Source organism: Gymnoscopelus microlampas (assembly GCF_963454915.1).
Source record: "Gymnoscopelus microlampas genome assembly, chromosome: 14".
In the NCBI taxonomy this organism is placed as follows: domain Eukaryota; kingdom Metazoa; phylum Chordata; class Actinopteri; order Myctophiformes; family Myctophidae; genus Gymnoscopelus; species Gymnoscopelus microlampas.
The window spans coordinates 3152881-3359998 of NC_139951.1; the positions used below are offsets into that span (position 1 = coordinate 3152881).

At 41.8% G+C, this 207118-nt stretch overlaps 7 protein-coding genes across 9 annotated transcripts in view; 2 read left to right on the top strand and 5 right to left on the bottom strand.

Moving 5' to 3' along the window:
- Positions 1–70156, bottom strand: part of LOC311059609 (uncharacterized protein) — a gene marked incomplete at both ends in the record, with an annotated part of 109653 nt that extends 39497 nt beyond the window's left edge. Inside the window, 9 exons of the mRNA XM_084077613.1 lie at positions 57852–57983; positions 61529–61688; positions 61880–62023; positions 63325–63516; positions 63604–63738; positions 64246–64440; positions 64605–64718; positions 68519–68526; positions 70120–70156. Coding sequence (XP_083933739.1) covers positions 57852–57983; positions 61529–61688; positions 61880–62023; positions 63325–63516; positions 63604–63738; positions 64246–64440; positions 64605–64718; positions 68519–68526; positions 70120–70156 — 1117 coding nt within the window. The remainder of the gene's footprint in view (positions 1–57851; positions 57984–61528; positions 61689–61879; positions 62024–63324; positions 63517–63603; positions 63739–64245; positions 64441–64604; positions 64719–68518; positions 68527–70119) is intronic.
- On the bottom strand, positions 47705–53739 carry LOC311060581 (kelch-like protein 15). Its single transcript, XM_084078814.1, has 5 exons — positions 53651–53739; positions 52277–52483; positions 51911–52048; positions 48183–48357; positions 47705–48088 (listed from the first exon to the last, which is right to left on the bottom strand). The coding sequence occupies exons 1-5, from the start codon at positions 53721–53723 to the stop codon at positions 47914–47916; spliced, it is 768 nt and encodes a 255-aa protein (XP_083934940.1). The 5' UTR covers positions 53724–53739; the 3' UTR covers positions 47705–47913.
- A 2864-nt stretch (positions 70157–73020) lies between the features above and the next one.
- Positions 73021–96051, bottom strand: LOC311059880 (kelch-like protein 25). The gene is made up of 13 exons (XM_084077980.1): positions 95832–96051; positions 92030–92134; positions 91452–91646; positions 91191–91325; positions 90912–91103; positions 85196–85339; positions 84014–84173; positions 83319–83456; positions 81497–81628; positions 80797–80985; positions 80439–80579; positions 74763–74925; positions 73021–74669 (listed from the first exon to the last, which is right to left on the bottom strand). The coding sequence occupies exons 2-13, from the start codon at positions 92099–92101 to the stop codon at positions 74369–74371; spliced, it is 1962 nt and encodes a 653-aa protein (XP_083934106.1). The 5' UTR covers positions 92102–92134; positions 95832–96051; the 3' UTR covers positions 73021–74368.
- Positions 96052–101145: 5094 nt separating this feature from the next.
- On the top strand, positions 101146–179345 carry nrap (nebulin-related anchoring protein). Of its 3 annotated transcripts, XR_014602221.1 has the most exons (44): positions 101146–101431; positions 104208–104302; positions 105267–105354; positions 113744–113848; positions 116172–116279; positions 117990–118097; positions 120106–120210; positions 125785–125892; positions 126411–126518; positions 128175–128282; positions 129198–129314; positions 132444–132539; positions 132719–132823; positions 133065–133178; positions 133354–133452; positions 133643–133744; positions 135658–135765; positions 136133–136240; positions 136904–137101; positions 137819–137923; positions 138322–138420; positions 140203–140307; positions 140481–140594; positions 141490–141647; positions 142261–142414; positions 143011–143115; positions 147011–147109; positions 147925–148029; positions 149362–149469; positions 150648–150761; positions 151557–151754; positions 160790–160894; positions 161237–161335; positions 161492–161599; positions 162108–162215; positions 163253–163564; positions 167516–167620; positions 171329–171427; positions 173082–173186; positions 173712–173819; positions 174525–174839; positions 176256–176411; positions 177242–177906; positions 177939–179345. XR_014602221.1 is itself a non-coding variant. In XM_084077976.1 (43 exons), the coding sequence occupies exons 1-43, from the start codon at positions 101366–101368 to the stop codon at positions 177599–177601; spliced, it is 5490 nt and encodes a 1829-aa protein (XP_083934102.1). In that variant the 5' UTR covers positions 101146–101365; the 3' UTR covers positions 177602–179345. The 3 variants fall into 3 exon arrangements, 1 of the variants encoding a protein (XP_083934102.1); XR_014602222.1 differs by lacking the exon at positions 113744–113848; XM_084077976.1 differs by having other exon boundaries at positions 177242–179345.
- Positions 154214–158689, bottom strand: LOC311059522 (transcription activator BRG1-like; the record flags this gene model as incomplete). The annotated part of the gene is made up of 1 exon (XM_084077534.1): positions 154214–158689. One exon carries the CDS (start codon positions 158687–158689, stop codon positions 154214–154216), a length of 4476 nt encoding a protein of 1491 aa, XP_083933660.1.
- Positions 179346–181412: 2067 nt separating the features above from the next.
- lnc.lemp (lncRNA encoded micropeptide) lies at positions 181413–185224 on the top strand. The gene is made up of 2 exons (XM_084078077.1): positions 181413–181600; positions 184675–185224. The coding sequence occupies exon 1, from the start codon at positions 181427–181429 to the stop codon at positions 181595–181597; it is 171 nt and encodes a 56-aa protein (XP_083934203.1). The 5' UTR covers positions 181413–181426; the 3' UTR covers positions 181598–181600; positions 184675–185224.
- A 5098-nt stretch (positions 185225–190322) lies between these two features.
- LOC311059764 (E3 ubiquitin-protein ligase TRIM39-like) lies at positions 190323–205207 on the bottom strand. The gene is made up of 3 exons (XM_084077809.1): positions 205110–205207; positions 202622–202900; positions 190323–192295 (listed from the first exon to the last, which is right to left on the bottom strand). Exons 2-3 carry the CDS (start codon positions 202878–202880, stop codon positions 190671–190673), a joined length of 1884 nt encoding a protein of 627 aa, XP_083933935.1. The 5' UTR covers positions 202881–202900; positions 205110–205207; the 3' UTR covers positions 190323–190670.
- Between the last annotated feature and the right edge of the window lie 1911 nt (positions 205208–207118).

Consider the following 207118-nt stretch of genomic DNA (forward strand, 5'->3'; position numbering starts at 1 on the left):
GCCATAAAAAAGTATGAAACCTCTAAGGTTAATTTGTAGTTTGATTTCCATATCAGGTTAAAAACAACAACAGGATAAATACATGGCAAGTTAAAGGGTATGGTCACAGTTCTGTGAGAAGCATTGTAGCCAAGGCATGCGAAGGCATCAAAAGCGTTCATTCTCATGTTGTCTGCTGGTTGTGGGCAGTGCCGTTTCTTTGGTGTTTAGTTTGTTTGACTAACGTTGGAGTGGTTGTTGGCTCACTGAAAGACAACTACAGTGCTGTAGTTTTTAACCTGTACTTGGGAGGGGGAAAAAACAGATGTGAAACCTATAACGTAGATCTTTCCATTGAGACCACAGGCAATGGGGTCAAAAGTCAGAAGCCGCATAGGGGTGACTTCTGTCCATACAGATGTTTCAGGGTTGTACTGGGTCAACTGGGGTGGGTTAGACACTGAATCACCACCACCTAAGGCCCAGGAGGGACACACAACACACACACACACACACACACACACACACACACACACACACACACACACGCACACACACACACACACACACACACACACACACACACACACACACACACACACACACACACACACACACACACACACACACACACACACACACAAAAACAGTATTGATTGTCAAGAGGGGAAGGATGAATATGTAATAATACCAAAGTCTACATTTTCAGTGAACCATTATGCTTCAAAATACTTTACATAAATAAACCACAACCTCATGAAACCCAGCAGGCTGAACCTGCAGGTGCATAAACCTGTTCCATACCAATAAAAGAGAGCAGTCCATCAGTGCCACCACATTATAGTCTCCGATTTTCTCAGGATTGTAATAGCTGCCACACCGACCGACTCCATGAGCTGCCAGGTGTTGGTGTTGGGGTGCGTAGCGCTCGATGAGGTCGTAGCGCTCGATTGAGTCTTCACTTCTGCTCGCTCAACCCACCACTCACTGCAAACACATATCGATCCAGCATCACCAGTTCTATGGACCATGTGGGTTGAGCAGAGAAAATGTTTAAATGAAACTGATCATTAGAAATAATTACCTTGGCCATATGCAATATGCAGCCTCTCTTTGGGTAACCAAGGCTACAACACTGGTAATTCTCCATGGGTCAACAGATCATTTTAAAGCCTGAAATTCAAATAATGTGGAGGGGAAAAAACTAAACAAAAACATTATGTTGTAATTATTCATTTTCAAAAATAATCGTGTTTGAGGAGCTAAAGCCGCCCACCCAAAAACAATTCCCATATTCAAAGCAGTGATGTCAGGAATGGAAGTAGTATAACTTCTTGACCACAATACTCCACTAATGCAGGGACACTTATATATAATTTAATTTCATATTTATAACAGTATAATAGCTTTCAGAGCATTGTAAATAATAAATGCTACATTTTTAGATCCATATTGTACCAGTACAGGCAGTACAGTATGCACAACTATCAACTTGTTCCACTTGTGATGTCATTACTCTGCAGTTCAAACTGATCCCATACTGCTATCTGTAGCCTTACCTTAACCATTTACACCCTATTATAAAGATATTCAAAAATAGTCAAACTACAAGCTTGTAGATCAGGGCTGTCAAACTCGCGGCCCGCGGGCGTTTTGCGGCCCGTGGAAATGTCCCAGGCGGCCCAGGAAATACTTTTAAAAATAGTAAATTGATACTACATCTAACAGACATAGATACATTGCCTTGCTCTCCCCCACTCGCTGCTACTTGGCTGCAGCGAGTACCTCTGATGGCCCGCTATTGTCTCTTCCCAGCTGTGGAATGTTCTGGCTGATTGGCTCGTTAACAGTCTATTCAACTGCTAGTCGAGTAGTAATGGCTATACTCTTTGATCCTCACGCAGAAGTCTCTCTCTCTCTCGTGTTGTGTGTGTCTCATCTCTCTCTCTTGAGCTCAGAGCTATTTAACATTCAATCTGGGAAAGCATCTGTCATTTTAAGATTCATTTAGCTATTAAAAAATAGCAGATCTACAAGCTAGTATCATAGTAAATTGATCCTACATGTAACAGACATAGAGTCGCACTTTAAATTGCGTCCAAGCAGCTCCACACTCACTCTCTCTCTCTCTCTCTCTCTCTCTCTCTCTCTCTCTCTCTCTCTCTCTCTCTCTCTCTCTCTCTCTCTCTCTCTCTCTCCTCTCTCTCTCTCTCTCTCTCTCTCTCTCTCTCTCTCCTCTCTCTCTCTCTCTCTGTGTGTCTGTCTGTCTGTCTGTCTGTCTGTCTGTCTGTATGTCTGTCTTGAGCTCAGAGCTATTTAACATTCAATCTGGGAAAGCATCTGTCATTTTAAGATTCATTTAGCTATTCAAAATAGCAGATCTACAAGCTCATAGTGCGGCACTGAGTGCCACACTATGAGCTTGGTAGATCTGCTATTTTTGAAAAATCATGGGAATTTGTGCAAGTCTTCACAAATGTCTTCTAAATCCTGCTATAATGTGGTTCTCTAAATGTTTTGTCTCTTCTCTCTCTCTCTCTCTCTCTCTCTCTCTCTCTCTCTCTCTCTCTCTCTCTCTCTCTCTCTCTCTCTCTCTCTCTCTCTCTCTCTCTTCTCTCTCTCTCTCTCTCTCTCTCTCTCTCTCTCTCTCTCTCTCTCTCTCTCTCTCTCTCTCTCTGTGTGTGTCTGTCTGTCTGTCTGTCTGTCTTGAGCTCAGAGCTATTTAACATTCAATCTGGGAAAGCATCTGTCATTTTAAGATTCATTTAGCTATTCAAAATAGCAGATCTACAAGCTCATAGTGCGGCACTGAGTGCCACACTATGAGCTTGTAGATCTGCTATTTTTGAAAAATCATGGAATTTGTGCAAGTCTTCACAAATGTCTTCTAAATCCTGCTATAATATGTGGTTCTCTAAATGTTTTCTCTCTCTCTCTCTCTCTCTCTCTCTCTCTCTCTCTCTCTCTCTCTCTCTCTCTCTCTCTCTCTCTCTCTCTCTCTCTCTCTCTCTCTCTCTCTCTCTCTCTCTCTCTCTCTCTCTCTCTCTCTCTCTCTCTCTCTCTCTCTCTCTCTCTCTCTCTCTCTCTCTCTCTCTCTCTCTCTCTCTCTATATATACATCTCTCTCTCTCTCTCTCTCTCTCTCTCTCTATATATATATACATATACATATACATATACATATACATATATATATATATATATATATATATATATATATATATATGTATATATTTTAAAGACACATGCATTTCTGGATTGAATGCTCCTTACAAATTGCATTTTGTTTTTAATGTCAATAATTAAAGTAGCTATTCTTCTTCATAATAACATGTTTTTAAAGGTGATATACTGTAGTTAGTAGCAGTGACTGAGACAACAGACTGAAAAACAATGCTGTATAACTGAATGCGTGTGAGCGCACATGCGCGTCCGGTGGTTTCTGCCCACATCAAGTCACCATTTGACCAATGTGGCCCGGACCCCAAAATGAGTTCGACACCCCTGTTGTAGATCATCTATTTTAAGGTGTAAAAATAAAGTTTTTTCTTTTTTATCCCACAATTTTTAACCCCTACTTTTCAACCAGTGCCAATGCCTAAGCTTGTAATCCTGAGCGCTACACTCCCTCTGCCAGCCTGGGGAGAGCCCGAACTGAGCTCATGCTTCCTTCAACGCATGAGGAGTTAGCAGACCACTTCTTATCACCTGACAAGGGGAGTTATCCCGGTAGGATGTAGTGCGTGGAACACGTTATTCCAACCAGTTCCTTTCCCCTCAATCAGGCGCCCCGGCTGACCAGGGGGAGGCAGTATAGAGACCAGGATTACTGCATGTTTTTTGTGACTGCACCTAGGGTATGGGCACTGATGACACGAAGGAGAGAACACGCCCACAGCGGGAATCAAACGCAGGACCAGAAGCCATTTTTTATATACTATTGCCTGTAATGATATGCCGAAAATAAGGACACCAGGGTTAATATTGTTAAACGGAATAACATTTTGACAATCTTACTGAAGTCGCAGCGTGCCACATTCATGGGAGCCATCTTCAACCATGAGTGATGGTGAACATCATAGCGCCACATGTCCTTGCCACTGTATGCTGGCCGTGAAAAGATTCCCACACCTCCGGCCATATAAATGTGGGAGCCTATGGTAAAAGTAGTGCAGAATTAAAACAATGAGTTATGCCTTAATTGTTAGTATAGAGAATTTTAGATTTGACTATGCATTCACAACTTGAAATGTCTTCACTAATACCATCACAAATAATTCACTAATACTTATAGAATAAAAAAAAACACCAAATTGATTAAAAAATAAAAAGCCAAAGGCTGGTTTCCATTGTGCTCTATTAAACATTCAACATTCAAACAAATGGACCAAACACAATGCAACACAAACAACTAGACAAAAATATAGAATATCAAAATATACAGTTTCAATTCATGGTAACATAAAAAGAGGTGGGGGACCCGGGATACAACACATGAAGGATGTCACTCACAAGGAGGCAAAGTGATTAAACAAAGTTGTTTAGGAATGCATACATTGTTTTTTTGCCAGACCCAAAGGGTATGGCTTACATGAGGCTCTGTATCTGTTTCGTCCATACATGGCATGTCCATTTGTCCTTAGGTCCCAGCCAGATAAGTCCCAGTCAGAAAAGCCCCCTTTCGTCCATACATGGGCATGTTTTGTACCCGTTTTCTCCATACATGGGCAAAAAACATGGCCCCGTCCGTTAGTCCTTAGGTCCCAGCAAGAAAAGTCTGTCCCCCTTTCGTCCATACATGGGCATGTTTTGTAACTGTTTTCTCCATACATGGGCAAAAAACATGGCCCTGTCCGTTTGTCCTTAGGTCCCAGGCAGAAAAGTCTGTCCCCCTTTCGTCCATACATGGGCATAGACACAGGCTGACACGTCATGTGAAGTCCGGCTTAGCCTTGGTCTGGCAGAACCAGGTCTCCTGGTCTTGTTTATATAGTTTTGCCTGGGCCTAGTTACTTAAATATTGCATTATTGGATCAGGAATGTGACAAAAAAAAAACTCCATTCAGCTTCATGGGGTGAGTAATTGAACTACCCCTTACTACTACTGTGGACGTTTTGGATATGCTCTTCACCATAAAGGCCTGGATGTGAGGGCAGTTTGTTTACCAATGTGGTAGCAATGGTTGTAAAAAAAAAAAAAAAAAAAGTGTTTAGGGAATTTGCTGTCTCCAAAACAAAAAGTTTCAAAATGTTTAATTGTGCCTGTACATCTATATCATTGTGATTGTTCACTTATCAAGCCAAGAAAATAACCAAAATAGTTCCAATGTGTTATGACATAAGCTGCCAAGTGGGCTGTATACCAACCTCACCACTGGCTGCAGTAGGTAACTTTCTTGTAGTCACATTTAGACAACACCCTGCCTGTCAGCCATCAGTAATTAAAATGATCAAATATAACTTTTCCCGGTATCCCTCACCAATCATTTTGCTCTATATGGAAATGTATCTACTGCCTTGACAATCATGTGCACGCTCATTACTGACTGTGGTGGTTTGGGATTTGGGAAACACTAACAGTAGAATCAATTACAGGTCTTAAGTTGATTGACTGCGATAGTGCTCCTCACCTGACGCGTCCACGACTACAGCATTCCTGTGTACTCTCAAGGGCAGATGTCCCAGAGTCCTCCAATGATTAGTCAGGGGATCAAAGCACTCAACTGTGTGAAAACCCTCCCAATCCCTATCGGCCCGTCCTCCCACCATCACGATCACTACAACAAGGGGGGGAGAAGAAGTGGGAGAGTCGATTAAAGAGTTTGAGGAGAAACCACATTTATTTCATCTAAAGCGACCATCTCACAAGCATGCTGGCCTTTAGATGGACGGAGCTTCAGTTTGTCACCATTTAACCACCAAGATCTTCAAAATCTTAATAAAGCATAAACAGGCAGCATATCTACATGCTCACAACACGATGGCCTAAGTGGTTAAACGAACTCAGCACCAGGCACGTGAATGAACCCTGGTAGTCAGAGTAGAGTCTCTAAATTAGTTAAATGTTTGAACTCAAATTAGTAAATAAAACCAATTCATCCAGGGGAAAATTGGCATACCTATAAAAGTGCCAAAATCTAAATCAAAGCATGAATTCAAAAATTAAATGAAATCATGATGCAATTAGGGATGTGCGGGAAAAAAAATTTCACTGACAAGAAAAAGGTTTTTCTGAATGTTTTCCCGACAGAAGATTGGAAAAACATTGTCTGGTCTGATGCAATCTCTGTAAACCCTAGAGATGGTTGTGCGTTAAGATCAGCTGATACAAAATCGATCATTGATCTTTGGCCTAGGGTCCTCTGGTACGAAGTACACTTATGAGCATCCTTATGTTTGAACATGGTGTTTGTTATTGTCAGTCTATGACTAGCACAGAAGTCCAATAACAACGTGGCGGCGAAGATCTGCCCACGTTCCTTCTTCGGGCTGTGCCCGGCCGGGCTCCGTGGTTAGCCCGGCCACCAGGCGCTCGCTGACGTCTTGAATAGTCCATGAGGTGTTTGGTGAACCATTCTTACATAGTCTGTATTGGAGGTGTATCTAATAAAGTCACATGGCCGGTGAGAGTGTGAGTGTGTATTAAATGGATATTTCAGTTTAAAAATCATTTTATTGTCTACTCAGGCTTTTGTGAGCCCCCCAGACCGTTTTTAAGTTGCTTGATTCAGTATTTAGATATTTGATATTCATTTTATCAGACACGCCCCCTTCCTATACAAACCTATTATAACTTCAAACTCCATTTTTAACCTGTTAGATTCATCAATAACACCCGTCGTTGGTTCTGGTGACTCACCCTGCCCTCCTAATACGCGAGGGGGGCGTGTTTTTACGATAACTATTTTCATTTATTTCTAATACTTATGAATGAATATCAAATATCTACTGAATCAAGCAACTTAAAAACGGTCTGGGGGGCTCACAAAAGCCTGAGTAGAAAATAAAATTATCGTTTTTTTTAAAGTGAAATATCCCTTTAAGGGCGGAAATTGGTAGGTACCTACAGTAACGATTCAATTTGATTCCGAGGGCTACGATTCAATTAAATTGTGATTCGAGATTAATTTACTTCCATTATCTTTTATTGATAATAAATACTAATGGAAGAGATGTGTCACTGTCAGCTGGAAGGCTATATTTGCCAACATCAACAATTGCAGAAAACCAACAAGAAACATTTTTGTAAAATAATACTGACTTATAACAAAGGCTTCTCAATATTCTGATAACCAACCAAAATATGGCTGCTGCTCTGTGCAATTAGCGATATGAAAAAAATATCTAATAATTGATTCATAATCGTCCATATCCGAATCGCGATTAATTGCTGCATCGATTATATTTTCCACGCCTAGTGTGTATAAACGTTTAGTAGGAGCAGCACCATTTTCCATTTACTCTAATAATTGTGAAGATGCAATAGCCATTATGAGGCCTAAATAGAAAAGTCATTTTTATTGCCAGGTGTGTTTGCATATTGGAGGAATTTGTCGTGACACAAACCTTGAAGTATTTTCAGTGTCAACATGCATGCATGTGTTCAACAGGGTACCTGCTGTCCTGCGTGGGCGTGATGTGTTACTGTAGGGCCCCTTCTTGGCCTCAGAGATGAACCTCTGGCAGCCCTGGTGTTCTTTAACCACATCCAGACACTCAACCACAGAATGGAGGTAGGAGGGACTGATGAGAGGCAGACGGATTTGCTCTAACACCTAAAAGAACACAGAACATTCATTATTTACTGGTCCAACTGGATTTTGGGTGAACAATATTATATAATAATCATGCATAGCACCAGCAAGCACCATATTGTCGCTGTCTGGCAGAACCCAGCTGACTAATCAGTGGTATTGAACACCCTTTACGTCCATGTGTTGGTTAAAACAAATATTGAACCAATGAAAAATATTAAAAGGCGCTTCTGAGTCTGACAAAACCTCCTAAATTCATTGAATCCTCAAACTGTCAGCTAAACCAGCTAACTCCACCCCCGCTCCCCTGCGTGTCACACAGAGCTACTGGCTGCAGAGCAGAAGATAAACAAACTTTAACGGGGCAGGGTTTTTCCCCTGTAGTCTGTCAAAAGTAACTATGCAGTGTACCTGTTAATCAAACTTAGCACTGAGGCTAATGTTATGAAAACAATTCATTCTATTTCTAAAATCTATGTAGTGTTTTCTGAGGAGAGCAATGTGACAAGAAACAAGTTCATATAGCATTTCTCTCGCTAGCTCTACTGAAACTGCAACTCCGTGAACCCCTATTTGCAGAAGTTATTGTAATATTTAAAGTCCTGCTTATTATTGTAGGCCTATATAAGCAGTGTCATGAAGCATCAGGGCATTAATTTACACGTTGTGATTAGTGTCCGACCGATATGGATTTTTGTGACCGATTTTACAGAGGTTTGCACCGATATTGTGAATTTTATTAGCTGGAATGAAAACAGGCCTTTTATGTTTTTTTTTTTAATATTTACTCAAGTAATGTAATTTTAAGTAACATTTTGAGGTATTTTTACTTCAATGGAGTATTTCCAATTTTCAGCACTTTTACTTCTACTCCACTACATCTAGCCTGGGCAGCATATCTTATCGTGTCTATGGTCCGGTCGGGAGCGGAAGTACCTCTACGTCACCAGGCGCGTCATCCGCGTCATCAGGTGGCCGGATGGGCAGATCCGTTAAGACGTCACCCCAAAATAGGTCCGTCCTAATAAAATCCTTGATGCGGCATAGTTTAGCTTATTTTTTAAATATAAATGTGCGTGCACTATCAAGAGACTATTTAGCGTCTGTATTATCCCACGGGGAAATTCTATTCCATTTAAATAGGGATTGGGGAACCAAAACAAAGCGGCACCGCAAAACCGGATGGGCAGAATCCGGAAAGATTTTTTTTTTGTTCAGTAGGCGTGGCCTAGACCGGATCATGTGGGTCTTTAATAACGCACCAGGCTTTCCTCTGAGGTGGAAAGACTGATGACGCGAGGTTAACTACATCTCAAAGGCAAATATCATATTTTTACTCCACTACAATTATTTGAAAACTTTAGTTACTAGTTACTTTGTAGATTAAGATTTAGAATATTATAAACAAAACGGGTGAAAACGGGTGAAAAATATACTTTTATAAGTTCACAGGTACAGGGATGGGCGGTACTGAACTAAAACATTTTATTGTGAAAATCAGAGAGCACCGTCTCCGCCCAAACAACGTCATTTGTGTAACTTAACACAGCACAACGGCATGGAGCACGCCGGTCAGTTATCTTAACTCACAAAAACACATTAGACATCCTGTTAAACCTTCAAATTAAAACCATCTGACAATGTAAACATCGACACATGCTTACTGCGTATGTGCGCGTTCGCGCGTCTGGCTAAAGCTCGCTCCTCAGTCTTCACTTGATTTCCGAACAAACCTAACCACTGAATGTAGCTCTATTGTTGAAGGCTGAGTGCTATGCTATCTTTTTCAACACATTTCAACACACTTTTAAATTGAGTGACTGTCTGTAGGCTATTTACATTTTACTCTGCATGTAATCACAGGTAAACGGCAGCACAGCAGTTCTGGTTCGTATTTTCAAATAATCACGGGTGATTGTTTCGTCGGTAGGTCTACTACGCTGTAGCCAATTAATTAATTAACACTACAGCTGTGGTGGTGTTGTTTTTGGTCTTTGATATCGGGGAGAAATTTCACCAATGCGATATGATCCGATATAACCAAATAAGCCCATATCGGGATCGGTCGGACACTAGTTGTGATGCATTGTGAGCTTGGAGATCCATTGTCAGCTGTTCTTATCAATGATGGACAAAACCTCCTACTGTAACTCCACTTGAGCTGTATTTGGGTAAAGTGGTGATAATATAACTAGACGCGTCGCAATTCAGGGCAATTGCAGAGTGTGGTTGCGCCGACGCGAGTCGCGGGTCGCTGCCGCCGGGACTCGAGGAATACCGTCGGAGGCTGTGCCAATTACATTGTCACATAACTCCTGAGATCACTTGCGTTTCATTTTGAGAGGATTGATCCCCCCAACATAAGGTTTTTGCATCAAACGGTTACATTTTGAGCATTTGTGGCACCCCCTATGGATCAAACGGGCCCCTCCCGCTAACTTTGGAAGCCATTTACGGACGAACGGTATGGACTATCAAAATTCTGTTTCGGTCCATATTATCGCATGGGTCCAGAGAGGAGACACGGTTTGAAATAAAGTGTATCTATAATAATAATAACTAGACGCATCGCAATTCAGGGCAAATGCAAAGTGTGGTTGCGCCAACGCAAGTCGCGGGTCGCGGCCACCGGGACTCGAGAAATACGCTGGGAGGAATACGATCGGAGGCTGCGCCAATTACATCGTCACGTCACTCCTGAGATCACTCGCGTTGTGGGAGGAGATGCGGTTTGAAATAAAGTTTATCTAGAAACATGAAATAAAGTGTATAGAGTACTATAGTCTGGTTGCCCTGTTAGGGCAACCACACCAACTAGACGCGTCGCAATTCAGGGCAATTGCAAGGTGTGGTTTTGGAAAAAAATACATTTAGATTTTACGACCTACGGTTCAAGAGTTATAGGCCAAAACGTAAAGGGGGCTGTTGGCGCCACCATGAGGCCGACTGGTGTAATTGTTTTTTCAATAATTTCGGACAATATTATGAACCTTCACTCAAAGTCTTGTAACTCTAGCCCTTACGGTTTCTGAGAGAAAAAAAAACTTGAATGGGAGTTTTTTCACTTTTCCTTTAAAGTGGATGGGGAAATTTAATGCACTAATAAATCAATATCAATTAAACTATGTAACCAATCTCTTAGCAAAATACAAGCACACGATTCCCGGTGAAGCCGGTCATTTTGACATATGGCACTAAATTGGGAAAAATAAACTGTGGGAGGAGATGCGTGCCAAAATAAGTTTATCTAGAATAATAAAGTCGGTAGAGTACTATAGTCTGGTTGCCCTGTTAGGGCAACCACACTAATAATAAAGTGCGAAGATTAGTATAGTCTGGTTGCCCTGTTAGGGCAACCACACTAATTACACATGCAAGTATCTAACAATATATAAAGTCACAATTCCAACTTTGAGGCAGTATAGTGTTTGGCATCAAAACCAGTTTAACTACTTTAACCCTGTACAATACATCGGATATTTGAAAATAGAAGATCTACAAGCTCAGTCACAATGCGAAACGTTGTGAGCTTGTAGATCATTTTATTATTTTATTTTTAAATCTTGCAATCAATGTAACACAAAAACAAATCTTTTATGGGGGTCAATTGGCACAAAGTATTTTCTGATGGGGTCCGTCAGAAAGGAATTTTGCGTCCTTAACATGCAAAAGTTTGAGAACCACTGATACAGTAGATGGACTCCATCTCTATAGTCAAGTGTTCAAGACGGATCCGTCCAAATTTTCATATTCCATCCTGATTGGCACATTCCAAACATTCCAAACATTGATGGACTTCATCTACTGTAGCCTATACTATATTTGGTTCACACTTGTTATTTCAATTTTTGTAGCAACAGTGAAAACTCATTCTTCAAAAACAGCATATTATAGGGTCAACTTTGTTCTTATTTTAAATTCCATCGACCAGAAGTCAAACACCAGTTAAACTAATTTGCCAATACTAATTTGAAGCCCATTGACCGAAAGTAAAAGGTTTACGTTTGTCTGACTTGACGAACATGCTAAGCTTTGGGGATCACTGATTGTTCAATAAACTATCGTCTGTAGCGTATTGAGAAACCAACGTAAATAGTAAAGCTTTTCACAAGGAAAGCTTTATGAGCGGTTTGCAGTATTCTTATTTTGTTATTTAGTAATGAATTTTCAATGAGAGGAAGATTAGTGAGCCACGCCGCGGGACAGACAAAGTCCTGTGAAACTAACTATCGGACGCAGTCGTGCTCATCTCATGCACACGCCTGCCCGTGCTGGAGTTAATTAGTTTTGGAAATTTGACTCACGGGTAAAGAAGGCTTAAAACGAGCTATTATCATGAGGTACATGACTCTGGCCGCCTTTAGCTGAAGCCTAACCTTTGCGTCACTAGGCTTTCCGCCACGGAGAAAAAAAAGAAAGAAAAAAAAGCTGACAGCAGGTGCGGGGGGTAGCGTCTATATAATTTTTTTTTGCAATGACAGATTTGTCTGGTTTCCAGGCTAGTACAGTGTGTACAAGCCTTCAGAAAGGACTGACCTTTTCAAAGCTATGCCTGTGGGTAGGACACTTGTCTAACCACAACATGGCGGCCTCAAACACCATGTCTTCCTTGGGCACACTGAGATGGTCACTGGCAAGAAACTCTGTCACTCTTTCCACAGAGAGAGAGAGGAACTCTTCCTATTGGTAGAACAAAAATAAAGATACAGTAGATTAGCTGACAGATGAAAACCCTGTTCCACCTTCTTCATATGGAAGTAAGCTTTTTTCCTTTGAAGTGCTTACTGGTGATAGGTGGTTTATTTCGTGAAATGAACACGTGACTGTAGTTTAAGATTAACCAATCACTGACCAATGACTGAATGAATGTCTCTACTCAGGTCTGGTGGTCTACTCAGGTGGTGAGAGGTTGAGTAATAGTAATAAAATTAAGTTATAGGAGAAGAAAACAACAAACAAACTTGGGAAATGTATGATCCCTCAATCACTGACCTGCTGGTAGATGATACTGAAGTAATCCAGAATGTAATCCATGCTGTGTTTCTTCAGCATTTCACAGGAGTGGTCCCCAGCAAAACAGTACATCTCTACACAGTTATTTACATCTATGTGACGCATCATGTAGTCACAGCAGGCCTCTCTAACAGCCGTGACATCCAACAAGTCTGATGCTTTTAGCAGGGCCTAGACCAGGTGAACAAAACGTCTTTATTAAGTACTGATGTTATGTAAGATAAACATGGAGACAATGAAGAAGGTTTATGATAATACATTACCTGCACATTTGCAGTGGAGATGGACACCGTTGAAGTGTAGGCATAGTTCACCAACAAACCAATAATCTGAGGTTCCACTCCACTCATGGTCACCCTTTCCTCTGTAGACTCTTTCATACCAGATGTAAACATGGCCTGTGCAGGTTGGAAAGGTGAATGGTAGGCTTGGAGTGCTCATGGTTTAGGCCTTACTCATTTACAATTTGTCAATAATTAATTGGATATCAAATGATGTTTGGATCACGAGAAAGCCAAGGCAGAATTGATTGTCATTCCCTAAACAACAACAGGACAATAAATGTGTGTATTTACCTCAAAGTAAGAGCTTAAGGAGGCCAGTACATAACGATGGCAGGGGAACTCCTGTCCCTCACAGCACAGTATCACATCACACAAGACACTGTTGAGCCGCTGCCTGTTTAAGCCCTCTAACATCTTGTTTCGATGATCGGGTTCCTCAAACATCTCAGTCTCCAGTGAGAATAGAGGTACACTGGTGCTGTCCTCCTGAAATGCAACGACAACATCCAGAGGGAGATTTATAATCAGACAAATAAACAACTATTCATCTGTGAATAATGTCGCTGATCTGGTAATGTGGCTTGAAAACTGTCCTTGCGTACCTTGTGAAATGTCATATTTTCACTTGTATATTACTAGAGGGTCGGGGCGCTGCGCGCCCCTCCCCCCTAGCCGCTGCGCGGTGCTTTGTGTTTGTTGGTCTCTATAATATATAAAGCCATAATAGGAGATGTTCCCAATGGAGCTATGCCCAAATATGGAGTGTGTTGTCTGACCTCACTTGGGTCTCGTTGGGCGGTGGTCGGCGATGACGCTAAGGAACAACATGGCCGACTGTAATGTTGTGAGTTTGTGTTGGCCGCAATTAATTATGCTGCGAGGGGGCAGATGTGTGCTGAGCAGTATGAAGTGGCCTACAGACTGCGCGTAGTAATTCTGCACGTTGTGGCGTGTCTTGTTAGTGACATTGATATGTTGTTTTTGTGTTTAGTCCCACACAGTGGCAGGTTTTTTTTGGGGGTTTTGGGTTTAGAAATGTATAGATATATATATAGATATAGATATAGATATAGATATAGATAGATATTACTCCTTCAGCAATCTGAGAACCATCGTTAAAAAAAAAGAGTAAAACAGCACCCTCTGCCGTTGTTTACCGTTGCATTTGACTCTGGGGGGAGCTTTCAATAGGGTTAGGGTACAGGAAATAGGCCCGTTTGGTCTGCCTACAGCCCTCCTCCGCCGGTGGTGTGCCTATCTTTTCATTCCCACAAAAACACTATGAGTCGGGACCCAAAGTGGGGTCGCGGGAAGTTGCCATTGGGGCTGTGCAGTGGCAACCAAAAAATAAGAATTTTTTTTATGCTGATGCTGAGGCACACAAACTGATTTAGCTCTGTTCATAAACGATTTACTTAGGAATTATGTTCAATATGAGCGGGTGGCTTAAAAGAGTCAATTGGCCGTTTTTGTTAGTCCGAGAGCAAGAGAAACATTTTGATCGCAATGTAACGTTACTGTGCAGGGACGCCGGGGAGATCATTCTCAGAGACAGACAACCAGTCCAGTTACCCACAGTTGCCGCGATGGAGAAAAACGCCACCGTTGGTGGCCATAGATAAAAACGAGAGGTGGATCAAGAAACTCTGGTGGTTCTAGCAACATTTGGCTAAATGCTCCAGTTTACATACAAATACCCCAGAAGCCTAACTTGTTGGAGACCCAGACAGACAAACAGCTTGGAGAGGCAGACGCACAAACAGCCATGCATGCGCGTGGCTCTCTATTGTATATTAGGATAGTAGGCTTGGCTATACAAATGCATGAGGATACCAGGATAACTTCACTGTTGAAGCTTTTGTTTTCTTAAAGGTTTAGTTACAACAAAGTAAATGACGCACATGCGTCACTGTTTATTTCTGAAAATCATTTTAAAGGCCAATGCAATGCTGTTATTGTAAGCCAGGATGGTCCATTTTAAAGGCCAATGCAATGCTGTTATTGTAAGCCAGGATGGTCATTTGATGAAAAAACTAGAAAAAGTGCTCCTCGGAGCACAGGTCTCCGCCAGGTTTGGTAGGTTATTGTGGCCTCCTGGTGGCGCTATAATAGGCCAATGTGAAAAGGGTGCCATTTCTTCTTGGGCCTTCCACGGCAATCGGACCTTGCATTCATGATTTGAGGCATTTTGTTCCAAAAATGTGTTTTGCTAAATTATACCTGCTGGTGGCGCTATAACAGGCCAATGTGAAAAGTGTGGCATTTCTTCCTCGGCCTACTGGGAATGTGCGTGTGAAATTGCACGAAAAGCGCAAGCTGCGTTCATGATTTGAGGCATTTTGTTCAAAACGGACGAATCCTGCAAATTTTGGAAGCCAACATTAGCCAATGAGGATGGAATATGGGAAATCGGACAGATCTGTGTTGATCCTATGACTATAGAGATACTGTGTACCGATTTGCATGACGTTTGGATAAAATCTGCAGGATAAAATGGGCAGAGGTTCGGAATTGGCATCCAGGGAGTGTGTGTGCAAAGTATCGCTGCAATCGGCCCAACGGTGGCAGAGATTAGCTGTTCACAGACAGATAGATGGACACACGGACGGACGGACACACGGACGGACAGGGTGCAAAACATACTCTATTGCCATGCCTTCGGCCTGGCGGAGACAAAAAAAGAAAAGAATCCCCAGAACAATTTCAACAACAAAACAACAAATCCCCCCAGACCCCCCCCAAAACATTCAAAATAAATTCAATTCTCGAATATTCACTATTAATAGTAGTAGAATAATGGACTTTGATTTTGGTCAGTCATGCACATCGCTAATGTTGATGTAGCTGAGTAATCTAGAGTGACGTTTCTCACACACACACACACACACACACACACACAGAGCAGCTCGGCAACGACAATGCAGTACACCAACAGCTGTTTGAACTCACGCACACTCACACGATAAGTGTCCAGTCTCGTTCTCTTGGCAGCCTGTGGTGATTCGCTCTGGCAGGCAGCATCCAGGATGTTGTCAGCCATGGCTGAGGTGAGGTGTGATGGAGTGGGTCACGTCTGCAGAGAGAACACACAACATTACTGTTACATGTGGTTACACAGTGAAATCCTCACTGTTCATTTAACTCTGGTGCAAATGAAACCTTGATGTAATGATCATGATTCACCTCTCTTCATCTTTCTTTCTTTTCCTTTTTTATCACCTGTCACCACCACAGTGATCTCAATTCAGGCTGAGTATGGTGAAATGAGGTTGAATTGTGGTTAGCTGTGATTAATATTATGTTATTTAGTTACTGGGGAAGTTTGAATATTAGGATTATTTCTCAGTGTATTGTAGCATTAAACAACATGTCAGCCACATGTCCTCCTAGACCTATGGCCCGAGTCCAGACTGGCTAAACACACTATTTGAGAATTTAGGAGTGCGCAAGGGGCGTTCCTGTGCAAAAGTTGCTATTTTGGGACACCTGCACTACCCGTCACATTATGCATAGGTGTGGTTTGGACGTTACAATAATCCTACCACACAAACAGAGAGCGTCTCCTTTCAAACCCCAATGGTTCTATTGAGCCCCCCGCCCACAGGAGTAGCCCAATTCTCTCACAACTTGCTACAAAAATCGCTCATGAAAAACTATATAATCTCCTACATTTAATTTTCCACCTTCACATGTGTCTCCTTCTCTAATAATCAAAAAGTGCTATATATTTCATCTCGCAATGTACTTCCGGATGGTTCGTTTTGCACCTTTTTTTGCCACATCGGTCACGGGAAAGAAATAAGCACTGCCGTGGTCTATGGAAAAGAGCCCAAAAGTGCACCCAAATAAGCCCAACATCGCTTATACAAACAGTCAGACCTGGCAACGCAGCCTACGCCAATCATGCGTGAGAGATCTACAAGCTATGGGGCAGAGACGCCACCGTATCTTAGCAACAACTACAGCGCTCACTCTCATTGGTCGTGTCACGCTAAGAGCAGTTTCCAGACAATGGCATCGCAGAGAGCTTGCTGTAGCCATCACAATCAGTCGCAGCGACGACGGACAGGGCGCTGTGATAGCTGCCATGTCGCTAACGCTAACGTGGTTGTCATGCCTGCAGCGGCTGTGCAATCACTTTGTCAACAATGCACGTTCGTGTGGTGAATGTCAATATTGCTGCTCAGTTAGTCCATTGTAGATGGTGTATGTTTGTGTGTGTCTTCTGGAGAACTATGTAGCTCCACAGCAACTACAGTAACTAACGTAATGGCAGGACCGCCCCTTGCAACGCATGTTAGCCTGCATTATGGTCATGTAGTAATTTCAGATAATTTCGCTCCGATTAGAGCAGTGCTTATCAACCCTTTCAGGCCGCCCCCCCCCCCCCCCCCCCCCCCCAAATAAACGTAATTGATCTGGGGACCCCCCCATTTTGTTTGCCTCCGTTCCACAAGTAAATATTGTGAAAATAGCAGATCTACACGCTCGAAACGCCTCACGTTGAGAGGCTTTGTAAGCTTGTAGATCGGCTACTTTCTACATGATTGCCTCTTTCTTAGATTATTTGACAATGTGGCCAATGTTTTTATAGTATAGTTTGTTGACTACTTTTGTTGCAGAAATGGTCATTTCCTTTACTTTCGTTTTTTTATTGTCTCCGCCAGGCCGAAAGGCATGGCGTAAGACTAAGTTTCACCCCCTGTCCGTCCGTCTGTGATAGCTAATCTCTCACATCGTTGACTTAATCGCAGCGAAACTGCGCACACACACTCCCTGGATGCCAACTCAGAACCTCTGCCCTATTTCTTTCACATGGCCCTGTTACAGTGCCACCAGCAGGCCGCTTTTTGCTAAACACATTTTCTCACAGTACTCCTACATCTTTTGCCCAAACATCACGCAAATCGGTACACAGTATCTCCACAGTCATTAAAAAAAACGGCTCTTTCAGATTTTTCATATTCCATCCTGATTGGCTAAAATGGCTTCCAAAGTCTGCAGGACTGCTCCGTTTGGACCAAAATGCCTCACATTATGAACACAGCATGCACTTTCCGTGCAACTTTGCACCCACATTCCCACTATGCCGAGGAAGAAATTCCACTTGAGATTTCTCTAATCAGCCTCATGGTGGCACTATAACAGCCCGATGTGGAGAGTCAGTGAGAGCTGGATAAACGAGGTAAAATGTGTCAAAAGGAGTCTGTACGGCTGTCGATAAATGAACACATGACGTCGGTGGGAGAGGAGATATTGTGTCTTTTGGACAAACAGCAGCGTGGTGCTGATGTTTGTTGTGTGAAGCAGCTTAATGTCAGAGTGTTTGTGTTGGAGCGCCTCAGTGCGGCTGCAGAGTTCATGTGCAACCTCTTCCAGAGAGAGACAGAGACACTAGAAACTCTGCTGGAGAAAAAAAAACACTGCTGGGCATTGACTTTCATATGGACATTGATCTACACACTGCAGGTATATCTGCAACACACACAACATCAAACTACACACTACAGGTATGATGCAGCGTTTGCATTCCAGCCAGCATGCCAGCGTAGTTCCCATATGCTTTCAAGGTGGGCTAAACCATATGGACCCCATGTCAGCAATGTCAGCGGCATCCACTTCAGTCCCAACTGCGATGCCCATGCAGGCTATAAGTAGCTTCTACCTGGCCCTTAGGTGGGCCCCAACTAGCCATGTTTATGTGGGACCAAGGCGGGTCCTAACTGGGTTTGCCCATGCAGGCTTTAACTGGGTTCTACCTGGGCCCTAGGTGTACCCTAACCAACCAGAGTGCAGTGCCCATCGCTCCAATTGTTGTGACGTCAGGGCTCTCAATACTGCACATTGGTGGAGGAGGAGGGGCCACAGGGCGACCGCACACATCGCTGAACCAATGGTAGCCCACGGATGTTTCCTCTGGGGATTTACAATCTGCCCCTCTATGCCACATATCATCCGCACTACAGGGTCTTCACTGACCGAGCCACGGCCCCACTGGCCCTCATGACGCTACGCCACTTATATGAGCTGCCAAGTGGCCGCGGGCGCTACGTGGGCATGGCCGGGGGCGAGCTTCTAGTAAAACCAATCACCGTGCCAGATGCCATTGCCTTTAAGAGAAAACTGACTTCATTATCCCCAATGGAATCTTACGCTCTCCTCTCTCCCTTTCTGCAGTGTTAGCCTGGGACCAGACGAATCTGCGAGTGCAACAAAAAGATTGCACTCTGCGATTTTGGTCTGGCACCGCTCCATACAGAATCCATTTCCTGCTCCAGAAGACGTGGGTGACCAATCAGGGCCCAGTATTCGAATATGGGAGACTGTAATTAGTAGTTGGTTGTAGGTCAAACCAATTGCGTCGAGGGCCATTGTTTTGATCCTGCCCCTTGGGGGGAAAAAAACGTCCTCATGGAAGCACCAGACTCATATCCACGCAGTGATATAGTCTGGCTACGCGAGGCTACTGCAGTGTTGCCAGCTCTGCTTATTATGAGCCACATTGGGCTTGTTTTTCTGTAAAGTTGCTTGTAAATAATGGTAGAACGGTTGTGAGCTTGTAGATCGGCTATTCTCAAATAACCAACATATATATAAATATGCACATTGTTTAATGGCAGACATTGAAGTGCTCCTATGGCCAATTATAGTTGCTTCTTTTGGGCTTGTTTTCATAAACCTGGTTGCTTAACCCTTTAAGACCGGGAAAGCATCATCTCTGTCATTTTAAGATTTCTTTGGCTATTCAAAAATAGCAGATCTACAAGCTCATAGCGTGGCACCGAGTGCCACACTATGAGCTTGTAGATCTGCTATTTTTGAAAAATCGTGAAAATTTGAATATATATATATTTTTGAAGCGAATTTTTTTAACTAAAATCTTTGCTTCTGGGGGGTCCTGGAACAACATATTTTGAGATGTGCTTCCCTCAACGTCTGTGGTCAAAATAATTTGGGGGATAATGCAACAACACGCCCACGGGCACAACTCCATGTGCAAGTAATGGAGTTGGTAGAGCGGCCGTAAAAAATACCGTTTAGGGTCAGTGCCAGCTACCTTTTCCGTATTTCACAGGTAATGGGCAGAAATTCACAGCTAGTGGGCAGCAGGTGCGGGTATAGCAGTGCCAAACATAGGGGCCCTAGATTCTTATCCCTCCTAGCTTCCAAGTTGTGTAATTAATGATACTATGCAGATATATGTCTGTTACTTTTTCACCACAAACCAGAAATGTCAAGAATGTTATTTAGATAGCATGGCATTTAGAATAGATCCTAGAATTGATGTTGTTGACCTGATAAACTAGTTTCTTTAATAACTGCTAGAGAGACTCACATCAACACACCTACAGTGGAAGCCATGATGAAATACCCCAGCATACATACCAGCATTAATATTACAGTGCTATCTAGTATCTAATTGAATAATGGACCACTATATACAATGACTGTATATACCAGCATTAATATTATATTACAGTGGTATTCATCTATAGAAGAATACAGACTATAATATAGACATCACTGCAACATAGTACATACCAGCATTAATATTACAGTGGCATAGACTGCATGTATAGAAGAATAAAGACTATATTTTAGTTTTTCATTGAAAATAATCAACATACATATATAACTACATATAACTATATATAACAGGAGCCAACATACAAATGTATCCTGAATCAGTCCTCTACAGAAGCTTACCATTTTTTTTCTTTTTTAAAGTATAAAGCAATTGACCATGTCTTCAACACAAACTAGGATTTATTTGAATATATATAAGCTCATAGCGCGGCACGTGCCGCGCTATGAGCTTGTATATCTGCTATTTTTGAATAGCCAAAGAAATCTAAAAATGACACATGGATGTGTTCCCAACTTCCCGGTCTTAATGGGTTAAAATTCTGGCAACACAGCTCCTCTCGCAGTCCTCTACAGAAGCTTACAATTTTTTTAATTGCTGAATTTGTTTTCTTGATGAAAGTATAAAGCAATTGACCATTCACACCAGAATGTCTTCAACACAAACTAGGATTTATTTGAAACCCAATGGAAAACAATAAATGAAAATATTCCCAGTCACCAAGTGTATGATGTGTACTGAATGCTACTACCCTTTCTTTTCAAAATTTGCAATAATTAATATTTTAATACTATATACCAGCCTTTGAAATCTTATCATGCAGATCGTATTTTGTACATTCTAGTTCCTAGTTTTTTATTATTATTATTATTATTATTATTATTATTATTATTATTATTATTATCTTTATATTTGAATACATAATCAATTTGAACATTGTTCTATTCCATTTATTTCAATGTAATCAACCAACCTAATTGAGACAAACACAATGAGCAGAATTCTTAAGTATGTATCCAGTACAGTATCTAACCATTATCTAAGCAGCATCAGCAGTAAAACTTCTGGGAACTCAGATTACATCAGCAGTAGCCTTGGATCACAAGACGTTCATACTGATATGACAGTCTCGGACTATTTTCAAAATAGTGTTTGCACTTTCTCCCTTTTTGTTCGGTTCATCTACATAAACGTTCAGATTTCAAATATAAAGTGCTTAACCAATGGCTACAAATGTTACAATTAAGTACGGTACCTCAGGAGTACTCGTATATTCCGTATTGTTCAATAAAAAGCATCTTTAATCAAATTAGTGCCAATTTGGTGGCCATTTTCTCATGGTTATAATGTATCTGAGTGCAATACACCTCTCAACCGATAGGGTCAGGCAGTCGAATGCATACGGAGAAAATGGCCACCGATCAGATTAAAATATTGTTTTATTGAACAATGGAGAATATACGAGTACTTCTGAGGGGCCGTACATAATTGTAACATCTGTGGCCATGGGGAAAACACTTTATATTTGAAAATGTAGATATACGGACCAAAAAGGGAGAAAGAGCAAATACTATTTTGAAAAAAGCACATCAGCAGTAACCTGGTGATCAAATAATGAATGAGGGGGACATGGATTCAAGCAGAGGTTGAGTGTTGGTCTAATATCACTGTGGTCTTCATTTGTCTTTGTTCCACCTTTCCTTTCTTCCACATCACCTATCACTCCCTCCAGGCAAAACACAATCTTCCTTTACTCACACGTGTATTTAGCTCTGGTCCATAGCGTTAGAAGGAGTTCTCCTTAACGACACTTTCGAGCCGTTTCCCGCAGACCTGCGGTAGCGCAGGCCACGCAGCCTCTCGTCTTTAATAAAAAATAAAACAATACACTTCACTACTCATCAATAGAAAGACGGTTTTAAGATGTTGAAAGCCTACTTTCCTTAGTGGGAAAACTCTGGCCCCCCGACGAAGGTCTAAATACACCTTTTGACCAGAAAAGAAAATAGTTCACCGGAAGGAAAACAATGTTTTAGTTACTCCACTGCGCCCCCTACAGACCTGGTCAATGGAACTTTTCTATTCACCAGATTTTTCCTTCCGGTGAAATGTTTTATTTTCTGGACAAAAACTGCATTTTAGACGTGGGGTGGGGGAATAAGAGTGTTTCCACTACGGAAAGTAGGCTTTCAACATCTTAAACCCCTCTTTGTTTTGGTGAGCAGCGAAAGTGTATCCTTCATTTTTTTATTAAACACGAGAGACTGCGCAGCCTGCGTTACCGCGGGTCTGCGGGAAACGTCTGAACAGTAACATAGCGTTAAGGAGAACTCCTTCTAACTCTATGGACCAGAGCTTTGTTGATTGATTGATGTACTTTTATTTAGTAAGACATGAGAATAGCAGTACATGGAAGTACAACATGTGTTTAGCTTCTCTTACAACGTTCTTACATCAGCCTCAATCCAACGTACAACTACGTACGAACACGCGCTCACTCACAAACGCATAGAAATGTTACAAACAGAACGTCAACAAACCACATACACATACCTCGTTGTCTGCGTATAAACCTAAAGGGAATGAGTCCAACCAAGAGTCATAACAGAACAGACAGGCGCGCGCACACGGCAACGAAATGAGTCCGTCAATAAATGTTGTAAACTTGTAAACGATAAACGATGTAAACTAAGAACAAACACATTTTACTCCCGCTGGTCTCTTCAAAGAGAGAAGAGGCGTAACCAGTGTTGCCATATTTAGTGAGAGAAATAAGCAACCAGGTCTATGAAAACAAGCCCAAAAAGAAGCAACATGAGAATTTAAAATCTATGCATTAAGCATCGGCTGTTTGAAAATAGCCAATCTACGAGGCCACAATGCGTCACGAGCTTGTACATCTGCTACTTTCAAAAACTCTTGCAATGCAATATTTGGAATATCTTTTGAAACATTCTAACACAAATTATCCCTGGCTGGGGCTCAAAACACTTATTTATATATTTGAGAACCACTGGTTTAAATAATTCAAAACATTGGAAACAAGCCTAAATAAGCAAGTACACTTTAGAAACAAGCCCCCAAAAAAACGCAATAACCACCTATTTTTACAAACAACTTTACAGAAAAAATAAGCCCTAAGTCGCTTATAATAAGCCAACATGGCAACACCGGGTGTAACCACTAACTGTGTCCTTCTCCTCCTGACAACAACACACTACATAAACAGTTCCGGATGCACACGTAAATACTCTTCCCACACGGTGCTAAGTAACAAAACAAGTCCATTCAATCAGTGGTGGAAAAGGTACTAACATTGTTTACTTATGTACTGTTAAAAGTATCAATACTGCAACTGCAATGTAGAAAACTCTGTTACAAGTTAGACTAGGATCAAGTTGCTTTGCAAGTTGCTGATCCGGTCTGCGTCTATAACGAATACGGAAACGTTTCTTTCATGTAATGTGGTTGTTAAAATAACCGGATACGGTAGGCGGGCTTTAGACCGGATCACACTGGTTGATTCACAATAGAAACCAGGCTTCCTACAGGTGCTGCGGAAAGCCTGCTGAAGCAAGGCTAGTTTTAAGAGTCTGGAATTAAAAGTTTACTTGAGTAAAAGTACAAACGTATTGGTATCAAAATGTACTTAAAATACCAACAGTAGAAAGTACTCATTATGCAGAAAGTCCCCTTTCACAAGTTTTTAAATGAATAAAATGTATAAAAAATATCTTTGAAAATCTAAGTGCAACGCATTGTGAGCTTGTATTGGCTATTTTCAAATGGCCGGAATGTTTATAGGGCTGAAGTGGTTAATGTATGTTTTGTAATAATAATCAAAATCTACAAAGTAACTAGCATTTAAACTAATTATTATTGTATTTTTTTTTTATTGCAAGATTTACAGTGGTGTAAAGTAACTAAGTACATTTACTCAAGTAGGCTACTGTACTTAAGTACAATTTTGAGGTATTTTTTTACTTTACTGGAGTATTTCCAATTTTCAGTACTTCTTCTACTCCACTACATTTGAGAGGTTCTCAAATGTAGTGGAGTAGAAGAAGTACTGAAAATTGGAAATACTCCAGTAAAGTAAAAAATACCTCAAAATTGTACTTAAGTACAGTAGCCTACTTGAGTAAATGTACTTAGTTACTTTACACCACTGTAAATCTTGCAATAAAAAAAAATACAATAATGATTATGGCAGTTATCCCCTACATATTGGCATCAAAACAGGAAGGAGCAGGGCCTTGATAAATGCAGCATACACCGTTAATTATATCAAATAACAATTGTGTATAAAGTGTTGACGTAATAGACAATGCGAACGTATTAATTAAATAAAACAAACTGCAAACCGTTAATAAAGTATTCAATAAAATGGACTCTGTGTATCAGAGGGAATTCGGCGTTGCATGTATTTTTATAACCTGCAGGGGGAGCTATAATACCAACTTTAAAGCAGGGCTGAGGGGAGCTTTTGTAAAACAGTGAACTGACAAGAGCTGCAGGACAGTGGACTTGTCCAGTGGTGTAAAGTAACTATATTTACTCAAGTACTGTACTTAAGTACAATTTGAGTTTTTTTTTTTTTTTTACTTTACTTGAGTATTTCCAATTTTCTGTACTTTTACTTCTACTCCACTACATCTCAGAGGCATTGTACTTTTACTCCACTACAATTATTTGAAAACGTTAGTTACTACTTTAGTTACTTTTCAGATATAAATTATTACATTACAAAACATACTTTAACCACTTTAGCCCTATTTTATACCTAGCTTGTATTTGCTATTTTCAAACATTTTAGTACTTTTGCTTTTGGTACTTTTAAGTGATTTTTTTACCAATACTTTTGTACTTTTACCCAAGTAACATTTTGAACACAGGCCTTTTACCTGTAACAGAGTATTTTTATATTGTGATATTGTTACTTTTACTTAAGTAGCCTAATATATATGAGTAGCCTACTTCTTAATGTATTAACGTGAGAACAATGGCTTCCATTATAGCATGCTAACTTTCCAGGAATAGAAAGCCTGTAGTTTCTAGTATATTGAATTCCCCATCGATGATGTCACTGGTAGACGGGTTTCTGAACTGTCCACAGCCCTCCTCTGAGAGACAGAGTAGACACAAATGGTGCCACATTATCATGAGTAAGGACCAATTATGTGATAAATGGGTGAAGTCGTCCTTTAATAGATAGGTCTTTATAACCTTGGGAAATTCATGTCATAGCAGCACTGCAGTTATCATGAAACAAAAGGATTACAACTAAGACTTGAATAAAGATAGGGGGAGGGGGGTAATAATAAAATATAAAAGTAAAAGTAAAACATTTAGGACAGTCTGTCCTATCCATTAGCACTTGGACTGACCTAGATAGCATAGTGTACAAACAATATCTACATATAAACATACCTAGGCAATAGGCATACATGTAAGGTACAATCTATCACCAGAATATGAACTTAATGTATATCTTTATTAACTACATACAGCATGATCTCGGGCTCCTAGCGTGTGTATTTTTGTAACCTGCAGGGGGAGCTATACCTATATTCCAAGCAGTACCGAGAGGAGAGATTGTAAAACAGCTTTATAGATAAATAAATGCTGAACCCTCCTCACTGATAGAGCTGCAGGGCAGTAGTCGCAATGACCTCCACTGATGACCTCCACTGATGAATGATTCATAATATAGCATTCATATTCAGGCCATGTCATAAAAGGCAAACAGCCAAGAATGGGCAAACATTTGGTGGAAATAGCAGATCTACAAAATCTTGTGAAGTACATTATGTCAAATGATACAAGATTACCCAGTATGCCCTGGGTGAGTTAAGTTCTGGCCACTTTGCTGCATGTAGGCAGGGATATCAATAATAGTAAAGGAACACATCAAAAGATCATTCATTACCTTGATAAGTCTTTATTGATCCCAGTGGGACATTCAGCTGGCATGAAACTCAATTACAACAAAGAGATTCAAATATAAAATATAAAAGACTGACTGGGATAGCTTAGTGTATAATCAATTTAAAAAGGCATAAATACAAGAAACAATGTATCACCAGAATATGAACAAACTGTATATCTATACATCAAAGAACAAAAATAACTGGGTGCTCTTGAATAGAGTATGTGATAACTTGCTACAGTGCAGGCGGATGTGTGGTTCTCACAAAGTCAATATATACAGTAGATTTCTTGAAGACATTGGTCTTTGCTGTAATATACTGATCTAATTAGGCTTCCTGGCCATTATGCGTGTATACAGTATAAGTTAAATAATCCCTCTAGCCACACCCTGAGGAAGACCCACACAAGTCAAACATAGCCAATCTTATCTGGCTTTTAATGTTTTTTAATTTGTTAAATTATGCCCTAAAGACATTACATAATTCTTAACTATATCCTCTGCTCATTGTGCTTGGAAGTTATACTGAGCATACTATGCTTCACTGTGTTCATATATCTATAGTATATGTACAGACTGTCAACAGTGGATGTGAGGCTGAAATATGTACAGTGTCAGCCAGCCTACACAGTAGGTAAAATGGATTATGTACAGTCAATTAACAGTGAATATAATGAACAATATACAATCTATTGACAGTGAAACATGAAGAGCAGTTAACCTAGCAGGCAACTGTCATGATACTTTAGTGCACATCCAGTAGTCTATGAGCACATGTGCCAGGGAAGACAGCAGGGCTCATTAATCCAAGAACATTATTTCCTCTATGGAGAGCACACATACAGTACCTACTGAAGATGATGGCTGTACAAATGTTTAGCACACCACATTCGACTAGTATCCATTACCACAGTAGCCAGTAGAAAATTATATTAACTCATTCACTGCCAAGGATGACTTCTGATGAGTTTTTGTCCAAACACCCACACTGCCAAGGACGACTTATGATGACCTTTTTCATTTTCAGTGGTTTTCCACCAGATAGCGCTGTTCTCTATCACCTGAGTGACCATTTTCACCATAGATATAGAAACCTAGATACCTCATTGGCCTCTGCAGTTCATTGGAGCAACCTGTATCGCAATACTTGTATCACTTCCGCCCTTAGTCCACTCATAGTGACTACTGGCCAATCACAGCGCTTTGACTACTGGCCAATCACAGTGCGTCTTTTCCGGGACTTGTCAGTGCAATGGTTCTCAACCAGTGGTCCCCTTCTGTGACGCACGAGACTAAGGGCGGAAGCTGGTGCGCGCCCGAGATACAGACGCCTCAGAGCCGAAGGAGGCGTCTACCTTTATATGTCTATGATTTTCACCCTCAAGTCAAACAGGTCCAGGAGATCACATGATCGAAAGACCCCCCCCCCCCCCCCCATCCACTTCCTATTTAGCGTTTTTGGGAAATCAGCTGTATCTTGAGTTCTCTTGCTTTCCCCTGCATTTTGGCGAGACATGCTATATTCAACAGCCTGTATCAAGGGAAGGGGGAGTCGCGGTGAGGTTTTCATTTTCGTTTGCGGCAGCACAGTAAAAACCTCCGTGCTTCGCAGCCGTCCTGGGATCAATCATACTGGATATAAATATTCTGTGACCAGTTGAAAAGGTAAGAAAAAGAAAAACGCTGGCAATAAATCGGCAGTGAATGAGTTAATCTTCCTAATCATCATCGCTTACATCATCTTCATCGACTATGGGTAGACCATGATCACCCCTCAGCTTGAGAGACACACAGTTGAGGTTGTGGTGAGCAGCACGCAAATCCCCCACAGTTTCCCATGTGTCCGTCTCTCCACAGTAGCACTCGATGTTTTGATACCTACATGAGAGAAATGTCTGGTGAGGACGAGAAGACACCTTGTCCCAGGCATTTCTTTTCTATGGAAATAACAACACGATAGAGCTATGCACAAAAACTAATTTCACTTTACTTCTGTAATAAAGCTGATTCTGATTAATTCAAGGAGCAGCAGCGTCTTACCCATATTCATTGGCCCGCCCTCCTACAATGTAGATCTTTCCATCCACCACAGTCATACTAAGGTAGAAGCATTCCACTTTCATGGGGGCACTCATGGGGGCACACATGGGGGCACACATGGACCACTGGTTGGTCTTGGGGTTGTAGCACTCCATCGTGTTTTCAATTATCCAAGAGGACCGATTGATCTCGTTCATATAATGCAGAACACCTATAGATAAACAAAAATGTACAGGGTAGTGACTGTTACTGCACTCGAATATGGGCCCAAACCACAGTGAAGTTGAAGTGGGTCTACTATGAACTAAGATCAGTGGTGGGGGATCACTGAGGTACTTTACTTGATTATTTTCATTTTGTACACTTTTTACTTCTACACTACTACATCTCAGATGATGTTTCTTTTTCTTTACTCCACTACAATTATTTGACAGGTTACTTTGCAGAATTAGATTACTAATCCAAAACATAGATTAACTGATAAATGATAATGTAGTATTGTAGGTTAAGCTATTCAGCAGTACATAGAGTAAAACACAAAAAAAGAACTGCCCAACCTTTAACAGATTCAACATAAAGTGATGAGCACATTAATGCATTAATAATTACAATTCAATAATACAATTGTGAAATGGGCTGTTCTGTAGAGTATTCCTCTAGTAAAATTTTGAATGCAAGACTTTCACTTGTAACAGAATTGTAACTACATTCTGGTATGGCTGAGTTGATTCTTCCACCACTAAGAGCCTTTAAGAACAAGTATGATACCTATAACGTAGATCTTTCCATTCAGAATACAGACGGCTGATGCGGCTGATGGAGTACGTGGAATCTGCATAGGAGCAACTTGTGTCCATACAGATGTTTCAGGGTTGTACTTGGCCACCTCCTTTGCTCGGTTTGGATTACTAGGAGTTGGGGCGCCACCTAGGGCCCAGAAGGACACAGACAGCAAAACATTATTCAGTGTCAACAGGAAAAGGATGAATACGTAATAACAAAGGATTTGGACATTATCACTTAACTCATTCAGTACCAATGAAATAAAAAATAATTGCATACTGTGCCAGCCAAAAATACTTGTAAAAAAAAATCCCAGGAGCCGAGATACAGCCTTTTTCAATAATAAGTTAAACAAGAAGTGAATGGAGCACCAAATCTTCAAACCATGATATCTTGGGTTCTGAACGTTTTTTTTTTCTTTCAAAAACACGTCAAACACGTCATTGGCACGTCGCGCGCCATTGTGGTAAAACACGTGAAAGACGTCAATGGCACTCAATAGCCATTATGCTCAGGGTTTGATTAAAATGTTTTGTTATACTTAAGCTTAAAGCTTCTTAACTTGACCCTAAATAGTTTGTTGTACAGCAGAACCTGTTCCATACCAATAAAATAGAGCAGCCCATCTAGTGCAACCACGTCATGGCTATTAGGATTGTAATACACAGCCACGCCGACAGACTCCTTGAGCTGCCAGGTGTTGGTGTTGGGGTCGTAGCGTTCCATTGAGTCCCTCACTTCACTCGACCAGCCACTCACTGCAAACACATATCCATCCAGCATCACCAGGCCTATGGTGGGTTGTGCAGAGAAAACATAAAACTGATCATTAGAAGTGATGGGCTTAGCCATATGCACTATGCAGCCTCCCTTAGGCATGCCTTTTCTGTGGTTATTCCAAAAGGCAGGGCAACAGATAACTTGAATTTGAAATTGTAATTCAACTAATATGATGCTATAATCAGGCATTCTCATGCATTATATACATTTTGGTAATCCTGTTTGAAGACCTAAATCTGCCCCACCTTTAGATAATCAGTAGTACGTAAATGATCTGAAGTTGTCCCTTACCTTTTTCCCTACCCTTTAAAGGAGCTACACCATGAATTTAAAAAATATTAATAATATTTGATATCATATTGTTTATGTCCCTCAAACGTTTTTCAAAAGGTTTGAGCCTAAATCAAGCCTCAGATATACTCATTCCAACTAACTTCTCTATGGCTTATAAAGCACTTTCACCTGCAATACCACATTGTCCTGTTTGGCACGGGGCGCTATGGAGCCAGTTTGTATGCATGTTATGTCCTGGTTCTGTGTGGAAAAAGTAAAAAAAAAAAATAAGAAAAAATTAAAAAAAAAATTAAAATGAAAAAAAAAAAAGTTTTTTTTTTTTTTTGGATTTTTTTTTTTGGTTAGAACTGAAAAACGGGAGGAATTGTTCCCAGACGTGACGTAGGGTGGGGGAACAAATCTGACGGACTGTTTTCAGACCAATTTACATAAAAACCACAGATAGCCTATGAAAGCCTGCATGCTCGAAGTCGGGTATTTGTTGGAACAGAAGAGAGGTGGGGGAGACCAAAAACACACAAAAATGAAGAAAAAGTTAAAATTCATGGTGTAGACCCTTTAATCACATTATCCCATTTTAAGTCTGTGTGAAATAGGTTTCAACTGACATCTAAAACTAAATGTATACTTCGTCGTACAACTGGGTTGCGCACCCAAAATAGCTCACAACACAACACGGACGGGACGCGTTTGATCTTGTAGATCGGCTATGTAATGTGTTTGGTTCTGCTGTTTGGTTGATTTTTGACTCCTCCTCCTGTATGACAGTAGCCTGGTAAACCCTCCCTCCAGAAATCTCATTTCCATTTGATTTCTGGAGTGAGTCTGGCATGAACGCCCATTCTGCAATATTGGCTGTGGGCTGGAGTTGGGCGGGAGTAATACCGTTGACTGACAACCCCTTCAGCCAATGATCGCTTTTCCCCTTCAGCCAATCAGCAGTTCATTTTTACCACCTCCAGACTATGTGACGCAACGGGACTTTTGAGACGGCCATGCCCAAAATAGGTTGCCTTATTGGGATACATGCGTGTCACTCCCCGCCCCTGCCGGTTCTCTAAATTTATATTTTTAAATAGGCTCTGTCATGATTAATTGACCACATATATGAAGTTAAACAACTAAATTCTATCCAAACGATATCTTAATAGTAAATTCCGTGCCTCAAAAAAGACGTTTGAGACCGTTTTAAAAACAAAAGTAAGAAGTGAAGGCACTCGCAGAACAACAATGGCTGCCGTTCGTCTTTTTTCGGCGTCACTCAGGCTGCACTCGGCTTCATTCGGGCTCACTCGAACTCGCCACCTGATTGGCCAACGTAAGCTGTCGATCACAGAATGATGAGCGACGACACTGATAGGCTCGTCAGTTTGGCGTACACGGCCAATATTGCAGAATGGGCGTTCATGCCAGACTCACTCCAGAAATCAAATGGAAATGAGATTTCTAGAGGGAGGGTTTACCAGGCTAGTATGACAGTGGTTCTCAACCTGACCCCATGATTGGGGGGGGGGGGGGGGTCCCCAGATGACAGTGAGGGTCCCCAGATGACAGTGACAATCTAAGGACTACCTCAAAAACAGAAACAAACGAAAAGAGAAAGACCATTACTGCATCAAAAGTAATCAACAATCTATCTATAACATTGGCCAAATTGTCAAATAATATAAGAGGCAACAATTATGAAAATATTTTCACAATATTTATCAAACTAAAGTAAACTAAAGAGTCAAACTAAATGTAATGCCTACAATTCCAAGTGCTTGTCAGGGTAGGGGGCCCCCAGTTCAAATATGATTATTTTAGGGGTCACGGCCTGAAAAGGTTGAGAACCACTGCTGTATAAGGACAGGGTTGTTTTAAACCTCATTTTAGAAATGACTTTAGGGCACATTTTATAAAAATAAAAGTAATACAGTAATATACTATGTAATATAGTATATTACTCTTGATACAAAGTATACTATAATTACTTTTTAAAGGAATAATAAGTAATAAGTAACATATTACTTTCCTAAGTAATATTGCCCAACACTGCATAGGACCACATAGGACCACAATGGAAACAAGTCCTTTTTTGTGTTATCCTTTTAGCCCAAATGTCTGACTGTACCTCGTGCTGTTTACATTTCAGTCTAATAAAGTATTCAATCAATCAATAGTTTGACAATCTTACTGAAGTTAGTGCGTGCCATTTTCATGGGAGCCATCTTCAACCAGGAGTTATGGTGAACATCATAGCGCCACATCTCTCTACTGATTGAATCACCATATCCTCCGACCAAATACAGAGAAGAGCCTATGGTGGGAGAAGAGCTGAATTAAAACAATGAGTTATGTCTCCATACTAGGGATGTGCATGACTGACCAAAATCGAAGTCAAACTATTATTCGACGACCATTTCTTTCTTTCCTTCTCTTTCAAATGATTATTTTAAGAATACATTATTCTGACCCATCCCTAATGCATACACAACTTGAAATGTCTTCATATATATATCTTCTTAATCTTTTATATTATTGTGATGGTTCACTTATCAAGCCAAGAAATTCACAGGAATTCACCAAAATAGTTTGCAACATAAGCTGCCAGGTGGGCTACAACCTCATCACTTTTTGAACCCCTTTTTCTCCCCAATTTGGTCGTTATGCCATTTAATTCCTTACTGAACACTTCTATGTGTTGTCACTGCTGTTGTACCCTACTGGCTCACCCGCCAATGAGGAACAAATCGGTACACATTATCTCTGGTGTCATTTAATCAAGATGTATAAGTCTGCTTTTTCAGATCCCATTCGGTTATGACTGCCTTCAAAAGTTTGCACGCCCTGGGTAGGCAACATGGCCTGGCGGAGACTTGTGCTCCGAGGGGCACACTTTTCTAGTTTTTATGCCTGATCATGGTTAGACGTTTCACAAAAGGAAATAGAGTCTGCACACTGGTAATGCTGAAAAAGCTCTGCTGTATTTTTATTTCGTTGTCAACGTTTCGATCAATCAGATCTTCATCAGGGCATATTGTTATTATAACTCCATTTCCTTTTGTGATACTGCTGCTTGTCTTGCACCTCGGCCACGGGTGTGCGCGGACTACCTTCCTCAAGGTTAGACGTTTACCTGGTATCCTAGTTTGTTTGAAGGACTACGCTGTTCTCTTCACACTCTACTTATGTAACCATCTACCCTCTTTGACTAGGGTTCACGACTTTTACTGTGATTTCAGTTATTGTTGCTCTGGATAAAAGCATCTGCTAAATGCCTAAATTGTAAATTGTACCCTTCAAGAATTCCAATTGCCCAACGATTCAGAGGTAAAACAAAGTAGGATCCATTAGTGGTTCTAAATTGATGGTAATCCTCACCTGACGCAACCACAGCATACCCATATACTCTTAAGGGCACGTGTCCCAGAGTCCTCCACTGATTGGTCAGGGGATCAAAGCTCTCAACTTGGTGAAACCCCTCCTTATTATTCTTTCTTCCCACCGTCACAATAACTTCAACAAGCAGAGGAGAAGGAACAGGTGAGACAGAGTAGATTTAAGAGTTCAAGCAGAAACCACATTGCTGGCCTTTGGATAGATGTTAAGTTTAACTTTGATTTTCCAAATTTAGCAAAATAGCAGATTGATAAGCTTATAGATCTGCTATTCTTGCAGATCCTTCGATCCTTTCCAGAATCATCAGTGTCAATAAACATGCAAGTGTTCAGCAGGGTACCTGTGGTCCTGCGTGGGCATGCTGTGTTACTGTAGGGCTGCACGTTGGCCTCAGAGATGAACCTCTGGCAGCCCTGGTGTTCTTTCACCACATCCAGACACTCAACCACAGTGTGGAGGTAGGAGGGACTGATGAGAGGCAGACGGATTTGCTCTAACACCTTAAATAACACATAGAACACTCGTTATTTACTGGTCCAACAGGATATTGGGGGAACAACATAATAATAATAATCACTGTGCATACTGTATGACCAGCAACATATAGATGGTAAGCATGTATTGGAGACGTATCGATAGGTGGACACATCTGATCGTCTGGTAAGGTGAGACTAAGGCCCCCTTTACACAACAACGGTCTCTAGAGAAAACGGCAAAATAAAATATCAGATATGCCGCCCGTTTAGACGGGAGCAGCGTTTTCGGGGCTTGAATCCGCAACTAAGTTCCAGGGTGGAAAACGCACAGCCTCGCGTCTCCATCTAAACGTACAATACAGGGGAATCCGCAAAACGTGTGATGTTATGTTTCACTTAGGCTCTCGTGCAGAGCCGTAGAACCACTGTTGCGAGAGAAATAAGCAGCCAGTTCTATGAAAACAGTCCAAAAGTCCAAAAGAAGCTACATGAGCACTTTAAACATAATATCGTTGCTGTCCGACAGGAACCAGCCAACTCCATGTTCCCGCTTTTGCATTTTTTTCCATAAATCAGTGCTATTGAACACCCTTTACGTCTGTGTGCTGGTAAAAACATATTGAACCAATGAAAAGTATTAAGTGCTTCTGACAAAAGCAGCTAACTCCATTAGATCCTCAAACTTTCTGCTAAACCATCTAACTCCAGAAAATAGGGGTGGAGTTAGAGGTTTTGCTGACTCCAGGCTCCACCCACTTTTGACCTCCAACCTCATTGTGAGCTTGGAGGTTGATAGACCAACACGGGCATAGACATATAAAGGTAGACACCTCCTTCGCCTCTGAGGCATTGGTATCACAGGGGCCATTTTAGCGTAGGAAAGCTTCCCTAAAGCTTCCGTGTGTGTCACAGAAGGGGGCGTTCGGTAGGCCAATCAGAGGCAAGTGGGGGCGGGACAACTGAATTCTGACAATTCTGCCAGTAGTCAACGCGCTGTGAGCGCTGTGATTGGCCAGTAGTCACTTTGAGTGTCCGTTTTCCTACGCGAAAATGGCGGCCGCGATACGAGTTGCTCCAACGAACTGCAGAGGCCAATGAGGTATCTTGAAAAGAAAAAGTTAAATAATATTTGGTATATATATATATATATATATATATATATATATATATATATATATATATACAGAGTGGTTCACTACCCCAGCCTGATGGCCTGAAAGTCTAATATCTCCCCCGAGCGATAGGGATATCCCTTTGGCTTAGCGGTAAAGATCTTGGCTTTACACGTGGGAGACCCGGGTTTGAATCCCGGGCGTTACAATGGTGCCGTGACCCGGATCGGGTTTCCCCGTGGGAGGAGGTCAAAAGGGGGGTGAGTGTAACAGAGTGGTTCACTACCCCAGCCTGATGGCCTGAAAGTCTAATATCTCCCCCGAGCGATAGGGATATCCCTTTGGTTTAGCGGTTAAGATGTTGGCTTTCCACGTGGGAGACCCGGGTTCGAATCCCGGGCGTTACATATACATACATACATACATACATACATACATACATATATATATATTTATATATATATTTATTTATTTTTATTTTTTTCCAGATGGTGGCTCTGTGGAGAAATACAATACTTTTACATGCATATGTTTAGGGCTGATAAACAATAATATATTTTTTTATCAACTACACTGGCATGCACACTACAGTGTTTTAAATTACTGTTGCGTCTCCGTGTTAACGTGGCCAAATATATGACTGACCTTTTCAAAGCTCTGCCTGTGGGTAGGACACTTGTCTAACCACAACATGGCGGCCTCAAACACCAGGTCCTCCTTGGGCACATTGAGATGGTCACTGGCAAGAATCTCTGTCACTCTTTCCACAGAGAGAGAGAGGAACTCTTCCTATTGGTGGGAAAGAAATACAGTACATTAGATGATAGATAAGACCCATACTTCATACTAAAGTAACTTTTTCTCCTCTAAAGTGCTCACTGGTGATAGGTTTGTTTAGTGAAATGGAGAAAAAAGCCAACAACAGACAAACAACTTTGTTAGTGTATGATTTCTCAATCACTGACCTCTCGATAGATAACACTGAAGTGCTCCAGAATATAATCCAGGCTGTGTTTCTTCAGCATTTCACAGGAGTGGTCGTCAGCACAGCAGTAAATCTCTACACAGTTATTTACATCTATGTGACTCTTCATGTAATCACAGCAGGCCTCTCTAACAGCTGTGACATCCAACAAGTCTGATGCAGCTAGCAGGGCCTAGACCAGATAAACAAAATGTCTTTATTATTAGGTACTGCATGATGTTATGTAGGACAGAAATAGAGACAATGAATAAGGTTTGGGATGATAATACATTACCTGCACATTTGCAGTGGAGATGGACACCTTTGAAGTGTAGGCATAGTTCACCAACAAACCAATCATCTGAGGTTCCACTCCACTCATGGTCACCCTTTCCTGTGTAGACTCCTTCATAGCAGATGTAAACATGGCCTGTGCAGGTTGGAAAGGTGAATGGTTGGCTTGGAGTGCTCATGGTTTAGGCTTTTCTTATTTTGCATTGTTAATTGATTACTTCATTGGATATAGGCAGAGTTGAATGTCTAACCACAACCCTTAAAGGGCCACTTAAACCATTTAACATATCTTCATACATTTGCTCCTCACTAAGGCTTATTAAAAGATGGTACCATTATTGTCTATTAGGTTGGTGTCTCAGAGGGCTGTGGACAGTTCAGAAACCAGGCTACCGTTGATATTGTCAGTATGCAGGTTTGGTCATTTCAAACAGTGTTTATTTTTGTATTCACGCAAGAACAATGGCTTCTATTTCAGCATTGTAACTTTACAGGAAGAGAAAGGCTGCATTTTCGATTAGCTTGGAGTCCCAATTGATGAGACAGAGTGAGTAGACAGAAATGGTGGCATTTTATAATCAGCATAAGTGAGAACCAATCATATGAAGATGGGTTGAAAATGGGTGGACCTTTAGCAACAGCAGGTCAATAAATGTGTGCATTTACCTCAAAGTAAGAGCTAAAGGAGGCTAGTACAGAACGATGGCAGGGGAACTCCTGTCCCTCACAGCAAAGGATCACGTCACACAAGACACTGTTGAGCCGCAGCTTGTTTAGGCCCTCCAACACCTTGTAGGGATGGTGGGGTTCCTCAAACATCTCAGTCTTCAGTGCATCCAGAGCGGGTTTTATGAATCAGACAAATAAATAACTATTAATCATCTGTGAATAATGTTGCTGTGTGTGTCAACAGTCAACACATGACTGCAGCTTGTACACAACAATGCAGCCCACCCACCCAACAGCTATGTGAACACGCACACAAAACTCACATGGTAAGAGTCCAGTCTCGTTCTCTTGGCAGCCTGTGGTGATTCTCTCTGGCAGGCAGCATCCAGGATGTTGTCAGCCATGGCTGAGGTGAGGTGTGGTGGAGTGGGTCGTGTCTGCAGAGAGAACACACACCATTACTGTTACATGTGGTTACACAGTCAAATCCTCACCGTTCATTTAACTCTGAGAGGGTAGACATGGAACCTTGATGGAATGAACATGATTCACCTCAAGTCTTTTTTTTTTTTTATCGCCTTGATTAGTGATTTACACTGACAGTGATTTCATTCAATTCAGGCTGAGCATAGTGAAATTAAGTTGTATCGTGGTCAGATGTGCTGAAGGACCAGCTTATTATGTTGTCAATCTGATAATACTGAAGCTATATTTAATCAGGGGATATTTGTTGAGCATTAAGTTATGTTCAATAATGCCCGGGCTCCTACACACTGTTCAGTTACTGTAAAAAGCACTGTTTGTTAACTGGGAGTTTCCCAGTACAGCCGCTGTATTCTACTGCCACAGGAGCAGTTATTAGGATTCTTTCTCTGGGTTACTTTGACAAAGGAACAAGAAAAAGCTTCTCAATGAGTGCAAAGTAAGCATCATTAGGCCTTCTAGGTAAATTCACATTTCTATGTATTTTTTTGTGGAATTAAGTAACATATCAGCCACAATGTTAATGAACATAGGGTGTGCCAACGTGTCGTCACCAAAGGTTCGCCACGCCCCCTTTTTTGACGCTACAGCCCGAGAGGGGTCAGACTGTGGCTTAAAGGAGGAGTTCACTAAAAAAAGGACTTATTTTCTATCAATTACACACCCCATGAAGCCTTGATTTCATGGATTTATTTTTGTTTTTGTGGCATTCCTAAGACAATAATTTGATGACCGGGTGTATTTCCGGTAGGAGACACAAATAATCTACTTTGTGTCTCCTACATTAGTAGATAGGAGACGGGAATCCAATTATTAGCTTAGGAATGCGACAAAAACAAAAAAGACTCCATGGATTCAAGGCTTCATAGGGTGTGCAATTGATAGAAAATAAGTCATTTTTTGGGTGAACTCCTCCTTTAAGACTAGAGAGTGACGGTGGTTTGTGTTTGTAAACATTAACTTCTTTGCCGACCACATAGTGATCGGCGCACACTGCACATGTGTGGCTGGTCTATGAGAAAGCTGTTCACATGTCGCAGCTCTCCTCTGCCCCTCCACAGTGTGAGGCTAACAATGTATTCAAGAGACGTAGTATGACTTGGATCTCAGCTGTACGACACAAAGAATTAACGTTCAACAACCTGCCCAAGTACAGCCGTGTTTGTTCACGTCATTTTCTCAAAAGGTACATTTTTACCAAAAACATGAAACTGCTATTTTGTCTCTGCTAACTAAAAGTAACTAGGTAATGCAACTAGACTAGGGTAGCCTCTGACAGACGCGCTGCTCTGCTCATATAAGCGTGCGAGGTCTCCAACTTTAATCAAAATAAACAAAACTACTTCACTATTCACCGAAACAAAGGCAGTTTTGGGTTGTTGAAAGTTTTGGTGAGTAGCGAAATAGCTTTGTTTATTTCTATAGTACTAAAACTAAATGTACTCCTTATGCACAATATCCAAGTTTCCAAATGTATAAAATCATTTGAAAATAGCTGAATTGTATGTAGGGCCAGTGGCGGCCTTTCCTATGTTTCACCCGTTTCAATTGAAACGGGCCCCCAACCTCAGGGGGCCCCCCAAAAAAAAGAAAAAGAAAAAAAAAAAAATTTTTTTTTTAAATATATTTTTTTACTCGCATCCCAGTCCGGGGCCCGCCTGTGGCTGGCCGACGTCCAAGAATTTCATACAAGAAGATGATGTAGATCTGATTGAATCAGGGCTCAGCTCAAGTGAATCATGTGAGTGAGTTGTTTTAGCTGTCTGTCCATGGTGGAAGTGCAGATAGCCTTTTTTTTTTTTTTTTTGGGGGGGGGGGGTGCATATGGGGCCCCCATATGAGCTCTTGAAACGGGCCCCCAGATCATTAAGGCCGCCCCTGTGTAGGGCTGAAGTAGTTAATGTATGTTTTGTAATAATAATCAAAATCTACAAAGTAACAAAAGTTTTCAAATACTTGCAGTGGAGTTAAAGTATAACATTTGCCTCTGAGATGTAGTTTAGTAGAAGTAAAAGTACTGAAAATTGGAAATACTCAAGCAAAGTAAAAAATACCTTCAAATAGTACTTATAAGTACAGTACTTGAGTAAATGTACTTAGTTACTTTACACCACTGGTGCTGTCATGCTCATTTCAGCACAGCTGGAGAGCCTATTTCAACCAATTTCTTGGTCAGAACTACCTGTAGTAATATGAAATATTTCACTCCACTTTCATATAGAGGTTCCCATAACCGGGCTGAGGAGTAGGGGTGACCACGCCTTTGCTGCTGCTGCTCCTAGGCTCTGGAACAGCTTGCCCTTCTATATTAGAAGTGCCAATTCTATTGAGGCTTTTAAATCCCTTCTTTAAACACACTTTTACTCCTTAGCTTTCAATCACATCTAAGTTCATGTCTTCATCTCTTGTTGTATGTGATCTGTGACTTTGTTGTTGTTACACTTGCATACTTTCTTGTTTTGATGTTTCTTTTGTCTCACCATGTACAGCACTTTGGTTCAGTTTCGATTGTTGGAAATGTGCTTTATAAATAAAGTTTGATTTGATTTGATATACAAACTTATCAAATAAGAAGTAGAATGAAGTATAAAAAAAAGGATTAAATAAGTTTCATACTTCATCCTAGTCCTTTCTGAACATGAAGAATTATAGTATATTGCATTTAATTGTATTTACCTCGTCTAATTTTAACATGTTCAAAATAAAGACTTTCATTCATTCAATATGAAATATTTCACTCCACTTTTTTCTTCTTTTTTGCATACCACCACCAGAGGGCGCTCGCGTACCACTGGTCACAGGTTGAGAACCACTGTCTAAAAAATACTTATATCAGCCTCAATAGGCTCTATGCACAGCAGCCATATTAATTATCACTTCTTTCACAGGTGTTACCAATGATACTAATGAAGGCTCCGTTCCATTTAGTATAGCACAGCGTCCCAGTTGCATCCATGTGATGTATTTCTTTATTAGTTATTCTATTTATAGTGGCTCATAGGAATTTATAGACTACGTGACAACCAGGAATAGTTTGGTGACCACAGGAGAGACTGTTGACAGCCGGAATGTAGACGGCATCCCGGGAGCAGTATGGGTTAGCGCCCCATGCTGTGTCTTCCGTGAGGAAGAAGCCCAAAAAACCCGCGGTGAGGCCTTTAGGAGGGCCATTCCATTCCAGCGTACCGCAAGCGGAGCTAATACCATTAGACAGCCCAATCTAGTGGTATCGGCCCAAGGAACCATCACGCCAGAAGGAAATGTTTGGATCGGGGCGGTGCATCTGATCTGGCGCAGCGCTCAGGTCCTGGACCTGGTGAGACGAAGGAGGAGCCCGGCCAGGAGACAACCCACAGTGCCTAGTCCCTCCACGTGCCAGAGCCTCCCCGAGTCCCGGCAGAGTACTTACGGAGAAGCGGACTGAGTGGCCCTGTCTTTCCCTATAGGACTGACCGTGGGTGCTACTGGGACGTAAGTCGGGGCTTGATCAACCCTGGCTGGGTCACCTGGGCGAGGGTGTATGTTGTATGTTGCGAGACCCGAAACACCCTATGACCCCAGGCTACAACACTGATGATGCGTCCCAGTTGCATCCATGTGATGTATTTCTTTATTAACAGTGGTTTCCACGACCCCCACAACTCTGAGAGTGTACAAATGGAACCAAATGGACCCGTACCATTTGTACACTCTCAGAGTTGCACACCTGTAAGGGGTCATTTGGAAGCCCATGAGGGTCCCTGGACCCCAACTGTAGACTCACTGGCGTAGCAGAGTGTTTCCAGTGGGCCAACATGCACAATATCAGCACCCTGACTGTTTGACCAGAATGGAACAGAGCCTTCATTAGTATCATTGGTAACACCTGTGAATGTCTTCACTATAGAGGATATGCGTGTGACATCATCATCAAACCCGGAAGTTATGCAGGAATGCCTACTGAGTGTCAAAAAAATACTTTCTGGCCTTGACAGCCCATGCATCCAAACAGAAAAGTCATATCTGATTGCATTAAACAACATTAAACAATGTTAAACTCATTTTGCATGTTTCATTGCCACTCGATTTGCCACTCGATGTGCCATTCACTTTAAGCATGCGCATATCCTCCTGCTGTGAATAGAGCCTATCCAACTACAACTATAGCACTCACATTCACAACACGCATATATATATATATATGATACAAACATAACGTATTAAAACATATATTGTACTATCCTTAGATCAAGACTATAGTAGATGTATCTTATAGAGTCTGACTTTTAGTCTTAGCTCCACCCCCCCCCCCCCCCCGTTTACCGGTGTCCGGCGTGTTTGTGTAATGTATTAGTCTATATTTTTCAATAAAGAAGTGTTTTAATCCCGTCTGTGGCCGATTCTGTCGGAATTCCCCAATGGGCGGTAGCGACGGGGCGCATCTGGTGAAAGCCAGAATTACACTCAATGTAAACAGAAAGTAGACGAGGCTGGAGAATGGCTTTTTGGCCACAGACGGGATTAAAACACGTCTTTATTGAATAATATGGACTAATACATTGCACAAACACGCCGTACACCTCGTTAACATTTGGGGCAAGCACCTTATATTTTATATGTGTACATGTTCGGAGAAATACGGGCTTTACTGGTGAAATTCCAGGGCAGGTTAGGGTAAAAGTAATAAACACATAAAAACACTAATAAAACAAACATACCTCGGTGTCTGCGTACAAGGGAGTCCAACCAAGAGTCACACCTGACAGACTCGCACAAACAGTCCTTCAACAACTGTTAATTGAATAAACGATGTAATTCTCACGTTTAGACGTTTTAAACTAGAGAACTCTACGGTTTTAAACTTCCAAACTTTACTCCCGCTTCTCGTTTTCGGGGTGTGTAACCGCTAACTGTGTCCTCCTCTTCCTGACAACACACTAAATAAATAGTTCCGGACACAAACATAAATACTCTTCCCACATGGTGCAAACAAAACAGTCCATGAAATAAATCATACAAGTAATAAAGGAAATGAAGCAACAATGATTACAAATATTATTATGGCAGTTAAATCTATTTATAATATTACCAATTGGCTATATCAATTAAAACACGATAAAACAGTAGGAATTGACAATAAAGTGGGTGAATAGATAAATAAAATAGAATATAATAAGAGAAAAACAAGCTGAAACAAATGACAGTCAATTAATTAATTGTTAATTAAAACGTGGATGTTTTCTCAATGTTACTGATGAGGTCAACTAGTATTTTTGGACTCCTGTGTGTGTATTTTTGTAACCTGCAGGGAGAGCTATAATACCAACATTCCAAGAAAGCAGGGCTGGAGATCTGTTAAACAGCTTTATAGATAAATAAAAAATAAATGCTGAACCCTCCTCACTGGGTTTAGTGTTCATTGGACAATTTATCAGAGCAATATAGTCCATTGAGAACATGTTTCTCTGCATGTATTCTGATTTAGCCTTCATGCTAAACAATGAATGTATGTCATAGAATGCTCTATGGAACATGTTCATACATTTTTCCTTCATGTAGAAATACATGTTTTTAATTACGCACATAACTTTACTTTAGTTCATAGAAAACAATGCACATTTGGCTAAATCTATATATGAATCTATACAATGTTGTGACATCATGGTTTTCATATGTAAATTCCTTCATTTTATGTCTCAAAACATCATTCTTTATTCACATTCGTGGTTTCAATAACTATGCAAATACAAAGGGCCTTGTAGTTAGCATTAGTATTAGAAAGATGGTGATTCTATTCATTTAAAAACTCACTTGGTGTCTCTAATGTAAAAAATGGGTATGTCATTACAGGTGAACATTTTCGAAATGTTTCACATTTTTTAAAGATTTTAAAAAATGTTTAGAAAATCTAAGCTCATAACAATGCTTTGCCACATAACACGTTAAACTCGTAGATTTGGCAATATCCAAAGTATAAAATAGGGCATAAAAAAAAAAATTACAGTGTGGCTCTGCAGGAGTACAGTCGGTTTGGTTTTATCTGTGTGTCTGTGTCTGCGTATCCAGAGATAATCTCACAAACTGCTGATTGATGAGCACCACATTTATTTTGCACACTGCCAGTAGTTCCATAGAAGTACCTCCACTAAAGTCCATTGGTAAGTAACTATAGGGACAGGAAAGGTTACAGCAGGTCCATGGCTCCGTGGGAGCGGCCTACTTCAGGGTCTCCAAAACCTTACAATGGCTCCAAGTCTGGTTCTTTTGGCCAAACTGTTTGCTGGATGTGGAGCTGTGAGTCCACACGTATGACCTGTTTTACCACCAAGAAAGGCTCCACACTCCACAGACACTGACATGCCCCGCTAACAATACCAGGTGGGGGCTGCCCTGGAACATGTGAGGGCCGACATCCCATTCCCTGTCACAATCCATGGGAACCACTACGTCATTGTCACCATGTACTACTTCACCAAGTGGCCAAAGACATATGGTTCTAGAACAGTTTGTGGAGACCATGGTGGAAAAACTGGTTGATGAGAAGTTCTGTCTCTCCACAGCGACCAGGGTGCAACTTCGAGGCTGGGGGGGTTCCAGGATGTCTGGGAAACAAGGACCGCTCCCCTACATCCCCAGAGTGACGGTCAGGCTGGTCGAGTGTGTCAACCTCACCCTGGCTACCCAACTCACCATCCTCACTGTCTGCTGGCAGGACTGGGACCTCCACCTGCCCCTGGTCTTGTGGTCACATTGGACTGGACTGCAGTATAAAAGTATTATCCTGTTAAATATCATTATTGTTGGCAGTCTGTGGAGACAACATTTCACTGCTTGTAGACCTATTTGTATGAGTGAGAGACAAATGGTGGATAGCTGTGAACCCCAGTGGTCCTTGTGTTTGGACCACCGCCTGAGCCAGAACTAAGTGGGGATGCTGGATTGGAATATTTTGCACAGCTATGTGAGATATTGCAGGTGACACATGAACTGATGTAGGGACTGCTTGCAGAGTACAGGGCCCGCCAGAAGCAGCCATGTATGAATTCCAATATGCGGGAATGGACTCGACTCTGCAGGCCTGGGTATGGGTGTTCCTTCCTGGAAAAAGGGGGTGTCACTGTGGACTGGGCCGTGTACTGTACTGAAGAAACTGTTAGACGTGGTCTAATGGGTGCAGCTGGCGGGGGGCTGCACGGTGGTCCCACTGGTCCCCCAACGGGACCGAAAAGCACAGTACCAGCCTTTCGTTGACGTAGATGACAATCGGGGAAGCATGATGTGTCTCCCTAGGACATACATGGGCAACTGGCGGCCCGCCTTCACTTAATGCAGGCAGGTCTGCAGGTTAATATCGGAATACTGATATGTTATTGATTTCAGGTGTTACAATTCCAAACATGCAAACATGACCCGCTTTATTAGTAGCGTAAAGACTAGTATTCCAATTCTGTTGTCTTTTTTATGTCCAATGTATTTGTACTTAAGTTCATAAAGTTAACATAAGTATAACTAAATGCATTTGAAATTAAATTCACATTTAACTTTTCAGGATTCTACTTCAAAAATAGCACAACAAAATCTGAATTCAAAATAAAAAGTAGCAAAAATAGCCAATCCACAAGCTCAAAACGCGTCGCAGTGTGACGCATTTCGAGCTTGTAGATCGGCCATTTTTGCTACTTTTGTGTGTCATAGAATGGTGAAAAAAGTTAAAATACAGAGATAAGAGGACAATAGCGAAAAAAAAGTTAAAATACAGAGATAAGAGGAGTCTGCTCGACAGTATATGCAAAGTGGCCCTCTGGAGTGAGTGTTGAAATATAGTGGCCCTCTCCATCATCAAAGTTGCCCTGCCCTAGGAGGAACCAGAGCACTAGGGTGGGAGAAGAGACAGACAGTTACCCTTAATACCCCAGCACCTCTGGGACTGGGTTGTGTGAATGGGTTACAGTTCAACTTGTCCTCAGTGGGGCTCAACTCTGAGGGGTTCAACTCGTAGCCCAGTATGCCCTGGGGTTCGTTACGTTCTGGCCACTGGGCTGCATGTAGGCAGGGATATCAATTAATAGATAATAGTAAGGGAATACATTAAAAAAAAGCTTTATTGATCCCCTTGGGAAATTCAGGTTCCATAGCAGCACTGCAGTTATCACGAAACAACAGGATTACAACCACGATTTAAATAAAAAATAGGGGGGAGGGCGGCAATAAAGATTAAATATATGAGTAAAAGTTAAAAATGTAGCAGTGTGTCGTAGCCATTAGCACTTGGACTGACCTAGATAGCAGTGTACAAACAATATCTACTATATAAACATACCTAGGCAATAGGCATACATGTAAGGTACAATCTAGCACCAGAATATTAACTTATTGTATATCTTTATTAACAAACTAAATACAGTATGATCTTGGCTGGTGTATTTTTGTAACCTGCAGGGGGAGCTATAATATCAACATTCCAAGCAGGACTGAGAGGAGAGATTGTAAAAAAGCTTTATAGATAAATAAATGTTGAACCCTCCTCATCACTGGTAGAGCTGCAGGACAGTACTATCAATGACCTGTTCCAACTATCTCCACTGACGAATGATTCATAATATAGCATTCATATTCTGGCCATGTCATAAAAGGCGAACGGCCAAGAAAGGGCAAACATTTGGCGGATATAGCAGATCTACAAGATCTTGTGAAGTATATTATGTCAAATGATATAAGATTACCCAGTATGCCCTGGGGCGTGTTAAGTTCAAGGCCACTTTGCTGCATGTAGGCAGGGATATCAATAATAGTAAAGGAATACAACAAAAAAAAGCATTAATTGCCTTGATAAGTCTTTATTGAACCCAGTGGGGAATTCAGGTGAAACTCAATTACAACCAAGAGATTCAAATATAAAATATAAGTATAAATGTGGTAGACCTAAGAGTCGACTAGCCTACTGTACCTACAGTAGCCCTCAGGACTTGGGACTGATTGGGATAGCTTAGCGTGTAGACCATTTTAAAATAAAAATGTTTAGGTCTAAGTATAAGAAACAAAGTATCACCAGAATACAAACAAACTGTATATTCATACATCAGAGAACAAAACAATACTGGGTGCTCTTGAATAGAGTATGTGATAACTTCAAAAGTCAATATATACGGTAGATGTCTTGAAGACATTGGTCTTTGCTGTAATATACTGATCTGATTAGGCCTCCTGGCCATTATGTGTGTATACAGTATAAGGAGGACTGAACCTATAGGTTAAATAATCCCTCCAGCCACGCCCTGAGGAAGACCCACACAAGTCAAAAATTGACGATCTTATATATGGCTCTCAATGTTTTTTAATTTGTTAAATTATGCCCTAAAGATATGACATGCTTTTTAACTGCATCTCTGGCTCATTGTACCTGGAAGTCATGCTGAGGGCTTCTCTGTCTCCATATATCTATAGTACATGTACAAACTGTCAACAGTGGATGTGAGGCTGAAATATGTACAGTGTCAGCCAGCCTACACAGTAGGTATATGGATCACATATTATGTACAGTCAATAAACAGTGAACATAATGAACAATATACAATCTATTGACAGTGAAACATGAAGAGCAGTTAACCTAAGCAGGCTGATACTTTAGTGTACATCCAGTAGTCTATGAGCACATGTACCAGGGAAGACACGGCTCATTAATGCAAAAAAAAGTAGATAATTATTAAAAAGAAAAAAGAAAAAAAGTACAGTAAGTGATATTGCATTTGTTAAATAGCTCTACATTCACTGCTATAGAGTCAGAGTGTTTGTTCAGTAACCCTAACCCAGCTCTTTAGTAAACAGAAAATGCATTTCCAGGTACCTAAACCAATTTTATCCAATTAGGAGAGAACTCACGCAGGATTGGCAAGAATGGCAACCCACCTGTAAATGTATTTTCTGTTTATTAATTGAGTGCCATTAACGCGTTTCACGTGTTTTACCGCTATGGTGCAACGTGCCATTAACGTGTTTCATGTGTTTTTGAAAAAAGAAAAGAAAAAAAAAACTCACAAAAAAAAATATATATATCATTATCTGAAGATTTTGCTGCTCCATCCACTCCTTGTTTAACTTATAACTGAAAAAGGCTGTATCTCGCTTCCTAAGCACTTTATTTTTACTTTGAAAATAAATAAATAATCAAAATCGTACTGGCCAGAAACAGCCAGAAATAATTTGGGCACTCAATGAGTTAAAGAGCTGGAGAGACGGGGAACAAACACTATAGCAATGGTTACAAGCAGAATATAGTGTGTTAACATTGTAACACAATGTTTTTTGTTTTAACCAAAAAATATCACCTATCCTACCTAATATTCATCATCATCACATTCATCTTCATCAACTATGGGTGTACGATCATTCCTCAGCTTGAGAGGTAGGCGGTACATACAGGTATCATTATTACCGCAATCATCAGGCATCTGTCCCACAGTTTCCCACGTGTCCGTCTGGTCACAGTAGCGCTCGATGCTCTGGAGAGGCCTACATGAACAGAGACCAATAGCCATGAGAAAAATGTCTGGTGTGGTAAAGAACACACCTATCCCCCTGCATTCATGACGCAGTAGTGCCTTACCTGGCGCCCTCCTTAAGCCCTCCTAGAACGTAGATCTTTCCATCTAATACAATAACACCAAGGTGGTAGCGTCGCTCTTGCATGGAAGCACACATGGTCCACAGGTTGGTCTTGGGGTTGAAGCACTCTACCGTTTTTTCAATGCCAAATGCCCCTCCGATCATCTTCCGGCCACCTATAGATAAAGAGTTAACAAGATAGTGACTATTAGTGGACTCTAGTATGTGCCAAAAACTAGTCAAGTTGAAGTGAGTTCATCCTGGAACTAAGATCATTTAGACCCCCAGGATTCCACAATCGCGGAAATTACCGCGAATTTCTCGGCCGCCCCTAGAATTCTTGGAAGTCCGCGAATTCTTGGTCCGCGAATTCTTGGTACAGTCACGACTGCATTTTCGTGGAGCTGCCGGTGGCGGAGTGGCGCGTTAGTATTATTACTACTTTATTATATTACAAGGATTTGTACATGGTGAGGACACCTCGTAGGACTTTTTCACAGGGCCCTGGGGGACTAGTTTGACTGACGGACCGGTCCTTCATTTTAAATAATTCTACTGAATCTGAATAATGTGTGTCATGTGTGTCATGACAATGCTAATGCAGAGGAGAATAAATATTACACCCACACTAGGTATCTTCTAAAATGTAGTTAGTATGGTCAAGGTTTGGATGATAATATAGCCTTTGCAACAGAAAAATATATACAAAAATGTAAAAATATATATATTCCAAAAAAAAAATCAAATTCGATTTTTATCCTCAAAAACGATTATTCTGATCCATCCCTAATTACAATTAATTTGATCTAATACATAAAGGATTATACTTGATTATTAAAACAAAATCTATTTTTGCTTGATAACTGGTGATTTTAGGTTGGTTCTTTTATGTCCGCGGAATAATAACTATCAAGTCGCGGAATCGAGGATTGTTCTCCACAGAATCAGTATTGTTCTCTGTGGAATCAAGATTTTTTCTCTGCGAAATCCTGGGGACTAATCATTGCTTGAAAGTAACTGTGGAAGCTACGCAGTATTTTCACATTTATTTATTGTCTTTATTTGATTTGTTTTGAATTAGTTTGATTGTAGCCTCGATCTCCAGGCTTTTATTGTTTAGTTTTGCTAAAAAATAAAAACCTGGACCAACGTTTCGGTGTAAAATGGTAAATGGTGCATTTATATAGCGCTTTTATCCAAAGCTCTTTACATTGATTGTGCCATTCACCCATTCACACACACATTCATACACCGGTGGCATAGGAAACCATGCAAGGCACCGACCTGCTCATCGGGAGCAATTAGGGGTTCAGCATCTTGCTCAAGGACACTTCGACACTAACTCTGAGGGAGCGCCCCAGCCCGGGATCGAACTGGGAACCTTGCGGTTTTCCAGTTCACTCTACCCCTGAGCCACTACCGGTGTACCCGATATAGGAAGTGTTTCATTTCCCCAACCAACCAGAGTGCAGTGGGCGTCGCTCGTAATGTTGTGTTTACGGGGCGGGGGCTGACGGACAGATCGGTGAACCAATGGGATCACACGCATTCTCTCGCCGGAGATGTTAAACACGCCCCTTTAGGTCAGAAAACAGGAGCGCTGGTGCAGCCTAGTTTGATTGCAACAGCATTATTTCAGTAAAATTTGTGTTGACTTGTTGTCCGATTCATAAAGGGGTTCGTATATGACATGCGTATGACCAGGTGTAGGAGCTGATTAATCTCGAAGTCTGCATCCAACAGCGTCCAACTTCAACGTCACTTTACGGCACAGTGTTGCCATGTCCGCTTATTGTAAGCGAATTTGCGCTTATTTTTCTGTAAAGTTGCTTGTAAATATTGGTAGTGGGGTGCGGTTTTTTGGGCTTGTTTCTAAAGTGTAGTTGGTTATTTGGGCTTGCTTAACAATTGTTCAATTGTTTTAACCGGTGGTTCTCAAATATTTTTATGTCATGGACCCCCAAGTTAATATGTAGGCTAATTTATCCCTATAAGCCCCATCTGAAAATGTTTTGTGCCAGCTGGAGGCAGATTTGTGTTGTTAGAATGTTTAAAAAATCTTCCAAATATTCCACATTTTATTACAAGATTATTTTTTTAAATATAGCAGATCTACAAGCTCACAACGGTTTAATTAAAGTGCTTATAATAAATGGCCTAAGTGCCAGTTGCTTCTTTTGGGCTTATTTTCATAGACCTGGTTGCTTATTTCTCTCACAAAATCTGGCAACACTGGAGCTGCAGAAGTTTAACTTCTCATCCAAACCTACGCAGAGCTGTCGGCCGCATTGCCTTGACACTGACAGAGAACTTGAACATCATGATCTGTCTGGAAGCGAGTCCCACTATTGCACGATGGATCAGCTGAACGTAATGTGTAATGTTTACAAGGTTTAACCCCGCCAGCAAATAATAGACTAATAACCTGGAAAGGATATAACATTGCTCACGTTTACCAGGTAAAAAGATGTTGAAAATAAATCCAGGGCATACAAGTGGAACGCTGCTATCCGATTATGGACCAGAGCTTATTGATTACTTGTTGATTAAATTAGTTAATTTTTGATTCATATATCACTGTCCTACGTCTGAATGGGGAATGGATCTTCTGGACACAGCTTTCATCACTATAGTTTCCTCATCAGATGGTAACATTTATTAGGCTGTTGTGTGTGGCGTTCATGTGATCAATATACAGTAGAGTAGCCTACAGTAGACTATTAGCCTACAAATTAATACCGCGGCACGGACACTGGTGCGTCAGTCCCTCCGCAGTTTCATTAAGGAATGATAGCCTATTTTCATTATTACGTGACACTTTGGCTGAGATGGCCCGCTGGCAAACACACTGAGGGACATAATAATTCAGCTCTAAATGGAAGCCTAGAAAATAAATAAAAAGCGGTGGAATCTACATCATGTCTATATTATGCATAGACTACAAGCAATACATCGTTTGACATTTATTTTTTATATATATGTGTTGACAAATGTTGGGCACATATATATTTTATTTGAGGTTTGCCAGTGTTGTAATTGATTTTCGCATGAAGAATAAAGCATTCTAAAGACATACGCACATTTCAGCCCTGGTAAGACAGCCTCGGGGCTGACCTGATAACGTGCGCACCTGGCGCACAAAACACAGACCAAAGAATCTTTATGAATCCGACTGCAGGTGTAGGATTTGTCCTAAATGCCGGTACGTGCAAAATATGGGCGTAAATCCCTTTACAAATCGGGCCAATGTCACTTAAATACAATATCTACTTTTTTTTGGGGGGGGGGGGGGGGATTTATGCCTTTATAGATAGGACAGTAGACTGACAGGAAACGGGGGGGAGAGACGGGGAGTGACACGCAACAAAGGTTGCCGGGATCGGGATTCGAACCCGCGACACGCCACCAGGCTGGCATTGCAGCCTAGGGTGCCTGGACCCCCATGCTGCGGCCCAGGCCTTTCTTCCCCATTCTGATGCTAGGCATTGACTTGCTGCCATGTAACTTCGGAATTGCCCATGGTGAAGTTGTATCACGGCCATAAGCACAGCACGGACTGCAAATGCATCTCAAAAGCACAACAATGCAATGATGTATGAATCATATAAACCGCTCGCATAACCTGTCTGCAATTTGCAATTGGTCCTAGACAAGCTAGTAGGTGTCTAAGCTTGACACCAGAAATGTACTACTTCCACCACTAAGAGCGTTTAAGAACAGGTATGATACCTATAACGTATATCTTTCCATTCAGAGTGCAGACAGCTGGACAATCACGTGGAATCCGCATAGGAGTGACGGCTGTCCATACAGATGTTTCAGGGTTGTACTTGGCCACCTGGGGTGTACGTGGCTTTGAAGGAGTTCCTAGGGACAAAAAGGATACACACACACAGAAGTTGCAAATGTATCTCAAATCTGCACCTACTACATTAATGGTGGTAGTTACAACGGGTATGGTAGTTAAGATGTTACCACACACACACACACACACACACACACACACAAATGTGTAATACAATCCAAGTCTTCAGTTAACCATTATGCTTGACATACATTACATAAAAAACACGACTTCATGAAACTGTTCCATACCAATAAAATAGAGCAGTCCATCTAGAGACACCACAGCACGGCTGTCACAATTGTGATAAGCTGCCACACCCACAGATTCCATGAGCTGCCAAGTGTTGGTGTTGGGGTCGTAGCGCTCCATTGAGTCTTTAATCTTCTCTAAGTCTTTAATCTTCTCACCCCCATGCCCACTCACTGCAAACACATATCCATCCAGCATCACCAGTCCTATGTTGGGTTGTGCATGGAAAAAATATATAAATAAACCTGATCTTTAGAAGTGGCCATAGGCACTATGCAGCCTCTCATTCAAATAGTAATACATATTTCAAATATACACACACACACACACTTAGTACTAATATATTTTGGAAATCATGTTTGAAGCGCTAAATCCCCCTTGCCCTCAACTTTTCCTATACTCAATGCTGTGATGTCAGGAGTGGAAGTAGTATTACCTTACTGCTACTTCACCTCACCACTCCACTAATACAGAGACATTTACCGTTCATCATTACATTACATAAAATGTTACATTTAACAGTAGAAAGGAAGCCTTCAGAGCATTGTGAATACAGCTAGTCTTTAATGCTCATGTACCGTCAGCTACAGTTACAGTATACTCTACAGTTTGAACTGATCCATTATGATACCTGTAAAGCCACATTTTCAGTACATCTAAATCATTCCCATATAATTATGGTAAAAAAAAAAGATATTGTTTAGATATTTTGAAACTCTTTCACTGCCAGAGTAAATACATAAATGAATCGCCCACTGCCAGCGAGTTTTGTTTTTTCTTAGCTTTTCAACTAGTCACAGAATATTTATATCGGAGTATGATCAATCACCCGACGATTGCTAAACACGGAGGGTTTCAATGTGCTTCCGCAAGAAGAAAAGAAAGTCATCGTGACCCCCTGTGCGCTTGTTACAGGCCCGAATATAGCATGTCTCTTCAAAATGCAGGGAGAAAAAAAGAAGAAAAGAGATATTTCGATCACGTGATCTGCTGGATCTGTGTGACTTTAGGATGAAAATGGTCAATCGTGTGTTAGAGAACAGCACCATCTGTTGGAAAACCACTGAAAGTGAAAAAGTCGTAAAAGTCGTCTATGGCAGTCAGGGCTATGGAAAAAAAAAAAAAAAATCGTCCTAGGCAGTGAATGAGTTAAATAATGTAGATGTCCCTTATCTGTTGCCCTACCTTTAACCACTTACAACCAATGTTATACTTCAGCTATTCAAAAATAGCCAATCTTTTCTAAAAAAAACACCTTCAAAAAGCTTTTTATTTTCATATTTTGCTATATTAAAAAAAATGTTGATATAATCAAAAAGCGGGACACCAGGGTATATGTGGTTAAATTGAATGTCACGGTTTGACAATCTTACTGAAGTCAGAGCGTGGCAAATTCATGGGCGCCATCTCCAACCAGGAGTTATGGTGAACATCATAGCGCCACATCGCTCTACTGTCTCTATAGGCTTCATGGCTCCGGCCTCCGGCCAAATACAGAAAAGAGCCTATGGTGGAAGAAGAGCAGATTTAAACCAATGAGATATGCAGGGGTGCACATAACTGGTGCGCAGGTGCGCACGCGCACCCAAAATAAAAAATGAGCACCACATCAGACGACGCGAGGCGCTTTTGCGCACCAACAGCTGGGACAGGAATTTCCAAGCTTTTATTTTTTAGCAAAACTAAAAAATAAAAGCCTGGAGATCGAGGCTAGGATACTTCCTGAAGCCACAATCACGCTAAAGCACCCGTCGGCCCCATGTACAGCCAGCAGGCGCAGGGGGAGAGATGGCACGTGATTGAGTGTCTCGCATTGCCCCGCTGCGTGCACGCAGCCAGCAGCGGCTGTTAGAGGCACTCGTCCCCGATGATGAACGCACTGTGATGGTGCAAAATATGCCGCGAACGTCCCAATCTGGCGGATAAAAGCAGCGCAGCACAGGGCACGTACCTTGGGGGCTTCACCAAACTGTGTGAGAAAAAAAGAAAACGGCGAAAATCGGCGGAATTTGCAAGCAGAGCGTCCTTTTTTTTTTCTTTCTCTCGCGCAGCTGCCCCCCCCCCCCCCCCTTGACAAAACTGTCGGCGGTACCGTGCTGACTCAACCCCCCCCCCCCCGTTGACAAAATGGGACGGGACCATTTATTTGTTGCGCACCAAGTCACATCTCCAGGTGCTCTTCTGAGCACTAGACCTAAAAAGTTATGTGCACCCATGGAGATATGCCTTGTTACATAAATAAAGATTTACATTTTCATACACAACTTGAAATGTCATCATATAACTTCCATCTCCTTCATCTCTATATTAATGTGATAGCTTACTTATCAAGCCAAAATAAATCATGAAAATTCACCAACTTATTTCCAGTGGCCCTCATTTATCAACGCAGCTTATAAACCGGCGTATATTTTTCCATATATTCGGCCGTACACCAACGTCGAAGTCACATTTATCAACGCATCCTACACAGCTGATCCGAGCGTACACTTGGTCCCAGCGCTGATAAATGTCACGGCTGAAACCAAGCGTCATTTAAATAACACGCCCTTAAATATTCTCAAAACGCCACGATTTTACGACATGGAGACGAACCAGAATACGACCAAAGACATGAAAAGCCAATAAGAAACAGTTTCCCCCGCTCGCCGCACACGCCTCTCTCACTCGCTGTCTCGCTCTCTCTCTCTCTCACACACACACACACACACACGCACGCGCGCCCGTCCAACTTTGTCTTTCATGTAGCGTAGCGGTACATGAGACTCGGGCGGAATGCAGTGATTCCGTGCCGCCACGTTAATATTGGAGCGTCGGGTTTATATCCTTAACCCAGCCAGTGTGTAGCCTACATAACTCTCTATGACGTAACTCCATAACATAGGACAAGCTACTGTAAGTTTGTAGACCTCACTGTCAGTGAAAAGATGGTCGGGGCTCCCGAAAATTCTCTCATAGAAGCGCTGCTGCGCCGAAAATAGCAGATCTACAAGCTCACAACGCAATGCGACCTGTTGTGAGCTTGTAGATCTGCTATTTTCAAATAGCCAATGCAGCCATGCAGATCTGCAAGCTTAACCGAATTACTGTTAAAGCCGTTTGTTTAAATTACTTTATAAAATGTTATATTTTCACAGGGATTATTTATTAGTGTAGATATATACATTTATGAGTGGATTATGTGTCCAGATGCCTCTCAGACAGTCAAACAATGCTGCTCCGCAGGTCTAGAATGGAATAAACGGGAGCAGCCAACGTCAACAACTGGTCTCGACCAGACGTGAGATTTCAGCCTACGGTAGGATGAAGCCCACGTCAGGATATATTGATAAATGCCGAAAGGTGCGGTGATCTCGCCGTACGCTCATTATTCGGGCTGCACCACGTTGATAAATGAGGGCCAGTGTGTCTACTGCCTGTGAATCATAATTATGAGCATGCTCATCACTGGCTGTAGTGGTTTGGGATTTTGTCCAACAATACATATTATTTATGTTTACGACGATCGTAAAGCCAGCTTCCACCAAATCTATGGAGCCCAAATAAACTTCAGATCGTACTGAATAATACTATAGGGCATATCAGTGGCGGTCATTTTTCCCATTTAGATTTCCAAAAATATTGATAATTATTTTAATAAATACCCTTTGTTTTGCAGTTGTCTGGCAGAAACCAGCTAACCCCAAAATGTTCGTTTTTCAGGAAATGACAAAAACAAAACAAAAAGTGGAGTTAGGAGGTTTTCTTCATCATTGATAAGAACAGCTAAATGGACCTCCAAGCTCTCAATGAGGTTGGAGGCCAATAGGGTGGAGCCTGGAGTCAGCAAAACCAGCGAACTCCACCCCCCCTTTGGTTTGAGGATCCAATGGAGTTGGAGTTGGTTTTGTCAAAAGCACTTTTTAATATTTTTATTGTTTAATAAAACAATTAAAAATGTGTGTTTTAATCAACACACAGATGTAAAGGGTGTTCAATAGCACTGATTTATGGAAAAAATGCAAAAGCGGAAAAATTGAGTTTGGTGGTTTCTGCTGGACAGCAACGACAAATAAATATTATTTCACAGAATCAAATGGTTTATGGTCATGATTCACCAGGACCCTGGATGGCTTGATTATAGGCTTAAATTAATTGATATAAATATTTTTGGAAATCTCTATGGGAAAAATTAATGGGGTCTGGATCGATGGAACCAGAAAATGGCCGCCACTGCTATGCCCTATACTGTACTATTGATAAATATAGCAACGCTAGCTAACCTATGATTACTGTTGCCAATTACTCCCAAGTTGCTTACCATACCTTTAAAAAGTGGTAGTTTTAATGGCTTGATAAATGAACAATCACAATAATACACCCAAGCACTGCTCTCTCCTTGTCATCTTTGTGATAGATGATATAGCTATACTACGCAGATTATTGTGATATCACTGCTCACTTTTGTTTTAGAATTGTTTTTGCTTGCCGAAATTTAAAACAAATATGATTTAGATAGCACGTGTTTTAGACCGATTTGATGTTTACCTGGTATCCAAGTTGCCTTTAACACATTGAGTGCCAATCGCGTAGAGCTACGCGAACCTATTTAAAGGAGACATCCGGGCATTTTCAGTGTTATCTTTAATGTGTTGCTTAGCACTCACCAACATTGAAAGGGTCATTGCGTTAATCTCATTGAGTCCGTTTCGTCCCGTCTAACGACCCCCTCCGTCGGCATAATGGAGGCGCGACGATAGCCCAAATTCGCCTATTTTAACAAATGCAAAGTCTGTTTTTTATCTCCTAGATTTGCCAGTACGAGTTGCCAGTAGCTGGCAACTCGTGTTGCCAGGCAGGGAAATAAGCAACTAGCATTAGCTCGTTGTGCATTAGCAGTTAGCTCGTCGGGACTTTCAGCGCCTGTTATGGTATCATGAGACTCCACAATGACTACTAGGAGAAAAAAAACAGACTTTGCATCGTCGCGCCTCGTAATATGCCAACGGTGGGGGTCGACAGGGGGATTTGTGGAGTAAATCAATGGGCATTTCTACGTTGGTAAGTGATTTGCCACATATCAAAGATAACACTAAAAATGAACGGATGTCTCCTTTAAAGCCGCCACGTGCCAGTCGCGTAGACCTACGCAAAGTGGTGTTTTTTTCTTTTTTCCGAAAAAAAGTTCACATTGCACTTTTTTCAATTTTCGATACTGCACATTTCATTGTAGCACCACCGGAAACGGAATTATCCGGTATCCGGTTTTGCCGATCCCGTCGGCCTCCGTTCTAATGACGAAACTGAAACAATAAACTGGCACTGGTAAGTACATTATGAGATTAACCTCTGGCATGGAATGTGTTAAGGACTACATTGTTTACCCTGTTTGTTGACTAGGCATGATGACATTTACTCTGATTTCACAGTTGTACAATAAGTAGCTCTGGATAAAAGCATCTTCTAAATGCTTAAATTGGAAATTGTACCCTTCAAGAATTCCAATTGCCTTTCCAGCTCAACATTGCTACAGATAGACTCAGAGGCCAGAGTAGAACTCATTACAAGTTCATTGACTATGACGGTAATCCTCACCTGACATAACCACAGCATGCCCCTCTACTTTCATGGGCAGACGTCCCAGAGTTCTCCACTGATTGGTCAGAGGATCAAAGCTCTCAACTTTGGGAAACTTCTTCTTGGTCTCTCTTCCCACCGTTACAAGCACTTCAACAAGCAGGGGAGAAGGAGCAGGTCAGACAGCAGATTGAAGAGTTCAAGGAGAAACCACATTTATTTAATGAAAAGGGACCATCTAACAGGCATGCTTCTGACCTTAGGATACGGTAGATGTTGAGTGTCACCTTTTAACCACCCAAATAGCAAAAGCAGCAGCAGATACAGCAGCAGATACAAGCTCACAATATGTCACAATGAAACACATTGTGAGCTTGTAGATCTGCTATTTTTGCTATTAGTAATGACAAAATAAACTCCTAAAAAAAAGTTCTGAAACATAACTTTGGTCGATTGTTTCTCCCCTTCAATAATACCAATTGGGTATTGTATTTTATAGTTATCATTGATTAGTCACCTTTACAGCAAGGTATAACTTGTAAGGATTGTGCAATCATGGAATGAGCAACACAGCTAAACGTGTAGGTAGTGCCCCCCACCCAAATTTGCCAAAATCCCTCACTATACTCTGTTGGTAATTGCCACAGAGTGGGACCATTTCCAAACTTAGGACCAAATTCGTGAAACTGGTGAAGTCAAACCCTTGCCTCACTGAGGAAACATAGGCAATCTAACAGAGATTTACAGGCAGGATTTGCAAAATCATGTCTGTGACATGTCTGTCAAAGTTGCAGGACCCATGCTTAGGTGCCACACTCGACTGGCACACGCCTGCCGGCAGGTTGCTCAAAACGAGAGTGAGTACCAACAGATGCATATTGAGGGAATGTGGCAATTTTGGGGGGGGGGGGGGGGGGCGCTACCCACCAACTTCTTCCTCATTCCAAGATTGCACGATACTTACAAGTTAAACCAGGTTGTAAAGGTGACTAATCAACGATAACAATATAAAATACAATACCAATTGTTATTATTGAAGAGGAGAAATAGTCTACCGAAGTTAAGTTTCCGAACTTTTTTTGAGTAGTTAAAACAAAGAAATAGAACATAAACGTAGCACCAGGCACATACATGAGCCCTGGTAGTCACAGTGCAGTCTATATATTAGTGGAATGCTATAACCAAATTACCAGCCACTGAATTAATTCAGGAGAAATTGGTATAAATTGTGACATCTATAAAAGTACAATAATGTCAATTAAGGTTGAATTGTACAATTGAAATAATGATATCATGATGCAACTAGAAAAAGTGCTCCTCGGAGCACAGGTCTCCGCCAGGTCAGGTAGGTTATTGTGGCCTCCTGGTGGCGCTATAACAGGCCAATGTTAAAAGGGTGGCATTTGTTCCTTAACATAGGGTGAATGTGCGTGCAAAGTTTCACAGCAATCGGACGGTACATTCATGATTTGCGGATTTTTTTTTTCAAAACAAGCCACTACTGCAAACTTTAGATGTCAATCTTAGCCAATGAGGATGGAATATGAAAAATCTATAGAGATCTGCGTGAATTTTTGATAAAATCGGAAGGAGTAATATAAAAAAAATGTGTTTTACATAAGTCAGCCTCCTGGTGGCGCTATAAAAGGCAAATGTAAAAAATGCAGGGCAAAGGTTTTTCCTTGACCGCCAGGGAGTGCGCATACAAAGTTTTACACAGATCAGTGCAGTCATACAGTAGGTAAAAAACATGAATCGGCCTGTTATAGCGTAGTCTGGGAGGGTTAGCGTCGGAGCTTAGACAGCAGGGGCGCGGCCACTGCGTTGTGATTCAAATCAACAGCCAATGAAGAAAAGGGGGCGGGATCCACATGCAGTGGGTGTTGCATCTAAATAGGATCGACGGGAAGCAATTTCCCCTTGAGAAATTTCGGCCGCCATTGTTGTGTACTCCTGTTTGCCTCTCGTCGGACTTTTTAGACGAGTTGCACAGCTCTCAGACCGGTAAGAGGCGTGTCCGCTCAGATTCTGAGCATAAGGTACATCCCGCCCACAAATAACAGGGCTCTGGCCCAGAAGTTCCTCGCCAGAGCTGGCGAAAACTTCTGGGAACTCAGATTAGTTATAGCGCAACCATGAGGCTGATTTGAAATTTTTCAAGTGTCATTTCTTCCTCGGCATAGTGGAATTATGCGTGCACAATTTCACGGAAATTGCATGCTGTGTTCATGATTTGAGCCATTTTGTTGAAAACGAAGCACTCCTGCAAACTTTGGAAGCCATTTTTAGCCAATCAGGATGGAATATGAAAAATCTGAAAGAACAGTTTTGTTTAATGACTATAGCGATACTGGCCCTCATTTATCAACGCAGCGTATAAACCGGCGCATATTTTTCCATACATTCGGCCGTACACCAACGTCGAAGTCACATTTATCAACGCATCCTACACAGCTGATCTGAGCGTACACTTGGTCCCAGCGTTGATAAATGTCACGGCTGAAACCGAGCGTCATTTAAATAACGCGCCCTCAAAACGCCCCGATTTTACGACATGAAGACTAACCAGAATACGACCAAAGACATGAAAAGCCAATAAGAAATAGTTTCGCCTCGGCACACACGCCTCACTCTCACACACACACACACACACACGCCCGCTTCGTCTTTCCGTAGCGTAGCGGTACATGAGACTCGGGCGGAATGCAGCGATTCCGTGCCGCCACGTTAATATTGGAGCGTCGGGTTTATATCCTTAACCCAGCCAGGTTGTGTAGCCTACATAACTCTCTATGACATAACTCCATAACATAGGACAAGCTACTGTAAGTTTGTAGACCTCACTGTCCATGAAAAGGTGCCGTCCCGACCGCGGGACTCCCGGCGCAAAAGCGCTCGTATATTTTTGAAAATAGCAGATCTACAAGCTCACAACGCGTCGCGATGCAACGCTGGCTTGTGAGCTTGTAGATCTGCTATTTTCAATACAGACAGATCTACAATCTTATCTGAATGACTGTTAAAGCAGTTTGTTTAAATTACTTTATAAAATGATATATTTTCACAGTGATTATTTATTGTGTAGATATACACATTTAGGAGTGGATTATGTGTCTAGATGCCTGTCAGATAGTCAGACAATGCTGCTCCGCAGGTCTAGGATGGAATAAACGGGTGCAGCCAACGTCAACAACTGGTCTCGACCAGACGTGAGATCTCAGAGTACGGTAGGGTGAAGCCCACGTCAGGATATATTGATAAATGCCGAAAGGTGCGGTGATTACGCCGTACGCTCATTATTTGGGCTGCACCGCGTTGATAAATGAGGGCCACTGTGTACCGATTTGCGTGATGTTTGGACAAAATCTGTAGGAGTACTGTCAAAAAATATGTTTGCACAAATCGGCCTCCTGGTGGCGCTATAAAAGGCCCATGTGAAAATTTTGGGCCAGAAGTTCGGAATTGGCATCCAGGGAGTGTGTGTGCACAGTTTCGCTACAATCAAGCCAACGGTGGCGGATATTAGCTGGTCACAGACGGACACACACACACACACACACACAGACGGTAAAACATACTCTCTCGGCCTGGCGGAGACAATAACCATTAAGAACACTGAATGGCAAACTAAAGTCATATTTGTCTTGGCAGATATGGAGGCGAGTCAAACAGCATGCATGTGTTCAGCAGGGTACCTGCTGTCCTGCGTGGGCGTGCTGTGTTACTGTAGGGCCGCTCCTTGGCCTCAGAGATGAACCTCTGGCAGCCCTGGTGTTCTTTCACCACATCCAGACACTCAACCACAGTGTGGAGGTAGGAGGGACTGATGAGAGGCAGACGGATTTGCTCTAACACCTTAAAGAACACATAGAACACTCATTATTTACTGGTCCAACTGGATATTGGGGGAACAACATAATAATGATCATGCATATTATCAGCAAGCACCATATTTAGATGCCAAGCATCTAAGCAAGCCAAGCATCTCCATCAAGCATGGATAGAAGACATATCTATAGGAAGAGACAAGAAAGACAAGAAAGGACCTTTTCAAAGCTCAGTCTGTGGGTAGGACACTTGTCTAACCACAACATGGCGGCTTCAAACACCATGTCCTCCTTGGGCGCACGGAGATGGTCACTGGCAAGAATCTCTGTCACTCTTTCCACAGAGAGAGAGAGAAACTCTTCCTATTGGTAGGGGGAAAAATTAAGTAGATTTTAGATTGTTTTTTTTATAGATAGATGACAACCCTAGTCCCATACTTTATACTGAAGTAACCTTTTCTCCTGTGAAGTGCTCACTGATATTGGTTTGTTTAGTGAAATGACACATGTGACTATAGCTTTTTAATATATATATATCCATTATGTAGAAAAGGCCCCAAAGTTAGAGATTTAAGCATTTAATTACATGTATTATTTCCTTGGCATTCTGATATTGCACTTATAGAGGTCTGACTGTTGACACTGATTGCCAAGCTACAGTAACCAAGTGCCCATTATTCTGAAATAGCTGATCAAATCTCACAGGATTTAAGAGACATTCCTAATGTCAATACTGAGTATTGAGTCGTCTTTTAAGACATTAATTCAGTTTGTTTTGAGCCTGCTCCAAACTAGAGAGTGTAGTGTGCGTCAATGACCATGTACTGCGTGTAAGTTCATTGTTGATGTTATTATTTATGTAACTAAAACATGCTCATGAAGTTTGTAAAGTGCTAACTAAGCTAATACCTGTTGCTAATATCTATTGTCTGAATTAGCTCCATGCTTGTCAGTAATGGCTGATGTTCAGGGATGATTATAGCTGGGCTAATTTATACACGGTCACTCTCACACAAGTCTTTAATATGTTATTAAGAATAACTGCTGCATATGAGTTTATTGCATGTTATTTGTCAAGTCATGCTAATGTATTCTGCCTAATTCAAGCTACAGTATTGTCTAGTCACAGTTGGGTTATGACTGGTTCATTGGATATACAACCACTATTCTAAACTGTGAAATGTATCATATTTGGTATTGTATCGCTCCAGCTGGATGACACCATTTGACTGGTTTGATGTGTAATTAATGGTGTATTGTACTTTTATTAATGCACTTATTTGTCTCTATATTCTGTTTATTCCCAGAAAGCCACACAAACTGTGTATTGTTGAACTGTCACTCCATGTCTGTGACTGCAAAAGGGAGTAAAAGTAAAAGGAGAAAACCCTGTATCAAGCCTCTCTCTCTTCTTTAATATCTGGAATAAGTGGTGTTCTGGCCGACACACCAACGTGAACCTAGTGAACAATAGCAATCAGCACCCCAAAATCAGCATAGCTGCATTCCTTTCACTACACATTCACTGGCCAATGATTGACTGTTTCTACCCAGGCCTGGGTCAGTTATGGTGGTGACATATTAAGTAATACTAATAAAGTAATAGGAGAAAAAAAGCCAACAGACAAACAACTTGGTTAATGTATGATCCCTCAATCACTAACCTGCTGGTAGACCTCAATGAAGTTTTCCAGAATGTAATCCATGCTGGGTTTCTTCAGAATTTCACAGGGGTGGTCGTCAGAACAGCAGTAAATCCCTACACAGTTATTTACATCTATGTGACGCATCATGTAGTCACAGCAGGCCTCTCTAACAGCTGTGACATCCAACAAGTCTGATGCAGCTAGCAGGGCCTAGACCAGATGAACAAAATGTCTTAATCAAGCACTGATGTTATGTAGCATAAACAATGAAGAAGGTTTATGATAATAATACATTACCTGCACATTTGCAGTGCAGATGGACACCTTTGAAGTGTAGGCATAGTTCACCAACAAACCAATAATCTGAGGTTCCACTCCACTCATGGTCACCCTTTCCTGTGTGGACTCCTTCATACCAGATGTAAACATGGCCTGTGCAGGTTGGAAAGGTGAATGGTTGGCTTGGAGTGCTCATGGTTCAGGCTTTTCTTATTTTACATTGTTAATTGATTACTTCATTGGATATAGGCAGAGTTGTATGTCTAACCACACCCCTTAAAGGGCCACTACACCCATTTAACATATTTTCATATATTTGTTCCTCACTAAGGCTCATTAAAAGACGGTACCATTTTTGTCCATTAGGTTAGTGTCTCAGAGGAGGGCTGTGGACAGTTCAGAAACCAGGCTACCATTAGTATCCTCAATATGCAGGTTTGGTCATTTCAAACAGTGTTTATTTTTGTATTTTTTATTCACGCAAGAACAATGGCTTATATTTCAGCATGGCAACTTTACAGGAAGAGAAAGGCTGCATTTTCTATTAGCTTGGAGTCAGTGCCATTTTATAATGAGCATAAGTGAGAACCAATCATATGAAGATGGGTTGAAAATGGGTGGACCTTTAACAACAGCAGGTCAATAAATGTGTGTAATTACCTCAAAGTAAGAGCTAAAGGAGGCCAGTACAGAACGATGGCAGGGGAACTCCTGTCCCTCACAGCACAGTATCACATCACACAAGACACTGTTGAGCCGCAGCCTGTTTAGGCCCTCTAACACCTTGTAGGGATGGTCGGGTTCTGCAAACATCTCAGTCTTCAGTGAGGATGGAGGTACACTGGTGCTGTCCTCCTGAAATGCATCCAGAGCGGGTTTTATGAATCAGACCAATAAATAACTATTCATCTATGAATAATGTTGCTGTGCTTCATGTGTCAACAGTCAACACATTGCAGCTTGTACACAACAATGCAGCCCACCCACCCAACAGCTATTTGAACACACACAAAACTCACATGGTAAGAGTCCAGTCTCGTTCTCTTGGCAGCCTGTGGTGATTCTCTCTGGCAGGCAGCATCCAGGATGTTGTCAGCCATGGCTGAGGTGAGGTGTGGTGGAGTGGGTCGCGTCTGCAGAGAGAACACACAACATTACTGTTACATGCGGTTACACAGTCAAATCCTCACCGTCCATTTAACTCTGAGGGTAGACATGGAACCTTGATGGAATGAACATAATTCACCTTTCAAGTCTTTTTTATAATCGCCTTAATTAGTGATTTACTGACAGTGATTTCATTAAATTCAGGCTGAGCATAGTGACATGAAGTTGTAGCGTGGTCAGATGTGATGAAGGACAAGCTTATTATGTTGTCAATCTGATAATACTGAAGCTATATTTAATCAGGGGATATTTGTTATATAATAATGCCCGGGCTCCTACACACTGTTCAGTTACTGTAAAAAGCACTGTTTGTTAACTGGGAGTTTCCCAGTACAGCCGCTGTCTTCTACTGCCACAGGAGCAGTTATTAGGATTCTTTCTCTGGGTTACTTTGACAAAGGAACAAGAAAATGCTTCTCAATGAGTGCAAAGTAAGCATCATTTGGCCTTCTAGGTAAATTCACATTTCTATGTATTTTTTGTGGAATTAAGTAACATATCAGCCACAATGTTAATGAACATAGGGTGTGCCAACGTGTCGTCACCAAAGGTTCGCCACGCCCCCTTTTTGACGCTACTGCCCGAGAGGGGTCAGACTGTACATAGAGACGCGCTTAAAGGAGGAGTTCACCCAAAAAATGACTTATTTTCTATCAATTACACACCCCATGAAGCCTTGATTTCATAGATTTATTTTTGTGGCATTCCTAAGAAAATAATTTGATGACCGGGTGTATTTCCGGTAGGAGACACAAATAATCTACTTTGTGTCTCCCACCGGATACATTAGCCGGTAGGAAAGGAAAGTATTAAATAAGTTTCATACTTCATCCTACTCCTTTTTGAACATGAAGAATTATAGTATATTTCATTTAATTGTATTTACCTCGTCTAATTTTAACATGTTCAAAATAAAGACTTTCATTCATTTATTAATTCATTCAATGATGAAATATTTCACTCTACTTTTTTCTTATTTTTGCATACCACCACCAGAGGGCGCTCGCGTACCACTGGCCACAGGTTGAGAGAAAAAAAGGTTGAGAGAAAAAAAATACTTATCCACCTGTTTCCTAGGCCTTTCACTGTGTTCCACTTCCTGTCTTTCGATCCAATGAAAACCAATGAAACCGGTCAGATGACCAATGACATCCAATGAAATCCAACAGGAAGTGGAACACCCAAGGCCTAGGAAACAGGTGGATATCAGCCTCAATAGAGCATCGCAGTTGCACAGAATCCGGGTGCCGGAAGTAAATACTCAATGCATTTTTCCCATTGACTTTTCCAAAAATATTTATATCAATACATTTAAGCATTTAAGTATGGGTTAGCGCCCCATGCTGTGTCTTCCGTGAGGAAGAAGCCCAAAAACCCCGCGGTGAGGCCTTTAGGAGGGCCATTCCATTCCAGCGTACCGCAAGCGGAGCTAATACCATTAGACGGCCCAATCTAGTGGTATCGGCCCAAGGAACCATCACGCCAGAAGGAAATGTTTGGATCGGGGCGGTGCATCTGATCTGGCGCAGCGCTCAGGTCCTGGACCTGGTGAGACGAAGGAGGAGCCCGGCCAGGAGACAACCCACAGTGCCTAGTCCCTCCACGTGCCAGAGCCTCCCCGAATCCCGGCAGAGTACTTCCGGAGAAGCGGACTGAGTGGCCCTGTCTTTCCCTATAGGACTGACCGTGGGTGCTACTGGGACGTAAGTCGGGGCTTGATCAACCCTGGCTGGGTCACCTGGGCGAGGGTGTATGTTGTATGTTGCGAGACCCGAAACACCCTATGACCCCAGGCTACAACACTGATGATGCGTCCCAGTTGCATCCATGTGATGTATTTCTTTATTAGTTATTCTATTTATAGTGGCTCATAGGAATTTATAGACTACGTGACAACCAGGAATAGTTTGGTGACCACAGGAGAGACTGTTGACAGCCGGAATGTAGACGGCATCCCGGGAGCAGTATGGGTTAGCGCCCCATGCTGTGTCTTCCGTGAGGAAGAAGCCCAAAAAACCCGCGGTGAGGCCTTTAGGAGGGCCATTCCATTCCAGCGTACCGCAAGCGGAGCTAATACCATTAGACGGCCCAATCTAGTGGTATCGGCCCAAGGAACCATCACGCCAGAAGGAAATGTTTGGATCGGGGCGGTGCATCTGATCTGGCGCAGCGCTCAGGTCCTGGACCTGGTGAGACGAAGGAGGAGCCCGGCCAGGAGACAACCCACAGTGCCTAGTCCCTCCACGTGCCAGAGCCTCCCCGAATCCCGGCAGAGTACTTCCGGATAAGCGGACTGAGTGGCCCTGTCTTTCCCTATAGGACTGACCGTGGGTGCTACTGGGACGTAAGTCGGGGCTTGATCAACCCTGGCTGGGTCACCTGGGCGAGGGTGTATGTTGTATGTTGCGAGACCCGAAACACCCTATGACCCCAGGCTACAACACTGATGATGCGTCCCAGTTGCATCCATGTGATGTATTTCTTTATTTATTATAAGCCTAGAATCAAGCCATCCAGGATGCTGGTGAATCATGACCATAAAACCTTTTTTTCTGTGATTTTTTTAAATTTTATATTTAATGATATGATATACTATGTTTAATAAATACCCTTTGTTTTGCCGTTTTCAAAAAAGTTTTTTCACAGAATCAAACGTTTTATGGTCATGATTCACCAGCATCCTGGATAGCTTGATTCTAGGCTTAAATTAATTTATATAAATATTTTCGGAAAAGTCAATGGGAAAAATGCATTGAGTATTTACTTCCGGCAACTGGAAGTGGGCGGGAACTGCGACGCTCTATAGACCATATTCACACGGCGGCCATGTTGCTATTAAGTCAATGAACGGGTCCATTTGTTCCATTTGTACACTCTCAGAGTTACACACCTGTAAGGGGCCATTTGGAAGCCCATGAGGGTCCCTGGACCCCAACTGTAGACCCACTGGTGTAACAGAGTGTTTACAGTGAGTCAACATGCACAATATCAGCAACCCCGACTCTGTTTGACCAGAATGGAACAGAGCCTTCATTAGTATCATTGGGAACACCTGTGAATTTCTTCATAATATGGCTGCTGTGCATAGAGCCTACCCAACTACAACTATAGCACTCACATTCACAACACGCATATATATATATACGATACAAACATAACGTATTAAACACATATTGTTGTACTATCCTTAGATCAACACTATAGTAGATGTATTTTATAGAGTCTGACTTTTACTTCCGTATCTACGAGAGTAGTCTTGGCTCCACCCCACCAGTTTACACTGGAATGTCAGCAGTAAAGCCCGTATTTCTCCGAACATGTACAAATGCAAAAAAAATAAGGTAATTACATGCTTGCCCCACATGTAAACTAGGTGTCCGGCGTGTTTGTGTAATGTATTAGTCTATATTTTTCAATAAAGAAGTGTTTTAATCCCGTCTGTGGCCGATTCTGTCCGAATTCCCCAATGGGCGGTAGCGACGGGGCGCATCTGGTGAACGCCGGAATTAGACTCAATGTAAACAGAAAATAAACGAGGCTGGAGAATGGCTTTTTGGCCACAGACGGGATTAAAACACGTCTTTATTGAATAATATGGACCAATACATTGCACAAACACGCCGTACACCTCGTTAACATTTGAGGCAAGCACCTTATATTTTATGTGTGTACATGTTCGGAGAAATACGGGCTTTACTGGTGAAATTCCAGGGCAGGTTAAGGTAAAAGTAATAAACACATAAAAACACAAATAAAACAAACATACCTCGATGTCTGCGTAGTGCGTACAAGGGAGTCCAACCAAGAGTCACACCTGACAGACTCGCACAAACAGTCCTTCAACAACTGTTAATTGAATAAACGATGTAATTTTCACGTTTAGACGTTTTAAACTAGAGAACTCTACGGTTTTAAACTTCCAAACTTTCCTCCCGCTTCTCGTTTTCGGGGTGTGTAACTGCTAATTGTGTCCTCCTCCTCCTAACTCGGTAAATAGTTCCGGACACAAACATAAATACTCTTCCCACATGGTGCAAACAAAACAGTCCATGAAATAAATCATACAAGAAATAAAGAACATAAAACAACAATAAACAAATATTATTATGGCAGTTAAATCTATTTATAATATTGAAAATTGGCTATATAAATTAATTAACACACAATAAAAAGTAGGAATAGAATGGGGCAGTTGAAGATTAATACAAATACAATACAATAAAGAAGGGGGAAAAAGTTAAATAAAATGATTTAGCTTAATTAATTAATTGCCAATTAAAACGTGGATGTTTTCTCAATGTTATTGATGAGGTCAACTAGTGTTTTTGGACTCCTGTGTATCTATTCGATTGTTAAGACGTGACGTTGCGCCCCGCTAGAATAACTTCCGGGTCCAAGTGTTTTAATGTTAATAATAATAATGTTAAATCATAATAATAAATAAATACTTTGTACTTCTATGATATTAGCATTAAGACCCTTATTAACCCTCAATGGTTCATTTCTGAAAAAGGAGGTTATTGTAAAAAGATTTACGGGTTCCAACATGTTGTTTACAATGAAGAGTGGACGGCGCTGGTGCCTTTTGGACCCGGACGTGACATCGGACTACAAAATTACGTCAGACTTAAGAACCGAATTTCTGCAACCTGCAAGGGGGGGGGCTATAAAACCAACATTCCAATAAAGCAGGGCTGAGAGGAGCTTTTATAAACAGCTTTATACATAGATACAAATAAATGCTGAACCCCCCTCACTGCTGGGTTTAGTGTTCTTTGGACAATTTATCAGAGCAATCTAGTCCATTGAGAACATGTTTCTCGGCATTCTGATTTAGCCTTCATTCTAAACAATTAATTGATGTCATAGAATGCTCTATGGAACATGTTCATACATTTTTCCTTAATGTAGAAATACATGTTTTCATTACACACATAACTTTGCTTTAGTTCATAGAAAACAATGCACATTTGGCTAAATCTATATATGAATCTATACAATGTTGTGACAACATGGTTTTCATATGTGTAAATTCCTTCAATTTCTCAAAACATCATTCTTTATTCACATTCGTGGTTTCAATAACTATGCAAATACAAAGGGCCTTGTAGTAGGTAGCATTAGTATTAGAGAGATGGTGATTCTATTAATTTAAAAACTCATTGGTGTCTCTAGTGTAAAAAAAAACATCAAGTTACATTTCACATGGCTCCACTCTATTCATTACAGGTGAACATTTTCGAAATGCTTCACAATTTTTAAAGATTTTAAAAAATGTTTAGAAAATCCAAGCTCCAAGTCCGATTCTTTTGGCCAAACTGTTTGCTGGATGTGGAGCTGTGAGTCCACACGTATGACCTGTTTTACCACCCAGAAAGGCTCCACACTCCACAGACACTGACATGCCCCGCTAACAATACCAGGTGGGGGCTTCCCTGGAACATGTGAGGGCCGACATCCCATTCCCTGTCACAATCCACAGGAACCACTACGTCATTGTCACCATGGACTACTTCACCAAGTGGCCAAAGACATATGGTTCTAGAACAGTTTGTGGACAACATGGTGGAAAAACTGGTTGATGAGAAGTTCTGTCTCCCCACAGCGACCAGGGTGCAACTTCGAGGCTGGGGGGGTTCCAGGATGTCTGGCATAGGCGGCGGGTAATGAAGGCTAGGGTAGGCTAAGCCTTCCCAAATGTTATCCTGGAAAAATTTTGAAATTGAGCAAATTATATATAATAAATGTGCGCAGCATTATATATTGTGTGTGCTGTCGCTGCAGCCCCCTGGTGACAATCACGCCTACCCGCCGATCAAAGGAGCACCCTCTCCGCCCCCTCCCTTCAGCAGAAAATAACGTGCATTACTGCGTTCACATCAGCGCAGGCTGCGCAGCACTGCTTGTCACCCTATAACCGAAATAAACTTAATAAAGTAACCAAAAAAGTAACTTTATCCACTTTATCCGTGGACCACGGGAAACCCGAAAAAAATCGCGCGCGCGCGCGAAGGACACATGCGCGCGCGCATGTGTCCCGTACTAGCCTTCCCAAATGTCGGACTCACCCGCCGCCTATGATGTCTGGGAAACAAGGACCGCTCCCCTACATCCCCAGAGTGACAGTCAGGCTGGTCGAGTGCGTCAACCTCACACCTGGCTACCCAACTCACCATCCTCACTGTCTGCTGGCAGGACTGGGACCTCCACCTGCCCCTGGTCCTGTGGTCACATTGGACTGGACTGCAGTATAAAGGTATTATCCTGTTATATATCATTATTGTTGGCAGTCTGTGGAGACAACATTTCACTACTTGTAGGCCTATTTGTATGAGTGAGAGACAAATGAACCAAGAAGAACAACAGTCAACACAGTAACTCCCAGTGGCTTTTATGCTTAGTGGATAGCTGTGAACCCCAGTGGTCCTTGTGTTCGGACCACCACCTGAGCCAGAAATAAGGGGGGATGCTGGATTGGAATATTTTGCACAGCTATGTGAGATATTACAGGTGACACATGAACTGATTTAGGGACTGCTTGCAGAGTACAGGGCCCGCCAGAAGCAGGCCTATATGAATTCCAATATGCGGGAATGGACTCGACTCTGCAGACCTGGGTATGGGTGTTCCTTCCTGGAAAAAAAAGGGGGTGTCACTGTGGACTGGGCCGTGTACTGTACTGAACAAACTGTTAAGACGTGGTCTAATGGGTGCAGCTGGTGGGGGGCTGCAAGGTGGTCCCCCAAATGGACTGAATGGCACAGTACCAGCCTTTCGTTGATGTAGATGACAATCAGGGAAGCATGATGTGTCTCCCTAGGTCTAGGACATACATGGGCAACTGGCGGCCCTGCCTTCACTTAAAGGACAACTTTGTTTTTTTACAACCAAGGTTTATATTTTAGCTTGTAATTAAAGTAATTAAAAGATGAGTGTTACATTTTTTTTAATTTACTGCTTTCTATAGTTTTAGCAATTTTCGCGATATTTTTACAGTGTGTGTCTAGTGGGCGGGGGCATTCTGTCCGGTGGTTAAATATGTCTTTTTTTACACAATAACCCAGCGTTTTCTTTATTAGTATTTACAGAAGCTTGTTTCTAGCCCCCAATAACTCACATCTGGCCATCAAAGACCACAGGACCTTTTTTATTGTGTAAAAAAGGCATATTTAGCCACCGGACAGAATGCCCCCGCCCACTGTAAAAAATATCGTGAAAATTGCTAAAACTATAGAAAGCAGTAAATGAAAAAAAAATAACACTCATCTTTTATTTACTTTAATTACAAGCTAAAATATAAACCTTGGTTGTAAAAAACCAAAGTTGTCCTTTAATGCAGGCAGGTCTGGTTAATATCGGAATACTGATGTATTATTGATTTCAGGTGTTACAATTCCAAACATGCAAACATGACCCGCTTTATTAGTAGCGTAGAGACTAGTATTCCAATTCTGTTGTCTTTTTTTATGTCCAATGTATTTGTACTTAACTTAAGTTCATAAAGTTAACATAAGTATAATATACGTAAATGCATTTGAAATTATAACTAAATGCATTTGAAATTAAATTCACATTTAACTTTTCAGGATTCTACTTAAAAAATAGCACAACAAAATCTGGATTCAAATTAAAAAGTAGCAAAAATAGCCAATCCACAAGCTCAAAACGCGTTTTGTGTGTCATAGAATGGCGAAAATAGTTAAAATACAGAGATAAGAGGACAATGGCGTAAAAAAAGTTTAAATACAGAGATAAGAGGAGTCTGCTCGACAGTATATGCAAAGTGGCCCTCTGGAGTGAGTGTTGAAATATAGTGGCCCTCTCAATCATCAAAGTTGCCCTGCCCTAGGAGACACCAGAGCACTAGGGTGGGAGACGAGACAGACGGTTACCCCTAATACCCCAGCACCTCTGAGACTGGGTTGTGTGAATGGGTTACAGTTCAACTGTCCTCAGTGGGGCTCAACTCTGAGGGGTTCAACTCGTAGCCCAGTATGCCCTGAGGTTCGTTAAGTTCTGGCCACTGGGCTGCATGTAGGCAGGGATATCAATGAATCGATAATAGTAAGGGAATACATTAAAAAAAGGCATGTATGACATTAAAGGACAACTTAACCCATTTTCAACCTATATTCATAAAATAGATCCTCACTAATGCTCCTGATACAATTGTGTAATTTTTTCTACTCAGTCTGTGTCTCATAGGAGGGCTGTGGACACTTCAGAAACCTGTCTACAGGGATATGAATAATATAGTAAAGGAACACATCAAAAGTCTTTATTGATCCCAGTGGGGAATTCAGGTGTTTAGCAGCACAGCAGGCATGAAACTCAATTACAACCAAGAGATTCAAATATATCAAATATAAAAGTCCAAATAAATGTAGTAGACTTAAGAGTCGACTACCTAGCCCTCAGTATTTGGGACTGACTGGGATAGCTTAGTATATAAACAATTAAAAAACATGTAGGCATAATTACAAGAAACAATCTATCACCAGAATATGAACAAACTGTATATCTATACATCAAAGAACAAACATAGCTGGGTGCTCTTGAATAGAGTATGTGATAACTTGCTTACAGTCCAGGTGGATGTGTGGTTCTCACAAAGTCAATATATACAGTAGATTTCTTGACATTGATCCATTCGTATAATGGATTATGTACAGTCAATCAACAGTGTATATAATGAACAATATACAATCTATTGACAGTAAAACATGAAGAGCAGTTAACCTAAGCAGGCTGATACTTTAGTGTACATCCAGTAGTCTATGAGCACATGTACCAGGGAAGACACGGCTCATTAATGCAAAAATATTAATTCCTCTACCGAGTACACAAATACCCACTGAAGATGATGGTTGTACAGGGAAGTTTAACACCCCACATTCTAGTAGAATCTATTGACCAAGTAGAGCCAGTAGAGAATTATAAAAAAAACAAGTGTAGGTTAAGTGATATTTCTTTGTTAAATTCATCGTTAAATAGCTCTATATTCTGATAGTAATCATTGCTATCGAGTGTTATTATTGTTTGTTCAGTAACAGGAGTCTCCCGGTCTCTACAGCTCTTTAGTAAACAGAAAATATCGGGATAAGCATTTTGTCCAATCAGGAGAAAGAAATCACACAGGATAAACAAGTGAATTTGGAAGTGAAGACACAAATAAATTAGCACTGGAACTGGAACACTAAAATTGAAGCTGATAATCTCTCCCGATTGGCTGAAATCGGCAATACACCTGAAAATGTATTTTCTGTTTATTATTAAAGAGCTGGTGAGATAGGGAGACTCCTGTTACTGAACAAACACTCCATAGCAATGATTACCATCACAATATCTTTAATCTTTTAACAAAAAAGTTAAACTATACCTGTACACAATCCCCATAGCTACATTTATTTTCCCTTATTTTTTAGTGCAAGCTTATTTCAGGCACACTAGTTTTGTTGAGGACCCAGTCTTAACTTTAGTATAGGCTTCAGTCTGTCTTATATGAAAACCATAAACTGCCAACACTGTGTCATCCTTTAACCTCATGCTCTCTGACCAGAGCCCTGTGGTGGGCATAGCATCAAAACCCCTAACAAAGACACGCCTCCATTAAAGGCTAATACTCTTCTAAAAGACCTTCATAATCATCTTCACGATAATTTTCACGATAATCATTATCATCGGTGTCTAAACAATCATAATCGTCACAACAATCATCATCATCATCATCATCAGCACCGTCTAAACCACCATCATATTCATCTTCAGTGTGTTTATAATTTGTATCATCAACTGTATGATCATTCCTCAACCTGAGAGACACACAGCCAACACCCTCACTGCAATAACCAGGCATCCGTCCCACGGTTTCCCACGTGTCCGTCTGGTCACAGTAGCGCTCGATGCTCGAGAGATACCTACATGAACAGAGACCAACAGCCATGAGAGAATTGTCTGGTGTGGAAAAGAAGACACTTTTCCGCTGCATTCATAAAGCAGTAGTGTCTTACCTGAGGCTGTCGTCCCGCCCTCCAAGAACGTAAATCTTTCCATCCATCTCAACCACACTAGGGTCAAAGCGTCGCTCTTGCATGGGGGCACACGTGGTCCACAGGTTGGTTTTGGGATTGAAGCACTGCACCGTGTCAAGGACCATGCGACCATGCCGACCACCTATAGATAAAGAATTAACAGGATAGTAACTGTTATAGGACTATTATGTGCCTCAACAAGTGAAGTTGAAGTGAGCCCATTTTGAAACTAATATCATTGGTTGAAAGTAACTAAATACATTTACTCAAATTCAGTGCTTTAGTACAATTTGGATGTACTTTACTTGAATGTTTCCATAAAAAAATGCAGAGGCAAATATTTTACGTTTTACTCCATTACAATTATACATATTATAATTATACATATATACGTAGCGCGTGGAAGGAACACGTTGTTCCAACCAGTTCCTTTCCCCTCCATCAGGCGCCCCGGCTGATCAGGGGGAGGCAGTAGAGAGACCAGGACGACTGAATGTTTTTTGTGAGGGTACCTTCCCTTTACAATTATTTGACTGTTTACTAGGCCCCGTTTACACTGGCAGCCAAATCCAGTCTGAATCTAGCCTGAATCAGATCTGTGCCATATTATCCAGATTAGAATCCGATTTGTTTTACAAAGTCTGAACAGAGACAGGTCACATGGAATCCGATTTAAAGTATCAGCCTGCTTAGCCTGGTTAGATTTGAGACACATTCAGAGGTGGTTTCAAATCTGATTTCTAAAGATGCGTCTCAGTCTGAACGCAGTAACCTGCTCTAACCACCCAAGTCGCATATCAAACTGTCCAAAATGTCACTTGAAGCACGACCCGAGAACCACCGACGTCATTACAGAGCGCGAGAATTGAAAATGAAATAAATCATTTTGATTTACAAGAGCGCAAGGGGTGTAATGAAAACAAAACAATAGTGCAGCATAAGTTTTACAGAAGAAATGGCGAGCAGCATTCAGTGTACAGATGGAGAAATTCAATGTCTCCTAGCACTTTGGGGGGATGCCTCATTAAGCGAAACTTGTAGGAATGTACAGGAACAAGGCAATATATGAAGACATATTTCATGGTATGGCAGAAAATGGGTTCACAAGGTCCTAAAAGTCATGACGCCTACGTCGTTACCACGGCAACCAAGGCAGATATGTCGACGCAGGGCGGCTTTAGGTTGACGTTGTTTAAAAATCGGACTGAACACACAGATCTGTGACAGATCCGATTTAGTCGCTTGCAAATGCAGTGTGAACAGTCGGGCCAAAAGATCGGATTTGAGAAATAAATCGGATTTGACTGCTAAACGGGGGGTCCTAGTTACTTTGCAGTTTTCCACTCACCGGGCCTCTTTATTAGGCACACATGTCCAGCTGCACGTTAATGCAGATTTCTAAACAGCCAATCTATGGCAGCGATGAAATACATTTAGGCATGCACACACGGTCAAGATGATCTGCTGCAGTTCAAATCAAGTGATTAAAGTGACTTTGAACGTGGCCTGAACCGTTGACTCAAGGCAGGATGTATCCAGTCTCTCATGTTGCAAATGCCAAATTCTGACCCTACCATCCGAACATCACAGCGGAGATCGAGACTCACCAGACCAGGGGACATTTTTCCAATCTTCTATTCAGTGAATAGGCTTTAAGCACAGCAGCCATATTACTTCCATCACAGGTCTTACCAATGATTCTAATGAAGGCTCTGTTCCATTTAAGGCAGGTACACACTGCAGGATATTTGATTCGATTATGCTGTCCGCGTCGTTTTTTGGCGCTCGCCGTCAAAACCTCCCGATCTGACGCAGATCGTCCTTTGATCGGCGAGATAATGCTCGCTGTGTGTGAAAGGCTCTGCGATCATCCGCTCTGCGATGGCTTTCCGACCGTTTTCAAATATCTACCTTGTTAGATATTCAGTGTCCCAGACTGAAAATCATACAATGTGAAAGGGTCTGAGATAAGTCTGCGAGCATATCAGCGCCACAGCCAATGAGAGCACATTACAGCAGCCACCGTGGCAAGGAGAGGATCAATGGACCTGACCAAACAGCAACAAACAGACCCTCCCCCGCAATATTACCGTCCTGTCCTGTTTTAAGTTAAACATTATAAAACTGAATGAGAGAGCGTGAGCTGTGTGTAGTGTGTGTGTGTGTGTGTGTGTGTGTGTGTGTGTGTGTGTGTGTGTGTGTGTGTGTGTGTGTGTGTGTGTGTGTGTGTGTGTGTGCGCGCGTGCGTGCGTAATATGTGTGTGTGAGAGCAGCGTGTCTGTCACTCGGGAACCCGTGCCTATTTTTGTTGTTGTTGCCAGATTTTGCCAGAGAAATAAGCAACCAGATCTATGAAAACAAGCTCAACAAAAGCGACAGGCCACATGAGCACTTTTTTGAAAATAGCCGATCTACCAGGTCACGTTGTAGATAGGCTATTTTCAAATTAGAACATCTTGAAAAAAATTGAAAATTGTCGAATATTTTCTAAATCCACAGATCTTGTATGGGGGTCTATGGCACAACATATTATTTTCAGAAGGGGGAGGTCTGCGGGCAAATATTAATTTGGGGGTCCTTGCCATGAGAATGTTTGAGAACAACTGGTTCAAACAACATTAGGAAACAAGGCCAAATAAGCAACTAAACTTTCAAGCGACTTTACAGAAAAACAATACCAACGTCGTTTATAATAAGCGGACATGGCAACACTGCATGCTGTGTAGCCTACTTGACGAGAGAGAGAGAGAGAGAAAGAAAGAGAGAGACGCATCACGGGTCGTTTAAAATGACTTGGAATGAAAACCAATGTATGTATTGGGTCTGACCCTGGATAGCTAGTGAACTATCCTACAGTATGTAATCCCTGGTTGGGGATCAATCTATAGCAGTGGTTCTCAACCTTTTTACAACAAGTACCACCTCAGATTTTATCTGTCATTCCAAGTACCATTACCGCCAAACGTGCACGTTTGGCATCGTGCGCGCGCGAAGCGCGCGTGCGATATTTTGCGCGCGCGCAGCGCGCGCGATTTTTTTGGGCGGTTATTAGCGGTTATTGATGCTTTTTGGCCGGGTTTAGGATGGATTTAGGGCAGTGGTTTTCAACCTTTATCATGCCAAGGACCCCTAAATTGATAAACATTCGGCCGTGGACCCCCATTTGAAAATGTTTTGTGCCAGGGACCCCCAGAAGCAAAGATATCAGTTCATTTTCGCTTAAAAAATATATATATATTCAAAGATATGCAACACTTTTTCATGGTTTTTCCAAAAATAGCAGATCTACAAGCTCATAGCGCGGTGCCTGCTATTTTTGAATAGCCAAAGCTAAGTGGTTAAAAATGATTGTGACGCTATTAACTCATGTCCAACTTGACCATACTGTACAATACCAAGTACATTTTCAAAAAGCCAAAGTTTAAATGGGGCTGAAGCGGTTTATGTATGTTTTGTCATAATAATTAAAATCCACAAAGTTACTAGTAGTAACTAAAGTTTTCAAATAATTGAGGTGGAGTAAAAGTATAATATTTGCCTCTGAGATGTATTGGAATAGAAATAAAAATATTGCAAATTGGAAATACTCCAGTCAAGTAAAATTACCTTAAAATTATACTCAAGTACAGTATTTGAGTACATGTACTTAGTTACTTTCCACCACTGTCAGCATTAGATAAGATGAATTACTCACCTTCTGAAAAGATGAAAGAAAACACACTTTTGTTCCATAGCCCCACATTGTCTTGGTTTCAGAGATCATGGTTGTAAATATGAACTTTTGCCACAAAGTCTTTATATTCCATAATGTCCCATGACCCACGTCCGTGTTATTGACATTTTGACGATGCACGTTAGTCAAGTGGAGCTGTGTTCCGTGAGCAGAAAGCTGTCAAGTGGCCTCCAGAAAATAAATCTGGTTTCCTTTCAAAACGATGTGCATTTCAGAATAAGAGGTTTTTTAAAACTCTATCCTTGTAATGTTACAATTCAACACACGTTTTATTTTGAAATCATACTACTGGAAGTAGAAGTACCCAGGTAGCCTAGTTGAAACTACTTAACTTCACGCGAAAGCAGTGTTTATGCGGAACGGGGGAGAAAAAAAAAAGTCAGACAAACAGTGGGGGGAAATCACGGATCTGTGAGAGTGTCCCGTCGTCCCGTTTGACTTTTTCTTAACGGAACGGCGTTCCGCCACCGAATCTTTTACCGGAACGCCGTTCCGGACCGTGCCGGCCCACTTTCACCCCTGCCCTTCACCGTGTTTGTTTTGATCGTGGCTACCAGTACCGGCGCATTCAAAGTAACAGCCAGGAAATGCGCTGTTCCCACACTGACAAAGTGTTCAACAAAACCTTTTTTAAATTAAATTTGAGTGATATTATGGTAATGTTATTTCCATTCAAAGTAGTATTTCGATAGTTTTATTATGTTTTCATATATATAATTTTTTTTTTTTTTTTTTCATTTCCCCCCCACTTTTTTTCATTTTTGGGAAGATTCTTCCGCGTACCACCAGGGGGGGGCTCAAGTACCACCGGTGGTACGCGTACCACAGGTTGAGAACCACTGATCTATAGTGTGAAAACCACAACGACATATGACAGCCGATTTCAAGAAATCAACTCCTGCAGTGTGTAATGCTCAACGATCAGATGAATCCCCGACCACTTTAAAAGTCCTACAGTGTGTACCAGCAACCTGACTCCGTTTGACCAGATGGAACAAAGCCTTCATTAGTATCATTGGTAACACCTGTGAAGGAAGTAAGAAGAAGCCCAATTTCTTTCTAATATGGCTGCTGTGCATAGAGCCTATTGTAGCCTCAGTTTCCTGTTCTTAGCTGACAGGAGTGGCACGCTGTGTGGTTTTCAGCTGCTGTAGGCCATCTGCCTCAAGGTTTGACGTGTTGTTCATCAGATATGCTCTTCTGTATACCTTGGTTGTAAGTTGTAACAAGTGGTCGAGTTACTGTTGCCTTTCTATCAGCTCGAATTCTTATCTGACCTCTGGCATCAACAAGGCATTATTCTCTGTAAACCTTAGAGATGGTTGTGCACCGAAATACTAGTAGATCAGCACTTTCTGAAATACAGAGACTAGCCAGTGTTGCACCATCAACCATGTCACTTAAACGAGATTTCCTCCACATTCTGATGCTCTGTTTGAACTGCAGCAAATCGTCTTGACCATGTGTGCATGCCTAAAAGGCATTGAGTTGCTGCCTTGTAATTGGCTGATTAGCAATTTGTGTTAACATGCAGTTGGATAAGCGTGCCTGATAAAGTGGCCGAAGAATACAGATTATTAATACAAACATAATTCAGCTTTCAAATAATGTATTGGTTAATCTATTCAGCAGCACACAAACAACTTTACCAGACGCAACATTAATGTGATTAACACATTAACTTATTACAATCCAATAATACAACTGTGAAGTGGGCCATTCTGCACATTTGATTTATGTTTGGTACTGCAAGCTAATTATTTTGCCAGTACTTTTATTCGAGTAAAATTTGGAATGCTTTTGCTTTTAACTGAGTATCTGTTAAAACGCATCTATATTCTGTATTGCTACATTTACTCAAGTGTAAAAGTTGAGTACTTCTCCCACCACTGACTAAGAGCCTTTAACAACAGATGTGATACCTGTAACGTAGATCTTTCCATTCAGAGTACAGACGGCCGGTCGTTCAGGTGGAATCTGCATAGAAGCCACTTCTGTCCATACAGATGTTTCAGGGTTGTACTTCTGGGTTGGGTTTGGCTTCCCATGTGTTGTAGAGCCACCTAGGTTCCAGGAGGACACACACACACACACACACACACACACACACACACACACACACACACACACACACACACACACACACACACTGTAATGTCAACTGTTTTCTTTGGACAGTCTTTGGACATTTTCAGTTAACCATTATGCTTGACATACATTACAAAAAAAAAAAAAAAAAACAGCAGGCTGAACCTGCAGGCGCATAAATCTGTTTCATACCGAAAAAATAGAGCAGTCCATCTAGTGCCACCACATGACAGCTATAATCATCACGATAGGCTGCCACGCCGACAGACTCCATGAGCTTCCAGGTGTTGGTGTTGGGGTCGTAGCGTTCCATTGAGTCTTCACTCTCCTCACTCCCCCGGCCACCTACTGCAAACACATATCCATCCAGCATCACCAGGCCTATGTTGGGTTGTGTAGGGAAAAAATAATTTAAATAACCCTGACTTTTAGAAGTGAATAACTTGGCCATGTACGATGCAGCCTCTCATTCAACTTGAATTTCAAATTGTAGTTCAACTAATATGATGCTGTGCAATAATTACACATTCTCATAAACAATAAATGTTATATATTTTGGAAATCATGTTTGAAGAGACCACAACATTTCCTATACTCATGTGATGTCAGGAGTGGAAGTAGTACTACTTTACTGTTGCTTGAGCACACCACTCCACCAATGCAGGGACATTTATATAATCAATTAACAATAGAAAGCCTTCCAGAGCATAGTGAATAGAGCTAGTGTGTGTGTGTGTGTGTGTGTGTGTGTGTGTGTGTGTGTGTGTGTGTGTGTGTGTGTGTGTGTGTGTGTGTGTGTGTGTATATATGTATATATATATATATATATGCGATCAAAACAGGGACAGCAGGGTTAATGTGGTAAATAAATGTCACAGTTTGACAATCTTACTGAAGAAATGGCGTGCCACATTCATGGGAGCCATCTTCAACCAGGAGTTCTGGTGAACATCATAGCGCCACATCTTCATAGGTGGAGCTGGAGCACGTGAACAATCACAATCAGCCAAATACAGAATAGAGCCTATGGTGGAAGAAGAGCAGAATGAAAGAAATGAGTTATGCCTTGATTGTTACATAAATAAAGATTGTAATATGCATACACAACTTGAGTAGTCGTATTTTCTTCATCTCTTTATTAGTGTGATGTTTCACTTATCAAGCCAAGAAATTAATAGAAATTCACCAAAGTAGTTGTGACATAAGCTGCCAGGTGGGCTATATACCAGCCTCACCACTAGCTGCAGTATAAGGGACTACACCATGAATTTGAACTTTTTCTTCTTTTTTGTGTGTTTTTGGTCTCAGCAAATCTGGGGTTTTCTGTAAATTGGTCTAAAAACAGGCCAAACTGATTTGGTAAATTTGGTGATGTCACCAAATTTATGTCACTATCACGTTTTTCAGTTCCAACCAAAAAAAAAAAAAAAAAAAAAACTTTTTTAAAAAAGAAATATTTTTCTTATTTTTTTTTTTTACTTTTTCCACACAGAACCAGGAGATAACATGCATACAAACTGGCTCAATAGCGCCCCGTGCCAAACAGGACAATGTGGTATTGCAGGTGAAAGTGCTTTATAAGCCAGAGAGAAGTTAGTTGGAATGAGTATATCTGAGGCTTGATTTAGGCTCAAACCTTTTAACTCATAAGCTCATAACTGGCTTTAGTGGTCTGGGATTCTGTGCAACACTACGTCTTACTATATTTACGATGGATGTAAAGCCAGCTTCCACCAAATGTATGGAGCCTTTTAAAACTGAGCTAAGCACTTTCGCATGTTTTTTTTTTACATTCAGAGAGTACTGAATGACAGTACTATTCATAAATGCAGCAACACTAGCCAACGTATGATCACTGTTGCTAATTACTACCTACCGCACCTTTAAAAAGTGATTCTAGTTTAATGGCTTGATAAATTAACCATCACAATAATACCCCCAAGCACTGCTCTCTCCATGTATCCCTTCTTATCCCCTTTTTGGTAAATGATATACTGTAGCTATACTACGCCGATTATTTTGGCTATACTTTGCTGCAAACTTTTGTTTTAGAATAGTTTTTGCTTGCCAAAACGTTTTAAGAATATGATTTAGATAGCTTGTGTTTTATATTTGATGTTTACCTGGCATCCAAGTTGCTTTTAATTACTTTTGTTGACTTTACTTCATGACATTTACTCTGATTTCACCGTTGCAAATAGCTCTGGATAAAAACACCTGCTAAATGCTTAAATCGGCTCTATGCATAGCACCCATATTAGAAAGAAATAGGGCCTTTCTTACTTCCTTCACAGGTGTTACCAATGATACTAATGAAGGCTCTGTTCCATTGGTCAAACAGAGTCAGGGTGCTGATATTGTGCATGTTGGCTCACTGGAAACACTCTGCTACACCAGTGGTTCTTGAAGTGTGGACAGGTACCCTCATGGTTCCTTGAGGGGGTTCCAAATGGCCCCTTACGGGTGTGTAACTCTGGGAGTGTACAAATGGAACCAAATGGTCCATTTGGTTCCATGTGTACACTCTCAGAGTTATGGGGGTCCTTGAAATTAAAAGAAGGAAGCAATATGGCTGCTAGGCATAGAGCCTATTGTGCCCTTCAAGAATTCCAATTGCCTTTCCAGCTCAACGTTACTACAGATAGTTTCAGAGGCCAAAAAGAGTAGGATCGATTAAACGTCCTAAATTGATTGACTGTGATGGTAATCCTCACCTGACGCAACCGCAGCCTGATAGTCTACTCTGCCGGGCAGATGCCCCAGAGTCCTCCACTGCTTGGTCAGGAGATCAAAGCTCTCAACTTTGGCGAAAAAACGCTTGAAACAGGTATCTCTTCCCACCGTCACGATCACTAAAAGTTCAAACACATTATTTAATTCATTCATGCATGCTTATGACTTTTGGATCGATGTTGAGTGTCTGCGTGTCACCTTTTAACTACCAACATCAAAATAAGAAAATCCAAAATAGAAAAGATAGCAAATCTACAAGCTCACAATGCAACACATTGTGAGCTTGTAGATCTGCTATCTTTGCTATTTGTCATACGACAACATATATAGGGCTTAAAACAAAGAAATAGAAGATAAACGCAGCACCAGGCACATACATGAGCCCTGGTAGTCACAGTAGTCTATATATTAGTGAAATGTTATAACCCAAATTATCAGTCACTGAATTAATCCAAGATAAATTGGTGTGCATTTTGACATCTATAAAAAGTACAAAAATGTTATTAAAATTGAATTGTAAAATGTTAATAATGAAATAATAACCATTATGAACCCTGAGTAGGTAGGTAGGTACTTAATTCATCCCCGAGGGGAAATAATAGCAAACGTCAGATTTTTATTGGCAGATATGGAGGAATGCACCATCATCAGTGTCAACATGTGTTCAGCAGGGTACCTGCTGTCCTGCGTGGGCGTGCTGTGTTACTGTAGGGCCGCTCCTTGGCCTCAGAGATGAACCTCTGGCAGCCCTGGTTTTCTTTCACCACATCCAGACACTCAACCACAGTGTGGAGGTAGGAGGGACTGATGAGAGGCAGACGGATTTGCTCCAACACCTTAAAGAACATTACATTACATTACAGTCATTTAGCAGACGCTTTTATCCAAAGCGACTTACAATAAGTGCATTCAACATAGGTAAGGAACGAAACTACTAATCACCAGAAGTCCTAAGTGCATTTCCTGCAAAAACAAGCAACCAAGAGTATACCTAGCGCTAAGATAAAAGTGCTATATATCAGCTACCTACTACACACAGAACACTCATTATTTACTGGTCCAACTGGATATTGGGCGAACAACATATTTATCATGCATATTACCAACAAACACCATATCTCTGCTGTCGGGCAGAAACCAGCTAACTCCAAAATCTTAATTTTTCAGGAAATGACAAAAACAAAACAAAAAGGTGGAGTTAGGAGGTTTTGTTCATCATTGATAAATCACATTGATTGCCAGAGTTTATTCATAATGTACTCACCCACTGCCAGAATTTTTTTAAATCATTTTTATAGAAAAATATGAATTATGTTTCAGTTTATTTTTGAACATTGAAGTGAATGGGTTTAAAAAAATAATAATTATAACTCCTAATTCGTTGTGAACAACGAAAAATTTTAGAAATAAAAAAACAAACAAACAAAAAGTGTGAGAATTCTCCTCTTTGGCGGTTAACACCATTGACTGAAAAGGGGAGAATTCTCCCCTTTGGCAGTAGACCTGTTATAAGAACAGCTGAATGGACCTCCAAGCTCACAATGAGGTTGAAGGTCAAAAGGAGGTGGTAACTTGAGTCAGCAAAAACAGTTAACTCCACCCCCCTTTGATGGAGTTTAGCAGAAAGTTTGAGGATCCAATGGTTTTGTCAGAAGCGCTTTTTAATACTTTTCATTGGTTCAATTTTGTTTTAACAACACACAGACGTAAAGGGTGTTCAATAGCACTGATTTGTGGAAAAAAATGCAAACGCGTCAAAATGGAGTCTGGTTTGTGCCCGACAGCAACGATATATAGATGCCAAGCATGTATAGGAGACATCTATAGGAAGAGACATGAGAGACAAGAAAGGACTGACCTTTTCAAAGCTCTGCCTGTGGGTAGGACACTTGTCTAACCACAGCATGGCAGCATCAAACACCATGTCCTCCTTGGGCACATTGAGATGGTCACTGGCAAGAATCTCCGTCACTCTTTCCACAGAGAGAGAGAGGAATTCTTCCTATTGGTAGGAAAGAAATACAGTACATTAGATGATAGATGTAGAATGTTCCCATACTTCCTAATGAAGTAATGTTTTCTCCTCTGAAGTGATCACTGGTGATAGATTGTTGTCTCCGGCAGGCCGAAAGGCATGGTGAGAGTATTTGCACCCTGTCCGTCCGTGTGTCTGTGAACAGCTAATCTCCGGCACTGTTGGCCCGGCCGCTGTGAAACTGTGCACACACACACTCCCTGGATGCCAAAGCCAAACCTCTACCCCAATTCGTTCAGATTGGCCTGTTATAGCGCCACCAGGAGGCTGATTTGTGCGAAACACATTTTTGGATATCACTCCTAGAGGTTTTGTCCAAACCTCACGCAAATCTGTAAATCTCCAGTCATGTGATCAACACGTATCTGTATCTATTCCATATTCCATCTTGATTGGCTAAAATTGGCTTCCAAAGTTTGCAGGATTCGATTGGATTTCTGTGATTTCTGCGCGAGAAAAAAAGGGCGTTCTGCTTCCAATTTTTTTTTTCTCACACCGTTAGGTGAACCCCCAAGGTTGGTGCCCTGTGCTGCGCTGCTTTTATCCGCCAGATTGGGACGTTCACGGCATATTTTGCACCATTACGGTGCGTTCATCATCAGTGACGAGTGCCTCTAACAGCCGCTGCTGGCTGCGTGCACGCAGCGAGGCAATGCGAGGCGATACGAGGCAACACTCACACAATCACGTGCAGCATGCGTCCCCTCCTCCCCTGCGCCTAATGGCTGTACATGGGGCCGACACGTGCTTTAGCGTGATTGTGTGAGTGTGGCTTCAGGAAGTAAATTCCTAGCCTCGATCTCCAGGCTTTTATTTTTTAGTTCTGCTAAAAAATAAAAGCTTTTTCCTGTCCCAGCTGTTGGTATGCAAAAGCACCTTGCGACGTCTGATGTGTCGCGCATTATTTATTTTGGGTGCACATGTGCACGGTCGCACCTGCGCACCAGTTATGTGCACCCCTGGAAATGACACTTGAACATTTTTAAATCAGCCTCATGGTGGTGCTATAATAGACAGGAGGGATTTCAGAAAAAAGGCCTTCTATAAGGAGGTTAGAGGCATTTGGGGGTAAAAGTTGGGAACCAGGCCATTTTACATAATTCAAGGGTGCTGAATCAGAAAAACACGGTTCCCAAGCAAAATTCTTAGTGCTTAACCTCCTAATTTGCATATCAAAATGGCTGCCGATTTTTAAGTATTTCTTAAATAACTCTATAACAAAGCAATCAAATCTGACAAATAAAGTGTATATATTTATATTCTGAGGGTCAGACAATGTGTGGAAGGTATTTATAATGTAATATATGTAAATAAATGTAAATAATGTAAATAAATATGCAAATTAGAGGCCACTATTACAGAAAACGGTTTCGTACTTAAAGTGATTCATCCGCATCCCCCTTATTTTATTTTATTTCTACTTATCTGTATTTTTACCATCCTTAAGACATCTAAAATACATATTTAGATCATGGAAAAATCCTGGTACATTTGGCCCCTGATGACCAAAAAATAAATTGCCCCCATGTATAACTCACCCCCAGAATGAGTTAGAGCCACAGAACTGGTACTGATAACTGAACACAAACTACTTTCAACACAACTATATAGAGTGGGATGGGGATGGCTATAGTTACACTTAGACGGCCAACAGGGACTAGCTGAAATGTATTAAGCCCCGCCCCTCTGTGTTCCTATTGGCTGGGCTTTAAACAGCCATAACTCCAATTCCCAGCATCGAAAACCTATGAAACTTCCTAGATGCGCTTAGACGGCCAACAGGGAAAGGCTGAAATTGTTTAAGCTATGTAGCCTAACTTTTCAGTTGATTGCCATACAGGCTTGTGTCCCCCCCCCCACCCCCGATGGGCCCTGCCTAGTACAGCCTAGTCCAGCCTATTACTGCCTAGTCCTAGGACTAGGCTAGACCTGGGTGTACTAGGTTTTACTGTACTAGACTCTGCTGGGCTCTAATAGTCTGTTTTCAGCTCTAGCAGGCTTTGCTAGGCTGTACTTGGCTTTATTAGGCTATAGAAGGCAGTACTTTACTTTGGCCTACAAATGTTCATGCAAAACTATTGGTGGTGCACACACAAACTATTGCCCGTGTACACAGTGGTTAATCCCAATGGTCTGAGTATCTACAGGGCTGACAAGGGACTAGCACAGCCTAGTTCAACCTAATAGAGCCTAGTACAACCTAGTCTTAACTAGTCCAGTCTGTTCCATGCTAGTATAGCCTATATCGCCGTCCCCTAGTCTGTTCCATCAAAAGGCTGGACTAGGCTAGACCTGGGTGTACTAGGCTTTGATGTTGTAGTCTCTACTGGTCTCTAATAGACTGTTTTAAATTCCAGTAGGCTGTGCTGGTCTGTACAATGCTATATTAGGCTGTACAAGGCAGATCTGTACTATGGTCTACAAAGGTTCATGCAAAACTATTGATCGTGCACACACAAGCTATTGCCCGTGTTCACAGTGGTTAGTCCCAATGGTCTGAGTATCTACAGGGCTGACAAGAGCCTAGCACAGCCTAATAGAGCCTAGTATAGTCTAGTACATCCTAGTACAGCCTAATCTATCCTAGTCCAGCCTTATCAGTCCTAGCATAGCCTTGTACCCCCTCCCCTATTCTGTTCTCCCAAAAGGCTGGACTAGTCATGGGTGTACTAGGTTGTACTATACTAGACTCTACTGGTCTATAATAGGCTGTTTTAAGCTCTAGTAGGCTGTGCTAGGCTGTACTAGGCTCTATTAGGCTGTGCAAGGCAGATCTGTACTATGGTCTACAAAGGTTCATGCAAAACTATTGCTCGTGCACACACAAGCTATTGCCCGTGTACACAGTGGTTAGTCCCTATGGGTTGAGGATCTACAGGGCTGACAAGAGCCTAGCACAGCCTAATAGAGCCTAGTATAGTCTAGTACATCCTAGTACAGCCTAATCTATCCTAGTCCAGCCTTATCAGTCCTAGCATAGCCTTGTACCCCCTCCCCCATTCTGTTCTCCCAAAAGGCTGGACTAGTCATGGGTGTACTAGGTTGTACTATACTAGACTCTACTGGGCTCTAATGGTCTGCTTTCAGCTCTAGCAGCCGTTGCTAGGCTTTACTGGGCTCTATTAGGCTATAGAAGGCAGTACTTTACTTTGGCCTACAAATGTTCATGCAAAACTATTTCTTGTGCACACACAAGCTATTGCCCGTGTACACAGTGGTTAGTCCCTATGGGTTGAGGATCTACAGGGCGGACAAGAGCCTAGTACAGCCTAATAGAGCCTATTAGAGTCTAGTACAGCCTATTACAACCTAGTCTAGCCTAGTCCGGCCTGTTCCATGCTAGTATAGCCTATACCACCCTCCCCTAGTCTGTTCTCCCAAAAGGCTGGACTAGTCTTGGATGTACTAGGCTGTACAGTACTAGACTCTACTGGTCTCTAATAGGCTTTTTAGCGGCTCTAGCCGCTCTATACCTGACTTTGTCCGTGTGCGTCAACGTTCTGATTGGTCAGGTGCGTCAACAAAGTGATTGGTCAAGCTTCACGCGACACATGGCTATAAACACATTATAAACACATATCAATGACAAAATGTATCAAAGGCGCCGCTACCTTCACACAGGGTGTGATTTTTTAATCTCTAGTAGGCTTTGCTAGGCTGTACTAGGCTATATTAGGCTGTACAAGGCAGATCTGTACTATGGTCTACAAAGGTTCATGCAAAACTATTGCTCGTGCACACACAAGCTATGGCCTGTGTACACAGTGGTTAGTCCCTATGGTCTGAGTATCTACAGGGCTGACAAGGGACTAGTAAAGCCTAATAGAGAGTATTAGAGTCTAGTACAACCTAGTACAACCTACTCTAGCCTAGTCCAACCTGTTCCATGCTAGTATAGCATATAGAAATGATTTCATGTGCATGCCATAAGCAATGCACAACACGTCGTTGCAAATGCCGGAAATCTGGGTTACGATGCACAGCCATGTGTGCATGTCAGCAACGGAGTGATGATCAACCTCCTTGTATGAATGTGGTCTAGTGTCTAGACTTTCGTTCAACAATGGCCAATACAGTATCTTTAGAGTACTAAACCGTTATCTGTTATGGGGGCCGCTATTTTGCATATTTCGGAGTAGGCTGATTATTATATTATATTATCATATTATATTACTTACAAATTATTTACTCACATTGTAGAAAATGTATATAGACACTTCATTTGTCAATTTTGCTTGCCTGGCCAGTGGCCACAGAGTTATTGAAGATAAAGGTGCGAATTTGCCAATTTGGCAGCCATTCAGATATGCAGATTAGAAGGTCAAAAACTAAACATTTAGCATGGGGAAAAAGTATGTATTTTAGATGTCCTAAGGATGGCAAAAATACAGATAATTAGGAACAAAATAAGGGGATGCACCTTTTGCACCGTTTGAGTACTACGGTACATCATTTTATGTAATAGTGGCCTCTAATTTGCATATTTATTTACATTTATTACATTACAAATATCTTCCACACATTGTATGACCCTCAGAACATAAATATATACACTTTATTTGTCAGATTTGCTTGCTTTGTTATAGAGTTGTTTAAGAAATACTTCAAAATCGGCAGCCATTTTGATATGCAAATTAGGAGGTTAAGCACTAAGAATTTTGCTTGGGAACCGTGTTTTTCTGATTCAGCACCCTTGAATTATGTAAAATGGCCTGGTTCCCGACTTTTACCCCCAAATGCCTCTAACAATCACATATTTCAGAAATCCCACCGGTCTATAACAGGCCGTTTCACGTTTTTATCTATAACTGCACCGATCTGCGCAAAACTTTGCATGCACACTCCGTAGAGGTCAAGGAAAAGCCTTTGCCCTGCATTTTACACATCTGCCTTTTAGAGCGCCACCAGAAGGCCGATTTGTGCAAAACAAATCTTCTGATATTACTCCTACAGATGCTGTCACGCAAATCGGCACACAGTATCTCTATAGCCATGTGATCAACACAGATCTGTCCGACTTTTCATATTCCATCCTATCATTTGCAGTAGAGGTCCGTTTTAAACAAAATGCCTCAAAACATGAACACAGCGTGCAATTTCCGTGAAATTTTGCAAGCACATTCCCACTAGGCAGAGGAGGAAATGCCACCCTTTTCACATTGGCCTGTTATAGCGCCACCAGCAGGTGTAACTTATCCAAACACATTTTTGGAACAAAATGCCTCAAATCATGAATGCAGTGTCCGATTGAAAGGCCTAAAAAGAAATAGCACCGCGCCACCAGGAGGCCACAATAACCTATCTGACCTGGCGGAGACCTGTGCTCCGAGGAGCACATTTTCTAGTTTGTTTGGTGAAATGGACATGTAACTGTAGCTTATTAATATACAGTACATCTAATGATTAAATGTTTCAAAATACGCCTGGGTCAGTGACAGGTTGAGTAATAGTAATAATGTTTTTTTTTTTTTAAGTAATAGGAGAAAAAGCCAACAACAGACAAACAACTTGGTTAATGTATGATCTCTCAATCACTGACCTGCCGATAGATAACACTGAAGTTTTCCAGAATGTAATCCATGCTGCGTTTCTTCAGCATTTCACAGGAGTGGTCGTCAGCACAGCAGTAAATCTCTACACAGTTATTTACATCTATGTGACGCATCATGTAGTCACAGCAGGCCCCTCGAACAAACGTGAACTCCAACAAGTCTGATGCTGCTAGCAGGGTCTATACCAGATGAACAAAATGTCTTTATTAAGTATTGCTGTTATGTATGATAAACAATGAATAAGGTTTATGATGATAATACATTACCTGCATATTTGCAGTGGAGATGGACACCTTTGAAGTGTAGGCATAGTTCACCAACAAACCAATAATCTGAGGTTCCACTCCACTCAAGGTCACCCTTTCCTGTGTGGACTCCTTCATGCCAGATGTAAACATGGCCTGTGCAGGTTGGAAAACATAATTAACTAATTGGATACAGCATGATGATCGGTTGACATGAAAGCCAAAGCAAAATTGAAAAGTAATTCTGTTAACAACAGCAGGTCAATAGAGGTGTGTATTTACCTCGAAGTAAGAGCTAAAGGAGGCCAGTACAGAACGATGGCAGGGGAACTCCTGTCCCTCAGAGCGCAGTATCACATCACACAAGACACTGTTGAGCCGCAGCCTGTTTAGACCCTTTAACACATTGTAGGGATGGTGGGGTTTCTCAAACTTCTCAGTCTTCAGTGAGGATAGAGATAGACTGGTGCTGTCCTCCTGAAGTGCAACGACAACATCCAGCGGGAGATTTATAGTCAGACAGATAAACAACTACTCATCTGTGAATAATGTTGCGGTGCTTCATGTGTCACAACAGTTTGCAAACAATGCAGTTCACCAACAGCTGTTTGAACGCATGTGCGCACGCGCACACACACGCACGCACGCACGCACACACACACACACACACACACACACACACACACACACACACACACACACACACACACACACACACACACACACACACACACACACACACACACACACACACACACACACACACACACACACACACACACACACACACACACACGCGCACACACAAACACACACACACACACACACACACACACACACACACACACACACACACTCACAGCCAGTCTCGTTCTCTTGGCAGCCTGTGGTGATTCTCTCTGGCAGGCAGCATCCAGGATGTTGTCAGCCATGGCTGGGGTGAGGTGTGGTGGAGTGGGTCGCGTCTGCAGAGAGAACACACAACATTACTGTTACATGTGGTTACACAGTCAAATTCTCACTGTTTAATTCTGAGAGGGTAGACATGGAACCTTGATGGAATTAACATAATTCACCTTTCTTAAGTCTTTTTTTTTTTGCCTGTCGATTAGTCATTTAATTGAATTCAGGCTGAGCATTGTGAAATGACTTATTGTGGTCAGATGTGATGAAGGTACGAGGTTACTCTCATCACGTTTAAAATGCAAAGAAACAGCTTCTTGACTTGTTAGCTTATTATGTTGATACACTGAAGCTTTATTTAATCAGGGGAGATTTGATGAGCATATCAAGTATTTTTTTTCAGCAATGTCTGACTCCTGGCTACACACCGTTCAGTTAACAAGCATTCACAACTGGGAGCTGCCCAGTTGAGAGGCATTTGTAACAGAGAGCTTCCCAGTACAGCCAGTCTCTACGGCCACTGGAGCAGTTTGAGTATTAGGAATATTTTCCCCTTTATGTGAATGACTAGTAGGCACTGCTATGCTTACTATGTAATTGTATATAATATTATTATTATTATGAATTCAATAATAACAATTATTATTATTAGTTTTATTTATATTGCACTTTACATTTGAAACTAATCTCAAAGTGCTACATAAATGTGCTGGTATCTAAGCAGCATCAAATAATGAATGAGGAGGAAATGGATTCAATCAGAGGTTGAGTGTTGGTCTAATATCAAACTCTGGTCTTCCTTTGTCTTTAGGGATGCAAATTATCGATTAATTAATGAATTAATTGATAATTGATGCGTTTTATTCACCCGTTTCCTAGGCTGTGTGGGCATCACTTCCTGTCGATTTCATTAGATATTATTTGTCATCTGACCAGTTTCATTGGAATTCATTGGATCAAATCGACAGGAAGTGATGCCCACACAGCCTAGGAAACAGGTGAATAGGACAAAAAGGAAAATTCTTGTCCGAAACCAAAAATGAGTGCAGAAACATGATTGCCTTGATGTATATAACATTAACGAGCGTCAACGAGCATCAGCTGGACACACACACACACACACACACACACACACACACACACACACACACACACACCTCCCCTCTGCAGTACTCTATGGAGTCTGTCTCTTTTCTCTCCAAAAGCCTGATTGTAATCGATTATAATTTAGATTAATTGTCAACATCCCTATGTGTCTTTGGTCCACTGTTCCTTCCTTCCACATCATATCTATCACTCCCTCCAGGCAAATCACAACTCACTTTTTCTTCCTTTAATCCTTTACTTTACTTAATTTATTTGGCTTCTCTTACACCATTCTTATATCAGCCTCAATCCAATAAACTATAGCGCTCACAACACACATATAAATGATAGAAACAATGTAAACCTATGGGCGGTGCCAGGGAGTCCGAGGGCTAGCAGGGTCTCAAGCCCCCCTAACTCTGGTCCATAGGAGCTCCTAACGCTATGGACCAGAGCTAAAGCCCCCCTGATGAAGGCTGAGCCCCCCCTCCCGACTTACTTGTGATCCTAGAGCAGCACAACTATCTCCGGACTCTGGGCAAATTGTAGGTAGAAAATTATATTTTTCATAATCTGCAAGGTGTTAATTACCACTACTCAAAACTTTCTTAGTTTGGGGAAGACTGGGCACCAGGAAAGGTGGGCACCGGGATAACTGGGAACTAGGAAGAGAGGGCACTAGGGAAATGTGGGCACCTAGAAGAGAAGGCACTTTGGGGTGGAGAAGAGTGGGAACTGGGGAAATATGGGCACCAGGAACACTGGGCACCTGAATTAGGACTGGGCACCTGAATTAGGATTTGTGCCCAGAAGTGTTAACTTCACATAGCATGCCGTTTTGTTGTTGGCAAGTTATATTTAGCCCACTGTTGTTTAAACCCCCAAACACAACACAACAATGAGGTCATGTGGTCACACAGACATATTGATAGCTGACAGTCTGATAGAAGTAGACAAAACAGTGGAAATGCTGTCTTTATGCAGGCGTTGTGAGCTTGTAGATTGTTGTGAGCTTGAATATTTGCTATTTTCCCTCCCACACATTTTATGGAGTGGATTTCTTAATCAGACAGTACTAGAGCCATTACTGTATGCAGGGTGAACAATAGACCAAGCAATAGCAAATGAGCCACCTTCGTTGTACGAATTGTTCCTTCCACACAAAACAATAGAAAGCACACCTTTATAATGATGATAATCATTCACAGGAGATATAGTTATTCAATGCCAGGTGGTAATAGGTGGCAATTAGCAGGTAGGTTTGATCGCAGCATTCGTGAATGCAAATACAAAGAAAGAATGAGCATGAATGGAGCAACCACTGAAACATTTCTTTCTTCTAGCATCATTGCTAATAAAGTATTCAATCTCACAGGAGTGCACCTATAAGTGTCCACTCTTCCTAGTGCCCAGTTTTCAAATTTGAGCATAACATAAAATACGTCTGCCAGATGGAAATTATTGTTATTTACTCCACTGCGCCCTCTACAGATCTGGTCAATACAAATAACCATTGATTGACCAGATCTGTAATTTCCGTCTGGCGGTCATATTCTTTAATATTTACTGCCCAAAAAGTGTATTATACAGAAAAAAGGTCCTGAGACGTTTCCCACCGTGGAGAGTAGTCTTTCAACAACACAAAACTGCATTTGTTACGTTGAGTAGCAAAATAATTATGTTTTTTCAGTGGTGTAAATAGCCCCTACGGAACCTCTCCCTCCGCTATGTAGCTCCGGTTCCGTAGGGGCTATGGTGTAAAGTAACTATAGTTACTTTACACTTATAAGTGCATTTACTCAAGTACTGTACTTAAGTACAATTTTTAGGTATTTCCAATTGTCTATACTCATTACTTTTACTCCACTATACATCTCAGAGGCAAATATTGACTTTTACTCCACTACGATTTGAAAACTTTAGTTACTAGTTGCAGATATTAATGATTATATTATAAAACAAACATACATTAACCACTTTAGCCCTATTTTACACCGAGACTATTTGAAAATAGCCGATCAACACGTGTTGTGAGCTTGTAGATCTGCTATTTTCAAACATTTTAGTACTTTAGGTACATTTTGATGTCAATACTTTTAATCAAGTAAATTTAGAATTTTGGACTTTTACTTGTAACATAGAATTTCTACAGAACAGAGTTTCAGAGATTTTTCAATTTCCACGACCCCCATAACTCTGAGAGTGTACAAATGGATAACAAAACAAGTTGTGGTGGTTTCCAGCCGAATGTAAACACTGAAAACACTAGCTTCTGCAACAGTTTTTTTGGTCAATGTTGCCATATATTGAGTGAAACAAACAAGCAAGCATGGGTCTCTAGGAAGGCAAGTCCAAAATAAGCAACTTAGTTATGTCAGATGAGTGTGGCTATTTGAAAATAGCCGATCTACAAGCTCGCAACGCGTTGTGAGCTTGTAGATCTGCTATTTTCAAAAACTCTTGAAATAAAAATGTGGAATATTTGGAATATATGTTTTAAACATTCCGATTGAATACTTTATTAGTAGTTTGTTAAAGAAAAAAAGCACAGGAAAGTATACAGTTCGATACAAGGTCTGCTAAGAGGATTTGAAACCAAAGAAAGCCTATGGCTTGTTTCCATCGGGATCCTTTGTACTCAATTCATAGAAGCCAATACAAACAACATGTTACCTATTTCCCTCTGTAGCTCCGAACCGTGGGACCGTGTGGAAACGTGGCTCGTTTAACGTGCAAGCTTGCTTTATAGCATTATAGTCCGGCCATATAACGTCTTGGTAGACGATCAGCAGGAACATACAGCAATACTTTTGGAACGAAGATGCTTCTCTCTTTGTTATCTTTTTCTGTTCTTACTTCTTATATCTTTTTTTTTCTCCCGCTACTCACTGTATCACTACCGCACCGGGCACGACAACATTGCGTCAACGTCATCACGTTTCACTCCCCAGCCCCACCCCCTTAAAGGAGCCAGGCCTAGCATATAACAAACACAAATGCTTCCTGGCACATAACACTTTCATGAAAATATTTGAGAACCACTGGTTTAAAAAACAATTCAAACATTGCAACGCAAGCCCAAACAAGCAAGTACACTTAAGAAACAAGCCCCTTACTTAACAGGAAAAAACAAGGCCAAAGTTGCTTATAATAAGCGGACTTGGCAACACTGGTTTTGGTACCGCGCGAGTTGTCCAGCAGGCCACGCCCACGCCAGTAGGATCTGGTCAAGGGCCCGCCTTCTGTATCCGGTGGCTTGCAAGCACGCCCACGAAAGCAACGTTTCCGTTTCCGTGTCTGATCCAGACCGGATCTTTATCCTGCAACGTGAATCGACCCCCCCAGGCCACACCCACCATTGGTCAGTTGGCTGGTGTCACAGTCTCGTCACGGCTTTTGGTCAGAAAAAAAGGTCTGCGTAACTTCATTATTGGCAACTTTTTATGCAGACTAGTGGTGAGACTGGTGACCACTGCACCGACTGACCAACGACTTTTTCTAAACGTTCCATGGTGAAAAATAGAGATCCTGCATCAGCAGCACAGACTGAATCACTTTACACTGATGTGTCAACTGAAAGTGGCATCCAACGTCAACTGGAATCTCCAGACTTTAGGGTGTAAGTAATTTGTCTTTGTTCATAGGGTAAGTATTTATGGTTTAAAAAAATGTTTTTTGTTAAAAGGTTGAAGCACAATATTCTTATAGTAATCATTGCTATAGAGCGTTTGTTCAGTAACAGAGGTCTCTCAAGCTCTTTGATAAACAGAATATACATTTTCAGGTAGGTGACAACATTTCAGCCAATCAGGAGAGAGTGCCCATTTATCAGCTTCATTTTTAGAGTGTTCACGTTCCAATATTGTCTGCTCATTTCTTTGTGTCCTCACTTCCAATTTCACTTGTTTAATCTGTATCCTGACTGAGTTCTCTATCCTGATTGGATAAAATTGGTATCCTGACCTGTAAATGCATTTTCTGTTTATTAAAGAGCTGGAGAGACATGGAGTCTCCTGTTACTGAACAAACACTCTATAGCAATGAGTACTATCAGAATATAGCTATTTAAGCTATTTAACAACTATTTTAACCAAAGACAATCACTCACCCTACCTTTACAGTCAGTATTAAACAGCTCTTGCCTCTTGCTGAGTGTTTGTTCAGTAACAGGGAACAAGTGAAATTGGAACTGGAACACTTTAAAATTGAAGCTGATAAATGAGTACTTTTTCCTAATTGGATGAAATTGGCAACCCACTGAAAAGGTATTTTCTGTTTATTAAAGAGCTGGAGAGATGGGTGAGCGACCTGAGCCCTATTACTGAACAAACACTATAGCAATGATTACAGTTCTATCAGATCTATAGCAATGATTACAGTTCTATCAGATCTATAGCAATGATTACAGTTCTATCAGATCTATAGCAATGATTACAGTTCTATCAGATCTATAGCAATGATTACAGTTCTATCAGATCTATAGCAATGATTACAGTTCTATCAGATCTATAGCAATGATTACCAGTTCTATCAGAAACTATAGTAATCATTGCTTTGTTTTTGCTTGTTTTTTTTTTTTTTGCTCAAGAGATATCACTTAGGCTACCCTACCTTTATTCAAGGACGTCTTTGCCAGGAAAACACTTCTAAAGGTAAGACCTGTTTATTGTTGTTATTGTGCATTTGGAAATAGTTGGCTGATTTGCCAAAAAATGATTCATTCATTGTTATTTATATTATTTGCAAACTTCCCATGATTGAATTATAAACCTGAAGAGACTCTTCATTGTCTAGACATACATACATCTGATATAGCCTTCATACAACACTGATAATAAGTGATAAACTAAAACTGCTTGTTGTAGTCATGGAAGCTGTAGTTCAGTATGTATGACCAGAGGATGGCAGCGTTGCACTACAAGCCAGCTTTGCAATGGCTTTGCAGTGCTGACATTACAATGCAACATGTTGTGAGCTTGTACATCTCCTATTTTCACCCCCAGAATAGGGATAGAGTCCATTTGGTTAAGAATATTTGAAAAATACAAATCCAGAATGTCACCATGAAGTGGCCTCCCTACTTCCAGAGCCTGACCCTGAATTTCAGCCTGAACCAAAAAAGGCCCCACACACATACAGAGACACAGTGGTGGAAAAAGTACTCAAATGTTTTACTCAATTAAAAGTATCAATACTGCAATATAGAAAATTACAAGTAAAAGTCCGGAATTAAACATTTACTTGAGTAAAAGCACAAAAGTATTGGTATCAAAATGTACTTAAAGTACCAAAAGTAAAAGTACTAAAATGTTTGAAAATAGCAGATCTACAAGCTCACAACGCGTGGCGATGCGAGGCGTTGTGAGCTTGTACATCGGCTATTTTAAAATAGTATGAAATTGGCCTAAAGTGGTTAATTTCCGTTTATGATGTAATCATTTATATCTACAAAGTAACTAGTAACTAAAGTTTTCAAATAATTGTAGTGGAGTAAAAGTACAATATTTGCCTCCGAGATGTAGTGGAGTAGAAGTAAAAGTATAGGCAACTAGAAATACCTCAGTAAAGTAAAAGAATTGCCCAGGGTCGAATAGTCCAAAGAATTGATAAGCTAACAGAAAGTATTTAGTTTTGCTGTCATTTCTGGTTGCATGGCACATGGCAGGTCACAACGTATGGGTCAAGCTTTAAACCATAGCTCACATCTGTGTGTGTGTGTGTGTGTGTGTGTGTGTGTGTGTGTGTGTGTGTGTGTGTGTGTGTGTGTGCGTGCGTGCGTGCGTGCGTGCGTGCGTGCGTGCGTGCGTGCGTGCGTGCGTGCGTGCGTGCGTGCGTGCGTGCGTGCGTGCGTGCGTGTGTGTGTGCGTGTGTGTGCGTGTGCGTGTGTCAACAATCTTCCATACATTTATAGACTCAGGGGAGTCCCTGCTAGGTGCTTGACTGTATTACTATATATAGGGGTAGACAATGAGTTTCATCCTGGCATTTGCCAAGGCACCAAGAAATGCCAGTCAAAGCGAAGACTGGCCAATCACAGCGCGTCCTCGCCGGACATGCTTGCAGAGGTTCTTGGGTAATGAAGTCAAAGACGTTGGCTGCCGTTATTTGTGTCAAAATTGGCCACTGATACCCCAAACTACATAGTGCTGCTTTAATTCATGTGTCTGTCATGTGGCAGTCTCAGGTCCAGAGGGCCAAAGACTCGGAATCCAGCCCTGGCCTCCCTATTAAATATTCGAGGTTCAATGTGGTTCTTTATCGTTACATCATGTGCATATATGGTACATAAGAGAGTAAAGCGTATTTTTGGCGGCTTCCTTCAGACAATGTTGCAGTATAGGTAATAATTGAACTATTGATATTAACTTACAGTATTTCGTGTACAGTAGACTACATACTGACTGCTTCTTTTCATGTCCTATAGTGTGGTGAAGGTTGACTCTATGCCCCATTTGGCCAAATGGAAGTATCGCCCAAGCACCACGACCCAACTTTAACCACGTAAGCCGTTGTGTTTCAAGTTGCTTGATTTGATATTTAGATATTTGATATTCATTAGATCACACTCCCCTCATACAAACCCATTGAAGATTTTTAGATTTGATCTAAGAAAGCATTATTTTTCACTTTGGGCTATTCAAAAATAGCAAATATACAAGCTCGTAGCACGGCACCAAGTGCCGCGCTACGAGCTTGTAGATCTGCTATTTTTGAAAATTTGTGAAAATGTGTGCAAATCTTTGAATATATATATTTTTGAAGCGAACATTTTTAACTCAAATCTTTGCTTCTGGGGGGTCCCTGGAACAAAATATTTTGACGGGGGTCCGCGGCAAAATACAAATAATTTTGGGGGTCCTTGACATGAAAAAGATTGAGCACCACTGATATAGAAACATACGTTTTTCAGAATACTGTTGAGATTTAGGAGACATGTGGAATCGGCTTCAGGTCTCACTGGGTTAACCATGTTGGACACATTGAAAACACGCGTCCCTAGTTCTGGTGACTGATATTGTCCTTCTAATGTGAGAAGGGGCCGTGTTTTTTCCACATTTATTTTTTTATTGATTTGTTGAAAATCTCAAAAAAAGAAGTAATAAAAGTAATTAAACCTAATATTATTCTTGCTATAGAAGAAGCCATGGCTGACATTTTTTTTTATCATTTAGAAGATAATGTAAAAGCGGTTTTCTTTCAATGTTACAAAAAGGTCATGGCACCGCACACTGCCGTGTTTACAGCACTCTCCGCTCATTCCTCTATTTTAAGAGTCCGAGACCAGACTGACTAAGGCACCCAAACTTAAACTAGCTTCACACATCTCTGGATCATTACACATATGCCCTGACATCTCAGCTCTCACACACACACTCTCTCTCTCTCTCTCTCTCTCTCTCTCTCTCTCTCTCTCTCTCTCTCTCTCCCCCCCGCTCTCTCTCTCTCTCTCTCAGTGGTGTAAAGTAACTAAGTACATTTACTCAAATACTGTACTTAAGTACAATTTTGAGGCACTTTTACTTTACTGGAGTATTTCCAATTGTCTATACTTTTACTTCTACTCCACTACATCTCAGAGGCAAATATTGTTTTTTTTACTCCACTACATTTATTTGAAAACCTCAAATAAGCTCAGTCAACCTCAACGCGTCGCGTTGTGAGCTTGTAGATCTGCTATTTTCAAACAATTTAGTACTTTTATTGTTTGTACTTTTAAGTACATTTACTTTTGTACCAATACTTTTGTACTTTTTACTCAAGTGCATTTTTTTATTCCGGACTTTTACTTGTTAGCGGAGTACTTCCACATCGCAGTATTGATACTTTTACTTGAGTAAAACATTTGAGTACTTTTTCCACCACTGCTCTCTCTCTCTGCCAGTCATCTGATGTGACACGGGGGGGGGGGGGTTGGTCCCAGAGACCCCCGGTGTCAAGTATGAAACAGGTTCCAGTCACAGAGCAGAGTTCAGTTTATCACCAGGACACAGAGAGAGAGAGACACACACAGTTCATATGGTCTGGGAGTCGCTCGCTGCTGCCACCTCGTCGTCTAATATATATATACCGGCCTGTCAGCCTTGTTGAACTTTCGAGGGGCAACTTTTCAGCCAGCTTCCGTTCACTTTCCTTTCCATTTCCTTTCCCTGCATTGATTTTTACCTTCCCCCCGACAAAAAGGGCTGTTTGGGAACCAGAGAGTCAGCATGCAGTCGTGTGCACGCTGTGGGTTCGTGGTCTACCCGGCCGAGAAGATCAACTGCATCGACCAGGTGAGACCCGAGCGGGGCTGTCACGATTTACACATTTAAAGGTAGGGTAAGTGATTTACTTTGGTTAAAATAAGTGTTAAATAGCTCTATATTGTGATAGTACTCATTGATATAGAGTGTTTGTTCAGTAAAAGGTGTCTCCCATGTCTCTCCAGCTCTTTATTAAACAGAAAATGCATTTTCACTGCTCTCTCCTGATTGGCTTAAATGGTGTCACCTGCCTGAAAATGTATTTATATTCTGTTTACTAAAGAGCTGGAGAGACCCCTGTGACCGAACAAACGCTCTGTAGTAATGATTACTATCAGAATATAGTACTTTAACCTTTTAACAATATATATATATATATATATATATATATATATATATATATATATATATATATATATATATATATATATATATATATATATATATATATATATATATATATATATATATATATATATCACTTACCCTAACTTTAAGTTGATGATTAATTGTCACACTAATAATTGCGATGAATTATTTAATTGTGTTTTTGGCATCGGGACATATGTTTTTAGGCTTCGTAATCAGACATTGCACATGGCGGATATGACAAATAACCTAAATATACAAAGAAAATACTGACACATTTAATAATTTTATACTTAAAAAAAAAAAGTAAAAATAGCGGAAATTGCTGATCTGCCAGCTTACGTCACAAAGTGCTGTAAAATCTGCTATTTCTGGAAAATTATGAAAATGTATGAACATTCTTCAACATGAAACGATTATTAAATAATTGCAATTAGGCGATCATGTAATAATTGTGACAAGCCTAGACACAAGTAGAGTCATCCCACTAGTGCTGAATGGTTTCATTCCAAGATGTAATGAAGACAGGGTTGGATTTGCTAGGAGGGGATGGGGTGTAAATCCAAGCCTCTGATTTTGATATCCCCCCCTTCTCGTCATAGTTTTTTTTTAATGGCCGGTGGGGATATGTTTTAACTTAAGCCTGCTTATGATCAGACTGAATTAAATACATGTATTTCCTTTTGGGATATACACGTCTGATATAGGTTTGACATTTATGTTTGATAATATCACTATTTAACTATTTAATTCAAAATGTATGTTAAGATTATGTAAATTATTACTCAAAAGCCCAACAACACAGATAACAGCCACAAAATAAAAAGCATTTTATCTGTAAACTAGCTTATAATTGTAATTGATACAGTCTATTATCGGTTTTACTTTGTTAGAATAAATACATGTAGATGAAATTAAATTATAGATTTAAGTAAGACACAAAGTCTGGTCTTGGTAAGACTTCTTATTTTACATTAGAAAAGTAAACTCCATACATTATTAAAGTACAACATAAAAAAAACGATCAAAAGGCTGATGCTAATATGATGACAGTGGAGCTATTCAAAGGCCTCCGTTACGTAAGACTGTCTCAGCAATGACTGCTACCAAATGCTATAGGTGGTGACTAAATGCTAGGTGGTCGTATTAAAGGGATAGTTCACCAACAAAATGACTTTTTTTCTATCGATTAGTCACCCCATGGTCATCAAATTATTGGCTTTGGAATTCGACAAAAACAAAAAAATATCCATGAATTCAAGTCTCCATGGGGTGACTAATCGATAGAAAAAAGTATTCATTTGGGTGAACTATCCCTTTAAAGCATTTTATAGCATGATGCGACAGTGTCAGAAAACATAATTTAATGCACTAAAGTTTATAAAAATGTTATTAAGCTACATCTGTACATAAGCGCGATATGAGGAATATGTATAGCCACAGATTGAATACAAATGTTGGCAGGTGATAAGCGGTACAGTTCAATTGTTAGTCAAAGGAATCCATTATATTTTACAGTAGTTAAAGGACAACTTTGTTTTTTTACAACCAAGGTTTATATTTTAGCTTGTAATTAAAGTAAATAAATGATGAGTGTAATTTTTTTTTCATTTACTGCTTTCTATAGTTTTAGCATTTTTTGCGATATTTTTTACAGTGGGCGGGGGCATTCTGTCCGGTGGCTAAATATGCCTTTTTTACACAATAAAAAAGGTCCGGCTGTCTGAGATGGCCAGATGTGAGTTATTGGGGGCTAGAAGAGCTACTGTAAATAATAATAAAGAAAACGGCGGGTTAATGTGTTAAAAAAATGCATATTTAGCCACCGGACAGAATGCCCCCGCCCACTGTGAAAACACTGTAAAAAAGATTGTGAAAATTGCTGAAACTATAGAAAGCAGTAAATTTAAAAATTTTAACACTCATCTTTTATTTACTTTAATTACAATCTAAAACATAAACATTGGTTGTAAAAAAACAAAGTTGTCCTTTAAAGGGATAGTTCACCCCCAAAATGACCTTTTTTTGTCGCATTCCTAAGCCAATAATTTGATGACCAGCAGCGGTTCCGGTAGGATTCACAAAGTCTCCTTTTTATCTCCTACCGGAACCGCTGCCTACCGGTCCGCTGGTCATCAAATTATAGGCTTCCATAGAACTATCCCTTTAAGATGAAGTTCTTGACATCTACCGCGATTTACACCTTATTCCACACAGAACCCCAGCCTGCCTCCAGGGCTATCTGACAGCATGTTTGGCAAAAAACAAACAAAACATACTTTCTGTCCCATACTCCAGTCTCTTGAATGCATCTTCACACGGTGAACTAGATTGGAGTCATATCTCCTGGATTAGAGAGCTGACATTTGAACAGATGTCATATATGTCCCATATATCCGTCTTGATTATTATTATTATTATTTTTTGCTTCTTTCAGAACTGGCACAAAGCATGTTTTCATTGCGATGTCTGTAAGATGGTGCTGACCGCAAACAACTTTGTCAGCCACAAGAAGAGACCGTACTGTTCTGTGTGAGTATTCTTTTCCCCCCAGTAACAGGGGTCTCCCCCTGTCTCTGAAATAGAAAGCGATGAAACTAAATACTAAAAAAACAGAAAGGAGCATGCAGTACAAAATTGGAACCGGAACACTATAAAAATGGGCTCTCATTACTGATTGGATGAAGTTGGTGTCCCACCCGAAGAGTACTCTACAGTTAAGTACTGTACTTAAGTAACATTTTGAGGTATCTGTACTTTACTTGAGTATTTCCAATTTATACTTTTACTTTGACTCCACTACATCTCAGAGGCACATATTGTACTTTTACTCCACTGCAATGATTTGAAAACGTTAGTTACTAGTTACTTTGTAGATTTTGATTATTATTACAAAACATACATTCCCCACTTCAGCCCTATATACATTTCGGCCATTTGAAAATAGCCGATCTACAAGCTCACAATGCGTCGCCATGCGACGCATTGTGAGCTTGTACATCTGCTATTTACAAAAGATTTGTATACATTTGAAAACTTGAAATGGGACATTTTGCATAATGAGTACTTTTACGTTTGGTACTTTAAGTACATTTTGATGCCAAAACATTTATACTTTTACTCAATTACATTTTGAATTGCGGACTTCCACTTATAACAGAGTATTTCTACATTGCAGTCTTGATACTTTTACTTTTAAGTACAAAATGTGAGTACTTTCTCCACCACTAGTTATATTTGTACGCATTCAGAGTTACAAATGGATGAATAACTGTGCACATTGCAACAGCCTCTCCAAGCTGACTGTTCAGATGATTCATATGTAGGATATAGATTGTACCCAGCATTTCATACTGTACACGTTTTATGGCCTTCCTCTGGTGACCTCAGAAAAGCATGATGATGACTGAACCAAAAACGATCATCGTTTTAAAATACACTGCATAGGTATGTATTATTTTCATATCCTGACAGCATGCTTTAAAAACCCCTACAGGCACAACCCAAGGAACAACACCTTCACAAGTGTGTACGAGACGCCTATTAACATCAACGCAAAGAAGCAAAGCAAGGCCAGCAGTGAGGTAAGACGATCACAACTGATAGAACTCGTCGAAGCTGACTTTACACTGATGTTGAGGACAATGGGGGGAAAAAAAGGTTTGGCATGGTGAGGGAAAGAGGCATACATTTTTTGATTGTATCTTATAGAGGCCAATTCTAGTAACGCCTTCTAAATCCTGACCTAAGTAGAGTATTTAGAAACAACAGTGGTCATCACAGTGATGGAAGCTCACTTAAAAAAAGAAAAGGATTTTTTGAAGTGCGCGGTGATATTTAGAGGTTATTATTTCATCATGCGTCTCGCTAGCCAATCAAAGCAAAGGGTCTGAATAGAGTCAGCCAATCACGGTACGGCAAAAAGGGTGTGAATAGAGTCAGCCAATCACAGTACAGGGAAAGACGAATTCCCAACCCCACTTAGGAGCGGCTACACCGCTCAAAAATTACAAAAAATGTATGTTGCTATATACTCTGTACATAGCAACAAGAACCCCAAAAGGGTTTCCTGTCTTGAAAGGTATAGTTGTAAATAGGTGTTCCCACCCTAAATGGGTTAAGTAGTAATTTTTGGAACACTTCTGTTTCATTAATACTATTTTTGTTTCATTGTTATCATAAATAATCTTTTGTTTGAGTATAAGTCCTCTGCCACAAGCTCTGTTTTGGAATGTACGAGTCGGGACACCCGACCCTCGCCCGGTAGCATGTTGAATTCTCTGGGATACCTCTACACATGATGTCACATGTTAAAACACACAACACCACCTCACTGACAGCATGAGAGAAGAGCATTGAGTCCCATGAGTCAAGGACGTTGCCTGTGACTCATGTCACTGTCCGCTCGCTCAGTAACGGACGCATATCGTGTTTATCTCCATGACCGCATCGGGACATGCCAGGCTGGGTTTACATTAGGGCTGGGTGATGTTGATAAAATCCTATATCACAATATTGTCTAACAAATGCCTCTATCAATATTGTGACGATAATATAAACATTTCTTTGAAATTGTTCTAAAATGGTCAACATTTTTTGAAATATCCGACTTACAAGCTCACAACGTGTTGCGATGTGACACTTTGTGAGCTGAAAACCTTTTGAAAAAAGACAACACTTATGCCATATCACAATATTTCAATATCCCCGACAATATGTAGTCTCGTGTCACAATATCGATATTGTGAGCTTGCTAAATTTTGCTCTTCGTCGCAGGGTGAAGGATTTAGGGCTTAAGTGTTTAATTGGGGACTTACATTTTTTCAAGACACAAGACTGTACGAAAGCGTATACATGACCTTTGACCTGTCATGTTGTCTTTAACTGGTGTGTTGGTGTACGATTAGCAGCGTTAAGTTGTTTATTAATGTCTTTCAGTTCATCGTTTAGGATCAGTTGGGGTCAGTCTGAAATTCAGTTGACCTACAGCATGGTACACACACACACACACACACACACGCACACACACACGCACACGCACACGCACACGCACACGCACACGCACACGCACACGCACACGCACACGCACACGCACACACACGCACACACACACTGCACACACACACTGCACACAAACATGCATTGCACGCACACGTGCACACACGCGCACACATGCGCGCGCACACACACACACACATGCACGCATGCACGCACGCACGCACGCACGCACGCACGCACACACACACACACACACACACACACACACACACACACACACACACACACACACACACACACACACACACACACACCGAAAAAGAGGGCCGCATCAGCACCGAAGTGGACATATCCATTACTGTTTTGCTCCTCATGAAATCACAGGAAACTACAGTCCTGTCTTTATGAGAGAGAGAGAGAGAGAGAGAGAGAGAGAGGAAAGAGAAAGGGGAGAGAGGGGGAGGGAGGGAGGAAGAAAGAGAGAGGAGACAGACAGAGAGAGAGAGAGAGAGAGATACAGGCAGCTCCTACAGCTACTGGGTCAATGGTGACTGCAGGGCTTTGGAATGGAGAGGGTCTTAGTTTATTTCAGTGCCTGACAGTGGCATGACACCCCCCCCCCCCACCCACTTTATGCATGTGGGTTAAAATTATACCCCTTCCTCTCCCCTGCCCTCCCACCTGTTCCTGTCTGTCTGCCTGTCTGTCTCTCTGTCTCTGTCGTCTGTGTCTGTGTGTGTGTGTGTGTGTGTGTGTGTGTGTGTGTGTGTGTGTGTGTGTGTGTGTGTGTGTGTGTGTGTGTGTGTGTGTGTGTGTGTGTGTGCGTGTGCGTGCGTGTGTGTGTATTTCTGAGTCTAGCCACGTGGTCAGGGGCGCCATGAGGGACAGAAAACCCGGAATGATTCAGAGCCTTGAGATATACAGGAGAACAGGCCAGAGGGTTACATGTCGCCTTTCCGACATGTCGCCTTTCCGACGTTAACGAACCCTATACCTAACCCCAACCCTAACCCTAACCGCACGCGGAAGCCACTAGTCGGAGTAGTGAGATGTCGGAATGGAAGGCGGTTACCAGGCCAGAGATACCAGAGTAATAGACTCTGTATCGGTGAAGCTCACCAATAGGCTCTATTCACAGCAGCCATATTATGAAGACATTCACAGGTGTTACCAATGATACTAATGAAGGCTCTGTTCCATTCTGGTCAAACAGAGTCAGGGTGCTGATGTAGTGCATGTTGGCTCACTGGAAACACCAGTGGGTCTACAGCTGGGGGTCCAGGGACCCTCATGGGCTTCCAAATGGCCCCTTACAGTTACGGGTCCATTTGGTTCCATGTGTACACTCTCAGAGTTATGGGGGTCGTGGTGCTAGACTAAATGGAACAGAGCCTTCATTATCATTGGTAACACCTGTGAATGTCTTCATAATATGGCTGCTGTGAATAGAGCCTATAATGCGTTTGTATCGAGTTCATTGTGTTCTAAGTGTTTTGGAGCATTTTGCCGCGTTGTCACCAGTCAAAGCAGCTCGCAAGGAGCTGTGTTTACAAGAACAAGACATTGTTCCCATACCTCGAACGGATGGCTGCGTGTTTTTAAAAGGATCCCCGGCTAATAAGACAAATATGCCTTAATACCAGTGATGTAAAGTAACTAAGTACATTTACTTAAGTACTGTACTTAAGTACAATTTTGAGGTATTTGTACTTTATTTGAGTATTTCCAATTTCCAATGCTTTTACTTCTACTCCACTACATCTCAGAGGCAAATATTGTACTTTTACTCCACTACATATACTTTAAAACTTTAGTTACTAGTTACTTTTCAGATATAAACTATGATATAATGAAACATACATTAACCACTTCAGCCCTATTTTATACATAGGCTATTTGAAAATAGCCGATCTACAAGCTCACAACGCGTCGCATCGCGACGCGTTGTGAGCTTGTAGATCTGCTATTTTCAAATATTTAGTACTTTTACTTTTGGTACTTTAAGTACATTTTGATGCCAATACTTTTGTACTTTTACTCAAGTACATTTTTAATTCCAGACTTTTACTTGTAACAGAGTATTTTTATATTGCAGTATTGGTACTTTTACTTAAGTAAAGAATTTGAGTACTTTTTCCACCACTGCTTAATACGTTATAATTGTCCTCTATCACTAAAATGCAAAATTAAAAACAACTTAAATATTTTATTTATTTGAAAAAACTGTTAATCTTTTACTCAATAGGGGTAATGCCTGTTGCAAGTTGATGATGTCATTTGTCCATGTGTGGTCTAGCCCTATGGAATTTATGGAATGCATCTGAAAATAAAAAACAACTTAATACTTTAACTTAATAATAAGTTTAATTATATGAGCACAAAATCAATATTTTAAATGTTTTTTTTGCACATGCATTCCATAAATTCCATAGGGCTAGACCACACATGGACAAAATTACAACTTGCGACGGGCATTGCCCCTATTGAGTAAAAGATGAACTGTTTCTAAAATAAATACGCTATTTGAGGTGTTTTAATTTTTTTATTTTAGTTATAGAGGACAATTATAATGTACTAAGGCATATTTGGATTATTAGCCAGGGATCCTATAGCCAGGAGGGACGCGGCGGCTGTTTAGATCCCATAACCCAGAGGGACGGATGCATTGTAATTGGATATTTGGTTGTTAAAACAGCTGCTAGGCCAGGGGTATTCAACTAGATTAGGCAGGGGGCCACAACTGCAAAATAATTTGGAGTTGGGGGCCACACAGTGCGCGCAAATGCACGCGCGCGCAGCGCGCGTGCATGTGTGCACACAATTTGCGCGCGTGCGCGAAGCGCACGCGCGCGAAATTTTTCGGGTCTAATTCGGGTCTAATTCGGTCTAATTCGGGTCTAATTCGGGTCTAATTCGGTTCTATTTGACCAATATAAATCAACCTTTTTTCGGGTCTAATTCGGTCTAATTCGGTTCTATTTAAGGTTCTAAGTTAAGTTCCAATGAAAGATGGCCTTTAAAGAACTAATGAAGGATAAATAATTTGTACTGTTTTAACTTTGATAACATAAATTAAAGTTAAAATAAATAATAATTATGAAAATTAAAAAAAAAAAAATTTTTTTTCTTTTTTTTTTTTTCAGATTTTTGGAATATGGCCAGGGGCCACAAGGAAGCTCCTCGCGGGCCGCACGTGGCCCGCGGGCCGCCAGTTGAATATCTATGTGCTAGGCCATAAGGACTGAGTGGTATAATTTTAGGATACGTTTCTGCTACTTCAAGCGCTCAAATCCTGCGCACTATACAATGAAACTGCTCAAGAAATATCAACATTACTGAACGTATATGGGCGACTTAAATGAAAGCACTTTCACGTCATGTAAAAGTGAAATCAGTCCACCCATAATTTTGTCATATTAGTGTCAGTTTAACCCATTAAGACCGGGAAAGCATCTGTCATTTTAGATTTTAACCACTTTAACCATTATCTTATACTTTGACTATTCAAAAATAGCAGATATACAAGCTCATAGCAGCTCTACGAGCTTATAGATCTACTTTCTTTATTTTTATTGTGAACATTTTTGCAATTATTTGAATACATGTATTTTAAAGCGAACATTTGTAACTCAAATCTTTGCTTCTGGTTTTTGAATCAGTGGTTCTCAAGGACTCCCAAAATTATATGTATTTGGCCACAGACCCCCCAAAATATTTAGTTCCAGGGACCCCCCAGAAGCAAAGATTTGGGAAAAAAATGTTTGCTTGAAAAAATATATAAGAATATTGCATAATCTACATATCCCCAGGGGGGTCCTCACAGCCCACATGAATTTGAAAAAACACTGCCTCAAGTAATCAACAAACTATACTATAAAACATTGGCCACATTGTCAAATAATTTAAGAAAGAGGCCAAAATTGGGAAAATGGCCGATGTACAAGCTCTGCTATTTTCGCAATATTTATCTGTGGAACTAAGTCAAACAAAAGGGGGGGTTCCCAGTTCAAATATGATTATTTTGTGGGGTCACGGCCTGAAAAGGTTGAGATCCATTCCTATAGTTCATACCGCATAGCAGGGGGTCCCTGGCACAAAATATTTTGAGATGGGGGTCCGCGACCAAATAGCCTACATATTAATTTGGGGCTCCTGGACATGAAAACATTTGAGAACAACTGAGTTTCCAGATGGGAGGCCAAAGCTCTCAGACACAATAAATCGTATCTGTCGGGTGGAAACCTCATATCTCCAAAGCTGTTACTTTTCAGGATTCAAATTCAAAAACAGCAAAAGCAGCAGATCTACAAGCTCAAAACGCGTCGCTTCGCGCTGCGTTTCGAGCTTGTAGATCTGCTACTTTTGATGCTTTTGAGTGAGGCTGTAGTATATGATCAAGTAGGGCAAAAAAGAGCAAAAAGTTTAAATATGGAGATAAGAGGTTTCTGCCTGACAATGAAATACCATGTAGGAACAGCCAGTCAAGGTTCGACATGCCAGGAAGGCAGGAGTCAGTCACATCATGCTAGCTGAGCATACCGTATAACATACAGTACATACAAGCTCTGTCTACCACCTTGCCAGCCTGGCTGTTACAGTGTGTAAACCATGTGTATCTAATATAGATCACCCATAAAAAGAGGACCTACTACTAACCTACTATGGTTGGTTACACTGGGTCCTGCAACAAGACAATTTGTTTCACAAATCCACTTGAGCCCTAAGCCCTTAATATACTTAAAGGGATAGTTCACCCCCAAAATTACTTTTCGATCGATTAGTCACCCCATGGTGACTTGAATTCATGGATATTTTTTTTGTTTTTGTCACATTCCTAAGCCAATAATTAGATGACCAGCGGACGGGTAGGCAGCGTTTCCGGTAGGAGAGACAAAGGAGACTCTTTGTGTCTCCTACCGGAACCGCTGCCGGTCATCAAATTATTGGCTTAGGCATGTGACAAAAAATATCCATGAATTCAAGTCTCCATGGGGTGACTAATCAATAGGAAAAAAGTCATTTTGGGGGTGAACTATCCGTTTAACTGTGCGACAAATTGTGAAAATAGGCAATCTACAAGCTCAAATGTAGAACTAGAATATGTAAACCTGTAAACTTTTCTTAAATGTTTTTAAAAAGTGAGCCTATAATGACACACCCATAATAGGGACACCAGGGTGAAAGTGGCTACACTTTGGTCTAGGATTGCACAAGGTTAGGACACACTGATGATGCAAATGCCCATGGTGAGAACACTGAGTGGGACAGAGTGTAGGGAAGAAGGGAGCAAAATATCTGTTGAGATTAAAATCGTTGCAAAACAAATAGAACACTATCTTTGCTATTTTTGAACACTGATTATTAAAAAAAAAAAAAATATATATATATATGAATCGATATGAAATAAACTAAGACACTCTTTTTTTCCCCGAAGCTCTGCAGTCACCATGGACCCAGTAGCTGAAGAAGTAGCGTTACCTCTCTCTCTCTCTCTCTCTCTCTCTCTCTCTCTCTCTCTCTCTCTCTCTCTCTCTCTCTCTCTCTCTCTCTCTCTCTCTCTCTCAGCACTCATGTGCCACGATAGTCTGCCATCTCAATGCCACACTAATATTAGGGTTGAACACATTTAGATCTTGTGGTTCAGTTCCGTATCATGGCTTCTGCCACTGCTCCATGCAGGTTGACTGGATGGGGAAATCTCTGGCTATGCAAAGATATTAATATCTGTGCTCAAAATGTTAGCCTCTAATCTCAGGCATCTGTTCAGGTTGGCTGGTTCAATGATCATAGAGATATAACTATAGTGCTTGCTTACTGTAAAAGACCCAACATCCAAGGATTGGTTTATGCACTCATCAACTTACCAAAAACAATAATTAATTGGATAACATATCCAATGTGACAGGGTGTGTGAAATATATCAATATATCAACCAATAACTCATACCAAATATCAACGTTTTAGAAACAGGGACAAACCGCAACCACCAGTCTTTACACCTTCACATAAAAACAAGGGCAATGTCGCTTACAATAAGCAGACATGGCAACCAATCATGACGCGTTGCAAAGCCTTTTTTACCAAACACGCCCCCTTTCCACAGCCACGCCCCCACCGTATATATATGAAAAGAAGTGCACGCCCACGATTCAGTCTAAACACATCCCACAAATGGACAGGGTGTTTCTTAGTGTTGCACACACTCTCAAAAAGAAGAAAAGGACAAGGGCGGGAGGCGCCAATAGCCGAGTGGTTAAGACTCGTACCACATAGTCTCTGATGCCTGACAGCAAGTCCCGGGTTCGATTCCCGAGCCTGGTGGACCTTTGCTGCGCGTCACTCCCTGATTCTCTCTCCCCGTTTCCTGTCAATTTTCACTGTGGACCATAAATAAAGACAGGAGGAAAAAAAAGAGGGCAGTGCCTCAATTTCACAAATTAATTTTGGCCTGACAAACAGATTTTTAGCTTGAAGGCGAATAGGACGAAATGTTAATATTTGTGTCTGGACAAAATAAACTGGTGATTTTTTTTTGTTTTGTTAATGAGTGCTCTTACATCCATGTAAGTCTTGTTGAGACTTTACATTTTTTTGCTTTTTTTTCAGCACCACAAAATAGTTTATTTCTTCCTCCATTGCAGGAATGATAGTGCTGTTTGGTTGTTGGGCTGTGAATTTGATCTATGTATTTTATTTTACCATGCTGTTATATTGACAATATCAAGCTACAGCAGAGTTGGCTGAATGTGCAATGCAACACTTTCTGTCGATATCAACACATCCATGGAGCCAAAATGGATGCTTTTTTTGTGCGTGTCATTCATGTGTTTATGTTTATGTGCGGTCGTGCATGCATGCATCATTTGTGTATGATACTGCACCTGTGCAGCTGTATACGAGCGCTACAGTATACGTGCGCTGGCTTTTTTTTGCTTACTGCTTAATGTCTTGTCATCTATATGTGCACCCGTGTAGCTGAAGTACCGCGAGGATGGCGAGCGCTTCATGTCTACCTTCCACGTTGACATGAGGTCCATGGAGCTGGAGAAGGCTCGCCTAGCCAAGCTGATGGCTAGCCAGGTGAGCTCCATAGAGCCCTTTAGAGACTTGAGGCCAAGAAAGCCATTGGTCATAAACACCGTCTCTCAACCAGCGGTCCACGGACCACTGATTACAGGAGATGGTCCATGGGAAAATGTTTTTAAATGTTTTAAAATATATTGTAAATAAAGTAAATAATAAATAATGTTTAAATTATATTTCATAATCATGATCATCATCAAATGTAAGAAATGCTTTGAACTTATAGGCGTACTGTGGGATAAAAGCTTGAAATGCAATAAAGTAATGGCTGGTAAGGGCTTGATATTTTTCGTGCGGCAAAAATAGCAGATCTACAAGCTCACAATGCATCACAGTGTGATGCATTGTGAGCTTGTAGATCGGCTATTGGTGCGGAACACCGTCGCTCAACTAAGTATGAGTCTTACTTTAAGATAATTAATGTTACATATTTATACAAATAATTATTATTATCATTGTAATATTTATAAATGTATTAAATATGAATTTTGGGGTGGGGTGGCCCTTCAGGACACAGGAGGCTCTTGTGTCATCTGGGAGGAAAATTCTTTGAAGCAGCATTGTGCGATCTGTGTGATAATGTGTTTCATTGCGATGTAATGCTTGCTGGTTCTGTATATGCATGTGCTGGCTGTCCATGTTGTCATTTCCTCTCCTTTCTAAGCATGTGGTCAAAATCCGGCCAGACTCTTGTCTCAGCTCCTCCTAATGGCGCGTTCCACACTAGTGACGTCAAAGGAACAGCCTACAATCATTCATTCAACCTTTATTTAAGATTCTCGGAGAGATCATTGAGGGAGACATATTTAAATAACATAAATAACACAAAAATAACAAGCAAAACGATAATGTTGACAACAAACGGTTAAAACAGTTGCATGTTGACAGCAATCAGTTAAAACAGTTGCATACAGGTAATGCACGGTTATTATATAAAATCATAAAATGGCCAATAGATGCTAGGGTATTCAATTTCAGTTCTTGTTGCAAGAGATTCCAAGAATCAGGTGCACCATGAGGTATTAAGGTGGTCATTTTCCAAGAAGAGGTGGCAATGATTATTACGCCTCTCAGTCGAAGAAGACCAGCCCACCTTATCATACAGGGCACAGTGATGAGTGTTGTAGCTGTCACCAGTATAAACCTGTCATTTTAATTGGAAGCCAGGGACATGAAACTGTCACTGTGTGACTGGTGTGACGTGCTCACAATTGAGCTGGCCTAAACATTTTTCAGCGCATCAAACAATCCACTCCCCTTCCTCTCTTTCCATAATTCCTGCTCTGTTCCATATTTACAGTGTAGCTTGAGCAACTCTTCAATGGCGAATCGGCAACAATGTTGCTGACCATGCTTGGACGTGTTTTAGCTTCGTCGCCGGCGCCGCTAGTGTGAACACAACATCAGGCTTCGAGGCCCCCCTGAGCCAACACCCTGACCCCTCCCTCTCTCTTTAAAATCGACTCACCCCCACCCTTACCCGTACTTCTCTTTACTTACTGCCACGTTATGGTGGAGTTTCCAGTGCAAGTTGACTTCCACCTGCACTTCGGCCGAACAGCCGTCACAACGATCTGCATCCGTGCAGGAAGTAATAACCGATTTATTAAAACTACCTCTTCACTGTCGTGATGATAACATAACATCCTTCGTGAAGGAAGTAATTAGCTGATTCATTATAACTACCTGCCTCTTCACTTGTGATGATAACAGAACTAAACGTCTGCCTTGCGAGAAGTAATAACTGAGTTATTCAAACTACCTCTTCGCTTGCGATGATAACAGAACTAAACATCCTGGAATTAGTCCATTGTGTGTTAGATGGGAACCATGTGCAACAGGTTTAGGAGAAGCGCTGGTTTGTTTGGGAACATACATAGGCATCGGTTATTTTCTTAGCGATTATTCTGTCGATTACATTTCCAAATAATCGAGAGGCATGGTTTAAAATGAATATATTTTCTTACGTCTTTTATTTAGCATACAGTACATAGCATTATGTTATACTTTGTCGCACAATGGTGTCATGCAAAGATAGTGAAAATAGCGTCCCTTAAAAAGGCAATAGGCTGGTTGGGAAACTCCACCGTGAACATCATTTCTTTCACCAAACCTTACCTTCTCTCTTCTGTTCAATTTAGGATTTGAATGTGTAAAAAAACCCCAAAAAAACACTTTAACTCCTGTATGAAAGGGGGTTTACTTTTTCCCTCGGGGTGAAGTAACCCAGGGAGACAGCAGAAGGAATCAGATTACTCAACGAGTACGGAACTATTATGTACTATTATGACACGCTGATTTGTGTGACTCGTTCTAATAGGCGTACCAGTCTCAGACGCAGTACTCGGAGCAGCAGACGTGGTACTCAGGCACGGTGAGCAGCCAGGAGATGGTGAGGGTGTCCCAGGCTCAGCACAACTTCAGTGATGTGAGTATGAAGAACCAGGTGCTTCCTGGAGACATCCTACTTATTGCTTATTGTTTGTTTGTGTGCACGTAACCCATTAAGACCGGGCACGTATCGGTGTAATTTTAAGATTTCTTTGGCTGTTAAAAAAATGGCAGATCTACAAGCTCATAGCGCATTTTTGCAACTTTTGGGATATATATTTTACATTTTAAGTCAAATCTTTGCCTCTGGGGAGTCTGGAAATTTCTTCTAAAGCCTAACAGTTTTTTGAAAAAAAATATGTTGCTATATCAGTGGTTCTCAAACTTATTTCATGTCATGGACCCCCAAAATGATATGTATTTGGCCGTGGACCGCCATCTCAAAATATGTTGTTCCAGCGACCCCCCAGAAGCAAAGATTTTAGTTACAAATGTTCACTTTAAAAAATATATATTCAAAGATTTTCACGAATTTTTCAAAAATAGCAGATCTACAAGCTCATAGTGCGGCACTCTGTGGCACGCTATGAGCTTGTATATCTGCTATTTTTGAATAGCCAAACTATAACATAATGGTTTAAGTGGTTACACAGATACGTTCCCGATTGCATTATTATGGCGTGGATGCAATGAAGTGTGGAGCGAACTTTGGAGAGCGTAAACTAAATAGCCATTTTAAATAATACATTCAGTGGAAGACTTGGACATGTATTTTCTTAGCGCACGTCAAAACATCTAGCACAGTTACTGTACATATAGCCCAGTTACTGTATTTCTTGCCCTGTTACAGGAGCACACTAGACTGGAGTCTCAGCACTGTCAATGTTTTATACTGAAATACATCAGTCACAAGAGCCAGAAGGCTCTTTCTCTGCAGGAGTCACTGGTCTCTGCAACTGAACCCGTTTAGATTTATGAATTACTGAATAATAGCGAGGCATCGCTCTAATTCTAGATGCATCCATGGGTGCTATGGGCAAAGCTAGCAGAACTGATGTTGTTGTCCAACCAGTATTGAATGTGTGTCTTAGTGTGACAAGATAAATAATAATAAACTGTATATAAAAGTAAATACATTCTAAAGCAGGGGTGGGCAACTTTGATGACGGAGAGGGCCACTATATTTCCACACTCTACTACAAGCTCCGATCTACAAGCTCAAAACCATCTACAAGCTCAAAACGCGTCACAGTGCGACGCGTTTTGAGCTTGTAGATCTGCTATTTTTTAATTGGAATCCTGATTTTTGTTGTGCTATTTTTTAATTGGAATCCTGAAAAGTAACATTTTTATTTAATTTCAAATGCATTTAGTTATACTTATGTTAACTTTATGAACTTAAATACATTGGACATAAAAAAGACAATAGAATTTTAATACTAGTCATTAAGCTACTAATGTAGACTGAAGTAATTAAAGCGGGTCATGTTTGCATGTTTGGAATTGTAACAGCTGAAATCAATAATATATCAATATTCCGATATTAACCTGCGGGCCGCATTAGGTGAATGTGGCCCCCGGGACGCCAGTTGCCCATTGATGTTCTAAAGTGTTGGTGTGCAACGCGCTGTTAGCTTGAACATCTGTTCTCATCTGCAGGCGACACCGTTGTACTATGGAGTACAAATTAGGCTCAAGTCTTAGTTCTTAGTTTTCTGTCACAGAATCTCAGGTAAAACCTTTTTTCAGTTGAAGATGTATGTGTGCTTGAATGACCGGCGAATATTATGTTGTGCTTTAATAACAGGTCAAGTACACAGAGCAGTATGAAGAGAGCAAAGGGAAAGGAAGCTTTCCTGCCATGATCACCCCAGGATACCAGTCTGCTAAGAACGCAAACACCCTGGCCAGTAATGTAAGTGAAAACGTCATTAATGTATATACAGTCCAACATACATAACACTTAGCATAACAATTCAGTTAATTTTACAATAGAGACACAAAGACAGACAGACAGACAGACAGACAGACAGACAGACAGACAGACAGACAGACAGACAGACAGACAGACAGACAGACAGTTGCTTCCAATGCCATACAGTACGTACTCGAAATGTGTGTCAGTTTGTGGCTCCAAACAAGTTTACAGAATGTATACAACACACAGGAACATATTCACATAGGTCAACATACTGTAGGTCATACGCTTCCATCTGCCATATTAACAACACCGGGAAAACTATGGATACAGGAAGCACCGTCTCCTCCAAATAGAGCGACTGCCTATAACACACACACACACACACACACGCACACGCACACGCACACGCACACCCGCACACGCGCGCACACACACACACACACACACACACACACACACACACACACACACACACACAAACACACACGCGCGCACGCACGCACACACAACACACACACACACACACACACACACACACACACACACACACACACACACACACACACACACACACACACGCACACACGCACACACACACGCCAAACCACTGATCAGTCTTACCCAAATACGGAGTCGTGTTTAAAGGGCAAGACCACTTTGGTAGAGGTTTGCGTTGTGTAGTTACCTTGCCATGATGTAACTCCAAAGGTGGGCAAGAAATAAAAGATAATTGCTCCATTGATTAGAAATTGATAATTCAAAATATGCTCCTCATTGACTTACATTGTACAGTAAAACAGCTCTCAAAGTCACTCTTTTAGCACATAAATGAACGTAAACAAAGTTGATTCAGACAATATAGAGCATCACCAAACCCAGTACTGTTTTTTTTTTTAATAAAAATGTCAACTTCCTGTTGATTTTGCCATTTTTAATAAGTAGAAAACCTGGACTGGATCCGCGGATCCGGATCCAGATCCAGATCTTCAAATAGTAAAATCAACAGGAAGTTGACATTTTTATTAAAAAAACAAACAGTACTGGGTTTGGTGATGCTCTATATTGTCTGAATCAGCTATGTTTGGGTTAATTTATGTGCTAAAAGAGTGACTTTGAGAGCTGTTTTACCGTACAATGTAAGTCAATGAGGAGCATATTTTGAATTATCAATTTCTAATCAATGGAGCAATTATTTTTGATTTCTTGCCCACCTTTGGAGTTACATCATGGCAAGGTAACTACACAACCCAAACCTCTACCAAAGTGGTCTTACCCTTTAACTCTGTATGTGGACGTCTAACAATCTATGACGTCACATTGATGACGTCATAGATTGTTAGCAGTACTGCAGTGCAGGGACATCCCCCTCCCCCCTATTCTCTTTTCACGGCGTGGCACCGAAGAGGTCAGACATCCCAAATATGTGGTTCCACACGGCTCCACGTACTGACTGCTGCACAGGGAACCATGCTGTTATTAGACTCTGGGCTGTCTAGAAATGTGCATGGATCCTTGGGGGAGAAATTCCAGTAGAGATGAACAGCATGTGTATCACCTTCTGTTGACTTATAGGACAACTTCACCCATTGTCAACCTTCATCTAAGACCTTAAAGGGTCTCAGGCCCTTTAAGGCCGATTCTTACAAATGTCTTCTAAATCAGTTTCCTGAAAAACCTATGGTATTATATCAGTGGTGCTCAAACTTCTTCATGTCAAGGACCCCCAAAATTATATGTATTTGGCAGCCGGCCCCCATCTCAAAATATTTAGTTCCAGGGACCCCCAGAAGCAAAGATTTGAGTTAAAAATGTTCGCTTTAAAATAATATATATTCAAAGATTTGCTAAAATGTTCGCGATTGTGACGCGCTATGAGCTTGTAGATCTGCTATTTTCGAATAGCCAAAGAATAAAATAATGCTTTTTTAGCTCAAATCTAAAATGACACAGATGCTTTCCCAGTCTTAATGGGCTAACGTGTTTCTCTCTCCTCTCATGGTAGCTGGAGTATAAGAAGGGCCACGACGAGCGTGTGTCTACGTACACCGTGGTGGCAGACCCACCGGAGGTGATCCAGGCAAGAAACCAAGCACAGATCAGCAGTGACGTAAGTTTGTTTTTTTTACTCACACCATCCCAGATGACGCTGACATATTAATATAAAGATTGTGTTGAAGATTAAAGGGATAGTTCAGCCCCAAAATTACTTTTTTCCTATGGATTAGTCACCCCATGGAGACTTTCCTAAGCCAATAATTTGATGACCGGCAGCGGTTCCGGTAGGAGACACAAAGGAGACTCTTTGTGTCTCCTACCGGAACAGCGGCCTACCGGTCCATGGGGTGACTAATCAAGGGAAGAAAAGTCATTTTGGGGGTGAACTATCCCTTTAAGCAGCAACGTTTTCTCAAATGAGTCAGTCAGTAACTTGCGTTGAGCTATCACGATCCTATTTTAGCCTTTCTCACACGTAAATCTATATATAGTATGTAGTTCTCATGTTCATGCTGGGAAAAAAGGTTCATGCATGATCAAAGCCCTAGGGTATTTCAGTGTGTTATGGAATAGACCAGGGTTTCCCAAAGTCCAGGGGTGCCGCAGAATACTTTGATATAATATTTGGAATTTACCAATATCACTTCAGTTTAACCACTTCAACCTTCTAGTAAAACGGACATGAGTTGCACTGTACTTTATGCGCTTTTTCGATCTACAATACACCAAATCTCCTTGCCAAAACTAGTTGATCTACAAGCTTTGCGATGTACTGTGAGCTTTTAGATTGGCTATTTTTGGCAAATGCTCGCCTAGAATAGTGATCCAGGGTTCAAGTGGTTTAACATCAAGTATAACATTATCTTCAATCTGTCCTAATGGAAGCATATATTCTCTCAAGTTTTCCTTGTCTCATTAGTAGGGTCTAAAAGTGAGGTTCTGTGACCATCCTTTGGCAAGTATGTTTTGACGATTGATTTGACCTCTATGGACCCTTTAGAAAATATTTAGCCCCCAGGTCCCTCCCAAAAATCCTGGCATTTTTTGCTAGACAGCCAAATTCAAAATGGCGCCCGGCGCCATCTCTAAAAAATAACTTTTGATCTGAATGACCTAGAATCATGCATGAAGGCACTTTTCCATACAAGTCAACCATGAGGATTCCAAATCTGACACAATTTTAATTGTAAGACCTCGTTTTGACTCCGAAATTCAAGATGGCCGACATCCAGTAGAGTAAAAACTTATACCCAGGGGGCAAAGGGGGGTATGCTGCATTTGCCCTTTCATAAAAGGTTGGCCACCAGAAATAATATCTATGACCCAGTAGGATCACAACCTATATGGACAACCCGGTCACCTTGCTGCTGGAAATCCAATATGGCCGCCTCAATATTATCAGAAAATAGCTTTGGCAATAACTTTTGAACCAGATGGGCTAGAAATAAAAACTTGGTGTCTATTTCATGGTTTCGGAGCATGAGAAACTCAATGGAATACTTATATTTATGATTGGGTGTGTCTGGACCTTTCATTTGCATATTTCCAAGATGGACGCCACGCGAAAATGAGTTTTACTATGACTTTTACAGTGACAGCTGACTGTTATGGCAAAAAGTCTGCTTTTTAAGCAATATGAACACATTTGGTCAGTTTGAGCTTTAATTTATATGTTGTCAATATGGCTGCAGTCATAAATAATGTATGGTATTACATTTTCCCTAAGATTTATAGATCTATAGTTGTGGGGATGATTGCAGAGAAAAATTGGAGAAAAAGCCCACAATGTATCTTATGTATCATTTTAATAAACTAAATACAATATAAACAGACATATGCACACTCCAAGACTTGCCAAAAACTTCAACTTTATGGCTATACAAATTATCATAGTGGTATGCATTCAAGTAACATAACAAAATATAGACTACTTAGTGACAAATACAGTAAAGGCGGAGTTGAGGTTGCCTACAAAAGGTTAATTTTAACCTCCATGGTGCTGTCTTGCCTGCTTCTAAAGCCAATGATACTATGGTACAATGCTATTCACTGTCACTGTTGTCATGTGTTGCACTGATCCTGCTGCATCGTGTCTCCAGTCCCTGTCAACGGCATCCTAAGTAGCATGGAATTGCCTTCTTTGCACAGGAACAGTTTTTCTGGCAGCCTTTGATACTAGCCTGGGACCAGACGAATCTGCGAGTGCAAAAAAAAATTGCACTCTGCAATTTGGGTCTGGCACCGCTCCATAGAGAATCCATTTCCGGTTCCAGAAGACGTGGGGCACCAATCAGGGCCCAGTATTCGAATATGGGCGACTGTAATTGGTAGTTGGTTGTAGGTCTAACCAATTGCGTCGAGGGACATTGTTTTGATCCCGCCCCTTGGGAAACAAAACGTCCTCATGGAAGCACCAGACTCATATCCACGCAGTGATATAGTCTAGCTACGTCAGGCTACTTTGATACAGCTGCATGATATTGCCTTGTTCATTGACACAGGCCAGGCTGGCTCGGTAGATGCAAGGGGGACTGCATTGCTAGCACTGAGAGACCATCCATACTCTGTGAAAGAAGGAATATCCGGCTTGGCGATATGTGCACATTTATCTATTATGATTGCTAGAACAGCTCTTCTCAGGTGCAGGTCAAAGGCATTCTCTGTCGGGGGCAGCAGCTTTAAGAGGCTTGATCTATTATTGAGGAACTTGTACACTCTAAACTTACTCAGGTCAAAATCCTCCTGGTGGTCCGCTTTGGATGTATATACAGCAATTGTGAGGTCTCGTGCCTGATTGATGGACGTCATCTGAGAGGGAATCAGAAGAGTTTTCACCAAACTCCTCAAGTGCAGAGATCCAGACGCATGATGGCCTTGAACCATGCCTTCTTCCCAGTGAAGAAGGGATAGCTGGTGGTACAGTATCTCTGCCACTTAAACTATGGATAAAGGGCAGGGCACGACACTGTGCGAGCCCCAGTGCTGATACCATTTGATGGATAGGAAGGTATGAATTTTGCTCTGTTCTCACCCACAGCTCTGGAAGGCATCTGAGATGGGTTGCTGCATAGTAAAGGCACATGATGATGATGATGTCTGTGTCATTGGCATGGATGACAACTCTGTCAACTTTGTCATTCTGGACACTGTACATGGTGTGGAGTATTATTCTTGTATCAGCCTCCTGTTGTGTGGATTCTAGTGCAGGGACATCTTCAATAGACCCCTCCTTGATCACCACACTCCTTGTCTCTTCTTTAAACCCCCCACCCAAGTAAAGATGTGTTGGACCAAGGGCCGACTTAAGTTTCTCATTTTCACACCATTCGTCACAGAGGAAACTCAATAGGTTTGCCATGTTAGCTGACACAGCAAAAAAATGGATCTGGAGCTGTGTAATGCATACTGACTTCATATTCTTTGGTAGGTTTTGGTCAAGCATATCTGTGTTCTTGCTCAGCTGTCTTAAGACTAGGTCCACTATACCGGTCAAAACAGAAGTGAATGATCTCTGTGCCAGCAGGCACATCATTCAACATTAGACGTTGGTATCGTTCAGCGATTGTTCCAAATGCTTCACCTTTCAGGAACGACCAATGGCGCATGGCATACATGGCATCAATAACTACTGCTGTTTTTATGTCTTCTGTAGGCAGGTCAGGGATGCATGCAACTTTGGTCTCCTCTTTCAGGACCTTAACAAGGCTTGCCTTGGTACCTGTTCTCATCCTGCCATCTTCCTGGAAGAGGGAAGGGGGAAGTCACTGCACTCGTGGTTGCGTATAAAGTCAACAAGGTTGAGTTCTCCACCACTGGCTATGATTTGGGTCATGCGCAGGAGGCCAGTAATTTCATTGCTCTTGCCAGGTGCTGAGGTTTTCCCCTTAGATGTTTTAGATTTTGTGTTTTGAGTGTAGAAAGTGTTAAGCTTCATTATGCTTGTCTTCTTCTGTTCACTGGACAGTGACTCACACAGTGCCTTCAGACCCAGTTCTTTCACACTCATCAAGTCGTCCTTGACTGTGGAATCAGCACACTGTCCTGTAGATATGTTGATCATGGATGATGTGCTCACTGTAAATGGGTTAGTCTCCACTGCTGCCTTGACTACCATCTCTGCATCCCGGATTACACGACTCTGACCAGACTCATGGTGTGGGTCTGCCATATTGACAACATATAAATTAAAGCTCAAACTGACCAAATGTGTTCATATTACTTAAAAAGCAGACTTTTTGCCATAACAGTCAGCTGTCACTGTAAAAGTCATAGTAAAACTCATTTTCGCGTGGCGTGGAAATATGCAAATGAAAGGTCCAGACACACCCAATCATAAATATAAGTATTCCATTGAGTTTCTCATGCTCTGAAACCATGAAATAGACACCAAGTTTTTATTTCTAGCCCATCTGGTTCAAAAGTTATTGCCAAAGCTATTCTCTGATAATATTGAGGCGGCCATATTGGATTTCCAGCAGCAAGGTGACCGGGTTGTCCATATTGTGATCCTACTGGGTCATAGATATTATTTCTGGTGGCCAACCTTTTATGAAAGGGCAAATGCAGCATACCCCCCTTTGCCCCCTGGATATAAGTTTTTACTCTACTCTACTTACTCTACTTGAATTTCGGAGTCAAAACGAGGTCTTACAATTAAAATTGTGTCAGATTTGGAATCCTCATGGTTGACTTGTATGGAAAAGTGCCTTCATACATGATTCTAGGTCATTCAGATCAAAAGTAAATTTTTAGAGATGGCGCCGGGCGCCATTTTGAATTTGGCTGTCTAGCAAAAAATGCCGGGATTTTTTGGAGGGACCTGGGGGCTAAATCTTTTCTAAAGGGTCCATAGAGGTCAAATCAATCGTCAAAACATACTTGCCAGAGGATGGTCACAGAACCTCACTTTTAGACCCTACTACATGCGGTGTCTTAGGGGGACATTTTAAAATGTTCATATCATATGAACATTTTAAAATGTAAAATTACGGAAGTTCATATGAATCATATGAACTTCCGTAATTTGACATAAATGTAAGATAAAGTAACAATGTAATTCAGGGGTGCTGTGGATCAATACGTTATTTACAGCAGTGGTTCTCAACCTGTGGGTCGGGACCCCCAGGGGGGTTGCCACATGATTTTTGGGGGGGTCCCCAGATGACAGTGAAAGTTTAAAAAAAAAAATGCGTACAGTACCTAAAAAAACAAAAAATGACCAGAAAGAGGCAAACATTGTGAAAATAGCTGATCTACAAGCTCACAACCCCTCGCGTTGCGAGGCGTTGTGAGCTTGTAGATCAGCTATTTTCACAATGTTTATCTGTGGAACATAGTCAAATTAAACGTAATGCCTCAACGCCTACAATTCCAAGTGCTTGTCTGGGTGGGGGGTCCCCAATTCAAATATGATTCTTTTTGGGGGTCGCAGCCTGAAAAGGTTGAGAACCACTGATTGACAGGGTTAGGGCTTAGAGAATAGTTTTTGTTGAGAAACACTGGAATAGTGTTTAGACAGTACAGTCCCTGTTACACCTCAGAACTTTGAGGAATACAGTATTTAATGCACAGTTGAAGTAATCAATGCATAATGCATTAGTACATATATCAAAATACTCTATGTATAAGAAGAATCACTAAAAATAGGTCTGTGCCATAGTACTTAACCCCTTCCTTTCCTTCCCAGTATGCGTACACAGAGGAGTACGAGCAGCACAGGGGCAAAGGAAGCTTCCCTGCTCATATCACACCTGGATACAAAGTGAACAAGAAGGCCACCGAGCTGGCTAGTGATGTGAGTGCATATGTGTCGCATCGTAGTGTGTTTTGAGCTTGCAGAGCAGCTATTTTCACTATTTTAGAATTATTTTGACATTTTCAGAAAATGTTTCGATTTTTTTGTGTGTGTGGCATTCTTTTTATTTCAGTACATCGATGCATTGATATTAAAAATAAAATATACTTTGTAATTTCTACTTTTGAATACTTCTTTCTTCAAAAGTATTTTAACCCATTGAGACCTGGAACGCATCTGTGTCACCTTAGATTTCTTGGGCTATTCAAAAATAGCAGATATACAAGCTCATAGCGTGGCACAGAGTGCCGCACTATGAGCTTGTAGATCTGCTATTTTTGAAAAATTGTTAGGATTTAGAAAAGAAAGATTTTTAAGAATCACCTCAGGTCTTAATGGGTTAAAAGCTAGTAGAAATAAAAAGCAACTTTCACGTATACAGTATAGCTGAATATGTAACTTTCACGTATTTTGACCAGGAGTACTGGGACTGAGTACTTTGTTTGTCATCCCATCAGGTGAAGTACCGCCAGATGTATGAACAGGAGATGAAGGGAAAGGTCTGTGCTGAGGCGGGTGTGGCCGAGGCAGCTCAGGCCAAAGGGAATGCAGAGCTGTACAGCCAGGTAAGCTGTTAAACCCAGAGAGCATACAGTATCTGTTTGATAAACCATGAAGCACTTGAGGCTCATTGTCAGCTCAGCTCAGCCTATTTTTCAACCACTGTGAAACCTGAGATTTGATTCTTGATTTTTGTGTAATTGCTTCTTAAAATATAAAACAATCGTGCTTTTGGATAAAGGTCAGTGGTAATGTCAAGTACTGTATACCATGATTCATAATCAATGGACTAAACCATTGGTTCTCAAAGTGGGGTCCGGGGACCCCCAGGGGTACTTGAGGGTGTTCCAGGGGGTACCCAGAAAAAATTGTAAATATAGCATCAGAATAATTATGACCTTTTATACTTTGGCTATTCAAAAATAGCAGATATACAAGCTCATAGCGCGGCACCGAGTGCGGCGCTATGAGCTTGTAGATCTGCTATTTTTGAAAAATCTTGAACATTTGTGCAAATCTTTGAATATATATTTTTTAAAGCTTACATTTGTAACTCAAATCTTTGCCTCTGGGGGTCCCTGGAACAAAATATTTTTAGATGGGGGTCCGCGGCCAAATACATATCATTTTGGGGGTCCTTGACATGAAAAAGTTTGAGAACCACTGGACGAAACACGCCAGACTGCCAGTATATACAGATGTTCCGATTGTATTGTTTTCCCTCCCGATTCTTGAATTTGTGTGTTGGTCACTACTGCGTACCGATCTGTTCAGAAAATCAATATATTACAGCTGTATACTACTAACCCTCTATGGATGACTCGATATGGTAGGTATGATTGTTGTCTGTCCGGTATATATGCTCCTTTAATCTTCCACTGAAATAGAATAGGCCTACATGAACCACTTAAACCCCTTGTACCGGGGGCCCCCCAGAGCTCTATACTTGGTCCTCTCCTTTTTTCCCTCTAATCTCTCTGACAAAAGTAGTAAATCAAACATTCAGAAAAAATTGCAGATCTACAAGCTCACAACACGTTGTGAGCTTGTAGACTACCGTCACTGCAGGCCGTTCGCTTGTAACTACATTTTTTTCTTCTAAATCCTAACAGTTTTTTGAAAAAACATATGTTGCTATAATATCAGTGGTTCTCAAACTGGTTTTGAAATAGCCAAAGAAATCTAAAAATGACACACAGATGAGTTCCCGGTCTTAATGGGTTAAATGACGGAGATGTTGGAAGTGCAAGCTCACCCTACAACTAAAACCGAAGAAGACTGTGGTTAAATGTCGTCACCTTGTCGTCAACTAATGGTTTTAGTCAAATAAAAAAATGATCCAAAACAAAACTATATGATATTTCTTAATCATTTCACTCAAACGTTTATAACAAATTATGACTATTAAAATAAAAATAACACTGTCTGTCAGTTATGTAACATAAGAGATTTAAATAGGTTTAAATAGGATTAAACCTGACTTAGGCCCCAAAAAATGCCTACTTTGACCTAAGTTGCCATTATGCCATTATACTAAAAGGGTAGGGAACAGCATGATCCTTTTCAATTAGGAGATAGGCGATCTTACCAGAGGTGGCCAGTGTCATGAGGAGCTGACTTAGGCAAAAATATCATTTTCCTCAAAAAATGACTTAGGCCATTGGTTTAGTAAGGTGATGATGTGTTATTATATTAGTTGAGAGTGTCCTGGTGTTTTACAGATCGCCTACACAGAAGGGTACGAGCAGCAGAGAGGCAAGGGCAGTTTCCCCGCCATGATCACCCCTGGATACCTGCTGGCCAAGAAGGCCCAGGCCCACGCCAGCGGTGTGAGTATCAGCATGACCTTTTGACCTTTTGTCAAACACTTTGTTTCTGACAATGAAAGAGATTGGAAGAACCAAGATGCAAATGATCAGAATTTATTGGCATATAGGTAGACATCAAACGTACTACTTCTAACTAAGATATTATCTAAGTAACGTAATCTAAGGACAAACAGACAGGATCTACATAATGTACGTAATGTTTTATTAATTTCTTTAATAATTTGTTCATTGGATTTTGACAGTTGCATTTCTTGCATACATATCAACAACATATAACATTGCATTGCCTCATATATAGCCCAATCAAGAAAAACGTTACTTAACAAGTTAGTTAATGTACGTACATTTGTGATCAAGTAACATAGAGATTTCCAAAAATATTTCTATCAATTAATTTAAGCCTAGAATCAAGCCATCCAGGATCCTGGTGAATCATAACCATAAAAGATTTAATTCTGTGAGAAAAAAAAAACTTTGAATATTTAATTATATGATATACTAATAAATACCGATTTGTTTTGCGGTTTTCAAATTAGTTATTTCACAGAATCAAATGTTTTATGGTCATGAATCACCAGGATCGTGGATGGCTTGATTCTAGGCTTAAAATAATTGACAGAAATATTTTTGGAAAACTCCATGGGAAAAATGAATGGGGTCTGGAACAATGGAACCAGAAAATGGCCGCCACGGCTATGCCTTATAAGGAGTCTCTTTGTGGTGTTGTTTTTTTGGCAAGGAAGCGCCTACATATAGGCACATAAGAAATTGTGTTGATGTTCCTCTAGTATCTTTCAGTCTTCGTTACTGTTCTATTGTGTATGGTCATTTTGGAAGCCTCGCACTCCCCACCCGACGTGAACCTTTTGTCTCAGACCTCTTTCTTTCCTGACCCCTTAACCCCTCCCCTACCAGCTGACATATAAAAAGGACCTGACGAAGATGAAGGGGACGTCACACTTCCACAGCATGACCGCGGAGGACAACCTGGCCCTGATGAACGCCCGCAAAGTCAACAAGATGGTCAGCGGGGTGAGTGATGTGCGGGCGTCATTCCAGGACACTGTGACAGGGGGGGGGGGGTCAAGGCCACGAGCCATTGGCCATAAGAACGCACGTTATCTTCTTTAACTTCACCTTCAACTTCGACTTCATTTGTCACGTCACAGGTTTGTGGGAGAATGAGAGAGTTGGTGAGATTGTTTTCCGTTCGGGCTACCCACGAATCGCAGTGACATCGATAGCAATAACAGTAAAGAAAAAAAAAAGAATATCAAAACAACATAGTACAGGTGTGTACTCCAAAAACGTATACAATAAAAATACAATAGCGTAAGATAAAGGCAGAGTAGGCTATGTAGTATGTTGTTTTCCTTTCTTTTTATGTATTTATTTTTTCCATTCCAACCTTATTTAAACAGGGGCCGCCTGACCCAAAGCAAACATCCTCCTAAATGACGTGATTGTGCCTTGTGTGCTACATTACAATAATAATAATAATAAATGTAATAATAATAATAATAATAAGAGCTTTTAATTATACTCAAAGACACATTCAATCCCAAGGATTAAAAAAACAAAGCAGAACAACTGTAGGCTACTCTGAAATAGACAAATAGACACCTTTGTCATCCTTCATGTCACCATTCTGAGTCATTTCACACTTGTCATGCGCTATATATATATACATTACGTTAAAAAAACAACAGCACTTCCATGACCCTGTCCCAAAATATGCACATGCGTTGCGTGTGTGTGCCTGTGTGTGTGCGCGCGTGTGTGTGTGTGTGTGTGTGTGTGTGTGTGTGTGTGTGTGTGTGTGTGTGTGTGTGTGTGTGTGTGTGTGTGTGTGTGTGTGTGTGTGTGTGTGTGTGTGTGTGTGTGTGTCTTGGTGATTGACTGTAAGAAACACAGAGATGGCGGTATGGTTTTCAGACAGGCTGCATGTATGACATGCCTGTGTGGTGAGCGTGGAGCTTATCTTAAGGTCACAGGACATCCCATCATGCTAACGTCCTGTGACCACAGATAGGGGCGTCATTTGGGGCAATTCTCCTTTATCCTTTGTGCAGATTAATCTGATTTTAGAGTGCATCTTAAAGGGGACTTTTGCCCCAAAGTTGTCTTACCTTTTTTATGATGTTATGATATCCTCGGATGTAGAAAAATGTCATAACTCGATCCCGGGTCCGCCACAGCTAAAAACGCACGGCAGTAGGCCTTGCGTTAGATCGCATGTTTTGATAGCTTTTTTTCCTCCAATTCATTTCAATCTCGAGATTTCAATCTCATCTAGCGAGACTTCCGGTGGGGCGCATTCAAATTCACTTCGCATAGTGTTCTGTCACTATGAACATCAGATGTCGCCAAAAAGAAAAACAAAAAAAACTATCAAAATATGCGATCTAGCATAAGGCCTATTGGCGCATGTTTTCACCTGTGACGGACCCCGGATGGATTTTTCTACTGTACCATTCAACCTAGGATATCATAATATCATAGAAAAGGTAAGAAAACCGTGGGGCAAAATTCCCCTTTAATCCACGCCCGTTCATCTACATGTGACACGTGACACAGATGTGTTTTCTAGTCTGCAACCATTAGCCACATGGGCGTGTCATTATAGGCAAACATTTGTGAAAATAGGCTATTTACAAACTCACAAAGCGATGTGTCGTGGGCTTGCGGATCGGCTACTTTTGCTATTGTTGAAACAGGGCTTAAGTGGTACATTTTTCGCCACCTCAAACATTTTTTTTTTTCTGAAGTGACGCCTCTAGAGGTGTCATTTCAGGAAAGAAAAGTGACACAGAGGAATACAATGCACACACTCTTCAGCATCTATTCTGAAACACACAGACGCACCGTCTGCCTGTTACATGACAGAAAGGTCAAAGGGTTCAATCCCCTCAAGAGCCACTGTGTGCATCCATCATCAGAGCCTGTGTCTGTGTGTCCTTGAGCAAGGCAATGAGTCAACTCTGCAGCATAAGGAGCTCAATTACCGAGATGTAAACATGTATATTTTAGTCGTTTCTCAGACTAGAAGGCACGCTGAAAATAATTCTTGTTGTTGTTAATGCTCCTCATTGTTCAAAGGGTGGTGCGCGTCTCCCTGTGTGTGATCCTTTACAAAGGCAGAGAGACTGAGAGAAGACAAAATCAACGCAAAGGAAGTCAGGGTTAAAGAAAGTCCGTACACATTGGGAGAGTTTATTCCCTGCGATAAATTCACATTTAAACTGCTGTTTGTGTTATAATATGTTATAATATGCACACACCATGCACTTATAATTTAAAAGGTGATTAACCGACTTAATTATTTCTCCGAAACGATAAAAGCATCAACCTGTATGAGTGAGGCATCACCAAGATAAAAGTTGAATGTTATCGTATCAGTTGATGCCTCATACAAGGTGTATGGTTTTATTCGGGGTGAAAAAATCGACCTCGTTCTGAAAACTGTTGTGTCGCTTTATTACTACGTTCTGTGTGGATGTAAGTCATGGCACAAAGAGCAGTTTGAAAAAATATATTTTGATTTAATCGCACAGGGCAAAAAACGTCCATTGTGTAAGAACATTTATTCACCACCCGATATGGTACGAAGTGATCTACGACGTGATCTTGTCAGAAAAGCAACGCTATTGTGCGATGGAGTATAAATTAAGCTTTAAGCCCACAGATGCGTTTGTGACATTTTTAAGTGTGTTTGCACATACTCTAGCTTGAGTCAACATCATCATGGATGATGTACTGTAATTGATACAGCCAGGAGCTCCAGACAGGACGGTCATATTTAGACCTTCACCTTGGCCTCCATCCAGCCTTGAACCCTCTGCTCTCTCTTGCATCATATGACCATGAAGGTCTCATCTGAGCAACCACTGTGTTGAAAGCATTACCTTTTCATTTAGGGATGCGAAACATCCTGCATATACAGGAACATAATACAAGTAAAAAACACAAATAACACTTGGTACTTTTTTACACATAAAATAACTTAAGCTTTCTTATCAACTTTTGTAAATGTCTAACCAATTATGTCCTCAATCCAAAAACTGAAAATGGTGGATCAGATACAACAACAAAAAAAGGAGTTTTTTTTGGGGGAGTTTAAAACCGATTTCCTTGAATGTATGTTGTGGTTTTTTTCATCAGGTGGAGTATAAGAAGGACATGGAGAACACTAAGGGTCACAGCATCAATTTCTGTGAGACGCCTCAGTTCATGAACGCTAAGAAGTTCACCAGTGATGTGAGGAACGCACGTGCACACACACACACACACACACACACACACACACACACACACACACACACACACACACACACACACACACGCACACACACACACGCACACGCACACGCACACACACACAAACTATTGTGCAACTTTTCTATTGTAATTCTTGTCAATTAATCTATTTTTTATAGAACAAGTACAAGGAGAAGGCGAACCAGATGAAAACCCACTATGAAGACTCAGGTCTGGACAAGAAGACGGTGCACGCCATGAAAGTTAGGAAGCTTGCAAGTGATGTAAGCCACACCTCCAAATAGCGTGACATTAAAGAAACACGGAATTTGTATTTGAACAACTACCCATCCAACAGCTGAGCAACGTGCTTCCCAAAACTCTCAGCATTCTTTTTAAAAGCATAAAGTGACATTTTGAATTGGTATCCATTTTTTTTTATTGATTATCCTTCACGATCATTGTGACACTAAGACACTAATTCCGTAAAATCACCTTGGCGCACGTGCCGTGTGGCTTTTTCAGATCTCTTACAAGCAGGGCTACGAGCAGGAGAAGACGGAGCACGGTGAATACAGCTACCCAGCAACCATGACCCAAGGCTACAAGAGCCAGAGGAAACTGGACCAGCTGAAAGACGTAAGTCTTCACCCATCATCAGCTCAACGTTATTTTGATTTCTTAAAAAAAAAAACGTCCAGCTGGGATTCGAACCGGGGACTCGCAGTCAGATTGTGGCCCTTGTGGTGTCTATCAGTGTTATTGATAATGTTTCCTAAATCGTTGATTCTTTCGTTGTGTTTTGTCACTGCAGAAGAACTACAGGCAACACGTTGACCAGGTCAAGTACAACAAAGTTACAGATACACCTGATATCATCCAGGCCAAGAAGAACGCTGCGCTGGTCAGCAATGTAAGTACACTACAACACATTGTAAGTACAGTACAGTACAATACAACATATTTTAAATAGGATGGTAGCTGATCGCGTGAAGTGGTTGTCCAGAACCACCGATCCGCCCGACTTCACGCTGGGTACCGCACTCCCTCGAGTCCTCAATTTAAAGAGCAGGGGTCTGATGTGGTTGTGTTTTCCCCCTCAGCTAAATTACAAAGCAGACTATGAGAAGACCAAGCATCAGTACACCTTTCAGGACCGGTCCCAGATCAAAAATGCCAAGGCCAACGCCGCTCTGTGCAGCGATGTAAGTCGACCACACACACACACATGCTTGTTTTTCAAGTTTTTATGCTTGTTTATAAAAAAATAAAAAAAATAAGCTAACTTACAGTACAGCACTAATGCACTATACCAGCGGTTTTCAACCAGTGGTCCGGGGACCACCAGTGGTCCTTGAGGGAGTACCAGGGGGTCCCCAGCAAAATGAGTTAACATAGCGTCACAATCATTTTTAGCCGCTTAGCTTTGGCTATTCATAAATAGCAGATCTACAAGCTCATAGCGCGGCACCGAGTGCCGCGCTATGAGCTTGTAGATCTGCTATTTTTGAAAAACCTTGAAAAAGTGTGCATATCTTTGAATATTTATGTTTTTTAAAGCGAAAATTAACTGATATCTTTGCTTCTGGGGGTCCCTGGCACAAAAAAATATCAAATGGGGGTCCGTGGCCAAATGTATATCAATTTAGGGGTCCTTGGCATGAAAAAGGTTGAAAACCACTGCTGCACTATACAGTACAGTATACAGTATATCGACGCTGTCATGCAAAAACCTTGCACAGTATCTCCATATCTTAATTTGTATGTATTTTTTTCGTAAATGAATGCCCTACTTCGTCGTACAAGAGTGTCGCACAACAGTAACGGATATAGCCGATCTACAAGCTAACAAAGCTTTGCATCAGCTGTTTTCAATGTTTTCGATATATCGATCTGTGCGTGGGTTTTGTAAATATTTAACAAAAGTATTGACAAGAGCTTTTGACTAAATAATAGGCTCTATGCACAGTAGCCATATTATCACTTCCTTCACAGGTGTTGCCAATGATACTAATGAAGGCTCTGTTCCATTTAGTGTAGCACAGTGGTTTCCACGACCCCCATAACTCTGAGAGTGTACAAATGGAACCAAATGGACCCGTAAGGGTCCATTTGGTTCACACCTTACACACCTGTAAGGGGCCATTTGGAAGCCCATGAGGGTCCCTGGACCCCAACTGTAGACCCACTGGTATAGCAGAGTGTTTCCACTGGGCCAACATGCACAATATCAGCACCCTGACTCTGTTTGACCAGAATGGAACAGAGCCTTCATTAGTATCATTGTTAACACCTGTGAATGTCTTCATAATATGGCTGCTGTGAATAGAGCCTATTACACTGCATCCATTGGAACACAGACTCTTTTTTTCCATTATACCTGAAAAGTAACGGCTTTGGACGTACCAGGTTTCTATCCAACAGCGACACTATTTCAGTACAGGACTGTACAGCACTATACAGCAGTTGTTCTCAACCTGTGGGTTAGGTGAAGTGAAGTGACCATTTAAGAACTTTTAAGACCATTTAATACCTTAAAAAAAAGAAAAGAAAAAAGTTAATTACTGCATCAATTGTAATCAACAAACTATACTATAAAAACTGGTCAAACATTTGCCGAATTGTCAAATAATATAAGAAAGAGGCAAAAAAAATGCGCTGATCTATAAGCTCACAACGCCTCGCAACACAAGGCGTTGTGAGCTTGTAGATCTTCTCAATTTTCACAATATGTATCTGTGGAACAAAACTAAATGTAGTGCCTCAACTCTTGCTCTTAAGTTAAGTTAAGTCTCTTTAAGTTCTTGAATATGATTATTTTGGGGGGTCCCCAGTTAAAAAAAATATTATTTTGGGGGGTCCGCAGTTAAAAAAAATATTATTTTGGGGGGTCCCCAGTTAAAAAATGATTATTTTGGGGGGTCCCCAGTTTAAAAAAATATTATTTTGGGGGGTTCCCAGTTCAAATGTGATTATTTTGGGGGGTTCCCAGTTCAAATATGATTATTTTGGGTGTCTCAGCCTGAAAAGGTTGAGAACCACTGCTACACAGTACAGTACAGTACAGTACATAGAGTGGTGTTTGAGCGTCACAGGTCTGTGGTGTCGTTCTCTGCAGATCAAATACAAGGAGGAATGGGAGAAGACCAAGTCCAGGGCGTGTGACATCGGTGCGGACACGCTCACAGTCAAGGCAGCCAAAGCATCTCGAGACCTCGCCAGCGACGTAAGCTGCCCTTTACTACCTCTTATTATAAGGGTGCTTGGTGGCACTCGGGTGGTGCAGGGGTAACGTTCCTGCAGATCCAACACAATTGACCGCGTTTGCTATGTTTTACCCGTTTTTTAAAGGATCACTGACGCACAGAGACAGCTTTTTCAGAGCGCATTTGTCGCTTGCAGAAAGCAGCACTATAGACAGGGAAACATTGTCATATATAAAATCAGATCAACATTATTCACATAGCCTAACTTACTGTTTCTCAAACAGTGGGTCGGGGCCCATTTGTGGGTCTCGGACCAATTTCTATTTCAGATCTATGAGATAAAGTTTTGTACGATGTCATGTGATTTCTGGTGTGTGTGTGTTTCAGATTAAGTACAAAGAGTCGTTCAGGAAGGACAAAGCTTCTGCTGTGTGCGCCAACGTGAGCGACTCCAAGACACTGCACTGTCTAGCACTGCACAAGATGAGCAGCGATGTAAGGATTCACTTCATTACAATATGAGTCAAGACATTACTACAATATGAGTCAATACATTATTACAATAGGATTCAATACATTACAATATCAGTCAAGACATTACTACAATATGAGTCAATACATTATTACAATAGGATTCAATACATTACAATATGATTCACAACATTACAGCGATATGATTCAATACATTACAACAACTGTTTGTTCAGTAATAGGGATCACCTGTCTCTCCAGCTCTTTAATTAAGTGAAAATACATTTTCAGGGTCAGGATATTTTGAGCAAAGCCTTTATAGGCAGAATTTCTTGAAAATGACAAAAAAACACACCAAAAAAACTAGATCTACAAGCTCACAATCGAACAAGTTGTAAGCTTATAGATTGTCTTTTTAAATTTTTTTTTTTTAACATATTCAGAGTTTTTATTATTATTTATTTATTAGATTTGTAGCTTTATAGAAGGTTTGACACATTTTATAATTTTGAATAGGTAATTTATTCCCACCAGTGCAGTACACAAACCTTGACGTGACCTCAATTTCACCCTGAACTGAAAACGTTCCCTCAAACTCAGCAGAGAAAGTGAGATTTAAACACCGAAAAACGGAACATGACCATTCAGTAACGGTATACTCCCCCCTCCCTCCCCTCACCTCTTCAGATCGAATACAAGAAGGGTTCCAAGGAGGGCCAGGCCCAGTTCAGCCTGCCTCTGGACATGGTCAACCTGAGCCACGCCAAGAAGGCCCAGGCTCTGGCCAGTGACCTGGACTACCGCAAGAAACTCCACGACTACACCGTCGACAACGACGACATCAAGGTCCTGCACGCCAAGAAGGCGTACGCCCAGCAGAGCGAGGTGAGAGGGACGGGAACGTTATTTTATGCATCCTCATAGACTTCAGACCTTAACTCTTTGACTGCCAGAGTATTTTCATAATGTGCTCACCCAGTGCCAAGCGATTTTCGAGCGATTTTCGTGTTTTTAGTAGTTTTAAAGTTTAGATCCATATTTATCGATCGATTCACTGTGTGTTTCCGGAGCAGGAGTCTCTGACTATTGCTCCGGAAGCAAAATATTGCATCCGGAGCTAGTGTCCCCTTCGCTACAGGCCGTTGGAAACACGCGTCTCCTCGGAAAAATGGACCAAAAAAAAAAGAACAGAGATACAGGCGAAAGAAAAAAAACTACAAACATGGAGTCGACGGGAACGGAATGACGCTAAATCCATTATTTCCGTATCCGTTTGTGCTACAGTTTTACTGCTCCCTTGAGATTCAAGATCAGACCGTGACGGTCTATAAAACAACATTAAGTAAAAACTCACAAACTCGGAGCTTGGCACTGAGAGAGTTAAGACCTGAGGCGATTCTTTAAAAAAATCTAAATCCTAACAGTTTTTTGAAAAAAAAAAATCAAAAAATGTTTTTTTCAAGATTTTTCAAAAATAGCAGATATAGCCAAAGACATCTAAAGTGACACAGATGCGTTCCAGGTCTCAATGGATTAACCACTTAAATGTAAAGGTAGGATCGTGTGTTGTTCACCTGCCTACCCGTGTGTTCCATGTTTCAGAACCAGTACCGCTCAGACCTGAACTGGATGAAGGGCGTCGGCTGGGAGGCTGAGGGCTGTATGAACATCACCCAGGCCAAGAAGGCTGGAGATATGCTCAGTGATGTCAGTGTTTTTTTATCTTTAAAATGTCTGTTTAGTTTTAAGCAGGTTAATAGTATTATTATTTAATTGTTTTGAAAAGGCTTAGTTGAGATACAAAAAAATACATAATATTCAGAGTTTAAATTGGCAAACAAAATATCCACCCAAAATATTAGGCTTCTGTATGAAATAACCGTTTCAGTTATTCATAATTATTTGTAGAGCATTGTTGTCACATGGAGACTCCTGTTACTGAAAAAACACTCGATATACAGCAATGATTACTATCAGAATATTGAGCTATTTAACACTGTCTTATTTTAGCCATAGAAATATCACTTACCCTACCTTTAACCATAATAGCGCTGACATGCCCAGCAGCATGAGTGAACTCATGCTCATGTACGTTTGCCTCACAGACAAAGTACCGTCAGAAGGCCGACAGCGTGAAGTTCACCCAGGTGGCCGACGACCTCTCCATCAAACACGCCAAGAAGAGCCAGGAACTGCAGAGCAACGTAAGGACTCACCTCCGTGATTTGCCGTAATCACTTCCTGTCTTCATCCTATTGACTATTAACTTCTTCGTTTGTTTGTTTGTTTGTTTGTTTGTTTGTTTATTTTCACTTACAAGAGAATTTAAAGATGATACACAAAGAATCAGTAAAAATGTGAAGGAGAATGCCTAAAAACCCTCCAGGGGCTTCAGAAGTGTCATTCTCCGGCAATGTTTGTACATTATTTGTAGGATAAAATAAAAATTTGGAATATACACATTTTGTATTACAAATAATAAGACATTAATAGACATGTCCTACAGATGAACAAAACAAAACCAAAAACAATATGGACAATAATAACAAAGAAAAGAAACAACAGAAGCATATTGCAACAATAAAAGTCACTAAAAGTATACCTCTGTGGAAAATATTGAATGGACCCAGGTTAATAAGGAAGACCATTATGGAAAGTATTTGGTGGTTAAGAGAAGCAATTCCCAGAACTTTCTTGAATTGCTGAGAAGACAACTCCCATAGATGTAATGGCAGAGAATTCCATATTTTAGACCCTCTGTAGCCTATGGAACCTAGCGTCCCTATAGTCTGGGTTGAAGACTCGGCAAAAATAGCTGATTTACAAGCTTGTGACGTGTTGCGACACGTTGAAAATCAGCTATTTCCCGGCGTAAAGATTTGCCGTAGTGGATGGGTTTTGAACAGGGGTTCCTCTTCCTCAGAGTCACTACAGGAGGGCTGCCATGTTTTTGTGATAGGAAAAACCTTAGTTAGTTACTTTCTCCCAAACAATATAAACATCTGATAATACAACATTAACATGACACCATATTATTAGTTAGAGTAATTCGTAAACAAACAAACAAATAAAATAATATAAAACAAAAATACAAATTTGAAATGAAATGTACACAACAATGCTGATAGTGCTGTCAAATTAGTAGCTATCAAAGCTGCAGCACGACAACTCATATAATAGTCACTTAAAAGAAAAACCTGTGGAATACTTCCAAGCTATGTAGTCTCAGATCTCGTGAGTCTGAAAAACGTTGACGACAGCTTTGTGTTGAGGGAAAAAAGCAGCAGGCCTAGAATAGAGCCTCCAGAGTCTCCAGTAAACTAAGTAGTGCGGTGTTCCCAAACTTTTCTCCCCACAGGTTGAGAATGGCTGATACAGGGTTAAGTGGTTGACCAGTTTTAATTTTGACAGAAAATTAAGTTTTAGTCATAGTCTTTTGAATAAAAATTCATATTTTAGTCATCTGAAATGTTTTAGTTTTAGTCTAGTTTTAGTTGACTAAAATATTATAAGATTTTAGTCGACTAAAACTACAGTTGATTGTGTCGACAAAAATGTATTTTGGCAGCCGTAATGGCTGATTTTACATCTGGTTGCTAGCTGAAAATAGGCGATCTACAAGCTCACAACGCGTCGCAGTGCGACGTGTTGTGAGCTTGTAGATCGGCTATTTTCCAAGTGCAACCAAACAACCAAAAACCTGAGCACAACCAAACATAAAATGACTTGTCTTTTAGTTCTACTGGATCTCTTCTCCACTCGTCCCTCAGTAACATTTTAGTCTAGTTTTTACTTGTTGACGAAATTGCCAGTATATTTAGTCTCAGTTTTAGTCATCATATCTTAGATTTTTTAAATTTCTATTTATTTTTCGTCAGTGAAAAAAGGTAGTCGACGAAATGTTTTCGTCATGGTTTTAGTCGATGAAATGAAAACTGTCAGGTTAACCCTTAGTTGTCGTGGTGGTTGTGTGCTTGTGCTTTCAGCTGGCGTACAAGGCGGACACGGAGCAGACCATGCACCAGTACACCATGTCCAACGAGGAGCCCATGTTCAAACAGGCCAAGGCCAACGCTGACCTGCTCAGCATGGTAAGAACCTGATATCACCACTGTTCGGCTGAAACCTTTTATGTCCAAAAACGGTTTATTTTTAGGAAATGGAAAAAAGAACCGTGTGTTCCAATGGATCCAATGTAGTTATTATTTAGTTACGAGGAATAAAGACTGTAATGTGATTGTGTATGACTGTCTGTCCGTTGCAGAAAGTGTACAAGAGCAGCTGGGAACACGAACAACAGAGAGACAAAGGCTTTGAGCTCACCATGGATTCACTGGCCATCCTCACTGCCAAGGCCAAGAGAGACCTGGCCAGCAATGTATGTCAATCTGATGACGCTGTACTGTCCTTTTGTCCCTTGAACTGTCCCTGTGTCCCCGTTGAAATGTTCCTGTGTTCTTTGAAATGTCCCTGACCCCTGTGAAATGTCCCTGTGTCCCGCTTGAAATGTCCCTGTCTCCTTTGAACCGGGATTAAGAGGTATATTTACTATTTTTTACATTTACTTAAGTACTCTTGTGAGTTTTATATCCTTATATTAAAATTAACTAATGGGAGCTCCTGCTGGTGGACCACGACATCGCGCTTATGTCACTATGACTCAGCCATAACCATAATGAGTTCCCAATGAAGCTAGGTGCAAATATGGAGTCGTCATGGCATCAGGTGCAAACAAATCAGTCAGCTCCATATATGGTGGAGCTCTAGAACAATCACTACCACTGCTCGTGGTCTGCCGGCTGAAGGACCACAATAACTGAACCTCTATTTAGTATAATTGTGACGCGTTGTGAGTTGTAGTGCGGCTATTTTCTAAATATTTGACCCAAAATCATTTTGGGGGTCCTTGACGTAAAAATGTTTGAGAACGCGGCTTTAAGTTGGGAAGAGAACCAAGCTAGTACAATATACAATTTACAATTTAGGCATTTAGCAAACACTCTTATCCAGAGCGACTTACAATAAGCAAGGTAAACACATACACATCAAAGTACTTCTGCAGTGTAGTTTTAATGCAATATGTTTTCTCTCAAGATATGTTTTTGGGCCTTTCTGCCTTTATTTTTGTATAATGTGTTGTGAAGATGGACAGGAAACAGGGAGAGAGAGATGGGGAGAGAGATGCAGCAAATATCGTCGGGAACGTGACTCAAGTCAAGTCAGGCTTCATTATAAGTGATGTTTTAATGCTGATGTGTTGTCCTCTTGTCCAGGTGAAATACAAGGAGGAGTATGAGAAAACCAAAGGCAAGATGATCGGTGTGAAAACGTCCACTGGCGACTCCCAGATGAATCACTCCTCTCTGGCCACCAAGCTGCAGAGTGACCGCCACTACAGGAAAGACTACGAGGACAACAAGTGTAAATACAAGTGAGTGGCAGCAGCTCATTAAAATCCATCCAAGACCAGGAAAGCATCTGTGTCATTTTAAGATTTCTTTGGCTTCTTTTTTCTTTGGCAAATCGTGAAAATGTGTGCAAATCTTTGAATATATATATATATTTTTAAACGAACATTTGTAACTCAAATCTTTGCTTCTGGGGATTCTACAAAATGTCTTTGACTTTTTCATGTCAAGGACCACCCAAAATTATATGTATTTGGTCGCGGACCCCCATCTCAAAACATTGTATTCCAGGGACCCCCCCGCCAGAAGCAAAGATTTGAGTTACAAATGTCACGATTTTTCAAAAATAGCAGATCTACAAGCTCATAGCGCGGCACTATATACAGTATTATCTAAGATGTTTTTTTAAATCTTTAAAATGGGTGCAAATCTTTGAATATATAATTCTTTTAAGCAAAAATGTGTAACTCGAATCTTTGCTTGTATGTCAAATATTTTGAGGTGGGTGTCCGTGCCCAAATGCATGTCATTTTGGGGGTCCTTGATATGGTAAAAAGCTTTTCAGAAAACTGTTGGGATTTAGAAGACATTTGTAGTATCAACCCGATCATCACTCATGTAATTGTTGCCCTGTAGGACTTCTCTGGACATGTTGAACATCAGCCATGCTAAGAAGGCTCAGGACCTGGCGACAGAGACCAACTACAGAACAATGCTTCACGACTACACCACCCTGCCCACTGACATGAGCGTGAGCTGGGCGAAGAAGGCATACGGCCTGCAGAGCGACGTGAGTACATCAGTGGTGTAAAGTAACTAAGTAATGTAATGAGGTGTAATAATGATAATAATGTATATATTTTTTAAGTTAGGCTATTCAGGTGCTTTCAAACTGGAATCCCTATTTTGGGCGTTATAGGATAAAATCCTGGAAATTGTCAAGAATTGTGAAAATAGTAAGGCAAAGACAGAGTATGGAGCGCACACCTGTGTTGATGAGGTGCTGGCCACGGCAGGTAATAATGTTGATAAGGATGAGGCCGCACAACTCTTAGCCACGATGCAGAAAGTTTAATGAAATGAAACCAAAAACCAAAAACCCTGAGGAAGACTATATTTGTCGAAACGATGGTTTCATTTCATTAAACTTTCTGCATCGTGGCTAAGAGTTGTGCGGCCTCATCCTTATCAACAAGAATTGTGAAAATAGCATAACCTCTGATGAGCATTTACTATCATTTTGACTTTTATTTTCTTCTTTTTCTTTTTTTTATGAGTGACTTGAGTAGCAGACTTCAGTTGACTGAGTGAATTGATTGTACATACGGCATATACACACGTATTACTGTATCATTAACCCACCTGCATGTGTGTTTCCATCTATAGAAACAGTACCGTTCAGATCTGATGTGGATGAAGGGCGTCGGCTGGGAGGCCTCGGGTTCTCTGGATGTCCAGCAGGCCAAGAAAGCAGGAGATATGCTCAGTGAGGTAACAACGTGCATGATCCCTCCGTCCTGTCCGCCTGATCTCACAGAACACGGTGAAATAGCACGGATTGACGATTCCGTAAATAGGCGACTACAAAACCTGAAAAGCCGTGGATATGAGCCGCGAATATCCCACAGTGAAATAACGTGGGTTTGCAACCCGGAAGCAGAGCAGTCCCCACAACATGATTTACGATTCTGCGCCTATCGGTACATAACTCGGACGGCGCTGAATAGGCTGAAGCGAACGCCGCAACGTTCGGGGCGGCAACTCGCTCGCTTTAGCTCGCTCGGTGGTCCCTGTCGTGGCTCCAGTTCGCTTGAGACTGCGCGCCTCCGAAATGGTCCAAAACGCAACAAAGTCAATGGAGAGGATTCGCGGCTCATACGCGCGGCTTTTCAGGTTTTCTAGTCGTCTATGTACGGAATGTCAATCCGCGCTATTTCCGTGTTGTATGAGATCGGGTTGGTCATGTTGACATCAGCCACTTTATGAATATTTATCTGTGAGTAACATTACATACAGATACAGTGGCACACCACAAATATATATGAAGTGAAATTAACACATTAAAGGGATATTTCACTTTCAAAAAAACTTTGGGTCATTTTATCGTCTACTCAGGCTTTTGAGAGCCCCCCAGACCGTTTTTAAGTTGCTTGATTCAGTATTTAGATATTTGTTATTCATTTTATCAGACACGCTCCCTTTCCTATACGCATATATTATAACTTCAAACTCAATTATAACTTCAAACTCAATTTTTAACATGTTAAATTCATCAAAAACACCCGTCCTTGGTTCTGGTGACTCACCCTGCCCTCCTAATACGCGAGGGGGCCGTGTTTTTTCGATTACTTTTTTAATTTATTTTTAATATTTTTTTGGGGAAAATGAAAAAAATTCAATACAATAAAAAAAATTAATAAAATAAAGGAAAAAAGTAATCGAAAAAACACGGCCCCCTCGCGTGTTAGGAGGGCAGGGTGAGTCACCAGAAGCAAGGACGGGTGTTTTTGATGAATATAACATGTTAAAAATGGAGTTTGAAGTTATAATGGGTTTGTATAGGAAGGGGGCGTGTCTGACAAAATGAATATCAAATATTTAAATACTGAATCAAGCAACTTAAAAACGGTCTAGGGGGTTCACAAAAGCCTGAGTAGACAATAAAATGACCCAAAGTTTTTTTGAAAGTGAAATATCCCTATAACCAATATTTAAATGCACACATACACACTTAAACATACAGATACATTGAGCCTATACAGGTATACTGTAGTTCACACGCCAATGTAAATCCATTTTGAAATGTTGTACCCCTGATTTCTCTCTTTACAATTGAAAGAAAAGTAATATTTTCATTTCATCAAAAATAATGTAACCTGGTGGATTCGTTTTTTGATTACTTTTAAAATAAACCATTTAGACCCAGATAGCCTACAGCATATGCACCGCATAAGAACATTTATTTACTCATTTAAATATATACATAATCTTCTAGGAATCTAGCTAGCCAGCCCCTGTGAACTTGTCCTACAAAGGGACATGAGTGGGAGCGATACGGGTGAGATCACGTAACGTGTGTGCCTGTAGGCCTATGTTCATATCTAGGTTTACAGCGTAGCTCAGATGGTATTTAAGGAGCTATGTGCTATTCCTATCCTCAACAAAGTATTTTAGGCACGTCGTGGACTGAGTCCTGGCTACTAGAAGCTACCACGATCCAGGCCGCTTATAGCAACTCAAGATCAGTGGCGGAAAAAGTACTCAAATGTTTTACTTAAGTACAAGTATCAATACTGATGAGTACTCAGAGTAAAAGGTCCGGAATTCAAAATTGACTTGAGTAAAAGTACAAAAGTATGGGTATCAAAATGTACTTAAAATACCAATTCCAAAAGTAAAAGTACTAAAATGTTTGAAAATAGCAGATCTACAAGATCACAACGTGTCGCGATGCAACGCGTTGTGAGCTTGCAGATCGTCTATTTTAGAATAGCCTAGGTATAAAATAGGGCAAAAGTGGTTAATGTATGTTTTATTATGTAATATTATATCTGCAAACTAACTAGTAACTAAAGTGTTCAAATAATTGTAGTGAAGTCGAAGTACAATATTTGCCTATAGTGGCCGGGTAGAGTGAACTGGAAACCGCAAGGTTCCCAGTTCGATCCCGGGCTGGGGGGCTCCCCCAGAGTTAGTGTTGAAGTGTCCTTGAGCAAGACGCTGAACCCCTAATTGCAACAGGTTGTGTATGAATGAATATGTCGGTGAATGTAATGTACAATCTATGTAAAGCGCTTTGGCTAAAAGCTATAAACGCACCATTTGGAGTAAAAGTATAGACAAAATACTCCGGCAAGTAGTAAAAGTACCTCAAAATTGTACTTAAGTACAGTACTTGAGTAAATTTACTTAGTTACTTTACACCACTGCTCAAGATACTGTACTGTACAGTATGTTGCTCAAGACTATGTTTAGTTTATGTGAAGCTCATTAAGACCTGAGGCCGATTCTGCAAATGCCTTCTAAATCAGTAGTTCTCAAAGGTTTGGCCACGGACCCCCATCTGAAAAGGTTTTGTGCCAAGGACCCCCAGAAGAGAAGTATGTTACAAAATTCTATATGAATAAAAAATGTTCAGAAATAGCTGATACAAGCTCGCAAGATTTTTCAAAAATGTTCAAAAATAGCTGATCTATTAACTGCTATTTTTGAGAACCACTGTTCTAAATGCAGTAAGGGCCAGTGAGCTTCTCCTAGATGGGTTGAGCCTCATCTGAACAGGCTCTATGCACAGCAGCCATATTGGAAAGATATTGGGCCTCTACTTACTTCCTTCACAGGTGTCACCAATGATACTAATGAAGACTCTGTTCCATTCTGGTCAGGGTGCTGATATCGTGCATGTTGGCTCACTGGAAACACTCCATTTTGGTTCCCAAACGGCCCCTTATGGTGGGTGTGTAACTCTGAGAGTGTACAAATGGAACCAAATGGACCCGTGAGGGTCCATTTGGTTCCATTTGTACACTCTCAGAGTTATGGGGGTTCTTGAAAATAAGAGACCACTGTGCCACACTAAATGGAACAGAGCCTTAATTAGTATTATTGGTAACACCTGTGAAGGAAGTAAGGAAGGGGCCCAATTCATTCCCAATATGGCTGCTGTGCATAGAGCCTTAGCTGGGACAGGGGTTGACAGGTGCCAGGGCGTGTCCACAGTACACCGGTGGGCCTGGCCTGCGCGCCTTGTCTCTGGGGACCACTGCTGCTTCCAAAGCCCCTACAACAAAAGTACTGCCCTTGTAACAAAAGTTACAGTACATTGTGTGGCCACAGGGAGGCACTGCAGGAGTTTAGGCGGTGGAGAGACTGTGGGCCCTATCTTGCGCTGCCTTACCCCTTATGCCTACACTTTTTAGGCATGTTTTACTATTTAGTAACCCCCCCCCGGCCCCACCCGCAGACACACATACACACTCGCGCGCGCACATACTTAAATGTCTTAAGATAAATCAGTGTGTGGACAGTCCAGAGGCGTTCTAGTCATGTACGTAAATTCCGACTTGTAACATGGACTGATTGATTTTAAACTGTTCCAGTCTGTCAATATCTAAAACTTTCTGTCAGTTGTTTATATGAAAAGGCTACTAACTTGTTAGTTTTTGGCAATATAATTTGGAACTTTCCATAATATAACTAGTCTTTACTCTTTAGTCTTTATTATCTTACTATATACTTACTATCTAACTAAATTATGTCTTGTGTTCGCTACTACTCTATAGTGGTCTGTGATGTTGTTGTGCCCTCTACAGTCAGTTAGATGCATGTGCAGCGGGTATTGTAACTTCACCCATCTGGTGCTGATATTGTATTTTCTTTTTTCTAGAAAAAATACAGACAGAATGTGAGCGGTCTGAAGTTCACCAGCGTGGAGAACACTCCTGAGATGGTGCAGGCCAAGCTCAGCAACAAACTGATCCTTGACGTAAGTTCATTATGAAATCCTGAGTGTTCATTTAACTCTGAGAGTGAATGAAATGGAATCAAATGGACCCGTGAGGATTCCATTTTTTTAATGATAAATTAAATTAATGGTAAATTAATCAAATAGGAAAGACAGACTAAAGGAAACATAATCTCGCTAAGTTGCGAACACAGAAACACTGTAATGTCCTGTCCATAATACTGCTTTCTGTACCTCTCTAGCTGTAGGAGCTGTAGAACCCTTAGATTACTATCGTCACCCAGTGACGCACTGTATACGCACTGTATTTGTCAATGGGCGATAAAACAACCGTTTTAAAGGGGTATTTTACTTGAACTTCATTTGAACATACTTTGGCTTTCGTGTGCAGCCCAGACCGTTTTTAAGTTGCTTGAATGAATCAATATTGAGGATTGATGTGAGGATTTGATTGCTACAATTGACTACGCCAAAATCAAAAGTCTCAAAGTTTAACCACACAACACTTAGTGAGCTTACAGATTGGATAGTTTTGGCGTAGGGATTTAGTGTACAGCGGAAAAGGAAGGGGGGGTCTCTTATAGACCCCTGGGGGACTTCGGTCAACAAAGGTTCTAGGTGTTTTTCAAAAGAGGAGAGAAGTCAGGTCTCGGTGTGCGAGCAGTTGAACATCACCAGTGTAGACTCGGTCATAACAGAACGTTTGTGGTGTGTGTGTGTGTGTGTGTGTGTGTGTGTGTGTGTGTGTGTGTGTGTGTGTGTGTGTGTGTGTGTGTGTGTGTGTGTGTGTGTGTGTGTGTGTGTGTGTGTGTGTGTGTGTGTGTTGTTCCTGACAGAGGCTGTACAAGGAGAAGGGACAGTCCATGAAACACAAGTACACCCTGGGTGTTGACCTGCCAGAACACGTCCAGGCCAAGCTCAACGCCATGAACCTGAGCGAGGTGAGGACACACCTCCACACACACACCTTCACATTCATACACTGGAACTCACTCCCAAAACATTAGCAAAGCAGCACTCACTTTCTCTATTCATCCATTTTCTACTGCTTAAGCCAGACTTCCCTTTCCCGAGCCAGATAGGCTCTATGCACAGCAGCCATATTGGGAATGAATTGGGTCCCTTCCTTACTTCCTTCACAGGTGTTACCAATGCTACTAATTAAGGCTCTGTTCCATTTAGTGTGGCATAGTGGTTGTCTTATTTTCAAGGACCCCCATAACTCTGAGAGTGTACAAATGGAACCAAATGGACCCTTACGGGTCCATTTGGTTCCATTTGTACACTCTCAGAGTTACACACCCACCATAAGGGGCCATTTGGGAACCAAAATGGACTGTTTCTAGTGAGCCAACATGCAGATATCAGCACCCTGACCAGAATGGAACAGAGCCTTCATTAGTATCATTGGTAACACCTGTGAAGGAAGTAAGAAGAGGCCCAATTTCTTTCCAATATGGCTGCTGTGCATAGAGCCTATTAGCTAACTCTAACAGGGGGATCCAGAGGCGTTCCAAGGCCAGCGTGGAGATATAATCCCCCCCTTCTGGTCCTTGGTCTGCCCCCGTGGCCTCAGACTTGCCTTCCCTGCATAATATCCCTTTTCGCCTCTCTATTTTTTCACTGTTTTAATTCTGTTCTGTAGTCCCTATTACTTTTAATAATTTTGACTGAGTTTTGTCAAGCATATTTGCGTACCCAGAACAGTGGATGTGATGCATTGTGTGAGCGTGTACATTGTCTTGCTATTTTTAAAGATTTGTGAAAGTATGAAATAGGCTTAAGCGGTGAAACCTTTTCCTCAAATGTAGCATAAGAGTAGCGTAGGAGTGATAACTCGTGTTATAGAGACTATTACCTGTTACAGTATACAGGTGTGTGTGTGTGTGTGTGTGTGTGTGTGTGTGTGTGTGTGTGTGTGTGTGTGTGTGTGTGTGTGTGTGTGTGTGTGTGTGTGTGTGTGTGTGTGTGTGTGCGTGCGTGCGTGTATGACACTGTGTGTGTGTGTGTGTGTGTGTGTGTGTGTGTGTGTGTGTGTGTGTGTGTGTGTGTGTGTGTGTGTGTGTGTGTGTGTGTGAGTGTATGTGTATGTGTATGTGTACTGTATGTGTGTGTGTGTGTGTGTGTGTGTGTGTGTGTGTGTGTGTGTGTGTGTGTGTGCGTGTGCGTGTGTGTGTGTGTGGTGAAGCCATCACAACACTCTTCTCTGAATGGTAGTACAGCAGCCTTTAAAGTTGACCTGAGTCTATGCACGTGTTGCTGTGTGTTTGTAGAGTCGTTACAAGGAGTCTTGGTCTAAGATTCGTGACGGCGGATACAAGCTGCGACTGGACGCCATTCCGTTCCAGTCGGCCAAAGCGTCCGCAGATATCCTCAGTGATGTAAGTCATCTCTTATCTCACTACCAAACATGTAACCAGTGGTGTAAAGTAACTAAGTGCATTTACTCAAGTACTGTACTTAAGTAAAGAAATTTGCTGGAGTATTTCCAATTTTCTATACTTTTACTTCTACTTCACTACATTTCAGAGGCAAATATTATACTTTTTCTCCACTACAATTATTTGAAAACTTTAGTTACTAGTTACTTTGCAGATTTTGATTATTATTATAAAACGTACATACTTCAGCCCTATGTATTTTGGCCATTTGATGGCCAAAATGCAGATATACAAGCAGATCTACAAGCTCACAATGCGTGCTTGTAGATCTGCTATTTTCATGGGACAATGTGCATACTTTTACTTTTGGTACTAAAAGTACATTTTGATACCAATACTTTTGTACTTTTACTATTTGACTTGTAACAGAGCATTTCCACATTGCAGTATTGATACTTTTACTTAACTAAAACATTTGAATACTTTTCCCACCATTGCATGTAACTGTATTATCAGAGTGGTCTGAAAAAGACATCCAGTCCAAAAGTCCAAAGTGTTGAAGGTGTTCTTTGTATTGATAGTATTCTGTGTGATTCACGTTTGTCAGTATCTGTTGAGTTGTGTAAGGGGACCACAGTGGAAACAAGTCGATGAATTTACAGCCTGGTGTTTTATTATCCTCCATTGTCTTTTTAACTCTCTTTGTATGATTGCTGAAAGCAATTAAATCAAAAATCTTTGGGGTAGAGAGAACCCAAAAGTTCAAAAAGCACGTTTCTGACTAGAAAGGTAAAAAGCATTTATTTGAATGGCTATTTCATTGTAGAAATGTCAAAAATGCATTGTTTTGGACATTTCTACATCGACATAGCCATTGAAATAATGTTTTGTCTTATAATGTTTTTTTCTCAATAGCAACACCTTGTCAACAACCAGCTTTGGCAAATGGCGCATTTTTTTGTGTATTCTCCAACCTAAACCTAAACCTAACCCTAACCTTAGTGGGGGAACATAGAACCTGGAGAACATAGGGATGACCCCGAAATAAGGAGTTCAGTGTCTTGCTCAAGGACACCTCGACACTAAGGGCGAGCTGGGGATCGAACCCGGAACCTTCCGATTGTTTTGGCCGATTGTACATGCTATGTGATTCTTTGACTAATGTTTTCTCTGTGCAGCAAAAGTACAAAGGGGAGTTTGAGAGGAGCAAGGGGAAGATGATCTGTCTGAAGGGACTGCAGGACGATCTGAACATGTCTCACTCCGTCAACGCCAGCAAGCTGCAGAGCGATGTGAGTGGCTTTAACTCCAAATGAAATACTATTTTTGCCAGACCCAGAGGTTCGGCCTACATGAGGCTGTCCCTCTTTTGTCCCTCTTTTTGTCCCTCTTTCGTCCCTCTTTTGTCCCTCTTTTCCTCTTTTCCTCTGCACACACGTCATGCGAAGTCCGGCCATTCAGATTTCAACCACTAGGGGTCTGGCAGTACCAGGTCTCCTGGTTCTTGTTTTTCTCTCTCTGTCTCTGTCTCTATTCTCATTTCCTCCACTATTCCTCTCGTCCCTTACCTCAGAATCAAACTTTATTGTCACATCACATTACAAGCAGTGATGGAAAAAGTACTCAAATGTGTTTCAATAGTATCAATAGTGCAATGTAGAAATACTCTGTTACAAGTAAAAGTCCGGAATTCAGAATTTATGTAAAAGTACAAAAAAGTATTGATATAAAAATATACTTAAAGTACTCATTATGCAGAATGTTCCATTTCAGAAGTTTACAAATGTATAAAATGTATCAAAATCCTTTGAAAATCGCAGATCTACAAGCTCACAATGCGTCGCATTGCGACGCATTGTGAGCTTGTAGATCGGCTATTTTCAAATGTCCGAAATGGGCTGAAGTGGGTATGTTTTGTAATAATAATCTAAATCTACAAAGTAACTAGTAACTAAAGTTTTCAAACAATTGTAGTGGAGTAAAAGTACAATATTTGCCTCTGAGATGTAGCAGTTGAAGTAAAAGTAGTGAAAAGTGTAAAATTGCATTGAGAAAAGTGGCCATAACGTGCACATCTCCTTCCCCAGATCAAATACAAGAAGAAATCAGCCATGGACATGGCCCACCACCATCTGCCCATGGACATGCTGGAGGTGACCCAGGCTAAGAAGGCCCAGGCCCTGGCGAGCGAGCAGGACTACAGGCACACCCTGCACCAGTACACCTCGCTGTATGACGACATGAAGGTGCAGGCCGCCAAGAAGGCCTACGCGCTGCAGAGCGAGGTGAGACCCCGAGATAGGAGTTAGTGGCGGACTTCAAACTTGTACTTGGTTTTTAAAGCCTCCATTGTTTAAAGAGATGGTGCCATGGTTTTGCACTTTTTCTGTTTTTCATGTGTCTATGAGGTTGATAGAACTTCATTAAGCCACCTGGTGGTGTTTTATGGTGTTTTATGTCTTCTCTGACTATTTTGAGTTTCTACCTGGAGGCTGAAACCTTGAGGGTCAAACGTGCCAATAGAAAAACTGCGATTTAGTGACATAGTAAAAACATACCCTCCCCCTCATTATCATAACACAACAGGTGTGGGCATGAGGAGGAGGAGGGACTAGGTCAGGTGGGTGGTGCTAAGGTGGTGGAGGAGGTGCTAAGGTGAGAACCAGGTATACTTAATGAACTGGAGGCGTGTCCACATATAATTTTAACAATTTCTGTACACTTTTTTGAAAAAAATCTTCCTCCTAGTATAACCATAATACCTGATGATTATGTTTTAGGGGGGGGGGGAATCACTGAAAATCACGGCACCCCGTCTTTAAGTTGCTATAATATCAGTGGTTCTCAAACCTTTTTCATGTCAAGGACCCCAAAAATAATATGTATTTGTCCGCGCGGACTCCCCCATCTCAAAATATTTTGTTCCAGGGACCCGCCCAGAAGCAAAGATTTGAGTTGTGTATATAAACAGTATACAGTATATTCAAAGATTTATCTTTTATCCAAAAATAGCAGATCTACAAGCTCATAGCGCGGCACTCGGTGCCGCACTATGAGCTTGTAGATCTGCTATTCTTAAAAATCTTAAAATGGCAAAGATGTGTTCCCAGATTGAATGGGTTAAGTACAAGTAGCAGTACCAATACTTGTCCTGTATTCAAAGGCTCCTTTGCTTAACTGTTTTTTGTTTGTTTGTTTAAAGGTAGAGTAAGTGATATTGTCTGGTTAAAACAAAAATATGTTTTCTTACAAAGCTAAAGCTCTATATTCTGATAGTAATCATTTCAGTGTTTGTTCAGTAACAGGGCTCGCCTGTCTCTCCAGTTCTTTAATTAACAGAAAATACATTTCAAGTGCAATTAGGAGGGAGTAGCCATTTATCAGCTGCAATTTTATCCAAAGATTTGCTAGGGAGCTTAATTCAATTCATTTGAGGAATCAAATCAGTCAACATTAATGTAGGAACACAACCTTACAGAAATCAGAAAGGGTCACATTAGTCTGCCTACTTACCCTTCAAGATCTCCCTCCACACAGCTGATTCAAATTAATGATCAATGCTTATTATCAAACGCTGAAGTCACTTATCAAGCACTATTTAAAGACGGGGTGCTGTGATTTTCAGTGATCCCCCCCCTAAAATCAAGTGTACAGAAAGTGTTAAAATTATGTTTTTATGTGGACACGCCTCCAGTATACCTGGTTCTCACCTTAGCACCTCCTCCACCACCTTAGCACCACCCACCTGTCCTAGTCCCTCCTCCTCCTCATGCCCACACCTGTTGTGTTATGATAATGAGGGGGAGGGTATAAATTTACTGTGTCATTAAAGTGCTGTTTTTTTCTATTTAATTGGCACGTTTGACCCTCAAGGTTTCAGCCTCCAGGAAGAAACTCAAAATAGTCCGAGAAGACATAAAACACCATAAAAACACCACCAGGGGGCTTAATGAAGTTCTATCAACCTCATAGACACATGAAAAACAGAAAAAGTGCAAAACCATGTCAACACCTCTTTAATACCCATGCAGAGATTCAGGTGTCACAGCCACAACAGCAGCCAGTAAGAATGAAACACAGGACATGGAGTTAGGCTACTAGTAGAGCAAGTGTCACTAGCCATTTCTCATTCATTTGTATCTGCTGTGTGGAGGGAGATCTTGTAGGGTAATGTAGGCAGAATAATGTGACCCTTTTTTATTCCTGTCGAGTTGTGTTCCCACGTTGTTATTACACGGATCACTCAAATGAATTGAATGACTGACAACAGGAAGTGATGCCCATAATCACACTAGGCCTCATGGAACACTGCGTTCCAGTAAAAAAAAAGATGTCTGCTCATTTCTTTGTGTCATCACTTCCATTTTCAATTGTTAACCTGTATGATGTATGAGTTCTCTCTCCTGATTGGATAAAATTGGTGTCCTGACCTGAAAATGTATGTTCTGTTTACTAAAGACCTGGAGAGACAGGGAAACCCTTGTTACTGAACACTCTATAGCAATGATTCTAATCGAATTCAGAGATATGTAACACTTATTTGAACAAAAACACATTCACCTCACCTTTAACTTTCCTCTCACTTTTCCCCCATTTTGTTTTTAATGAAAACATTTGTCCCACCAGACATTCAGTCCAGGTAAAACTAGTGCTCCTTCTCTGGCTTCTCTGTCTGCATAATGTGTTATCTAAAGTCAAATGTATGGGTTCAAGTCGAGGGATTTCAGTAGGCTGTTGGTGGCGTCTAGAGTGCTTTGTCTTTAGGCCTCTTCTGCCCGCTGGCCGAGCACTCCTCTCCCTGTTCCTTTGCGTTGTCGCCGTCATTACTCACCATAGGTTTGGCCCGGGAGCTGTGACGCTGGCCTTCCCGCCCCCGCTCACCCTTCTCTTTCCGACTCAACTTGACCTTCACCTTCACTGAACGAGATTCAGACTTGCAGCCTTTGTCGCCTTCCTCCTCCTCTTCCTCATTTTCCTCTCCCTCATTCTCCTCCTTCTCGATCTTCTGCCTTGCGCCGGCGAAGACCGACTGCAGTACGATGGAGTCCTCATAGATCAGAGAGCCCTCCATGTTGAAGGTCTGGGCGTTCTGACAGAGCAGCGTGATGTCTTTCTCCAGGTCATTCAGACTGCAGTACTTGTGGCTGTGGATCCTTTCCTTGACCTTCCTGAAGTCCACAGGTTTGTGGATGACTTCATAGTATTCTGGCAGCTCCTTGCGAGACGGTAGCTGGATGAAGATTTCGCTCAGCTCTCGCCCCTTACCGTCCTTGTGCTTGATGACGGCGTCAACGATCTTCATCATCTTCTTGGTGAGGGAAGCGAGGTTGGGGGAGAGTTTCTCGGTGGCCGGACGCTTGTGCTTCTTTGCTTTCTTCACCTCTTCATCCTTCTCCTGGCCACGGCTCAAGACGACAGTGGAGGGGCCGCCATCGGGTTCGCAGTCTCTTTTCCGCTTCCTGGTTGTGTTTTTGTGACACCCTTTCTCCTTTATCTTCTCCAGGTTGTCCCCCTCAATGGCCATGAGCCATTGTTTCTCGGTGAGCAAGTCAATACTGTAGTCCACCTTCTTGCGCTGCCGGGGGCCTTGGTCGAACATCTTCTCCTTCAGCCTCTCTACCTCTGCGTCGTCCTTCAGGATCCATGCCGGCATGTCTTTCTCCTCCATCAAACGAGGCTTCCTCTCGGGATTGCGGGCTTCCTCGCGCTGTCTGTCCAGATCCATGCGCGTAAACTGCTCAAACTCTTCTTCGCTCCTGGCGATCATCTGGTTTACAGACTCATCGTCAGGCACCTCTTCTTCCTCCTCGTCCTGTTCCTCGTGTTCCAGGATGGCCTGCAGGAAGGCCTGGCGCTCGTTGCCTGACGACTTCTGGTCGAACATGCCGGCCTGGATGACCTTCTGGTCTACATTCAGCTTGTACTTGGCCGCGGCCAGGATCTTCTCCTCCACGCTGTTGACGGTGCAGAGACGTAGCACGCGCACCTCATTCTTCTGGCCGATGCGATGGGCTCGGTCCTGGGCCTGCAGGTCCTGGTGAGGGTTCCAGTCACTGTCGAAGATGATGACGGTGTCGGCAGACTGCAGGTTGAGGCCCAAGCCTCCGGCCCTGGTGCTGAGCAGGAACGCAAAGTAGTCGGAGGCCGGGTCGTTGAACGCCTTCAACATCATGCCACGGTCCTCCGCCTTGGTGGTTCCGTCCAGACGCAGGTACTTGAAGTTGCAGTAGGCAAAGTAGTCCTCCATGATAGTCATGAGCGATGTCATCTGACAGAAGATAAGCACCTTGTGGTTGGTGGCTCTCAGCTTGGGCAGAATACGATCCAGCAGCTCAAACTTCCCAGAGGAGCGGTACAGATCAGGGCCTGACACTATTCCACCAGAATAACCAAGGTGCTCCGAGAAAGACTCCTCGATGTGTTGGAACATGTACGGGTGGTTGCAGATCTTTCTCAGTTGCATTATAGTGTTCATCAGTGTCTTTGTGCCACCTTTACCCTTCTTGTCTTTCTCTGAGCCGTCGGTGAGCAGCACGCCCTTGGCCTGCATGTGTCTGTACAACACCCTTTGTAAGGCTGACATGTCACATTTGATCACGTACTCCACCTTCTCGGGCAGCTGTGACTCGACTTCCTTCTTGAGTCGACGCAGCAGGAAAGGGCGGAGCACTTTGTGTAAGCGACGGATGATCAGGATGGTCTCTTCTTCATTTAGGTCCACCTTCTCTCCGGTCATGGCGAAGGGGGCGTTGAACCACTGTTCAAAGGTGTGGCAGCTCTTGAAGATGGTGGGCAGGAGGAAGTTGAGCAGCGCCCACAGCTCTGGCAGTTTGTTCTGCAGTGGCGTGCCCGTCAGCAGGACACGTTGTCGCGCCAGGTAGTGTGTGTTCAAGACCTGGGTCAGTTTACAGTGGTGGTTCTTCATGCGATGGCCCTCGTCCATGATCATGTACTCCCAACGGAGCTTGGCCAGCACTTGCTTGTCCTTGATGACATACTCGTATGTGGTGAGCAGCACGTTGAACTTACCACTGCGGATGATGGGGTGAAATACATGACGAGCCGCTGGGGAGCCCTTGTAGGAGAGTTTGACTACAGATGGCGCCCACTTATCAAACTCGTACACCCAGTTGGACAGAGTTGAGAGCGGCACAATGACGAGGAAGGGTCCGTTGTTGCGTTTGTACTCCATGAGGTATGTGATGAGGCTGATGGTTTGGATGGTTTTCCCCAGGCCCATTTCATCGGCCAAAATGCCATTTAGGTTATTATTGTACAGAGAGACCAGCCACTCCAGACCTTTGATCTGGTAATGTTTGAGCTGCCCGTTGACCAGCAGTGACGGCTGTTTCTCCACCTTCTCAGTGACAGCATGAGCCACAGCATAGTAGGACTGCAGGCCTGTTGCAAAGGCTGCAGTGCTGTACTCGTCATCCACATCCTGCTTGGCATGTTCAATGATGTGCTTGACGTCCACTTCAGACACGTCCTCGCTGTCAGGTTCTGGAATCTTGATATTTGCTTCATCTACTATGGCTGTGGACGACTGGGCCAGCTCCTCCCCCTCTTCCTCCTCTTCTGAACGGCTGTCTTCACAGTCTGAACGTGGAGCTACTTTGTACTCGGGATTCATTTCAAGCCAGGCATCCAGCTGACTGGTCCTGGGTGCGTCCATCCCGCTCAGGATGTTCCCGGTGTCAATGTGGATGACCTTTACCGGCAGGTCACTCGTGTGACTGGTTTCATCCAACGACTCTCCATCGGGGCCCATTGCAGAAGACCCGCCCTCTGCATTTTCTGGCTTCTTCGTTTTGTTCTCTTTGAGAGTATGTGTGGCCTTGTGCGTCCGCACCAGCTCAGTGAGGTTGGCCACAAACTCGTCTGTCTGCTGTAGGAGGTAGGCCAGACGCGTGTCTTTCTTCTGGTCAATGAGTCTGCGGTAGCCTTCCTCATCCTCAGCCATCAGCCTCCGCATTCTCTCCTTTTCAACGCGCTCATTCTCTTTCTTCTGCTCACGCTCAAGGTTGGCGTGATATGTGACGATGGCTTTGGTGGCCTTGTGGATCTTTGCTTTGATGGAGCGATGGTATTCCCTGAACTGCTTGGCATGCTGCAAGATGCTGTTGAGGTATTCCTGGTGTTTCTGGCGAATTTTTTGCTCCTGTTCGATCATCCGCTGTTTCTCCAGTTTCGCCAGTTTGCGATTTTCATGTAGTGACTGTGGCTTGCTGTGCGTGTAGGCCTCAGCATTGAGAGCAGTTTGCAGAACTGTGTCACGATGCATGCATACCACCACATCCTGGCGCAGTTGTCTCTGGAAGTTATGCAGCCTTAGGGCCTTGAGCTCGCTGTCGGCCTTTGTACGTAGGTCATCGGCCAGGGAGCCTGGAAGATGCTCCAGCTCATGGATGCGGTGTGCAATACGAGCCTGAAGCCTGTACTCTCTCTCCTGGAGGATCTCTACCGGGTCCAGCCCGCGGGGTTTCTGGATGGAGGTGATCCGGTTCATCATTGGCAGAGGCTGGCCAGGCTGCCCTGTAGACTGTGTCTGAGGAGGAGGCATGAATGTGGAGGCAGCGGGAAGCACCAAGAAGGGAGCAAGAGAGGGTCCTCCGGTGGGATGAGGAAGAATCAGCCTGTGGGGGGCACTGGATCGGGCAGCGGCATTCTCCATGGGCCAATCTGGCCATGGTTTGAGGGGTCCTTGCATGCCTGGAGGAACACCTGTAGGTCCAATAGGCACCATGCCATATGGTATAAGATAAACGGGTTGAGCAAAGTTGGCTTGAGCTGGTCCTGGACCAGCCCCCGGCACAGCTCCATACCCAGTGGGAGCTGGCATGAAGAATATGGGTTGATGCTGCATGCTTGGCATGGGCATCTTGCCTTGCACAGCCATCTGCAGGTGCTCCGGTTGAGGCTGAAAGCGTGCCAGCCATGGAGTTGGGACAGTCTGGGCCCGGAGTTGGGGTAGTTGGTTCTGGTTGAAAGGAGGGGGTCCGCCTGACCCAGCCGGTCCCCATCCCGCACCGCCAGGCCCACCTGAACCCTGGGGAGAATTGTGGTTCTGCTGGCCCATGCCCAAGCCAGGGTCCCCACTGCCTTCGATCATATTGTGTGCATATCCCGGAGAAGGACCAGAGTTTTGGCCCATCATTGCTCCTGGAGAGGAAGGCTCTGGCCAAGGTGTCCCCACCATCGGGGGGTCTGGGATGGACATCTCTCAGCAGAGATCGGGAATGTGCGACAGCAGCAAGTATGGCGTGTCTCTTGGTATTCCTTCTACCCAGCAACAAAGAGCGACCTATCCTGGTTTTTGCATCCACCTCTCCTCTCGGCTACAGTCTTCAGTGTGTCTCTGTTCCCGCATGCACATTGAAGATGGCTGCGTTGCATAGAGGAATGCCCCGTGATGTCACATTGATGACGTCAGGGATCTCCAAATATGGGCATAAAAGGGACACAGACAGGCAGACATAAATGTGTGGAATTATTATAGATATATTTCTGGACAACCGGTGATCTGACCGACTTCCCACTTGGCATTGCACTCCCTCGGGTCCTCTGCGATACGTACGGAAATTGATCGGTTGAACAGGTCTCGAGATATATGGAGGACAGAGACATTTATAGATGTATGGAGGGGACACACACAGACATTTATAGATATATGGAGGGGGCACACACAGACATTTATAGATGTATGGAGGGGACGCACACAGACATTTATAGATGTATGGAGGGGACGCACACAGACACGTATAGATATGGGAGTGATGCCCGTTGGAAACACATGACCCTCTGGATATGCAATACCCATTGTACCGTTGTCAGCTGTTGTACCCGCTTGTCTGTCTATGTAAGTCTCCTTTATGCCCATATCTCTGTATCTGTATCTTTGTGTCTGTCTGTCTGTCTATTTGTATGTGTCTGCTTTATGCCCTTATTTGGAGTTCTCTGTATGTGTCTGTCTGGGTTCCTTTTATGCCTGTATATGGAGATCTCAACCACTGAGCTGACAATAAATGGGGATTTGTTGTAGGAAACTTAAACGTATACCCCTGCTGTTTTTCATCTCTTATGTATCCTAGATGATGGCCCATGAGCCGACTCTATGACATAACCATACATAGAGGCCGGCCTGTGGCCCGTCACTATGACTCAGACATAACCCTATCACATGCCCATATATGGGCATATCCTGATGACATCAGGGATCTCCATATCCTATGTTAAAATTGGCTTAGGGACGTCACGCTCATGTCACAGCCATAACCATATAAGGAGTTCCCAGTGCAGCTATGCCCAAATATGGAGTGTGTTGACGAATCAGTCAGCTCCATATATGGGCACAAAAGGAGGCAATTGCCCATATATGAGCATACACTGATTACATGAGGGATAAAAGGGACAAGGACTGACAAATACAGGGATCTCCATATATGGGCAATTGGGCATAAAAGGGGCACAGACAGAGAGGGATTTCCATATATGGGCACAAAAGGGACACAGACAGATGGGTACAACGGGTAATCCGACTAATCCCCCGACACTATGAATCAGACATATTGGTTGGATCGGCAGTGCGACGTATGTGTGAACTCTAGATGTGAGGACCACGTAGTGGCCCGAACTCTAGATGTGAGGACCACGTAGTGGCCCGAACTCTAGATGTGAGGGACAAGGAATGACAGATACAGAGATCTCCATATATGGGTGTATCGGTCGGATCGGCCCGAACCTCTAGTTATACAAAAACACTAAACAGACGTCTGGAATTTCAATCAAATTAACATTATGATAAGCTCTCCTTTCTCCTGGAAAGGAGAGCGGACAGTCTGTTATAAGTATTTTCTTAACACATGCTGGCATCCCTATTATGGGCAATTATATTTGAATATTTCAGAAATTGTCAAACAAGTTCAGATGAAATGTAGTCCATTATCTTTTTCAGTGAGCAGTGAACATGTTGGCCAGGTGCACTAAGGTCAGGCTCCACAATGTGAGAATCTCTCTTTCATAGACTTCCATTCATTTAATTTAAAAAGCCCCCCCCCCCCAAAAAAAAGCAGATCTATAAGCTCACAACGGGATGCGATACGACCCGTGCTGTTATTATTTCGTAATAGCTGAAGTATAAAATAGGGCCCAAGTGGTTAATGATCTGGTGTTGTTTTCTTTTGCTCTGTGTGCGTGTGCGTGTGCGTGTGCGTGTGTGTGTGTGTGTGTGTGTGTGTGTGTGTGTGTGTGTGTGTGTGTGTGTGTGTGTGTGTGTGTGTGTGTGTGCGTGCATATGTGTGCGTGTGTGTTCACTCCATAGAAAGTGTATCGTTCAGACCTGAACTATCTCAGAGGAAATGCCTGGATCGGCACTGGAGCTCTGCAGATCGAAGGCTCCAAGAAGGCCTCCGACCTCATCAGTGATGTGAGACAAGTTACTTTCTATAAAAAAAAGTCACACTCACCCACTTGAAAAAAAAAAAAAAAAAGGACAGTGCCTTAATTTCACCCATTTATTTTGACAAAAAATGCTAATATTTTGTCCGAAATGTTTTCTATTTATTAATCAAAATGATAGTCAAATGTTATAGTATATTGTTTAAAGGGATAGTTCACCACTCTATCGATCAGTCACCCCATGGAGACTTGAATTCATTTTTCATTTCATTTTTTAGTCCCCCCCCTATCCCTTTAAGTTGAGCTCCACGGTTGTGTGACAAAAGTTATACGTTTGCCCTGATTTTGAACGTTCCTGTACTATGAACAGAAAAAGTATCGCCAGCAGCCGTACAGCTTCAAGCACACATCCGTGGCTGATTCTCCGGACATCGTCCACGCCAAGATGAGCGGACAGCTAAACAGTGACGTAAGACTCTTCACAAGTTTGAGTTTCAAATAATGACTCTGTCATGTTGAAACCTCATAGCTTGTAAAAAAATAATAATAGTGGCATTGATTTTCTTATTTTGCGGTTAAATGTTTAAAGTGTTTTTTGTCGTCTTTCCTCCTGTCTTTCTTCTAGCGTTTGTACAAGGAGAAAGGAGCGAGTGACAGACACAACTACACGCTTACTGCCCAGGGACTGCCTGAGTTCACACAATCCAAGATAAACGCTGCCAACTTCAGTGACGTAAGTGAACAACTTAACAAAAACATGTCCGATCACAGGGTGACAGTCATATAAACAGAAAATGCATTTTCAGTGCTCTCTCCTGATTGGCTTAAATGTTGTCACCTACCAGAAAATGTACTATATTCTGTTTACTAAAGAGCTGGAGAGACCCCTGTGACCGAACAAACGCTCTGTAGCAATGATTACTATCAGAATATAGTACTTAAACCTTTTTAACAAAAAACTAAAAAATACCCAAAAATATCACCCTACCTTTAAGGTGCTTAAAATACCTCATATTAGAAGTCAATTTGACTGAAGTTTCCAGTCTGTTCCATTGGGTTTATGTACATAAAAGAACACTTCACCCCTTGACCTCTAAATTTGAAGAGACACACATTTGCAATGCAAGCTCTAGTGCTCTAATGTTTTTTGTTTTGTTTTTAAGCCAGGGACCTCACCGTATATATTATATAATTTGTTTTAATTCATGTGTGTGTTGTTATGCTAACGCTGTACATTGCAGATCAAGTACAAAGAGTCCTGGCACACTCTGAGGGCCCAGGGCTACAAGCTCTGCATGCAGGACATCCCCTTCCAGGCGGCCAAGACCTCCACGGGTATCGCTAGTGACGTAAGTGACCCTGCTGCTGGTGACATGTAATAGGCTCTATGCACAGCAGCCATTTTGGAGAAAATTGGGTCTCTTCTGACTTCCTTCACAGGTGTTACCAATGATACTAATGAAGGCTCTGTTCCATTCTGGTCAAACAGAGTCAGGGTGCTGATATTGTGCATGTTGGCTCACTAGAAATACTAGTGGGTCTCAAAGTGTGGTCCAGGGACCCTCATGGTTCCTTGAGAGGGTGTAACTCTGAAAGTTATGTGGGTCCTTGAAATTAAAAGGTTTGAGAACCACTGTGCTACACTAAATGGAACAGAGCCTTCATTAGTGTCATTGGTAACGCCTGTGAAGGAAGTAAGAAGAGGCCCAATGTCTTTCCAATATGGCTTCTGTGCATAGAGCCTATTGAGCTCACACAATCATGTGAGACAGGTGTGGCAGGCTGTGACACAAGCGTAGTCATTAAATATACCAAGGCATTGGCCCTGTACGTCACTGCTGCCGCCATCCTGGTCAGGGCAACATTGCATCCACATTCGCTGCAAGAAACATGTCTGAGTCATGCACAGTTTGAGGCTCTATTATTATAAGTACCTGGTGACAAAATAAAAAAAACGTTTGTTTTATAGCTAACCTCGCATCACCAGACTTTCCACCTCGGAGGAAAGCCTGGTATTAGTTATTAAATTGCCCATGTGATCCGGTCTAGACCACACAAAAAAAAAGCTTCTGGATTTTATTAGGTATAGGCCCTAAAATTACAATGCTGATCGGAATCCCCAGGTGTCCCCAGCTAAATGTGTTAATATAGTATCAAAATCTATTTAACCAGTTTAACCCTAAATGGTTATTTGAAAATATCGAAGCTTGTAGATTTGCTATTTTCACTCTGGAAAACGTGAGAAAAATCACACTAAACTTGCACGGGGGTCCCTGTCACATGATGTTTTCAGATGGGGGTTCCGTGGCCAAATACACATCCATTTTAAAAGTTTGAGAACCACTGCTTTTCAAAGTGTGTAACGGTGTACTCTCTCTCCCTGCAGTACCAGTACAAACACACGCACGTGCTGGACAAGGGCAAGCACATCGGCTCCAAGAGCGTGCTGGACGACCCGCGTCTCCTCCACTGCCTCCAGGCCGGCCGCCTGTGCAGCGACCAGGGCTACCGCAAGGACGCGCTGAGCACCAGCGGCCAGTACCACCTCAACAAGGACATGGTGGGCCTGGTGATGGCCAAGAACGCCCAGGCGCTGGCCAGCGACCAGGACTACAAGACCCGGCTGCACGCCTACACCGTGCTGCCCGACGACATGAAGGTCCAGTGGGCCAAGAAGGCCTACAACCTGCAGAGCGAGGTAGATATACACCGTTACTGCAGAGAGAGGTAGACACTGGTGGAAAGTAACTAAGTACATTTACTCAACTACTGTACTTAAAGAGCTGGTGCCATGTTTTTGCACTTTTTCTGTTCTGTGTCTATGAGGTAGATAGAACTTCATTAAGCCCCCTGGTGGTGTTTTTATGGTGTTTTATGTCTTCTCTGATTATTTGGAGTTTCTTCCTGGAGGCTGAAACCTTGAGGGTCAACATGCCCTCCCCCTCATTATCATAACACAACAGGTGTGGGCATGAGGAGGAGGAGGAGGGACTAGGACAGGTGGGTGGTGCTAAGGTGGTGGAGGAGGTGCTAAGGTGAGAACCAGGTATACTTAATGAACTGGAGGCGTGTCCACATAAAAACATAATTTTAACTCTTTCTGTACACTTTTTTGAAAAAATCTTCCTCCTAGTATAACCATAATACCTGATGATTATGTTTTTTTTTGGGGGGGGGGGAATCACTGAAAACCACGGCACCGCATCTTTAGTACAATTTTGAGGTATTTTTACTTTGCTGGAGTACTTCCAATTTTCAGTACTTTCACTTGTGTGAAAGTACTGAAAATTGACACTGCATGTCAGAGGCATATACTATACTTTTACTCCACTACAATTATTTTAAAACTTTAGTGTGCAGATTTGGATTAGTATTACAAAACATACATTAACCACTTCAGCCCTATGCAATTCGGGGATTTGAAAATAGCAGATCTACAAGCTCACAACGCGTCCCGATGAGCTTGTGGATCTGCTATTTTCAAAATATTTGATACATTTGAAAACTGGTGAAATGGAACCTTCTGCATAATGGGTACTTTATACTTTTGGTACTTTAAGTACAGTTTGATACCAATACGTTTGTACTTTTACTCAAGTACATTTTTAATTCTGGACTTTTACTTGTAACAGAGTATCTCTACATTACAGTATTGATACTTTTACACAAGTCAAAAATGTGAGTACTTTTTCCACCACTGGAGGTAGATACCATTAATGCTGAGAGACACCATTACTGCAGAGCGAGGTAGATACACCATTACTGCAGTCTTCTTAGTTTTCTCTAGCCTGGTAAAGCCCCACCCTCCGGAAAATCGAATCCATTTGATTTCAGGAAGGAGTCTGGCCTGAAGGCTTGTCTGGGCGTTTCTAGCCCGTTCACCAAATGGACAAGCCTATCAGGGTCGTCGCTCATAGTTCTGTGATTGCCACGAAAGTTGGCCAATCAGGTGGCGAGTTTGAGTGAGCCCGAAAGGAACCGAGTGCAGCCCGAGTGCAGCCGACCAAAAACGAACGGCAGCCATCTTTTTTGACCGCAGTGTTGTCTACTCTCTTTTAAACTTCAAAACGCTCTCAAACTTCTATTTACTTTTAAGATATCTTTTGGATAGAATTTAGTTGTTTAACCTCATATACAGTATGTGGTCAATATGTTGTCCAGTGTGGATGCGGAGGTGAATGGTGGTGGGGATCTTTCGATCACGTGATCTCCTGGATCTGTGTTACTTGAGGATAAAAATGGTCACTTGTGTGTTAGAGAACAGTGCCATCTGGTGAAAAACCACTGAAAAAAAAACACCACAGTAAAAGTAGTCTTTGGCAGGCTGGACCTTTGGCAAAAAAAAAGGTTGTAAATGTTGTCCTTTGCAGTGAAATAGTTAAATTGGAAAGGTTTTTTCTCCATTGTGGATACGCTGGTGTTTCCTCAGGTTACCCAACTGACTGAAACTCTTGTTACACAGTTTACAGTGGTATGGTGTTTCTCCAGTGTGGATGCGCAGGTGTACCTTTAGGTTATTTAATATACTGAAAGCCTTGTTGCAGTGTTTACAGAGGAAAGGCTTTTCTCCAGTGTGGATACGTAGGTGTGTCTTCAGTTCATCTACCCGACGAAAAGTCTTGTTGCACCGTTTACAGAGGAAAGGTTTTTCTTCAGTGTGGATACGCAGGTGTGACTTCAGGTTACCCAACTGACTGAAACTCTTATTGCACTGTTTACAGTGGTAAGGTGTTTCTCCAGTGTGGATAAGCTGGTGTGTCTTCAGGGTACCTACCCGAGCGAAAGTCTTGTTGCACCATTTACATAGGAAAGGTTTTTCTCCAGTGTGGATACGCAGGTGTGATTTCAGGTGATCTAACTGAGGGAAACTCTTATTGCACTGTTTACAGTGGTAAGGTGTTTCTCCAGTGTGGATAAGCTGGTGTCTCTTCAGGTCACCTACCCGACAGAAAGTCTTGTTGCACCGTTCACAGAGGAAAGGTTTTTCTCCAGTGTGAATAAGTTGGTGACTCTTCAGGTGAGATAACTGACCGAAACTCTTGTCACACAGTTGACAGATGTGAGATGTCTTCCTTGTGTAAGTCCTCTGACGGATCTTTACGCCTGGTTGAGTGACCGTCTTGGTAAACTGTGGATGACCGCAGGATGTTGGTGTGTCAGCGTGTCCATGTTCATGGCCGGTGACACAGCTGCTGGTAATTTGCTGATCGGCTGCTGAGGGGATCTGTCCAGGCATCGTTTTGTAGTAGAGGTCGTGGCTCCTCTTCAATGTGTTTAAAGAGAGATGTCAAGGCAGATGTAGACTGAGAACAAGATAACTGAGTAAGGGAATATTTGGACTCGCTCCTTCCAGGAGTGGCGGTGTATTGTCAAAGCTTTTTGGACTGTGAAGAGGACTGAAGTTGCAGGTTCTGCAGGGGCTTGCAGATATGTCTTTATACTCTCTCTATCTTCGTATGTTCTCTATCTCTTTCTCTCAGCACTCTTCGGGACATATATTTGTCTCAGTGGGTCAGCGGGAATTTTGGTCTCGATGGGTAAAAGAGGAAGTCTGCAGTAGCTTAACACTTTATACAGGCCAAGCAGAGCTCTGCTCTTACCTCACTCACAACACAAATTGTTGCCTATGCATGCCTTAACAACACCCATGTGTGCAAGCCGCCACCTTTCCATATTTGGGCAAGACTGACATAATCAATATGACATCATCACCATGACGGCAGAGATCAACATGAAAGAAACGCTGTCACTCTTTTTTTGGGGCGGTGTAGCCGCCCCCTATAAGTGAGTTTTGGACACCGACCAAAAGATTTGTATACCCCCTAACCCTTCCATTGTTAATGCAAATCGATACTTTAGCAAAGTCAGCCAATCACATTACAGCTAGTGTCATCACCACTAACTGTAATGTGATTGGCTGACTTTGCAAATTCAGGACTGTGATTGGCTAGCGAAACACATGACACATGTGCAGCCCTATGAATAGCAGTATGGACTTTAAAAAAAGTCATTTATCCTTTTTTTAAAGTGAGTCATGTTGTGATGACCACACACCGCCCACTTCACACTGGGTGTGATTTTTTGTTGTGTATTTGCTGTTTAACTCATTTAATCCGAAAACGAGTATACAAATGTCAAATTTCAATACACAACTGGCTGAACAGTGAACACCTTATAAAATCACAATACTGGAGTTTATATCCCGAAGGTCCATTTTGGTAAAGTCCTTTGGAGCGCGCTCTCTCTCTCTCTCTCTCTCTCTCTCTCTCTCAGTTGCGTCACATTAGTCTGGAGATGGTAAAAATGCCCTGGCTGAAGGGGAACACAGCTGATTGCCTGATTGTCAGTCAACGGTATTACTCCCGCCCAACTCCAGCCCACAGCCAAAGTGAATGAATGGGCGATCATGCCAGACTCACTCCTGAAATAAATTACAAATGAGATTTCCGGAGGGAGGGTTTACCAGGCTAAGTTTTCTCCTATGTTTTCTCTTTCTCTTCCAGTGTAATTAATGGATGGGGCAGTGCACTATAAACACCGAACCTAGGAGATTTAGTGCTTTACTATCACTTGCTTGTTCTCTCCATGTTGTGATGCTGTTATAACACACTGTTGTGCTGCTGCATGTTGTTTTGTTTTGCTTTGCTAGAAACTCTACAAGTCAGACTTGAACTTCATGAAGGGTGTGGCCTGGGACGGTGTTGGAGCTCCTCAGATGGAATCAGCCAAGAAGGCCGGGGAGCTGATCAGTAATGTGAGTACACTTTAATACAAGAGTGTATATATACTGTATGATCAGTAATGTGAGTACACTTTAATACAAGAGTATATGAAGTAAGAGCCAAATGTCCACCATGTGAATGGTCAATAAGATAATAAAGATATACATAACGAAAAACATCACATGGATGCAACTGGGACGTATCATCAGTGTTGTAGCCTGGGGTCATAGGGTGTTTCGGGTCTCGCAACATACAACATACACCCTCGCCCAGGTGACCCAGCCAGGGTTGATCAAGCCCCGACTTACGTCCCAGTAGCTACCCACGGTCAGTCCTATAGGGCAAGACAGGACCACTCAGTCCGCTTCTCAGGAAGTACTCTGCCGGGACTCGGGGAAGATCTGGCACGTGGAGGGACTAGGCTCTGTGAGTTGTCTCCTGGCCGGGCTCCTCCTTCGTCTCACCAGGTCCAGGACCTGAGCGCTGTGCCAGATCCGCTGCACCGCCCCGATCCAAACATTTCCTTCTGGCGTGATGGTTCCTTGGGCCGTGGTGGTACTGCAGGCTCCACTTGCGGATTGATTGAATGGCCCTCCTAAAGGCCTCACCGCGGGTTTGTTGGGCTTCTTCCTCACGGAAGACACAGCCTGGGGCGCTAACCCATACTGCTCCCGGGATGCCGTCTACATTCCGACTGTCACCAGTCTCTCCTGTGGTCACCAAACTATTCCTGGTTGTCACATAGTCTATTCCTATGAGCCACTATAAATAGAATTACTAATAACGAAAAACATCACATGGATGCAACTGGGACGTATCATCAGTGTTGTAGCCTGGGGTCATACATAAGGTGTTTCGGGTCTCGCAACATACAACATACACCCTCGCCCAGGTGACCCAGCCAGGGTTGATCAAGCCCCGACTTACGTCCCAGTAGATACCCACGGTCAGTCCTATAGGGCAAGACAGGACCACTCAGTCCGCTTCTCAGGAAGTACTCTGCCGGGACTCGGGGAAGATCTGGCACGTGGAGGGACTAGGCTCTGTGGGTTGTCTCCTGGCCGGGCTCCTCCTTCGTCTCACCAGGTCCAGGACCTGAGCGCTGCGCCAGATCCGCTGCACCGCCCCGATCCAAACATTTCCTTCTGGCGTGATGGTTCCTTGGGCCGTGGTGGTACTGCAGGCTCCACTTGCGGATTGATTGAATGGCCCTCCTAAAGGCCTCACCGCGGGTTTGTTGGGCTTCTTCCTCACGGAAGACACAGCCTGGGGCGCTAACCCATACTGCTCCCGGGATGCCGTCTACATTCCGGCTGTCACCAGTCTCTCCTGTGGTCACCAAACTATTCCTGGTTGTCACATACTGTAGTCTATTCCTATGAGCCACTATAAATAGAATTACTAATAACGAAGAACATCACACTGTCACGGTCCGCTCCTCGGACCGTGGACTGTGACTTTATTGGTTAGCCTGTGTCTGACCTTATATGGTTTTGGACCCTTTTGGCCACTCTTCCTGTTGTATTGTTCCCTGTTCTCCTTGTACCCTTATTCTGTAGTGTTGTCTTGGTGTTTCCTGTCTGCCCTAGTTGTTGCTTCCTGTCTTGTCTCACCAGTATGTCTTTGCAATTGTAGTTCACCTGTGTCTTGTTCTGTTACAGCCAATCATGTGTTAATTGTCCTTTGTTCTCACCTGTGCCTAGTTAGTCCCTGTCTATGTATATGCCCCTCTGTTTCCAGTCTGTGTTGATTCATTATTGTTGTCACAGTGTTCTGTCGGTTATCTAGCCTTGCCTTGTTTTCCCTGTTTAGTTAATAAAACCCCTGCATCTGATCCGTTCTGTCTCCGCGTCACTGTCTGCGCTTGGGTCCTACAATTCTCTGCCCCGCACCGTGACACACATGGATGCAACTGGGACGTATCATCAGTGTTGTAGCCTGGGGTCATAGGGTGTTTCGGGTCTCGCAACATACAACATACACCCTCGCCCAGGTGACCCAGCCAGGGTTGATCAAGCCCCGACTTACGTCCCAGTAGCTACCCACGGTCAGTCCTATAGGGCAAGACAGGACCACTCAGTCCGCTTCTCAGGAAGTACTCTGCCGGGACTCGGGGAAGATCTGGTACGTGGAGGGACTAGGCTCTGTGGGTTGTCTCCTGGCCGGGCTCCTCCTTTGTCTCACCAGGTCCAGGATCTGAGTGCTGCGCCAGATCCGCTGCACCGCCCCGATCCAAACATTTCCTTCTGGCGTGATGGTTCCTTGGGCCGTGGTGGTACTGCAGGCTCCACTTGCGGATTGATTGAATGGCCCTCCTAAAGGCCTCACCGCGGGTTTGTTGGGCTTCTTCCTCACGGAAGACACAGCCTGGGGCGCTAACCCATACTGCTCCCGGGATGCCGTCTACATTCCGGCTGTCACCAGTCTCTCCTGTGGTCACCAAACTATTCCTGGTTCCTGTCACATAGTCTATTCCTATGAGCCACAGTAATGATGAATGACATGATCTAAAGTAAACCATTTATTTTTAAATGTAGCCAATAACTTGCTGATATACCTCCATTAACATGTGCATGAGCAGGGATAGGGAGAGTCTCTTTTCTTTGGTGTTTCGCCCAGGCGGACAGGGTTTTTGAGGTTAGGTTTAGGCATCATTTCTGTTAGGTTAGGTTTAGGCATCATTTCTGTTAGGTTAGGTTTAGGCATAGTGTTTGTGAGGTTAGGGTTAGGGTCAGGGTTAGGTTTAGGCATAGTTTTAGTGATGTTAAATGTTTTTTTTTAGGTTTTAGACGCAATCAAGGCGAAACACTAAAGAAAGAGGGAGTCCCAGCAGGGAAAGCCTGTTTACCCCCCCATGTGGCTACATGTATTTGTCTCGTATCGCCCTCTTGTGTCCAAAAGGTGTAACGTCTACACCATCCACATATATTTCTTTCATTAGAGATGGATGGAAATTAACACAAATGAAATGCTTGTTGATCCAATTTGAAGAAAACAAAAAATCAGAATTGTGGTCCTTGGTTGACTGTTGACTCGGATCAGAACTGTAAGGAGCTATGGCTGTTAGAATCCCACGCACGCACGCACGCACACACAGACACAGTGACTTCAATAGCGAGACTGCGCTACAAAGTGCGGTCAGACATCCATTCAGGCATCCAGATTAAAGTATACTACAGAACTCTTGCTTGGTCCTCTGTACTTAGACTGGAATTGTGTGTTGAGCTATTAACAGGAATGCATATAAATGTAGCCAAAGTGCCGTATATAAACAGTGATATTAGCGTTTGTGTGTGTGTGTGTGTGTGTGTGTGTGTGTGTGTGTGCGTGTGTGTGTGTGCGTGCGTGCGTGCGTGTGTGCGTTTGCGTGTGCGTGCGCGTGCGCATGCGCGTACTCTCTTACAGAAGAAGTATCGTCGAGCTATTTAACACCAAAGCAACCTTTAACTGAAAACATTCCCCTGCCTCTTGTGTGCGTGCCTACTTATTTCTGCAAGCCAATATAAATGTGTTGTTTTATATATTTTGATTGATTTAAATCTTAATTGAACAGACATACATGCAATCAAATACAGATACACAATATAAAGTTTGAATGTTGTATTTAAAATACTGTGTGTGTGTGTGTGTGTGTGTGTGTGTGTGTGTGTGTGTGCGTGCGTGTGTGCGTGCGTGCGTGCGTGCGTGCGTGTGTGCGTTTGCGTGTGCGTGCGCGTGCGCATGCGCGTACTCTCTTACAGAAGAAGTATCGTCAGCTTCCAGACAGTCTGAAGTTCACGGCCGTAGCAGACTCTCCTGACATGGTTCATGCTAAACACAGCTACCAGCAGAACAGCGAGGTAAGCCGCTCGACATCCTGGTGTTGCTAGGAGACCCGTGAACACCTTTGTCAAACATCCTGTCAGCTGTTTAACACCATTGGCTAATTTAAAACCATAATAATGTTAAGTCATACTGTTTGACTTTTAAAATTAAGAAGTATGTTGTTCACTGGTATATTTTTCACAATAACCTCTCCACATAAAATGTGTTTTTGACTAGTTCTCTAAACACTATTACAGAGGTGGTGCCATGGTTTTGCACTTTTTCTGTTTTTCATGTGTCTATGAGGTTGATAGAACTTCATTAAGCCCCCTGGTGGTGTTTTTATGGTGTTTTATGTCTTCTCTGACTATTTGGAGTTTCTTCCTGGAGGCTGAAACCTTGAGGGTCAAACGTGCCAATAGAGAAACAGCGCGTTAGTGACATAGTAAAAACATGCCCTCCCCCTCATTATCATGTAGTAAAATGCATTAATCTGTGAGACTATTTGCCCTTGTTTAAGGAGAATGAAGGAGTCCAGGCATGGCTTCTAATTGGTTACTTTATTCAAGGAGAGTAAAGAGTTAACATCACATCGCAGCTTCAGCAGGAAAGAGGCAGAATTCTACTTTAGAGAACATATTTATACCCCGTGTGTATGCACATGCACACTGTATTCTATAGGTTTGTGCACGAGGTGTATGTGTTCTGATCCAGATGTCTAAACGGTGTGTGTCCTGTGTGTGTGTATAGGCATGTATGGATGTACTTCAGTGTGCACGTAGGTGTGTGTGTTAGACTATGTGTGTATATGTGTATGTGCTAAGCTAAGTAGTTTGGTGTGTGTGTAAGGCTATTGTGTGAGTTGGTTAAGACAATATAGTGGTCACTAAGGTCAGATGACCCCAGGAGATACTGGCCATCTGGACCTCCTAAGAGAATGGGCCTTTATCTTATGGAAGGGTTTAAGGTTTCTGTGACTAATCAGGAATGCCTTGCTAGGCAAACTAGTAATCAATGGACTGTGTCTATTAAACAGTAGTAGTATGCCTAGTTATATTGTAATGTAAGTGCATTACAATATAAGTACTAGTGCATTAGTATATATTGATATATGATATTATGTATGGATGTATGTAAGTAAGTACAAGGACCATGTGCTGTTTGAATGCCTGTTCCTCATTAACAAGTGATCAGTGATTTTCTGTGTGTGGCATCCTGCGGGGGAGGAGAGTCTCTGGGTCTGTAGGTATGTTTCTTTGTATGGTTCAACTCAGACCATGTGGGTTCCTCATGTGTGTTCATTACAAGACTATATGCTTATTCTAATATACTACAATCATAACACAACAGGTGTGGGCATGAGGAGGAGGAGGGACTAGGACAGGTGGGTGGTGCTAAGGTGGTGGAGGAGGTGCTAAGGTGAGAACCAGGTATACTTAATGAACTGGAGGCGTGTCCACATAAAAACATAATTTTAACCATTTCTGTACACTTTTTTGAAAAAAAATCTTCCTCCTACCATAATACCTGATGATTATGTTTTAGGGGGGGGGGGGGGTCACTGAAAATCACGGCACCCCGTCTTTAAGCAGCAAAAAAAAGTACACCAAAATAATGTAGGCGCCAGAAATGTACGGGATGGAACATTCAAGTAATGTTGACACTCGTTTTCATGTCTCCATCTCACAGAGGCTGTACAAATCTGGGAAGAACGAGGATATGCATAAGTACACCTTGCACTTTGATGACCCAGACTTCCTCCGAGCAAAGCTCAACGCCCAGCAAATCAGCAATGTAAGACATTTCGGGAAATGTTAGTTTCTCTTAAACCATTTAGACCGGGAAAGAATCTGTGTAATTTTAAGATTTCTTTGGCTGTTCAAAAATAGCAGATATACAAGCTCCGAGTGCCGTGCTATGAGCTTGTATATCTGCTATTCATAAAAAAAAATCTAACACACTAATACAGTAAGACATTTAATGGTAATGTTATAGTATAGTGAAACTATGTAACTTTTGTTTTATGAAAGAAATGTCATTGTGTCCAATCTGTATGGTGGAGTATGTTAATACAATATAACATATACAATTGGGGTGGTTGTATTTTCCCTGCTCTTTTATTGAGGCCTTTAGATCGTGTCAAAGGTCACGTCTCACCTAGACACAGGATCTGACACGAATTTTTACCTGATGGTTAAGATTCAATTTATCCCCTTATCTCAATGGTAAAAGGTTCAGCACCGGGTTCACATCTGGGTTAGAAGAGGAAAGTTACAAAGTGCAGCTTTAACTTATGTTATGTTATGTTATGTTATGTAGAAAGTTTACAAGGCTTCGGCGGACCAGGGTCGATCAGCAGGCTTTGACCTGAGGTTGGACGCCATTCCCTTCCAGACCGCCAAGGCGTCCAGAGAAATCGCCAGTGATGTGAGTTTAAGAACAAACCCTCAGAACAACCGCTTACATTGCATGTATAATGACTAATGAGACATTTGCTTTTTTCAATGCAAAATTCTATTGTACTGTAGTTCTTTTTCTTATAGTGTGAGCTGTTGGGAAGCAGCTAGCTAGCTCAGTGGTTCTCAACCTCTGGGTCGGCTGACTTTTAAGACCTTTTTAATTCCTAAAAAAAGAAAGAAAGAAAGAAAGAAAGAAAAGAGAAAAAAACGAAAGAAAGCATTACTACATCAAAAGTAATCAACAAACTATACTATGCGTATAAAAACTGGTCAAACATTGGCCAAATTGTCAAACTATATAAGAAAGAGGCAATATTTTTAAAATTATTATTATTATTATTATTTCAAAACCACTTCAGCCCTATTTATACTTTGGCTATTTGAAAATAGCAGATCTACAAGCTCACACAGATATGCTATTTTCAAAAGATGTTTATACATTTGAAAACTTGTGAAATGGGACATTCTGCGTAACAAGTACTTTCACTTTTGATACTTTTAAGTACATTTTGATACCAATGCTTTTGTACTTTTACTCAAGTAAATTTGAAATTCCGGACTTCTACTTGCATTTCTACATTGCAGTATTGATACTTTTACTTAAGTAAAAAAAAAAAGGAGTACTTTTTCCACCACTGCTAACAAAAGCATCCAATCAATTCCATCAAAACAGTTCCGCTACAAGGAGTCCCACGTGAAGGACAAGGGCCAGCAGGTGGGCCTGCAGTGCGTGCAGGACGACCCCAAGATGGTGCACAACATGGCCGCCAGCAAGCTGCAGAGCAGCCTGGAGTACAAGCGGCAGTCCAAGGAGGAGCGCTCGCACTACCAGAACGTCAGCAGCGACCGGCCCGAGTTCCTGCAGGCTAAGAAGAGCCAGGCGCAGGCCAGCGACCTCACCTACCGCCAGAGGCTCCACAGCTACACCTGTGACGCCCAGCAGCTCGACGTGCAGCACGCCAAGCAGGCCTACAAGCTGCAGAGCGACGTGAGTGTTCGGGCTTGGTTTATAGCAGTGGTTTTCAACCTTTTTTGCGTCAAGGACCCCCAAATTGACACATATTAGCCCAGGGACCCCCATTTGAAAAGATATGCCAGGGACTCAACCATTTTGATTCCTTGGAGGTCCCTATCTACAGAGTAGTATCCTCATCGGTGTTCATTTAACTCTGAGAGTGTACAAATGGAACGGGTCCATTTGGTTCCATTCGTACACTCTCAGAGTTACAGACATATAAGGGTCAATTTGGTTCCTAATTATTAATTTGGCTGGGGACCCCCTGGAACCCCCTCAAGGACCACTGGTGGTCCCCGGACCACTGGTTGAAAACCATTGGTTTATAGGACAACCTTTTCATTTATTAATTTCAATGACCCCCCAGTTTCATATGCATGAGGCCACGGACACCAATTTGATCAAACATTTTATCTTGTGTATAATAATAATAATAACAACTAGAAAAAGTGCTCCTCGGAGCACAGGTCTCCGCCAGGTCAGGTAGGTTAGGGTCTTTCTTTCTTTTCTCTTCCTTTATTTATTCAGGGAAGCCCATTGAGAGCAAGGCAAAGGACGCCCTGATAACAACATATAACATACATACATGATGAGAAACAATAACAAACATTTGAATCACTTTACAATGTCACAGATGCAAATAAACATAGTGTTACATGAAACAGGTGCAGTCACTACTGTATGTAGTGTGTCCTCAAGAAGCACCCTGAATGTCTCTATTGAGACCAATCGCACCAGTTTCAGAGGGTCCTGAAGTTTGCTCCATTTGTGTGGAGCATAATACATGAAAGCAGTTTTTCCTTGTTCACTGCTCTTACGTGGACAGGTATATCTAATGTGTGTTTGTGAATGTGTTGAATGTCCTTTGGTTCCAAAAGCGAGGATAGGTATAAAGGAAGTTTACCACACAAGGCCTTATAAATGAATAAAATACAATGTTGCTCTCTACGAACTGCGAGAGATGGCCAACCCAAAACCCCAAAACATTGCTGTGTGGGCCAGCAATGTTCGGAATTCGCCAATCAGGGTGGAATATGAAAACTCTGACGGATCCGTCTTGATCACTTGACTATAGAGATAATGTGTACCGATTTGCGTGATGTTTGGACAAAATCTGTATGTGAACTGTCAAAAAAATGGGTTTGCCTTTCGCCCTGGTGGGGACAAAATGTTCTAAAAAAAACATTTAAAATCATAAGGGCAAAATACCTAGTCCTAGGACCTATGGTAAAAATGTAAGACTCTCGTTTTAATATAGCATTTTCTAATCAAATCGACTCATTAGCTAGTTACTGCCCAACGCTGTTCAGTACTGAATAAATATAATGTTGTGAAGACATATAGCACATGCTGTGATTGTTGTAAAAATGTAAATCCTACCTGTTGCAGGTGAACTACAAGTCGGACTTGAACTGGATCAGGGGAGCGGGCTGGACCCCTCCTGGTTCCCACAAGGCTGAGCTGGCCCGCCGGGCCGCAGAGCTGGGCCTGGCTGAGGGAGTGACCACCGACGAGGCCATTGCACAGTACCAACATCTAATGATGGTGAGAATGATAGTTATATACTGTAATATATACTGTACTGTAACTGTTTTATGATCACAGTACCAACATATAATGATGGTGAGAATGACACAACTCTAGTTCTATGATCACAATGCCAACATATGATGATGGTGAGGGAACGATTAGTTTATGCTCTGTAAGGCGCCGGATCCACAGAAAGTTTTTTTTTTTTGGCTGCCAGGGCCTTTCTGCCATGCATTTCTATGGTAAAGACGCGCTGGAGCGCCCGAGCTTCGCGTTTCATTGCTCTCATGCACCATCCGGTGTTCTTTGGCGGAGCGCCCTGGGTGCTTCAAGCAGAAAATAGTTGCGCTGCTCATCAATGCCATGTTTAATCCTCTTGGCTGTGTCGGACAACCTGGTCATTTACCAGTTGACTTCGAATGGTTACCACAACCCTGAGAAGTCCACGTTTACTGTTGTTTCAGCGAGGCCATTTGTGCCAATAACGCAGATGACATGACTTTCGAGCACATGCAACAGTTCATAGCGTCGAACGAGCGCTCCTCCAGTCATAAAACACTTTCTGTGGATTCAGACCTTTAAAGGCATAGTTCACCCCAAAAAAATGTTTTTCTATCGATTAGTCACCCCATGGAGAATTCATAGATATTTTTTTGTTTTTGTCGCATTCCTAAGACAATAGCCAAAGGAGATGACCGCTGCCGGTCATCAAATTGTTGGCTAATCGATAGAAAAAAAATATGTTTTTGGGTGAACTATCCCTTTAACTGTAGTTCTATGATCACAGTACCAAAACATGATGACGACATTCACTCACTCACTCATCCCTACATCCCTCCATGCAGCTCCAGCACCAGCAGATGATGGAGCAGCAGCAGCAGGAGGACCAGTGCTCCTCAGAGCAGACAGAGGAGACCACGGAGGAGATGATGCAGCCCGGCGTCAACATGGACGCCATGGAGGTCCTCCACGTCAAGAGGAAGAAGACCATCCAGACGGTGCAGCAGAAGAAGACCACCACCTCCTCCACCTCCACCTCCTCCTCCTCTTTCAGGTCCATGGAGAAGAAGAGCGTCTCCTCCTCCTCCTCCTCCAAACAGACCTCCTCCATGGCCGCCTCGTCCTCCATGTCCTCGTCCTCTGCCCTGGAGGACTCCGTCAAGATGTCCTCGTCCAGGAACATGGCAGCCATCGAGGAGGCGTAGATGAAAACCTTTATAGTGCGCTTGGTTCTAAAAGTCGGTTTCCGGGGAACCACCAAGAGGTCCAAATTTACCCTTTTTGGGGTCTGTAACTCAGAGAGGGCACAAATTGAGTTTTTTTTTATTATCTCAGAGATAGAAAATGTGTATCAAAGGGTGGTTTGTGGTCTATTGACCCATTTAGGCCGATTCTAAAAAAAACTTCTAAATCCTGACCTAAGTTTTCTGAAAAACGTCAAATATTTATTCAAAAATTACGACAAATGTATGTTGCTATACTGGACATAGCAACAAGAACCCCAGAAGGGGTTCCCGCACTGAAAGGTATAGTTAAAAATAGGATTTCACGCCCGAAATTGGTTAAATGCATATCAAACGGGGGGTCCCTTGAAATTAAGAGAATCACTGAACACTAAACCATACTAGGACCCCAATCTACACTGTAAAATCCTCAGTGCTCATTTAACTCGGAGAGTGTACACTCTCAGAGTTACAGACCTGCAAGGGTCCATTTGGTTCCATTTGTGCACTCTCAAGAGTTACAGCCCCGTAAGGGTCCATTTGGTTCCATTCGTACACTCTCAGAGTTACAGACCTGTAAGGTTCCATTTGTACACTCTCAGAGTTACAGACCCGTAAGGGTCCATTTGGTTCCATGTGTACACTCTCAGAGTAACAGACCCTTAAGGGTCCATTTGAACCCCTTGGTGGTCCCCGGACCCGACGTTGAGAACGGGTGTTTTAGGCTCATATATACTTCATCACACGCCCACTTTTGTCCGTTTAAAATACGTCACTTTTTGTTGAGCGAAAAGTGGCGAGCGGCGAAGCATAAATGAGCCTTTTAGATTGTTGAGTAGAGCTTTAATTTGCAGTTTACAGGCAGCATTATGGCAGGTACTGTACTTTGCTTGGTTGCTCGTTTCTGGACAGTAAACCAGGTGCGACATGAGAGACTTTGAAGGGAACTAAAGCTGCAATCCGGAACTTTTTCAATGAGTGAAACATCATTTTAAGCATTCTGTAGTATGTTAATACAATATAACTAGTATTAGTTATAATATTGACACTTATTACTGCCTGAAGCACATAAAACGATGAGTGGTAGAAATGTGGTCTCATGCAGGAGACCTCAGATTCAAATCCCAGGTCGGCCGTAAGAGTTACAGATTGCAGTTTTACGCATGTCAATGGAGAGATGGACTTTTGCCATGTTTATAGAAAGTTTGATGGGTGGAATTGTGTGTATAAAATGAATGGGTTTCATGAACCATAAAGTCAATATGCAGTCACAGGGCTTTCCACATCAGAGAGAGCATAGGTCATGCAGAGAGTTTAAAGAAAGTTGAGCGTTTTGCTGTTATGTGTTTGGTGTGTTGATGAGAAAGTAGGAGAAAAAAAGTGCTGCGCCGGTAATGTCTCCCAAGCTCTTGCTGCAATAACCAAAGTATTTATTAATCATTTGTTTTATATCTTTATAAGTGAATAAAATGCTGCAAGCTAAAGTGAGTAACTTTAGCCATACCACTCAGCATTGCATTACGACGGCTGTTTTTGTTATGTGGTTAAAAGTGATGTTTATCTGAGTAAGAACTTAGTTTGATCTGTGATGTACGTATGTCTGGCAGGTTCAGTTTTATAAGAAATGCAATGGTGGCTCTAGTAAGAACTCAAGGCTGGACTGGGAGTACATGTTTGAATTTAATATTGGAGGAAAAATTATAATAAATGGTTCTGTCAAAACAAACCACATCCTTTAAGTTGTTTTTCTTTTCAAACTAGACACACACACACACACACACACACGCACACGCGCACACGCACACACACGCACGCACACACACACACACACACACACACACACACACACACACACACACACACACACACACACACACACACACACACACACACACAGTATTTTAAATACAACATTCAAACTTTATATTGTGTATCTGTATTTGATTGCATTTATGTCTGTTCAATTAAGATTTAAATCAATCAAAATATATAAAACAACACATTTATATTGGCTTGCAGAAATAAGTAGGCACGCACACAAGAGGCAGGGGAATGTTTTCAGTTAAAGGTAGGGTAAATGATTTGCTTTGGTGTTAAATAGCTCTATATTTAGATTTTACTCATTGCTAGTGTTTGTTCAGTAACAGGAGTCTCCAGCTCTGTATTAAACAGAAAATGCATTTTCAGGTCAGGATACCAATTTTATCCAACCAGGATAGAGAACTCAGTCAGGATACAGATTAAACCAGTGAAATTGGAAGTGATGGCACAAAACCATTTTGTCACCTACCTGAAAATGTATTTTCTGTTTAATAAAGAGCTGGAGAGACAGGGAGACTCCTGTTACTGAACAAACACTCTATAGCAATGATTACTATCAGAATATAGTGCTTTAACCTTTTAACAAAAAAAGTTTTGTTTTAACCAAAAAATATCACTTACCCTACCTTTAATCCAGCCATTGATCCAGGGGGAGCAAAAAATAATAAGTAAAAGTATAATTATAAAATAAAACCACGTTAATGTGCATTGTGGAAGGATCTAGATGCCATCTGCAGGTGGGGGAGACAGGACTGGCTCTGCCAACTCACCTGCACCTGCAGCACATTGGTTAACTAGACGCGTCGCAATTCAGGGCAATTGCAGAGTGTGGTTGCGCCGACGCGAGTCGCGGGTCGCTGCCGCCGGGACTCGAGGAATACGCTGGGAGGAATACCGTCAGAGGCTAAGCCAATTACATTGTCACATAACTCCTGAGATCAATTGCGTTTCATTTTGAGAGGATTGATTCCCCCAACATAATGTTTTTGCATCAAACGGTTACATTTTGAGCATTTGTGGCGCCCCCTATGGATCAAAGTGGAAATGCTTTTGGGGATTTGTTGAGTAAACCACCCTTGACATGTGATTCAAATTTGGGATTGACTGGACGTTTTGTTCGTGATTTGTGGATTTTTTTGTAAAACGGGCCCCTTCCGCTAACTTTGGAAGCCATTTACGGACGAACGGTAATGACTATCAAAATTCCGCTTGGAGATGTTTATCGCATGGGTGATGGGTCCAGAGATCATGTGTACCGATTTTTGTGTTTTGTGTTTTGAAGAAAATTCAAAATGGCGGAAAATCTATCCTGACGCAAATGGGCGTGGCCTATGTGGGGAGTTGCGTCATGACCCAAGGAATCTAAGGAAAATGTTTATTCTATGACCTACGGTTCAAGAGTTATAGGCCAAAACGTAAAGTGGACTGTTATAGCGCCACCATGAGGCCGAATGGTGTGATTATTTTTTTTAATAATTTTGGACTAAATTATGAACCTCCCCTCCAAATCTGGTAACTCTAGCTGTTATGGTTTTTGAGACAAAAATACTTGAATTTGAGTTTTTTTTACTTTTCCATTAAAGTGGATGGGGAAATGTAATGCACTAATAAATCAATATCAATTAAACTATGTAACCAATCCCTTAGCAAAATACACGCACATGATTCCCGGTGAAGCCGGTCATTTTGACATATAGCACTAAATTGGGAAAAATAAACTGTGGGAGGAGTAGCGGCTACTAGCGGGACAAAATAAAGTTTATCTAGAAGACCATGGAAAGTACCTAGAGTCTGGTTGCCCAGGGCAACCACACTATTTAGGCCAGGGGACTCCTTGTAATTTGTTTTCATAGACCTGGTTGCTTTTATCTCTCGCAAAACCTGGCAACGCTGCTTCCTGTAGTTCTCTTCCTGTAGTCCTATCGTAGAGGAGGATAGCTTCCTGTAGTTCTCTTCTAGATCCTAGAGAGAGAGAGAGAGGTGAACATGGCGGACGTCTCGGAGAGGACACTGACAGTGGCGGTGCTTTTAACGTTCGGTGTGGGTTTCTTGTCCGGCTGGCAGGCCAACCGCATGAGGAGACAGTTCTTAGACTGGAGGAAGAAGAGGCTGCAGGACAAGCTGGCAGAGACGCAGAAGAAACTGGACCTGGCTTGAATGGTATAGTAGCCCTGAAACATGACTTGTTATATGATGACAGTGATGACGAAACTTCAACCTGGTGTTTGCACTTTCTCCATTTACAGCCCGTACATCTACATAAACGTTCAGATTTTAAATATGAAGTGCTTAACCCATGGCCACGGATGTTACAATTCACTTCGGGTGGATATAAGTACCTGTATGTTCCGTATTGTTCAATAAAAAAACATTTTAATCCGATCGGCGGCCATTTTCTCATAGAGTTAAAATGTATCTGAGTGCAATACACCTCCCAACCGATAGGGCTGCGTAGTTGAAAGCATATGGAGAAAATTCGAAGACATGTCCACTGGTCGGATTAAAATGCTTTTTATTGAACAATACGGAAGATGTCGATACTTCTGAGTGCCCGTACATAATTGTAACATCCGTGGCCATGGGGTCAGCACTTTATATTTGAAATCTGAACGTTAATGTAGATGTACGGGCTGTAAATGGAGAAGTGCAAAAAACAGGTTGAAGTTCAGCCATGACGCTCGTGACGGACGAGCGTCGTTTGAGCCATAGATGTTATAGTAGTTGCGCCATTCACACGCTTACAATAGTTTGAAGAGTTTGAAGAGACCCAAAAAAATAGCCGATCTACAAGCGCACAGCTCGTTGTGAGCTTGTAGATCGGCTATTTTTGTTTTTGGCCGCGCGACAAGGTCAGGCTCATGGATACAGAATGGGCACACTATAAGGATATCTCTGGGCACATGTGTAATGATGTGTTACACCATTATCAGACTTAATGTTATCCTTCAACTTCTTGTTTATGCTCCAAAATGACAGGTTTTGTAGAAATTTGTAGCAGACATATTAGACCTTTGTCGAATGTTTAATCATGTTCTGATCATGTATAATTTACTTTACTTAAGAGTTAAGACCATTTTTCAAATATTCTATTTTTTTAAATTTTGGACAAAATAGCCAATTTTACATCGAGGTGCCCAGCTGTCCCTAGTGCCCACCTATCCTGTTACCAGGCTGGACAGGCTCGCAACCAAAGTATAATTCAACTAGTCAAGGGTTTATAGATAGCCTGGATAAACACGATCATGTCTTGTATAAAGGAAAGTGTTTTATAGACTGACTGTGTGTGTGTGTGTGTGTGTGTGTGTGTGTGTGTGTGTGTGTGTGTGTGTGTGTGTGTGGATTTGGTTAACATTTTCACAAAACAATGCATGTGACATATACATATCAATCTGTCAAAAGAGTGAAACACAGCTTGATGCCTATTATTGTGTTTATATTATTAGTGTGTGTGTGTGTGTGTGTGTGTGTGTGTGTGTGTGTGTGTGTGTGTGTGTGTGTGTGTGTGACTGAGTACCAATGTGTTGTGAAACAGACATACATTACTACTAAACAATAGCAAACAATATGGAAGCTGCAACTCAACTAATTGCTATAATTATCTGTAGACTGTAACCGACTGGAGTTGAGCCTGTAGCTTGTGAAAGATGTGTTAATGTTACATTGGGTAACATTACATGGTTTATAGTCATTGCCTACTAAAACACAAAACTTAGTTCAGATTCCAGAAGTAATCCTGTGTGTGTGTGTGTGTGTGTGTGTGTGTGTGTGTGTGTGTGTGTGTGTGTGTGTGTGTGTGTGTGTGTGTGTGTGTCATATATATCTATCTGTCTGTCCTCTGTAATATAAATGAGATAGTTAGTCTCTGTCTGTCTACTGGACATTAACAGTAACATAATTAGCAGTAATTATTATATTGCACATGGGGACAGTCAGTCAAATCAAATAACGTCACATGATCTCACATAATACTTTCAACATTGAATGAATGTACTTGGCTGCACCTTTATATCACACTTGGGGACGTGATGTTTTTATTGTTACATTTTTGTTATTGTTTTGAGAGAGAGATAGAGACAGACCGACTGGGTGTGGGGGTGGTGGTGGCTGATTTCATAACCGACTGTAACCCCGCCCCAACTCACACAGCCTATGCAATGTTTAACCTGCCACTTTGATAACATTGTACACAATGTACTGTGACAGTCATAACATTAACATGTATATCATTCGGCATCCAAGTGCTCACAGTTGAATTAATCACACATCTGTTGTTCAATAATAATAATAGTAATTTGAATCAGTTTAATTTACAATTTAGGCATTTAGCAGAAGCTCTTTGTCCAGAGCAACTTACAGTAAGCAAGGTAAACGCATGACAGGAACACCAAATGCAGAGAGACAGTGTAGTGCCTCAGTTATCTAGGATCATAGGTAAACCAAGAACCGGCTAGTATCAGTCTAAACAATATAATATATTTAAAAAAAATGTTTTTATAAAATAAATAATCTGTATATTGAAACTATATAAACTATAGGATGTCAGGTAAACACAAACCTAGCATCTAGGGAAGAAATGAAAAAAGACTATTACTGCAACAAACTATACTATAACTGGTCAAACATTGGCCACATTGTCAAATAATTTAAGAAAGAGGTAACAATTTTGAAAATAGCCGATCTACAATATATACGATCTTGTAGTTTGGCTATTTTCCCAATATTTATCTGTAGAACCGAGTCTACTAAATGTAATGCCTCATACAATTCCAAGTGCTTGTCAGGGTGGGGTGATTTATTTTGGGGGTTCGCGGCCTGAAAAGGTTGAGAACTACTGGTCTAAATAACATACTATTGCTATCTCAATTTCATTTTAACCTTCTTTGCATAAGACTGCATGGTTGTCAAGGCTAGGGTCAAGTGCTAAATTTGTCACATCAGAGGTTTACAGGTGTAAGGCAGAGGTGGGAGAAATTCATCATTTTGTAGTATTCTGTGTGAACAGCGAGGATAGAGGTGGCGTGAGAGCAAAGGGAAAGAGATGGTGGGGAAAACAGGTTAAATAGAACAAATAAAGATATAGACAGTACATATATACAGATAGCATATGTGAAAACAGATTATATACATGATATTTAGAACGTTAGCATGATATTTAATAATACATGATTAGTGTTGTTGTTGTTATTATTATTGGTTTGACTCCATCATGATTTCTTTGTATCTCCCACATCCAGGAATGAGTGCAGGATGTCAGTGGAATGAGGAGGTGATGCCCTCTGCTGGCCGTTGGGGGTGTTGCAGCCTAGCTGTCTGTGGTGTTCCTGCTTCTGCCCTTCTTCCCACAGTGGACTTGAGGGTTTCACTGTTTGTGCAATCCGTCCATTAGTTCTGACACCTACCTACCTACCTACCTACCCAGTGCCTACCTACCTACCATACTTTCTATACCTACCTTTTGAATGGAAAAAGGTCTTATATTTATCTTCTGAAATGGAAAAGGGTCTAATGTCCATCTTCTGAAATGGAAAAGGGTCTAATGTCTATCTTCTCAAATGGAAAGGGCACAAGGCCAAAGTGAACTTCTCCCCGGCCTCTGAACTCTATAAAGTTGAAACCGGTGGGACTTAATTTGCTTTTTAGGGACAAAAGTTTTATATATTTTTTTCATGGCCCGAATTTCTCCATCAAGATCCAAAGGAATGGTGGCAAACATGTTGGATATTATTCACTGGTACAACTCTTCTATGTCAGAATATTTCTAAAGAAATAAATGATTTGTTTTCATACTTTTGTTTTTCTTCAAATGTTGCATCTACTTTAATATCATTAAAACTACATTTCATGTAGGACCGGGCAATTATATTGACATATCAATAGTGTGATATGGGAGTAGATATTTGTATGGGATTTTGGAGACAGTAATATTTAGGGTTGGGATCCGAAACCGGAGGAACCAGATCCAACCAGATCCACCATAACTCTGAGAGTGTACAAATGGAACCAAATGGACCCGTTTGGTTCCATTTGTACACTCAGAGTTCCAGAACTGTAGGCCTAACCCTAACCCCCCTCAAGTAGCCAAGAGCCAGAGGGTCCCTGGACCTCACTTTGAGAACCACTCCAATAATATGTATGCAGTATGCATGTCAGATTGAATTTGTGTGTATCAGTGGTGTAAAGTAACTAAGTACATTTACTTTTAAGTGCTGTACTTAAGTACACTTTTGAGGAATTTTTACTTTATGGAGTATTTCCAGTTTTCAATACTTTTACTCCACTACATCTCAGAGGCAAATATTGTACTTTTACTCCACTACAAGTATTTGACTTTAGTTACTGGTTTCTCTGTAGATCATTATTACAAAACATACATTAACCACTTCAGCCCTATATACATTTCAGCCATTTGAAAATAGCAGATCTACAAGCTCACAACGCGTCGCAGTGTGATGCGTTGTGAGCTTGTAGATCTGCTATTTTCAAAACATTTGTATACATTTTCAAACCTGAAATGGGACTTTCTGCAGAACAGAAATACTTTAAGTACAATTTGATACCAATACTTTTGTACTCTTACTCAAGTATATTTTAATTACCCGGACTTTTACTTTTTCCCACCACTGGTGTTTATCAAACAGTATAATGAATTATAACCCCTGCCCCAAATCTTTCAAATCGGGTTAGGGTTTCACGTTTTGGCCTATAACTCTTGAACCGTAGGTCGTACAATCAAAATAGTAATTTATGTTTCATCCCTTCGATCACGGTTCGTGACGAAACTTCCAATACTACTGTAAACCCCGGCCATTTATGCCAGAGTAGATTTTTTTGCAGATTATATTGTGCTGTCTTCAACACACTTTTAAAGATATCTTTTTTTGTCTTTTTCTGCCTCCATTGATAGTAGACTGACAGGAGATGGGGAGTGACAGTGCAGGACATGTCGTCGGGATCAGGATTCGAACCCGCGACACGCTGTCAGACTAGGTGCCCGGACCGCAAAGCCAACGATCCAGGCCCAAAACACACTTTTTGGTACTAGATATGGACCAAAACTCACAAATCTGTACACACGAGGAGCACACTTTTCTAGTAGAGTCATGCAGAGGTATCATTTACATCAGCTCAGTGTAACCCCTGTCTTCAACCTTATCTGAGAGACAGAGATGAAGCAGGGACCCCCACTACAAATTGTTTAAAATTGTCTTGCAGATTAAACTTTTTCATACATTTCATAGGTAGCTTCATAGACTTAGTTTGACCGCATCAGTGTTTGTTTACACATTATCTTTTCTATGACTATGTTGGATTCATGTAGATGTGTATTTTTCAGAAATGTAACCCCTTGTTACTGTCAATACTTAAGTAAACTAAAAATGACTAAAATCGGTTCAAACTGAGCAGTATATTGTGTTAGAGATGTATGCATCACTACAGAGCACCTCGGTAGATTGGAGGGTCCGGAATCCAAACAATCCGCAGTTATCAACGATATGGTATTGTGAGCTACTGCCGACTGAGTCACATTTAACTGTGTCAATTTACTGGTGGAATAATGACACCCTTCAACTTATTCACAAATGGTTTTAACAACAATAAAATATCAATTGCACAATAAAGTGCGGGGTGCGTAATTGTTGCGTATACCAATGTAATAAAGTAATTAACCTTGCAAACTACGCCACTTAGGTTTGGATTAAAGGAGCCTAAGAACTCCTGGATTAACTCCCTTTGTTTTAACAGGCTTTTTACAGGTTCGAGATAACTGGGTAAGTATTTATACGTTAAAGAGAACACAACACCAATAAAACCAAGGAGGAACTGAGACCACACAGCGGATAAAAAGGGGTAAACATACATTTATTATAATTGTCCCTGATACAAGAGGCCTCTATGCCTTTAAAACACATACAAAATAATACAGTCCTAAAATATAAACCCTAACCTCCTATGGCGCCACTAAACTAACTAAAATGTACTCGAAACTAACTAAAATGCAAACACTGGGCAAAACAACAATAATAGCAAGAGCGCAACTTAAATAGCAAAATAGGCAAATCACTTATACAAAAGTAAAGTGCGGTACCATATAAAGTGCATTCAATACTATGTGGACTTTAGGCCATTCAAGTGCAACACTGGGGGTTTCTTTCGGCCAACAGCAGAATGTGCAAATAATAGCAATTGTGCATCAAGTACTTATTGCAAAGTAAAGTGCAGGTGCTATTAAATACAATAAAAGGCTATAAATACTAAGACAATCATGTGCAAATACTGGGGGAAAACAGGTGGAGGGAAGCCAAGCCTCTTCAATTGTTCGTCTGTTTCATATCACCGTCTGAAAATACAGAGGCAATGGGGCCAGTTCATCTGTTTTCAGGCAAGGTATTGTGGGCTGCTAGCAGTATTGGCTATCACAAACGAGTGTTGCGTGGATTGAAACTTAGTCCGAAGGCCGCGGATTGCGGCCTACTGACGGAGTTGCGCGTCGCAACACTTTAGCCTCTCTTTCGTCCGCTCTACTCCAGGCCCTGCTTCGCTCCTTATATGGTCTGGTCGTCGCTGCTGTCGTCCTCTCCTTCCCCTCTGCACAGTCGGTCTCTCACGGGTCGATATAACAATGGACAATACTAGATATGGACCAAAACTCACAAATCTGTACACACGAGGAGCACACTTTTCTAGTAGAGTCATGCAGAGGTATCATTTACATCAGCTCAGTGTAACCCCTGTCTTCAACCTTATCTGAGAGACAGAGATGAAGCAGGGACCCCCACTACAAATTGTTTAAAATTGTATTGCAGATTAAACTTTTTCATACATTTCATAGGTAGCTTCATAGACTTAGTTTGACCGCATCAGTGTTTGTTTACACATTATCTTTTCTATGACTATGTTGGATTCATGTAGATGTGTATTTTTCAGAAATGTAACCCCTTGTTACTGTCAATACTTAAGTAAACTAAAAATGACTAAAATCGGTTCAAACTGAGCAGTATATTGTGTTAGAGATGTATGCATCACTACAGAGCACCTCGGTAGATTGGAGGGTCCGGAATCCAAACAATCCGCAGTTATCAACGATATGGTATTGTGAGCTACTGCCGACTGAGTCACATTTAACTGTGTCAATTTACTGGTGGAATAATGACACCCTTCAACTTATTCACAAATGGTTTTAACAACAATAAAATATCAATTGCACAATAAAGTGCGGGGTGCGTAATTGTTGCGTATACCAATGTAATAAAGTAATTAACCTTGCAAACTACGCCACTTAGGTTTGGATTAAATTATATCGACCCGTCGGTCTCTCACGGGTCGATATAACAATGGAGCCGTCTGCCAAAAGTTTGCTCGTGGCCTTCAATGCCTGGCAGCACGCGCTCTCCCGTCTTTCCTGCCTTTTCCTCGGCTACACTCTGCCTTCTGCGTCGCACCGGTCCGTTCACGCACTCCCCGTTCTGCATCCTTCTCTCTCCTCTACCTTTTTGAACTGAGCGGGCCTACTCATTGCTCAGGGGTTGGCGCGCCCTTCTCCGTCGTGGTTGGCTGCTGGTGACCGCGCCCTTGCGTCAGTCAATCTTACAGCTGTTTGCTGTCATTGTCAGTTTGGAACATACCAAGTGGCTCGGGGACCGGGGGGAAAACATTGTCCATTCATAAATACACAGTGCATCATCACAATCAAGGTTAAAAGGGGTGTTAAGATGATGAATACAGTGCATCAATTAAATAACAAAAAATAATAAGAATGTCCCGTTTTCCACCCTGTCACAGTATGGTCATAACTCCAGGCGGCCGGCGTACGAGACCAGCGTCAAGACAAATAACATTTCAAGTTCTGGCTGCACACTGTGTGCGTCTGGCAAATCCTGGTGGCTTTCTAACATGGCTGTTAAAGTTAAGCCAATAAAATATGTCTTATACAAAATCATTTCACAAGCTGATTAACTTAACCTATCAGATCTGGTCTGAGGAATGAGAGGGTGGAATTGAAAATGACCAAGAGCTTACGGACGCAGGTGGAGGTTGTCACAGAGGAGCGGTCGATATTGAGCGTTAAGTTCTGGGTGGAGCGGGTGAGGGAGTCAAGGATTAAGATTTCCGATTTATTGCAGTTGAGTTTGAAGAAGTTCTTTTGCATCCATGTTTTAATGTCTGTGAGGCAGGAGAGCGGGTGGCAGCGGGGACAGCCTTGGTGGAGAGGTAAAGTTGTGTATGGTCAGCATAGCAATGGAACTAGAGTTTGTGGTGACGGAGGATCTGTCCAAGTGGTAGTATGTAAATGATGAAGAGCAGGGGACCAAGCACTGAGCCCTAGGGGACACCGTGGGTGACTGGGGCAGTGGAGGACTGGCAGTTGTTGATTGAGATGAACTGGTGTCGGTCGGAGAGGTATGATTTTAACCAGGAGAGGGCAGTGTTAGTTATTCCAAGGGAAGGCTGAAGGCGTGAGATGAGGGTGGAGTGATTGATGGTGTCAAAAGCAGCGGAGAGATCATAGAGGATGAGGATGGAGAGGGAACCAGAGTCAGCCAAGAATTGGTGACTTTATTTGTGAAGAGCCGTTTCTGTGCTGTGTTCTGTGCAGAACCGGATTGGAATGTTTCATAGAGGTTATTGGAGTCGAGGTGGGATTTGAGTTGGGAGGCGACTGCTCTTTCCAGGATTTTGGAGATGAAGGGGAGATTGGAGATGGGCCGGTAGTTGTTGGGGGTGTCGGGTCAAGTCCATTTTTTTTGAGAATGGGGGTGACAGCAGACAGTTTTAGGGCAGATGGGATGAGACCAGTGGACAGGGAGGAGTTTATAATGTTAATGAAGAATGGAGAGAGAGAGAGGGGAGGCAGACCGTAACTAGGGTGGGGGATTGGCAGGTGGAGGTTTTCTTTCCGGATGTTATGGAGGACAGGTCGGATGTAGTGATAAAATAAAAGTCCTGGGGACTTTATTCCATTGTGGTCCAGTGTATTCAATTCATCAACATAGCATACAAAAATGTACACAATATTTACATTTACAGTCACCAAGGATGTTAACCTCGCAGGAGGTTTACCTTGCAGGAGGTAACCGCGTGAGAATAATATAGTCTTTCTGGGGTATCATTGGTCTAGTGTCCAGTGTCACTCCAAGATGCTTCAACTAGAGCTGTCAACTATTTCAACGGTTTGGTTATTGATGATAATGGGGTGCTGAGGTGACCAGTTATCATTCTCTTGTCTTTTTGTCTAAAAGTTGGACACGACAGGTGTGATGATCAGAGGACGACAGTTTATGCCACGGTGGTTCGCACAGGGATTGAATACTGGATAGATCTTCTCTGTGAAGCTGCAGCCAGTGAAGGAATAGATAATAGCCCTGCCCTCGACGTCGTAAAAGGACACTTTACCTTTTGTATGACTCACAAACACACCAATCTTCACTGGCATCCTTCCATGTGAGATGGGGACATCAGTGTTATCTGAAGATTTGTATTTCCCTTCAACTAGGCCTATGGTCCAGTATCCATCCTGTATGTGTACAGTGGTTCCATTCCTATCAACAGACTCTTTGGCCACTCCTAATGTCCATCCAATCTTCCCTTTGACCTCAACTTCATAGTAGAATCTCCCTGAGGAGAAGCCCTGTCTCCCAAGGACATTTAATGTTGCATCAAATCTTGTTGGATTTATCATCACACGATGTTTCTTTTTTCCAGCTCTCACTTCTGTTCCATCTTTGGAGAGGACGAGATAGGGGTTTGCCGTGTCAGGATCCAGCAGAACGTCAACCGCACACAATTGCTGGATCCTCTCCAGGTTGTCGACCAGATCATGATTGACCATCTCCATGTCTTTGAACAGCATCTCCATCTCTGTGTTCAGGTGCTTCTCCATTTCAGCTAAAGGTGCACTCGCCATCCCCACATGGATCTCACTGTTGATGCCGACTGGAGACCAGTCCTTAGTGGTTGTTGGACTAGTGCAGAGGGCCTCGTTGTTGAGAAGGAGGGCATAGAGTCGGTCGTCAGTGCTCAATAGCTCCTCTATCTCTTTTCTCCTCCTCAGGAGATCATCGAGCTCTTCATCCAGTTCTTCGATGAAGCCTTGTAAGACCTCCTCTACCTCCCTCTGCTTCCTCTCGATCACCGCGATGACATCTGCCTGATTCTTCCGAATGGATTCCACCAGAGCGGTGTAGGCCTCGTTACAATCTTTCTTTTCTTTATCTGCCTCTTCCTTGTTGCTTTTTTCAGAGCGGTTGAGCTCCTTCATCTTCTGTTTCCTCTCCCGGATAAGCTTGTCCAGGTGTTTCCTTTCGTCTCCCATCTGCCTCCTTCTCTTCTTACACTCGTCTTCGGATTTGACCACGGTATGGTTCTTGTGGTTCGGGTATGAACACTCTCTACAAATGCACCTCTTATCAACCCTGCAGAAGAACTCCAATATCTTGTTGTGCTTCTTGCACATTCTGTCCTCCAAGTTGCTCACAGGGCTGACCAGTTGGTGTGTCTTCCAGACTGGGACCCTGTGGTGTGGCTCCAGGCATGTCTCACAGTAGGACATGTTACAATCTATACAGGATTTGACAGCCTCCACCTGGCTGTTGCTGCACATATCACAGAACACTTTGGCTGACACAGTGGGCTGTTCTGGTTTTCGTCCAGAGATTAAACAACTGACATGAAGTTCAGGTCTGCTGTCCAATGTAAATGTACACTCTGGAATTGGACACTGGTAGACTTCAATGTCGTCCCAGTACTTGGTGATACAGACATTGCAGAAGCTGTGTCCACAAGGAAGAGAGACGGGCTGGATGAAGACTTCCAGACAGACACTGCAATTGTCTTCAAACTTGGCCTTCACCATGGCTGCTGCAAGAAATAGGGAAGTAGAGCAGTGGGTCAACGAAAACATGTTTTCAGAATTTTGGACCAAACATGACAAAAGCTCACATGGTGTGACTGACAGAAATTATACTGTACAGTAACATTTGTTCTATGTTGTGACATGACATCAGAGAAATAAACTTTCCAAAGATTACAAACATATATTATATTTTTTCTTATTCTTCTTCTCTCTCTGTTTCCAACAACAGCCACAACTATTTTTTGTTTATATTTTACTGTATATTTTTATTGCAATGCTGTAATGTTAAAACATGCAATTCATTATAATGTACAAAGCTTTGTTTATAAATATGTTAATTCCCTATAAAGTTAATAATAAATACACTGTTGAGATTGGGTCAGTGTTGAGAGCTGGTAAGTAGAGGGGGGGTTTTCTGGGTCTAATTTGACCAATCATTTGTGAGAGGAAGCAACTGATGCTACAGACAATGACTTTGAGGTTGTGAAGAAAACAAAATAATGCTTGGAAGAGACAGAACATGCATATCATCTCTGTTGGGTGGAAACCTCATACAGTACGTCCAAAACAATTACTTTTCAGGATTCAAATTCAAAAGTAGCAAAAGTAACAGATCTACAAGCTCAAAACGCGTCACCTAGCGTCGCATTTCTTGTGTATCTGCTACTTTTGATGCTTTTGTGTGACTCTGTAGTATGATCAAGTAGGGCATTAATTTATTTAAAAAACACAAAAAGTTATAATATGGATATAAGAGGTTTCTGCCTGACAGCAACAAACAATATCAAAATGACCCACAATACTACTGTATGTTTCTTGTAAGATTACAACACCATGGCAATGTATTCTATAGCACCAATTCTCAACCTATGGTGATAGGTCATCAGAATATTGCAAGTGTGTCTGCAAATAATTTGCGAAACACTAAAATTGTATTGATAATATAAATTGATATAGAAATAATAATACGTAATGGTATTTTTTCTTTAAAACCTTGAAAGATGAGTTTTTATTGTGATACAGATAAAACGGAACTTACTACGTTAGTTCCATTGATCCAAGTCGGAACACAATCGATTGATCGATCATTAAAATAAACATGCTCTGAAAATGCACGCGGCCCACCCATCTGACCACTTAACACAGCAGTGGTCAGATGAGTGGGCCACGAACGCTTTCGAGAGAGTTTCAAGTGGGCACTGATCGAAAAAAAGATTACAAGTAAGATTACAACACCATGGTAATGTTTTCTATAGGGCGTGACCACCATCTTAACTGTTATCTGTGCATTTTTGAGTGGGTCATGTGCCCACTCCTACAGAGAGTTTCAAAAAAATTCAAAGAATGCGACCTTAGCCCCGCCCACCTATAAAGATAAAGAGGGAGTGAACGCCCACAATTCAACGTCAGAGAGCGGAGAGACAGAGAAAGGCCATTTCAGCTAGAGACAGTGACAGAGGCAGAGCTCCTGGCTGCTTCTCTCACAGCCCCGTTGACATTCCCCCCGCACCTATCCCGTCCCCTCACACACACACGACAGCACATCTCAACTCAACTAGTGAGGAAGGAATAACCTTGCTGTTGGCATCTTCAATTAACCAAACTAGAATCCCCATGTCCGAGAGTGTAACATTAGAAGCTTCACCAGCGCCTGGGCAACGCTAGATAATTAACACCAGCTGTGTGTGTGTGTGTGTGTGTGTGTGTGTGTGTGTGTGTGTGTGTGTGTGCGATCTGAAATGAAACTGAAAGTGACTTCCCCCTAGCAGTCTTTGGGAGGGATCTACATGCTTGTAGATCTGCTATTTTTGAAAAATCTTGAACATTTGTGCAAATCGTTGAATATACTATATATTTTAAAGCAAACCTTTGTAAGGGCAGGTACACATTGTAGGACTTTTAAAGTGGTCGGGGGTCGTCTGATCGTTAAGCATTTCACACTACAGGAGTTTATTTCTTGAAATCGGCTGTCATGAATCGTTGTGGTTTTCACCCTATAGATTGATCCCCGACCAGGGATTACACACTGTAGGATAGTTCACTAGGATGCTGTCCAGAGTCAGACCCAATACATACATGTATTTGGTTTTATTCCAATACATTTTAATCGACGTCTCCCGTGATATATCTCCCTCTCCCTCCCTCCCCTGTCTCTCTCCCCCTCTCTTTCTCTCTCTCTCTCTCGTCAGAAGCAGTCAGCGTTGCCATGTCCGCTTATTATAAGCGAATTTGGGATTGTTTTTCTGTTGCTTGAAAGTGTAGTTGCTTATTTGGTCTTGTTTCCAAATGTTGTTTGAGCCAGTTGTTCACAAACATTTTCATGGCAAGGACCCCGAAATTAATATTTGTCCGCAGACCTCCCCCCTTCTGAAGATATGTTGTGCCATAGACCCCCATACAAGATCTGTGTGGATTTGGAAAATATTCCACAATTTTCTCAAGATTTTTCTTTGAAAATAGCTGCGATGCGTTGTGAGCTTGTAGAAAGAAAAAAAAAGATGTATATATATTTAAAATATGTTTAAAATATGCAATGTATTTGTATATAGGGTTAAAGTGCTGATGTGGCCTGCCCTTGTTGACATATGCTCTCCATTGTATGTACTCTTATTTTGAAGTGCTCAACCGAAAGTGCTTGTTAGCCTGACGTGTATATAATGACTGACTTAATAAACACACCCAGTTCAAAGTGAAATGGGTTGAGATGATGCCTGATGTCTCCTTGTCCTCCTTGTTCCTCCGTCTGTATTATTTCACTGAAGTATTGTGGTACACATGCAGATCGCTGTAGTGTTGCTCTGCCAACAGGTTATGGGCCCAGAGTGACCACATTTATTTCCGAGGTGAAAGGTTTGTTGGCGTGCTAAAGCTAACAGGATAACAGCATGGCCATGCGGGGGGACTCCAGTAGTCGCTGGGCCAGGCTGTGCTTTGACGGAGACGAGCAGAGATATGAGATTTGGGAGACGAAGTTCTTGGCCCATTTATTGCTACAAGGATTAAAGAATACGATTCTAAATGATCCCGAGCCGCCCCTCGAAGAGAATGAAGAGGGTGATGGTGATGCCGGTGATGCCGGTGAAGACATGCCTGACGAGGATAAAAATGCCTTGGCATACGCCGAGTTGATCCAGTTTTTGGACGACAAGAGCTTATCGCTGGTTATGCGAGAAGCAGCTGATGATGGACGCAAGTCACTCAGAATCCTGAGAGAACTGACTTCACTACAGAAGTCCTCCAGTGAAAGTGTGACAGACTATGTGATCCGTGCCGAGACGGCTATAACAGCCTTGAGAAATGCGGGAGAGATACTGAGTGATGGACTATTGGTGGCAATGGTTTTGAAGGGACTCCCAGAAACTTTCAAACCATTTGCAATACATGTATCACAAAGTGAGGAGCCAGTGCTCTTTTCCGAGTTTAAGACTAAGCTCAGGAGTTTCGAGGACACTGAGAAGATGTGCAGAGCAGCAGCATCGGGCGACAACGTAAGGAGGACCCAGGTGCAACCGACTGTACAACGGACGAGTGCAGGTGACCGGCGAGGAGCTGGGAGCAGTGATGTGGTGTGCTACAGATGCGGCGTGAGGGGGCACCTAGCTAAAATACGTCGCGAGCAGCAGTGGTGTAACCACTGTCGGAGTTCCACACACCGTTACGCAGCCTGCAGAAGGAGACCGCAACGGCGAGATGACGTGCAGAGAGTGTCGGAGGAGGACGGCGGTAGCGAGTATTCATTCCGAGTGAGTGATGACTGTGATGCCGGGATTCAGCAAGGACGTCGTGTCAAGCAGACAGGTCTGATGGTCGACACGGGAGCGACTTCCCACATCATCACAGACATCACAAAGTTCACGACGTTCGACGACAGATTCCAGTCAAAGACACACTGCATGGAGTTGGCTGACGGTACGAGATGCAATGGAGTTATCCTGATCGACAGCAGGGGGCAACACCACACAACCACCTTGACACAGATCCACATATCTTGTCTGTGCAAGCAGCAACCACCAGAGGTGCCACTGTCATCTTCACGAAAGGTAAAAATGTTCTGAAGTACAGAGATGGTATTCAACATCCATGTGTACAACAGACTGTACTATTTGAACACAGTGAACAATGATTGTGATGATGACCAGTGTAATGCGTGTTACAATATGCAGACATGGCATGAGATCCTAGGTCATTGCAATTATGGTGATATTGAAAAACTACCAAGTGTTGTCGAAGGAATGACAATCAATGATAAAAATGACAAATCTGTTTTGCAATGTGATGTATGCACGGAAGGGAAGTTTGTTCAAACTAGGAGCAGGGAGCAAGATGTCAGAGCCAAAGCAGCTCTAGAATTGGTACACACTGATTTGGCAGGGCCAGTAGACCCAGCATCTAAAGATGGCCATAAATATGCAATATCATTCACTGATGATTATTCGAGTGCAGTATTTGTGTACTTTCTAAAAAACAAAAGTGATGCTGTATAAGCTACTGTGAAATTTCTTGCAGATACAGCCCCTTATGGGAAGGTTAAACGCATCAGGTCTGACAATGCGTTAGAGTTCATGGGTAATAACTACCAGTCATTACTCAGCAGAAATGGTATCAAACATGAGACTTCTGCTCCATATTCGCCACATCAGAATGGCACAGCAGAGAGAAACTGGCGTACCTTATTTGACATGGCAAGGTGTATGTTAATAGAAAGCCAGTTACCAAAAGGGCTATGGACCTACGCAGTACAGACAGCTGCTATTATTAGAAACCGGTGCTTTAGCAACCGCACAAAACTATTTTATGCTGACATGAAAACGACCAAATCTGTCTAGAATGCATAAGTTTGGGTCAAAGTGTTATGCCTACAAACAGGAGAATAAGAAGCTTGATGCAAGGTGTGACAAAGGGATTTTTGTTGGTTATGACAAAAATAGCCCAGCCTATTTGGTTTACTATCCCAACAAAAAAAACGTATCCGTCCTCCTGCTCCTTGACCTAACAGCCGCATTCGACACAATCGATCACACCATCTTAATACAGCGTCTGGAGCACTGGATAGGTTTGTCAGGTACGGCCCTATCTTGGTTTAAATCGTACCTAATAGGCAGAAGCTTTTTCATCAACCTAGACGATTTTGATTCGGACAAGCACAACATCTGCTCTGGCATTCCACAGGGCTCAATTCTAGGTCCGTTACTGTTTTCCCTGTACGTATTGCCGCTGGGAGAACTTATCACCAAACACGGAGTGAACTACCACTTCTATGCTGACGATACCCAGCTTTATCTCTCTGTGGCTCCAGATGACCCTAGTGCTCTAGACCCACTACTGACCTGTCTGTCCAGCATTACATCCTGGATGAGTGAGAACTTTCTCAAGCTTAACGAGGACAAAACAGAGGTTCTCATAATTGGCTCTAATGAGCAGAGAGAATCAATTACAAGTAGACTCGGCAATTTGACCATAGAAAGTAGCACTACAGTTAAGAACCTGGGCGTTTTTATTGACTCTGAATTAAACTTTAATGCACACATTAGTCATGTCATCAAGATTGCTTTCTTTCACCTGAGAAATATTGCTCGAATTAGACCCTATCTGTCACTGGACGATGCAAAGACGTTAATCCACGCTTTTGTCTTCTCTCGACTTGATTATTGTAACGGACTTTTTTCTGGCCTGCCAAAGAAAACAACCGACAGACTACAACTCGTCCAAAATGCGGCAGCCAGAGTTTTAACTAAAACTAAGATGAGGGAACATATCACCCCAGTCTTAGCATCACTACACTGGCTCCCAGTTGTTTTTAGGATTGATTTTAAAATTCTTTTACTTGTTTATAAAGCTCTTAATGGTCTGGCACCTTCCTACCTCAAGGACCTCCTGCCTAGACATGTTCCAAATCGCCCACTCAGGTCCTCTAGTGCTGGCCGACTCGAGGTACCTAAAATGTCATATAAAAAACACGGTGAAGCAGCATTTTGCTTCTATGGGCCGACTGCTTGGAATAAACTCCCATTATATCTAAGACAGGCCCCCTCCGTGGATAGCTTTAAAGCACAGCTCAAGACTTACCTCTTCACTCTTGCTTTTAGTTGATCTTTTTCTATGACACTGTACCTTATTTTTATGCCTCCGTTAAACTGCTTTGATGTTTTCATGTATATTTTTATTATTATATATATATGTATATATATATATATATATATATTCTTTTGCTTTATTGTTGGTTTGTGTACCATTTCTGTATTTCTCCCTGTAAAGCACTTTGAGCTGCATTTATGTCATGAAAGGTGCTATATAAATAAAGTTTATTATTATTAACAGTGGTGAAGTGCAAAAGCACAGGTTGATTAAGTGTGTGACCCCATCCATTGCAGAGCGACAGACACAGACAGACCGGTCAGTTGATGATGATGTTTTCGAGGTACCGAGATGGGCTAATGAGTCTAGTAAAAATCACCCACTCCTACCACCAGAACAGGTTCAAGAGCAGGTTCACGAGCCTGTTGTAGCTACACCTCAGGAGAGCCAGGTACAGACAGATGAGGCTAAACATCAGCCTGAACGTTACCCATCTAGAGTGAGGATGAAACCAGCCTATTTGAGAGATTATGTAACTAATGAAAGTGAAGACCAGGTTCAGATGAATGTAGACCACTGTTACAGATTAATGTCTAATGTACCCCTTACATTCGGGGAAGCTGTAACATCGCCTAACTCAAAAGAATGGTCTAGTGCAATGGATGAGGAAATGGCATCACTGAGTGAAAACGATACATTTACCCTAACCATACTGCCAAGAAAGCAGTGGGGGGGTAGATGGGTGTATGCTTTAAAAACCAATGTAGATGGATCTGACAAATTCAAGGCACGTTATGTAGCCAAAGGGTACAACCAAAAGCTTGGTGTAGATTATGATGAGACCTTTTCCCCTACTGCTAACCTTACAAGTGTAAGAGTGTTAATGCAAAAAGCAGCCCAAGAGAATCTGATTTTACATCAGATGGATGTCAAAACAGCCTACCTACATGCTCCAATAGATTTCGAGATTTACATGAAACAACCAGAGGGTTATGAAGTTGCATCTGAAAATGGTGACATGCTGGTGTGTAAATTGAAGAAATCTCTGTATGGTTTAAAACAATCGGGTAGAAATTGGAACAGGATGTTGCATGATTGTTTGACTGAAAATCTGTTTATTCAAAACCCAGCAGATCATTGTGTTTACACAAGGGAAATGGAGAACCAAAAGTGTTCATTTTGTTTTGGGTTGATGATATCATTATTGCAACCAGTAATGAAAATGTGATGACAGATGTCAAAGAGATGCTCACAGCCAAGTTCAGAATGAAAGACTTGGGAAAATTGAAACATTTTCTTGGTATTGATTTTGAACAAAGTGACCACTGTGTAAAGATGTCATAGAAAAAGTATATTGAGAAAATACTTGCCGGGTTTGACATGCAAGATTGCAAGCCAAGAGTGACACCTTGTGAGGCAAAACTTAACTACTCTGATAATATCGAGGTAATGGGTGATGTCAGGAAGTACAGAGAGGCTGTAGGCAGCCTAATCTACCTGACCACATGTACCAGGCCAGATCTGAGTTTTGTAGTTGGTAAACTTTCACAATACTTTTCTGAGCCAACAGAAGAACAGTGGACCACTGTAAAACATGTACTTAGATATCTGAAGGGCACCATTGATAAGCAGTTATGCTACAGAAAGAGTGACGAGCAACTAGGATTGCAAGCATTCAGTGATGCAAACTGGGCAGAAGATGCAAGTGACAGACGTAGCACTAGCGGTTATTGTGTCAGCTTAAACCAAGATGGTCCTTTGATTTTGTGGAGATCTAAAAAGCAACCAGCTGTAGCACTCTCTACTTGTGAAGCAGAGTACATGGCTTTAGCAGCAACCCTACAAGAGTGTTTGTATTTGGTTCAACTGTTACGAGGTATTGATGGATTTCATTACATGCAGCCAAAAATGTATGAGGACAATCAAGGTACAACGAGACAAAGGTCAAAGCACGTTGACATAAAATATCATTTTGTAAGGTCAACTGTTAATGATGGGGAAATGGTTCTCGAGTATTGTCTTACAGAACACATGGTGGCTGATGTTATGACCAAACCAGTTGAAAAGTTTTGAAAGATTTATGTTTGGAGAGTAACATACTGTACACGTTTTGAAGTGGATTATTGTATTTAAGTTTGATTTATTGTATTTTTATTTTCATTGAAAAAAAATCTATCCAATGTGAGATCAAGTGGGGGTGTTGACATATGCTCTCCATTGTGTGTACTCTTATTTTGAAGTGCTCAACCGGAAGTGCTTGTTAGCCTGACGTGTATATAATGACTGACTTAATAAACACACCCAGTTCAAAGTGAAATGGGTTGAGATGATGCCTGATGTCTCCGTGTCCTCCTTGTTCCTCCGTCTGTATTATTTCATTGAAGTATTGTGGTACACATGCAGATCGCTGTAGTGTTGCTCTGCCAACAGCCCTATAGTCGCTTTTGTTGGGCTTGTTTTCATAGATCTGGTTGCTTATTTCTCTAGCAAAATCTGGCAACAACAAACAAAAAAGGCATGCAAGGTTAGACTGTGACAGACACGCTGCTCACACACACACACACACACACACACACACACACACACACACACACACACACACACACACACACACACACACACACACACACACACACACACACACACACAGCTCACGCTCTCTCTCTCATTCAGTTTTATAATGTTTAACTTAAAGACGGGGTGCCGTTATTTTCAGTGATTTCTTCCCCCCCTAAAACATAATCATCAGGTATTATGGTTATACTAGGAGGAAGATTCTTTTTAAAAAAGTTGTTAAAAAATGTTAAAATTATGTTTTGTATGTGGACACGCCTCCAGTTCATTAAGTATACCTGGTTCTCACCTTAGCACCTCCTCCCACCCACCTGTCCTAGTCCCTCCTCCTCCTCATGCCCACACCTGTTGTGTTATGATAATGAGGGGGAGGGTAAGTTTTTACTATGTCACTAAAGCGCTGTGTTTCTATTGGCACGTTTGACCCTCAAGGTTTCAGCCTCCAGGAAGAAACTCCAAATAGTCAGAGAAGACATAAAACACCATAAAACACCACCAGGGGGCTTAATGAAGTTCTATCAACCTCATAGACACATGAAAAACAGAAAAAGTGCAAAACCATGGCACCACCTCTTTAAAACAGGACTGGACGGTAATATTGCGGGGGAGGGTCTGTTTGTTGCTGCTTGGTCAGGTCCATTGATCCTCTCCTAGCCACGGTGGCTGCTGTAATGTGCTCTCACTGGCTGTGGCGCTGATCTGCTCGCAGACTTATCTCGGACCCTTTCACATTGTATGATTTTCAGTCTGGGACAGCTGAATATCTAACGAGGTAGATATTTGAAAACGGTTGGAAAGCCATCGCAGAGCGGATGATCGCGGCCAGATCGTCTCGCAGAGCCTTTCACGCACAGCGAGCATTGTCTCACCGATCAAAGGCCAGTCTGGGTCAGATCGGGAGGTTTTGTCGGCGAGCACCAAAAAAAGTCGCGGACAGCATAACCGGACCAAATATCCTGCAGTGTGTACCTGCCTTAACTCAAATCCTTGCTTCTGGGGGTCCCTGGAACCAAATATTTTGAGATGGGGGTCCGTAGCCAAATACAATACAATTTTGGGGTCCCTGGCATGAAAAAGTTTGCGAAGCACTGCGTTAGGATATTCAATTTGTTTTCATTTTATTTGTTTTCATTTCTTGCACTAATATTTATTTAATTTGCAATAATTAAACTGTTTGACGAACGACCCTTCGTAAGGATCGCACGTAAGTCCCTATTCAGCATCTCTTTGGGAAACGCGGCCAATGAGTGTTCATATGGCTGTGTATGGAAGACATGCAATAATATCCTGCTGTATTGTAACCTTATTAATAACTAGAATAACAATCCAAGGTTCATCTAGAGTACTGCTGATGATTGTAGAGTGGGCAATTAGACTGGAGCAAGCGTCAGATAAATTATAAGTTGTAGTTGTAACTACTATAAATTATTCACATCCAACACAAAGGCTTTTGCTAGGCAAAAATACACCCTTTGCCATGCACTTATTTGTCACAATGTTTCTGCATTACATCTGCATGTTTTTATAGTGTATGCGTGTCCGCACATTTCACGCACATGCACGAAAATGCACGTGCACGTGACTGCGCATGCATGTATGCTCCCCCGCTTCTAACACTACAACACTGAACACACCCACACTTGCATTGGATATGTTATCCAATTAATTCTTGTTTTCCTTACCTTTGGGTCTTGAACAAGCTATTTGAAGCTTATCTGCCAGATCATTCCTGGATATCTTCTTCAGGATATCCACTGTGATCTTCGCAGCTTCTTCAGTGAAGGTCTGCACCATGCAGTCCACCGTCTTCCTGCGGTCCTGTCCGGTTTTCTCCAGTTTGGACTGTGTGATTTTTCTATCCTCCCCCAGATACCACCGGAACGACGCGAAGTCTTCAATTGTTAAATCCTCCAGAGCGTCAATTATGTCTTGTTTTGCCATTTTTGCAAATGGCCACGATGCTGAAAAGGGAAAATGTTTTAGCTTTTTTTTTTACACTTGGAAAAATACAAAACATGATTTAGATACATTACAGAAACATCTTACCATTGTATGTCATATAATTTAAAAAATTGAAAGAACAATTATTATTTTTTTACAACAAGGGTTCTTTTATTAGTTTGTAATGATAATAATTAAAATATGAGTGTTAACATGTATTACTTTCTATCGTTTCTGCAATTTTTAACTACTGGTGGGTGGGGGCATTCAGGTAATTGTTAAAAATGAAAAATATTTTACCCAATAAGCCGGCTATTTTTGTCTCCGCAAGGCCGAAGGCATGGAGGTCAGATCAGAACCTCTGCCCCCCAAATTTTTTGGCCTGTTAAAGTGCCACCAGGAGGCCAATTTCTTTTGTGAATTAGCGTCCGCTCCCGGACACCCGCTAGCGACCATAAAGAGAACGGTTCCTATTCACTTCTCATTGCTCAGATCCGGTCTAGAGTCGGCCTACTGTCTCGGTTTGCACACATGAGGCACACACAGACCGGATCTGCAACCTGCAATGCTTTTTTTTTTTTTACCTCTTATTTGTTCTCATTCGTTGCTGAACTGTCAATCTGACAAAATTAATTAATGTCATTCGCTGTGGGAGGAGTGGGCGTCAAAAAGTGACCAACCACTGGTCTCAGATGCAGAGACGGACAGAAAAAAATATATACTGTACAGAGTACTCAAGGAGTTACCCGTGTCTAAAATAATGACACTTGCACTGTATGTAACAGTGACTTCTCAATTGCTCAGCTCACGGAGGCCTTAATGACTGCAAAAGGCACGTCGAGGTATGTTAAGCTGGCAGCATTGTTGATGACGCTCAGCTAAAACACTTATGTCCTCTTTGTAGCTTTGATTGAATACTTTATCAACAGTTTGCAAAAAAAAAGCACAGCGAAGCTGCAGCTGCTGTTGCCAATTTATTATCTACATCAATTTTGATGAGAGAGATCAAAGCTAAAAAACGTGTGGCGAATGCATTCAAATAGCCTAGTGAAATTGGAATCTGCTCATGGCTTTAATAGCTGCACTAATGATGCCCAAATAACTAATACTCCATGCTGAAAGAGTTTAAAGTGAAGTGTATGTAGATCTGTTTAAGTGCTTGTAGATTTGTTAGTTTTTAAGATAACTGATTCAGTGTAGCCTATATTGGTCAAATAAGAGATGCTACTTGGGAGAGATAGATAAAGATCTATTTATGTGCTTGTACTGTAGATTTATATTGGTCAAATAGAGATGGTAAAATCAGGCAAAAATAAGAATTAAATAACATAAAAGAAATGTATAATTAAAGAAAAAACAAATTAAAACTGAAATAAAGGTAGATTTATATTGGTTTAATAGAGATGGTAAAGTCAGGCAAAAATAAGAATTACAAAAAAGTACCAAAAAAGTACGAACATTTTCACATGCACGTGCTTTGCGTGCACGTCCCGCAAATGATTTTCTACAGGGTGGGATGTCTGTACATTACTCCTACACATTTTGTCCTAACATCACACAAATTGGTACAAATGATCTCTATAGTCATGTGATCAAGACAGATCTGTCAGAATTTTCATATTCCATCCTTATTGGCTAAGATTGGCTTTCAAAGTTTGCAGGAATGGCCCGTTCTGTACAAAATGCCTCAAATCATGAACGCAGCGTCCGATTGCCGTAAAACTTTGAACGCACATGCCCACTAGGCCAGGGAAGAAATTCCACAGAATCCAGGGAAAAAAATATGTTGATTGTATGACCTAAAGTTCAAGAGTTAAAGGACAAAACATGAACCTGCCTGTTTCAGCGCCACCATGAGGCTGATTTGAAAAATGTAGGGTGGCATTTCTGCCTTGTTTTAGATTTTTACCAATTACCTCATCTTTTAATTATTATCATTACAAACTAATACAAGTTGTAACCCTTGCTGTAAAAAACAAAGTTGTCCTTTGAGAGGCAGTGCTATCGTACTGTGTATCATTCAGAGATACACAGTATCACTGCCCCTTTCTCTTCCGAGAAAGGTAAAGCGATCTGGGCTTCCATCCAACCAGCAAAGTCGAACATAAATCATCTTCGCTGGCTGTGCAACAGGAGATGATGTGGATTGCATGAATTGCGACACTGGACTGGCCTATGTTTCAACAGAGCTCTGGAAATGACGCACAATGAGTTTAAAGAGAAGGTTACCAGCTTTGAGCAATGCTGTTGGATGATGTAAATCAGAAACTGTGAGTCAGCAGATCCAGCATTCAGCTTCCACCAGCTGTTCTTTGCACCTCCCCCCTAAAAAACAAAGGCATAACATGTCTCAGTAAAAGGCAACAGCAAACAGAAAGGTTTTTCGCTTTGATTTAAATGAACTGAGAGTTGCAGCAGACATACATTTGTCTAGGAGTTTGTTCTTTATATGTGGTGCATAAAAACTGTGGCTTTCACAGACAGACACAGACACACGGACAGGGGGAAGCAAGCTAAACTGTCATTGGGTTGGAAGCGCTAGAAAGGTACACACATAATGGTTCATGGGATGAGTAGTTCCTTCACTCTAAAATACAGTATGTAGGCTACATGGTCTTGTACCTTAGACTTTACTGCATTTTCCAATTCATTCAGGCTAGCCTAGTGTTCATTTAACTTGTATAAATGGAACCAAATGGATCCGTAGCCTAGTGTTAATTTTACTATACTAACTATTGGTGGTCTGAGTCCACAAAACAAATTTTGAGATGGCAGCATGCTGCGAACGAGTTATGGCTGTTTCTGTTTCCCCCCATTGGAAGTTAAGGGGGTATTTTGGCATTGTTTCTTGCGTATTATGTCGCCATGGTAACGCGGGAAGGCAGTGCCGGCCGAGCCGCACGTTTTGATGTAGCCTATATATTGTGGGGGTTGTGTCAACCGTGCGGGCGGAGTTAAAGGACGAATGTTGCGGGAATAAATATTATTAAGTATGAGAACAAATATTAAAAAATGTGTCGTGGAGTGACAGTGGATCAATGGAGTGAATAAGATGTGGTCAGACAATGAAACCATTCAAATCTACAGTATGTGAAAATGACCAAAGTGAAAAATGGCACAAAAAAAGATCAAACACAGACGACACATGTTTGCTATCAAGACAAAGGAGGACAGAATTGGACCAGTAAAAATTATTTTCATCACTTGAGAGAAAGTGATTCAAAGTTGAATGACACTCCACAGCAATAATCCATGGAAACCCTCCATCCAATAATAATAATAATAATAACTAGATAAAGTGCTTCTCGGAGCACAGGTCTCCGCCAGGTCAGGTACGTTATTGTGGCCCCCTGGTCGCGCTATAATAGGCCAATGTGAAAAGGGTGCCATTTATTCTTAGGCCTTTCACAGCAATCGGACACTGCATTCATGATTTGAGGCATTTTGTTCCAAGAATGTGTTTTGATAAATTAGACCTGCTGGTGGTGCTATAAGAGGCCAATGTGAAAAGGGCGGCATTTCTTTCTTGGCCTAGTGGGAATGTGTGTGTGAAATTTCAAGGAAATCGCAAGCTGCGTGCATAATTTGAGGCATTTTGTTGACGGACAGGGTGCAAAACATACTCTTTCGCCATGCCTTTCGGCCTGGCGGAGACAATAATAATAATTGTAAAAGTAACTACTTTAAAATGAAGGAAATAAGTCATATGTAATTGTTTTGATATAAAAGTAACTTGCCCAACAATGGTGGCCAAATACATATACATTTTGGGGTCCTTGATATGAAAAGGTTTGAAGCTATGATTCATTGTACAACACTATATATTAGCAGATTAGCTGCTACACACACACCCAAACACACTTGCGCATACACACACAGCTCCAGGCCTGTATACGCACTACCCGATTTTAGCCCGAAAATTATTGTGTCGCAAGTCCATGGTTGTGCAGAGACACGTTTCCTTCAATCAGGCTGTCTGGAAATAGTAGCCTACTACTGTATATTCATGAACGACATACAGGCATGCATGAATTGGGTCGCTCTAGGCTACTCACTCGGAAATCTGTCCGCACAGGTAAAACCAACTGTGAAAAACCTGGGTGTTATCCTCGACGCCGACCTCAATTTTGCAAAACACATAAGCAATGTCACTAAAATAGCTTTTTACCACCTGAGAAACATTGCACGAGTTAGACCCTTCCTCTCCTTAGAGGATGTTCTATCAAGATTAGATTACT

What these genes read in the sequence shown, in the direction of transcription:
- LOC311060581 (XM_084078814.1), bottom strand. Translation starts at nt 53,723, where the DNA reads ATGTGGCGCTATGATGTTCACCATAACTCCTGGTTGGAGATGGCGCCC. An exon ending in TGGACTGCTCTATTTTATTG is followed by an intron (nt 52,049 to 52,276) that starts GTATGGAACAGT and finishes TTTTGTCCCTAG; the next exon opens with GAACTCCTTCAAAGCCACGT. An exon ending in GGGCTTAAGGAGGGCGCCAG is followed by an intron (nt 48,089 to 48,182) that starts GTAAGGCACTAC and finishes CTGTTCATGTAG; the next exon opens with GCCTCTCCAGAGCATCGAGC.
- LOC311059880 (XM_084077980.1), bottom strand. Translation starts at nt 92,101, where the DNA reads ATGGCTGACAACATCCTGGATGCTGCCTGCCAGAGAGAATCACCACAG. An exon ending in CCAAGAGAACGAGACTGGCT is followed by an intron (nt 91,647 to 92,029) that starts GTGAGTGTGTGT and finishes GTTGCACTTCAG; the next exon opens with GAGGACAGCACCAGTCTATC. An exon ending in TGGACTGCTCTATTTTTTCG is followed by an intron (nt 80,580 to 80,796) that starts GTATGAAACAGA and finishes CCTGGAACCTAG; the next exon opens with GTGGCTCTACAACACATGGG.
- nrap (XM_084077976.1), top strand. Translation starts at nt 101,366, where the DNA reads ATGCAGTCGTGTGCACGCTGTGGGTTCGTGGTCTACCCGGCCGAGAAG. An exon ending in CTAAGAAGTTCACCAGTGAT is followed by an intron (nt 132,540 to 132,718) that starts GTGAGGAACGCA and finishes TATTTTTTATAG; the next exon opens with AACAAGTACAAGGAGAAGGC. An exon ending in CCAGAGAAATCGCCAGTGAT is followed by an intron (nt 173,820 to 174,524) that starts GTGAGTTTAAGA and finishes CCATCAAAACAG; the next exon opens with TTCCGCTACAAGGAGTCCCA.
- lnc.lemp (XM_084078077.1), top strand. Translation starts at nt 181,427, where the DNA reads ATGGCGGACGTCTCGGAGAGGACACTGACAGTGGCGGTGCTTTTAACG.
- LOC311059764 (XM_084077809.1), bottom strand. Translation starts at nt 202,880, where the DNA reads ATGGCAAAACAAGACATAATTGACGCTCTGGAGGATTTAACAATTGAA. An exon ending in AGCTTGTTCAAGACCCAAAG is followed by an intron (nt 192,296 to 202,621) that starts GTAAGGAAAACA and finishes TATTTCTTGCAG; the next exon opens with CAGCCATGGTGAAGGCCAAG.